At 39.3% G+C, this 277,118-nt stretch overlaps 12 protein-coding genes across 31 annotated transcripts in view; 6 read left to right on the top strand and 6 right to left on the bottom strand.

Annotated features, from left to right (window-relative positions):
• Positions 1–2,032, top strand: part of pip5k1bb (phosphatidylinositol-4-phosphate 5-kinase, type I, beta b) — a 54,731-nt gene extending 52,699 nt beyond the window's left edge. For 4 of the 7 annotated variants that reach the window (XM_058389917.1, XM_058389921.1, XM_058389918.1 and 1 more), the window contains one exon: positions 1–1,024. This exon is cut by the window's left edge and continues 368 nt beyond it. Coding sequence is in view for 1 of the 7 variants with exons in the window: in XM_058389923.1 (XP_058245906.1) it covers positions 1,068–1,070 (3 nt within the window). In the remaining 6 variants the exon portion in view is untranslated. Of the gene's footprint in view, positions 1,025–1,067 lie in introns of those variants that run through there. The other 3 variants (XM_058389923.1, XM_058389922.1, XM_058389920.1) reach the window with 3 other exon arrangements.
• A 2,450-nt stretch (positions 2,033–4,482) lies between these two features.
• unc45b (unc-45 myosin chaperone B) lies at positions 4,483–14,704 on the top strand. Its single transcript, XM_058388959.1, has 20 exons — positions 4,483–4,603; positions 5,325–5,495; positions 5,580–5,616; positions 5,720–5,895; positions 6,594–6,683; positions 6,784–6,951; positions 7,164–7,329; positions 8,289–8,459; positions 8,550–8,721; positions 8,804–9,104; positions 9,717–9,811; positions 9,938–10,079; positions 10,447–10,587; positions 11,607–11,734; positions 11,839–11,905; positions 12,000–12,113; positions 12,241–12,356; positions 12,442–12,559; positions 12,672–12,827; positions 13,030–14,704. The coding sequence occupies exons 2-20, from the start codon at positions 5,325–5,327 to the stop codon at positions 13,291–13,293; spliced, it is 2,793 nt and encodes a 930-aa protein (XP_058244942.1). The 5' UTR covers positions 4,483–4,603; the 3' UTR covers positions 13,294–14,704.
• Positions 14,705–16,418: 1,714 nt separating this feature from the next.
• kif2a (kinesin family member 2a) lies at positions 16,419–30,797 on the top strand. Of its 2 annotated transcripts, XM_058390652.1 has the most exons (21): positions 16,419–16,630; positions 20,125–20,219; positions 21,461–21,583; positions 21,815–21,869; positions 21,958–22,080; positions 22,526–22,626; positions 22,928–23,023; positions 23,202–23,256; positions 23,444–23,606; positions 23,693–23,783; positions 23,973–24,036; positions 24,165–24,256; positions 24,460–24,602; positions 24,729–24,933; positions 25,106–25,216; positions 25,317–25,384; positions 25,621–25,701; positions 26,470–26,620; positions 26,802–26,903; positions 27,160–27,295; positions 27,790–30,797. In XM_058390652.1, the coding sequence occupies exons 1-21, from the start codon at positions 16,570–16,572 to the stop codon at positions 27,873–27,875; spliced, it is 2,202 nt and encodes a 733-aa protein (XP_058246635.1). In that variant the 5' UTR covers positions 16,419–16,569; the 3' UTR covers positions 27,876–30,797. The 2 variants fall into 2 exon arrangements, with proteins under 2 accessions (XP_058246635.1, XP_058246636.1); XM_058390653.1 differs by lacking the exon at positions 25,621–25,701 and having other exon boundaries at positions 16,420–16,630.
• On the bottom strand, positions 28,312–34,492 carry dimt1l (DIM1 dimethyladenosine transferase 1-like (S. cerevisiae)). Its single transcript, XM_058390658.1, has 12 exons — positions 34,323–34,492; positions 34,097–34,170; positions 33,137–33,223; positions 32,992–33,053; positions 32,818–32,911; positions 32,683–32,732; positions 32,434–32,557; positions 31,779–31,871; positions 30,400–30,464; positions 30,252–30,315; positions 29,999–30,105; positions 28,312–29,889 (listed from the first exon to the last, which is right to left on the bottom strand). The coding sequence occupies exons 1-12, from the start codon at positions 34,378–34,380 to the stop codon at positions 29,847–29,849; spliced, it is 921 nt and encodes a 306-aa protein (XP_058246641.1). The 5' UTR covers positions 34,381–34,492; the 3' UTR covers positions 28,312–29,846.
• Positions 34,493–34,531: 39 nt separating this feature from the next.
• Positions 34,532–40,774, top strand: pola2 (polymerase (DNA directed), alpha 2). Its single transcript, XM_058390654.1, has 19 exons — positions 34,532–34,675; positions 34,906–35,047; positions 35,163–35,287; positions 36,884–36,969; positions 37,362–37,419; positions 37,504–37,613; positions 37,996–38,189; positions 38,380–38,468; positions 38,546–38,698; positions 38,842–38,904; positions 39,001–39,055; positions 39,151–39,275; positions 39,410–39,448; positions 39,537–39,610; positions 39,718–39,826; positions 39,931–40,037; positions 40,165–40,221; positions 40,300–40,426; positions 40,510–40,774. The coding sequence occupies exons 2-19, from the start codon at positions 34,966–34,968 to the stop codon at positions 40,660–40,662; spliced, it is 1,806 nt and encodes a 601-aa protein (XP_058246637.1). The 5' UTR covers positions 34,532–34,675; positions 34,906–34,965; the 3' UTR covers positions 40,663–40,774.
• Positions 40,775–41,093: 319 nt separating this feature from the next.
• Positions 41,094–45,209, bottom strand: cenph (centromere protein H). The gene is made up of 10 exons (XM_058390659.1): positions 45,062–45,209; positions 44,621–44,699; positions 43,625–43,680; positions 43,494–43,536; positions 43,328–43,396; positions 43,158–43,214; positions 42,931–42,994; positions 42,146–42,197; positions 41,821–41,978; positions 41,094–41,664 (listed from the first exon to the last, which is right to left on the bottom strand). Exons 2-10 carry the CDS (start codon positions 44,695–44,697, stop codon positions 41,578–41,580), a joined length of 663 nt encoding a protein of 220 aa, XP_058246642.1. The 5' UTR covers positions 44,698–44,699; positions 45,062–45,209; the 3' UTR covers positions 41,094–41,577.
• A 116-nt stretch (positions 45,210–45,325) lies between these two features.
• mrps36 (mitochondrial ribosomal protein S36) lies at positions 45,326–50,212 on the top strand. 2 transcript variants are annotated; one of them, XM_058390662.1, is made up of 5 exons: positions 45,326–45,470; positions 45,886–46,001; positions 47,116–47,179; positions 48,026–48,246; positions 49,743–50,212. In XM_058390662.1, exons 2-5 carry the CDS (start codon positions 45,948–45,950, stop codon positions 49,758–49,760), a joined length of 357 nt encoding a protein of 118 aa, XP_058246645.1. In that variant the 5' UTR covers positions 45,326–45,470; positions 45,886–45,947; the 3' UTR covers positions 49,761–50,212. The 2 variants fall into 2 exon arrangements, with proteins under 2 accessions (XP_058246645.1, XP_058246644.1); XM_058390661.1 differs by having other exon boundaries at positions 45,353–45,470; positions 45,909–46,001.
• Positions 50,213–51,328: 1,116 nt separating this feature from the next.
• Positions 51,329–62,920, bottom strand: mier3b (mesoderm induction early response 1, family member 3 b). 3 transcript variants are annotated; one of them, XM_058390655.1, is made up of 13 exons: positions 62,820–62,920; positions 61,980–62,004; positions 61,638–61,783; positions 59,602–59,736; positions 59,382–59,505; positions 58,680–58,753; positions 58,504–58,573; positions 57,444–57,592; positions 57,135–57,216; positions 56,946–57,040; positions 56,668–56,795; positions 55,823–55,974; positions 51,329–54,437 (listed from the first exon to the last, which is right to left on the bottom strand). In XM_058390655.1, the coding sequence occupies exons 1-13, from the start codon at positions 62,826–62,828 to the stop codon at positions 54,028–54,030; spliced, it is 1,599 nt and encodes a 532-aa protein (XP_058246638.1). In that variant the 5' UTR covers positions 62,829–62,920; the 3' UTR covers positions 51,329–54,027. The 3 variants fall into 3 exon arrangements, with proteins under 3 accessions (XP_058246638.1, XP_058246639.1, XP_058246640.1); XM_058390656.1 differs by lacking the exon at positions 62,820–62,920 and adding an exon at positions 62,304–62,813; XM_058390657.1 differs by lacking the exon at positions 62,820–62,920 and adding an exon at positions 62,374–62,813.
• A 29,252-nt stretch (positions 62,921–92,172) lies between these two features.
• Positions 92,173–97,904, bottom strand: plk2b (polo-like kinase 2b (Drosophila)). The gene is made up of 14 exons (XM_058390780.1): positions 97,689–97,904; positions 97,466–97,573; positions 97,256–97,372; positions 96,877–97,006; positions 96,580–96,763; positions 96,169–96,367; positions 95,935–96,082; positions 95,762–95,856; positions 95,508–95,637; positions 95,288–95,368; positions 95,026–95,185; positions 93,673–93,802; positions 93,320–93,430; positions 92,173–92,873 (listed from the first exon to the last, which is right to left on the bottom strand). Exons 1-14 carry the CDS (start codon positions 97,860–97,862, stop codon positions 92,673–92,675), a joined length of 1,968 nt encoding a protein of 655 aa, XP_058246763.1. The 5' UTR covers positions 97,863–97,904; the 3' UTR covers positions 92,173–92,672.
• Positions 97,905–101,331: 3,427 nt separating this feature from the next.
• Positions 101,332–106,390, bottom strand: si:dkey-190g11.3 (uncharacterized protein LOC567059 homolog). Of its 4 annotated transcripts, none has more exons than XM_058388927.1 (7): positions 105,909–106,390; positions 104,713–104,791; positions 104,436–104,609; positions 103,487–103,591; positions 102,806–102,946; positions 102,011–102,061; positions 101,332–101,824 (listed from the first exon to the last, which is right to left on the bottom strand). In XM_058388927.1, exons 3-7 carry the CDS (start codon positions 104,601–104,603, stop codon positions 101,660–101,662), a joined length of 630 nt encoding a protein of 209 aa, XP_058244910.1. In that variant the 5' UTR covers positions 104,604–104,609; positions 104,713–104,791; positions 105,909–106,390; the 3' UTR covers positions 101,332–101,659. The 4 variants fall into 4 exon arrangements, with proteins under 4 accessions (XP_058244910.1, XP_058244911.1, XP_058244908.1 ...); XM_058388928.1 differs by having other exon boundaries at positions 105,913–106,390; XM_058388925.1 differs by having other exon boundaries at positions 106,065–106,389.
• Positions 106,391–107,965: 1,575 nt separating this feature from the next.
• rab3c (RAB3C, member RAS oncogene family) lies at positions 107,966–115,601 on the top strand. Its single transcript, XM_058388769.1, has 5 exons — positions 107,966–108,162; positions 109,673–109,894; positions 110,768–110,886; positions 111,765–111,889; positions 114,770–115,601. Exons 1-5 carry the CDS (start codon positions 108,145–108,147, stop codon positions 114,958–114,960), a joined length of 675 nt encoding a protein of 224 aa, XP_058244752.1. The 5' UTR covers positions 107,966–108,144; the 3' UTR covers positions 114,961–115,601.
• Positions 115,602–115,909: 308 nt separating this feature from the next.
• Positions 115,910–276,076, bottom strand: pde4d (phosphodiesterase 4D, cAMP-specific). 7 transcript variants are annotated; one of them, XM_058388765.1, is made up of 17 exons: positions 275,938–276,076; positions 267,627–267,720; positions 255,785–256,014; positions 142,492–142,683; positions 142,031–142,067; positions 141,746–141,822; positions 141,286–141,335; positions 135,809–135,921; positions 126,495–126,588; positions 125,996–126,171; positions 125,441–125,539; positions 125,139–125,303; positions 124,554–124,653; positions 123,599–123,753; positions 123,379–123,501; positions 122,462–122,644; positions 115,910–121,740 (listed from the first exon to the last, which is right to left on the bottom strand). In XM_058388765.1, the coding sequence occupies exons 2-17, from the start codon at positions 267,666–267,668 to the stop codon at positions 121,219–121,221; spliced, it is 2,358 nt and encodes a 785-aa protein (XP_058244748.1). In that variant the 5' UTR covers positions 267,669–267,720; positions 275,938–276,076; the 3' UTR covers positions 115,910–121,218. The 7 variants fall into 7 exon arrangements, with proteins under 7 accessions (XP_058244748.1, XP_058244747.1, XP_058244749.1 ...); XM_058388764.1 differs by lacking the exons at positions 255,785–256,014; positions 267,627–267,720; positions 275,938–276,076 and adding exons at positions 251,439–251,776; positions 251,855–252,021; XM_058388766.1 differs by lacking the exons at positions 255,785–256,014; positions 267,627–267,720; positions 275,938–276,076 and adding an exon at positions 219,691–220,190.
• Positions 276,077–277,118: the final 1,042 nt, after the last annotated feature.

Below are 277,118 nucleotides of genomic sequence, written 5' to 3'. Positions count from 1 at the left end.
TCCCCCTTTTGCAGCCAAAACAGCCCTGACCCGTCGAGGCATGGACTCCACTAGATCCCTGAAGGTGTGCTGTGGTATCTGGCACCAAGATGTTAGCAGCGGATCCTTTAAGTCCTGTAAGTTTGCGAGGTGGGGTCCCTGGATACTTATAGGACTTAAAGGATTCTTTTGATAGATATTGACCACTGCAGACCAGGAACACCCCACAAGAGCTGCAGTTTTGGAGATGATCCAGTCGTCTAGCCATCACAATTTGGCCCTTGTGAAACTCGCTCAAATCCTCAAATCCCATGATTGACATTTCTTTGTAAATTCACACGGAATCGTCTTAGCTCAGGTGGTAGCTCAGGAGGTTAAGGCTCGGGGTTGTTGATCAGAAGACGGGGTTCAAGCCCCAGTTCCACCAAGCTGCCACTGCTGGGCAATTGAGCAAGGCCCTTGACCCTGTCTGCTCCACAGGGCACTGCCGCAGCACTCTGACCCCAACTTCCTTAGCTTAGCTTCCTTAGATATGCGAAGAAAAGAATTCCACCGTCCTGTAATGTATGTGTGGCGATAATAAAGGCTTCCTCTGACTTCTTGTATATGAAGTCCATCACAATCTTGTGATAGCTTCCTCATAGAACCATGAGAAGGAGTTTTATATACAGATACATTCTTCTTTTGTGAAGAAAAATTCTTAAAAGCTATCTGAAATAAAATACTATATATAAGCAAAGTTAAAAATTCTTTAGACATTTGGAACACTCTGTATAATTAAAGCATTTTAATGATAATATTTCAGCGTAAAATGTGGTTATGTGGTAGAATGTGGACAGACAAACATGCTGTTGATGGTGTAGAGTTTTAAATTATTAATAATATTTTTAATTATTTATTTATTCCAGTCATTGAATCAACCGTGTATATTATCTTTATAGCTTTAGTACAAAGCAAAAAAGTGCTGGAATGCAAAAGATGTCTTCCTTTAACAGTCGCACATAAAGCTAAGAAAAACTTTCTTTAAATATAAACTAAACATGGACAATACTGTACACTAATTCCTAAACTGTTTGCTTTTATTGCAGTAAGGAGCCATGTGATGATCGTTATCGTCTTCCTCATCACCGTTCATCACACACTCTGGACACTTTCTCGTCCAAGATGCAAACCAGGATTTTCTGACGAAAGACTGGACATCTGCCATTATCATGAGGATGATAGGAAAGGATATGAGATGTTTTTATGTGTCATGACGTTCCAGCAGGAGAGAGGTGGTGTTTTATGGCTGCGAAGAGGCGGGTAAGCCTGAGTCTGCAGCCTGGGGCCAAAGTATCCACAATCATCAAGTAGCGTGTGTGTGTGTGTGTGAGAAACTTATTGTGGAAAAAATAAACAACGCTTCTCACAGGTCAAAGACTGCTTTGTTTAGATCAGTTCTTGTGTGTTTGCAGCTTTGTAGCTTTTGCACCCAAGCAACACACAAACAGCAGATCATTCACGACTTGATTTCTGCAAACTCATCGTCAGGTTCTGAAATGCAAAAGTGTCATACAGAGATGATGTTGCCTTTGTTTATATCGCTGTGATATCTAGTGGACTAGATTAAAGACGTAGTTCAATTCCGAACGAATGATATTCCCAGCTGAATTTGAAAGACATCATCATTTGTCCTTTTTAAATTATAACACCAAAAAAAATGACTTCTTGCCATGGGAGGTTCAAGGATAAGTCTAAGTTTATTACCGGTCCTGGATTATACGCGAAGTCGGGCATATTTCAGTTTAAACATGTAAACGTGTGAGTTTGTGTGCAGTAGATGTTCAGAAATGAAGGACTTTTGATAGATACGTTGTAGATCCACAGAGAATATTTTGTGAAGGGTGGGGAGTGTTTCATATCTGTGAATCTGTTCCATTAGGAGATATATAAATATATTTCATATTGAAGCATCCTGTTATGTGCTTTATATTATTTAACAGTGTGCTTCTGTTTTACACAGACAAATGTTTAACGAGTGATCCATATAAAAAATTAGTCTTTTGAATATCATTATTGCACCTTTGTAGATTATAATTTATGAACCTACTTTCAATAAAGACTGTATATTGTACTGGTTTGGTTGTGATTTTCTGGCGTAAATTTGCCTTTTTTTTTTATTTTGATTATATAACAAAAACAAAACAACAATAAAAAACAAGTCTTAACACTGTCCTTCATAGCAAAATAGTTAGGATAGAAAAAAAACCCAAAATAATAGTAGTGCAGGACATAAAAAATACCCAGGTGCATAAAACAGTATAAAGCAATAAATATGCACCCTAGGACACTTTGTTCAGTGGGGCACATTGGGAGACCCTGGGATGTCCTGGGACACTTTTTCCATTGGGACAATATGGGGGAAACTGGGGCACCCATTCCATCTATTGGGACACTATGGGAGAACCTGGGACACTCTGTCCAATGGGATACTATGGGAGAACCTGGGACACTCTGTCCAATGGGACACTATGGGAGAACCTGGGACACTCCATCCACTGGGACACTATGGGAGAACCTGGGACACTCTGTCCACTGGGATACTATGGGAGAACCTGGGACACTATGGGAGAACCTGGGACACTCCATCCACTGGGACACTATGGGAGAACCTGGGACACTCTGTCCACTGGGATACTATGGGAGAACTTGGGACACTCCATCCAATGGAACACTATGGGAGAACCTGGGACACTCCATCCAATGGGACACTATGGGAGAACCTGGAACACTATGGGAGAACCTGGGACACCCTGGGACACTCCGTCCACTGGGACACTATGGGAGAACCTGGGACATCCTGGGACACTCCGTCCACTGGTACACTATGGGGGAACCTGGGACACCCTGGGACACTCCGACTAGTGGGACACTATATAAGAGATTATAATTTATGAAACTACTTTCAATAAAGACTGTATATTGTACTGGTTTGGTTCGGTACATTTTTAACTTGACTTATTCAGAGAGCAATATCTGCTTTTTTATACCCAATATAATTCTTTCTTATTTTACTAAGTAGTGTTTTGGGGAGAGGGAGGGGATTAAGTTTTGGAGCATTTTCTTTTCAAGGATTTCTTTTTAAGTATTAATACAGCATTGTTTCAAATGGCAAAAAAAAAGCAATTTAACATTTTCCCTACTATGTGCTGAGAGGTAAGAATGCAGTAGACAGCTGAGTGTCAGCATGAAACTCTCCAAAAGGAGAAGACTGAAAGTTAATACTAAGAATTAAACCTAGTGTCAATTTCATTTAAACTGACCAGTGAAATAGCTGAGCTCTTTACCAACATCTGCTTGACAAAAATGTGGTTTATTGGGGAACTTTTTCAGGGTGAAAATAACAAATAAAAATAACCATTGCTGCTTTGTTGATATAATGCAATGTCTCTTCTGTTTTTTTACTGAATCTATAGTAGCCTTTGTTGAAATTTTTCACATTTTGTAATTCGAGCTCAATTCCAAACACTGTAGAGGATGTTTTCTCTTAAATTATTTAGATAAGTTTAGCTATAAACTAAACCACAATGACTAGAAAATGGAAAGACGCATCTGACTCTGATTTGAAAATACTTTCTAATCTATATTTTGATTTATGTGATTTATATTTTATTTAATTAAACCTCCTTGAAGCGATGCCACGTTGAAAACGCTGCTAGCGTAGGATGTATGTTGTGGTTTGAGAGGGGACAAAATTCCAGGAAAAGAAAAGTATTGTATCATGACAGAGCTGCAAATCTTACGCAACACAGGGGCAACAGGGTGATGTATTGTTTCAGTGGCAGTCCACAAAAAAAAAAAAACTGGGGGGATGATGGGAAAGGAGAAAGCTTCAGTATTTTGCAGTGTTGCTTGTCTTCATCACCTAAAGAGATCCACTGTTGCTGAGAAATACATCGATGTCCATCAATTTGGAGATCCCAGTGACACACCTGATGTGTAAACATATCTGATGCAATTGACATGTTCATTTGGATTGTTCCAGAAGGTTGTGGACTGCCCTGGTGTAGGTATGTTGCAGGACCTTCCCCCCATTTGGACGCCTTCCTTCCTGTTAGATCTCACAGGTTGTAGAAACTACGAGAGTGTCCCAGCTGTCGGAGCCGCCCCGCACCCTTCCCACCCCTGCCAGCCAAGGGGTAGTAACATGTGCTCCCAAGTGCTCAGCTGTCACACCTACACCCTAAATAGACTATATCTGGGACGCTCCATTACTTACTCAACAGGGGTGGACTGGTACCATGTTTCCCCTTCCAAATACCCATTATGACAATAGCATGATGATCTTGTGCTCTAATTCGAAACATATTTAAGGAGAAATACAAGCAGTGCTCTACATTCAAAGCTGATGTTTCTCCTCAAGTTGGTTTCATGGCGATTGTGGAGGTCTCCCCTGTTGAGGAGGTGGTTTAGGCCTTCAACCCATTTGTGTATCATGTCAGATAGAGATAAATATAAATGCCACTTGGAGGTCTGTTGCTCTAAGAGTAAAAAACGACTAAAGAGTGCAAGTAAGCAAGCACATGGTCAGCCACTGCTGAGTTGACTTTGACTACAGGCAACTACAGACACCAAAGATATAAAGGTATGTGACTAAACTGATGTTTTTTGCAGATTGGTTTGGTTTTATTTGTTCTATCCGTAGAGCTGGAATAGATAGGGAATAGAGTGATAGCTTATCTTTAGTATAATAGACGCTGCTGTCTGTGCTGAAGGCTTGTGTGATGGTAAAGCCTCGCAGGAGGCCAAAGTTTTGCCCAAATATGGTGTGAGGGTAGGGCATTTAAAGTTTGAGATAACAGCATGTCTGGCCATTTGCTAAAAAAGATTTGACAAACAGAAGCAAAGGGTAAGTAGTGTAACTGGAGCATGGGATATTTTGCATGATTTTATTTGTTTTCCGTGATTTAAAATATGATCAAATTTAGTACATTTTTTTTAACTGTATTGAATGAAACAATGTTTTTATTACACGGTTATACAATTTTTAAAGACATCTACATAATTTATGTAGTAGATGTGTCTAGTGCTATATTATATCCTTAAAAGAATGAAAAGTCTCCACGTTTTTTTATTTTTTGTATTTTAAAGGGAAAACCAGTGTCTTTAAATTAGCCAGATAGATCAAGCTAAATGTGTTTTTCTTACTGGAACGTTCCTGGATTTACGCAATCATTTCACACACCAACAAGGCTGAATTTACTTTTTATTCACACCGACTCTTTCTCTTGTTTTATGGGATGCATTTAGTACCACAGCAACTTTTATGGCTTGTTTATAATATAAATCTGTCTTAATGCATTCAGATGGGAGAAATGGGAGATCCAGTCCAGCTGAAAGAAGAAGGTAACAAGCACTTCCAGGCAGGAGAGATTGATAAAGCAATTGAGTGCTACACAAAAGCCATCAAGGTCTGCAAGGACAAAAATGCACAGGCCGTCATCTACAGAAACCGAGCTGCCTGTTTCCTGAAGAAGGTATTTCACTAATTCTTATCATCATTCTCATACAATAAATATTTGACATGTTTTTCATATCTAAACCTGTGCTTTGTGTCTTAGGAAAATTATACCAACGCTGCTTCAGATGCCTCCAAAGGTACTAGTCTAGTCCTAAATTAAGCTAAATTAAGCTCATTGTGTTAATGTTGTTAAGATCCTTACCTTGTTTGACTTCATTATATTTTGTTTTGTTGCTACAGCCATAGACGTGGATGCTTCTGACATCAAAGCCCTTTTCAGAAGATGTCAAGCATTAGAGAAGCTGGGGAAACTAGACATGGCCTTTAAGGATGTCCAGAGATGTGCAACACTGGAACCTAAAAACAAGACTTTTCTGGAGACTCTCAGGAGACTTGGAGCTCAGATCCAACAAAAGGTTAGACTCGCTTTTTGCTAGACTAGTCATTTTTAGCATATGTGCATTTTACAACATAATAATATTGTCCTGTATGCATTTAACCCATTTTACCAGTACACTGGTGTTCCATTTCCCCAGCAGAATGGAAATGGACTTATCTGGCATTTTCGGTATAAACAAATAAATTATTTTCAGTTTGATATGAAATTAATCAGGACACTGTTGGCTTTCTGTGCGAGACGTGTGTTTTTCCCACTGTTGGATAACCTTACACAGAATGTTAGTGGTTGATCGTAACACCTTTAAATTTTAGAGCAGCATGGGTTTGATATCAGTATATATTTTGAAGATAGAAACATTTGGGTGTGTTTCTGATTTTTTCTGGAACATTTCTATGAACGTTTTGCCCCTAGTAGGTCCATACAAAGAGAAAAACATATGAAAACTACTGATTCTTAAAGCTTTGAATGTCTCCTTTCGTATAAGCCATTAAGCACCACTGTGGACACTGTGTGACATGACAAAGACATCCAATGCTGAACACAGGAATCCGGAAATTCCATTTTTTGGCTTATGGATAAAAGGTTAATAATAAATCATGCAGTCAGCATAGAAGACTTCTTATGAGGTGGCTAAGGTTTCTTGAGGGCGTCAGCATTATTTTTTTTGTATTGAATGAATTTTGATTTTTAGTTTTTTAATAATTTCTTCCACAGCTGAAGACCACCTTCTCTACAGACTCCAGAGTGCAGAACATGTTTGACATCTTGCTGAGTGACGAAGCAGATAAAGATAAGAAAGAAAAGGTGGGACAACATTGTTCTTGGACCTTCATGCCCCTAATCAGTTAATATCAATATAAAATTGTTCCTTATGGTTTTTCTAATTGTGACTGGTCTACTTTAGGCAGCGAACAACCTGATTGTCCTGGCTCGAGAAGATGCAGGCTCGGAGAGAATCTTCCAGAACAATGGCGTGGCTCTGCTCATGCAGCTCATTGAGTCTGGGAATGTTGAGATGATCCTGGCTGCCATACGGACCTTTTCTGGAATGTGTACAGGTCACCGAGCGAGGGTAAGCGTCAGTAGGGTGCATGGACAGGGTGAAGAAGTAGAATATGCACCTAATATTTAATATCAATATAAACTTTATAAGAAGAATCTTAATTGTCACATCTCAATAGTTTCACTCTAGATACATAATAATGTACAATACTACTAAATGATATACTTTAACAATAACTGAATAATAAATTGGGTTTATCATGTTGTGTTTTGTACATACAGGCCACAGCCATCATCCACACAATAGGAATTGACAGGCTGTGTAGCATTATGGCCATGGACCATGAGGAGATCGCCCTGGCAACCTGCAACTTATTCCAGGCCGTCTATGACTCCCTATCCGGGGGGGACAACAGGGTTTATGGCAAAGAGGAGGCCCTTGTGCTTGGTAAGAGTCATATTTGTTTCTAACTATCGGTTATATATGTTGTGACCCTATAAAATTATTAAGTAAATATATTTTATTACTATACTTTATATTAGCCTCATATTAATGTATACTTTGCCTGAACATAATGGAAAATTAATAGCTGTAGCATTAATATGGATGAGATACACACAGGAGAAGCAATTAATAAGGGAGTGTCAAGTCCATTCAAATGTTGTCATTAAAAGAGTCTGATATCACGGATTTGGACAGGAGAAGATACTGCCATAAAAAATTATATTAGCCCACATCTACATGTAAAATTAACCCAATCTATCAGGGATTTACTCAGTTACAGTTACATGAGAAATGGCATATATTTCATTTAGTCCTTTAGACAAAAAAGAAAAGACCTGAAATGTATTTTTCTTAATATATGTAAGATCTAATTCAATATATTTATTAGCCATATTTGAAACATCAAATCAAATCCACATCTGAGGCATTTATAAGGATTACACAACCAATCATCTGTGCCATAAATTGGCTATTAGTCTAAAATCAAATTGCTTGGAAAATGCAGACAAAAATCCGAACACACAAGGTTCATGGGTTGGATTTTGATTGAGTTTCTATAAGAAAAGCCACAATCGGTTTCTCCCCTTGTAGCTATATTTTTAACAATCATACCTTTTCATATCATTTAAGTGTTGGATGACTTCATATATTTTTAACTCAAAAAGAATTTCTTCATTTCATAATAACTAGTATTTATTTTTTTCCCCCCTGATCGGTGATAACATTTGAATCCTGATCCTTCAATTGTTTCTTGAAAAGCCATTTTGAGCTTTATTTTCTAACGTCTAACCCTGAGAAGTCATGTGTATGGTTTTCCTGATACTCAAAGCTTTTACTGGGTACTGAATATACAGCAAAATAGGAATAACCAACTTAGCAATTTCACTTTTTCCCCCCAAAAGACTCAAGCAAGGACTTGAAGACTATTCTGCTCAAACTGCTGGACATGATTGTCAATAAGAAGGTGTCAGGACATGGACGAGACCAGGCTCTTAACCTGCTTAGTAAAAACGTGCCCAGAAAGGACAAGAAAGAGCAGGATCACTCCAGGAGCCTCTTTACGATTGATCATGGTTAGTACTGAATCATAGAGTAATCTGGATATCATGAATACAAAGCTGATATCTTGTTCTTAATACGGCTATGTAAATTCTCCAACCCAGGCCTGAGGAAGATTCTGAAGGTGTGTGGTCAGGTACCCGAGCTGCCCGATCAATTGCCCATGACAGAGAATACGCAGCTTATTGCCAGCGTGCTTCTTAACAAGCTCTATGATGACCTGCGATGCGATCCTGAGAGGGACAACTTCAAAGACATCTGTGATGACTACATCAAGTGAGTTGAATCTAGTGCATCATTATAGATATGAGCTTTTATTCATGTTACCTATCCAAATAAACCTGTCTCTTGTCCGCAGGAGCAAATTTGATCCCAACGACATGGACAAAAACATCCACGCCATGAATGCTTTATCAGGCTTGTTGCAGGGGCCCTTTGAAGTGGGAAATATGCTCGTGGGTCGTCAAGGAGTAATGGAGATGATGGTCGCTCTGTGTGGTTCCGAGAGAGAAGTGGATCAGCTTGTGGCTATTGAAGCTCTCATTCACGCCTCCACCAAAATGAGCAGAGCTTCTTTCATCATCACTAATGGGGTGTCTTTGCTTAAGGACATCTACAAAAAGACCAAAAATGAGAGGATCAAGATTAGAGCGCTTGTGGTGAGGCTGCTTTCTGAACTGGTGTTTTGAAGGATATTTGGTCAAATATGAGCTTTGTACCAAAAGCTCGATTTGGATTGGTTTGCAAAAGTTCAGCTGTGAGATTTACACTAATGCACTCGTTCTAATACGTGATTATTTACACAGAAATGACTTACGCAGGGTCTTCTATGGATAATACTGCACATAATAGGGTGGGTGATATACTGAAGTTTTCTTTAAGGAGACTTTGGAAGGAGTCTCCAATGGCAGCACTTGTAGCAGCTGGTACACCAGGGGTATGCAAGGAATAAAGCATTTCAGGACATGCTGTCACTGGAAAACTTTGGGACAGTAACAATAAAAAATTCGCTTCATGTCACGCCATGCTGTTGTTGATTTTAATGATCTATTCCTTGGTAATTATACAACAGATCTTCATGTCCAGTTGTAGATTATCTTGATACCATTTCTGTTTCTATACTAACACATTTTTCACAAATGATAGCTTAGGTAATCAAACAATACAATCCATTAGACCTAAAATGCTGCATAAACGTACTGCCAGTGTGTTAAATGGTAAGATATCTTTCACTGGGATCCTAAATATATTTGTGTATTCTTTCTCTGCAGGGGTTGTGTAAACTGGGCTCAGCCGGAGGTGATGATTATAGCATGAGACAGTTCGCTGAGGGCTCCACTGAAAAACTGGCCAAGCAGTGCAGAAAGTAAGCTAGTCATTTTCAGGAAATGTCAGGATATCATTTTTTAAATGTTTGTTGCAAATAGAAATCTTATGAAGCAAGTTCCGAAGCTTACGAATGAATCTACGTGATCAAATTGTTTGATTTCAGATGGCTGTGCAACCCCACTCTTGACGTTCGGACACGAAAATGGGCAATCGAGGGTTTAGCGTACCTGACCAATGATGCTGATGTTAAAGATGACTTTGTTGAGGATGAACCAGCCATGAGAGCCATGTTTGAGCTTGCCAAGGTAGAAGAAGACTAAAAACAATAATGTATTCATTTCAATTAGTAGTGGTGAGATGCCCGATAAATCTGCAACAGCGGTTATACCTTAGCCTCCTAAGACCCGAGCTTTGGTTTGGCTTGCATTTTAGATTTCTTCTAGCTATTTGGGGTTAGGAGGAACCAATAAATATAATAATCAGATATTATCTTCAAACATGAAGCCACTTCTTTTGTGTACAACAGGTTCTAGTGACAAAGAATTAAGTATTATGGTGCACACAACCAAAAATGTGATGTCCACGTATAGGTTGTAGGAGGGTAGAGCAGCACTGTCCACTGTTATTATCTAAAAATTCTAAAAAATATAATGTACTCATTTCTTTCTATAGTCCAAAGATAAAACCATCCTGTATGCCGTCGCCTGTACACTGGTGAACTGCACCAACAGCTATGACAAGAAAGAGATCATCCCTGAGTTGGTGCAATTGGCCCAATTCTCCAAGCAGCATGTCCCTGAGCAGCACCCAAAGGTAATGAATATACAATGTTGGTTTAAAACGTCCAAGTAGCTGTGATAGTTATGTAAATAAATCTGATAATGTTGTGTATTTGCATGGCGGCCTGGGAAAACCTCTCACCTGGTGAAATGAAAACTATAGACTTAATTGAACTGAGATGTGTGTCTTGTGTATTCGTCTCAACCACAAATAAAGTGTTAGCATTTTAAAGTCACACATGCCCAAAAGTACAGCAGGCTAACACCCGGTAACTGATTACAATTGGAATTGATTAGATTTATTATTGTTTCACTATGTTTCAACTTGATCAAAGTATGATATTCACCAAGTGAAGAAATCATACCACTTAGAGACTATCAAGCCGTCTCTGAACTGTCTTTGCATCGGTCAGCTTTCGGCAGGAAGGAATTAGTGCTAAATCAATAATGAACTCAGAAACTTCACTGACCAATTAGTTCCTTACGAGCTCTTGGTTGCTGTTGTAGAAAGGACATTATTAACTTTTCCATTATTTATTGTCCAGTGTCACCCAAATGTGGATGCGTTCCCTACTGGGCCTGGTTCCTCTCAAGGTTTCTTCCTCATATCATCTCAGGAAGATTTTGCTTGGCACCATCGCCTCAGGCTTGCTCATTAGAGATAAACGTTAGGGATAAATAGTTTGACTTAGCTTTAAGCTTTATAATTTTTCCTATACTTCTGTAAAGCTGCTTTGAGACAATGTCCATTGTTAAAAGCGTTATACAAATAAATTGAATTATAATTGTGAATTATGAATTATGACCAAAGCTAGCAAAATTTTGGTGACTTTAGAAAAAAAATGTTTTATCACCAATTTATTAAACTGGCTTCTTTTACAAGATGATTTTCCCCAATTTTTCATCCATTCACAGACAGCGATATCCAACTGGTTTTCCCTTCTCACCATGCAGATGTCCTATTATGTCACTGACATAATGTACTGTAGCTTTAAGCAGCTTTAGCTGTTCGAGCAACAGCACACTGAATCATGCTACTTTATTTTATTTCAGGACAAGAAGGATTTTATTGACAGTAGAGTGAAAAAGCTCTTGAAAGCTGGGGTGATATCGGCACTTGCAGTCATGGTCAGAGCGGACAGTTCCATTCTGACTGACCAAACCAAGGAAATGCTTGCAAGGTAATGATTCTGTGCTTTGCCCATGTGGTTCAAAATGATCTGACATACTCTATGAGAGCACACCTTTCTTAAGTCAATTTATTTCACTTTGTTTTCATTTTTAGGGTATTCCTTGCTTTGGCTGATGATCCAAAAGATCGTGGATTGATTGTCGCCCAAGGCGGCGGAAAGGTAAAAGGAGAACGATTAAACTTTGGGTCTAATGCTGCATTAGTAAACATTGTGTTTAAACAACCTTCTTGACTTTTGGGTTTCCTTGGCACAGGCTCTGATTCCTTTGGCCCTTGAGGGAACAGACACTGGGAAAATAAAGGCCTGTCATGCACTGGCTAAGATTGCAGCCATCTCCAACCCTGAGATTGCCTTCCCTGGTGAGAGGGTAAGAACATTTTAGACTTTACAGTTTTTATTGCAATAACAACATAGAAGGTCTTGATAGTAAATCAGACCAGGTGCCAGGGTTATAAGGTGTTTCTCATCACTATGTTTCTCTTGCTTTCTCTCAGATATATGAAGTTGTGCGACCACTGGTGTCCCTGCTGAACACAGAAAGAGACGGCATTCAGAACTTTGAGGCCTTAGTGAGTCTCACTAATTTGGCTGCACTAAACGACAAGCTTCGGTGAGTACTATACATCACAAATTCTAACAAATCAGGTCCTGACCTTTCTTTGCAGTAACCAGTTCCCCTTTTCTTCTTGCCTCAGAGTGAAAATCCTGAAAGAGAAAGCCCTTCCAGAGATTGAGAACTACATGTTTGAGGAACATGAACAAATCAGACAAGCTGCTACAGAGTGCATGTGCAACCTTGTGAACTGTAAAGAGGTGAGGACGAACATTTGGTAGCAGAGACAGGAATCAATCCCTTATCTAAACTGCTTTCTAAAGTGCTGGCACTTGGGAAAATAGTGAAAAGTGCTTGATCTTGTCTGGACAGGTCCAGCAGAGGTATCTTGAGGATGGTAATGACAAGCTGAAGCTCCTCATACTGCTTTGTGGTGAGGACGATGAAAAGCTACAGATAGCAGCAGCTGGTGGATTGGCCATGATCACGGCAGCTGAGAAAAAGCTGTGTGTCAAGATGACCAAAGTGGTATGTACTGCGACTGCTACTGTGCAGGAAATGACAAAAGTTTTATTATTTACTGGGTTTTGAGCAAAGAACATACCAAAAATAACACACAAATAGGAATTTTATCCATTGTCTAAATTGTGGAAGCCATGAATGCATCAGTGATGAATGTTGTGATGATTCACTGCTCTGTTTCATCTTTGTTAACCTCTTTAAATGGCAGACTGAACAGTGGCTTGAGATCCTTCAGAGGCTGTGCATCCATGACAATCCTCAAATCCAGCACCGAGGTATAGTGATCATCTACAACATGATGGAGGCTGATGCAGAGTTGGCTAAGAAGCTTATGGAGTCTGAGGTTCTGGAGATCCTTACCTATTTCGCCAAGATGGAGGACAATCCCAAGAAACAGGAGGGAATAGACGCAGCACGTGCATGCCTGTCCAAAGCCATGGATCTTGGACTTATCAAGCCTTTCAAACAATAAGGCAGAAAGAAAACTGATTTGTAATTATTAATAGTGGCAGAAAGTGAGCATTGGTGCAGTGATGTGTATAGGTTTGAAAACATGGGGTGGCAAAGAGGAAGGCGGGGGCACAAGTGCACTAAAGCCGGTTTTAGACTGTGTGATTATCACAGAGTATCATTTGTTACAATGCAGAAGACGATCCCAATAAATCTTGGATCAGTTTTATAGCAGACTATTTGATAATATGTTCTCCACGACAGATTATATGATAGAAATTGAATAGGTTCTACTTATAATACCCCTTAGTATGATCTTGATCCTTTAAAAAAATGCTGCATAAACATTCTTTATTAAAGTAAGCTTGAGGGAAAAAAGAAAATTATTTTCTGTCCGTTAGCATGATGTGTTTACATTTAGATTTTTCCGCTAGTGTCCTATAATGTCTTATGAGTTTTGAATCATCCTAGGCTGTCCCCATACTGCAAACAGCTGTAGAAACTCTGTATTTGGTTTAGCTATCTTTGTTCACTAAATCTGCCGATGTTGAATGTCTCATTATGGGTTTTAAGACCCACACAAGGCACGCAAGACCAAAGAATTCTTTTGCGATGTGAGATTTACACCGACCAGGCATAACATTATGACCACTTGCCTAATATTATGTTGGTCCCCCTTTTAGTGCCAAAACAGTCCTGAACCATCGAGGCATGGACTCCACTAGATCTCTGCAGGTGTGCTGTGGCATCTGGCACCAAGATGTTAGCAGCAGATCCTTTAAGTCTTGTAAGTTGCAATACTTACAGGACTTAAACGACTGACTGACATTTTTAATAGATACTGACCACTGCAGACCAGGAACACCCCACAAGAGCTGCAGTTTTGGAGACGCTCTGATCCAGTCGTCTAGCCATCACAATTTGGCCCTTGTCAAACTCGCTCAAATCCTTACACTTGCCCATTTTTCCTGCTTCTAACACACTGCTTCAAAACACACTTTGAGGACACACTTGCTGCCTAATATATCCCACCCACTAACAGGTGCCATGATGAGGAGATCATCAGTGTTATTCACTTCACCTGTCAGTGCTCATAATGTTATGACTGACCAGTGTATGTTGTCCATAAGGGATTTGGCTTTCAATGTGGCCAAAGATATTATTGTAGATACAGTATAAATCTGCAGTAATTGAGTAATAGACCTTTCAGTTTGGAATTAGACCTAATTCTAGGGTAGCAGCTGCCACCCTGTGGCACCCACAAGGCCACGCCCCTGCCTCTGTGACAGCTCTGCTTTCTGGGAAAGTGGAAGTATTAGGAAGCCTCTGACAGGATATATTGTCAACAATGCATGAATTTTTAGGTTTGTTTGTGTTCACTGTTTTAACTTTGATTTGATTTTTTTTTTTATTTTACGTCACTAAGTTTTATGCATTTGACATGTTTATTTAAAAAAATATATAGATTTTTTGACTAAAAACAACAAGTGTGATTCGTGCACCTTTTTTCACTGCAGCAGTTCAGTACAGTACAGCACCAGTTCAGTACAGTTCAGTACAGTACAACACAGTTTAGATCAGTACAGATCAGTACAGTACAACACAGTACAGTTCAGTACAGTAGAACACAGTACAGTTCAGTACAGATCAGTACAGTTCAGTTCAATACAGATCAGTACAGTACAGATCAGTTCAATACAGATCAGTACAGTTCAGTTCAATACAGATCAGTACAGTACAGATCAGTTCAATACAGATCAGTACAGTTCAGTTCAATACAGATCAGTACAGTACAGATCAGTTCAATACAGATCAGTACAGTACAGATCAGTTCAATACAGATCAGTACAGTTCAGTTCAATACAGATCAGTACAGTACAGATCAGTTCAATACAGATCAGTACAGTTCAGTTCAATACAGATCAGTACAGTACAGATCAGTTCAATACAGATCAGTACAGTTCAGTTCAGTACAGATCAGTTCAGTACAGATCAGTTCAATACAGATCAGTTCAGTACAGATCAGTTCAGTACAGATCAGTTCAGTACAGATCAGTACAGTTCAGTTCAATACAGATCAGTTCAGTACAGTTCAGTTCAATACAGATCCGTTCAGTACAGATCAGTTCAATACAGATCAGTACAGTTCAGTTCAATACGGATCAGTTTAGTACAGATCAGTACAGTACAGATCAGTACAGTTCAGTTCAATATAGATCAGTACAGTACAGATCAGTACAGTTCAGTTCAATATAGATCAGTACAGTACAGATCAGTACAGTTCAGTTCAATATAGATCAGTACAGTACAGATCAGTTCAGTACAGATCAGTACAGTTCAGTTCAATATAGATCAGTACAGTACAGATCAGTTCAATACAGATCAGTTCAGTACAGATCAGTACAGTTCAGTTCAATATAGATCAGTACAGTACAGATCAGTTCAGTACAGATCAGTTCAATACAGATCAGTACAGTACAGATCAGTTCAGTACAGTTCAGTTCAATACAGATCAGTTCAGTACAGTTCAGTTCAGTACAGATCAGTTCAATACAGATCAGTACAGTACAGATCAGTACAGTTCAGTTCAATATAGATCAGTTCAGTACAGATCAGTTCAGTACAGATCAGTACAGTTCAGTTCAATATAGATCAGTTCAGTTCAATACAGATCAGTTCAGTACAGATCAGTTCAATATAGATCAGTACAATACAGATCAGTTCAGTACAGATCAGTACAGTACAGATCAGTTCAATACAGATCAGTACAGTACAGATCAGTTCAGTACAGATCAGTACAGTTCAGTTCAATACAGATCAGTTCAGTACAGATCAGTTCAGTACAGATCAGTACAGTACAGATCAGTTCAGTACAGATCAGTACAGTACAGATCAGTACAGTTCAGTTCAATACAGATCAGTTCAGTACAGATCAGTTCAGTACAGTTCAGTTCAATACAGATCAGTTCAGTACAGATCAGTACAGTACAGATCAGTTCAGTACAGATCAGTACAGTTCAGTTCAATACATATCAGATCAGTACAGATCAGTTCAGTACAGATCAGTTCAGCACAGTTCAGTACCGTTCAGTACCCACCCCGCTCCAGGCATAGCGTCATAGCGAAGTTGAGCGGCACGCGCATGCGCACTGGCACTTTGCCTCTTTTATTCCTGCCGCTGGCCGCCTTCCCGCGTTTGGGCAACACGGAACAAATGTGAACATTTCAAACAAAAACACCGGTTTATTTCTCGCGCTCTCTCGCTCGCTCGCTCGTTCGTGCCTGTCCCCGAGGAACCATGGCGGTAAACTTCGGCAGAATAGTCGTGGGGGTATATGTGGAGATAAAGAGGAGTGACGGTGAGTTTACTAGTTAAGTTCTTTTCTTTAGCTGTGTAACTAGCTGTTACCGTTTAGTCATTCTTTGCTTCGCTTAGCCAGCACTGACTAAGAGCAGCGCTAGTAATGCTAGCATTAGCAACCCGGCAAGCCTTTAACGTGACCTAGTGGCAGCTAGTTTTTTTTTTTGGTAAGCCAGTGCAGTGCAGTGCATCCCTGTTGCTGGGTAGCTAAGCTAACGACCTACATACCTAGCGCAGTCAACACAGCAACGGTTGCTAAGCTAAAAATGAGCTAAGCTAACTAGCCGGTCCGTTTACTTAGAGTCAAGTCTACCTAGCGTTGAAAAGGCATAACATGTATTATGGTTAACAAAAAACTTTTCTCCCCTATAGATTCCGACAAATAAGATATTTAACACCTTTTAAATTTCTGAGTGCCAGGGTTAATAATTTAGCACAGAGAACTAGAGCTAGTTTGGTTCTGTTACTAAGCTCTGTCTAGCCCTTTCCTGTCAGTGGTTAGGCGTTACCTCGCTAGACAGCTACTAACTCGTGTAACCTAGGTTGTAGGTTGTAATATTTTATATATATATTGCGCTCTTTTTTAATCTTACGTTAGTCATTTTTTTAATCGATCTAGCCTGATGAATGATGACTGAAGTTCTTCATGTGTAGGGGTTTAATAAGCAAAAAACACAAACATTCCCCAACACGTAGTAAAATTAGTCCAGTTTCAGTTCCTGGGTGTCTTAATCAAGGCAATAATTCACCACCTCTGGTTAATTCATTACAACCTGATTACCATATGGTATTACTGTCAACCCCATGGCACAGGAATAATTCATGAACAATGCTAGGCCAAATGGCTTCCTTGTCAGTTTATATGCTCACTATGTAGGTACAAAATGCACAATATGACTAAAATATCACATCATATTTAGTATTCAGCCACTGAAAAGCCTTCTTGACTCAAGATAACACTTTGTGGAAATTTCTCATTGTATACCATACAAAAAAAAACTTCAAATATGTTATCTACCCAGATAACATCAGGACATGGAGAATAGATGTCTAAAAGATGACTGATGTTAAGAGTTCAAACAGAGACACCTTCACACATGGTAGATTTAGAAAAATTACTGCAGTGCACGAAGCCTGTATCAGCAATATTTATAGAGCTGAGCAGCTCAGACTGTAGAGACTGCTGTAATTTAATGAACAGATCTGTTTCAATGCGCTAGTTCCACTAGTTTTTTGTTTAACAATTATGGACGTCATTTCTGGAGTCACGAGGTCTTTGCACTGAAACAGTCAGCATGTTTTCCACCACTGGAAAGTCTTCAGGTTGGAGCACTTTCCATATTGTGTGTTTCTCTGTAACATGACAAGTTGCATTATTGATGATTTTTTTTGTCTTATTAACTTCTTAAAGGAGAAGAGAGAGATTGGAGAGGGAATGACTGTTTATAGCCGATATACATTATATTGCCAAAAGTTTTGGGACACCCCTCCAAATCATTAGGTTCAGGGGTTGGGCTTGGCTCCTTAGTTCAAATGAAAGAAACTTCTTTAATGCTTCAGCATACCAAGACATTTTGGACAATTTCATGATCCCAACTTTGTGGGAAAAGTTTGGGGATGACCCCTTCCTGTTCCAACATGACTGCACACCAGTGCACAAAGCAAGGTCCATAAAGACATGGATGAATTAGAGCGGAGACTGTGAGCCAGGCCAAATCTGGGACGTCTGCCTTTTCATGCGCATGAATTTAATATGGAGTTGGCCCGCCCTTTGTAACTATAACAGCTTCAACTTTTCTGGGAAGGATTTCCACAAGGTTTAGGGGTGTGTTTATGGGAATTTTTGACCATTCCACTAGAAGCGCATTTGTGAGATCAGGCACTGATGTTGGACGAGAAGGGCTGTTCTATCGGGTTAAGGTCAGGAGACTGTGAAGTTCCTCCACACCAAACTCACTCATCCCATGTCTTTATGGACCTTGCTTTGTGCACTGGTGCACAGTCATGTTGGAACAGGAAGGGGCTATACCCAAACTGTTCCCATAAAGTTAGGAGCATGAAATTGTCCAAAATGTCTTGGTATGCTGAAGCATCAAGAGTTCCTTTCACTGGAACTAAAGGGCCGAGCCCAACCCATGAAAAACACCTGAATTCATTTATTTGGAAGGGTGTCCCAAAACTTTTGGCAGCATAAGTGTAACTCGAGTGAGAACATCTCACGGATCTTTACAACCTTTAATGTAACTATAAATGGTTAAGAAGTGTTTCTTCATAGATGAATTGCCTATAATGTGTTTTCTCGTAACAGCATGCCACTTTGTGTTTTTATTTTTCACAAATTATTATTAGATTAGATCTGATAATGTGGAGTAGCAGCCAGTTTGTCATGTTGTTGTTTGGTTAATAAAATATACTTTATAATTTTGCCAGTAACTGAGAGATCCCATTGACCGGTGCAGAAAAGTATTATTATTTTTGCTGGGTTTATGTAGGAGTATTTGTGACTGATGCAAAGAATATATTTGAAAAAGCATGTGTTTACACCTTTCATGTGGTGTTGATGGGATAGGCTCCTGATCCGGACTGTGATAAAGCTGCTATTAAAGATGAATGAATAAATCATATCACAATACTTGAAAGCATTTTTGCAATACACATTTATTGCATTTTTCAAGATGGTAATATGGAGATTTTGACTTCATGGTTGGGAGTAAAATGGAGGTGGTCAATGTACTAATGATCCTTGTGATTTTCTCAGTATATTGTCAGGCACTTTGTTGTGATGCAGCCATATATTACTGTCTTGATATTCATCACTGTTTGTCCAGTATCTAAGTGTCTTTTGTCTGATGAAAGAAAGTTCTTATAACGTTACACATGATTCAGTCTTATGAAGTTTCTGTATGATGTGTGTTGTCTTGTTCAATAATGACATGCCCTTTAAAATAAACAAATGCTAACAAGACAAAGGCAGCTTGAAAAGACTCGAGTCTTACTGGAGAGATCACACCGTAAGCACTAGAAAAAGTATACTATGGGCATATGATTTTACACAATGTTTTACAAAATTGTAGCTATGCGGTGTAAGCATCTTGTACCTCGGTTTATATTATTTTGTTGTTAGGCTTTGTACTACTATGTGATAAATCCGACTGATGCTTTTTCAAGACGTTGTGGAAACTGTTATTGTACCGTTATTGCTGCTATTAAATAATTGCACGGAGTGGGCGAGATGGCTTTAAATAATAGATAACAGCCATGACTGTTTCCTCTCTCTAGTCTGCTGAAACATAACAGTAGTGACTTGTACAACTTCTGAAATGTCCTGCAGAACAGGAGCTGTGTATTTCCTGTTGTTTCTTTTATTTGTGATCAGTCTTGGCTGATCATAAAGAGCCAAAAATGGCATACTTGTTGTTAGGGGCTGTATAGAGAGTTAGTTGTTTTGCAACATTCTCTACATATGTCAAAGTTAGTTTTGTTTTATTACAGGGCGAATACACCAGGCCATGGTAACATCTTTAAATGAAGATAACGAAAGTGTTACTGTGGAGTGGATAGAAAACGGAGACACGAAAGGAAAAGAGGTAAGCGTGAAGGTCTTGTTATTAAGCTTGGAACACTCAGAGATGTATGTGAGAACAGTGCCAGTGTTCAGAGGCAGGATGAGGGCAACAAGCTGCACTGCACAAAAGTGGGCATTGTGCTCAGTAAGCACTGATGCCATTTTCTTGTATACAATAAACTGAAACTTGAAACTCTGTGAAATAAATAAAAAAAAAATGGTTCCAAGAGATCCAAGTGCTCATTAGAATTTTCAAATAGGAGAGATCCTGGAGTCATTCTCTCAATTTGGAGACTTTTACAGATTTAGGAAAGACAAGACTTTGCTGTGCTTTGAAGCCATAATAATTCAGCTTAAAATGACTTCCATATAAAGGGCTTATTTGCTTCTTTAGTCATACGATACGTCTTGGCCATCTTTCAAATGGTTGCTTTTTATAATAATCGATAAGCAGCTCAATAAAAAAAGAATTTACTCTGTTGTCAGAAAATAAGTTTGAATCCGAAAGAGAGCATAATTTCCCAGTTCCCCGAATGGGAAGGGTAGCATTACTCATAGCCCTGATGGTTAGAGGGATACTAGTCAGCTGGGAGCTTCTCTGTAAGCTTGTGTATGTGCAAGTTGCTCTGACTAATGCCAGTGAAGGAAGCAGCCACCTTCCCCATTTGGTAGTTAGTGGGTAGGAAGGGGTAAATATCTGACCAAAATAAACAACGGATTTGTAGAATTAATTGGTGAATTATCAAGATCACAATGTCTGATAATAAAAATAATCCTTGTATGTTGTTTCTTGTGCTACAGACAATTCATTTTTTTCTCCTTAGAAGGTATTTACATTATATAATACACCCTATTATTTATTTATATATATTAATATAAATATATATATAGCAGGTACCTTGATTTAAAGTGATTTACAGTGCATATTGAGTGCAATGGATCTGCAGCTGGCCTTTGGTTTGAAAACAAGATTGTTTAGATCTTTATACATATAGATTATTACTATTATATTTTTTTAGACACCGAGCGATATGGCAAGAGGGAATGTATATTTTTGATACAGGCTTGACGAGAGGGCAAAATCACGTATGCATTTAACAATGAAAAGGGGGAACCTGAAGTACATGTAAACATGGAATAATTTGTGCTGCATATCCAACATTAAACTCATTTGAAAGCAATAATGAATTGATTTTTCAATTCATGAGAATATGTGAAATGTATAACTTTTGAACATTGCATGTGTTTACTCTTTTCAAACAGATTGATCTAGAAAGTATATTTTCACTAAACCCAGATGTTGCTCCTGAAGAGGAGATTTCTCTGAGCCCTGTAACACCACCTCCTCCCACACCTACCTCCGTGAAGGTTAACAAGATCCCCAAGGTTTGTACAAACCATCCGAAGATTCAGCATAAAGATCAGACTTACCTTTAATATTTAGCATCATGTCGCAGCTTGAACGAAAGTGCTTGCGTTTTGTTCTTTCTAATAATACATTCGCTGGCATTTTCTCCAACCTGTGCATTATATAGTTTGGAAGAGAATATGGAGAGAATGCTTCTTACATTTTAGTATAAAAAGCTTTTTGCATTCCTAACTGAAACTGCTGTGCAGAATCGAAGGACTATAGCTCCTGGAAGGGCTGAGATTCCGTCCAGAGACAATAGAGGTATGATTGGCCATGTGGCTCTCAGGATAATTACAGTAGTGTATTAATTGTGACAATTAAAAGAAATGTGTGTGTGTTGCGCTGTCAGTTGGATCAACACGGGCGCGCCCTGGCCAGCAGCAACCGGAGTCAGCCCTCCCTCCACCTGCTCAGCAACCAGCCCAACCTATACAGTCCCAAACACAGCAGAGCCAACAGCAGCAGCAGAATGGTAATAACACACCTTTGATTAAAATAGCACTCTATTCTGATGAACAGTAATAACCCCCAGTGGAGTTGATCTTACTGTTACTTCATGTGTTTTTGTAATGTTTCTGACACACAGCTCTGGTTACAGACTGACCTAAGGGGGATTTTCTGTATTTATTTCTCCAATCATAATTTTTTGCATCTTTTCTAAACATTAGATTTTACAGCTCTGCAGGGCTCTGCTTTTCCTCCTAGCTGGTAGTGATAGTCACACACTGAATTATATGAATTAATAGAGCATTTCTGTCCAGCTATTCACCTAAATTGGTATTTAGTCTTTAGCAGTTGTACATTAAATAAACGCAGAGGGACAGAGAGAGAAGAGGAAAAGATCCTTTTACAAAGGAAGTGAATGACGCTATTGTGTAGTCAGGATTGTCTGACTGTATTGTCATGATGTTTGGCAGCGAGGAGGAAGTCCAACTGTGTTAAAGAGGTGGAGAAACTGCAGGAGAAGAGAGAGAGGCGGCGATTGCAGCAGCAAGAGCTAAGGGAGAAGAGAGCACAGGTCAGCGCCATGCCCATGACTTTCAGAATCCTTTAATCTAATATTGCTTCGATTATTGTCCTTTGTCGATGTAGCAGTCTGAATATTACACACTCACATAAAAGCCCAAATTTAACCTTAGCCTGTGTTGTCAGCATGATGTATTATTTATCTTAAAGACTAGTTTGCAATTTCCTTCATAACTGCCATTATTAATTTTGTGCATTGAATTGAAGGAGCTGGTTTTATTTTAAGAGTAAAGGTACTTTAGTTCCTATAATTATAACTTTTGTCTCATTTTAATGATCTATTTGTTTTAAAGGAAGTGGACACGACAGTCCCCAACTATGAAATACTGCAGATGATCAGAGACTTTAGGGCAAGCCTGGATTACAGACCATTAACCACTGCTGATTTAGTGAGTATGAGTTGATGTATTTATATATTCATATATATTTATATATTCTCTTGCCACTTCTCTTGCCATGGATGCCTGATCATTTGTGAAACTTTTGTGTGCTGATTTATAAGAACAATTTTAAAATAAACCTGTGGTGCTGTAGCTGTAACAGTAAAGAGACATGTAATGTTGACAGATTGAAGAACACCGAATATGTGTTTGTGTGAGGAAGCGTCCTCTTAACAAAAAAGGTAAAACAGACTTTTGTTTATTTTCTTGCATATTAGGCTCAAAGGAATTGAACCCATTCTGAAGACTACTAATAAGCATTTTAATTCCCTTTTAATAGGAATTTCTAACCTAAATGGCATAAAATAATCACTGAGTGTGTTTGTGGTGAACTGTGGTGTTAAAGGACGTGTCACTGCTGTGTTGTAGAACTCGCCGCAAAGGAGCTGGATGTGATAACCGTCCCAAGTAAAGATGTTGTGATGGTCCATGAGCCTAAGCAGAAAGTGGACCTCACCCGTTACCTAGAGAATCAAACCTTTCGTTTTGATTATGCCTTTGACGACAGTACAACAAATGAAATGGTTTACAGGTTTGTCTTATTTATAATCCACTAGTGATGAGAGTAGTTGTTGTTGTCTGGGGTGGAAATGTAAATTAAGAAGTGGTACTGTGCAGGTTTACAGCAAGACCTTTGGTGGAAACCATCTTTGAGAGAGGAATGGCGACATGCTTCGCATACGGCCAAACTGGAAGTGGAAAAACGCACGTGAGAACTTTTTCTTTTTCAAATAAGTATTATATGAATAGACATAGAATAAATGCTTATTTCAGTTAAGTCGTAATTGTAGTGCAGGTTATTGCTTATAACTCTTGCTTGTTATTGTTATATGTTATTGCTTATAGCCGCACTTATCCCTGAACATAAAGTTCACATTGATGTCTTTTGGTTTTTCAGACTATGGGTGGAGATTTTTCAGGAAAGAATCAGGATTGTTCAAAAGGAATCTATGCGTTAGCTGGTAAGTGTTTACAAATTTGCAGCTATTTTGAGGGGTTTAACGCAGTTATTAACTTAAAGATGGTACATTTTTTACTAGCTTTAAAACTCTTTAAAAACCGTTTGTTCTCTTTCTCTTGCTCCATGCAGCTCGAGATGTTTTTCTCATGCTGAAGAAACCCAACTACAAGAAATTGGATCTTCAGGTCTACGCAACGTTCTTTGAAATTTACAGTGGAAAGGCAAGTGACTCAAACCCTGCTGGTCATCAACCCAGAAATCAGTGCTTTAGATGTTTGTAAAGCAATTGTTTAGTAGTTATAAAGGGTTATCGGTTGCGGAAAATCACCATAGAGTGCTAATGCATTCAGAGATGCCTTACTTATTCTTTAAGTACTTTATCTGGCCCAGGTTGCTTACTTGTAGATTTTGGTGCTGTGTCCAGGTGTTTGATTTGCTGAACCGTAAAGCAAAGCTGCGTGTACTGGAGGACGGGAAACAGCAGGTTCAGGTTGTTGGGCTGCAGGAGAGAGAGGTCAGGTGCACTGAAGATGTCCTCAAGCTCATTGAGGTTGGAAACAGCTGCAGGTAATTATATATCAGTATGAAATGCTCTCTAATGTAATAAATATGCTGTGTTTATATAATATATGTATGTACATTGTTTTCCTTATTTACTATAACTGCAGAAATTTCTCACCTCTTGATCCACAGAACATCAGGACAGACTTCTGCCAATGCTCACTCGTCCCGTAGCCATGCTGTCTTCCAGATCATTCTGCGCAGGAAGGGTAAGATGCACGGCAAGTTTTCATTGATTGACCTGGCAGGGAATGAGCGTGGTGCCGATACGTCCAGCGCTGACCGGCAGACACGACTGGAAGGAGCAGAGATCAACAAGAGCCTACTTGCACTAAAGGTGCGAATAAATTTACATCAACAATCTGAACCTGTTTTCATGAAAGTCAGATCATTTATATTGATCAATTATGAATGATTAATAAATTGTGTATTTCCTGGTATTTAATAGTAAATTAATAGTTAAGTATTGAAATACATCCAAAAACATCTGGTATTTTGTTATCATCAAGGAGTGTATTAGAGCCCTGGGGCGGAACAAACCACACACGCCGTTCCGAGCCAGCAAACTTACACAGGTCCTCAGAGACTCGTTCATCGGAGAGAACTCTCGAACATGCATGGTAAATAGCCACTGCCATTTTTAATTAAAAAAAAAAAAAACGAAGTGAATCCTGGTTTAATTATGGACAGCTCTGATTATCATTTATTTTTCATGATCAGATTGCCACCATCTCTCCTGGAATGGCTTCCTGTGAAAACACTCTGAATACACTACGATATGCCAACAGGTAAAAATGAAGTCTCTTTGGTTTTCTGTAGGTAAAGTATTTCTTGGGTTTTATCTTTAATTTATTTATAAAATACAACAAAGGGAACTGTTATTTATAATGCAATAAATAATGAATTGCTTATTAGTGACATATTTTATGTGCAGGGCAAACAGTGTTGTCCTGATTCTTCCTTTTACTCCTATTTCTCTTTCTCTCTTTACTTGTCTTTTCTTGCTTATTCCTTGCTGCTCCAGAGTAAAGGAGTTTGGGATTAGTCCCTCAGACATCCCATTTTCTCAGGGAGGAAGTCGCTCTGGGCTCTCTCCCACTTGCGAGTATGAGCACAAGATTATTTATCCCGCTTTCCATCTGCCATAGAAGCAGATACGCAGTGTTAAATTTTTGTTTGCATCTCCTTGGCTGGTTTTGACCCATGATGCATGAGAAAGAAGCTTACACCTTCACGCTTAGTTATATTCATAGATAACATGCACGGCCTCCCATTAGAGTATAGACTAATGCTGCTTCTCTGTCTCATTTTGAGTGGTGTGCTTGGTGAATATTTTTCATCAGTCTCCCACCTGTTATTAATCTGCTTTTCATTTCACTTTCTAACCCTGGGCATGTGTGCCTTTGTTGTGTGCAGTAATAAAGGATCAGATTTAATGACACCATTAGGTGAATAATAGGAACCTCTAGGCACCTTGGGGCTAGATTAGATTTCAAATTAGTGTGTCTCACTACAATTACAAAATGATTGTTTAAGCATCTTGATGCATATTAGATTTCTATAGTAAATACTACCACTTGCTTTTAACATGTTGCCATTCGTCACAAGGCCTGGTATATTCATTTGTCAGAATATGTTTTACCATTCTATTCATTCATTTTATTCTATTTAAGCATTCAAGGGCAAAGGACGTTAACTATTAAAACTATTACTGCTTACAGAGGTATCTGGCCATTAACACATTATTATTTAAGACGTCTATATTTCAGTTACAAATCAAGACCAGTGCAGCCCCTTTTTTCGTGACTGGTCTTATTCACACTAGTATGCCCCCTGCTGATGAATTTGAGCACGCTCTCTCCTGTTCACACAGAGTAAAGGAGCTGACCGTAGACCCGAACACAATGGCCGAAGGAGTCCGACCCAACATTAACGCCATCAACCAGCTGGACATCATGGAGGATGAGTGGGAGCTAAGCAACTCCCCTCAAAGAGATGACCTCAAGCTGCTCTGTGAACAGAATGTATGAAACAGACTAAAGATTTCTTAGTCAGAAAGCAATATAAAATCAAATATATATCTTCAGCAGTTTTGGATCATCCAATCCCAAAGATGAAGTTTTGTTTTTTGTGCATTTGGATGCTGTCAGTAAATTGAAGTGAAGGGGGTCTGTTATTTTAAAGACTTGTCTGATGTTTTCTTAGGAAGAGGAAGTGTCTCCTCAGCTCTTCACATTCCATGAGGTGGTGTCCCAGCTGGTGGAGATGGAGGAGCAGGTCCTGGAGGACCACCGAGCAGTGTTTCAGGTGACATATTTACAGTACGAGTTTATTCTGCAGGCTAAATTTTTTTTTTCATATTAATATATGCAATGTGAAATTTGTGTTGGGTTATGAAAAAAAATCTTGAAAGATTATGATTGTTGTTCTGATGGTTTACATGTGTGAACAATAAATGTTTTTGTTTTACTGATTATTTCAATTAAGAATTTATTTTTCTTTAATTAAATGAAAGTTTTTATCATTCATGTGTGTAATGGTGGGTGTGTGCCGTTTGGTCCAGGAGTCAATTAGGTGGCTGGAGGATGAAAAGGTTCTGCTGGAGATGACGGAGGAGGTGGATTATGACGTAGACTCCTACTCCTCCCAGCTGGAGCAAATCCTCGACCAGAAGATCGATGTCCTGATTGAGCTCAGAGGTAGCCCTCATCCTGAAATCTTTTTTGCTTACCCATAGGCATTAATCACATCTATTTCAAACTGAAGATTTTCACAAATACCCAGATTTCTGATTAAATAGCTAAAGCCCCAGTAAACCTAAATCTGTGATTTTTTTCTTTTTCTTTTTCTTTTTCTAATTAGGATTCTCTTGGTCTTGTGGGTGCACACATCATACAGAGTAGATAATTATATATAGTATGTGTAATATAATAACTGAGTCTCAAACGCAACATCAGTCCACCCGAACAATCAGATGTCGGTTAAGCACGATTATTAGAGTATTAGAATCACCACTAGACACTTTTTTCCTAGATCAGTCCGGTCAAATGTTTTTATGTTTTATATTGGTGGTGTCCACTGTGTTGCTGAGGGCTTTAACTAATGTGGACATTACCATTATTTAAAAATAAATGTTTTAAAGTCTGTTTTTATTATGAAATTGTGTAATATTGTCTACTCTTTCTTTTGGTAGATAAAGTGAGGTCGTTTCGCTCAGCCCTGCAGGAAGAAGAACAAGCCAGCAAGCAAATCAATCCCAAGAGGCCTCGGGCTCTGTAGACTTGGAACTAAGGTCACAGGCACAAGCATGACAGCTAGACACTTGGCAGAGTTACAGCAGTTTCAGCAAATACCAAATAACCGTAACGTGTGTCTGTGCTAGACAACCTGCTAGTGTCCAGCAGAGTTACTCAGAATTTGAATGTCTCTTTCTTTGGCCAACATGTGAAATATACAAAACATTTAGATCATTGCATTGATGTACTGCACTGCTTTAAGTGGACTGCTGATCTTCAAGGAATGTCTGGCAGAAGCTGCAATTGTGCCCATCTACTAATTAAACATCTCACACAAAACTACACTGAATAACATTTTGAAGATCAGCATGTGCCTTAAGACAGCTGTAGAAGCACAGCCATTCGTGTAAGCAAGTGGGATTTGTTTTGTTTGTTAGAAAATTGCTGAAGTGATCTCTGCAGTAGACTTGGGAAATAGATTTCTTTTCTGTGTATTTGTATTTATTTACTTTTTTAAAGTTTAGTTAATGGCTGTTAACTACATTGTCCTACATTTTAGGGTCTTTACCACCTTCATTTTTTGAAGCTGATCTAAACCGAATGCATGTGCTTTTAATAACCTGTACCCCATTCTCTGTTACCAGCATGGCAGACCAGGCCCATCTGCACTTTATATAACCCTGTTTCTCATGTTGGACCCCACTAAAGTCGTATTACTCCATTATCTCCTTTCGGGGGGTTCGTAATGTCCTTTTAGTGTTTGTTTCAGTTATACTGTTCAACTTAAATTGTCTAAATTAATGATCTCAATGAGGTTACTGCTGCTCTGGAGTGGGAGTAGAGCTGTATTTTGTCAATAATGAATTTTGTTGTTTCTGGTTTTACTAGGGCATTGTCCTCGTACTCATTTTTTACTCTGTGCTGTGGCTCTTTTTGGCCAGCTGCAGAATGCTTCATTGTATATTAACTCTATCTTGGCTGGTATCTGGAAAACATGTTGCTCAAAACACTACTTTTCAGGACAAAAAAAAGATGTATGATGCTATAGACAGACATATGGATCAGACCATGTTGCTATAGCTGATCTTTTCACTGTTGGCACTAGACTCCGGTGGCTGAATATAGTCCAATTTGATAAGAACGTTATGTTGGTAGAGTTTGCAGTGTAGATGGTGTTGCTGCTTTTCTTGTCTTTGTAAAGCCTCAGGAAAGTGGGACAGTGCAGGAAGACAGATCACCCAACTTCACTTAAGCCAGGCACTAGAGAGACGACTTTAGGACCAGGTAGTTGGAGAGACAAAAACTAATATAAGGCTATACAATTAATGAAGTGACTTGCATATGTTGTATGTTTGTTTGAGAGAAGCAGGAGTACTCTCACCCTGAAGAGTTTGCTTCATTGAAAGCAAGATTTTTATATTCGGTATGGAAACCTTTAGCTAAAATAATAAACACAAATCTTATTCCGTGTATATTATCTAAACAAAGACAACAGCAGCATTAGCCAGTATTTTAAATTGTACCTTTGGTACCAACACATATTAGTAAAGGTATTGAGAAGTTGATGGAAATGCTAACGAAGTCATTAAAATATTTATGTACAACACATGATTTTCCTGGGATATTCATATAAAGCATTATATCGATCTTACAAACACATAGGGTTTATTTCTAGAAGGTGCCTTTAGTACAGGAACCACAGAAAGGAACCAACACATTAGTCCTACTGCAGCCTGTTAAATGGCCTTACTTTCGAGGTGCGAAGGTTCCATGTGCCAGCTTTCCTCTTTTATAGAGGTAACAGAGGTGTAATAACCTATTTCAAGTTTACTACTGTTTCAAGATCTTTTGACCACAACGTGCTTAAAAAATCTCAGTGAAAAATCTGGTTTGTTATTGAACATTCTAGCATAATGTTATAGCACCTTGAGATTAACATCCAAGCCAAAGGCACACTATAATTAAGATGCGATATCAATATGAATATATGGTCCAGATATCCTGCATTTGAGCTTCATGAAAAGTGGATCCCAGCAGAGTTGAATGCATGAAGTAGTCTGAGGATGAGAAAGTAACAAGAAGCAATTTTAAGCAGAGGAATGTAATTATTCGTCATATCAAGATTAGCTGCAGTGAAAAATGTATTTGCAAAGTATATTCACGTACACCATGAAGTCATCTATGTCCATCGATCGTGCCCGTTTTTCACTAAATTCAGCTTCCTGTAGAACGCTCTCAATTTTCTGGGTAATGCTGAAGTCCTGTGGTACTTCCTAGTTAATATACGATTAGAATGGCCCACAATCAAATATCTGACACCAAATGTGCCAAAATGTAAACAACAGCACCACAGAGCATACAAGCGATTTTAGATAATCTATCATAAAGAATATTCTGATGAACAGTAGGAGGAACTTACTATGTTGTGCATGGAGCAGTGAATTCTGTAGTTCTTCTCCAAAAGCTGCTCAACAGCAGTAGATCTTGGGGTGAGGGAAAAATACAAGATAGAGCTGAAAATGTTTGTTTTTAGGTACAGAAGTCGTTAAACTGAAATAAATACTTACTTGAAGGCTGCGTTCAGAGTTTTGTTCTTTCTTACAAATGCAATTCTGACAAGACCATCCCATTCCTACGAGTATAAATAAATTTGAATAGATAATACATAGAACCTAAAATTCATATTCAGTGTTAAATAACAAGATGCACCGATTCGATGAATAGTGCGTGTTGTACAATAACCCGGGTGCAACTGAATCTAAAAGCGATTGTGTGTGAATGATTAGAGATGAAGTTTACATCAGTCCTGTACATGTGTTTTGCTTATATTGGGAGTGGTTGCCTTTTACAATTAGAGCAAAGGAACCTGTTTACATGGGGGAAAATATTCTGTAGCTCTATATAATGTGAGAAACTGGAACATTTGCTACATTATTCATTATAATAAAATACATCAAGGCCTGCCTCCTATGTCTCTGCTCATTTCTGACATATCTATGTATAAAGAATCTTGGCTGTAGGCATTCTGTCATACAAACTACACTACAATGCCAAAAGTGGTGTTATCATCTATGAAGAAACGCTTCTTAACCATTTATAGTTACATTAAAGGTTGTAAAGATCCGTGAGATATTCTCACTTGAATTACACTTATGTTGCCAAAAGTTTTGGGACACCCTTCCAAATAAATGAATTCGGGTGTTTTTCATGGGTTGTGTTTGGCCCTTTAGTTCCAGTAAAAGGAACTCTTAATGCTTCAGCATACCAAGACATTTTGGACAATTTCATGCTCCCAATTTTGTGGGAACAGTTTGGGGATGACCCCTTCCTGTTCCAACATGACTGTGCACACCAGTGCACAAAGCAAGGTCCATAAAGACATGGGATGAGTGAGTTTGGTGTGGAGGAACTTGACTGACCTGCACAGAGTCCTGACCTCAACCCTATGGAACTCCTTTGGGATGAATTAGCGCGGAGACTACATGCCAGGCCTTCTCGTCCAACATCAGTGCCTGACCTCACAAATGCACTTCTACTGGACTGGTCAAAATTTCCCATAAACACACTCCTAAACCTTGTGGAAAGCCTTCCCAGAAGAGTTAAAGCTGTTATAGTTACAAAGGGCTGGGCAAGTCCATATTACATTCATGTGCATGTAAAGGCAGACGTCCCAAAACTTTTGGCAATGTAGTGTATCTTGGTAAACCATCATAAAGAATATCGAACTGAACAGTGGGAGTGACACTAAAATATTTACTTATTACTGTGCATGGAGCATATCTCTAGCGGCATCATATTTACACACACCGTCCTTCTGGCTTGGGTTCATGCCAGTATTTTTACTATAGTAATTAAGCACTAATCAGAGGTAAATTGCGTCCTTTTTGTGAAGAATATTTGTCTTGTTAACAGTGAAACAAGGCATATGCAAATAAGCTAAACAAACCTGAAAATTGATGGGTGGCGGTGGATTTTTCGGTTCTATCCTGACCACACTAGATTCCACTTTAGGAGGAGGTCTGAAATTGTTTTTTCCAACCTGAAATAAGAAAGCAGTGTCATGTCACCATTCTGTTCATGGATTGCATGATATCAGCTGCATGCTGTTTACATACAACCCTAAAGTAATTTTCCAATATCATCATGACCCAAAGTGTTTTATTCATTTTATGCCATAGGAATTTACCACGGCTAACATGTGTCATTTATTGTAGAGTGTGTTTTATCCATTTATAGTTACAGTTGATGCTGAACAGCCTTACTTGGCATTAATAAGACAACTAAAAAACAATGGCCAAGAAACTGCAAAGCCCTCCCCTCCCTTAAAGGTTAACCTGTAATAACCCTGTAGTGGGAACTATAGTCACTACTGAAATTATGGAAAATTATAATTTGCTAATTCAACAACATTGTGGATTAAAAAGAAATTTCACTGGTTAAATCTATATCAACAGGTAAATAACGACAGGGTCTTGAACCTGAATTAATTACCCCAACACATCACATGTACATTTCTGTAGCAAGTCCAATGTTATGACAGACTTTTTTGTGATATAAAGGCTTGTAATCACTGTCCACTGTGAGCTGTGGAGATGCCTAACCTTCATGAGGTGGTCCACTCTGGCCAGTAGTTGCGTGTTGATAGATAGTCTGCAGTAGAGTTTATCTCCAGGCTTCGCCACCAACCGCATAGCAAACTCCCTCTGGAACATCAGCACTGCACATCTGTCTCACACACACACACACCAAATTAATTACACCAAACAGGTAAGTTATGATAACCGTGAGATTCTTAGATTGGACATATTTTAGAAACTGGACAGTTAAATATTTGACTATAAACTTCATACCTGAAGAAAGGTCTGTGAAGAAGAAGCTTGAAGACAAATGGTGATGATATCTGCAAAGTGTGTTATATTGCTGTTAAAATGTAAAAGAGATCCTTTCGTATTAAGTTAACAAAAATTACACTTCTGGATTGTTACCTGATAGGGTAAATTTGCTACACACACGTCAAAGAACGGCAGTTCGGTCTTCAAAACGTCACCAACCAAAATCTGAAGCTTTGTCTGCATTGGCCTGTAAACGTTTGGTTTAAGACTGGATTATTTAGCCACAAAGAAAGCCAATCAAATGCTTCATTTATCTCAATCACTCACGTGCACTGCACTCGTTTCTGAAGTTCAGCTACAAGCCTGGTGTCCAGCTCACACGCTACTACCTTTAAATGACAGGAAGTATGTTGTGGGTTATGTTCTTGTTTACAATCAAGTATAAAAACAAAAGCTATTAAAGCATAGCTACTTTTTTGGCCTTTTCCAGAAGCTTCACGGTCATGTTTCCAGTTCCAGGTCCGACCTCCAGGACCACATCTGTAGGTCTCAAGGCTGCCTGATGATACACAATCAACAAACATATATGATATACACTGTATAAACATGTTCAATGTAAACAGCCATTTACTTACATTGGTTACTCTAAACAAATCTGTTTTAACGGCACAACTACGATAGATGATTAAGGGAAGCTAGGAATAAGTAGTACTATGAGATGCCAATACAGAAGTTGAGCATATCTGATAATGTGCTGTTCATCCTTTGGCCTTTAGAGACCTAGACATTTATTTTACAAATCAGCTTAAAGAAAACTAACCACTATGTTCCAGAAAGCATTAGATAATGATGATGACATGGTGTGTGATAACGCTGGAAGTGTGAATAAACATTATACACCGATCAGGCATAACATTATGAGCACTGAGAGGTGAAGTGAATAACTCTGATGATCTCCTCATCATGGCACCTGTTACTGGGTGTGATATATTAGGCAGCAAGTGAACATTTTGTCCTCAAAGTCGATGTGTTAGAAGGAGGAAAAATGGACAAGCGTAAGGATTTGAGCGAGTTTGACAAGGGCCAAATTGTGATGGCTAGACGACTGGATCAGAGCATCTCCAAAACTGCAGCACTTGTGGGGTGTTCCCGGTCTGCAGTGGTCAGTATCTATCAAAAGTGGTCCAAGAAAGTAACAGAGGTGAACTGGCGACAGGGTCATGGATGGCCAAGTCTCATTGATGCATGCGGGGAGCATGCCCGTGTGATCTGATCCAATAGACAGGCTACTGTTGCTCAAATTGCTGAAGAAGTTCATGCTGGTTCTGATAGAAAGGTGTCAGAATACACAGTGCATGACGGGTCAGGCAACACAATATTAGGCAGGTGGTCATAATGTTATGAGAGAGAGAGAGAGAGAGAGAGAGGTTACCTTCTCAATAATGCCATTAACCACCAAGGGATTTTTCAGGATATGCTGTCCAATACCAGTGTTGAACATGATTCCTGAAACACAAAGATGATTTCTTTTCCAAACACCAGTAGACAAATCACAGATCTGATGACACACAACACATCTCAGCTGAGACACAAACAGCTGACTGACATGCTACACAGCTCTAGATGACCAGCAGTAAACTAGCCCCACGTGCACTGACCTTGACTCTTCACCTCTTGGTGTTGTCGGGTTTTCTTCTCCGCTTTAACTTTAGGCATTTTGGTGAGTCGATTAAATCCGGAGATCTGGTACGGTTTTCACCCAGAATATCAGCTCACAGCACGTGTGTGTATCGACGGAACTACGTCAGAGAGGAAATTTGGGATTTCTTCATGTGTTTCCTCGAGCTGCTTGTAGTCGATGCACTGCCCTCTCGCGCCGAAGGCGAGACAAAGGGACCGGAAGTGACGTCCGCCTGTTGTGGTGCGGGTGATTTTTTTCGCGGCAATCCTGACTTGTCATTCAGTATAACTGCGGGAGCAAAATTGATGACACAGTAAACACAACAAGCAGGTAAATAAACTACGTAAATGGTTCTATTTTTCTGAAACAAAACAAAACAGTATGAAGGGAACATCCGGAGGTTTTACAGAGCACCCGGTTTAATCCTGTTTCTGTTAGCGCGCGCTGTAACTCAGCTGTAGCGCAGTAGCTAACTAGCTCCTGGTGTTAACATGAGACGTCACCAGGCGTGTTTCTTACCTTAGCCAGTGTAATATAAAAAGGTTTATCTCCTTTTTCAGATTCAATTCAAGTAAAGGATATATAATAAAAGCGCTCAACTAGCCCTGAGGCCGGTCAGGATGGCTGCGGTGACCGCGGAAGACTTGAAGCTGGAGCTCGAGACGTTCGATATCGCGTGCGAGGACGCAGCGCTCGAGAGAAGTGCGGAGAAATAAACACACAGGATTCAAGTTTAGATTCATGTTGACTACTCCCTTTCTCTTTTCTCTTTTTCTTTCCTTCACTGTGTGTGTGTGTGTGTGTGTGTGTGTGTCAGTGCTGGAGCAGTGTATGTGCCACAGGATTGAAGGGCAGGACATTGTGAATGAATGGGTCGCTTTCAGCACCACTAAAGGCCAGTTAAAGCTCAACCTCAACAACCTGGAGACCTTCGAGCACGAGGTGAACACACCATGATGAGTGTTTTATACTCCCTGTACATCATGATTCCATGTATACTGTATAGTGGCGTGTAGGGATGACGTCATGGGCTGAGCGCGTGCCCATTGGGTCGACCTGGTCGTTTGTATATCAAAAAGTGTTCTAAATTTCAGTACTTTTCCAGTGCGCTAACTCTTATCTTGGATATTAGGTTAAGCCGTATATAACTGTTCCAGTCTGATCTGTGGTGTTTACTGTGTAAACAGTTTCAGTGAAATTGTTACTCAAATCAGTCAGATAACTTTATTGGCACTTCACTATTGACACACGTGTAGAAGTGAGTGAAATTCTTGAGTGCAGCTCCAGACATTAACAAGAAGTAGTTAATGCTGGTTCTGATAGAAAGGTGTATAACAGTTTGTTGTGTATGGGGTCGCAGACCAGTCAGGGTGCCCATGCTGACCGCTGTGCACTGCCAGAAGCACCGACAATGGGCAGGTGAGCATCAGAACTGGACCACGGAGCAATGGAAGAAGGTGGCCTGTTCTGATGAATCAGATTATGTCAATGGCCGGGTGCATGTGTGTCACTTACCAGGGGAACACATGACACCAGGATGCACTATGGGAAGAAGGCAAGACGGCGGAGGTAGTGTCATGCTTTGGGCAAGGTTCTGCTGGGAAACCTTGGGTCCTGCCATCCATGTGGATGTTGCTTTGACACGTACCACCTACCTAAGCATTGTACAGACCATGTCATGGAAACAGCATTCCCTGATGGCTGTGGCCTCTTTCAGCAGGATAATTCTCCGTGCCACACAGCAAAAATGGTTCAGGAATTGTTTGATGAGCACAACAACGAGTTTGAGGTTTTGACTTGGCCTCCAAATTCCTCAGATCTCAATCTAATTGTGCATCTGTACAAACAAGTCTGATCCATGGAGGTCCCACCCCGCAACTGACAGGACTTAAAGGATCTGCTGCTAACATCTTGGTGCCAGATACCACAGCACACCTTCAGGGATCTAGTGGAGTCAGTGTCTTGACTGGGTCAGGGCTGTTTTGCAGCAAAAGGGGGACCAACTGAGCTGTTTTATCAGAATAGAATGAGATACTGCCTTATAAGAGATGAATTGAGTTTTAAAGTATTTTTTTCACTATGGAAGACATGTATCAGAGTGAAATTTAATTTTAATAGAATGAAATAGTATAAAGTTTTGTCTGTATAGAGTTGAATAGATTTTACTGGAATAAAAAGTAATTGATTATTGGTCTTTGGAACCCTAGAGCCTCAGATAAGCACAACTCTGGCTTTTCAAACTGGAAAAGTATGGAAATTCCGAAATCTTTTGGGAAAAACTATGTAAGAACAAAATGTATAGAAATAATAAGTATAGAAAAGGTCACTTTGGGAGTTTTTTCCCCATTAAGGGTCAATATGGCTTGTTTTTGAAATAAAACATTATTTCACATAATATATATTACACCATAAAATACTCCACTGGGAGGAAACTGCCTGAGGAAACCGTTTTCAGCTTAAAGCTCTGAGTGTTTGTTTGAGTAAGGCTGAATACTGCATTGTATTTTTTTTATTTCTTATTTTATTATTTTTTTGCAGGTCTTGAACAGAAGGCAGAAGACCAAAGGCTCATCAAAGAACAAGTTCAGCACCAATACCAGAGATGTTCACTCCATCCAGGACCTGTATCCTTCTTGTTTTGAGAATTGGCTTCTGATGCTGGTTCTGATAGAAAGGTGTCAATACACAGTGCATGATAGGTCAGGGCTGATTTGGCAGGAAAAGGGGGACCAACACAATATTAGGCAGGTGGTCATAATGTTATGCATGATCGGTGTACTGTGTTATAATAAATTAGTTAAATCCAGCCTTGCACTTAAATGACTAGTGAATTAAAATAGTCAGCATTAATTAGGTGAGCAGTCAGACTCCCATCTTGCTTAGTTATGGAAAGAATATGTTCAGGAAAAAATCAGATGCAGTTATAGTTACATAACAACTCTACATGCATTGCTTAAGCAGTTTTTTTTGGTACATATTCTTCTATTTGATGGATTTCTTAACCCCATCTGACCAGAATCAAAGCAGAAGAGGAGGAAGAGAATTTACTGGATTCTTACTCAACACCAGGAAAGGTAGGACCTGTTTTGAAAAATGGCAGTGTATTTAAAAAATTGTCCTTTTCTTGTTGCTGAAGTGTACATGCCTGTGTCTGTCAGGGCTCTCAGAAGCGTGCTCTCACCACTCCTGAACATCCTAAGTCTAAACGCAGTTCAGCTCATCTGGCCAGTTCAGGTCTGCTGTTGTCTCCTTCCAGCTTCTCGCCATGGTAAATAACACATCTTCACACACACTTTTCACACTGATTATGCATTTTCTGGGAGTGGTGGTAGCTTAAGCGGTTAAGGCTCTTGGTCGCTGACTGGAAGATTGGGGTTCAAGCCCTAACACCGCCAAGCTGCCACCGTTGGGCCCTTAACCCACCCTGCTCCAGGGGCGCTGCATCATGGCTGACCCTGCGCCCTGACCTCAAGAATTTCACTGTGCAGTAATATGTATGTGACAAATAAAGACAACTTAACTTCAGGCAGGTTCTTACAGAACTCTTGATAACTTACAGTAACTTAGTCTCTCTCTCTCCCCTCTCTCTCTCTCTCTCTCTCTCTCTCTCTCTCTCCCCCCTCTCTCTCCCCCTCTCCCTTTCCCTGCAGTGTAACTCCTTCTCAGAAGTACAGCATGCGCAGTGCACGTGGGGAGGTGGTGGCCACATTCGGGGCAGTACAGGGTCCGCGCTGGACAGGAAAGGGACAGACCTCAGTGCATGTGGAGCTCCTCGAGGGCCACGAAGACTCGCTCACCAGCTCCTATAAATACATGTTCCAGAGGCTCAGAGATGTACGAGATGGTATGTCCACTACACTACACTCTTCTGCCTGGATTGCTATAGTAATAATAATGTCATAAAAAGTGCTAATTGACGTAATGATTTTATCAGCAGTGACATAATATTTTTAGACTGCATGAATGTATAAGTTTTGATATTACAAGAAAAATAAGGTGTTCTGTGTATTATGTTTCTTCTGTGGTGTCTTCAGTTCTGACTGAGAAGATTGACTTGCTGGGGGAGGAGCTTAAATCACACTTTAATATAGAAGAGTTTTCTCCAGTCTCTCTTCCTGCTCAGGTACAAACAAGCACTCGCTTCCTGATCTTATTATTTTCACCGAATCGGTGTTTAACCCGACTTCGTGTCTCCTGCAGGACACCATATCTGTGTTAGGTCAGGTGTGCTGTGACAGTAACGGGAAGCTGAATGCTCAGTCTGTGTTGCTGGAGACCAGTCAGGAACACGGTGCCAGACAGGTGCCTGTAGATGTGTCCGAGCTCAAAGACTACTCGCTGTTTCCCGGACAGGTGAGCAGAAATGTTCGCAAACATGCATCACAGAAATTACAGGAATTGGATGTTGAGATTGGATCATTAATAATTAATAAGAGGCCATTTTGCATGGAGAGGGTTATGGTGTGCATTAATGAGCCACTGGTCTCTTGTTTCAGGTTGTCATTATGGAAGGTATGAACACTTCCGGTTCAAGGTTTGTTGCTTCCAAACTCTATGAGGTATGTGTCCAGAACAGAATCAACAATATTAGTTTAGTTTTGTAACATGAATACATTTTATGTTTTACCTTCGCTGTGTTATTTTGTGTCCTCCAGGGTGTCCCATTACCCTTTTACTCCTGTCCAGAGCTGAAGCAGGAAATGAATGAAGGTCAGAACCTTGCTGTTTGAGTTATTCAGTTTTAATACATAGCAATGCACTGTTATAAAACTTGTACTTGTGTGTGTTTGTGCATGTGCATACAGTATCAGAGTCTGTGATGGTGTTAGTGGCCTGTGGGCCATACACCCCTTCTGACAGTTTAGCTTATGACCCGCTGATTGACCTGATTAACATCATTAATAAAGATCGGCCTGATGTCTGCATTCTGGTGAGACCAAAACGCTTATTAAAATGGGTCGTTCATCCGAAAATGCTGATTTTGCTATAAATGAAAGTTTTGTGTGTTAAGTTTTTGGCCTTACCTGACCTGCTTTATGTGCTATTATTCAATATCGAACACAGCTCGGGCCGTTTGTTGATTCCAAGCATGAGCAGATTGAGGTATGTTTGTTTTATTTATTATTTTAATTTGATTTCCTGTGCAATATTTCAATCTTAACAGCAGACTGATTTACACACTATCTTACAGAAAGTTCAGGTGACAGAAACATTTGAAACCATCTTTACCAAATGTATGGAGAGCATCGTGGATGGAACCAGAGGGTGTGTATAACAGAAACTTGTTAATGGTGATTTTACTTTATCGATCTATTCTTTTCCTGTTCTCAGACTTCTTCCACCCTAATCCTCCTCCTCCTCCTCCCTTTCAGGACTGGCTGTAAGTTGGTGTTCGTTCCATCTCAGCGAGACGTGCATCACCATTACATTTATCCCCAGCCGCCTTTCACACTCCCAGACCTGAGGAAAGATGATGCTCAGGTGAGTTCGTCACTCCGTGTTCCTGTGTAATGGGAGAAGAACCTGCTGAGTAGATGTTGCTTCACTCTTTCACTGACCTCACGATTTCTGATTTTACATCCTAGCGAGTGACCTTAGCCTCTGATCCCTGCACACTCCTGATCGGTGGTGTGACATTTGGCATGACCTCTACAGACATCCTGTTTTACATGGGAGCTGAGGAAATCAGCTGGTAAGATGGATATGCTGATTATTATTATAACTATATAGACTATAAGCACAGTGGATAGCCCTGACGTGAAATTGAACCTTTTTTACTTTGTACGTTTTGGCTTTAACACGTTTCTTTATTGTCGCAGTGCAACAGGCTCCGACCGATTCTCACGGATCATGAAGCACATGTTAACTCAGAGGAGGTTGGTAGGATATATATCGATGCCAGAGTTTTGGTCTTTATCTCATAGCTTGTTCTCACAGGTTCCCTTTCGTTTCAGCTATTACCCGCTGTACCCCCCTGCCGAGGAGGTCAATATGGATTATGAAAGGTTCCAGCAGTATGGCCAGCTGCCCCTCACTCCTGATATTCTCATCGTCCCCTCCGAGCTGCGCTATTTCATCAAGGTTAACCTCTACCTTCGGTTTTATGAAAGCAGCCTTTATTCACAAATCTGTACTTGTAGGTTAAATAATCTCTTCTCTATCAGGATGTGATCGGCTGCGTGTGCATCAATCCTGCACGTCTGACCAAAGGGCAGGTGGGAGGAACATATGGACGGTTACTGATCCAGCAGAATCCAGTACAAGAGGAAGGAAAGAGAGTGAGCCCTTGCATAGCAGCACAGGTGGTGAAAATATAACTCGCAGAGCTTTCTGGGTGATTTGTTTGTATGTACAATTTCATTTTATGTTTCCATTTTTGTAGCAAGGATAAAAAAAATAAAATGTATAGTAATGGAATGATGCACTTGAGATTTTGTGTGAACTAACTGCTGTAGTGCTTTGGTATTGTAATGAAAATGGGGGAAAAAAACCCATTGTGCTGCATCTTGTGCAACCCTGGTGTTTATATCCTCACTGGGAATGGTGCTACCTCAGTGCTCCAGGGTTCTTGATTTGACCCTGAGCTTGGCTTACGGTCACTGAGGAGTTTCGTACGTTCTCCCTGTGAGTTTCTGACAAGCATTCTTGTTTAGTCCAAAGTGAAGCATCCCATCAGAGGTGTAGTCTCACCTCACGGCCAAACAGAAGAATTGTCTGAAAACACCAAGAAAAGAGAACTATTTATGTGTAAAGGCAATTACAGACATTTATTATAGGGAAATGTCCACAATAATGTTCATGTTTATAATATTCTCCACTTAGAGTGCAATATCAGCATTAACACACATATATTCTTGCTAAAAATATTTTTTAAATAGAAACAGTAAAGGAAAAATCACAGAAGATGGTTTCCCTTGTCAGCGCAAAAATTTACATTTACACAAATGGTTGCTGTACACAGACTCAGATATAGCTTGTATATTGTTTAAGATTATATGACCTTTTTTTAGGTAATGAGTAATAGGTATAGTTTGTCGAGTAAAGAAAAAAAAAACATGGTGACTATGCAGACTATCCATCCATTCTCTATACCCACTTTATTCCTAATTCTATGCAGACTATTTTTACTCATTTTACAAGACAACAGGGCTGTATTAAAAATTCTACAGTATCTATATTACAAAAGATATGCAATATGTTGTGGCATATTTGCTTTATAAATCCAGTCCTCCTCAGTTCGGGATGCTCTCCAACCCCATTGCAATGTCTCTCAGTTTAGGATCGTCGATCCAGTTCACCTTGCTTGCAAGGATGATTCCCTGAGAAACAAAACACAGACACATTTTTAAGGAAAACACCTGCTGCTTTGATACAGAATAAGTCATAGTGTACAAGTGATAGTGATTTCTTAGTATCTTTCATGCCATAGATTCAATCAGTTAATGTTGCTGTAAAATACCAAAATACACACATACTCGAAGGACATTTTGGGAAATGGTAGCGATCTTTTTGTACTTCTGCAGGATTTCCTCAGCTCTTTCCACGGCCTGCTTCTGTGCCTTGCCCTGATTCTCGCCCATCTGTTTCAGTGCATTAATCTCCTGCATCTTGTTCTTAATGAGACCTTTCAGCTCTGGGAAAATACAATACACACAGGATTCTCAATTCTGCTGTAAAACACACAGCAGGCCTTCTATACCAGTATTAAATGGTTTATACAGGACCACTGTGGCTGTGAAACGGTTTAGAAAAATCTACTTAAAATGCACAGCAGAGTTGCTTAGGAGACTTAGCACTTACCAAGTCTCTCCTTTTGAATGTCTGTGATTTGGTCCTGAAGTTCTCGAGTTTCCTAAATCACATAGCACATAAACAAACAAATAAATAAATAATTTCTTCAACAACAATTTTACTTTCATGTATCAGCCATAACATTATGAGCACTGCCAGGTGAAGTGAATAACACTGATTATCTCCTCATCATGGCACCTGTTAGTGGGTGGGATATATTAGGCAGCAAGTGAACATTTTGTCCTCAAAGTTGATGTTAGAAGCAGGAAAAATGGACAAGCGTAAGGATTTGAGCGAGTTTGACAAGGGACAAATTGTGATGGCTAGACCACTGGATCAGAGCATCTCCAAAACTGCAGCTCTTCTGGGGTGTTCCCGGTCTGCAGTGGTCAGTATCTATCAAAAGTGGTCCAAGGAAGGAACAGTGGTGAACCGGTGACAGGGTCATGGGTGGCCAAGGCGCACTGATGCACGTGAGGAGCAGAGGTTTGGACCATGTGTTGCTCAAATTGCTGAAGAAGTTAATGCTGGTTCTTATAGAAAGGTGTCAATACACAGTGCATGACGGGTTAGGGCTCTTTTGGCAGCAAAAGGGGGACCAACACAATATTTGGCAGGTGGTCATAATGTTATGCCTGATTAGTGTATTAATGTATAATGTAATGATTTATTTATTCTATATATGATTCATAATTTGTGTCATGGATTTCAGGCATTCTAAGCCTAGTACTATTAGCATATGTTTCAATATTACAGCACTATTATTAAAATAACAGTAATAAAAAATACAATACCTTTATAACCTTTAATGCCTTTTCACTGAGGTCTGCATTTTCATCAACAATAGCTTTCAGTGGCCTACAAGACAATATTATGACAATATTAATTATATATAAATGAGCAAAAATAAACAAAAAAGCATTTTAATAATAACAAAAATAAACAAAAAAGCAAAACACCCACATTACACAAAGTATATTACATAAGAGTGCGATTTAATTGCATCGATAAATTCACTTACGATTCCCCAGCATTATCCTGTATCAGTTTCTCAATGATGACGTTCCAAACCTGCATCCTAAAACACACAGTGTACAGCATTACACTTCCACTCTGAATTTAATCACACAGACATCCAGAAGCATTATGAGACAAAACCTAATCACAACAAACAGGAAACCTATATGTTACCTGTTTAGGGCCAGTGTTTTGTTGAAATGTGACGTTCTTGCCTGTTCAATTTCTTTTTGATATTTGGACCTGTGGATGATGACACGAAGAGAAAACATGAAAACTTCAAGGCCAAATCATAGAAAAAATGCTCATGTTCACAAACCAGGCAATGATTGAGACTCACAGATCTGCTTCAGCATCTAGGGGTTTAGAAGACTTCAGTTTGTCTGCCAAATAAAACAAAGATGAGCATCAGATCCCAAAAACAAATGTGTAGAACATTAATAGGATTATATATTGTGCTAGTGAACTTACCCATATTGACCTTAATATTCATGTCAAAGCATTGGTTGGCCATTATATCTTTCATCCTGATGGAATGAATACACAAACACACATTTAATTACAAATATGGTCACACTCCAACATCAACATAAAGCCATTATATAGTCCTAAATACACTTATATTGCCAAAAGTTTTGGGACACCCCTCCAAATCATTGAATTCAGGTGCTGGACTTGGCCCCTTAGTTCCAGTGAAAGGGACTCTTAATGCTTCAGCTTACCAAGACATGTTGGACAATTTTCTGCTCCCAACTTTGTGGGAACAGTTTGGGGATGACCCCTTCCTGTTCCAACATGACTGCACACCAGTGCACAAAGCAAGGTCCATAAAGACATGGGATGAGAGATGTTAAGGAACTTGACTGGCCTGCACAGAGTCCTGACCTCAACCTGATAGAACACCTTTGGGATGAATTAGAGCGGAGACTGTGAGCCAGACCTTCTCGTCCAGCATCAGTGCCTGACCTCACAAATACGTTTCTAGAGGACTGGTCAAAAATTCCCATAAACACACTCCTAATCCTTGTGGAAAGCTTTCTCAGAAGAGTGGAAGCTGTTATAGCTGAAAAGGGCGGGACAAGTCCATATTACATTCATGTGCATGTAAAGACAGACGTCCCAAATTTGACCTGGCTTGCAGTCTCCGCTCTAATTCACCCCAAAGGTGTTGAGCTCAGGACTCTGAGAAGTTCCTCCACACAAAATCCATGTTTTTATGGACCTTCCTGGTGTGCAGTCATGTTGGAACAGGAAGGGGTCATCCCCAAACTGTTCCCACAAAGTTTGGAGCACGAAATTTTCCAAAATGTCTTGGTATACTGAAGCATTAAGAGTTCCTTCCACTGGAACTAAAGGGCCGAGGCCAACCCCTGAATTCAGTGATTTGGAGGGGTGTCCCAAAACTTTTGGCAACACGGTGCATCTTCTAAAGTCTTCAGCGAGAACTGAAGTGCATTTCCAGCTCACCTGAGTAACTGTATGGGTGAAACGGATGATGGGAGATGATCGCTCACAGCAATAGGATCAGTATCTTCAGAATCCATCTCTAAAGCGACAAACAGAAACATCTGCGTTCAGACGTCAACCATACACACCTGGGTGCAAAAGTTTGTACACCCCCCTTACATGGAAATGACGAGATCTAGACATGAATACAGGCTGGTTTAGTGCCATATGGTGTGGAATTGGGAATAAGTTTATAACAGGATAACACCATCCTCACAAACACGGAATTCTCATCTGTAATATATAGTAATATGTAATATAGCGTTAAAAGCGACGCAAACCATCGCACTCACCTTGACTAATAACTTACCCCAAAATAAGCGAAATTATTCCATTTTTATATATCAATACACACACACAAACATTTCAATAAAACAGTGGATATATTAGTTTACAGCTTACTGTTTGTCCGGTTTGTTTTTATCACCTCGTTGACTAGCTAGCTAGTTTATGCTAACAATAAACAACCGAATCTGCCGCCGCCCGAGAGTCCCTCGTCACGTGACTCCGACGTGTCTCGCGTTAAATGAGGCCACGCCTTGACAAAACCGCCACGCCTCCTATATGTCCGTAAAAGCCCACCGTATTCACAGGCTGTATCTCAAACGGCTTTCCACTTCCTATATTGGCGTACTACACAAGGTTTAAAATAACGAGCCAGCGGTCCCTTCCTAGTGCACTTTATCTACACTACGAAGCCATTCGTAATTCAGCCACTGGTTACGAGCCTCCAGACCACTGTTTTCAGTAGTGGGATGCTATATTACAGGATGTGATGCGAAATTATTTTGTCTTAAATAGATATGTTTTGGTAAGGATGTCATGGAACTTTGTTAATTCGGCTTAATGGATTGCGATTTGTTTATATTATTTAGCACTGGTGCTAGCTGGTTAGCTCGTGTCATTGGTTAAAAGTCCAAGTCCATCATCATTGTGCTCGCTAGTTAGCTGGCTAATATGCTTGCGCTAATACCTTAAATAAATGCCCTATATGCAGATGTGCAATATATTCTTATTAATCTGAGCTTTAAATATTTTATTTTTGCAGTAAAGTTAATGCCAGTGGTAGGTGTTGTTCAGTATCATGCACGTTTAACCTATCAAATTAGCAGAATAATGTATTAATGCATTCTTAATTATTTTTTTTTTTGCTTTATGTTTGGCTTTGTTGTTCATAAACACACGCCTCTATTGCAAATACAAACTATAAAGAATTTGTCCTCTAGCTAAATCTAGAAAATGTCAACAGCTGCGTCATTTAAACCGGAAGCAGTTTGTGGAGGTCGCGATGGGAGGTAAAGTTAGCACTGGCAACATGGCCGCCGCCAGTCGGGTCGTGCAGGTAAATATTCTCGACGAACAATTTGTTTATTGTCTCGTGGTGAAAATATTTCTCTCATCCAAGTCCCTAAGATGTATTTTAGACAACGAGGCATTTCAGCGTCACCACATGACCTTGAGGCCTTTTAGACCCATAACTGCCGTGTGTAATTTACCAAATGTCCTTGTCAGTATACAGAGTTGTCTTTCAATTTCTCTTTCCTTAAAATGTTATGGTTTTTTATATTGTTAAAGTATTAAGACATTTAGAAGATAATAGTATGGCTTTGCTAGTTCTGTAACCACAATCAGGAAGTGCATCGCCGTTGTAGTGTATTAACTGTCTCAGCAAATAGAGGGTTCAAAGTTAATCTACAACCTATATTGCCAAAAGTTTTGGGACACCCCTCCACATCATTGAATTCAGGTGTTGGGCTCGGCCCCTTAGTTCCAGTGAAAGGAATTCTTAATGCTTCAGCACACCAAGACATTCTGGACAATTTCATGCTCCCAACTTTGTGGGAACAGTTTGGGGATGACCCCTTCCTGTTCCAACATGACTGCACATCAGTGCACAAAGCAAGGTCCATAAAGACATGGTTTGGTGTGGAGAAACTTCACAGGGTCCTGACCGCAACCTGATAGAACACCTTTGTGATAAATTAGAGCGGAGACTGTGAGCCAGGCCTTCTCGTACATCATTAGTGCCTGCCCTCACAAATGTGCTTCTAGAAGTCAGGCACTAATGTTGGATGAGAAGGTCTGGCTTGCAGTCTCCCCTCTAATTCATCCCAAAGGTGTTTTATTGGGTTGAGATCAGGACTCTGTGAAGTTCCTCCACACCAAACTCACTCATCCATGTCTTTATGGACCTTGCTTTGTGCACTGGTGTGCAGTCATGTTGGAACAGGAAGGGGTCATCCCCAAACTGTTCCCACAAAGTTGGGAGCATGAAATTGTCCAGAATGTCTTGGTATGCTGAAGCATCAAGAGTTCCTTTCACTGGAACTAAGGGGCCAAGTCCAGCCCCTGAAAAACACTTGAATTCAATGATTTGGAGGGGTGTCCCAAAACATTTGGCAATATAGTGTATAACATTACAGCTTGTATCTAATGTTTCATCATCATTTTCACAGGTTGTGCGACCTCATGCGCCACTTATCAAATTTCCAAATCGGCAGGGCATGCCCAAGCCAAATGGTGAGCATGACAAATATCCATTAAAGTACATTATAACTAATGCATTGTCACATTCATACTCCACAAACTTTCAACACAATCCCATCACATAAACATTAAGATAAACGATCAAAGGTTGCAGCAAGGGACTCTTTTTTTTTTTTTTTTTTCTTGTTCTTTCTTAATCCAGATTGGTCAGAAGGTCACCACTTTGGGACGTGTCGTTATTGAGAAAATAATCACCTTTTGGGATATCATGCTGCATCACACCAATATCTCACTGATTATTTTCCTATAACATCATCCTCCAAGGTGTTTTAGTCCTTACTATTCGAGCTCTTTACATCAGTTACTTAAAGCAGTTATGTACTACATTTGCAGCATTTTCATATTTTTATTGAAGTGACTTGGATGCAAGTTAACATGTAATAATTGTTTCCATGTGATTAAACTTATTCAATCTAAATGGCTGTTAATTTATTGCTCTATTACAATTATAACAGTAATAAACCGACATCTACTGTCTTGATAAAAATTGCAGTAATGATTCTTCAGACTTCCCAAGGTCACCAGACCACACTTTGTGAAGAAAACCAAGAGCATTCGTTGTGTAGCTGTCTGTGTAGTTGAAATTGAACTTGGGTTTAAGCAGGGGGAAAACATTACCCAGGCATTTCTTGTGAGAGAATGAGTCAGTTTTGATTTCTAAAACCTTATACTGCTACCTCAAACCTGCTGAACTATTTTGACACCTATTTACAATGAACAGTGCAAAATTAAAAAAAGAAATTGATCCACCTTTTATAGAAACCTTTTAAGACCTTTTTTATTTGTCATATTTACGTTTACATTTATTCCTTCTTTCAGTACAAGAAGCAATTAAGCTGCTTATTGCTAACGCACCACACATACCTGCACCTGCATCTGCAGCAGCACCTGCAGCAGTACAGTCTGCTACACCACCTCCCAAACCCGCAGCACACGTGAGTCGACTCCCTGGCACACCGGACAACATCGCTATCGTTAAAGAGCTTCCACAGAGATACCGACGACAAGCCCTCACACTCGAGGAGATGGACTACATTCAGGTTAGTGCTCATGCTGAGAGAGAGTGCATGTGTGTGTGTGTGTGTGTGTTACTCCACTGCTGAGTATAGAGATCAGATCCCAGTGCTGTGTTCATGACCAGAGATCCAGTACATTCCCAGTAAACACACTCGCAACAAACTCCCAGTGCTTTCAGTGTATAATCCAAAACAACAGGTTTCATGTGACAAAAGTCACCTCTCACTTGGCATTATAATATTTGAACTGAATACCAAACCTTTTGAAGGAATAAAATATCCAAAAGCAAATTTGACTATTATAGTTCAAATCTTGCTGAGCATCAGTCAAGTGTGCGTCGTTACTATGACAACCAATCTGGCAATCGATTATTTAGTTCAGTTCATTTGTGTAGCACTTTTAAGAGTGGAGTGGACTCTTGCAAAGCAGATTTACAGGAATATATAAATCCGGGATATAAATAATAACACTGTTATAGTTATCCCTGAGCGAGCCAGAGGCGACCGTGACGAGGATGAAAACATCCTGAGATATGAGGAAGATCCCGAGAGGAACCATCGTCATCTGAGTGACACCGAATATTGTGATTTATAAATCTTTTCCCTTTTGTAACTGTGTACTACATGGTCAAAAGAGTGCAATTGTATAACCAGAAAACACATATTAGGTATACCTGTGATCATTCACTTGCATTACATTTACATTTGGCAGACAGCCTTATCCAGAGCGACTTACGTTTATCTCATTTATACAACTGAGTGATTGAGGGCCTTGTTCAGGGGCCCGGCGGTGGCAGCTTGGTGGAACTGGGATTCAAACTCACAACCTTTCTACCACATCCCTTATGTAATGTTTGAGTACATCACAATAGTGTGAAGATTTAGTCAGTCATCCAGGAGCTCTCCGGTGCTCTCACTGCCTCCGCCTGGGCTCGTTTCCTGGGTAAGGAACCCAGCCACTGAGGGGTTAACTCTTGAGTGCTTGTCCCAAGCCTGGATTAAACAGAAGGGGTTGAGTCAGAAAGAGCATCTGACTGTAAAACCTGTGCCAAAAATCAAATATGTGGATCAGATCATCTGCTGTGGCAAACCTGAACAGGGAGCAGCCAAAACACCAACAACAGTCTTTAGAAGAAGGAAGAAGTTGCGTTTATTATCGCCACACATACATTACAGCATAGTGGAATTATTTTCTTCGCATATCCCAGCTGAGGAAGTTTGGGATCAGAGCACAGGGGCAGCTATATGATGCAGCGCCCCTGGAGCAGAGAGGGTTAAGAACCTTGCTCAATTGCCCAACAGTGGCAGCTTGGCATTGCTGGGGCTTGAACCCCGATCCTCAACCCAGAGCCTTAACCATTTGAGCTACCACTCCATTTTAGTCATTTTAAGAAATGATTTGTCTTGCTTTCTGAACCCAAGTCCTCAAATCACGGGTTAATTAGTGGCTCTTAGAGATCTGTATATGGTAATATTGCTGTATTTCATCATCAGTAACAATGTTTTTGTTCTGTTTGCAGCGCGGCGGCCCTGAGTGAAGGACCGTCGTTAAATCCTGCCAGTGCCGATAGCTGTGGAGAAGCTTTTCATTGAGGCTGGTATTCTACTCTTCAGAAGGGTTTCACTCTTCAGAAAGAGTCATTGCTCAAATGTATATAAGAGAAATTCTGAAATCTAATTATTCAGTGTATCCTCGGTCATTTCTCCCTGGTCCAGCTGCAGTCGTATGTTCGCAGTGTGGACTTTTTGACAGCGAGTCAGTACTTTCCAGGTGCTCTGTATTAAACCAGCTTGTTATCAATATTACATTATCGTAGTTGGATCATTTCACTACTTCACATCAGAGCCAGGCTGCTCAGTTCACACTGCACTCGTGCACTTTCTTCAGCTCTTACACATCACGTCAGTGTGCTAGTTTGGAAATCAGTTGTCATCCTGTGCTCTGTGAACTGTGTGTAATTCTGGGTGATTAAATTTATATTCATTTAAATTGGTTTGTGTTTTTGAATTGAATGACTGATGCAGAATTAATGCGTACTATCATGATGCAGTCTTTGGTTATATTTCATGGACATGTTGATCTTGGCACTTTGGTTAATTAATGGTTTTCTACATGATCCACAATGCAGTTCTGCTCCTGACTGATAGCAGCATCAATGAGGATTATCTGATTCCCAGCGTCCTCAGCTGGGATATGAGGAGAAAAGAATTACACTGTGCTGTAATGTACACCGATCAGGCATAACATTATGAACACCTCCCTAATATTGTGTTGGTCCCCCTTTTGCTGCCGAAACAGCCCTGACCCGTCATGCACTGTGTATTCTGACTCCTTTCTATCAGAACCAGCATTAACCTCCTCAGCAATTTCAGCAACAGTCTGTTGGATCAGATCACACGGGCCAGCCTTCGCTCCCCGCGCGCATCAATGAGCCTTGTCCTGTCACCGGTTCACCACTGTACCTTCCTTGGACCACTTTCGATAGATACTGACCACTGCAGACCGGGAACACCCCACAAGAGCTGCGGTTTTGGAGATGCTCTGATCCAGTCGTCTAGTCATCACCCTTGTCAAACTCACTCAAATCCTTACACTTGTCCATTTTTCCTGCTTCTAACACATTCACTTCCTGTCTGTGCTCATAATGTTATGCCTGATTGGTGTGGTGGTGGTGGTAAAGGCTTCTTGGAAAGTGTATTCTCAACCCTGAGAATGACATCAATGCATGGGCTGTTTTGGCAGCAAATGGGGGACCAACACAATATTAGGCAGGTGGTCATAATGTTATGCCTGATCGGTGTAAACTGTTAACTAGTCAAGCTGTGTTGAACTCAATCTAATAGCTACAATGCATTCTGGAGCTTTGTGTCCATCGTATGCACCGAATTCGGTCAGGTTTCTCATTGACGTGACTTTCAATGTTGCTGGAAAATAAGCTTTTTGCAGTTGCAATCAACGTCTCCCTGTGATGGAGTCAGAGTCTTTTGCCTCTGCTTGTGTTAGAGTTCGTTTTCTTCTGTTATAACGTCTTTCTGTTGTCTTCAGCACGGAGAGATGTGCCGAAATTCTCATCTGTGATGAATCACACGTACGGAAGACTTGGAACTCTCTCACAACTGTTTCCAGAGCTTTATTTCTGGATGTTTTACATCAAGTAATAAAGTACAACAAAAAATACAAAATAATACCTAAACAAATGCAAAAGCAAAAAAAAACAAAACAAAAGCAATATAATTGTATTTACATATTATAAACAATATGTTGGAATAATTCAGTTATTAAATGTTATGATTGTCTATATTTCTGGATAAACATTTATAGTTATATGTCGCTGTTATTCACAATTGTATTTTCCCTTTTTATAAGTTTCTCCCGTGAATGGATCAGAGACGATAATTCTGTTCGAAATGAACGTGATGAATACACAAACTCAAAACATTTACCAGGCAACTTGGACGTGTGGAACTCACTACGACTTGTACACTGAGCATTCTGATCATTTTCTATAAATAATCGAAAGCACGAGGAACCGGGCTCGTCGCCTCGGTGCACATCCGACAGGAAAGGACGTAACATGGCAGTGCACGAGAGGAGACGCTGCTGAAAGCGGAATAAAACGCACCGATATGATCCATTCCATCACTTTCACGTGCAGCGAGTGGGAAAAGCAACGTCTCGCTCACGTTAGATCTATCAAACATTAAAACAAAAACGAATTACATTCACTCCAGCAGAAAATCTGGAGCTGAGAAAGCTTGCATTTGAGGCAGCGGGGAAGGTTTTTCCACAAAGCACAAAAAAAAAAAAGGTAAGACACAAGAAAAATCTCTTCGATAGGAATGTCCTTGTTTTGAGTTGTGTAAAAATCCCACTCGAAACATCTGCAAGACGTATTTCTACTCCAGCATGACTCCTGGACACACACACACACGCAGCAGCAGCAGTGCAGTTTAACCCTCAGCTCTGTGATTCTCTACTCATCAGGTGCAGTTTTTCACATTGACCGATAGCAGCTTATTTGATGAAAAGAAATGAAATGCATTTCCACACCCTTTTTTTGAGCTGAGATGAATGGTCTTGCACTCGTAGTGGGGCGTCCTGAACCGAATCGCAGAAGAGAATGTGCCATGCAGATCTCTATACATCTCCCACTTGTGTAAAAAAAAAAGGACATTTTAGTGGTCATTTGTAAAATAGCCACAGCTGGCATGGATGACCAATACAGATCTTACTAGAAAAAACAAATAATAATAATAATAAAAAAAAAAAAGAGCATAACGTATTTAAGGAATATTAGAAGAAATACAACAATTAAACAATCTGTACATATCTACATATTATTGCCATAATAAACAAGAACCTTATTTTATATATCTATATATATATATATATCTATATATAGAGATATAGATAGATATATATATATATCTTGACTCAACCTTTCTCTGAAATGAGTTTTGGATGTTCAGAACAAAAAGCGTTCGTTTTCCCCAGACTCGAGTCCCATCTGCTCGGTGCATACAGTATACAAAAAAAAAAATATGGCAGAATATTATATGGGATGGTTTTACAGCACAGCAAGCCTAACAAATAGGGCAAAGCATCTGACGCTGAATAGCTGAAATAACCGTAAGAACTAACCCAACTAATATCACGTTTCCAAGAACCACACGAGCGACCCGTAATGGCACGTGTCTATATGAGAATCTGTAAGCAGTTCTGTTTAGCGCCTTCCTGACGTAGCGTCTTCACGACAGAAAACGTATGTATAATACTGTCACCAAGCGAGTCCCACTTTAAAACGACACTCCAAAAGGGTCATCCTGGGTGGATCTGCGTGCGGATCAAACGCATGTCCTGGTTGTAAGATGTACCTAATAGTTCAGCTGCCTTTTTCATGGAAGTATAAGCAGAGGGAATAATATTGGCACCCTCGCTACTCATATCTTCCAAACCCTCAGCGAGAGGTTCGCATAAAAACCCTGATGATATGTGAAGTTGCACATCGAAGTGTGAATTTTTAAAGCTTAAAAAACACTTAAAACCGGCCAAACTAGAACGATCACACGGCTACCGACAGACTGGACAAATACGCAATTCTCGTCGTAAGAAACACTAACATACAGTGGCAAGCTCACGGCTCCTTAAAAAAAAAAAAAAAAAAAAAAAAAATGCAGGCAGGACACATGGCATGCATTCACAGAGCAAAAAAAACCAAAACAAAACAAAAAAAAAAGCCCAAAAATATTCTAGCTCGTAAAGAAGTGCTCTTCATTGTAATAGATATGTGGTTTTTGCTGCAAATCCCCAATTTAAGAAAGTTTCCTGATATACAAAATGCTACATGTGCCGAACCCCGGTGTCTCGCGGCTTGTGTAAACATCAAAAACAGTACCAATTTAGATAAAAATCAACTTACAAATGATAAAAGGTACAAAACAAAAAGAAGTCAATGCAGTTTCTGGCAACAATTCTTTTTCACAGGAAAGTGAAACTGAAGGCTTCGGTAACAGGGATGAGTAAATACGATAAGAGAGCAACTATCACAGCTCTCTACCTCCAGCATTTAATGTTTTAAACTGTAAATCGATGCTTATATAGCGATATTTATCTAAAGAACCAGAAAAATAAATGGCTATATAAACTCTTGATAAATCAAGATTTCGTAGCTCTGTACAATAAAGACATCACTGATGTCATATTACAAAAAAAAAAAGTATATTTATACATAATTAAAAAAAGAAACTAAGGTTCAGTCAGTGGGTGGGATCTGTACAGGTTGTGTGTGTGTGTGTGTGTTGTGGTCAGTCAGACTGCAGTGCAGTGTGTTGGTGATGGCGCGAATGGGTGCTGATGAAAGCGTTTGCGTCTCCGCTCGCTATGCTGCTGAAGTCTGTGAGTGAGACGGCCATCTTGGCTCCTGTGATGCGGTGTGTGTCGTTGATAAACGAGTCGGCGAGGCCCATCCGGAGGCGTTTGGAAGGACGCTCGCACTCCTTGCTGCTGCACACGCTGAGCTGGCCGAGCTCCGAGCGATATAGAGCCGAGTCGAGGACGCCGAGGCAGCCAGCATCACCACTTGCGCCATAGCCTAGAGTAGCTTCATCGTGAGTCAGCGCTCCACGGTGGAAAGTCTCCAAAGGGGGGAAGTAAGATGAGTCCAAGCAGCTCACATCAGCCTGGCTACACACGGACGCCACGCTGTTACTCAGAGCTGGAAACGAAAGTGGAAAGTGTCATTTGTATAAATTAAAGCAAGCTACGGTCACATTTTTTTCCTACCACTGACCATTCAAATGTGTACATGATGCCATAAATGAAAGTTTTAGCTTTAAACTGCAGAAAATCGGTTGCAACCTAATAAACTTTTACCACTTCTATTTGGTAATACAGTACAGTAATACCTCGCAGATCCGCGTTGGAAGTAGCCAATCACAGAGCATTAACAGTTTTACCAAGCTGCTGATTGGCTGGTAGCTATGATGCTTTGTATGCGTGACGTCGCGGTTCATCTCCCCGCCCCTTGTACTCGGTTCAACACGCACGTATATTCCGTGAATAAGTGATCTCAGTGATTTTCTTTTCCTTGGTTTTTATACAGGCGATACTTTACTCTATTTTTACGTCAAACATTTATTTCTTATTTCTCTTAATGTATGAAGCTACATTTTAAATGAAATTATAGTGTTTTGGGAGCATGATTATGGTCATATTTAGGGTTTAAACTCTAAAAATAAGCATTTACAGTACAGTATTAGCATTTTTAGTGACTCCACAGAACATTCGCGAAACCTCGTCATTCACGATGGGTCCTGAAACGGTAACCTCGCCGATGTGTGAGGTATTACTGTAACATTTAACATAAGTATAATCCAGAAAAAAAAGGAGTATTTAAGAAAAAAATATGAATACATGTTTGCAAATTGCTGTGGTATAAGAGAAATAAAACACATTAGGACAGGGATGTCCAATCTTATCCGCAAAGGGCCGTTGTGGGTGCAGGTTTTCATTCCAATCAAGCAGAAGCTACACCCGATTCCACCTGCCACTAATCTTGGCCATCAGTAGACTCAGGTGTGGCCTCTGCTTGGTTTTTAGTGAAAACCTGCACCCACACCGGCCCTTTGCAGATAAGATTGGAGATCCATGCATTAGGACACGTGATTATTGCACTGGTCCACAAGATTCCACCCCACTGAGGATTATTTTCCAATAAAAACACATCTGCTCATGTAATATTCATTCCACTTTGCATGCTGTCTATACTCCAAATGTGTCAATGTTGAATTAGCACTGTGTAATCATTTTCCCACGACCACCAACTGATCACTAGACCAGTGACGTCAAGTGACTAATCAACCCTGCATATCCATACACATCCACCCTTTCATCAGAAGAAGCAATGACTTACAAAAAAGATTTTATTTTCTTAATTAAAATGGAACGTTTACTGCGTAATGGATGGCCCGATTGAAATGCATAAAGCTAATTTATCTGATGCAAATATATTGTCCAAAATTCAGCCTAACATCACACCACAAGCTGCACAGGTAAACTGGGAGACCTTGCTCCAGGCTTCCTCAGAGTGCAAACACTCACCTGTGAGGTCACTGGCAGTGATTGTGTTAAGAAGGCCGAGCTGCTGTTCCGCAGACACCTCCATCCTCCCTCCTGCTCCACCTGAGCACACAGACGAAGAGCCATCCACCGCCAGACCTTCTGCCTCATCCACTAAACGGTCCATCAGATCTCTGGGGAGTAAAACAGGACTGTGACTACTGCGCAGAGGACTTCTTGGAAGAATTTTTAATGCATGTATAATGAGCTGTTTATTTGTGGCCACTATAAATGGTGATGGAATTTCTTACTACTGTTCTCTTCTGCTAACATATGCACCCTGAAAACATTGCTTCTCTGAGTCTCTGTTTTGCCAGTACCATATCCCGTGACCACAGAGCAACAAGAAGTAAGCCCCAACAGTTTCCTGGATTTTTTCTTCTTCATACTAAGTGCTTTAAGCTTAGTTTCAGCTCACAATTTAAGCACTATAATATATAATTTCCCATAATTAAAGTATGATTTAATAGTACTATACTTGCGTACTACCAGCTTTATGAACAAGTCAAAAAGGCCTGAAGGCATGATTTTTGGTTCATTTTTACAAGATGAAAATGACTTTTTCTATTATGCTGGTAACTCAAGTGGTTAAGGCTCTGGGTTGTTGATCGGAAGGTCAGGGTTCAAGCCCCAGCACCGCCAAGCTGCCACCTTTGGGCCCTTGAGCAAGGCCCCCAACCCACCCTGCTCCAGGGGCGCTGCATCATGGCTGACCCTGCACTCTGACCCCCAAGGATGGGATATGCGAAGAAAGAATTTCACTGTGCAGTAATGTATGTGTGACAAATAAAGACAACAATTAACTGTGAATGATATGATTTACTTACGTCACACCGGGATAAATGCTATATTTCTTTTTCCCGAACCGATTCTGCTGAACAAAATAATCAAAACGTTCAGACTTTTTCCACATGTAGTAAAACGCTACACACTCTGCCACGGTCCTCGTTGGAACCTAAAAATGAAAAAAAGTGTAAAAGGACACTTATTAATTAAAATTAATTACATAAAACCACATTTTATTTTCCTGAATTTTCCCAAAATGTAATAAGCAAGGTGAGCATCAGTGTTAAAAACGTGGTCCAATTCAAATGAAGCAACCAACCTTGTTTTTCTGAATTAGATGGAAGTTCTTTTCATAAATCTGTAGCGCATGCTCAAAATTTCGACACTCTTCTTCCGACCACGGTGGCGAATCTTCTACAGAGAGAACAAAACACACAGACGACAGATTACCTTTATGCTTCTAATACTATCTGGACCCAACATTTTTATTTAATGTTGGGAAACTTACCTTTTGAGGTTTTCGGATTACTGCAGTACCGCATTAGGGCCTCGGTTGTATTGTAGTTACATTTCACAAGCTCATACAAAGCCTAGAGAGAGAGAGAGAGAGAGAGAGAGAGAGAGAGAGAGAGAGAGAGAGAGAGAGAGTAGATCAGTCAGCAAATGTATTCAGACGATAACATGCTGAAAATTCTGAAACAAATCAGTTGAAAATCAGGACTGACACAATGTTTAGATAAATAGATCAGCATTGTTGTCATAAACCTTTTGTAGAAAACTAGATAAAGTGTGCTCTGTGCAGCCTGAAGTTATAAACCTGTTCATCGTCTTGTACGTGTCCTCCACATGTAGAGTTTTCTGTGCTACTGTCTGTAGTCCGAGACAGTGCTTTTCTGAGGTAGTCCTCCACTTTCCTCTCTGGCAACACGTCAGGACACCAGAGCAACTGATCTTCCTCTGCAAACACTGCAATATACAAAAAGAGACAAATATACCACCATATTTAAACATGGAGGAAAAAAAAAAATCACATTAATCAGACTGCAAAGTGACAGCTAACGTAATACAGTAATCCCCCTCTATATCGCGGTTCATATATCCCGGATTTTTATTTGGAACATAACTAAATTTTTTTTGCGGATTTTCCCGGTATCCGCAAACCTTATAGTGAATTGTTTTTATGTTGAAATAAGGTAATTTATTCATAAAAATATAATTATTAATTACAAAATATAAACATTAATTAAAATAAAGAAAAATGTCATAATATATAAAATACCGTACTGTATTTACTCAAGTGACAAAGAACACGTAGCGTTGTTTAGGAAAGCGCGGTGCTGAAAATCTAAATACAGCACGGCTGAAGGAACGAGTCCGGCCAATCAGAATGCCCCATTCATTTAATCACGGTTGTGATTGGCTATGCGTGGGGAAAGGGAAGCAGAATTCTCCAGCATCCCAGTTCTTGGCATGTCACAGTCCTGAGTGTTTGGTTTTGTTCTGTGTACGCTGTATTTTTATGCTTTTTCTGCAAGCCCTATTATGTCGCTCTGCACCTTCTAAGGCAAGGAACATACATACATACAGCACTCACTATAAATGTGATATTTCTACGAATTTACCCAAAATTCATCTTGCTATACGCTTACAAATGTTTTCTGTGTGTGTTTAAAGAGTGTGGGAGGGTCATTTACAGCGTAAACAACAAGACTACAAGCATAAGCATTTTCTGAGAGAATATGAATAAAATCTGCCTGTCCTAGGTGTCCAAATGTGTCAATTCCTGCAACTTGTTTTAAAATGTGTTAAATCTTATTCCATATGAAAGAGTCCATAATGTCCAGTCAAAATTTTTACATCTCTACTAAATAACTCACCCTTATCATCAGAGTAGAAGCTCAGACCTACAGGAACTTCTGCTTGGTACTGTGACCCAACCATTATTTCCTGTAAGAAAAGAAAATCAGCTCAATTTCCATTTTACCACCAACACAACAGTGAGGCTTTCTGGGCCGTATTACTCGTTTAATGTGTGGTATATCATGACACTGACCTTTCTTGAATCCTCAGGACTAAGACCCTCCTCCTCTCCCTCAGACTCTTTATCACCGTCATAAGTAGTGTTGGCTGAAATCAGACACATCAGGATTTCTGGCATTATATATAATATAACAAAAAACTAAAACCAGGTATCATAATAAATCATAACCTTCAAAAACAGTATGCAAAGTATGTAATGAGACAAACAGCACAAGATCACAGACTCGATCAGATTCAAGTGATAAAATCAATTCCAGTGTGGATCACAAAAAAAAGTTTAAAAATGATCCTTGACATCTAAAATATATTCATCCTCATCATAAAATTATTTGTTACTTATGAGTGTTCATATCTTTTATTTTAAAAGCACAATAAGAGCTTAAATTTAAAAGCATTAATAATTACAGCAACAATAATTACTGTTTTTTTCCAAATATTTTTTAATTTAATATTTTTTTTTATTATTATTATTATTATTATTATTATTGTTTACTTTCTTGGACTGTGTCTTTGTTTAATTATTATAAGATAATACACAGAATGTTTTTTTTCTAATCAATATTATATTGTCTAATAAAAATTATATAGTCCACATAAATAATATTCAATATATTAAATATTTTGTAATAATTTTATATGTTTTTAATAATCCTTCACTGTGATTGAATATGACAGCTTTGTCCAGGAAGAACATTTCATATTTCTGTTGACTCACATCTGAGTGTTCTTGGGAAAAAGTCAGTGGCTTCATGGGAGGTAACAGAAGGGGTCAGATCATCAGCTGAAGACTGCGTCTCTTCCTCATAGTCTCCCGACAGCAGATCTTTGGCTATCTCTTCCTACAAACATGTCCAGAATAATCATCTTAATTTGATCTACACCGACTCAATTAAATTTTCTGTTTGAAATGATCTGGAAAAGATCAAGCAGGTTACCTTATCCAGGGTCATGTCTGGAAGGTCATCAGCCAGTTCGACGGAGGAGCTGTCCATGCTCGACCCTGCAGTTGTGTTGACTGATGGGTCATAACGATAGATAGCCAACAGTTCCTCCAGAGGCATATTCCCTTCCTATAATCAACGTACATCAGACAAGGCTTATTTAAGGTGTTTTTAACAATTATGAGCGTTTTATTCACTTTAACAGTACATCTCCGCAAAGGTGCAAGACAGCACCCAGCCATCTTTACTTTACATGGGAGGATGGCTCTGGTAGTATACTTTAATGGCAATGCAAATTGTTTCTAATGCAACCTTTATGCATACTATTTAACTGTGATGTGATGAATTGTTTAATTATTCAGGTCTCTGATGTTCCTATTCATTAACAGCTTTCCAGTGTTAATCACTGCTGTTGTTTATCGCATTTTAACCTTAATTAGTTTAGATTCCTGACCCAGACACTGTTGTAGAGAATGAAGGTAGAGCTATAAGGAGGCCTAAAGGACTGACACAAGCTTCCATGCTGCGTTCTCTCAGTTCCAAAATCTGACTGCAAATGTATTCACTTAGTAGAGAAATGAACAATCACATTTTATGCAAGCAGTAAAACTTGATGGGTGGTGCATTATTTTTTTTCCCAATAACAGGAGTGTTCAATTCTTCTTACAGATTAGAAATTTGCCAATGATTACAATCTTCCATTTATTAATTCAAAACACATTGTGCATTTTATACTTTTAAAGCTTAATGCTGTAGAGCAAGTTAAAGTCCTTTAGTTTCTTTTAAAGCAGTAATAACCATCCATCTCCTCAAGAAACTCTGGTTTTTCTTTCTCTAATACAATAAACACAGCTTAGTAGGTCATGGAGAAAGCTAAAAGTTTTGAAGACTTTCCTGTGGAAGAACATTTGCAGACGGTTACAAAACGCTGACACTGAAGATGTTAATTAATGTCTTGTTATAGAAAATTCCACCATACCAAAGTACTTATTAATTTCTTTGTTAAATGATTGACATTTTTTTTTTATTATTGCTACACTCATTATGTGGCATGTCCACCAAACCTCAGGGGATACAATAACATTAGTATAAGTTAGAATTAGTAACTAATTTTTATATATATATACATATACATATATACATATACACATATATATATATACATATACATTATTTATTTATTTATTTAATATATATATATATATATATATTTATATATATTTATATATATATATATATATATATATATATATATATATATATATATATATATATAAATAAATAAATAAATAATCACACATATACAGCAACCAGGCATAACATTATGAGCAGTGACAGGTGAAGTGAATAACACTGATGATCTCCTCATCATGGCACCTGTTAGTGGGTGGGATATATTAGACAGCAAGTGAACATTTTGTCCTCAAAGTTGATGTGTTAGAAGCAGGAAAAATGGACAAGAGTAAGGATTTGAGCGAGTTTGACAAGGGCCAAACTGTGATGGCTAGACGACTGGATCAGAGCATCTCCAAAACTGCAGTGGTCAACACATATCAAAAGTATCCTTTAAGTTGCGAGGTGAGGCCTCGAAACTTACAGGACTTAAAGGATCTGCTGCTAACATCTTGGTGCCAGATACCACAGCACACCTTCAGGGATCTAGAGGAGTCCATGTCTCAATGGGTCAGGGCTGTTTTGGCAGTGAAAGGGGGACCAACACAATATTAGGCATGCTATACCTGATTGATAAGTATATGTGTGTATATATGTATATATAGAGATAGATAGATAGTGTGATATCATATAAACCTATGATTTCAATTATAGTCAGAAGGTCCAATGAGATATGGCCAAAGCTGCACCTATAGAAAATTAATACAGATATACTAAGAATACTTGGTGACCCTTAAAAGACGTTTTTTCCAATCTTCGAAATCTGAATTTAACAATACAATTCATGTTGTCATATTAAAACCCAGTAGTAACACAGCTAATATGTGAAGTGGACTGGGTGCATGTTAAAATCTCACCTTCTCCAGATCCGCCAGTTCAGCGCTGAAATTCTTGTCTCCTTCCTGCGCCTCTTCCTCCTCTAAAGTCCGCTCATCGTCATACTCATGGACCAGCATCTCTGCTGTCGGGTCAAAGTCATGATCCTCCGAGGACAGAGAGCCAACTGTGCACAGAGAGCATTAATAAACACACACATCCTGGAATTAATAACACACACACACACACATACATCCTGTAATTAATAACACACACACATCCTGTGTCCATGCTGCAACATGCAAAAATAAACCCATTCATGACATTCAATACAATGCATTAGAAGAGGAAAAACAACAACAACAGTTAAGTTTGGTACATACCAGGGCTTGAACTCCCGAGGGAAGCCTGAAGAGACACAAACAGACATATTAGCGGAAAATTAATTGAATATAAACCCAAATAAAATAATAAAACTGGCGAGGAAATGATGTTTGAACGCAGTCCTGGTAAAAGCTAATAGCCCAAGTGGCGGGTTTTACACAGCGACTAATGAAGAGGCCCTAAGATGAGCGGAGGAGCATCACTGGAGTTCAAGAAATGTTTAAAAATCACAATTTATTTCACGCATATAAAACACGAAAGGTTAACATTTGCACAAAAACTCGAGTTTGGCATTATCAGAAAGTATTTATATGAGCATTTACGTGTTTTATTTTGCTCGCGGAGCAAAGCTGCTCATGTCCGAGCTGCGGGGGGAGAAAAACATAAACAAACCTTTACTGCACGAAATATAGCCCGAATTTCACAATTCTAACATATGCACAAGAGACAAACGGCTCCTTAACACGCTCATAACACCTGATAAAAACAAAACTAATTCCATTCAAGATTTTTTCCCTTGATTATTCACACCAAAATGATGATAATTCAGCGAGCGCAGTTTTTTTGTCGGCCGTGTTTTTGCCGCGGCTCTGAGCGGACAGCTAGCGCAAGCTAACGGGACTCGATAACAGAAAAAAGGCCTCTCGAGCCGCGATACATCCCTCTATAAATGCACCTTTCTACTGCATACTGTCCACGCCTGTGAGAGAAAAACAACGCTGTGCATCAAACAGAAAGTGCATTACATAAACCGTTTCTAGAAAATAAAAAGCCGTGCCCTGAAATCATCAAATAGACGGATTTTAAATCTAACACTTCTTTCCAGCTTTCCCTCTTACCTCCGCCATATTGGTAGCGTTAGCCTCATAGGCCAGCTCGCGCCCAGTACCCGGATGGACTCGGGTAGCCAATGGGAGGTCCAGGCGGCGGTCCGGCTCAGTTTAATTCACCCTCAGTGACCACTGACTTTTAACTATTACTATTTTGAAAAGAAATGACACTATGTGGAATGATTCTGTGTGGAAACTGTTGCTCTGATGCAAGACTTTTCAACTTTGCATGCATTAAAATGTTCAGTCCTCTTATACATCTTATCATGCTGCAACCCTTCATTTTTGCATTCTTGTCTAAGGCTGTTTATCTTTCTTTTTATTGCTCACGGTTGAGGTGGATCCAGAGATTATCCCAGGAACACTGGTTGCAAGAGGGGATAAATTACCCTGGAAAGTCTCTCTCTCTCTCTCTAGCTCTCTCTCTCTGTGTGTCTATCTGTCTGTCTGTCTCTTTCCATCGCTCTCTGACCCCCCTCTGTCTCTCTCTCTCTGTCTCGCTCTCCATCTCTCTCTGCCCCCCCCTCTCTCTGTGTCTATCTGTCTGTCTGTCTCTCTCCATCGCTCTCTGACCCCCCTCTGTCTCTCTCTCTCTGTCTCGCTCTCCATCTCTCTCTGCCCCCCCTCTCTCCGTGTCTATCTGTCTGTCTGTCTCTCTCCATCTCTCTCTGCCCCCTCTGACTCTCTCTCATTCCATCTCTCTCTGCCCCCCCTCTGTGTTTATCTGTCTGTCTGTCTCTCTCCATCTCTCTCTGCCCCCCCTCTGTCTCTGTGAGTCTCTCTCTCTCTCTCTCTCTCTCTCTCTCTCTCTCTCTGTGTGTGTGTGTCTATCTGTCTGTCTGTCTCTCTCCATCGCTATCTGACCCCCCACTGACTCTCTCTCTTTCCATCTCTCCCTGCCCCCGTCTCTCTCTCTCTTTCTCCCTCTCCATCTCTCTCTGCCCCCCCCGTGCCTATCTGTCTGTCTGCCTCTCTCCATTGCTCTCTGCCCCCCTCTGACTCTCTCTCTTCCATCTCTCTCTGCCCCCCCTCTGTGTCTATCTGTCTGTCTGTCTCTCTCCATCTCTCTCTGCCCCCCCTCTGTCTCTGTGGGTCTCTCTCTCTCTCTCTCTCTCTCTCTCTCTCTCTGTGTGTGACTATCTGTCTGTCTGTCTCTCTCCATCGCTATCTGACCCCCCACTGACTCTCTCTCTTTCCATCTCTCCCTGCCCCCCCTCTGTCTCTCTCTCTGTCTCGCTCTCCATCTCTCTCTGCCCCCCCTCTGTCTCTGTGAGTCTCTCTCTCTCTCTCTCTCTCTCTCTCTCTCTCTCTCTCTGTGAGTCTCTCTCTCTCTCTCGTTCTCTGCCTCACACTCTCTCTCTCTCTGCCTCACTGTCTCTCTCTCGCTCACTCTCTCTCTCTCGTTCTCTGCCCCTCTCTCTCTCTCTCTCTCTCTCTCTCTCTCTCTCTGTGTGTGTGTGTTAGTCAAGCCAAAATGATGCTGTTACATTATTAATCTTTTTTTTTTTATTATTATTATATCAAGAAATGGTGTACTGGAATGTTAAGGCACAACTATTAATATATTCCAGACCTTCTAACAGGAGTTTGTTCTACATGTATCCACATGGTGGCAGTAAAAGATATTACACTGGATCAAAAACAAATAGCTTCAAAATGAAAGATTTTTCATTCCAGCAGGAAGACAGGCATCCTTTAGAACTAGTGGTTAAAATCTCCTGCTTTCCCAGTGGCAGAAGCTTTGCAGTTAGCTATAGGCCATGTTAAATACCTAAGGAATTGTTATTGTGTGTGTGTGTGTGTGTGTAAGTGCCACTTTGCTGGCATATAAAAACCCCCTCAGAATAAGAAATGCTAATAAAATATACTGTACTGAATTCATGGTCAGTTCATTCTAAAGTCATATTTCGGCTGAACTCGCTGAACTAGCTAGATACGCCATGTCATTATTTTTTTTTTTTGACTCCAGAACAATATTTCAGGTAGGCAAAGTCAGCAAGACATAAAAAATAAATGCACATCATGAATTCCATCCAATAACAAAACCCCTTTTGTAACTTGACATTTTAAGAGTATAGATATTTTCTATTTCCACTGAAGAAAATCCACTCCGTATCACACCACAGTAGGAATATTTCTTTCCTATGACTTTCATCAGAATGAAATTGAACCTGCTCAAAGTGTACATCAATGCAAAAATGCATTGTATTACAACTTTCTTTTCAACCTTTATTAAAATATGCAAATGTTGCATTAGATATTTAACTCTGCATTACCTTCGAACATTAAGATTGAACAAAAAGCATTTTCTTTTATTGTGATCACAACCAACAGTCAGCTACCATTTTATCAGATAACAGGTCATAAAAACATTACAAAACCACTCCTTACATTCAGTGTACATGCACAGTGTGCTGTATCTCATCCAGTATGTATTCCTGCTCCACACCCAGTGTTTCCAGGATAGGCTCCAGATTTATGGCAACCTTGACTAGGGTAAAGCAGTTACTAAAGAAAAAAATAAGCTTTTTTAAAGACAAAAAGTTTCACTTAAAGTCACAGCTACTCCAACAATTATGCCCAACTCTGGCTTTAACACCCAAGAAGCAGTGTGTCAAATGATGTGTGTATGTAGCTTCTTTGAAGGCTGAGAAAAAGGACTTGCCACAAGGAAAACAGGATATTTTGAGAAAATGGCCAATAAACATCATTAATCAGAAGAACCAGTAAACAGTTATCTTTAGTTTACATGGACTGGCTACACGCGAACTACATAACATTTTGTTGTAGGAAATTGTAGGAGGAAGAGCTATAAATACAACCCTATTTCAGTGTAAAATGGATGCTATGCTATGGATAAAAGTATTTATCAAAAGTATTTACATCAATAATCTTTTGTATATGCATATTGCGGTTGCTAGCCTCCTGGTGGTCCAGCGGCAGGATCCTGCACTCTCATTGCTACAGCCTGTGTTTAATTCCTGGGCAGGGCGGTAACCCAGCCACTGCAGAGTTAACTCTCAGTGCTGGTCGCAAGCCCGGTTAAATGTTAGGGTTGCTCCAGGAAGGGCATCCGGCATTAAAAAACCTGTGCCAAATCAAAACATGCGGACCAAATGATCCACCGAACAGGGAGCAGCTGAAAAAACATCAACAACATATGAATGTTTTGGTTGAAATCTGGAAAGAAGCAATGGATTGAAAAATCCAAATTTTTCCTTGGACTTAAATTAGACAATGCAGTTTCCTTTTCCAGAAGAAAAATGAATAAATAAGAGAAAATGGACAACCCACCTACTAAGATCTGCAGCCCTCTTCCATGCTGAGTAAATTTAGACCATATTTGTTCATCATTGGCCATTCTAGATACTTCTTACCATATTCCCACTATTCAGAAACGTAGGCATTTAAACTAAACCTTTGCTGGGCTATAGTACGTCATTTATGCGCCTGTTGTTTAGTTAAGTTGAGGCTTCTTAAATGTCCCAATTCAAAGCGAGGTGACTCACAGTATGATTTCTACTCATGATGTAATCATGGAGCTCAGCTTGCTACCCACTTATTATCATAAGAGCTTTTTTCCGGATACTAATGTGCTTGACCCTCATGACTGCACCCAGAACACACTGACCTGGGTGCTACCTGTGTTTCACATCATTGTATTCAGCACATTATCCTCTCCCATACTGTTCTCCTCTTAGACCAGGAAGTCCTAGTATAGTGTGTGAGACAGGCCTTAGCTGTGCTCACACATAAGCACAGTCACTACAGGATGCCTCTCCCAGTGTCTGATAATATGCTGTGGGAGACTAATGCAGCCATGAGCATGTTTTCAGCTATAGATAACCAACCATCACACTGTTCTCCTGCCATATAGCTCAATCAGAGGATACGATTATCATTTGTTACTCATCTAATCATAAGATGCAAAAAAAAGTGTTAATGACTCAAACATGTAAGAACCCAGTGCTTACTGATTTCTCTGGATGAAAGTGTAACACTTTATTAGAATGAAGCATGTTTATACACTATATTGCCAAAAGTTTTGGGACACCCCTCCAAATCATTGAATTCAGATGGTGTGTTTCAGGTGTTGGGCTCGGCCCCTTAGTTCCAGTGAAAGGAACTCTTAATGCTTCAGCATACCAAGACATTTTGGACAATTTCATGCTCGCAACTTTGTGGGAACAGTTTGGGGATTGACCCTTCCTGTTCCAACATGACTGCACACCAGTGCACAAAGCAAGGTCCATAAAGACATGGATGAGCGAGTTTGGTGTGGAGGAACTGGACTGTCCTGCACAGAGTCCTGACTTCAGCCTGATAGAAGACCTTTGGGATGAATTAGAGCGGAGACTGTGAGCCAGGCCTTCTCGTCCAACATCAGTGTCTGACCTCAAAAAGGCGCTTCTAGAGGAATGGTCATAAATTCCCATAAACACACTCCTAAACCTTGTGGAAATCCTTCCCAGAAGAGCTGAAGCTGTTATAGCTGCAAAGGATGGGCCAACTTCATATTACATTCATGTGCATGTAAAGGAAGGTTTCCCAAAACCTTTGGTAATATAATGCATTTGTAAAATAAAAATAAAAAGACATAAAACTGGTTATGATTCCCTGCCTATGGTGGTGCAAATTTCTCAAATGCATTCTTTGAGAATCACCTGCTAATACCTTTTTTCTTTCTTTTACGTTACTGCATTATCTTTGCCTTGCATTACTACTGTATTATTATGTGTATTATTAAAACACCCAACAATCACATCATATACACAACACTTATTCAACTGATACTTTGCCAGAAATGATCTTTTTTCTGATGTTATCAAAATGAACAGTCAAAAATTAATCTCCCTTATAACAATAGAGCAAAGTCCACTGCCAGTGTTGTTTGTGTGTGTGTGTGTGTGTGTGGAGTAGATGTGCAGTGTCAGGATGATATTATGATGACCAGAAAAAGCAATATGCTGTAATCAGGCAATTTACACTGAAGCTTAAAATAGAACCAACAGCAACGAACTAGCGCTTACTTCCTGACCACATCCTTGTTTTGTATTTTCCCAAAATGTCTCCTACACAGAGATGCTTTTTCCCTCCTAATCATGTTTGAAAACAAGTACAGCTCTAAAAATTGCAGTTATTCCTGTGAATCAAAATACAATGCCAGACTTAGATTACTTTTCAGGTGCAAACCGTGTAGTATTATCTATCACTGTAAATAAAACCGTAACAACCCAGATACAGAAGCAATCTATTTTTGAAATATAACATATGTAGTATGCAAATAGCAAAATAAAAACATATATACACAATTTAGGAATATTATACAGCAATATAATAATGCATTTGATCATGATTGGTAAAATATTCATTCATTTAAAAGCGTCATCATGGTCAGGGTCGAGATTGATCCAAAGGCTTTCCAGGGAACACTGGATACAAGATGGTGACACATCCACTCAGATAAACTCCACTCCATCCCCGGGGCACCAAGCGCACACACATTCACACACCAACACCTAGGGGCAATATAGAGTAACCAATCCATCTACCTACTTTTTGGACAGTTGAAGAAACCCAGAGGAGACCCCTCAGGAATGAACCGGGGACCCTGAGGCTATCTATAACCAATTTAATTATTTATATTGCAGTATATTCTTAAATATGGGCCATGATATATGACAGCTCTGCGACAAACCCGAGAGCTCGGACAAATTGAACCGGACAGCTCTTACTGTGGATTGCTGTTAGAGGACTTCCTGGATGACAGGCAACATGTATTTTTAAGTACCTATTTCACCAGAACAACCCTTAAATATGTAATTTAGTGTCTGCACCCATTAATAAGTCAACTATGAGTCTAGAGCATTACTAAGCATCATCAAGTATATAATGATCCAGTATAAAAGGCCCATTAGCTATGAATACAACAGGCTTAAGTAAACCATCTTCTGTGGTTTGAGCTGTGTGAGATCCTCATGATTAACATTAAATCTCAGCTGATTGAAGGTGCATCTCAGAAAGGGCACCCAATGTAAATAAAACAAGCCTGAGTTAATATGCTGTTGAATTTCCATTTCGATTACGGATGCAGTTTGACGCATTCAGAACTATTTATGGATTAACATTTGTAGGTTTGTGTACATGGAAACCAGTACATCCTACAAGGTACTCCAGAAAAAGTTACTATTTGATATTTACAGGACCTTAACACAGCATTCCTTTAGTCATGCCTCTGCTTCCTGCCTCCCTAAGGAAGGAGGCCTCCTACATCCTCTGCAGATGCTCCCAGCATCCTCCTCTCTCTCTCCCAGCCCATCGTGAATTGCCAGCAAGTTGTCTGATCAACACTTACGCCCCCTAGTTCCTCATTAACAAAATGTACAGTGGGATGCCAGAAACAAAATGGTGTAATTATTCCCTTTGCTGTAATTTTGGTATAATTAGTTGGATTTGACCTACATGTCCTGCGGAGTACATGCAAGAACTGATCAACTATTGCTTTGCAGTTTTATGTAATCTAAGTGGTGTGTCGATTATGCTGGCAGGAATATTACAAATGCAGTCACAGAGGGTTAAGTGCAGAGGCCAGCACTCTTCCAATGCGTCATTAATGCAGTAAAGCACTGACTCAGTGGCTAAATGAAAATATGTTCTAAAAATCAAGGAAGAGAAGGGCTAAAAGGAAGCATACCATATATGGCAAGCCGGGGTTATTCCTCAGAGCGTGAGTCAGTGTACAGCATGTGGGTGAGTGAAAACCCCTGCAATGATGATGGAGTTCCCTAGTGATGCCCGGCTTGAGAGATACATCTGCATTTTGGTAGTGATGAACTTAAAGAGTAGTAGGTATTGATGGATTTTTAATAGAGTTGAAAGCACAAAAACAATTTAAGGTTAAGCGATACAGTACATTAACAGGGATAGACACATTACACAAATACCTTTGAGGTCTATTTATCATCATTCTGCTTTCCTGCATTTTTCCCAGAGAATTCAACTGAAGCCTATTCCAGGAACGCTAGGTGGGAATGCAGCCTGGACTGGATACCAGTCATACCATGCACATATATAGCATGGCATTCATAGCCAATTCAACCCACCATTGTGTTATTGAGAAGTGGGAGGAAACTGAAGAATCGAGAGGACACCCACACAGGCATGGGGAGAACATACAAAACTCAGCAAAGGCAGTAGCCAGAGCTTAGGATCAAATCAGTGACCCACTACAAAATGCACCGTCGTGTCTCCTCATGGCCAGTTAATCAGTTTTAATTGTCATTCCTCTATATAGCTTGTATATACTGAAATGAAACGCCATCTTTTAAGGACTGTGGTGCAACACATAACAGTCTGCAAGACTACATAGTGCCAATACACAACACCATGAGACAGGACAGCAAATACACAGGATAATAAATGCATAAGACAATATACACCAGGCCAGGCATAACTCTATTACCACCTGCCTAATATTGTGTTGGTCCTGCTTTTGCTGCCAAAACAGCCCTGACCCATCATGCACTGTGTTTTCTGACACCTTTCTATCAGAACCAGCATTAACGTCTTCAGCAATTTGAGCAACAGTAGCTCGTCTGTTGGATCGGATCACACGGGCCAGCCTTCACTCCCCATGTGCATCAATGAGCCTTGGCCGCCCATGACCCTGTCACTGGTTCCCCACTGTTCCTTCCTTGGACCACTTTTGATAGATATTGACCACTGCAGACCGGGAACACCCTACAAGAGCTGCAGTTTTGAAGATATTCTAATCCAGTCGTCTAGCTATCAGAATTTGGCCCTTGTCAAACTTGCTGAAAACCTTACACTTTCCCATTTTTCCTGCTTCTAACACATCAACCTTGAGGACAAAATGTTCACTTGCTGCCTAATATATCCCACCCACTAACAGGTGCCATGATGAGGAGAACATCAGTGGTATTTAATTCACTTGTTAATGGTCATAATGTTATGCCTGATTGATGTATACACAGAACATGGGCCGAAAACGTAAACTCCAGCAGCAGCAGCAATAACTATAGCCACCAATATTAGCAGCAAAATCAATATAATTCCATACTGATGCTGTGGATTCTATGTATGGCATTGTAATAATCGTACTGTTTTTCATTTTAGTGAGGTATAACAGATCTCCCAAAGCATTTTAAAGCACTCTAGCAAGCAGTCATCTCTGTATGCTTTCTTTGTAGTCATTTCTTTTTTTCTCAATACAACTCATTCATTATGCACTGAAAGAAGAGATTCACTGGATTTACATAATTCATATGTGTACATAATAAAATACAATTAACTGCCAAAAGTGAATATATTAAGTGGTGTGAAAGAACAGTGCTCACCTCCTTGTCTGGAGATTGTGAGTTCAAATCCTGATCCTGACGATGGCCCAGCAATCTGTGGCAAGGAGTCAAGAAAAAATTGGCCATGCACTCGGAAAAGGGAGGAATGGCATTACTCCTTCTCTCTTTCCTGTCAGACACTAGTTAATTGTGGGTGTCTGTGATTTCATATATGCAGAAGAATGCAGACAGATGTTTACTTCACGTGTGTTACGCTACCCTGTGACACAGCAGTTTGAAAAGATGCTGCTGTTGGGCTTGACATGTCTTGGAGGAAGCATATGTTTGCTCCATCATCTGTGACTGGTATCTGTCATGTGATATGGGAGAGTTAGCTAGTGGGTGGAAATTGGTGAGACCAAACTGGGAGGGAAAGTCAAGGGGAAATCTTGCATATGGGATATATTTTGTAACGCAGAAATGGATTAATAATTTATCATGGGCTTGAATATTGCAGATTAAATGATAAAACAAATGCATAATAATTAAGCCTGAGACTTTTTCACTGCAGACCTTAAAATGCTTGGTTCTATTAGTGGATATTTTGCTTGTTTAGAGAAATGAATGCTCGAACCAAGCAAATTATCTCCTAATGCAAGATATGCATATATGACATTAGTAATAGGCTTAGTGTTTAAAATTATATGAAATATATGACATAAATTCAGCCACATATCCAACACGATTGTTAAAACATCTCATTGCTCATATTTTAGCAGTAGAGCTGCAGAGGCAATTAATTTAATTATTCATTCAGGTAAAACTTTGTTTCAAACTCAGCCACAGAGTCGGGAGAAATAATTTACAAGGATGTCTAAATATCAGCCATCTGTGTGTGTGAGGCATACTCACGCTCGTGGGAATGTCCTCGCGCGTTGCGGACTGACTGTGACTGAAATGAAAATGTGCTATAACACCGCTTAGTCATCGTGATCACAAATGGGGAAGCCAGTTATAAAGCTGATGTCATCTGTAGGTGCAAGCTTTGTTACCTGGCAAATGAAGAGAAGTTGAACGTAGGTCGCCTCCTCATCAACATCAACCATTCGCTTTAAAGCAAAGGAAAAGGAAATCACCCCTTTTAGATGAATCAGAGGTTTGAAAGACGTAAAAATGTACAGGGACGCAAGCAAGACGAAATGCCAAATGCCCGTGGTTGTGCAACATTTCTGTTTACCGTAGCAAGTGATGTGCAGATGAAACACATTTCAGCTTACAGATGTTTGCAGCTAAAAGAACGTTCATCCCTGAGATATTTGGTATTCTAAATTATGGGTAATTTTATGCAAAAGAATATTTGCATAAGAGAAGCCTGTTGAATGCTGTACTCACGATACTTGAAAGCATGCAGCATGTCATATCTGAACATATCAGTCAAACCTCGGCCATATTTGTCGCAGAATGTATTAGTAATGCTACGCATAGATGCAATCTGTGCACACTGTCACATGGGCAAAATGATAAATGTGACATCCCTATTACTGATTACGCCAGATGCTAATGTGTGGTTGACTGATATTCAAGACACATTTTAAAATTATATTAATATGTAGGATAGTCAATCTTTGCATTATTCCCACATGTATAATGATAGGTTTAAGTCTTTAAGACATGCTTTCCCCTTATCCCTTTAAGGACGTTTTATTGATATATACCCATCAGCCATAACATTATGAGCACTGACAGGTGACGTGAATAACACTGATTATCTCCTCATCATAGCACCTGTTAGTGGGTGGGATAGCAAGTGAACATTTGTCCTCAAAGTTGATGTAAAGATAGAAGCAGGAAAAATGGGCAAGTGTAAGGATTTGAGCGAGTTTGACAAGGGCCAAATTGTGATGGCTAGACGACTGGATCAGAGCATCTCCAAAACTGCAGCTCTTGTGGGGTGTTCCCGGTCTGCAGTGGTCAGTATCTATCAAAAGAATCCTTTAAGTCCTGTAAATCCTGAAAGTATCCTTTAAATCCTGTAAATTGCAAGGTGGGGCCCATGTAGGCTGCTGCTAACATCTTGGTGCCAGTTACCACAGCACACCTTCAGGGATCTAGTGGAGTCCATGCCTCGACAGGTCAGGGTTGTTTTGGCAGCAAAAGGAGGACCAACACAATATTAGCCAGGTGGTCATAATGTTATGATTGGTGTAATTTTTTAATGCAGTTACATAATACTGGGTCTTAAACAATAGTTTTGAGTCTTTTAGTTTTGAAACAAAACCTGCAGTAAAAATGGTAAACAAAGCAATGTCAAGCAAAATACAAGCATGCCCAAATTAACGGAAAGTGTGTTTCTATGCTGAGAATAATCATTAGTGAAGGCCAGGCAAGGTTGCCAAGTCTGTGCAAAAAAAACAAAATAGTCTGATGGCTATTCAACACCCAATCCAGTCCAATTTCTAAAATCTGGTCCAAAATGGTCCAAAATCTGACCATCACAAAATATTTTTCAAACTCCAAGATCCTGAAAATATAAATGCAAAGGTATTATTAGATGTATTAATGTATTATAGTTACAGCACAATAGATAGATAGATAGACAGACAGACAGACAGACAGACAGACAGATAGATAGATAGATAGATAGATAGATAGATAGATAGATAGATAGATAGATAGATAGATAGATAGATAGATAGATAGATAGATAGATAGATAGATAGATAGATAGATAGATAGATAGATAGATAGATAGATAGATAGATAGATAGATAGGAATAGAAATAGCCAGATAGATAGTCAGACAGACAGACAGACAGACAGATAGATAGATAGATAGATAGATAGATAGATAGATAGATAGATAGATAGATAGATAGATAGATAGATAGATAGATAGATAGATAGACAGACAGACAGACTGACTGACTGACTGACTGACTGACTGACTGACTGACAGACAGATAGATAGAAATAGAAATAGCCAGATAGACAAATAGATAGACAGACAGATAGATAGATAGATAGATAGATAGACAGACAGACAGACAGACAGACAGACAGATAGATAGATAGATAGATAGACAGACAGACAGACAGACAGACAGACAGACAGACAGACAGACAGATAGATAGATAGATAGATAGATAGATAGATAGATAGATAGATAGATAGATAGATAGATAGATAGATAGATAGATAGATAGATAGACAGACAGACAGATAGATAGACAGACAGATAGACATTATTCATTTAACCAAACATTTTTATGATTAATCTAAAGAAATCTGAAAAAAATCAACCCAAGACAAAAGTAACCCATGTCCACTGACCTGGCAACATTGCTTGGTCAATATAGCATGACCAGCTGCTTCCCAAAACAATCAAGTGGAAAAAGAAAACAGGATCCAGAGCTGGGAACTCCCTTCGCCACTGTTAACTTTCTCATGATCAGGGTCACAGGCCTGTACTGGAGGAAAACAACAGCAGTAACACCATCAGTCATATTGTAGTGACAAATCAAAACATAGGATAAACAAATCGCACTATTACACTATTAGCGCAAACCTTGTTCATTTTTCACTGTTTGTCGTCCATCATGTCCAGATTTTTCTTTAGTCAAATGAGAACTGTTGCTTTTTTTAAAAGCTAGGAGCAATTTCATGCTATTTAAACACAGTCTAAATCCAGAGATGCTCCGGAAGAAGCGCTGTTCACACAATGATTTGGTTTTCACAGTCCATCTAGCCCATTATTAGAAATACAGCCGGCTGCCTTGTGACTCATCTCAGCCATAATTAGCTTGCAAGTTTTGTACTTAAAATTTACTTGCCAACTCTGCCTTTAGCCATATTGAGCTGTAATCCTCAAATGGAGAAAAGCCCATTAGAGACTTCTACTTTCCGCTTACACGCTGCCACTAAAATACCCTTACTCACGGCATCGCTCCCAGTGTGCCAAATAAAGGAAAATCTAATGAAAGAAGGCTGCCGTAGACTATGTTTAGTGAGTTTGTACGTGCACTGTGTGATCATATTTGTTTTCGCATTTATTTATTTTTAGAAACCATTTTCTACTGTTAACGGTTTCTGTAGATACAGAGCCTATCCTAGGAACAGTACAGGGGAACAGCAGAACAGTACAAGGAGGAATGAAACAATAAATGGCTTATAGACATAACATAAATGTCGTCTATGTATGTAGTAAACCTATGAGACCACAATGATTTATAATCTCACTTTCTTTGTGTCAGCTAGAGTGGGGATGGTTTCCATTTTCAGATACACAGATACAGTTACACAGATCAGGCATAACATTATGACCCCTGACAGGTGCCGTAGATAAGACTGATCATCTCCTCATCATGACACCTGTAAACATTTTGTCCTCAAAGTTGATGTGTTAGAAGCAGGAAAAATGGGGCAAGCATAAGGATTTGAGCGAGTTTGACAAGGGGCAAATTGTGATGGCTAGACCACTGGATCAGAGCATCTCCAAAACTGCAGCTCTTGTAGGGTGTTCCCGGTCTGCAGTGGTCAATATCTATCCATAAGTCCTTTAAGTCCTATAAGTATCCTTTAAGTCCTGTAAGTTTGGGGCCAGATACCACAGCACACCTTCAGGGATCTAGTGGAGTCCATGCCTCGACAGGTCAGGGCTGTTTTGGCAGCAAAAGGGGGACCAACACAATATTAGCTATGTGGTCATAATGTTATGCCTGATCAGTGTACACAGTATATGCATATGGTTGAGTTCAGAGGTCCAGAAGGATAAGCTCCATCAAAGCTCCACACATTACTTTATATACATTTCTAATGGCTCTCATACTCTTTATATTGTGGTCTTTATTTAATTTTATTTAATTTTGTAGTTTTGAGGGTAAGAACTAGGAGAAATTCCTTGTGTGTGTAAACCTGCTTCCGATTATTGATTTAATTAAAGTCTAAAAGCATTTTAGGTAATATTATTGAAAAACATCCTGCCCTTAAATAAAAAGATTACATACAAAATGAGATGTTTATGATTTTATGTACATGGAAGTTTCTAAACAAAGAAAAAACAGTAAACATTGATACAATTTGTGATCTGACCTTGTATTAAAAATTAATAATTAACAATTAATATTAATTCACTTCCATTTCAGTTTCATTAGCTGGTGGGTGGGATAGACAATGTTATTATGTTTTAATTCAAATCAGAATCTCTTCAGATATAGGTGTCTAGACATATAAAGTAGCTTGAGATGATCTGATTGCTTCTACATTCCTGTGAGAGATGTATTCATTATATAGCACAAAGGTTGCAGAAGAGTTACAAATTCACTGGCGCTCTTGTCTTGCTCAGCTGGATGGAGATAGAGAATAAGAGAAGGAGAAAAAAAGGAAATTAGCAGTGGAATTTCCCTGTAGTTTCTTTACAAAATCTACGTGGTTTGTCCAGAGCCGTCACATGTCAAAGCTGAGTGCTTATTCACTTCCTCTGTGTAGAAAAACTTCCTAATATCCTTTGGCTTTATTCAACTGAAAACATCTTTAAACTGAAAAGGGAAATTTTTTTTCAAGGACTTACTGACTTTCAATGAGGTGATACTGTCCAATGATCGCGCTCCATTTTGTATTTCATTACTTTTTACATGTTGTTTGAGAATGCAGGCTTTTCAATATGTATGCATGTGATAGGAATGTGGTAGCTCAAGTGGTTAAGGCTCTGGGCCGTAAATTGGAAGATCGTGGTTCAAACCCCAGCACTGCCAAGCTGCCACCGTTGGGCCCTTGAGCCTAACTGCATCATGGCTGACCCTGTTCTCTGACCCCAACCACCTAGGATGGGATATGTGAAGGAAGAATTTCACTGTGCAGTAATGTGTATGTGACAAATAAAGACAGCTTAACTTAAAAAGATACTCACATTGTCTGTCTGGAGAACTTTGTTTTAAAACCATTCAGCTAAATACATGAAATCTCTGGCTTGTTTTTTTAATAGATTAATAAGATTTTAATGGGTTTTACTAATTGACATTTAAGACCAACATTGCTGTTACTGGAACTGGGGTTTTCTGTGTGCTAATTTTGTAGCTAAAGCCCAATGACAAAGTTGTCACTTGATAACTGTGTTTGTAGCCTATTTAAGGTCCCTGCTGCTTTCATGCTTGTTTCCTTTCCCATGTTTTTGTTGATGAAGCTGAAGAACAAGATTCAGGAGAAAAGGAAGTTCTTAAAGAAACCATTGCATCAAGTAAAGTATGTTTCATGTGCTTTGGGTGATGGTATCATTTACATGACACATGGCTTATTGTTTATGTTAGCATGCAGCAGCGTAATGCTAGGGTAATTAATTAATTTATAGTAGCTTATAGTTTATGAATATGTGAAGTTTTGAAATTTAACCCTATTCTATTTTGTAATATCTAGTATTTGAAGGCACAGTGGTAAATGTTTGTTCCCTTAAAGGAGTTAGACAAATAACCAATTAGATGTATTAATGCCCAGATTTCTTGGGACTGGTGCATCTTTGACAGACACTTAAACCATCTTGCCTTAATAGCAATTACCTCAGCTTGTATGCTAAAGAAGAACTGCTGCCTATTCAGCAACCTCTCGTTATTAGCCTCGTCAGTAGAATAAAGTAATAATAAATGCAGGGATTCTCATCTTCTACAGAGTACAGTACTAATATATTCGGGATATTTATTCTCACCAGTGTACAGTACTAATAGATTAAGGATTTTCATCATCAGTCATTTAATACAATAGTATTAAATTGAAAGATTCCCATCCTCAATAAAGTACAGCTCTAAAAGATTGTGGATTCATGGCACAAATGGAAAGCATTGTCAGCACTTAACCTCAGTAAGGATCAGCATCACATGTAAGTGACTATCTTCCTCAAAAGGGAACAATATTGACTCATTCCCCATATCAAGCTCTGCCTAAGGGAGTATACTGTCCAAAGAACACTTGAACATGTCTTGTCCTCTAAACCACCCTTATGTAGTCCTGACCATAAGGGAGTAGAACAATAGCATCACTTGCCGATTAAGTGGTGGATAGCCAGGCTAGGAAGAAAACATCTCTAGCAGCCCTCATTTAATCACAGAACCATGGTCAAGTATTTAGTATATGGATTTTCATAAAAGTCTCTACAAATTTGTAAATGTGAGGCCAAATATTGAAAAATCTTGCTGTCACGCTTTTTAGGTCCTACAGACATCTTAAAAGTCGCCATGACCTGTGAAAACCCTTTACATTATCAACATCTCATCTCACCCATCTCTCCAGTAATTATTAACAAACAGAAACATTACTTCAGGACAAAACACTGCTTTGAAATCTGCACTGTATAAAAGCTTCAAAAGGCTCCTCATGGACATGAGAAACTTTGAAACAGGCTTGTGAAGGTCTTTATTCTGCCCTCTTCAACCCTCAAACACACACACACATCCGCTCACACACACACACACACACACCTCATATACACAAATATTGATATGTCTTATATAACTAATTACACAATGAGAAGCATTTTTCCTGGCTTTTCACCCATCATATTATGAGGAAAATAAACCCAACCTTATGCTTGAAAATATGTAACAGCTCACAGAATTTATTTAAAAATGAATGAACTTTATTGTGGAGCAGATTGTATTTAATATCTTTTGTTCTTTTTGTAAGGTGAATGAAAACAAGCTTTGTTAAATGAACATTTTTTCAACAAATGGCTCGTACATGCAATAACATAATTGTCATGATAATCTAATAATGTCATATGATGAAGACCATGCTTTGAAATCTGACAAAAAAAAGGCAGAATATAAAACAAAGATTCTTGGCACCTCCTTTGCAAAACTGCTTATGCAGAAGTGACAAAAGGGTTGAACATCCGGCAGGAAGAGGGTCAACAGGCAGAGTTCCCCAGGATTTCCTCATCCTTAATACTGGACATCCATTACTGTCTTCCACCAAATTTACACACTATATGGCCAAAAGTTTGTGAACACCTAACAGTCATAATTATACGTACTTGTTGAACAAAGCTTGATGTTGAGTTTGATCCCCTCTTTGCTGCTATTACAACCTCGACTCTTATCGAAAGGCTTTGCACTATATTTTGACGAGTGGCTGACCAAGGAGTCATGCTGGAAGCTTGTGCCCTTCTAGATTCATTCTAAACAGGCATTCTAGACAGTTGTATGTTTCCACATTTGTGGAAGAACAGTTTGGAGAAGAAACACATACTAGTTTGACAGGCAGGTGATGTGGTGTCAACTGAGGGTTTGTAACACTGTAGTAAATAAGTTCACTTTGGTTGAGATAGGAAGTCTATGTACATTTCTCTTATTAAGCTGCCAAATTCACATCAATTAAAGGATTCAATTCAATTCAATTCACTCCATTAAACTGAATGCAGATGTTAAGAAGGGGGCAACATTTGGGATAAGTTCCGTTTAGTGTGGAAACACAAAGCTGGATCCAGTATAGCCCAACCCATTGAGTGTTGTTTTTAACCCAGCATTGTTGGGTTAGGATATTGACACAGCTTTTTTTACGCAACAAGAAAATGTTACAGAGCAAACATGAGGTAATATTTCACTAGCTTGATGATAATGTTCAAAGCATGTTAACTGCACAGTAAATATAATCTCATATAAGGAGCTATCTAATCTTGAATATTTTCTTATGCCAAACTGCATGTTAAAAAAGTTCTTGCTTACATAATATCTACAGGAATATCAATTCAAAAAGGAAATTAGAAATAAATGTGAAAGTCAACAAGATCTTACCTTTCTTGCAGTTACTCATCTCATCGATGATTTGTCTCGACAAGCACAGCAGAAAACTCCGGAAGCACTGGGGCTCTAACATTTCAGGTCCACATCACCAGCCGAGTATGCTGAATTACCTATTATCGGCCCCCAATTTGAGTCATGTCGACCTGACTACCTGATGTAACGAGCTAAATCTAGCAGATGAGTTGTAAAAATAAGATATTTTTAGAGTGTGGGAAAATAACCAGTTTGAATAGAGAGCCATGTTGATGAAAGGTACCCCTTCTGAGAGCTGTTCTCTTTACACCCTGTGTAGTGCACCTGATTATTACACCTGTATCCTCTTACTCTGTAATTGCTCTCTTCTTCACCCATCCCCAGTTTTTTCTCCCTAATCCTGTCCTGCCCTTTCCTGTCATTTGCTTTGATCATTCTTGTTTCAGATATGAATAACTAACCAGGCATGACAGGGTCCTGTTCTTGAGGCCAGTGTGCTGCTGACAGCAAAGCCATGTTTCATTACGATCAGACCGCTGTCTGTATGCCTACAGGAAATTGAATAAAAAGTCTGCTAAATCCAATCCTCACTGCTCCATCTACACCACAGATTTAGGGCAATTGGCCTTATGTATGGTGAGCTTGTTGTAGTGCTGAGCAACATTTTTCATTATATTGCATAGTGCGTTGCTCGAAATCAGTGCCCTGGAGAAGAATTTGGAAGCAAAGCAACTGTTAAAGCATCGACAGACTCTTTTAATCTCTTCTGACTGCACAAAAATTTAACGATTAATTACTACTAGTGATCAAAGCAGCTATAGTGATAAAAGGTTGTTTCTTTGTGCATGTCTCCCAACAATCAGATGAGGCAATTTTCTTGTCAGCAGTTCATTAGCAGTGCCCAAGTGCACCCCAGTGTTAAAATGGATTTTTATATTACTTTTAATTTTATTTGAAATTCGGTTTGTTCCCAAGTGGCTTTATAGTCTAAAGCGGTCGGGCTGAACTTGCAAAGAAATGCCAGTTATTAAGAAAGTTCACAAAGCTTTTTTAATATTGCTTTGCAAAAGAAAAGCCTAATCATTTAGCTAGCTACTGCTACCACACAATTTCTTGTCACCCTTTTGATCCGTTCTGGCACAGAATAGCTTTAAGCTTTCATTGGAAAGACAATTTACATGATGCCATAGCCGGACTAGATAATATTCCTCTTAATATTCCCTCTGGGTGAAATTTCTTGGATGATATTACTTTTTTCTATTGTCACTGAGAGTTGATGTTAGCCCAATTACAGCTGAGAGCTCACATATATGGAAGAGTGTTGTGTAATTTCTTTTGGGTAGCATTTTGCTTTGGAATCACCGATCCTTTATTTGAGACATGGCCTTTAACTATAGCTAAATATTCTTAGTCTCCAATGTCCAAAATGTCCAGAAACATTAATGCTGCAACACCAATGTGAATATTGGGGACAGTGTAGCACGATATTGACAAAACACAGATCAAACCTGTGTACTGTTTATGCAGTTGTTGACTGACCAATCTTCTTATTAGGCTTGATTATCAGTGTCACACTGTGCTGAGTTATGGAATTGTTTCTCTCTTTTGGAAGTGTTATTGCTTCATGTACAACCTAGAAACATGTTCATACAGTGGCAGAACTTAAATGAATTATTATTGAGCTTCAGAACGATCAACACACACACACTCAACTGTGTGAAACGAACCCGAGACTCAATCGCTGCTGTTGCTATTTTTGCACATTTCAAACCTGCTGCTATTCGTATATGTTTACATACATATATGTTCTAAGAAACCACTCGTTTACAGTCCTTCTATTTTGCATGTTTTTTGGAGCTTTTTGTGTTGTTTTTTTTGTATTGTCTTTTGTCTTGCACTGTTTGCACCAGGGCTGCACACGTTGCACTTTGTGTAGCTAGGACAAACTTTCTGTCCTTAGCTCTGTTGTTGTTTTGTTTTGTAGCTATATGTTGCTATGTTGTTTTATGTAGCACCAGGGTCCTGGAGAAACGTTGTCTCATTTCACTATGTACTTCGTCGGCTATATATGGTTGAAATGATGATAAAAGCTTCTTACTGATGGTGCAACTTCCTAAATGGGGTAATGCACTTTACTACACTACTTTCTCTTACATTTCCAGGCATCATTTCATATATGGTGTTTGGTTTGAATACTCAACTATTCGAGTCAGTTGAAGAAAATGTACAGTTTACAAACACATGAGTAGACCATAAAATCCCACTGCCATGTCAGTGACCCTGCAGTATTTGGTCTGTGGTTTACTGATGGATGTGGTGGAGGAGGCAAGAGATGGTATACTCATTAATTCTAGACCATCCTATAAGGTAGGCTCGTAGTCTTGTGTGTTTTGCATACTATACTACCTCTCCAACAGAACTAGACATTATACTCCCTGAACTCCCCATAAACTCCCTGAACCTGTGAATCAGAATATATTATTATTATTATCGCTAAAGACTTTAAAGCACTTCTGTCATGTCAGTCTCGATAAGTGAGTCTGCCGAATGTCATAAATGTAAATGAGTGCAGAGTGCATATTAAATAGTCTGAATAATACAGTAACAGAAGTGAACACAACAGGCTGCTTCTTGTTCTACCGTTAAGTGTAGGTACTAATGTGATTCACTTGATTGCATTATTACAGTTTACAAAACAACGTTTTTGTTTTGTAAGATTTAATTAGACACATCCACAGTGTGTTCTCAATGGGTAGGCGTTTGGTTAGTAGGTCTAGAGAACAAATCTGTTGATAGTTTTCTTGTTATCTGGAGCATACAGGCAATTACATCACTATGAAAAGAAAAGAACTTCTGCCTTGGTGTGTGTGTGTGTGTGTGAGATAGAGAGAGAGGGAGAGGGAGGGAGGGAGAGAGAGAGAGTTATAAAGTGGGTTTAATAGCTCCATATTCATTAGTGTTCATCAGTTAATTAAACAGAGAGATAGAGATGGAGCAAGGTGGAACCAGTGCACTAAAGTACATTTAATAGCCCCTGTGTTTTTGTTGTAAGAGTGTGTGCATGTTTGTGCTCTTCGGAGCTGAAGACTGGTGTTCTCTCTCTGTACCATGTGATAACTAAGTACCAGTACCACCCCCATCTTCCTGTCTGATACACACACACACACACACACATTCTGAACTGATCCTCCCCCGGTCCACCTTGTTCTATGCTTTCAGGCTGAAACAGAAGAATAGCTCTATCAGCAGGGTTACACATGGTCCATGCAATATACCGGACAAAGAAAGAACACAAGACAGTGAAGAAGCAATTGATTTCTCTGTACCAAATACCAGGCTTAAGTCCTAGTAGCTGCAGGCTGAATACTAATTATGAAGTATTTATGCCCAGATGGTGAATCTATCGAGGACAAATTGTTCTACCTACCGAAACGGCTTACCAGAGGGTTTCTGTGCATGCATACAGCTTTGGTTTTATTGCAGCATGCCTGTAAATTCATCCTCATTCTTATAAGCATCAATACAATTTGTTCAGTTTCATGCTGAGCACATCATGATGATTTTGGTGAGGCATATTTGAGAACTGACAGATTTTTACTGCTGCATGTGCAAAACGGAGCCATGTAAACACAAACAAAAACAGAAAGAAAAACACGAGAGGGAGGAGGACCCATTCGTGATGATTTAATACTGTCTGATAAGTCAACAATGGCATGGGAAAAAAAAAAAAAGAGTCAGCGGAGGATGCCGAGCACGTGTGCAAGTGAATGAGTGTGATAGGAAATGAATGAGAGATGGAAAGAGAGAGAGCGAGAGAGAGAGAGGGAGAGGGAGAGAGTTTGGCTAATGTGAGTTTGTGCCTTATCATTATCCTGAAAGTACTAGACAGCTTGAGGAGACAAATGCCAAAGTGTGAGTGCGTGTGCCAGTGTGTGAATATGTGTGATAGTGCCTTTTTTTTTGTCTAAGGCTCTCTCTGCGTCATTTCTGACACCTGTTTCCTGCCCCCTGCCACGCTTCTGTATGACCCCCCTCCGCCTACGGCGTAACAGCCGTCCTCTTGTTAGCACACACACAGCAGTGAACAGGGAGCCGGCTCCTCCACAGCTCACTGACTCACCAGCTTCAGTGGGAGAGAAAAGCCAATCACAGCTGTACAGCCAGGGAAAGTGTTGCTTTATGCACTGAATGAGACAGCCACTATTGCTGCGCACAAATGAGCCAGCTCAAAATAAGCAGTGATTGTCGGCAATTTTACTCAGGGTAATTTATTTATAGACACCTTGATTGTCGTGCCCCAGGCTTTAATATATATTTAAAAAGATATCTTCAGCATATAAATGGGCATCACTATTATACATCTGTTTTCTTCGACATCCTCATAATCGTGTGTTTCTAACATCATCACTCCAGAATGAAGTGTATTTGTAAAATGTGTTGCTAAATTATTAGGTACGCCAACACTGTGCCTTCACACACAGGCCACTGTATCACACCTGCAATAAATGTGCGCTTCGTATACTTTCAAAGTGTACAAAGATGCACTCTCTGGGAAGATAAGTACAAGCATTTTGTCAGTACGCTTTATGGTACATTTTGTTCCTTCACATAAAGAGAGCATACCGTGAGGAGGAATAAGCAATCAGCCAGTTTTGTTTTGTGTGCATTTATGTACTTATATCTGTTTTGTGTTTGTATCTAAGCAAAAATGGAAAAACAAAACAATAAACACATTAAAAATATACATAAAAATCTCATGGGTCCAGATGAAAAATGCACATGGTGTCGACATTGTCACTGGTAGGAAGCTTTCATGTAAGTATCAGGCAATCGGGATTCTCTTAAAGCTAGTGATCACTTGACCAAAAAGAGTGGGATAATTACATGCTACGGTCATAAACATTCCTTGCATGTCTTGATTGAAAGATGACACTGGAATGACTTTCACCTAATATCATCTCAAGCCATTTCGTAAACCAATCGCATGCTTTTTCAACATTCTATTAAACTCAACCTGCAGAGTGCTCAATGGTTTGCCCAGTAAGTGTCCTCCATCACTATTGAGACCGAATGCTGGCCATCTGATCCACATGCCAACTGATCATCTGTCATGGAGGAAGAACACAGGGGCTGTCTGATCTAAACAGAGACTGGTCTACTAGCTGGTGGAAATCATCACCATGGAGTATAAAGGGACCGGCCCCCTAACATGACACGGCACTTTAAGAGGACTGTCTTCTCTTCATGGGCATGCTGCTTCAGGAGGTCTGCACTAATGAGCATCACCATGAACTTTCTCCAAATTTAACATCATATTCCCGGTGGTATTAATGTCTTAAGGTGTGTCAGTTCCTCATGACATTGTGGCATAAATTAGCCAGGTGATTCTCACTGTCTCTGCCAGTCAGGAGGGAGAGAAGTAGAACTCTGGTTTTGTATGGTGGGTATGGTATATTATCATATCATTTCTAGCCATTCAAGAAATGTTAAGTCTTAATTAACAACTCCATACATTTTGCATTCCAGTGAAATAATAATGTCCTCTATTAAATGCCCCATGATTAACACCCATCCATCCATTTTCTATACCTGCTTTATTCCTAATTAGGGTCACGGGGATCTTCTGGAGCCTATCACAGCACACATTGGGCGAAAGGCAGGGTTACACCCTGGACAGATCGCCAGTCCATCACAGGGCCACCTATGATTAACAACAACTACTAATTAAGCCCAATGCTCATTTGATTCCACACCTTTCTAGATCTTTCTTGGACCAGTTAGTCTGCTCCATTTAGTTTATTACTGCACGTATTGACTAATGCAAATAAGTGCTAACAGAACTTGCTTGCTCAATGCATATTTTCAGTAGAAGAGATACAACAGATAGAAAAATTAATATTAGGGTTGCCATTGTCATGATTTTTATGCCAAATATATATATAAGCTTGAGAGAGGGAAAAGGGGGGTAAGGAGTTTAGAGTGGGTAATGTCCTTAAATCAGAAATGTGTGTACAAAACTGATTTTCTTTCCCAACCAAAGGCTGACAAAAGAAGTGACAAGAATGCACCTGTTATTTTCCAGTGCATGAATCTTTTGGGATAGTTTAAGTTGTTTATTTTTAAAGGCAGTTAGAAATTTTGCTGAAACCTGGCAACCCTGGGTAGTGATATCAACTTTTTGCAATCAGTGCAGTTGAACAAATGTGCAGCTTAAATCGCTCTGGACTGTGTGCTGGATGAGTCTGTGCTATACAAATATACAAAAACAATATACACAAATGAATTATAACTGAGACAGGACACAAAGATGTAGTTGAGGTTTAAGTGTCTTTTACGAGAACCCATCTTGGCAGCTTTGCAGTGCTGAGATGCGAGCTCACAACTTTCTAACAAGCTGCCCAAAGATATGAGCAATGAGCCAACATTTCCACCACTCAGTAATACTTTATGTGTTTGGTTGTGCTGACAGATGATGCCAAATCTCATTTTCAGCCTATTAGGGCACTGTCTTGTGCCAGGGCCATTGCATGATCGCTTGCCTGAAGCTCATTATTTGGTGTGACTTATCCTCACCACCTGGGTACACTGTAGATATAGTCTGTGACCTATCTGCTCCTCTATTATCCAAGATTAGATGAAAGATTACTCCATCCATGTTTACAGAGAGAAACAAGCCAGTGTTCAAAATGAGTGAGAGGAAGGGGGATGAGGAGAGAAGGAGCTACATCTTGATTTGACCTCTGATCTGATCTGACACATCCTTCTTTGGTTTATAGGCAGATCTGGTGTTTCTTCACACCACAAATAGCCAACAGCAGAAGATCTGCTAACCAGCCTGCCCCCGGGCATGAATCACTCACATGCCCACAAGCGTGAGACAACACAACAGCCATACTGCTCTAAGAGGCATGATGAACAATAGGACAGAGACACGTGATCATTCTTTAGTTTATAAGAAGCAGAATTAACCTCACATGAGGCTGCACATAAGAGCATACTTCCATCTTCTTACTCTTTGAGCCTTATTTCCTTTTGCCTTTTAGCATTAGGACAAATTGTCCTAAGGAGTTTATTTGTAGAAATATATTTGAAAGTAGCCTTTCAGAATTCAGCATGGGTTCAATATTTTTCCCTAAGCACAGCATATGATTATGGTCAAAACGACAGGAAAAACACACCCACACAGTTGAAATGGTCACTTTTTAATGCCAAGCCTTAATGTAACCAGACTTCCTTTTCACACTATTGTTGTTCTAACCAACTGGCAAAACAAGGGCTATCCAATTGGATATGTGCCAACAACTTCATGATGTAAACACTGCTCTTCTCAGAGCCTTTCACCACCATTGACTGAATAATAATACGCCTTAGGTGTATATAGATTTAAAGCATTTGAAGTATAAAAAGCCCTATGTTTTCTAAACGATGATCCACACACTCTCTCAGACCCTTTAATGGCTAGTTTTAGATCTAAACTGATATCTTTTTCATAAGCTATGTGGCCAAATGGTTTGTGGACACCTGACTCATACATACTTTTTGAACATCCTATTCCATTTGTAGTCCCCCTTTGCTGTTATAATTATGTCTACTCTTCTAGGAAGGCTTTTCACTAGATTTTGAAGCATGAATATTCAGCCACAAGCTCCTAGGTGAGATCAGCCCTGGTTGTGAATCATCATGCTAGGTCTTCCCAAAGGTTTTCAGTGGGGTTAAGGTCAGGGCTCTGTGCAGGTCATTTAAGTGTATACACTGGTCCTGCACCAGAGCATTGTCATGCTGGAAAAGGTTTTCCTCTTAGTTCCAGTGAAGGGAGACTGTTATAATGCAGCATTCAAAGACATTCTATACATATTTGTTTCCAACTTCGTGGGAAGAGTCTGGGGAGCCACCACATACAGACGTGATGATCACATGACCACAAAGGTTTGGCCCTATTCATGGCATTTACTTATTAAAGCTTAAACATTAAACATAATACAGTTTAGTTAAAAAAACAATGATTATTTACACTAATTGTAAGCATAATATGGGTTTTTAACCCGTCCTTTCTGTCATGTCTGGCTACTGTTGCTTTAAATGCATTGACTTTATCTACACATTTTAATGCTTATTGTTTCTTTGTCATTTAATCTGGTCAACAATAACAGGTACATGGAAATATAAAACAATTCACTATGAATTAATCATGTGTAACGGCTAAGTATTACCAAAGCAATTTACCTGTTTTTATTACTTAAATAGAAATACAGTCCTGTGTCTGTTTATAATTACATCTAATGTTGTGGAACAATATCCACAAAACAAGATATCAAGTTCCTGTTATCACTTATTGCAGAAATAATCATTCCTTCATCATCCTCTCAGTTTTTCTCTTTTTACAGAAAAAAAAAATGCAGCTTGTCATGTTACTGAGAAACCACAGACCGCAGTGCCGTCTGTCCTGAAGACTTTCCTGGGCAGAAAATTTAAAGAAACAGTGTTGAATTTGGAGTTGAATTTTATTCTGTTCATTATTTATGATGAAGCGTTTCCACCATACCAAGTCCCTATGATTTAGCTGTTACTACAATAACAGGATGAGCTAATTAATATAAACCTGTGAGTTGCTTTTCTGCTGGAAAATACTCTCACAGCACTTGTTACAGAAAATTAGTCGACACCTTTTAACCACTCTAGTGGTTAATAGTTTCCAGTGTGACCACTGCCTCTAACCCTGGTCGGATTCTCGTCGCTTGGTGGTGCTCACTGATGCTGTGGATGGATCTGTGTGACCCAGGAGACAGCCGTGGACAGAGCCACTTGGGGACATTCACAACATCACGGATCTGTCATTACATCTGTCAGCAAGGAATTAATGCCTATAATGAACTCAGAACACTACACTGACCTTTCTCATGGGCCCTTGATTGCTGTTGTAGAAAGGACATTAATCAGTCACAGTTCCATTATTTACTGTTCAGTGTCACCTAAATGAGGATGGGTTCCCTTCTGAGCCTGGCTCCTCTCAAGGTTTCTTCCTTATATCATCACAAGGAGTTTTTCCTTGCTACCGTTGCTGCAGGCTTGCTCATTAGGGATGAAATAGGGATACAACAGTTTAAGAATTTTTTTCTCCTTTCTCTGTTTTTCTTCTTTTGTGAAGCTGCTTTGAGACAATGTCCATTGTGAAAGGTGCTATACTAAAAAATTGAATGAATTAAACAGAGGATTCAATAATGCTGTGGAATAAGTTCTATTATCAGACCCTGTGATCACTATTGGGTGTACAGTTACAGTGTTGTGGTTATGGAGAATAAAATATATACCAGTACATTATTTTTTTATTCTTGCAGTATAGAAAATAAGTCAGTTTAGCCGCAGGAGTGTTCAAATGTGGATCAAATTGTCACTAAATGGTACTTTATGAAGAGCGTGTTATGTGTATGTGATTTTGCTCTCTCGAAAATCTGTCAGAACTCAGAGAGCCTGACAAACATAGAGTACACTCTCAACCTCCTCTTTCACAGTAGCATATACTGCTGATCAGGAAATGAGGAAAGATTTGTGCATTATACGCTGCCTATAATGCCTTTATTTTATTTTGTTTCAAAAATGGTTAAGAGAAAGATGACGCCGTGCCAAAGGGCACATCGGATGCTGACATCTTTTTAATAACCATCTCAGTCTTCTGCAATCTTCTGTCTCACATCACACATGTCCACAAACATAAAGTGGATCAAATCCAAACAAAATGTCAAATCTGATCCAATACTCATCCTGTCTTTCAGGGAAAAAAAGAGGAAAAGACCATATCTGGTACTGGAAGAGTATGTTCCTGTAACTATGTGGACTAAAAATAAATAACACAGTCACATGGTCTCTTGATGCTCGTGGACCATTAAAGCATTTTTCTGAATAATCGATTAACTGAAGGACGTAATGATTATGACGATTTTGCTCTGTGTGCATAAAGAGCTGTGAAGGCAGTTTGCTTGATGAGTCGCTTAGGAAACCACTGCTGCTGACGTCAACTCAGTTTGCTACCTTATCGAAGAGGCGTAGTGTGTGGGGGGGCCAGCATTTTCAGAGCTATCAAACAGTTATTCATAGCCAATAGAGTCAGTTTGGGCTTGAACAAAATAAAAAAAAATGCAGAGAAGCATGCTCCCTCTTAGAACAAACCCAGAACAAAGACTTTGTCGTCCTACTGAATAGTCATACATGCGGCTTTTCAGATTCGAAATGGACTTTTGTTGAAAAGGTTTTGTTAAAGGTATTGTTTGGAAAGGTTTTAGTATGAACAATACTGTAGTTTCTAACATGTGAAACATTTCCTTTTCATATGGTGGAGCTAGGGTGGGGGGGCATGGTGGCTTGGTGGTTAAAACGTTTGCCTCACATTTGATTCCCATCTCTGTATTGCATGTGTGGAGTTTCTTCTTCCCATGCCTCGGGGTTTCCTCGGGGTTCTGTGGTTTCCTCCCCAGTTCAAAGACATGTGTTGTAGGCTAATTGGCATCAATTGTCTGTAGAGTGTTGTGTGCTACTGTGCCCTGTAGAAAAATCTAGCATCCTGTCTAGGATGTACCGTGGCTTGTGCCTGGAGTCTCCTATGATATGCTCCAGGTTCTCTGTGACCCAGCAGAATAAGCAGTGTAGAGAATGAATGGATGGTTGAGTTGCAACCTCACAGCACCAGTGTTCAAGGCTCAATCCATAACTCTGCATGGAGTTTCTCATTCTCTGCGTGGGTGTTTTTCAGGTACTCCAGTTTCCTCTTCCGTTTCAATAATGTGTAGCACTGGCAACTCAAAATTTCCTCTAGGTGTGAAAGAGTATGTGATGATTGATTGGTGTCATGTCTCATGTGTATTTCTACCTTACACCTTGTCTTCCTGGTATAGTCTCTGGATCTACGGCTAACTATGATGAATTTACTGGTTACACCACACCCCCCATTATCTCATTTTTTTTCCCCTGTATATGCAAATCAAGAGTAAACTGCATGACCTCTTCTGTGTGTGACGTAATGTTTCCCATGGCAATGAGTAAGGTGAAGTCTTCACAGTTATATACAGTACATGGGTGATGCTTCTCCCTCTGTTTCTGTGGCTCCAGCTAAAGCACACACACACCCACACACAACTGTTGGCAAGCTTCCGCAGAGTTAAAAAGACTTTTTCCGAGGCCACTGAATCTCAGTGAACCATCCATACTGATGGTGTGTGGGCTTGTAGACCATCTGACATTCTCTTCCGTCTGAAGACTCAGCAAGACAGAGAGTGGAACGTACGCAAACACAGAATACGTAAGGAATCCTAATCAGATAGAACACTTGGCAAGTCGGCAATGGGAATTATCACAGTATTTATTTGTGTATGAGTAGGTGCTGACGTTAGAAAAACAGCCTCGTTGAAATGTAAAGGAATACGTCACTGGATTTTGAATCAACCATGATAATTACCTTCACTCCTCAGCAACTGGAGCATATTTAGGGGATCGCGTATGCCTGATGTCATGAAATGACTGATAGATTTGTCTTTCTGTTTGCTGCAGAGCCTCTCAGCCAACATTGTGAAATTAGGTGGAGCTGTTACTCACTTTCCTGGTCGAATAACGTCAAAGTGTCTGCCTTTGTCACGGCTTCTTGGATTTGTCTGGCTAAAATGAATGAACAGTTATTGCTGTAATGCTAGTCTGGTCCATTAAAGATTGATATAGATAACCACCAAAATGATGTATAAATCTTGACTCCATACTATCAGTTTGAAGGCTGGAGATTTCGTGCAGCTTTTTCTAAACACACGAGGGGAAAGTGTTTACTCATTTTTAATACATCACTTCCATGAAACGTGATTAACTCAATGACCGTTACTAAACATGACTGTATTTTGACAGGCACCTCATTTAAAAATGAGTCACATTTATTTAATTATTCAGTTATTCAGCTTATTTCTCCCCCCCGCCCTTTACACTGCATGGTGTTGTCATGGTTATAATGATGCTTGCTAACAGGCTTTTGACCATGATACAGTTGAGACATGACTTATAAACACCATGATTTTAGCTTTGTTTAGGGTTCTGTCAATTATGTTGTTATTCGTCGGGATTTACAGGCAAGCGGACGTCAGACAAAGACTGCCGCTTCAGGTAAATGTCTTCAGAAATGTTGGCTCGGACCTAGAAAGGCGATTTTAATGCTGTTGTCGCTTCTGTCATATTATATGCACACACGACATTATAAAGTATATACCTGCAAAGAGCAAGAGACATTTAATTACACTGAAAGAAGCGAAATAAAATGCAAGGGAGAAGTTTAGTTACATCAGTTGTTATCATTTAATAAAAAATAAATAAATAAATATTTACATAATAAATATTTGCTAATATCTAGCAAATTAATTGGTCTCACACATACATATTGACATGCAAAAAAAAACCCAAACGAACAAACAAAGAAAAAACACAACATTAGTCTCATAAGACTTTTCTTTTTTTTTTGCTATAAATCCAGCTCCAAACCTGGTTTCCTTCCTCTATTCCCTGGTTCCAGCCCAGTCTTCCTCCCCCCCTTCATTTCCATAAACTTCAATGCTACATTCTTTTCTCCTTCTCCCCATAACATCTGCTATCTTCTTTTCACAGCACCTCCTTCTACCCAATCAAACTTTCTCTAACAGTCTTTCAGCATTAATTACCACTTCCACGCTAATTAACAGTTCCAGTTTGCCTCTGTGCTTTAGCCAAGGTTCACAGATTTTTCGTGCTTGCACATACGCACACACACACACACACACATGCACACAGTGAGACACCCGGAGTCTCACGCCACTTTTTTGCATCTCTGCTGAAGCATGTTGAGTGCATATTCCATACGGCTGCGTAGCTCTGACGTGCAGCCGGCCCTCAGGAGAGCACTCAGTTTAAAAGTGGCGGATGCTCGCTCCTCGTTGATGTACGTCAAGAGGTAGTCGTCCTGCTGGGTGCACAGGATAAGTTTGGTGTGGTCGTGGTAGAAGTTTACCTGTTTGGAGAGACAGGGACAGTTTGTCATCCTGGAATTGAAACAGGATGTGGAGCATTGTTACGCCAGTGGTGAGTCACTGTGATAGCTCTGTGTGCGTAGGCTTCTTGATCTTAAAATAAGCTCACCGGATCGACTATTTAAGGCAAGAACAGTGCGCGGTATTTGTAGAAGGAAATAAACACAGCGAGAGACGAGGATGTCATTTTACAAGTAGGACTGCATGTTGAATGAAGGTGAAATACTGAAGAGAGAAAAACGCTTGGTGAACTGAAGGACTCCTCAGGAAGCATGATAAATAGAAAATCAAAGCAATAAATGGGCTTCTAAGTACAGGTTGTGACTAGTGTTGCAAAGTTTGCATTCAGAAAACGTACGGATACGAGTTGCTTCCTGGATACCAGTGTATGTATGAAGAATAGGCTGAAAATGCTTCTTTGATTTACCTGGAACGTGCCGTCATTGAAGAGCATCATCAGGGCTCGGTCTGACTTCAGCCATTGCAGCAGATAGAGTCTGGGCTTTTCAGCATCTGTGTCAATCACCATATCACCTCCCTAATGACAGGAGGAAACTTTAATACGTCGAACAAATCACGTATAGTTTCAGCACAGCAACATTACAGCCGCTCAGACTTCTTCACTAAAACATTTTTAACAGAGTTCATTGAGAACTTTCCAAACATATTTATGTTATAAATGAAGCCATATGATGCTTCAGACTAAAGCCAATGTAATGTTAATTACAAAAAAATAAATATTATTAAAAAAGTGTAAATGTAGATTAATTTCCCACTCACATCCATCAGGTTTTCTTCCATATAGTGAGCAAAGTACTTGAGGATAGTGACCTGGCCCACACAGTTCTCAGGAACATCTGTAGTGTACATCACAGCGCACTGACCCATCTCAGCATGCTGCAATACAGTCCTGTCCAGAAAGATAAACACAGAGAGAGAGAGAGAACATTAAAACAGTCTCCTAACGATCCTAACATCATTTGAGTGAGAAGGCTAGGTTATTTATATATCTATGTGATCTGAAAAAGATCTTTATTGTTTGTAGCAGTAAGATACCAATTTGCCTTGTACTGTAATACGGCACTGTAGTTTTCACTTTCTATGGATCTAACAAAGAGCTATTTTGTATTATTACTTGGTTATGATGCCCACTTTGCCCGTTTGTGGGTACTTATGTACCTCATGTATTTATATTGTCTGTTGCTATAACAACTTACCAACTTACCCAACAACTGATCTACCTAATTAATCATCTAGTTACCTAGTAACTGCCTACATATTACCTACCACTGGAAGAACTACCTACCTACATAGCTAGCTATCTAAGACCCTAGCTTACTACATACTGGTCTATGTACCACCTTACTACATAACTAAGCTAACTACCTTATTATGTAATTACTTATTAATACCTACACTTACCTACTTACTTGCTTAATGCCTACCCAAGCATGTACCTACACTAATTACAAAACTATCTACAATATTTAGAATTGCCTACATACCTAAGAATTTTTGAGAACCTACGTAATGTAGAACCTAACTACCTACCTTAACTTAATGACCTACCAATCCAAATACCTACCCACCCAATTACCTAACTGTCTACGATTTTGAGAACCTACCTACCCAAGAAACCTATTGTATTACTTTTAGATAGATTAGACCTACCTACTTTACTTGCTATCTATAAGCCTACGTAAACTATGTGACGTACCTAATGACATAACTTCCTACCTACATATCTACCTACCCAAGTACCTCAATATTTAGCAAATTGCATACTTAACTACCCACACAACTTCCTAACTAGTCATCTACTCTAGATACTGCCCACCTATCTAACAAACTATCGTATTTTCATTTTCCTCTTCATCCCAAGTCTCTGATCTTCTATACAAGACACCATTTTCACAACGTATCCATAGATTCAGGCTGTTACTCGTTAACGTACTTACACTACATTTGTTTAACAGCAGCTAACAAGTGTCTACCACCAAAAAATCCCTCAAAACATACGTGTTGTGTAATTGACGTCTCATGTGATAATCACAAATGACGCTCGGCACTTGACAACGGTGCTCATTAAATCAATTGATTCGAGTTGGTGATTGAACAAGCCCTAACACCTACGTTTTGTCACCTAGGAGACTCATGTGTGTTCCGCTGTTGAAGAGGACGCCCACAGTGTTGTCGGCCAGCTGATAACCAAAGCCGTATTTGTTGGAATAATCCACCCACTTTGTCACCCACTGCATGCTGCTGCATCCGCTAGCCTTGGGTAATTTCTCAGCTGTGGATGAAAAAATTGGATGGTCATTTACACCTGAATCTAAATTGCCTTGATGAATGGATTTTATGAATTTGTGAATACAGCGTGTGCGTTCTGAAGTACCTGTGGGCATGTGTTCGAGGCAGCCTCGTAAAACACTGGCAATGGCTTCTGCCACAGAGCCTGTTGTACTGTCCTCCAGACCTGCAGATCAAAAGGGAATGCTCAGCATCAGCATTGCTAATGAAGTGCTGTTAGACAGGAAAATTACTGACAGTTGTCTGATTGATGGAAGACACGCACACGCACCCACCCACTCACACACACATACACACACACTTACAATCGCTACTGCTGCTGTAGCTCCCGAGGCTGCCTCTGACGATCATGAGGATGGTGTCTCGGGCTTCAGGCTGTGTGACTGTTGCCTGGGAAACAGGCTTTCCGGCCGGTAGTGACGGAGTCCCTCTTTCCTAAAAAGGCAAAAGGAAGAGAGAGAGAGGGGGGAATGTGAGGACTGCAAATTATTGTCATTCACTCTGTTCTGCTCAGCTATACACCGTGTTCTCAATGAACAGTACGATAACCCCAGCTCACCTCTGCGGATGGCGTGGCAGGTTGCTTATTAATAGAGGTCGTTTTGAGGTCATGGCAGAGTTTGTAGATGTCATCTTCTTCTTTGGCTGTCTTATCTATAAAGTGGGAGGACTGTCTTAATAAAAGAGCTACTATTTAATGGTAAGTTTGTATATGGTTAGTCTGGTACTTACTTAGATTTTCATAGTATTTGGCTTTGTCTCTTTTCCCACCAAACAGGGCAGCTGCAGCTTTCCTGAAAAAGCTCTTGGCAGGGCTGGAGATATGGAAGTCTGGAGCAGAGAAACAGCAGCTGGAAGGCAGTGTCTCTGGCATAAAGCCCTGTGGGGACAGCAATCTCCAATTAAGATCTGAGTGTTAAAATCAACTAGCGTTGTGGACACAAACTCCATATAATAAAAACTGACCTGTGAGAGAAATTCATGCTGTGCAATCTCGTCGAGCCTCGGGCGATCTGCTGGGTCACGGGAGAGCATGCTGGCAATGAGCTGCCTGGCTGGGAGTGACAGCGAGGAAGGCAAAGAGTAGCGAGCCTCTTTAATACAGCGGTACGTCTCCTTTAGGTTATTGGTCTCAAATGGAGGTTTGCCTTGGAGCAGAGTGTACCTGCGGGAAAAAGGGTGAATATCAGTCAAAAAGATTCTGTGCAATTATTCTTTTATCATCAGTTTCTTCAAACTGTTGATTTTATTTGGTCATTTGGCGTTACTGGTGAAACACAGTTATGTAATAGTCAGAACTGATTTCAATCTGCCTTGCAGGTCAGTGCATCCATTGTTCATTGGTTTGTTGTAGAGTAAAAGCAACAGAGGACTTACATAACACAGCCCAGGGCCCAGACGTCTGACTCCCAGCCATGGCCCTCTTTATTCAACACCTCTGGAGAAAGGTAATTCGGTGTGCCACAGATCGTCTTGCGCCTATTGCTCACTGGCTCCAATTTGGCAGCCAGCCCAAAATCTCCAACCTTCAGGTCCATGGAGTCACTCACAAAAAGGTTTCCTAAAGAGTAAACAAACAGAAATGACCACCAGTTTCAGAAATGTTATTTTTAAGTGAGAAGCCTGTTTTTAATGTCATTATTAATTCATTCATTTGAGAATTGAGCTATGTACCAAGTTTGAGGTCACGGTGCAGGATCTCTTGATCGTGCAGATATTTCAGAGCAGTCACCGTCTGCTTGAGGTAGTACCTCACCTCTGGCTCTGTTAGCACTTTGCGTGCCTTCAGGATGTGTGCCAATGACTGAACAAAGACAGAATTCACGGGAAGACACATTAGTAAAACATTCACATGCCAATCCAGCTACAGTCACATGCCAAAGCCAGCTACCACTGCTTTCATTCAAAAAATATTCTGGCACACTAATATTTCTCAAATTTTTTTCCCCTAAAGAAACAATATGGCATTGATTTATATATATTTATTTATCTAAACTGTGCCAACGAGACAGTGCAGGTGGTGTCATTTTTAAGAGCAGGCATGATGACTCACTCTTCTGCTGCAGTACTCCAGTAAGATATAGATGTTATCTTTATCCTCAAAATGGTGATAGAAGTGCACGATGTGTTTGTGGCTCAGTCCTCTGTGCAACTCGATCTCCCTGTTAATCTGCAAAGCAGCATAACGCCGTGCATTAGATCAGAGGAATGACATGCAAGCCAAAGTGACAAGACAGTGAGATGCGCGCGCGCCCTCGCTCACCTTCTCGCGCTGGTGCGGCTTGGCGACGCGCGCGTGCGGGATGATTTTGGCCGCGAACACCTTCCCGGCTGACAGGTCAGTCAGCTCGTAGCATTTAGCAAACCCTCCCTGTCATACACACACACACACACACACACACACACAGAGCATGAATAAACACCAATGCAAAGCAAAGACAAACTAACACGTCACCAGTGACTTCTCTGGGATGCAAAGTCCGCACCTTTCCGAGAACTTTCCCGCGACAGTAACATTTCCCAGTGACGGGATCCGTGATGACGCGCGAGAACTCCGTGGTGTTGGCACTCTGCTCTTCTTTCTTTTTCGGCTTGTTAAGCTCACACGTCCTGTCGTTATTAGTTGGCTGCTGGTTAGAACCGCTCCTCGGGCTCTCCATGATTCCTCAACAACCCGATTCTGTCTGTGTCTCCGGCTCTGTTATTGCCGCTCGGTTTTATACCGAGAACTCCGCCCCCTGTCTAGACTCCCAACGCAAACACCAATTGAACGTCATAAGCAAAGACATCATCGCGCATGCGCTGTTTGTGCGGCATTTCAGAAAGTGTTAGGTACTCCCCCCCCCAGTGTATTAAAAACATATTTATTCAATAGAATTATTCTGACTATTCATTGGAAACGAGCAAAGATAAGAATATTGAATCAATTTATTTACAGTATGTAGTACACACCCTTATCCATGGCAGCTTTGAGAAGTATTCTCTATCAAAAACATGCAACTTCATGCAACTATAATAAGTTCCTTAGCAAAAGGTAGGGCAGTTGTTCAGACAGCCTGGGAAAGTTCATTCCACCACCTGGGTGTCTGTACAGAGAGCAGTCTTGACGCATGTCTTCCTGGTACTTTGACGGATGCTGGGTACGGTTGAGTCATGGTAGAGACCTGAAGGGACCCTGGTGCAGAGCAGAGTGTGATAAGTGCATTTCAGGCAGCTACAAAGAGCCAGAAGAGAGAAGGCAGAAATGTAGGAGATGTAGGAGAATTTGGGAAGATGTCGAAAGCAAGTCACACTGCTGCATTGCAGTAGTCCAGTCTTCAGATGGCCTCCATGGACAGAAAAGGCTTGAAACATTGTGAGAAATAACATACATAGTTATTTAAGTCCAAAGCCATGGGCTTGGTGGTTTGTATAGTAATGTATAGCACATTTTTACATTTTGTAATTAATTCATTCATTAAGTAGCTGCTTTAAGCTGGTGAGAGTCACAGTTAATCCAACCTGAGGTGGAAATACCACCCTGGATAGGCCACGTTATATAGAGAATATTAAATTAGCTGGTTTTCGTTTTGTTTTGTCAGCTGTTTTAAATCATTTTCTTGTAGGTTGACAATAATTCTAAACTCGAGTGTATTTCTTGTCAGATACATCAGTGGTTCTCAATTACATCCTTCCATCATGTGCTGCTCAATTCTGAACTGAACTGAAGCAACAGAGCATCACCTTGTGGTTAATTTGATGTAGGACTACCTAAAAAGGCCCATTCCAGTGTAAAATAGATCATAGTTTTCTAGGTTTCTCAAACTTCATAAGAAACTTTCTGTCCTACAGCATGCAGACTCCATCTTATGTAAAATTCGATGCTTTGTAAGGTCTTACATCATTCATGAAGCACACTGTTAATTGAACTACACTGTCAGCATTTGCACCTGTGGCATAACTGATCTGTGGTTTGTGTTCCTGTTTCTCTTTGGCTTGGCTTTGACCCTAGTGTTTGCTTATTACTTAATTCATTTGGGGTTTTCTCTGTTCATACTGGTTTGCCAAGCGCATGACCTTTGGCTACTTTTGTTTGCATATACAGTACTTGTATCATTTTCTCTGTGAATCATGACAGCTGGTCTTCCATCTGCACCTTGCCTCTAAATCCTTTTGGAGTTGTGTCACTGCACCTACAGTGATCTTGTGTCAGTTTATCAGAATAAACATGATAATTATAAACCATTGTTCATGGTGAGTTGGAGGCAGCAGATGGCCCATGGAGAGATGAGACAACAGACCTGTTCATGAACTGTGTCTGCTATCAAGTCTCTGACAGCGCAAAGCTGCCTTCTGCCCTGGGTCATGCACGTGAGCCACACCACATGAACAGGATATCCATTAGGGTTGTTTTTAGTCCATAGAAGTTTATAATGCTGTAGGGCTGTACTGAGTGAGCACAACATAGCAAGATGTCTTCCTGTAAGATGTTTTTTAAACCCAATTTTCTCTCAATTTGATTATTTGGAAATAACTAGCTAGCACGTAACAGCCACCAAGTGCTTCCTCTGAGACACATGAAACCAGCCACAACACATTTTCCGCTCACAGGGCAACTGTGCACCCTTAAAGGAAAATGTCAAATGCCCTCTTTAACATACTGTACAAATTTTACAATGTAGATTTGTTAGTGTAAGTCTCTATGATTGTCACTGGAGAAGGTAAATGCCTTACACCATTTTAGACGACATTTCCAAATTTTCTTTCTTGGAGTTGGATTGCTGTGGATCTCCTGAAGATCAGATAAATGCTTTTCTGTTGCACCAATTGGGAGCCTTGTTCTGAAATCTGTTTAATTAATATATATTAGAAATAAAATCAAGGGCTGTAGACCAAAAGACAACCATGTCGTACTCAAGCTTTATTATTAGGCTTATGACTAAATGATTATCAAGCTCCTTGGGCATCAGTGGAGTCTTAGGTATGTTCCTTATATATTAGTCTGCTCTGGTAGACCAGTGTTATCCAGATGCATTTGATCTTGAACTATTTATCTTAATTTTGATTGACGTTGTTTAAGGTTTACAATGCTATCAGGGACACAGTGAGAGTGAAACGTTATTGACCTCTCAGATACACATCTTAGAGGATATAGAACTGAGCTGATGGGCCGTGGTATTTTAATATTAAACTTAAAGTAGGTCATTTAGGTTAAATGGGTGTATAACTCTATTTCTGAAGACGGTTGTGTCAAACCAATCAAAATGATGGCAGTGCTTTAAGATTCATTAATCATTTCAGATTTTATTTAGAAATAGGTGTGTGCATGAGGGTTTGGTGACAAACTGGACAAAGGATCGACAAAAGAGTGTGAGCTGTGTCAGTGTGACGTCTCATCTCTCAGTACGAGCAAAACTAATTTTAGCTTATAGACTGCTCTCTAAATGACTGTGACACATTAACAGATCTAGATTTGCACTCTTCCCTCTCATAGGCTTATTTTTTTTACTGTATTTATTCTTATGTGTTTACGACTATGAGTTTTGGGTGACATGAGTTTTAGCATAACGTTAACGTTAAAGTAGCCATCATAGTTAATAAATGCTATACTTTAAATTGAACAAAAAGCCAAGAAATCATAGGCATAAAGTATCCGTGGAATCTATCTTGACCAATACAAAACAGTTTTCATTAATAATGTTAGCTAATTTAGTTAGAGCGTCGGCTAACTACATTAAACTAGCTTGCATTTGTTACAATTAAACACTAATGGGATTTCAATGAGTATTGATTTCATTATATCATATACTAAATTCAATCAAACAATCAATATATAACAATCAAATGATTTCAATTAGTCACATTAGTCAGGTTTACTCTGAATTACTTTTTAAGGACAAATTTTTATAAAGTTGCTGTGTTAAATTTTAGAAACGTCCAGCTAAGATGGATGACTTTAAATAAAATCAGATTTTTAAGTTTAGGTGTATTACGGCTCGCCGTGGCTTATCCTCTATCCAAAAACCTGATAACATTGTGTGGAAATCCGGCTTAGCTAGCAAGGTTTCAGACATCTTAAGGCAGACTGATGCATTTTCTGTATTTCTTTGTTTAGGCCCGCATTCAACATGCTTTAAAGGTTAGAAAATAAAACATTTCTTTTACATGAATTTATTTATGTTTTTATATCAAAGTACAATACTGGCAGGAAAAAAATATAAGAATTTACAGAAACTCCAATTTTTTAGAATTTCTGGATATTTTCCAGAATTCATCCACACAGACATCTGTCAGGTTTTCTCATTTTGCTGTATACACAGTATTTAAAATAAAACATTCTGACCATCTTATTATGCAACTTAAATAAAATATGTGCAGGTCACTACTTTAAAGTTAAACATTTCACCCAAAGTGCTGTGGGTTTGTAAATATCCATTTGGCAGTAGTGAAATAAAGGCTTGCAGTGATTTGTTGGAGCTCATGCTGGGAGTTTGCGAACTGTAGCCATGTCGTAGGCCCAGGCTTGGTCCAGTCCTTGTCCCTCTGATTGTGAAGCATGCCACTGAGGGAATGGGAAACGACAGGCGATCACCCTGGCGTCATTAGCCAACTCCTGCTCCAGCTTCCTGCCTAGTACTTCCATCTGAGGAGAACCCGATATGGCAAAAAACACCAAACAGCAATATGTGTATGAATTTGTGACTCATGCTCCAAATGTTGTTCATTAGGGTTATTTCAATAATCAGCACATTTGCTTGACTTTACTCCTACTGATTTTCTTCTTGGCATATGTTTTATAAACACAAAATGCATTTGATTATATACATACCACTCCAGGTGCCAAGAAGACTGTCACATTCTTATATCGGGACAAATCAGTCTGTGAAATTGGGAAAAAAATTAGGCGTACACCATAGGAATGACCATATGGTACAAACATATACATATTCCTCCAATTTGTGGTTTACACATTAGAGATATACTATATGGCCAAAAGTATGTGGACACCTGACTGTTACACCCATATAATGGTCTTAGTCATATGGCAAATGTTGCCACACAATTGTTCAGAATATATTTGTTTACTATAGCATTAAGTGTTCCCTTTACCCAGAGTTTTAGGGTCAAAACCTCACAAAAGCTCCTGTATAGCTGAATGATTGAATGGGCAAATCCCCACAACCACAGTCCAAAATCTAGTGCCTTTCCATAAGAGCGGATGTTTTTATAACAGCAAAGAGGGGAACAAAATTAGTATAGAATGCTCCACAAGGAGGGCAGCATGGTGGCTTAGTGGTTGGCACTATTGCCTCACAGCAAGAAGGTCCTGGGTTCGAACAGGCAGGGGCTTTTCTGTATGGAGTTTGCATGTTCTCCCCATGCCTGTGAGGGTTTACTCTGGGTCCACAGTCCAAAAACATGTACATTAGGTTGATTTCTAAATTCTAAATTGCATAGTGTGTGTGGTTGTCTGTCTATATGTGGCCCTGTGATGGGCTGGCAACCTTAAACCAGACATTCTGCACAAGCTAGATATTGTGACACTATCCGTTTCCTTATGAACTGTATCCTTTTACCCCAGAGACTCATACACAAAGAGATATGTATAACATGTATGAAATACCTTCCAGAAATCCTCATTCACAAATCTTGCTGCAGGAGTTGAAATTCCCATCCACCTTGCTCTGGCTCTTGCGTAGCCTATCAAAATGGAGTTTATTTCGAAGCCGGTACACCGGAAGCCCAGTGACGAGGCAGCAAACACCTGCAAAAATAAATAAATAAAACCACTGAATGAGAGCAGATTATCACAGACTGGTCCAAATATGATCTAAAATATACATACTAATTCAACTCTTTATAATTGATTTATCTTACACACCCTTTTTGGCTGTACTTAAATAAATGCATGAGAGCTGCTTCATAAAGACAACAATTAAATTATTATTATTATTAGAGAACTTGAGACCGAAGTCCAGGAAGCCAGTCTATGGCAAACACCACACACACACACACTCTTCTTTAAACCTAGAGGTACTTTAAAATTACTGGCATGTTTTCATTGGGATGTGGGAAGAAACTAGAAAACCCAGAAGAAACCCAATCAGACAGAAACCTGAACTCAGGACCTAAGCAGGGATCCTGGAGCTGTGAGGCAGCGACGCCATCTGCTGCACCACATGCACATTATTATTATTATTATCATTATTGCACATTTTACATTTTATTATAGGAAATTTCCCTAATTCAACTGAAACTTGTGTTAATCTTTTATATACTCTGTTCCTCTGTTCTAAACACTCACCAGTCTTCCGTCTCCAGAACCCAGATCTGCCAGGCAGCCTCTTCTGCCCTGCAGAAGCTTCATAACGTTCTGCGTCTGCACCCTGCTGGAGGGCAAGTACGGCACCTGCACAGTAGAGACAGGACTTATGTCTCTGTCTGGGACATCTAAGAGTGAATTGAGGAGGGTGAACAGGACAGAATTTTATAAACGCACATTCAGGTCATGGGGTAGATTAGGTGGATAATATCTGCATGGAAAAACAGAGTCTGTTACAATCTTACACAGTCCAAGGTTTGGATGCAGTGTAGGGAACATCTGTTTTGAATCAATGTAGACTACCTTCATGTTGCATAATTTTGGCTCATTTCTGTTTCAAAATCCGAATCATCACATGGATGATCCACATGTTATGGACAACAACATCTTATATGTAGGACAGTCATTACTGCTCAAGTGAGAAAGAGTTAGCAGGAGCATTTATCATCAGTGACAGTCTAGTTCATTTGCTCTGAAGGTCAGCTCACATTTACTCAGCTCTTGACAAAAGTAAGAAATGGAAACAAGACCAGATGCGGAGATTTTATTGTTCTGCTCATTATTACCGTTACTTCTGTGCTGAAGAAATACGCATCACTTTAACCATGCAATGCAAACATGGACTAAAAGACATGATTTGAAGAATTACACTTGAAATTTGTTCTTACTGAATTGAAATTTGAGCCAAATTGACACTGACTGCTCGCTTTAACAACCAATCTTGATTTTGAAATAGAAACAAAACAGTTTATGTGGAACTTTCTTCAGTACATTTGTATGAAAAAGTGTGCAGAGCAGCCATTAAAGCTACTCTAAACATTCCAAAATATATGATAATATGAAAATATTTAAAAAAAAATTAGGAAACCATGTACATAAACAAAAGCTTTACATAAGTTAGTGCCCCCAAACCTTTTGATTGGCATGTTACCTTTAGACTTGTTGGCACTTTTCGAAAGCCAGGCAGTGCAAAAATTGTCCAAAGTCCGTAAGAGGCTATAAGCATAGCTCCGGAGGCAGCCATGACAATCGGCTTTTCGTGAGCATGATGTAACTTTTTGTCCTGAAGAATGATGTCAACAGAGTCTTCCATGATCATCTAAGACTGCAACAGAGGTGCTATTTTAGCATTTCTTCACTTCCCAGTTCTCCAGTGAATAAATTATGGACCCAAAAGCTTTGTGCATAGAAAATAAAGTTCTACTTACTGGACAATTCACACTGGAAAAACTCACAGAGCCATGTGGTCAGATCTGCCACCATTCTCTGGCACCATTCTATGAAAACCTTTTGTAATTATAAGAAATTGATTACACTACATCAGACATAAAACATTAAATATGAATGCTATCATCACCTCTCAGATCATTAAGATCATAAAAAATTCAATATATATATACAGCTCTGGAAAAAAATAAGAGACCACTGCAAGATAATCAGTTTCTTATGTTTTTTTTCTTACAGGTGCATGTATTGGTGAGATTAACAGTTTTGTTTCATTTTTTTGTGAACTGCTGAAAATATTTCGATATTTAGAGTGTATAATGCAAATAATTTGTAAACAAACTGTGTTAATGCTTTCGCTAAATAACATTAAGAAATGAGTATTTGGTGGAATAACCCTGATTTGCATGCGTTTTGGCTCCATGATCTCCACCAGTTTTTCACATTGCTGTTGGGGAACTTTATACCACTCTTTATACCACTCAAACAGCTCAGCTTTGCTTGATGGTTTGTGACCATCCATCTTCCTCTTGATGACATTCCAGAGGTTTTCAACAGAGTTCAAATCTGGAGATTGGGCAGTGCTCTCTTATTTTTTTCCAGAGCTGTATTTATATATTATTAAGATCATAAAAAAAATGGACATTACCATCATTAAAAAAAAAATAATATATATATATATATATATATATATATATATATATATATATATATATATATATATATATATATATATATATATATATATATACATTATTTAAATAAATAAAAATAATTATATATATATATATATATATATATATATATATATATATAAAATACATAATAAAAATAATACATAAATAATACAAATAAAATAAATAAATAAATAAATAAAATACAAATAAAAAATATTTATCATTTTTGTCAATTACAACCGCAACAACAACAACAACAAAAATCATATTTATCATATTTAATCCAGGGGAGGGCGCCAGGACTCCATGTTTACTCTCCAACCAGACTCTACAAAAGGTTTTGACGACAAAACAAAGTCCAGATAACTGCAAATATGAAGTGCGCGTGCATCAAGTAAACACACTGAATATGGGATATAAATTATGCATGAAACATGTAAACAAACAAACAAAAACAAACTCGTTAACGTCTAACTGTTTATTATAACGCAGGTACTACATACATACACCATTCCTGTTGCGCTGACATCACACACGCGACATTAGTTCAGGTTAAAAAAGACAGAAGGTGCATTTTGCAGCAGCACACTCGGTGGAAAAACTCAATACACAACTCCAGCCGAAAGTATCCGAAGAAGTTGCGCAGCTCCGTGACCTACCTGAGAACAACGTTTCCCAGGAGTCTCGCGCCAAGTGGGTGGGGCTGCAGCATGGCGTCACATGACGTAGTGAGAAAAGCAACGGGGAAGTGTGAAATTCTGTAAAAAAATAATATAAAATAAAATGACATAAAAATGAAAAAATTCAGTTGTTGTGCCAGGAAATAAAATAAAAATAAACCACAGTTACTGTTCCAGACGTTCACTGCTTCTATTAAATGCACTCATCCATATCAATCAGGTCCATGATGCTGCAACTCGTGTTTCGACTCATTTGATTCATTGATTCAGTCACGTGACTGCCGTGATCCTGTTCCACAAGCTGATTATCTAGGATCAGATTTTTCGTTTTAAACTAATTCAGTGGTACAACTTACTATATTATTGTGGGTTACCTGATCTACCATACCATTAAAAAGCTAAATAAAATAAGTAAATAAGTAAGTAAATAAATAAATAAATAAATAAATATACAGCATGCTAAAATGTTTCCATGCCAACCCACCAATATTTTAGTGCAAGGATTATATAGCTGGGAATATTGCAATAACCTGAAAGAAAGAAATGAAAAAAGAAAGAAAGAAAGAAAGAAACAAGCAAACAAACAAACAAAACGACTTATCTATCTTGTCTAATTCTTCTTCTTCTTGTGGGTTTTCATTCTGCATTTATCTAGTCAGTATTTATTTATTTAATTAATTATTACGAAACCTTGTAGAACAAAAATGTGTGTCGAATTTGTAATTTTGCGCTTTTTTATATATGTATATCGATGTTAGACCACCAGAGGGCGCTGTGGCGCGATGTTCAGAAGTATTACATTTTCTCCTTTGTGCAATACCTGCCAGAAAATAACAAATTAACAAATAATAATAATAATAATAATAATAATAATAATAATAGAAAAACAGGGGATATTACTTACATTTCTGAAAACTATTTTTCTTATTTATATTTATAATTTTTCTTTTTTTCTTATTTATAATTTATTTATTATTTTGTTTCAGTCACGACGGCTGGTGAAATGGTCAACTAGTGTATCTTGTATTACATTTGCTACTGTTTTTCTGCTTCAGAGAGAAAGCTCTTCTCCTCCTCCTCCTCCTCCTCCTCTTCCTCCTACTCTATATCTATATGTAGCTCGGTCTCTATTCTCTCTTCTTCTTTACCCAACATTTCATCCAATCCCTACAGGCAGGGTTAATTATTGTCCTGGTGAGATCAGTGGGTTTTTATTTTTCATCGATTTGCAGTATATCTTAGTGTTCTCAGAATATGTTCAGATATGGATCACTGTCCCAGTGGCGCTGAGGGAAATTAGAGATGGTGAGCTGTGGTGAGATTTTGTGCCAGGCTGCACAACAATGTGCAAGCAATCGTTTAAAAAACTGTATTTTTTTTACACCTTAGGCGGTTGCCTATGGCTATATAAACAGAGAAGGCTAAAATACACACACATAAATGCCGCCTACGGTAAGAGTTGCCACCCTGTTCAGAGAAAATTAGATCTTGTCTATGCGCATGCGCAGCTTTACATACACGACGATTGTGTTTTTATGTCCAACTTTTCTGCTTTCTGCAATATTTTTTTTATTTAAAGAAGAATAGTATAATTGTATAATTGATAACTATAGTATCCACTTTTGTTCATTTTATTTATTTCATTCATTTATTCAGTCATGATGACTTTTGTTCACAGCATAGACGCCATCTGTATCTATGAACCTTGTGCTGACTTATTAGTAATGTGTAATGTCTGAAAGCACAACAACGCCATAATTCCTTGTACACGTAGTGTACTTGGCAGACAAAGTAAGATCACGACTCGGTTCCGAGTCCCTTGTCACTATTCGACGGTAAATCGGTGCGCATGCGCAGTTCAGGACACGCAGCTCGGGCTTGTGACAGCTCCCATTTCCTCATATGAGAAACACCGAGTGAATGGATTTGGGTGGAGAGTGAGAGCTAGTGACGTCCGAGGCGAGCATCAGTCTGCATTTAAGATTTATTCCAGAAACCGACTCCACCTGTTAAAAAAAAGGCGATCCTGAAACAACACATTTTCTGTCTAAATCTGGAGATGGATTTGTATGGGAAGGTAAGGCGGATAAACATGAAGTTTTTTTTTTGTCGAAACAGAGAGGCGGTAGCTTTTTTGTAAATGATGATAAACACAGTGATTTATGTACATAATTATATAAAGGAAGACTACACACCTATTCATCTAACGCAGTAAATTATATGGAAGCTTTAACAATTTGAGTCAGAATTTGATCCTGATCTCAGAGAAGGTGGGTTGTTCAGGAGAAATACAAAGGATTTATCTGTGATTAATTATACCCTTTATAAAAGTGCGGGTCTATAAAACTCCAGCTTGAAAACAGTACCTGAGGACTGGGTTTAGACAAATCTAGTTTATTTAGTAAAGTATCGAATTTTCATCCGAGAACCGAATCAGTACCAGAGAGAAAACGGACAGCTCCCGGTGCTGATGATACAGTTAGCTGTTAGCGATGCTTTCTAACTTCACTTGCTCATATTTCCTGTAAGGATTACACCACTAACTATTGTTTAATAAAAAAAATAATCTTGTAAGCAAATGTCAGGGATAATTTCTCCGATATCTAAGTGGTTTTGAAACACGACACTGAGTCAATAAAAAGGGGAGAGTCGTTAATGCGTTTCCGGTTTGGTCCGCGTGCGATACCTTGTAGTATCGCGATACTTTGAAGAATACGAACAATACAACCTCGAGCTAAACTGCAGCTGAAGCTTATCCGACGATGTATGGAGTCAAGATGAATGTCCATCTGTTTTAACATTAAAACATATCCATAATTCATATTTCCACAAATTCATAAACTATATTATGTTGAATAAATCAACAAAAATAGGAAGGGTCTGGTTGTTATAGTACAAAATAGTAACTACTTAGAAAGCTAGAAATGTCATCTGTCCAAAGTCTTCACAATCTATCTATCTATCTATCTATCTATCTATCTATCTATCTATCTATCTATCTATCTATCTATCTGTCTGTCTGTCTGTCTGTCTGTCTGTCTGTCTGTCTGTCTGTCTGTCTGTCCGTCCGTCCGTCCGTCTTTCTGTCTGTCTGTCTATTCATCTATCTATCCATCCATCCATCCATCCATCCATCCATCTATCTAACTTTTGAAGATTGCATAATGAGTCATGGGAGCACACTGGTACTGTTTTATAGCTCCCCATTTCCTGTAATGTTTCTGTGCATATTCTCCCAGTGCCCATGTAGGTTTTCTCTGGGTTCTCTGGTTTCCTCCCATCTCCCCCAAAATGCATATAGTTGTATTGCCTACACTAAATTTCCCTTAGGTTGTGATTGAGTGTGTATGTGTATGCATGGTGCACCGCGATATACTGATTTCTCATCCAGGAATTCCTGCTTCGTCCAGTGATGCAATGATAGACACTGTGACACTGACCAGAATAGAGCAGATACTGAAGATAAATTAATAAAGGCTCAACTCAATATATGCTAAATTATACAGAAATTGCCAATGTTTTTCTTCTATGTCTATTGTCATGTGTGACCACCTTTCCTTTGTTTTCCCTTTGTTTTTTTTTCGAAGATGGCAGCCACTCAAGATGGAAAACAGAAAGATAACTCCGAACAAAACTTTGACTACATGTTCAAACTGTTGATCATCGGGAACAGCAGTGTTGGAAAGACATCGTTCCTGTTCCGCTATGCCGATGATTCATTTACATCGGCTTTCGTCAGCACAGTGGGGATCGACTTCAGGGTCAAAACCGTGTACAGGAACGACAAGAGCATCAAGTTGCAGATCTGGGTAAAGTACCAGGGTTCCATCTCTTCAACTTATGAAATACTTATATATGTATAAGTATTTCATATATACTTATATATGTATTTCATCTGTGAAGTATTTTGAAAAATGGACATTTTGAACACCTCACAGGAAACACATCTAGGGTTAGTTCATTCTGACTCTAAGCCTAGTTAGACTTGGCACTGTGAACAGGTTTGGCTATGTTGGTAATTTTATCCAAACTTTCCTGATAAGCTGAATATAAGAACAGTTTTTAAGCAAGGAACATACTAACGCAATATAACACAAAATAAGCATGGGGCCGTCTGGACTACATCAAGGGTAACATGGCTTATGAAAAGAGAGATAAGCATCTACTGCAGATGGCCGTATCCTGGCCTCACATCTTGTTATCAACCACACTGTATGCAAAGCGCTTGGTGTGCCAGATCACAGCAGTTTGTTTTCTTTTTAGCCCTTTCACTGCTGAAGACAGACCTGTGCCACATTAATGGCATCAATTCAGTCTTAAAATAATTACTAGGGTGTCCATCTGCTCTAATAAGATGAGTGGATCTGATAAGTAGTGAATCTGGGAATTTGAAATGATTTTTGTTGAGATGAATTATTTATGCAGATGGGATGAATTATTTATGCAGTATATTTTATTATATCTATTTTGTATATGTTGTATATGTATATCGCTTATCACTTATCCAAGGTCTAGGCTTACTATGTGTCCAGGAATAATAATAATGTAGATCTGTGGGTACACTAGCCTGTAGTAACTCAGCTAAGTTTCCTGGGCTTGCTAAAACAAACATTGTACACAATACTGAGGTTATTTGTTCAGGTAGAATTGAAGGAAGTCTAATGAAACCATCTTTTGTGCAGGACACAGCAGGCCAGGAGCGCTACAGGACCATTACTACAGCTTACTATCGTGGAGCCATGGGATTCATCCTCATGTATGATATCACTAATGAAGAGTCCTTCGCTGCTGTGCAAGACTGGTGAGTTAAAAATGTGAAAAGTCATAAATGGCTCAATTCATTTATTTATCCATCCATCCATCCATCTATCCATCCATCCATCTAATCCCACCCTATCCTTCCGTCCATCCGCACACCTATCCATTTAACCATCCATCCATCCATCCATCCATCCACCTAACCCCACCCTATCCTTCTGTCCATCCGCGCACCTATCCATTTAACCATCCATCCATCTAACTGGCCAGCCTCCATCAATCTATTCACCAAACCATCCATCCATCCATCCATCCATCCAACCAACCACCATCAATCTAATCCCACCCTGTCTTTCTGCTTATCCATGCATCTATCCATTTAACCATCCATCCATCTAACTAGCCAGCCTCCATCTGCTCATCCATCCATCTGTCCGTCTGTCTGTCTGTCCATCCATCCGTCCACCCATCCATCCACCCATCCATCCATTAATCCATCCATCTATTTCAGACCCACACTTCGATCTGTCCACCCACTAATCCATCCATCTATCCATCCATCCATTTAACCATCCATACATCCCTCCTTCTATCCACCCACCCCAGGCTCAGTGTCCCATCTAAATGCTTTATCACAATCATCACAAAAAGCATTAACTCATGTAAATGTAATATTTTTTCATGAAAAAAACCCAAAAACATAGCTATCAGATCAATTAATTAAAAGGTATTTTTAGCATAGAAAAAACTTAAACTTAATTGCAGCAGTAGAAATTTGTCAGTATGTTAACTTACGAGTGTCACTGGCAGAATGGAAATTAAGCCCGGCCCAGCCGTTGATCTATGGTGGATCTGAATCCTCTGATGTTGGGACATAAACAGACTAGTAATGATGCATTGCTGTCTGCTGTGTGCTTTCAGGTCAACTCAGATTAAGACCTACTCATGGGACAATGCCCAGGTGATCCTAGTTGGGAACAAATGTGACATGGAGGAGGAGAGGATAGTGTCTGTGGACAGTGGAAGACTCCTGGCCGAACAGCTGGGTGAGAGAAACAGTCCTGATCACTGTGCTGTGTAAGGCAACTGGGGCAAAAGGAGCTCAGAAGCAGCAAAAATAGGATGTGAAAGCTGGAGAAAGGAAATCTATTTAAACACTACCAGCAGGTCTAGAAATAGATTCACGTTCTTCATATGAGCAGGTGCATAAGAATTGGACTGAAAAAAATGTCACCTTTATAGTTACAGTCTGAGGTAATTATACAGTGATATACACTATATTGCCAAAAGTATTCGCTCACCCATCCAAATAATCAGAATCAGGTGTTCCAATCACTTCCATGGCCACAGGTGTATAAAATCAAGCACCTAGGCATGCAGACTGTTTTTACAAACATTTGTGAAAGAATGGGTCGCTCTCAGGAGCTCAGTGAATTCCAGCGTGGAACTGTGATAGGATGCCACCTGTGCAACAAATCCAGTCGTGAAATTTCCTCGCTCCTAAATATTCCACAGTCAACTGTCAGCTGTATTGTAAGAACGTGGAAGTGTTTGGGAACGACAGCAACTCAGCCACGAAGTGGTAGGCCACGTAAACTGACGGAGCGGGGTCAGCAGATGCTGAGGCGCATAGTGCGAAGAGGTCGCCAACTTTCTGCAGAGTCAATCGCTACAGACCTCCAAACTTCATGTGGCCTTCAGATTAGCTCAAGAACAGTGTGCAGAGAGCTTCATGGAATGGGTTTCCATGGCCGAGCAGCTGCATCCAAGCCATACATCACCAAGTGCAATGCAAAGCGTCGGATGCAGTGGTGTAAAGCACGCCGCCACTGGACTCTAGAGCAGTGGAGACGCGTTCTCTGGAGTGACGAATCGCGCTTCTCCATCTGGCAATCTGATGGACGAGTCTGGGTTTGGCGGTTGCCAGGAGAACGGTACTTGTCTGACTGCATTGTGCCAAGTGTAGAGTTTGGTGGAGGGGGGATTATGGTGTGGGGTTGTTTTTCAGGAGCTGGGCTTGGCCCCTTAGTTCCAGTGAAAGGAACTCTGAATGCTTCAGCATACCAAGACATTTTGGACAATTCCATGCTCCCAACTTTGTGGGAACAGTTTGGAGCTGGCCCCTTCCTCTTCCAACATGACTGTGCACCAGTGCACAAAGCAAGGTCCATAAAGACATGGATGACAGAGTCTGGTGTGGATGAACTTGACTGGCCTGCACAGAGTCCTGACCTCAACCCGATAGAACACCTTTGGGATGAATTAGAGCAGAGACTGAGAGCCAGGCCTTCTCGTCCAACATCAGTGTGTGACCTCACAAATGCGCTTCTGGAAGAATGGTCAAAAATTCCCATAAACACACTCCTAAACCTTGTGGACAGCCTTCCCAGAAGAGTTGAAGCTGTTATAGCTGCAAAGGGTGGACTGACGTCATATTGAACCCTATGGATTAGGAATGGGATGTCACTTAAGTTCATATGTGAGTCAAGGCAGGTGAGCGAATACTTTTGGCAATATAGTGTATATTTTTTATTTATCTTAAAGTCTATCCAGCACATATCAAGCATATCTATCATCACCACCATAGCATCAGTTACATGCTATTTTCATTCACTGGACGGAGTTTGTCCAAAACAGACGAGTGCCGAGAATCACAGCTCTCATAACCACACCTCTACAACCAGAAATTCCCTTTCTGGAATGGAAGACAAACAAAACTATTTGACACAAAAATATTTTGGAATGCTATTTGACAGCGCTAATAAATTATTTTAGAAAATAAATAATGATATCAGTCATTTCTGGAGCATTCATAAAACAGTTCTGCTCTTAGAGGTTTATATTTTAAGAGAAGTTAAAAGTCCAACTTTTTGTTTAACTGCATAATAATTTCCCTGAAGTAGAGTTCTCGAACATGTTTAATTTTATATCTATATCTATATCTATATCTATATCTATATCTATATATATACAGGCGTTTTGTTTGAACTATTCCTGAACTGTCTATCCACAGAACATATTTTTATTAAAATAATTATTAATTTAAATTTGACATTATTTACTATTATTATATTATATTAGTGGTGGCTCAAGTGCTTACAGCTCTGGGTTGTTGATCAGAGGATCAGGGTTCAAGCCCCACTGTTGGGTAGTTGAGCAAGGCCCTTAATCCTCCCTGCTCCTGGGGCAATATATCATAGAAAAGAAAAGAATTCCACTGTGTTGTAGTGTATATAATAAAAGCTTTGTGCCCTCAGTTCTTCTTCTATTTAATCTTGAGTTCTTGAGATTTACATTAAAACCCAAGTTACAGACCAAACTAATAAATACAGGAACTCAATAGTAAATATATCAAATATGACACTGTGGAGAAAAGCGTGATGTGTGCTATCTAACTTCTTCTTCTTCCTCTTCTTCTTCTTCTTCTACTTATTATTATTATTTCACCATGTACAGATAAAGAAATTCAGAAGGTTTTAGTGTTGCAGTATCCCCAGCACCCTTGCTTCTCACACCCTTACCTGAAGGTCCTTGATCCCCACTTTACCACCAGGTTTACATGTTACTTAAAACCTCTTGCCATGGTCATTACCTTCTCTCCCCTGTCACTCAAAGTGACACTAGCCAATGATGGGTGTCTGTGAGCTCACATGTGTATAAGAGTGTAGACAATGCTTTCCTCCAAGTGTCCACGTTGTGTTATGTTTTCCTGTGATGCAGCATAAGCAGTAGTTAGATGCGACTGGTTGGCTTCATGCATTTTAAAGGAAGCGTGTGTTCGTCTTCATCATTCATGGCTGGTAGCTGTGGTATGCTGGGGAGAGCTGATTGGTGGGGCATGTCCAAGTCAGGGAGAAAATGAAAAAAAGATTAGGTTGAAAAACTGTGGTGCCTTCACTCAACACCTCCTTTCTTTCTTTCTAAAGGTTTTGAGTTCTTCGAGACAAGTGCGAAGGACAATGTCAACGTCAAGCAGACCTTTGAGTGCCTGGTGGATGTTATCTGTGATAAAATGGCTGACAGTCTTGAGAGCAACCCTGCTGAAACTACTGGAACTCCCACAGCCAAACTGAGCGACAACGCTGTACCGCCCCAGCAGTCCGAGTGCAGCTGCTAGTGATACCTACGCAGCCTGTGCGTGTGTGTGTGTGTGTGTAAGTGTGTGTGGTTTCTGTGCTGTTGCCAATCTTTCAGACAAAAAAAAAAAATACATCACCGAACCCCAAGGTCGAGACGTAGGTTGGCGAGAAGCTTTGCAAAATTCTTGGAATAGAAACGGTTTTCCAGTCTTATCTCTAACTCTAGACCAGGATAATCAACGCGGATCTCTCAGTTTAGATTACTATTGCTGAAGAAAACTCAAAGATATGGTGATGTTGTGCCAAAATATCACGCTGTCAGAGGTCCCCTATGTGATTATAATCACTGTAAAGGCCTTATCTTATGCATTGAGGTTTAGATAATCGCAGTAGATCTCCTAAACTGTGCAATATGCCGTTTTGTGTCATTTAAGATGAAAGAAAAAAAAAAAGAAGCCATGAACTGAAACAGCAGCTGTGCTTATTCCCACTCGCCTCAGGGGAATCACATATGTGTGTATCGCTTTCTTTCTACCTAATGTACATATATATAATTGGTAAGCTTTTGTTATATATCCTAACTAACGAGTGTTTTGTTGATTGAAGTCTATTACAATATGTATTGAAAAGCTATGCCATTATAGGTGAATAAATGTGGCCTTAAAACCTCTAAAAAAGACATTTGAGGGGTCTTTTCTCCACGTTACACGACACAGCTAAACAAAAAGAAGTGACACACACATGTACGCAGTCAACCCATGCTTTCATTTATTCTGGTGCATATAAAAACATTTTTATTCAATTTTAACTCTTTTTTTTGTTTTTGTTTTTCTTTTTTACAAGTTTAACTTCTACAGTTCTATCCAATAGACTGTCATAAATAAGGAATCCATTAAACAACTACATTGTCCTGTGAAACCTCCAGATAAGTTGGCATTCAAGTCACATAACAAAAAATAGTTATCCCTAAATAGCTTTTTGTCTTTCTTTCTTTTCTTTTCTTTTTTTTTTTTCGGATGATGTAAAAAGATGGCATGAGACAAAAAAAAAAAAAAGGAAAGGAAAGGAGCCACTGATTCTATCCATTTAGGGCAATTAGGAATCTACAGTATATGTGTCAAAATTAGTCTCCACTCAAGGATTGGAGTTTATAAAGACATTCCATCCTTCATCCAAAATAAAAACAAAAAAGCCTAAATGTCCCCAATGGAAATGCAAAGTGTTTTTTTTTTTTTTTTCTTCTTCTTTCATATTGCATGTTACACAGATGTCAGTAAAAAACGGTATTTGTAATGATCTAGCATGAATCGTTTGTTTCAGTCAAATCAATTATTAACACTGACTGAAAATCCAGTCAGACTAAATATAAAAAAAACCAAAAAACCAAAAAATACAACAATTTACATCGAGCTAGAGCGTTCAAATTCCGCTTTGGCACACGTTCATACCATCTCATCCGAAAGTATTGGAACAGCAAAGGCGATTTCTTTTTCCTTTTGCTCTACACTGAAGACATTTGGGTTTGGGATCCAAATATTACAGGATTTTAGACAGATCAGAATCTCAGCTTTCAGATACTGTACTGATTACATCTAGATCTGTTACACAACCCATTTTTCAAGTCATCAGAAATGTGGACAGTTGTTTCTTGTTGCTCAGGTGTGTCCTGATAGAATGATGTTTAAATAACAGCTCTGAACACCTACTCTGGGTTTGAGCCCTGGGTTTCACCTGAGTGTTAGAAAGGGTAAACGAACACGAAGAACAGAGCGCTCTCGACAGGGAAAAGAAGGAAAAGCCACTGCTCAAAAAAAATGAAGCGTATCCTATAATACAATCTGGAATGTCCTGGAAATGAAAGAAACCACTGGTGTACTATCGAATAAGTCATCCAAGAAAACAACAGCAGATGACGACAGAGGTGAATTTTCAATCAACCATCTAAAGAAGACACTGACAGCTGAAATACTGAGGCCATACCAGAAGATGCAAACCAATCATCAGCTGTAAGAATCAAAAGGCTGGACTGGAATTCAAAGAAACACAGAGATGGGCCACAAAAGCCCTGAAACCAAGATTTAACCATACTAGCTAATCTATGAAACATGGTGGTGGTAGAGGCATGGCTTGGGCTTCTGTCAAGCATGACTGCTTCTGGAACAGACTCACTAATCTTTATTCATGATATAACTAATGACAGAATGAATTCAGGAATTTACAGAAACATTTCTTTTGCCAAAATCCATCCATTTTCTATACCCGCTTTATTCCTAATTAGGGTCACGGGGATCTGCTGGAGCTTATCCCAGCACACATTGGGCAAACAGCAGGGGTACACCCTGGACAGATCACCAGTCCATCACAGGGCTACATAGAAAATCATATGGGAGGAACTTCATCAAACAGCAAGACAATGACCCAAAACAAACTGCCAACTCAACAAAGGAGGAAAATCAAGGGTAAAAGTGGAAGGTTTTTGATTGATTCACCAGACCTTAACCAACTGAGCAGCTTTTCACCTCCTGAAGAGGAGACTGAAGGGAAAAACAACCTAAAACAAACAACAACCGAAAGAAGCATCATAAGAGACGAATGTAACCGTTAGGTGATGCATTTTATTGCCAGTACAGTAAATGCAACCGAATATGAAGTGTTCTTTACTTAAACACTTTACTTTTAATACCCAGTCCAATAAAATTAGCTGATCTGCCTCCAAAAGTGCCATGGTCTAAGTTTAGATGTAAATCTCAAGAAATAAAAGCTGAAAATCTGATCTGTTGTCTCATATTCATCCCCAGTGTCTAGCAAAAACAAAAGAATTGATGATCCCAATTCTTTCCAATATTTCCAGAGGGGACAGGATATATATATATATATATATATATATATATATATATATATATATATATATATATATATATATATATATATATATATATATATCACATCTTTCCAAAGTTATGCACATAATCATATGTTGACAGCTTATAAAAACACATCTAATCTGATCTGGTTGAATAAAAAACAAAACAAAACAGCATTACAGTGTGCTGCCAAATGTAGTGATATACTTTTAGACACCAAACAATCCTCTGTACTGGCCTTTTTCATCAACTGACAAAAAGAAATATTCATCTCTTACACTTGAAAATGAGGAAAATACATTAAGGTCAATTTCCAGCCAGTAGGTGTTTTTTCTTTTTTTCTTTTTCTTTAGTGCAGCAAGAAGATAAGAAACTTAAATAAAAAAGTTTATTAAGGCACAACCCTCTGGCCAAGGGACTGCTGTTTCTCTAAAGAAGGAAAACACACGAAAAAAATCGGATTTCTTCACTCCTCCACACAAAACGATCTCGCAGGAGATGTTTATAGATGGGTCCTTAGTATACTGGATAAGAATAAAACATTCTCTCAATAAGAGTTCTGTAATACAGCAACACCATCACCATTAGGGATGATAGAATCATTTACAACATGGTAAGAACAACAGTATGTACTGTACAGCACAATAAATACATGTAAACAGACAGAAATGAGAAACCACTGAAAGCAAGGAAACTGGCTGAGGATCAACAACTGATGGAGAGGAAATCATTTGGCAATGACAAGAAATAAATTAATTAATAATAATAATAATAATAATAATAATAAGGTTGGGCTGTTTCTAAAGGTAGGGTATTTATACATTTTGTATAAAATGGTCTTTGAACATTTGATGACATTACAGTTACTGCATTCTAATCGAAATATCCTCAGACTTGCTCACTCATCACCTTCCTGCTGCTACAGTTGGACTCGATTTCACCGTGCTACAAGCACAGAGATGAAAAGAAGGATAATATATTAGAAAGGGGCTCATAATGGCAAACGCAAACTGAAAAAGGTGTAAGGGTGCGGGGAAATGTGTGTAAGTTTCAGCACGTAGTCACATTAGTGCTGATCGCCCTGTGATCATTTGAAACCAGAATGAGGAATGAAGAAGAAGAAGAAGAAGAAGAAGAAGAAGAAGAAGACTGGCCTTCAGCCTTAGGCTCATCTTAACCAGCTCTAAACGGTGAATCTCTGGCTTACAGAGAAAAGTTTGATCTGCATGCCTGGCACTGGTGCTTCGGATCTGACCTGTTCATTCACAGTCATCTAAAAAAAGATTTGCAGCTAGAGGGATTTTGCTTGCACAGAGATGAGTCCAGAAGTCTGAGACTACTAGTGGAAATGCTTCTAATTCGCATTCTGTTTAACTCCAAAATACGTTGCCATCAATAATCAGCACGAAATGTTGACACGCATTTCCGAATTTCTTAGTAATTTATCCGTCCCCTTTTCTGCTTGACACAGCTGGCACAGACTCCACAAGTTTTATTTAAACCCTGATGATTCATGTTAGATCGGATGTCTGATTTAAATGAATGCCGTCTAAACACACACTTCAATGGACTTTTGTATAGAGGAGTTGGCAATTTGCTTATGTTTAATTAGTGATCTAGGAATCCTTTCAAATAATGAATACTCTATTTCTATTGAACAGTTCCTTTGTTTGTTTTCAGTTATTTGTAGTTATGAATGAAAACGAAATAAATAAATAAAAGATTTTCAGTGTGGTCTCAGACTTTTGGGTCTCATTACATATAGACAGTATGTCTGAATCCTAAATGAATTTCCAGAAATGAACATGACACCAAACTGTGCTGTTTCTCGTCACTGGGGTGGTACCATCAAGGGGACATCTTTGGACTTTTAGTTATGTGACATTAAGTACCAGCGATGTACTGAGAGTTGTTTAAAGATACACTACATAATATCCAGGTATAAGTTACATACTGATGATATCATCCCAGTGACGAGAATGAAAGTTGGATATTGCTTCATACCATATGTATTCATTAGTATCAATATGTGCTAATGACTACATGTTAAACGTAGTGTCTACACTCGTCATCCACTTTATTAGGAACATCACGACACCTGATCAACGATGCAATCAGCCAATCAGGTGGCGGCAGGGCGATGCATAGAATTATGCAGATGCACGTCAAGCGCTTCAGTGGAGTTTACACAGAATTGTGCGAAAAACAAAGGACACTTATTGGATGTTTTTTTGTTTTCACACAATTCTGTGTGGTGTGTTGTTTTGTGTGTGAAATTCTCAGGACATCAGCAGGTTCTGAAATACTAAACATCCCTGCCATGGGTCAAGTCACCGAGATCACATTTCTCACATGTTCCTAATAAATTGGTCATTGAGCGGATATAGAAGTAAGCGGTAGAGAGACATTTAGGGGTCAGCTTACGTCTTGGCAAACAGAAAAGTGTTTCCACGAACAATGAAAAGCCTGACAAAAGAGTGAAACAACCTATCATTCGATTCGCCATCTCAAATCTGGCCTGTTGTTGAATCTTTAGCTCAAACTTTCCAACACATTTATAGATGAAGCTTCTGGTTTTTGGACAGGCAACAAATTCTTAAGGCTTGTCTAAGCAACATCGAGAAAATAAACAAAAAAAACAAAACAAGACGATGATTAGTGTGAGTTATTACGTAACTGAAGGCCTGCACCGAACGGAGCACTCTTTCTAATAAATAATGAACAAAAATGTTATTCCATAAAGACGCCACATAACACTTAAAAAACCTCGACAACAAGAACAACGACAAAAAAAACACTCTTTGGCAGTCGCCGATTGTAATATTTTTTTTTTTCAGTTTGATTTCCTTGTGCCATGAGTCATTTTCTATTAGCTTTGGTAATGAGTCTATCTACACTAAGTACTGCAAATAAAGTAGATCTAGACTTTGAGGAAGAAATAACATTCAAATTGTGTTGTGAATGTCTACCAGCCGCATGTGTCTCCATGCAATGAAGCTCCCACCAAACCAAACCACAAGTTGGAAAATAAAACCCCAAAATAAAACAGATGGTCTGATGGGTGTTTTTGGCAAATGAAACCGAAAACTACACGAATATCTTGTTTTAAATTCCACCTAAAAAACAGAAATATTACCAAAAGACAAATGTTTGTTTCAAATGTGTGCGTGGAAAAGACTTTCCTGAGTACAAAAATGGGTAAAACGGCACTAGTCATGGCTGAAATATAAAAAAATAAAAAATATGGATGATGTCAGTGACGGTGAGAAGGAAATGAATACACACTTACGGATAGATGTACAGTACACACACACACACACACACACACACACACAAAAAAACATAAAAATATGAAAAACCCTACAGCTTATCCATAAATAAGTGGCTCTCATGTCTAGTATAAAAGAAGTCCGGATGCTATCTCATACTGTGTTACGTATTGGCAGTGTCCTGCTCTTCCTCATCCTCCTCTTCCTCCTCCTCCTCCTCCTCCTCTTCCTCCTCCTCTCGTTCCACTAAAACGCAGGGTTCTGATATCTCGCCCTCTTCCTCTCTCTGCTCCTCTCCTACCTCCTCCCCCTCAGTCACCTGTTCATCCAGGGGGATCTCGGTACACTCCGAGTCCTGTGTGCAAAGGGTTTTAGAGTCACTGCAGCTGTTCTCGTCTTCTTCCTCTTCCTCCTCCTCCTCCTCATCTGGAGGGCTGCCGCTGTCCTTCTCCGTGTCTGATTCTCCGTCCTCCTCCAGCGTGAGCTCGAACTGGAACTTGTCGTGGGTGGTGTTGCGGCGTCCCTCTGTGTTTGTGTCCAGTGCGGGGGACGGGCTCTGTGGGATGGTGCTCTGGTACCACTCCCTGTTGTCTTCCAGAGTGTCCAAGATGTCCTGGGCATCGGGGTGCACCAGGTCTGCCCACGTTTCCCACAGCGGGTGCACGATGTAGTCGATGAAGCCCACCTGGAGGAGAATGGAGACAATTCAGTCGAATTATCTTGAAGTCATAATGTCTATTAACTTATCTTGTCTGCCTGCCTGCCTGCCTGCCTGCCTGTCTGTCTGTCTGTCTGTCTGTCTATCTATCTATCTATCTATCTATCTATCTATCTATCTATCTATCTATCTATCTATCTATCTATTTTCCAGTATGGACTTCTTTCTTTATTTTTTTTAACGCCAAATTTATCATTAAGTTGAAAGTATTAACAATGATAATGGACTCCTATAAGACACGAGAGAAATGTGTTTATAGAGAGAGTCATAGAGAACAAAACTGGCTGTTCTCTCTGGATAGGAATAGCTTTAGTCTCTCAGTCAATCAATCCATCACAAGCCAGTCATGGGTGGCTATAAGGTATCAGCATCAGTTGACAGGTGAGAGCTTACTAGTGGGTGTGAATTGGCATTGACTAAAAATTGCAAGACCAAATATAACTGGAAGCCGACTGTCTAGACGGTGATGCCTCGGCTGCCGACAAGCCTGGACAGGTGAGACATTTGAACTCGACCCTGTCTGGATCAATTTCAGAATCTATTCAGTTCTTCTGCTGGAATACATGGAATGTAAAGTCCATATATTCAACCACAATTTCTTGAAATATCACGCTAATGAGAATCTCAGACATACAGACAGACAAGCCAAAAACGGAGTACAATGTTCCACAGGTCAGCAGTCTGTTACCTGGGATTTCTCGACTGAAGCGTTGTGTTTGTCACACATGGGGCTGATCTCCATGCCACGTTCCCTCTCGCGGTCTCCCTGGCTGAAGAACTCCTCCATGATGCGGTCCGTCCACTGGCGGTACAGCTGCAGCGGCTTGGTGGGGTTACTGAGGTCTGCACAATGCACCATGTTCTGTAGCACCTGAGACACAAAATGATGCTTCCTTAGTGTCCTAAAGTTTCTAAACTTTCTAAACTAAAGTTTCTAAGTCCTAAAGATAACAAGCGGTATCATGCTTCATGGCTATTCCATGACAATAAATGGATAAAATATATGACATGTCATTCTTTAAGTCATTGTTAGTGCAAAGTTCTGTGGTATGAGAGGAATAAAAAATGAATGGTATGAGAAACTGCAAAATATTTAACGTCAGGGTGTAACAGTGACTCTTCCCTTTGGAAGCATTGCATGTTATCAACTTGTAATAGTGACGGCATTTTTACAGTTATCACACATCTCAAGAAAAAAATGAAATAGCCATGTCACATATACATTACAGCACAGTGAAATTACGTTCTTTGCATGTCCCAGCTTGTTAGGAATTTGGGGTCAGAGCGCAGGGTCAACCATGATACAGCATGCCTGGAGTAGAGAAGGTTAAGGGTCTTGCTCAAGGGCCTAACAGTGGCAATTTGGTGGTGCTGAGGCTCAAAACTCTCGACCTTCTAATCAACAACGCAGAGCCTTGACCATTTAAAATGAGAATCTAACCACTACAACTACTATAAATAATCCATTAACTACAGTGAAGCTAACAGGAAAGTTCTGTCTGAATGTCTGACCCAGCTCATGGCTCCTGAGAGTTGAAGGAGAGTTGTGATCCATCACATTTATGTCATGTATATGACGCTGCTAGTGTCACGTAGATAACTTACCTGTATCCTGTCTGAATAATTATCCAGCAGCAGAACTCCAGAGCTGGTGACTTTTTTCGTCTCCACCATGGTTTTCAGATCTGCCAGTAAATTCATGTGTTTCGACATGTCCGTCGCCAGAACCTGCACATGACCCAGAGCATGCTCGTTAAAAAGCCCTTTAACCGGAATGACAGCACTAATAATGAGACGAAGTGCAGATAAATAGCGTGTAACTCACAATGTCGATGACCATCTTGCGCAGCGACTGTCTCTGTTTCTTGGTGAGGTTCTGGAAGATGTCACAGTTCTCCTCCTGCAGCAGCTTAAAGCCCACAGCCAGGTGATGGTTCTCCAACACAGACGAGTCATTATACATCAGAGCCAGCTCAGAGTCTGAGGAGGAAAATATTCATCGATTACTTTATATGCATTCATCTTATAATACATGCGTATGAATATGTATGTGTGTGTATGTACAGAGGGATGACGATGTGAAGGGAAATCACAGGGCTTTGGTTAATGCTGCGTATTTTTTCCTGCATTTCTATCCTGATGACTTCCAGGATGACTCTGCCCCCATCCTGAGTACACGCTGGTTCACTGAATGGCGTACTGTGTAGGAAATTTATGTAAATCATATGTTATGGCTATCACACTGACCAGATCTCAGCCCAGTTGATGTGGGATTTTGGAGCGATGTGTGAGACAGCGTTCTTTACCACCACCATCAAAAACACCCAAGTGAGGGAATATCTTTTTGAAGAACACTATTCATCCCTTCAGAACAGCTCCACAGAGGTGAAGAATCTACGCTAAGACGTACAGCAGCTTTCTGTGGTTCACTTTAATGTTGTTTTATTTTTTCGTCCTTTACATTGTGACCTGCCTGTATGTGTGGACATATCTGTATCTAGTCCGCTGTGCTCGTCCCTGAGCAAAAATAAGTTCTCCGAAACTTCACACAATCTATTTGAGTTACACAAAGGACAAAAAAAGCATATAACATTTCAAATTTAGAGTGGTTATTCCAAGAATGGTAGCTTGGAGTCCATACTCGGTTTATTTTTAGAGGACAGAGGCAGAGACACAAATAGATAATGGGTCATGGTGACAATATCTTGACTGATAAGCCTGTTCACACTCTTGTCAGCTTGATGTGCTGTGCTGCTGGCAGGGGAGAACACACGACTTACTAGTGTTAATGAGGAACTGGTTGGAGACGCCAGGATGATCGACATCGTGTATCGCGCTGGCAAATATGGCAGCAAGAATCTCTAAATCTGTGAAAACTGCCTATTGAACAAAACAGAAGATGGGGAGAGGAGAGAAAAAAGCATTTGTTTACTTGGCTAAAATGACACACTTTCTAGTTTAGATATTTAATAGACAGAAATGCAATCAACAGATAATCAGCGCAATAGTGTGTTACTACACCTCCTTATATAATAAAGCTATTTAACTAAACACTCAGATTGTTTACGTGCACAGAAATATCTGATACTTGCAAAAACACACATTTACGGCCACTTTGGTCTAATAAGATCTCACTCACGAGTGATTTCTTTTCACAGCATCACTACAAGTAACCAGTCTACTAGATTAGCTGCATTTCGATGTAGTTTAATTCAATGCAAATTACGTTTCTTCAAATTCTCATGATTGTATAACTTAGAGACTTAAATACTTCCGCTAAATGCTTCCAAAACTCCCGAGTGATGTTGACTATAAGCTGGCATGTTGAATGGGATGGATTAAAACTGGAGAGTGTTGTGTGGTACCTCGAGAGCAGGGCTGGAGAGCAGCACATGAGTGGACTGAGTCACGTCGGCAGCGTGGATGTTGTTGTGGTAGGCAACATCGCTATGGTAATGGTCTTCTAACGTCATCAGGTACGTTATAAAAGTGTCAAGTGGAATTTTAAATGTTTTTAATAAGTCTCTCTCCTGTAAGGTAGCAAAAAGGAGAAAAAGTACATGAACACTGACCAAAAATCAAACAGAAACCCCAACAGAAACAATATTTATCAATGGTACCAGTTGGAAAAGTCTCAGAAATGAAACAACAAAAAGTTTTTTCACACCTGGAATATTGTGTACATCATAACTGTTAAAGGTCTGTTGCCAGAGAACTCTGTGACTTTGAAAACATTAAGGCCCCATTTGTTCACATCTTCAAGCTCCTGAAATGGAAAAGAAAACAAAACAAATGTGATGCTTTATTTACTAAGCACTGACAGTATCTGCTGTTGACGATATAATGTATAATTCCCTACAGTGCATGAGACACCTGGGGTTATCCATCATCTCCCAAACAGATTCAGTGGCATACAAACAAAGCTAAACAAATCAAACAAAAAACAAACAAATAAAAATGTAATTGATTTACATTTTTATTTGTTTGTTTTTTGTTTGATTTGTTTAGCTTTGTTTGCTAGCCGAATCTGCTACTGAAAAAATCAGGTCATAAAATGTTTAAATGAGCAGCTCAATGTATGAAGTGACTTCACCACATGCCAGTGCATTCATCATTTCTCTGCCCAGTGATGCTCACTCACTCAACCCCCCCCAACACTCAGTCACCCACTCACTCTCTCTCTCTCTCTCTCTCTCTCTCACACACCCACCCACACACACACCTTGGCCAGTGCTTCCTCTGTGTCTGTCTTGACTCCGAAGCGAGGGATGTTGGAATTTGTGAGGCTGGAACTGTGTGTGAGCTTCTTCACGCCGCTGATCTGGGACATCGGCCGCTTCTTCTTCTCTTTGTCCTTCTGTGACTGTGGAGACGGCATTTCCACTTCATGCTGCTTGTCTGCCAAGGCACCCAAACACACACACACACACACACACACAACGTAAACATAAAGCAAAAATAGATCACATTGTTCCATGTCAAATTTTGGATATTAATGGGTCAACTAATCAGGTTTAACAAACACCAGGTTCAGATTTCAATTCCTTGTTTGCCTTGTTTGAAAATGAAAAAATATCTACTAATTATTTTCTGGATATGACCCATAATAAAGCATTGACACTAGCACTAATTTAATTTAATGATAAAATGTAAACACCCCATGGCTCATGGCATTATAGCCAGGTTATGAAACTATGTTCATGATTCTTGTTACCACTTACCTAAAAAAGTATTGGAGATGTACTCAGACACCTGGTTTCCAGAGCGGCTCATTTCAGACAGGTGGGTCAGCTCTCGGTTCAACATCCTCTTGAACTGAGAAGGCACATATGTGCAGAATTAAAACATGGGCACAGACAACAGTTTTCCAAACATTTCTAACATGAACAACCTAAACAATCACAAAACATTAAAACTGCTGTTGAAATGTCACATGTAAATCGCTAGAAATAAAATTGCCATCTTAAAAAAAAAAAAATCCTCATGCACTGTTCCTTGTCCACCCAAAGCAAGATAAAAGACCAAAAGAAAATTCTAGAAAATTCCGCCCTGTGCTTAAACCCTGTTTGGCTCCAGATGGTCTGGAATCTCAAGGCCGAGTTTCTCAGACAAGCCATAACACATGGAGACAGAATCCGCTCTATCTCACCCTTAGAAAAACGAGGTCACAGTGACACACTCAGTCACGAGGTAGGAGGCCTCGAAAACACGGCCAAGCAATGCAAGACTACATGGGCAGCAAGACAGAAAAGGCAGAGCCTGACACTACGCAGGACGAAAGACAATGTCAAATCGTGTTTGGGCACAGAGGAATGAGAACCATTACAAAAGATTTACACCACATAGAAAAACTGTGTGGGAAGTGAGACATGGAAATGGCAGCAGCGAGGATTTGGCTAGACACTAGCAAGACAAACAACAACATTTGTCAGTACATTTAGAGTCATTATCTGAGAAACAACAGCAGTTGTGAGAGAAGCAATCAAAAGAGGTCATTCATTCACAACCCTACAAACATAATCGCCAGCTCACTAACTCCATCAATCAATAAATCAGCTCATTTACACATCCATGCATATCTCTCTCTCTTGCACTCTCTCTCTCTCTGCATACTTGTCCCTAGGTAGGATATTATCATTGTCATAAAAAGCCTTGAAAGTCTTTCACAAAATTCTGTCTATGTATCAGTCCATCCATCCGTCTATCCATCTTTTTGTAATTTGTATCTGACCAATATAATTCTAAGATTATATCTATTTCTGTGCCATTACAAAACCTTGCATCTCAGACATACTAATTTATGGGAAAAGGACAAAAACCCTTCCTTTTTAACCCTTTATACTCTCAGGGCCTAATGGTGGGTCAATCAAGACTCCTCACTACATTCTTCAATAAACAACTCAATTCATTCACATTTCTACGCATCTGTCTGTGTAGGTATATGGTTCTTAGAGTATATCTATGTCTGTGTCACAAAAAAATCCCTTGTATCTCCGACGTACTAATTTACAGGAAAAGGGGAAGAAACACATTCTTAACCCTTTAAACTGTCAGCGCTTGATGATGGATCACGACTCGTTGTTAAATTCACGAGGGAACCTTTCTTTGTTTATGTTGAAGCTACAGATGATGCCAGTACATCTGTTTCACAGTGTTATATATATTATAAACCTTCCATCAATAATGCGGATATTTATAAGAAAGGAAAAAACAACCTCATCATTATTAACCCCTTAAACTCTCAGTACTTTATGACATGCCCAGATTTAAATCCCTTAACCTTTCCTATTAGTTTCACTGTATAATATATAGTAAGTCATACATCTAGATCTCAAGATTTATAACAACCGGCTCACTAAATTCTTCACCCAATAAACACATTCACCCATCTATTTCCCAGTCTCTCTCTCTCTATATAGATACATGACCATCTGATTGTCTGTAATTTATAGAAAAGGTAAAAATCCCATATTCTAATCTGCTTAAACTCTCAGGATATAATGGTGGATCCTACTCTTATAACTAGTGCATACCTTTCCTGAATAATTTTGAGCAGTCACTGAATAATGTGCTTGAAAAGAGGTCATACATCTCTACATGCATAACAATCAGCTCAGTAAATACATCCATCAATAAATCAGTTTATTTACATATCCAGTATAATAGAATATATAACCTAGAAAAAAGTTTTATATATATATATATATATATATATATATATATATATATATATATATATATACATATTTATATATATAAATATATATATATATATATATAAATCTAAGTATAATCAAGCATTCTAACAGAAAGGTTTTAATATTATACAATGTTAAACAGAAATACAATGTTTCTTGGGAAATTTAACCAGGTCATATATCAATAATTTTGCAAACACTTATTTATACTCATTATTCATGTCAGTGTGAATACTGAGTTTTCATTTGTACTGAATTTTAATTAGTAACTCAAACTAAATGGTTTCTACGTGCATCAGTGATATAATGTACATGTTTAAGCCACAACCTTAAAGACTGAAGGCTTGATGAACTTGCAAGATTTTGCTGTTGTTCATTTCTGTTGGTTCATTTGTTCTGAAATGTTCACACCATGTAAAAGAGAGCCAGTGCTTGAAAATGGTGTCAGTACAAAGCAGAAGAAAAGTAAATCACCGGGTTTTAACAATCACTCGAAAATAAAAATGGAACCCTTTATTATGAAGCGATACGCCAACATCCGGCTTACCTTTATGTATCCCCAAGAAACAGTAAGCAAGTAATTTGCCTCAGGCATTTTGAGAAGCAAGCTTGTCCGTATAACAGATAAAACTGCACAGCTTAGCTGAAGAGATGAAAATGGTAGCAATGCAAAAATATCATCAACGTATTATGACTGAAATATTCCTCTTCATGCGTCCACAGTAAGCTAGAACCCCGGCACAGTCCAGACGTTTCTCCGGACGATCCAAGACATCCTTCCTCAGTGGAACCTGCATTTATCACTTTTACAGCTGGAACAGATTCCAAGTAAAACACACAAACGAGGGAGCCGATAGCATCTTTCTAAGCACACAGCGAACTCAGAGATGCTCACGCCTGAGAGGCAGAGAGCCCTCCGTCAACAGCTTCCAAATAAGGCTCTGTTTCACACCATCATCATTCAGGTGAGAGCGGCTCACACTGCAGCCCCCGCTCACTCTCCGACCATCGGGCTGAGTATACTGCTCCAGCTTATTGGTCAGACTGAGGTCTATGCAAATCTGAGAGGCGGGATCTGTCTCTTCAGCCCTGCCCCCCTCTTCTCCGGAGCTGGGCGGCTCAAAACGAACGCTCGGAGCAATCCCCATGATACCTGCTCATAATCAAATGAACATGGAATACTGTATGTGGGGGACTGTGCAGTTGTGCGATGCTGCTGCTTTGTGTGTGTGTGTGTGTGTGTGTGTGTGCGTGCATGTCAGTTAGAGTGAGGTAATCAGCACGACGTGCTGAAACGTAGGTATTGTCTCATCCTGGGGTAATAAATATTCAGCGAAAGGAGAAGATTCACAAGTCTCACTCATGTGGGGAGTCAGAGAGCATATGTGAGAAGCTATTATGATGACGTCGCTTAAAGAGACTTGCTCTATTCTGTGGTAACATGAAGGCACTAAAGACAGTTCTCATTTGTCTTAGTAAAGTCAGAACATCTTAGAAGCTGCAACTAGGAATTTGCACAAGCATTTCTAATACTCAATTTGGAACTTTAATAATTTAGATGACTCCCATCCTATATAATAATTATGGGCCATTGTACCATAAGAACCAGGCACTTGTAAAAGAGACTTTAAGTCTGTCTATAACGTACAAGCTCTTAAATTAAAAACAAAACAAAATAAGATTTTTTTAACCCAGGTTCTACTCAGACCTTACAGTGATTAGTTGCATTTTTCCCCTAAACCATGTCTCATAAAATCCATTACAATTTAGGCCACCTTTCTTTTTTTTTATATATATATATAATCTGATACCAAGTAATTGCATACTCATGAGATGTAATTGAGCGCATATCCACTTTACAGTGCCAATATCAGTGGGCATTCAGCACAGTGCATAATATACAGATACAGGTCAGGAGCTTCAGTTAATGCTCACGTGAAACATGTTTGACTCACAACGGCGGCATGGTTTTTGATGCCGGATGGGTTGGGTTGAGTATTTGGTACTGGGTAACACAACAGTCTCTAGGGTTTATACAAAATGGTGTGAAAAACAACAGTTCTGTGTGTGGACATAACACGTTGATAAGAGAGGACAAAGGAAAATGGACAATTTTTTTTTAGATGTCAGGAAGGATCATGCAGAAATCACTGACCCTTAAGGTGAATGTCCTACAACAGAGGAAGACCACATTAGGATCCTCTCCTGTCAGAAAAGACTATCAAACGGAAACCATCAGAAAAAGAACAGGTGATTTTTCTTTCTTTCACCGTCAGGTTTGCGCGAGTCTGTGCCCACGATTGCCTCGGTTTCTTGTTCTTGGCTGAAAAGAATTGGAACCTGATGTGGTCTTCCGCCGTTGTAGCCCATCCACCTCATTCTCCTTTAAGCTCTCTCATCAACAAGGGGTTTCAGCCTGCAGAGGCTCCTCTCACACGATGTTTCCTGTTATTTTTCACAGCAATTTGTATCAAAGAGATCACACTTTTTCTTCATTCTGATGTTTGATGTAAACAATAACTGCAGCTCCTGACCTGTATCTGCATGATATCATGCACAGTGCTGCAGCCACATGACTGGATGATTAGATAACTACATGAATGAGCAGATGTACAGGAGGTTCTATTAAAGTATGTGTGAGGATATATACATATACATTATTATAAATATCATAACTGAGTAATTATTAATGAAATTTGATGGAGTGGATGAGGTATATACACGGGGCTGAGGTTGTTTCTGGAATTTGGTTCTGGATGATGGAGGAATGGGTGGATGTGTTGATGTATAGAGGTGTTATAAAACAGGGTTTTACAAAATTCACTCAATGCTTTTTCAGAAAGCACTTTATCCAGGTCAAGGTTGAGGTAGATCCGGAGCCTAGGCCAGGAAGGCTGGGTATGAAGTGAGAATACACCACGAATAGGATGCTAGTCCATCACAGGCTCCATTTACCAACACATTCATTCACACTGAGGGGAATTTTAGAGAAGCTAAAGTAAATAAAATCAAGTCTGACCTTCTTCCTTTTCTTAACTACAGCCATTTTCACTGCAGTTACAGAACAATATACTTCAAGCTGTGGGCTTTTAGAAGAGATTCTAGTTTGCTTAGGAAGACGTACTCCTGTCCTGTCCATATATCCATAATAATGTAAGAATATTGTGCATGTGATACACTGAAAGCCCATATTTGGATATAAAGCATGACACCTAACCCTCAACTACCATTAGCACACAGTGCGTGGGATCCGATTATTAATTAAGGCAATGACCATGAATGCAAATCCTGTGATAATCAGCTCTGGTCTTTCAGTTAGTCCCAGAATAGTTCCTTCCAATAGTGTGGACAGTAGAGGAAGAGGCTGAAAGGGTGACGTGGGATTATTTCACACTTCTGCTCCCTCAGAGACGACGGCAGAACGCTGCCTCATTTACAGCTTTCCTGGAGCAGATGAGCCAGTCATAATCGGGCAGTGTGGGCTCATGCGGACACACGCTTGTGTTGTTTCTATTGTCGATATGTCTGCAAGGTGTTAAAACACTCACTCTTGGTGGCGAACGGAAAAAGAAAAAGAAAAAAAACCCCCAAGATGTGAGCCAATTTTTAGCTGTGATTTCTCTAAAAAGGTTTTCTTCCTGTAGACTGAGATCTAAATAGAAACTCTATTTTGAATGTGTGGCATTGCTTTAAAAATAAACACCACAAAGAACTGAAAGTCCATAGATACAGATTTTACGTAATAATGTCAATGAAATATTTATTTCATAACAAAACACTTTCCATGGAGAGGAAATGTGTATGGAAGGTGTATATTATTAATGTCAGCATCTAAAAGCCTGACTTTTATAGCTTTTACACACACACACACTACAGTCAACCTCACAATTACTAATACCCTTTATAAGCAAGGTTAATAAACAACAATCACATTTTTTTTTTTTTACAGGTTTCTCTAATACGTGGCAAAATTACTGACACCCTTAAGGAGAATCTAAAATAACTGCGGACAAACTGTCATTCTTTTACATTCTTTGCTCTCAGTCTCCAGGAATTCCTTCAGCACCTTTGCTCATTATCTATTTCCATGGAGCATAAATATGAGGTTGTACACAAATTGAGCAATATTCTAACATATAGAACAGGACACAAAAACAAAAAACTAAATCTCACAGAATTGCCATTTAATTCATTCTTGGAGTTGCCAAGTTCCTTTTCCTTCTCTATATTAGATGGCAAATTTTTTTGGAAAAGACTATTTGCTGAAAGAACAGGAGAACGTTTGACCGCAAATAAGGAAAAGCTATTAAATCATGTTTTACATTTTATACCTTGGGTCTGTGAAAGTGACTATATATACTGTATTTTTGGGGTTGGTGGATCTAAACATGGATGCACCTGACAGAAAGTTCGGACTTGATTCATTCAGCAAGATAATAAACCCAACCACAAATCAGTGTTTTGTCACAGACATCTCAGTCTCCGGGTGTGAAACATAGTCAAAACCTATAGTGTGAATCAGAGAGAGCATGCACATGCAACAACCTGAAATATAGAGAAGCTTAGAGTTGTTCCTCATGGAGGAAGACCAAGACCATGAACCAAGATGTTTTTGTAGTTAAGGAAGAGACTGTTATTTTTGACAGGCTTCAGCTTTCACCAAATATGTACATGAGGGAATGTAAAAAATATTTACACAAGTTTTCCTTGTGGAAGGTGAAATATACTCATAGCCATATGTGTAAAATGTCACCCACATGTACATACAGTCCTCTGCAAGGTCAATTCTTTTATAATAAGAATTATATATAAAAGAATAGAAGAATAATTTTAATAATATACAGTATTACAAGAATAGCATTTGCTTTACAGTGAAGTCCTTTGGGTTTGAAATAAAAAATAAACAATAAGGCGACAGATCAGAATTTCAGCATTCATTTTCTGATATTTATATCTGTTTGTGTTAAACAAGTTAGAACAGGTCACCTTTGATGGGAGACCAGTCAATCTTTAGGTGCGCAAAAGTACTGGACAAGATAGTAAGTTAATATTTGTCTGTATATTCTTTTGCTTGCAATAACTGCATCAATCTGGCAACCCAGTGACATCACTAGTGCTTTTCCATGCTTGGACCACAGCTTTTTCTGAGGTGAAACGCATGCTCAATTATTCAGTGTCTGGTTGTTATTACACTGATACTTTCTTTCTTTTTGGGACATTTGTCTTGTTGGGACATTTTCATGTGCGATTACATGTGCAATAATCAATAACGGGCGCAATAGAAATTATGGGCCTTTCATACACATTACAATTTCACCATTATCTTTCATGCACAATACAACTTCACCGTTATTACCTATTAAAATATTATCACCGATTTACAATCCCTGTGTGCAATATTACAGTTCTAACCTTATTATTTGTACAGTATTTAGACAGTATCTGTAATTATTTATTTTATTTTACGGTTTCTTTTTACTTTTCAGATTTCTCCTTGTATACAGTGTGTATTTCTTTCTTTCTCTCTTCCACTTTTATTAGAGCAACTTTAACATGGCAAAGCAATTCCCCCCTGGGATTAATAAAGTTCTTTGAATCTTGAGACTACCAATATTTTGATCACTCAAAACAAGAGGTTGTTTAACACATAGATGTACACAGAAAGAAAATGAAAGCTGAGATTAAATCATCTTATATTCATCTTATGATCCTAAACACAAATGGCTTCACTATATTCCCTCAGTGTTTAGAGGGAAAATCTAAAAACTCCCATAACTGTGCTAAAGTTTCTTAAGTGGAATACTAAATACACTTTTTGAGTACCAAACCTGAACTCTCAGCTAAATAGTTCAGGGCTTTTATTTCAGAAATGGCACCAGTGTCCACAGAGATGGATAAAAGTTAATAAAACACTGAAAGGCTGGCATTCTGACAGGCTGGCATTCAGAACTGTGGTGTAATTAATAACTTGAGGGTCTCTGGTTCAATCCTAAGTGCCTCCCTGGGTTCTCCAGTTTCCTTGGACATCCCAGAAACATGTCAGTAGGTCAATAAGATATTCAGACTTGCCCCTTGGAGTGAATGTGTGTGTCCATGGTGCTGTGCAATGGCCTGCTCTTCTATCTGGGGTGTATTCCTGCTTTTTAGGGATAAGCTCTGTATTCACATCTACCCTGACCAGGATAAAGTCGTTCTGAAGATGAATGAAGGAAAACCAAGCTTTTTTTTAATATGACCTCGGCACATCCACACTTTTCTATCTTCCATAATTCCACTGTCCATTACTTAGAAAACAATTCCAGAAACACTCTTAGTCCAGGGTACAGTATACACATTACTCATTATGAGGCTCTTTTTAACAACATATATGTATCTAAACACACACACACACACACACACAAAATTAGAAAATCCTAATGTGGTTCGTCACTTCATAACCAGTTAAAGTATTTAATTAGGAAACATAAAGCACCAATAAAAACTGACACTGATATTGGCACTGTATAGTGGATTTGTGTTGTGGTGCTGCTGCTGCTGGCGGGCTTGAGCAACAAAGCAAGCTGACAGGCCTTGTGTGTTACCATGGATACATGGGGGGGGGGCAGTCGAAGTGGAAACAACAAGACGTGAATGCTAGGTGCCCTTACACTAATAGGTGACCACTTCTGTAAGGTCCTCGGCTGTGTACGTGCAGCATCAGTGACGTGTTCTAGGCATTGGGATTTTGAGCGGCGGTGTTGTGGCGCAGCTGACTGGCTGGGGCTGATTAGCATGCTGCATGTGTGCTAAGACCCTGATGGAGAGTGTGAGCATGCTCAGTGCAGCAGACAAGCGATTTTTGCTTCCATCGTTGTAAACACTCAGAGCAAGGCTGGGGCTTACAGAAACGGGGAGCTTCACAATGCGGTGCGGCATGGCACAAAAACACACACACACACACACACACACACATACACACATACACACACACACGGCAACCAGATCTTGAACAGACAAAATGTGCTGTGATAAAATGAGGTTATTGACAGATAACATTGCTGGTCCAACAATGTGTCACCAGGGACAGTGCATTAGGAAGATCACAAACCAAGTGCACCAATGATGTGACTGAATGAAGGGTTACACTGAACCTGTTAATGGTTTAATAAGACATTCCCAGGAGTAGGCCTGTGGGAAACTGATGAGTAAAGAAGGGACTCAGAGTCAGAGACATGACAACAAACACTGAAAGAGAGCTCAGCCTACCAAAACGAATCTCACCGGAACCTTTGACACCTAGACCACTCTGTGGCATCATAACCCCCAGATGAAGTAAAGCAATAAGGTTGCTGTCTTACCTTGTTAGAGGCCATCTCGCTGACCGAGTGCCGGGTCTGCAGGGTCTCCAGCTGGTCTAGGCACCAGTCGAGCTCCTCCAGCGTCTCGGTGGCCAGCTTCTGGTAGGCCTCTTCTGCGGGGAGAGAGGGGAGTGAGGGGTCAGTTCTGAGGCCCTTCAGTGGACTAGCTGAGGCTCCCAGCAGAGGGCCCAAACGGCCATACAGCGTCATGTTGGGGTGTCCTGGCTGGACGCATGGGTGGTTCTTCATGCTGTGCTCAGACCCTCCACGGTGAACGTCAAGGCTCCCAAATTGAGCCAAAAAACACACTCCCCAGTAAAAATATACAGAAGCTCAGTCAGAATGGTAATCCTCAAGTGGCAAAGTGAAGCCACAGGCCACAGTCGAATCTCATGGGAAGAGTATATCCCTAAAGAAAACACACAAAGGGGCCACACACGCACATAGGGCAAAACGGACACATACATTCACACACACACACACACACTCAAACACACACACAGAGCGATGTATCCAGTGATCTAAGGTCCAGTGTGCTGTTAAGCGCAGAGCGAGTGTCCCAGTGCTGGAGTAGTTTGCTGCTTGTGAGCAGGCCCATCTCTGCCCAGCAGCTCCTGCTTTACATCCACAAGCTTTACATCCATATAAACCAGCCCAGAACAACGGCTAAAGGCATGATGTCTGAGCAACACACAGACATACACACACATGCACACACAGTGTATGAAGGGCTGTCGCCAACAGATGACCGGTCTCTTCTCTGTCTCTAGTCTTCCAGCAGTAATAAGGGATAAAGAGCCAGAGAGAAAAAAATGTCTGTCAGCTGTGTGTGTGTGCTAGCGTGGCGGATGCCCTGTGTGTGCGGGGGGCGGCCGTGGCGCGTCGCTAGCCGAACGTGAGCAGATCTTCCCTCTAAAACAGGAGCCTGAAGGCTGCCAGTGCTGCGCCGTGGAAGGAGAGAGCAAGCTGCAGCCAAACCATGGCTTGGAGTACACCGGATTCAACGAGGAGGGAAGAAGAGGAAGAAGTTGCTGCATACAATGCACAGGATATGGTTCTATAATTATGCTCAGATGATCAAAGCTGAATCCAGCTTCAACAAACGTGATTCATTAAATTAGATAAACAGCACTTAAATGGAGCCATGGTGTTCCAGTTGCAAATTTTAGACTAGGGAAAATACCATAGCACACATGATCGACTAAACACTCCAGTTTTATCTGAAACAACAAAAATAAAACAAATATAAATTCTTAATTAAATGTGTTAGCTACACAGTGTAAGATCTAGGAATGGCTGAAAAAGGAGGACACCTGAAATGCATTTTCCTCCTTTAATCAAATAACCTCTTTGGGGAGTAGAGAGATTATGACGCATCACGCATGTGCAGGGTTTTTTTTTTATTTTTTATTAAGCCATCAGCCCATTATTCTGAAGACTTTTAAATGCATTTCTAAATCCACTCGAAATTCAAGTCGTGACAAGTTCTCCTTGATCAATTCAAATGAAACTGTGGGATACTTCCTTTTTCTCTAAAAAGCACTTATCTGCACCATTTACACAGTTAGGTCTGTGTCATAGTGAATTGTATTAAAATGATCCTTGACTCAGTTTGGGTAAGAGTGCTTATGAACGGTAGTGCACGTAATTATGTCTAAGTTGTGAGCCTGAGACATGAAGCACATGTTCACTCATCTAACAAAGCTCAGATTATCCCTGTCACTTTCTTTCCTCCTTCCTTCCTTCCTTTCTTCCTTCCTTCCTCTTTCTCTTTGTCTCCCTCACTCTGCTACGCAGGACTGGGGTGCCACTCTCTGAAAGGGACTGCACTGACGTCAATGGCATTCTTCTCATGCTTAGTGCGACACCAGACACCAGCGCGAGCGAGGCCACTGGCTCCGTGGACAGCAGAGCTGCTGCCATAATCTGGACTGGATCATGACAGTCTGGATCAGGGACTCTGAATATACTACAGCGTATACACAGAGTGTTCAGCAATATAACTGTAGCTGTAGCATTACTAAGCCCTTATTGTTACACCTGATTAGAATACTAGAAATTAGAAATTATATTTACACTAATTTCTTTTGATGCTTGCACTGGAACTAGGGTGTAAGTGACACAGACGTTCATTACCTGTTACAGAAATGGTCGTTGTAGCTCTAGTTCTAAAAGACAGATACCAGAACCAAACCTCTCCTGATTATTTGTGCGAGTTTAGAATTAGAGGAAAATTTTGGGAATAATTCTTTAATAATAGCCTAGTGGTTAACGTGTTCGTTTATGAAGCTCAGGCCCTTAGAGACTGCGGCTCATAGCCCATGTGGGCCTCAGGCAGAGGCTACTGTACATATATATGCTAGTAGCAAAATGCTGGGGAATCACAAACTGTGTGTGTATATATGTCCATACTATAAAATATTACATAAAAAACTAAAAAGTTTACTGTAACCTCTATGAATAATTTATTAAAATGATATATCGTTTATGTTAGCTACAAGTTGGTGCTTCAGCTTAGTTAACTGGGTCATGATGGCTAAGTTAGCAAGCTGATTTTAGTTATTTTTCTTTTAAAAGAGGGACTTTTCCAGCCTGTCATTCTTTAAGGCTGCAGCTGGACACAGTTGGACACAGAGCGTGACCCTCCTGACCTAATCACTGTGCTCATATAAGCAGAGGACGCTGACATTGGATTGGTGCTTGATGCCTGATGCATATTCGTCCACATCACAGATCCTCATCTCTACTTTTTAATGTGCTATAAATAGCCTGAGGACCATAAGCTAATCAATACAATGGCAGTTGTGTGATAAATCGATGAGTCCATCAGTTGGCGGAGAGCCGTTTCTTATCACAGCCTTTTGTCTGGCTTCTGGTTTCAGGAGAGATTTTACAGCACTTATTTTAGGCATGCATGCAGGACAAGGTTTAAAATCAACACTTTTATTGCTTTTAAAGTGATCAAATATTCTCAGATATCACGGGGAACAACGGTTTCATCACTCGCTTGTAAACCTTTGTGACATTTATCCTACTTCAGGCGTATTGATCGAGTGACCCTTTACTTATATAGGAACTGAGCAACTCTCATGCAAAATTCACAAACTGCTTATATGCTTTAGACTTTTATCACAGTTTCCCTTCATGTATATCCTCATGAAACAACTCCACATATATAATATATAATATATTATTTAGCAATTTAGCAGTAAAGTTTAAGTTAGCTTTTAATGTCTCTTTACTAATTTGATTATTTTATTTTAAATACATCTATATACACTATATTGCCAAAAGTTTTGGGACACCCCTACAAATCATTAAGTTTAGGTGTTGTTTTTCAGGGGTTGGGCTCGGCCCCTTAGTTCCAGTGAAAGGAACTCTTAATGCTTCATCACCAAGACATTTTAGACAATTGCTCCCAACATTGTGGAACAGTTTAGGGCTGACCCCTTCCTGTTCCAACATCACTGCACACCAGTGCACAAAGCAAGGTCTATAAAGACATGGATGAGTAAGAGAGGAACTTGACTGGCCTGCACAGAGTCCTGACCTCAACCCGATAGAACACATTTGGGATGAATTAGAGCGGAGACTGTGAGCCAGGCCTTCTCTTCCAACATCAGTGCCTGACCTCACAAATGTGCTTCTAGTGGAATGGTCGAAGATTTCCATAAACAAACTCCTAAACCTTGTGGAAAGCCTTAAAAGAAGAGCTGCAAAGGGTGGGCCAACTCCATATTAAATTCATGTGCATTTGAAGGGAGATGTTCCAAAACTTTTGGCAATATAGTGAATTTTATTTTCGGTTTCAGTTAATTATTGCTAGACAAGAAGGTCTTAGAAAGTTTATTGTGGCTGAAAACACTGCAGACATCATCGATAAAACACACACAGTCCCTTCTAACAATGTCAATACTGTGCGGAAAAACAAAAACGGATATTAACGTGTCCTTTATATTTTAAGGTGTTACAGTTACACAGTGCGTACAATTTTTCTAGTCTTCATGTAAACATGTTTTAATTCAGCTTCAGGCGAATTAAGATATAATTACAGCTAAGAGTTTCTTAACTAGCAGCATTTATATCTAAATGAACTATTCATAAGGTTATAAATAAAAAAGTAATAAAGACTTTCAGAAGCTGATATTGGTTTAAATGAATCAAGGAAGCCCAATACAGCATGTGTATTAAAAATTGTTTATTCCATCTGAGAATAAAAATAGGCTTAGAACTCTAATGCAAAATAGATCTAATGATCCTCTAATGCATTAATATGCTTTGCGGTGTTTAAATGAAAAACTTCATAACTTTCAATAATTACTCCCACACACCTGAACTTATTTTAGAGTATATTTATGTATAGTATATTTATATTTAAAGGTAGTTTATTGGTATGTAGCCAGTTATTGTTGAAATTTGAAAAATGATATGTGTCTTAATTAATGCACTTCACTGACATTCTATACAATGAATCGTCGCTTATATACAATTATCTCGCTGCTCATCATAGCTACAGCTGTAAATAATGTTATATCCCAGTGCTGGAGAGTTCTCAGTTCTGATTGGTCGGAAAGTGTTGATTAATTTCCTATAGCGGCAGCTCAGATGGAAGTTCTGGCTACATGACAAATCACAGGTTTATATTAATGCTGTTCTTCTGTTAATTTCTACAGCAACGACTTATGCACAAGGAATTAAATAGCGGACACTCGGATTATTTAGATTTGACAATTAACAGATTTGTTTGTTATACAACAAAAAAAAAAATCTATAGATTTTGACATTGCTTCAATGGAAATTACTTTAAGAAGAATGTATCTTTTATAATGGAAGGAGACTCCAGTGTCACAGAATTAACTGTCAAATGCTTTGGCTTTTTTTTTGTCTTACCCCCTTTACGAGAAGCTGAGCTGAGGTGTAATGCTGTAAGAAATAGCAGTGACGTGCGGTTTGGCCGAAATTTCATGACATGAGACGTAACTGTAAATGTGTTTCTTGGGAACACCGCCCTGTTGCTGAGTCATGTAACGGAAAGATTTTTAATGCTTTTTCCCTTGTAGTTTCAGACTATATCTTTCTCAGTGATAATAATCCTGCTACTGCGTTATTAAAGTACTTTTCCTGCAGTGGGCCTGAAATGTGCTCAGTTTTTCCAGTGATGAATGAAGTGAGTTCAAGCAGCGGGACTGAGAGAGGAAACGTGTGAAACACTGCAGCAGCATGCGACGTGAGGTATGGTGATAAGGAGGGTGTGCAGATGTGATAAACTTTGAGCGGCTCTGGTGTATTCATGTTGAAAACCCGGGTGCTCTCACACTTCCTCCTAATTTTAAATTTCAGACTACACATCTGGCCAGGAAACCGTGCATACTATTCATCATGGCGATAGATGGACCAGAATTGTTTCTTGCAAATTCCTTACACACACACACACACACACACACAGGGGAAAAAAAAAATGGACGAAGATACCCCACCTGAGTACGTGGTCTTTGTGATTGGGGGAGGGTTACACATTGGTGATCTCCTGATAGAAAGAATAAAAAAAATGTAAGAGGACACATAACACAAAAAAAACATTGCATCACTGAACTTTAAATCCCACAGAACAGAACCACTCTAAGCTGCTTATTTGCCCTGGACACCATGAACATGTCGGTTCACTTGGAAAAGGAGCTACAACAGACTGGAACCTGTTCATGAAGCTTTGTTTATCTTATATCCTTGAGCTATGTGCTAACAACGAGCAACTGGCTCCAAAGCTGCAACTTTAGTATAAATAGTCCTCCTTCCCCGTTTGTTTATTGAGTCATTATCAAAAGTTCAAGTGGACTCATGCTTACATTTATCCTGCCAACAAAAAAAAGTAGCAGTGGGTCCGGTTATTCCAGGATCAGGGTGCGTGCAAAAAATTGATCAGTCGATCGATTTGCTTACTTGTTGGAGGCTCGCTCTTGTTGTACATTCGTCAGTGCTGAAAAATTATTCCGTACAGTCCTTAAGCTAGCCAGGACCTGAAGGGCAGGACATGACAAAACATGATTCAGGATACATATTTGGTAACAAATTGAATTTTCAGCCAACATGTGAATATTAAACTACTGAACTACTACTAAACTACTGAACTAAATTCAGACTGGATATAAAAAAGTAGGAAAAACATGAAAACCTGAATGCAGTGGTGCTTTACAGTAGAGGAAACCTATAAACCTAGTGGCTTACCTGTGCGAAAGGGGTAACGATCATGTCATCTCCATGTCTACAGGGTGGAAAAAAAACAAATTTTACTGAGTACAATCATTTATCAGCAAACATTCATGTGTAACTGCACACAGGAACTGCTATGCATCATCTAGACATTACATTTAAATAAGGAATTGAATCAAAATGATTAGATACACTTTAAAGCACAGGTTCTCAATTTTTTTTGCAGCCAGGAACATACAATATTTATTACCTTTATCCAACTATTTAAATATTATTTACACGTTATTTATTCCTAAGCCTTCCACACTAGGTTAATTATAGACTACTTGTTTTTATGTTATCAAGGTTTGGATTAAATACACAATTCATTTCATGCAAATACCTAAAAATACTTCTAACATCTCGACAGTTTGAGAACCACTGCTGTATGGTACACACTATATCAACATGTGATGTTCTTTAGTGTTTCTGCTCACATGTCACTAGCGATGGAGGAGTTTCTAGACATGGACTTTGGTGAGAGGTCATAGTCACTGTCGGAGCGGTACAGGAACGACTCCCTCCGCTGGCTATGCACGAAGTTAGCCTGCAGGATGAGACCCGAGCCAGGGCTGGCCATCGGGTCCAACGGGCTGCGTCCTGACGACGTTCCATTATCCACATCGAAACTGCAAAAACACAACAGCAGTGGAGTCAACACTCTGAACAAAGTTTAAACCTACAGAGTTTGTAGGTTTAGGTACAGGGATCCAGTCAGGATAGAATATAAACCTGAACCAGCTACATGATTTTATATTTCATTAAAAATTCTATGCAAAAAAAAGTAAGTGCTATTGAATTCGGAACCCGCTTTTTTCCGCAGGTGTAGACGGACAATAATTCTGATCGTTTCCATGGTGACAACGTATAGAGCCACTTGAAAAGTGGACACTCCACGTGATCTAAGTCTAATGACAAACATATTAAAAACGTGTTATTGTTTAAAATGTAAAATCTAAAATGGAGATTTATTCAATATTCTTGAAAGGAGTCTCCGGTGTCAGCACTCAGTCAGAGGTAAAACTTTAAGATACATATTTTTAATAAACTTTTAGAGAGAGAGAGAGAGAGAGAGAGAGAGAGGGAGAGAGACAGAGAGACAGACAGAGAGAGAGAGACAGAGAGACAGAGAGAGAGAGAGACACACACACAGAGGGAGAGACAGAGAGACAGAGACAGAGAGAGAGTCTGGTGAGGGAGAAACGGCATGTCCTGTCATGTTTTATTTCTTACACAAGTTCCTGGGAAGAAAAATCATGTGTGTCGTGTGTGTGTGTGTGTGTGTGTGTGTGGGGGGGGGGGTCATCCAGGAATGTAGGAGTGTCAGTGCTGTGTTTGGATATGAAATACGAAAAGGCAAACTCAGATCCGGCCGCACGTCCGACGACTCTGTTTAATGCCAAGTTCCATTCATCCAGGTGTCCTTTCACCACTATACAATACACAATACACACGATAACAATTGGTGGATGCAACAGATATTTTGTTTGGAGAGCTTATAAAGCCGTTGCTTTTGAAAAACAAGGCCTCAGATGAATGGAATAAAAAGCCTAGGATAGAGGTATGATGCTAAATAATGCCACGAAGCAAGCCAATCCTGTTTAAACCAGCGTCCAATCATCGACCTGATCTACAAAACAATGTCCTGCATCACATTTCACTGGTCACACAAAACAGCTTATCTGTAAAACTAGTCAAAGAGTAGTACAGTATAAGTATTATTCATTCACTTATATTTTAAGCTTTAGTATAAAGCTACTCAGCAGCATGACTAAGAAGCTTATTTTTAATCAGGATTTAAACATCTGAAGAAACGGAGGTTGCGTCCTTTTCATTTAATATGATAAAATAATCGAAAACTATTAAAACATTCATCGCTAAACTTTTAAATGATTGCATTGAATACTGAGGACAACGCAGACCTGCTCTACACCATCTGAGAGAATATAAATCCAAATGTTTCTTCCCTGTGATAAATTGGGACACCAGTGATGGCCATGTATGGGAGACAGACATGGCATTCAAATCAGATAAATAATTTTCTTATTAATATTTGTTTTAATTGAATTAATAAAATTAATTGTTTTGTTTTTTTTAAACAATATAAAAATCACCATTAAAAAAACTGCATTCACTTTAATAAAATAATAAAAAAACAGCAACAACACAAAATTCAGAACGTGTCACATGCTGCAGACTTTGGGGACAATAACACTAATGACATTCTCAGCGATAATTAAAAGGGTTATCACTGCTCCGGAGAAGCTGCCGTGTAATCAAACACTGCAGGAGATGTCAGCCCTGGGAAGTTTACTGCTTTTTAATAGTTGTGCTTATCTTCTTAAGACGCGCTCCCTCGCAACCGGTGCATGTCTCCTTAGTGATGGTCCGTATGGCAGCTACACGGGCTGACCCAGAACGCCCAGAGAGCATTACTACAATCCCAAAGCTCCTGGGATTCCCTCTGGCTTGACGTAGAACGTGGCGTGGCATTACGTCTCTCCGTCTCTCGTTTACCTCACTGGCAGACCTCGGGCTTGTAGTCACCGTGATTACACAGGCGGGTGCAGCTCAGGCCGCTATTGGTTAATACTGACTAATCCCCTCAGCTTGACGTGTTAAGACAAAGCTAAACAATGCACACAGGTGCTGAGAAAACAAAATGTGACCATGTGCAGGGATCCTCCGTAGACGTCACTACTACGGGGATGACGGCAGGCTTAATTGGTGTTATGTCTGAGCTCAGTGAAAAGTTTGGCCAAAACATTTAAGCGTTTTAAACAGCTCTACTGCGAGCCATATTGCAGAGCCTTATCGTCTTACGCAACCACAGGCTTCTGCATGCGTTACGCCTGAGCTGGTTTACTATAGTGAAGAGACGCTACATTACCACACCTTTCTTTAAGCTGGACTTGGCAAATAATTTGGTATCAGTCCATGTTGTAGGTAGGATGAAAACGTGATCTGCATGACAAGATAGTTCTAGTTTTGTACCTTTTTTTTTTTGCTAATAAAGACAATTTATTAAAACGTTTCCATACAAATGACATTATTTCCTGAAGTATTATATGAAGTATGAATGAAGATTGCAGAATGCAAAACTGCCAGCTATTAGCTTCCCTTAGCTTGGGAAAAGCCATTTTTACACCATAAATGCTCAACAGAAATTAGTATAATCAATTTTAAAATATATTTATAATATATTTATAATGTATTATAGATGTAAAAAAAAAAAAAAAATACAGCTACATTTCATTTACATGTTCTTGGGCTTTAGCTGGTGCAAAAAGTATTAAATCAAAAATAAATTAACTTTAAAACCAAAAATCAAATTGTATTCTCATTAGTCTTACAGCTCTTACAGCTCCAGTTAAACACTTGAGAAGCCATCTGAGACAGAAAGCTTAGGTGATCAAGTAGATTTCAGCAAATTGTTTACAATTCATTTTCGGCTTTAAGTTGGATACATGAATTTATTTCTACTCACAATCTTAAAGTGAAAACGAAGTGAAGAGCCTGTGTCAGTCAGCATTAAATTAAGTAGATATGTCAGGGTTGTAATAACACACCCTTCTATTCACAAGACCAGAGTAATATTAAAGGTAAACAGGTATAAACTGCATCTACTGTAGATCACGCATTAAGACGTAACATCACCAAATCTGTACTGATATAAGAATGAATAAATTTGCTCTGCTTCATCATTCCTGTAGAGAAAACAGTTTATATACACCGTTATACAACAGAGCCTGGATAAGCTCCTCACTGGTCAGAAGATGTGGATTTATTTCCTATAACAGAAGTTCTGACACTAGTTCTGGCTGCAGGACAAATCACAAGTTTGTATTAATGCACCCATTCTAATAGGTTAGAATTCCTATGAGAACAGGGCCTCGTGTTTATTTATGGTTAATAGGCGAGGTCTTGTGTGTCAGCGCTTGTATCGTTTTTCAACCTGGAAAAATCTTCCCGATAGAGAATTTCCTTTCTTATAACACGATAAGCTGCATTATCGGTCTCGTAGAGAAAAAAAATAAGGCTGGTAAAAGTGCAACTGTTTATAGCTTGCATATGTAAGTGATAACAGGAAATAACTTGTTTTGGAGATGTAGCTATTAACAGAAAGTAAGTATGATTCATCTTTCTTTAGTAAGTAAAAAGTGGTAATCCTTCACACCTTGCTGTGAAGACACTTCAAGCTCATGCTGTTATTAGCACATGATCAGCTCTGAGATGAAAGAGCAGAACACCATGCAGCTGTTGGTTATTTTCCAACAACAGCACAGACCGTCATGTTTCAGTCTTATCACCTATAATCTGTCTAAACTGCTCCAGTATCGGTCCAAAATCTTCATGCCTTCACTAACACACACATCAAACAACGGTTTCTCCGAATAATACCTCTGAGAAGATGCAGCTTCTTGACACAAAAACGGCACAATGACCTTTAAAACCAATCACTAAAACTTTGACATAGAGCAAAATGTGCAAGAGGAGAGAGTAACACGCTGTTCCTTCTCTCGATCTCTGTCTCCTTTTCCTTCTGTCTGTTTTATGCGCACTTCATCACTGGCAAAAGAGTATGAAGTGATGACCTCCCTCTGTTCCTCAAACAAGGATTACTGCACGCTTCAGTCTGGGTTATGTTACAGACATTCACGCACGTAAACAAACCGACCGGCTTAAAGCATGGCACTGTTTGTTCTTTTAGTGTCTTCATCTTGAGAGCTCTGTACCCTGATAGGACGTGAAATGTCTTCTTTATTTGATTACAGTGCAGCCTGACCCTGACCTAATGCCTAACTGCCTAACACACATGGATTAGAATTAACAGCAAAGATCACTTTTTTTTTTTATGGTTGGTATGACCCTCATACAGGATCATAAACGATTATGATAATACGATATGTGATAAAAAGTAAAATAATGGTAGACTATAGCAGAAAGCATCTATTCAAAAATATTATGCACATGATTTACAATAAATTTCGGCTATTTACAGACGAACTGAGCGTACATTAGCATGTTACAGCTAACAGATGCTGAAAGACCAGCATTCCCAGCATTGGCCAGTCACTGATCTCTAGCCTTTGCTCCGCCCACATACCACTATGGGTTCGGTTCTAAACCTGAAAAGCTTAGCTCTATTTACAGGCCATGAAACTCTAGTATCAAATGGAAACTGCTTACATGTTAATAATGATGATTTCAGTTGAGTGCAAAAGTTCTCACACCCCCAGGTGAAATTACATTTATGTTATTTTAATAACTCCATCTCTCATATCTTTTAGAAATATCTTGATTCTCTTGCTTGTAATAATTATGCCACATAATACGTGGCTGACAAATCTGCTAGATGTCATACATATTAACTTTTTTTAATTCCAATTAGGTCATTTTTGGACACTTGTTCCAAGATCCAACAACAAATTGCTGTAATTCTTTTCTGAATGAAAAGTTAAATATATGTACATCCACCCATAAACCATTGGGGTGAAAACTTTTATAGTGAATTGCACAATACAATACAATACAATGTCCACATACAGATTTCTGTTGCATTCTGATCTACTCTTTTCTTTTCCTTTTGACAATCATGTGAAAAATCTCTCTTCTACAAATGACAAATATAAAATGAAGCATTTATATCGACATATAGAGATGTGTTAGCTAATGGAAAATCACCATTTTGCTCATTAACTTCACAGGTAACATGGAAATAAATGATAAATAATAATATAAAATTACATGGGAAGGAACGTTTTTCTGCTTATTATTTTAAACGCATCCTTTAAGAAGGCCTAGAATAGCACAAGATTCATAATCTGATCCTGTTTCACAAAATAAATCTCCTATATTTCTGATATGCATCTCTGAACAATTTTCTTAAGTCTAGTAGCTTAATATCTTCCAGGAGGGAAGAGGCTGGTCACATCCTGGCAGGAAAACACCAATCAGCATCACAGATTAAATGAGCCAAAGGCTTAACTCTTTCAGCAGCAGCTCATTACTCACACACACATACTTTTTTTTTTTGTGTAAAATAGAAGAAAGGCGTTAATCAGCTTTCCAGTCATACACAGCACTTCAGAATAAGTAAATATAAATGTAGATACCTCGTATCTACATATATATTTGTAGAGTCCATGCTCTGGCACACAGCTAGACTCAACACCTTTATCTTTCTTTATTGTAGTAATAAAACATGTGGCCGATAGCCGTTCTGTATTCAGCTCAGCACTGAGCGTTTCATCCACAGCACTTATTCTGTTACCCAAACTACTGATTAGAAGCAGGACACGTGTCCTGGAGGACTTCATTATGTATGGCAAATTGCTAAAAATTCTTAAATCATGCAGGTAGAAGACAATAAAGAAGGTATAAAGACAATGAACAAGTCTTGACAACCTGACTCATGAGGAATAAATAGACAAACTATTCAAGATTTAAACACGGAAAAGGTAATTATCCAATAGCAAGTCACAAAGCATGAGTAGCTGTGAACCTATGAGATTTGTGACATAATAATGGCTTTAGGCTTTACCAGCTAGAATTTTTGTATTAAATACACTATATTGCCAAAAGTATTCGCTCACCCATCCAAATAATCAGAATCAGGTGTTCCAATCACTTCCATGGCCGCAGGTGTATAAAATCAAGCACCTAGGCATGCAGACTGTTTTTACAAACATTTGTGAAAGAATGGGTCGCTCTCAGGAGCTCAGTGAATTCCAGCGTGGAACTGTGATAGGATGCCACCTGTGCAACAAATCCAGTCGTGAAATTTCCTCGCTCCTAAATATTCCACAGTCAACTGTCAGCTATAGTGCGAAGAGGTCGCCAACTTTCTGCAGAGTCAATCGCTACAGACCTCCAAACTTCATGTGGCCTTCAGATTAGCTCAAGAACAGGGCACAGAGAGCTTCATGGAATGGGTTTCCATGGCCGAGCAGCTGCATCCATCACCAAGTGCAATGCAAAGCGTCGGATGCAGTGGTGTAAAGCACGCCGCCACTGGACTCTAGAGCAGTGGAGACGCGTTCTCTGGAGTGACGAATCGCGCTTCTCCATCTGGCAATCTGATGGACGAGTCTGGGTTTGGCGGTTGCCAGGAGAACGGTACTTGTCTGACTGCATTGTGCCAAGTGTAAAGTTTGGTGGAGGGGGGATTATGGTGTGGGGTTGTTTTTCAGGAGCTGGGCTTGGCCCCTTAGTTCCAGTGAAAGGAACTCTGAATGCTTCAGCATACCAAGACATTTTGGACAATTCCATGCTCCCAACTTTGTGGGAACAGTTTGGAGCTGGCCCCTTCCTCTTCCAACATGACTGTGCACCAGTGCACAAAGCAAGGTCCATAAAGACATGGATGACAGAGTCTGGTGTGGATGAACTTGACTGGCCTGCACAGAGTCCTGACCTCAACCCGATAGAACACCTTTGGGATGAATTAGAGCGGAGACTGAGAGCCAGGCCTTCTCGTCCAACATCAGTGTGTGACCTCACAAATGCGCTTCTGGAAGAATGGTCAAAAATTCCCATAAACACACTCCTAAACCTTGTGGACAGCCTTCCCAGAAGAGTTGAAGCTGTTATAGCTGCAAAGGGTGGACCAACATCATATTGAACCCTATGGATTAGGAATGGGATGTCACTTAAGTTCATATGTGAGTCAAGGCAGGTGAGCGAATACTTTTGGCAATATAGTGTATGACCCTGATTGATTCTGAAAAGTTACTTATTACTATTATAATTTTTCCCATTTCATTTCATTGTCTGTACCGCTTATCCGATCTATCCTCAGGTCACAGGGAGCCTGTGCCTATCTCAGGTGTCATTGGGCATCAAGGCAGGATACACCCTGGACGGAGTGCCAACCCATCACAGGGCACACACACACACACACTCTCATTCACTCACGCATTCACACACTACAGGCGATTTAGAGACTCCAACCAGCCTAGAAGCATGTCTTTGGACTGTAGGAGGAAACCGGAGCACCCGGAGGAAACCCACCAAGCACGGGGAGAACATGCAAACTCCACACACACAGTGAGCGGGAGCGAGACTCGAACCCAGTACTATTATAATCTAATCACATATTTCTATTACACCTCACTGTGTCTCAATAGTAAACAAGCCATATTCAGAGCTGAGTTAGGCATGCGTAGGGATTATTCAACAGTTTGGAAACCTCAGACATTACAACAGACATTAGCACCATTCAAACAGGTTGGAGTTATGCAGCGAGATTTACAGTGATTAACGTGACGATTACAACTCGGAAATATTCATGCGGCAAACTATATCAGCAATATGCTAGACTCCTATTGTGTAAGCAGTGATTTCAGTGCTCGTTACAATCATGTTCATGTTTATTTGTATAGCACTTGGACATTGTCTCAAAGCAGCTTTACATATGTATAGAAACACAGAAAAAAATGATAAAGTTTAAAGTTAAGTTACGACAGCAAAGAAAACAACCTCTTCTCCAGGCTGCATGTTCTGTCCTTGATTTTGGCTTAAAGGCACATTCTTGTGTTTAATTGTATTCGCCTAGTCGCTGCGTTTTACTTCTACTCAAGAAACACTGGCAACCAAAGAGGAGTGAATTACAGTGAAGGTGATTTACATAACCTAAATGGGAAGCTCAGACTTTAGTATTTATCAAGTGCAACAACTTTTAACTTTTTGTGCAACTTCTTCACTCACAGACTTTGAATACGGCTGGGACACGACAACAGAATGAAACTATAAAAGCATTGGGTACAATTTCTATGCATGTATATGGTTTTTGATTGACAAACAGTCACTGTGCATTTCTAATCACTGCAAGCACCAATGGCAAGACTGATAAAAACTTCTCTTAGTGTCACTACAAATTTCTCTCTGTGTTTCTTCAGAGTAATATCGGCACAAAGGCTTCTCAAGAACTTCAACATTTCAAGCTAATGAGCAGCTTGTGGAATGCACTAATCTAATCTCCAATCACTCATTGTAAGTTGTTATTAGGTTGTTATAACGTTACCACCACGTCATATATCACTGGCAAGAATGCAACTCACTCTGACAGTGAAAGACAGAAATCTGAAACGAATTTTACTGCAGCCAAAGTAATACAGGCAGTCACCCAGCTCCCTCATAACAGTCTGACCTTTACACATGCTTGAAACACACAAACACACACTTCCCCAAACACCCTGCAAATGCATCCTACCAAGTTTACATAGCTGAAAGACTTCATTAATAGTGATGACATGCTGCATTCCAGGAGCAGTGTGCCTTATTCCACACGTCCCGTCCTCACTCGTAAACACATCCATGCAGACATAACAACCATCCATCGACTAATATCCAATACACACAGACTTCTGTGTCCATAACAAAACACAGCATAACAACAATGCTTTTCCATAACAGCACAATAGCTGTATATGGCTGTTATCTTGAGCCTAAGTGAATCACAATTCATTCAGATGCCACCGTAATCACAAAAGATAAACTCCGCTACGCCAACACTGCACTGCCTCTGAGTCTATAATAAGCACGAGAAGATAAGAAAACAAGATGGGGCAGGAGAAAAGAGGCCGAGCTATCTGCCCTCCAGCATGTAAACAGCACTCGCTAGTCCCAGTGTGCTAACACAGAAACATCTCGCACCCGGGAGTGATGTCGAAAACACAACCTAAACCACGTCTGTAGCCACAACACACATAAAACATCAGGAGCAGCCGAGCACTTAACTGCAATTAACCGCGTGGCACAGAGTTAATTAACTGCAGGGCGAATTGACTGTTAATTCCACAGTTTGCCTATAAAACCAGCAAATATGACACTCGACACTCAGTAAGCAGCCAAAAGGCAGTGTGTGTGTGAGATAGAGAGAGTGTGATGGTGAGATTGAGCATGTGAGAGCGACGGAGGCTTGACAATGCCAGGAATGTCAGGATAAATACCAGGGTAAAAGGTGTATGTTTAAGTATAGGAAATGAAACCGGAGGAAGCAGGGAGTTACAACATGAGGAAATGTAGACAGCTGGTTAAAAGTAAAAAGACGATAAGAAAAGGTCAAAGAAGCAGCATGCTGAGACAGCAGAGTGAGAAATAGTCCATTAGTGAGGCAAAAAAAAGCACTAAGCAAAAAGTTTACCCTTCCATGCATTTCAGTGAGCTGGTGGAGCGCGAGCGGGGCTTCATAACAATACTCATGGTGGCTGAACGTCTCCACACCGCTCGCACCGTCTCTAAAGCAAACACAGCGTGGCTTTCTTCACGTGCTTCCAACTTGCTGCACTCCCACACGCTGCTCTGTTCACACACACACACACACATGCACGAACACACACACGCACGAACACGCACACACTCACTCCTGTCTACCACCCCTTCCTCTTTGAAGTACAATACTTTCTCTCCACCCAGTGTTACAACAGTGTGTGAGGACCTGTCCAATCTGCTCACTCCCCCTCTACACATCAGGTCTCTCTCTCTCTCTCTCTCTCTCCTGCCCTTCCCTCTGTCTTTCTCTCTCCCAACCTTCATGTGTCACTTTCCTGCCCTTTTCTCCCTCCCTCCCACCTTCCTTCTCTCTGTTTCTCACCCTCCCTTCCTTCTATCTCTCCCAATTTTCTTTCTGTTTGTCACTCTGTCTGTCTTTCTCCTGCCCTTCCTTCTGTCTGTCTCTCTTTCACCCCAGATCTCTCTCACTCTATTCCACCCTTCTTTCTGTCTCTTTTCTACCTAGGGTCTTTCTCACTTTCTCCCACCCTTCTGTCTGTCTCTCTCTCCCACCCTTCCCTCTGTTTTTCTCTCGCGCTCATCCTTCTGTCTTTTTCTCTCCAATCCTTACTTCTCTGTCTCTCTCTCCCGCTCTATCTTCTGTCTCTCTCTCCCACTCTTCCTTCTGTCTATCTCTCCCACCCTTCCTTCTGTCTGTCTCTCCCACCTTTCCAACTGTCTCTCTCTCTCTTGCTCTTCCTTCTGTCTTTCTCTCTACCACCCTTCCTTCGGTTTGTCTCTCTCACGCTCTTCCTTCTGTCTGTCTCTCCCGCTCTTCCTTCTATCTCTCTCTTCCACCTCTGGTCTCCCACTCACTCCTGTCCTTCCTTCAGTAGCTCCAGAAAGCCGCAGTGTAAACAGTAGTTGCAGTAAAACATAGTAGTAACACGAGCATGGCATGTGTGCAGCAGGACCCCTGATCTCCTCTAAGGAGACAGAAATACAAGAAAACCTGGTATAAGAGTTTTCAGAGCTGCAGCTAAAGCATGCACATAAATGTGGTTCAAATAGGAATTTTTGCAATACTTAATTTCATCAGTAAAAACACACACACACACACACACACACACTTGCAATCTATTCAAATCATATTTGTTTGGGGATCTCTGGACATTCCAGTCAAACCAGATTTAGTATATTTCATACATATTTTTAGCGAGTATTTTGCTAACTTTATTTCAGCACCAAACAAACCAAATCACTAGTAATTTATGCTCTATAAATGTATCCAATTAAACTCCTTGTATCTAATAAAAAACCCTGTGAGGCGATGTAATGTGAAAGCTGCATTACTCTCACCACGCTGAACTCGATACTTTTCCAATAACACTGACCCCAATGTCTTTTACTCCTCTTACACCACAGCAGCTTGACAGTGTGTTCAATCCTTTGTTTATTAAAACTACATTTTTATCCATTTGTAGATTTTATTTACTGGTGGGGAACAGCAGTCAAACAAGTTACACTTACACTGTAACAGAAAGAAACGGTTGTTCCCTCCCCGACTTCCCCTTTTTCTGTCTCTGGTGAAGTTAATGAGACCAAAAAAAATATGCAGATATCACATTACTGAGAAGCCACAAAACCCCCAGTGGAGACCTGTTTAAACTGATACTGTGGACTCCTTCCATAAATGTGAAATAAACATCTGCATGGGGTTTTAAAAATCTGTTATCAGAGCTGTTGTTCACTTCCTGACCAGTACAAAAATAAGCACTTGTCTAAACACAGCACAAATCTGATCTTCTTTTTCAGATTGAACCCTTTGCTGTATAATAAAAGATTATTGTTTTTATTCTCTTATGTTATCAGCATACCAACAGCAGCAGCTTTAACTGTAACATTAACAAACGTTACCTGTGACAGTAGAAACTGTAACTGTAACAACTTTAACTGTAATTGTAGCCACATTAACTGTAATAAATCTAACTGTAACTTTAGCAACTTTAACCATAATAGTAGCAACTTTAACTGTAACTGTAGCAACATTAACTGTAGAAACTTTAACTGTAACTGTAGCAACATTAACTGCAACAGTAGAAACTGTAACTGTAGCAACATTAACTGTAACAGTAGACACTGTAACTACAACAACTTTAACTGTAACACTTTTGACTGTAACTGTAGCAACATTTACTGTAACTGTAACACTTTTGACTGTAACTGTAGCACTTTTACTGTAACTGTAGCAACATTTACTGTAACTGTAACACTTTTGACTGTAACTGTAGCACTTTTACTGTAACTGTAGCAACATTTACTGTAACTGTAACACTTTTGACTGTAACTGTAGCACTTTTACTGTAGCAACTTTAATTGTAACTGTAACAACTTTTACTGTAACTGTAACAACTTTAACTATAACTGTAGCAACTTTAAGTGTGACTGTAAAAACTGTAACTGTAGCAACTTTAACCGTGACTGTAGAAACTGTAACTGTAACAACTTTAACTGTAACTGTAGCACCTTTAACTTTAACCGTAACAACTTTAACTGTAACTGTAAACACTGTAACTGTAACAACTTTAACTGTAACTGTAAATACTGTAACTGTAACAACTTTAACTGTAACTGTAAACACTGTAACTGTAACAACTTTAACTGTAACTGTAAATACTGTAACTGTAACAACTTTAACTGTAACTGTAAATACTGTAACTGTAACAACTTTAACTGTAACTGTAAACACTGTAACCGTAACAACTTTAACTGTAACTGTAAACACTGTAACTGTAACAACTTTAACTGTAACTCTAGCAATTTTAACTTTAACTGTAACAACTTTAACAATAACATTTTTAACTGTAACTGTAGCACCTTTAACTTTAAATGTAATAATTTTAACTGTAACTCTAGCAACTTTAACTTTAACTGTAACAACTTTAACAATAACATCTTTAACTGTAACTGTAGTACCTTTAACTTTAACTGTAACAACTTTAACAATAACATCTTTAACTGTAACTCTAGCACCTTTAACTTTACCTGTAACAACTTTAACATTAACAGAAGCAACTTTAACTGTAACAATTTTAACTGTAACTGTAGCAACTTTAACTGTAACTGTAACAATTTTAACTGTAACTGTAGCAACTTTAACTGTAACTGTAACAATTTTAACTGTAACTGTAGCAACTTTAACTGAAATTGTAACAACTTTAACATTAACAGAAGCAACTTTAACTGTAACTGTAACCTACAAATTTATTGGGTAAAATACATCATATAGTGTGCATGTGGCATTTGTGGATATTGGGGTCCTTTCAGGCTACAAGTCTGTTCATGCTAATGACAGATACAAACACCATACAGGACGAACAATTAAAAAAACCCCTGAAGATATGAATTGTGTAATGTGAAAAAAGTGTGTAATGTGATTACTTGAAAGGTTAAATTGCTTAAAATGTTAGCACACAGAAACACCACAGAGAAAAAAAGAAGTAACAATGTGTGTGTGTGTGTGTGTGTTTTGTATGGAGGAAATATCTTTCTTGAGGTAACAGAAGAATGTAAAGGGGAGAGAAGCACTCCAGATGAGTGTGACAAAAGTATTTGTGTTTGTGGAAACTCTACAGATCCACATCCATCTCCCATGTCAGCGTTCTGACACTAAAATCAACAGTCCTCACCCAAAAATCAACACAAACACAAATCTTTCAGAACAATGGTTGAGATCTAAAGCAAGGCTACGGTCTACAGTAAAATGTCATTTTTCTCACCACCATGCAGAGACGTAAAAGCGCTCTGAGCTTTAAATCTATTCGCCCTTGCGTGACCTTGTTATATTCTTCAGCATCTCCTCCACCTGTCACCCCGACTAAGCCTCAGGAACCAGTAAGAGTCTTTCATGGTGACGCAGAGCCATTAGAAAAACTCTCATCTGTCAGCAACCTGCGTCAGTCAGCTGCTGACAAGCATGTGGTGGTGTTTACAGTGTTGCTTGACGCACACAACACCGAGTCTGGCGAAATAAACTGTGGGTGAAAGAGACAGCTGAAACAAAATGTCTCTAACATCTGCGCTATAAGATTAATAGAAATCTATTAGAGCTTACATAACCGGATTCAGGTCTGTTTATCAGGCAGGTGCTGCAGCATTTACAACAGTTGTCCTTCACCTCGTCCATAGAAACCATGCCGGTACATGTAGCTGACTACAAATTTTCTATATATTAACAAAAATGTAATAAATAAATAAATAAATAAAAACATACCAAGGAACAAACCAAAGCCATACCAAGGGTGTAAACACTTTAGCTTTAAGGGACCAAAATTTTCTGTCAATCTTGTGTGTCAAATTAGGATAAAATACACCAGTTACACCTTTCTTAATCACTCGATCATTCGTTCATACATTTTAGCAAGCACTTTATTACGGTCAGGATTGCAGTGGTCTTTAGTTGAGTCTATTACGGTCCGAATTAAACGTGTCTCTACTCATGCTTGTGTATGGAACAGATCTAAATGCAGCCTGACATTCATATAACATTTCTATAAATATATATATATATACTACCAGTCAAAAGTTTGGACACACCTTTTAATTCAATGTTTTTTGTTTAGGGATTTATTTTCTACATTCTAGAACAATACTGGAGATTTAAAAACTATGAAATAACACACATGGACTTAAGTAATCCATATGTAATGACAAGAAAAAACAGTCAGTTGTTATTTTAAGACACAAAGGTCAGGTGTTCTGGAATAGTTCTTGCAAGAACAGTATTGTCAAGTGCATTTGCAAAACCCATCAAGCACCATGATGAACCTGGCTCACATGAAGACCCTCCCAGTAAAGCAAGACCAAAACTTACCTCTGCTTAAGAGGGGAAGATCATTTAGAGTTACCAGCCTCAGAAATCACCAATTAACAGCACCTCAGATTAGAGCCGTTATGAAGGCTTTACAGAGCATCAGTAGCAGACATATCTCAATATCAACTGTTCAAAGGACATTATTGTGTATTTCGGCCGCCTTCAGCATTGAAAGAAATAAACATAGTATATATAACATTTAACCCATAATCACTTTCTTACAAAACAAAAACAATGCAAAAAATATTGTATCATTTCCTATTTGACCCAGTTTTATAGAAAGATCACTCTGATCAACAATCTACTTCTGGCAACTGACTAAAATATTTGGTCATGTTAACAACCTGAATAAAAAAAACCTCCTCAGATTCCATTGTAACCAATTATTTCATTCTAATGTGCAAAAAACCTCAAGCCCATCTGTCCTGAATTTTTTTGCATACATGAAGATGAAGATGTAGCATACATACGAAGACCTCAAGGCTGCTACTGTAGAACTGTTATGTGCAGCTAAACCTACACTCCTATAAGGCTTCAGATAAAACTGCACACCACTCTACTATATTAAATGCTGTGTCTGACCCATAAAACTCCCACAATGCCAATAAGAATCTGCAAAACACTGTGAATTTAACAAACTAGGCTGTAAGAGAGAAAGGATCTGACGGAAGCCGTGTCACATTGCCCTCTTGTGTCTAAAAATAGGAATAGCTTTTCACAACTATAAAACATGACAATAAAAAGGGAAAAACAGAGAAAAACTTGAAAAAGAAGGATTGATTTTTCCCCTTTTCCTTTGAAAACATTTCCAAAACATGAATTTCTTTTTGCACTTAAATCTTTTGTATGTTCAAATGCCATATGCAAATCACCTCACAGAATGCTGTTTAATAAACCAGACACATAAACATCTCTACTGCAGCATGTAAACGGCTGATTGAGGCATGCATACCTGTGAGACTTAAAGTAGCGTTTCCTCTTTTTGCCTTTAGGAGAGCTCATATTTAGAGCTAGTTGCCATCAGGCTAGCAGAGACAGACTGGCCGAGCTGCTGTACCTGCGCTGCACTGACCTAACTCCATGTTTGTGTGACAGATCCATGCACGTCACTATCCCCTGACCTCTCTCTATAATCCCATCAATCCCAGTGTCCTTATTCGGTCTAGCGTAGTCTAAGAACAGGCTGGGCTTTCCCATCTCAACGCATTTTAAACACAGCAGCAGGAAAAGTCATGATCCTGACTGCACTTCATAGAAACTTCACTGATTCTATGATCTCCATGTACACACATCACTGACTGGATGGTAAACGGTAAAAGAAGCTTAAAAATACATCAGAATTAAAAGATTAAACAAAACTGTATACTGTAGAATCCCTCCGAGGGCAGATTGAGTGTTATTGACTCAGGACTATTTGAACATTAGTCTCTATTGAATATCCTGTACAATATACAGATGATTTTATTTGTGCCTGAGAGGCAAAAAGGAGCAACACAATGAACATTATGATAGAAAACAATAGTGTAAGATTGTGTAACATAATTAAAGGTAGAGGCACTGATAAGATCCAGAGCGACTCAGTGCAGGATAAAGAGATTACTAAAGATGAATGAATGAGATTAATGTTTAAAACTAGGAGTGGGTGAAAAGACATTTCTATAATACACAATGTGTATCATGTCATATAGGTTTTGCTAACAAACTACCAGCAAAACTACAGAGATGCATAAAAAAAGGTGTGATGTTTTTATTTATTTATCTTTAGTAGGTTAAAAAAAAATTCCATAATGATTTAAAGGAAAGAGAGTGAATATTTTTTATTTATTACTAATACAAATCATAAGGGAACAGAGTTTAGAAATTATTTTAATCCTAATAGTGTACGGGTAACTAGAAATAAAACAGTTAATTTTTTTGTTTGTATTCCGCTTGGCTTCATGTCTGTCATTTCACAGACACACCCAAACACTCCAACACATCCTCATACATCATTGTGAGAAGACGTTGTGTGTTTATGGAGTTAAAAATGATGTCTCTGCTAATGCTATCTGCTAATGGTATCTGTAATCAGCATGCTAACTCTATTTAACATCAACTATTTCATTTCTAGGTATTTCATTACCTCTAAGGCTTTACAATTTTAAATATTCAGTACAAACTCTTACTATTAAATCAGCTATAAACTACTATCAGCTTTAAACAATTTACTTGAAATGTATTTTGTAAATGATATTTATAATAAATATGTAAATTATATGTTTGTGATATAATTTAATGACATTATAATGTGGCATAATTTATCACAACATTGATATTATGCAGTAATAACACCCTTCCCTTATTCGTTATATGATAATGTATAAAGTACAAAATTAACAGACCTGGCTAGCTTGCTGCTAACAACCCTTGTTATTGTCTGCCAGCTAGCTTGTTGCTAACGCTACTCGCTATTGTATTGAGTGTTGAATGATTGTTTAAAGTTCACTATAGTAGAACAGAACCAGTAGCCACTCAGACCTGTGACTGTGTGACTTTTAAAGCACTAAAAGTGCTTTTAAAGTCACTTTTATGAGCAGTAATTAGCCAACTAGCCAACCATGTTTTTCCTCCACTTCACTCACTGAACATGATGTACTGGGAAATGACATCATTACAACTTGAAAATATATTCTTACAAGGCCCCATGAACACAGAATTAGTCATTTAGAACAATACAGGTCTAATGTACGACCAGTCCGAAGGCCAGAATGTGGCAACAGAAGCAAGAACAGACTGCTTCTCTGACTGTAACACTGATGTTAGCGTTAGCTAAGAGGAGCTCATCATCCAGAACCAGGCAAATGACTTGCTGCCTGACCTAATGTTCCATGTGGATTAGAATATGAAACAGAAGCCTGAGCTGAAAAAGTAAAAGAGAGGCGCTTCAATCACTTGATCCTTTTCAGGACTTTAGCGTAAAGGTTAGACAGGGACCTGGTTGATCAGAACAGTGTGTTCACCTCTGGAAATTACCTGTTGAACCTGTGTGAGCTTGAGACAAGCCATTAACCTGGGATTAGTGCAGGTACAGTACATGGAGTACAGCAGTGAACAGCACTCATATGACCCTTAGGAGTGGAAGAAGACTAAAGCCACTTCAGTGCGTCTCCAGCAGAATGCAGGTATGCTCTTTCTAGCGATTTGACTCATGTATTTCCTCTTTTTAAGGAAAAAAGTACTCACTTAAAGAGAGCCATGAGTCATTTCCAGGACTTCGTTTTCCTTCTCCACCTAGAAGTGGTTCTCTTGCATAATCAAACAGATACATCTGCTCATTTTCATTCTTTTTCCCTGCCTCCTGAAACAGCAGTGTGTCTTTGACCATCAAGTGGCAAACCTTCATACTGATCACTAATTACTACCTAATTAATGAAAACACTTAATATATATATATACAGCTCTGGAAAAAAAAATAAGAGACCACTGCCCAATCTCCAGATTTGAACCCTATTGAAAACCTCTGGAATGTCATCAAGAGGAAGATGGATGGTCACAAACCATCAAGCAAAGCTGAGCTGTTTGCTTTTTTGCAAAAAGAGTGGTATAAAGTTACCCAACAGCAGTGTGAGAAACTGGTGGAGAGCATGGAGCCAAAACTCACTTAAATATACTAAATATACTTAAATATACATGCACCTGTAAGAAAAAAATCATAAGAAACTCTTTGTGTTAGTCACATTTGTGTAATTGTCATTGTGTGATTGTGTAAATACTCAACATAAAAATCAGAAGCAGTTCTGTACTAGGTAACTGCACTGACAGAAGATTATATGACTGTATATGACTGTCAAATAAAAAAATTCACCCACTGCATCCTGCACTGCATATTACTGTGAGAAACAATAGAGTAGCCTATATATTGGTTTTATATTGTGGGGTGAGAGTGCAACAGAACACAGATTATTACTCATACAGGCTTTTACATAAATAAAAATAGGTGTACCATGAGATTATCTATCCAGGGTTTATTCCTGCCTCATGCTCAGTATTCCTGGGAAAGGCTCTGCATCCACTGTGACTCTGACCAAGTTAAAGCAGTTACTGAAGATGAATGAATGGAAACATGGTTATTTTTGCATTTACTAGAGATCCGTGTAACAGATGGACGACACAAGCACAACGATTCTATTAGAGTCATGAAGACGTTTCCGATGGCAATGTTAGAAAGAGAAAATCACATTCAGTTGATAAACAACAACCAGAACAGCTAAAAAAAAATATGGATTTTTGTAAACAAAGTTTTCCCCTAAGCACATGCATTATGTTTCCTGTATTATATACATTTTCACAGTGCAAATATGCGTGTCTGCACCATGGTGTAGTGGATATCTAACTACCTCTATGCTCCCAGGTTCGATCCTGAGTCACCCTCAGGTGACTCTGTGGTGTTTTGCTTGACCCCCCCAGTTGTCTGTATGAGGTTTCCCCACCCAACATGCACATATATAGTTAAGCTCTGCTAAATCAGCCCTAGGTGTTAATGAGTGTGTGGATGGTGCACTGCAACGGTCTGTAGAATATTCATGCCTTTTCCCGGATAGGCTCCAGATTCACTGTGACCCTGACCAGGATAAAGTGTGTTTACATAAAAACCACTTTGTACTGTTTATACTGTTGCAGCATGCAGCAAGTGGGCCAGCTTGAACACTTCGTAACTCCTTGTATTGTCTGGCTGCACTTCCTGTTGTTAGTTTGCTCATTCACACCACCACCCTGATGTTTTACACCCTTCAGAATGGTGCACTGAGGTTCTCTATCTCCAGGTCTAATCGGTACAGCATGCAAACAAACAGCCGGAACCCTCTCAAAATCCTCGGCATGGCTCGGAATAAAAAATAAGGCGTAACTGTGTCAGATCAGGAATTCTCATCAGCGCTAGTAATCCACTGCATAACCGACCCAACCTGAGTACTCCTTCACTCAGGTTGTGTCGGTTATGCCATGGCTTTCTAGCGCTGATGAGAATTCCTAAAAGTGCACGCTGACACACAGTAACCTCTTTTTCTTTTCCTGTAGACCAGCCTATACACTGCCCCTGCGCCACTTAGTGATATCTCTCACCTGTCTTACCTCTGACATTTAAAAGAAAAATCCCTCTCACATCACCTACGGTGTTAGCTCATCCCAGCATCGACCTGGAAGTAACTCATTCACATTCATGTGGAGTCCTAAATGAAATGCATTATACCGGCTATTGTGTTACGGAGGAGCTTTTTAAATAATCATGAACATATGTTATACTGCGCAGTGCTGAATAATAAAAACACGGCTACAGTGAACTAAGCTTAAAATCACACTCTTGCATCGAAGATGGAAATTTTTGCTTTAGGGTGTGTATCATAAATAACTGCAGATCAAGCACTAGATTATGTCGGTGCTGTGTCATGTCTAATCCTTAACACCTTTAGCGATAAAGCACAAAAATATTTTGTAATGAATTTTTTTTCCACTGCAAAAAAAAATAAAAAACCCAACCTGCACAGACATACCAGTATTAATAATCCAACACACCAAAAACTCTGGGTTCTAATCAGTGAGTAAAGTAACGCCTAGTCACATTACAAAGAACAGATGGTGTACATTAGTAATGTATGGGCTTATCTTCATGCTGCATATATGTTCAGCTCATATCTGTGTGACAGCACAATACACACCGGCTTTCCTCACAGGCTAACAGCCGCCTGCTTCCTATTATTGATTACAGGAGCCATACTGGATATTAGTGATGGGAAAAATTTCCATCGTGTGCGCCTATATGATTCCAGGAGTAATTTGTAGTCAGAACTCGGTCGTCTGTCAAAACTCAAACAAATAATAAGGCTACCAGAATCAAATTAATCCCCCTGAAAAACTGTGCTGGCAATGTGTGTATTTTAATAACAGTAGCACTAGATACATGTCTGATAGCTGCACTGTTGCCCAGCATTCAGTTGGCCATTGCCTGAGCACACACACACACCCACACATACTCGTTACATCTTTCAGTGTGCTCCTCTGATATTGACCCATGCCTTTTTTCCCATGCAAACAACAGAAGCCAGCCCTATTGCAACACCACGATGGCACCAAACTCCTGACCCACATTCATAACTCCTTTATAACAAGGTCCAATATTAGCAGAGCAAAAGTGATTATTACCACTGATGAGATGCTATTCAGCTCCTCTCAGGTAGCAGAGGCAGAGATAAGGCGGTGTTGAGCGTGAGGCATGGCTAAAAAAAGGGCTCCTGGAAATCAATACCACCACAACCACTTTATTTAAACTGGGATCTGAGAACGATTATTGACAATTCCGTGGCATGTGAGGAAAACTGATATCGCCTTTGCTTCGCTTCACATTATGTTTAAATTAATGCACCATCTGTAGCAGATCAAAGTGGGTCTTAAATCAACGGACCAGGAAGCCGTGCTTCTAGCTGAGAGGTCCAATAAATCCACCTTGTGAAGAAAACACCGGAACGCCACAACAGGCAGAGCTCACACAACGACAAGACAAGAAAACAGGACATTTGGGAAAAAAAAAAATCAAAAAGTTCTACAGGATGCAAATGAAACCCTTAGATACATAAAACATGCTACTAAAAAACCCACAGTTAAGCAGTGAGCTGTAATTTTAGCGCTGAAGCCACTCAGTGCCACTCTACTTTGCACAAGTCATCTTTACCATCTTCTTCGGCCCTTGATGTCAATGGGCTTGTTAATGGCATATGGAGAGCCATTGATGCAGGCGCTGCGGTAGCGGGCGACCCTCTCCAGGGAACAGAGCTCCGAGCTCACCGGCAGACTCATCGCTGGCTGACGAGAGCACTGGGAGTGATGAACGACCAGACGGATACAGACGCAGGCGACAAAGGCTCTGTCTCTTTCAGTCAGACTGGAGGTGGGAGAAAGAGCAGGAGAAAATGCAGGCGGGTAGAGGGAGGGGATATGTGTGTGTGTGTGTGTGTGAGACAGAGAGAGAGAGAGAGTGAGAGAGAAAGCAGCATCAAGAGAGTGTACATTGCCAAGTTTTGCAGCAGTAATAACAATTAGGGACCTAATGAAGGGATGGGAGCCAGCTGAAGGGTGTGTGTGACCCTGCATGCGCATCTAGGTGTGTGTGTAGCACTACTCCGGTTTCTTGGAACTCTACTTGATTTACAGCCATTTGTTAAAGGCTTTTATATCCCAAGTCCACGAGCCTAATAAGAGAGGCGAGAGTGACGTAAAAGGAGAACATTATCAATCCAGCAAGCCGATCCTGCTGCCACTTCATTTCTGCTTAGAGTCAATTTAGTGTGCAAAAAAAAAAAAAATAGCAGTTCAGTGCCCCTTTTGGCATCGAAAACATTGAATTATGCATTCTGGATCATGATGGATTGTGCTGATTGCTGCTGTATATGAATTCATGGGGTCTTGAATAATGAGGATGCATCAGAAGAGGGTTTTAATCTGGGCAGGGAACAGCTCTTAATGAACACCACAGTGACTTCTATATGTTTTATGGGTGCATTATCTAAAATGATCTACCTGCATGGACAAACACCAAGGCAGGGCTTCAGTAGCCTTTAGTATGCACCAGTGACAGCATGTATGATAATTGGAACTTTTATGACCTCTAAGACGTGACCTTTTAAGACACGGACATGGCTCATCCCAGCACTACAGATTCTTGGCTGCTTTGGGTTCCTGTAGCAGTACCAGCATGTCTATAGAAATTCCTCCTAAATATGATCCGACTCCACCATGGCATTTGAGTGATAATAGCTACATTAAAAAACAAAAAAGAACGGATCCATCCATCACTGTAAGGCAGCCTTGAGGTTACCCCTTTGTGGAAGCCTTGAAAGGGTGTGTGGAAGCTGGGGGCGTGGTCGGGTGCTGGAATGGAGGGCGGAGCCAAGGGCAGTGAGTGGCGAGTATCATACACCTGTGCTGAATTGTTTTAATGACTGTTCTCTGTTGCAGTGAGCTGAGGAAGGGATAAAAGTGGTAGAGATGAGAATCGAGGGAAGAGAGCGAGGCACACAGAGCTGAGTGTGTGTGTGTTATAGAATAGTAAAGAATAAAAGCGCACTTTGAGTTATTCCAAGCCTGCCTCCTGTTTCCTCTATTTCAAATCTTCAGACTGAGTTACAGGATTTATATAGAACATCACACGAGAAAGTTTCCCTTCAGAAAATAGATAGATAGATAGATAGATAGAAACAATATAATATAATATAATATAATATAATATAATATAATATAATATAATATAATATAATATAATATAATATAATATAATATAATATATAATATAATATAATATAATATAATATAATATAATATAATATAATATACCACAGCATCAAATATTTTTCTTTAACATCATGCCCCAAAGTGTTGTTTTATTCCTTTCCTACCACTGCAATTTGGCAACAATTATAATCAGTTATTAATCAAACAAACACGTCACACCCTTTATCCGTATATAGCTACAGTTATAGTCTATGCATTTAGAATGTACATTTACATTGTTGTTTGAACATCGGTGAATAAAATGTTCTGTTATCACTTGTTAAAGTTAAAGCCAGGGAAATAACAAAATACAAGTAACACCCGCTATGTATTCAGAATCCAAATGTATAACAGCATTCAGCCCTCGTCATAGTTTGAAACATCTACAAATCTATAGAAGTTTGTTAGAATGGTGTGAGGAATACACGTCTCTTAATGACTACAAAAATAGAAGGGAAGAAAAAGGACAATTTTCTGATATTTAGAAACCAGCATGTTGTGAGCGCTGCGCCAGGGTCAAGCAAGGATGCTTGGGCTAAAACCTCTACGGCTGAAATGCTGCCCATACACTTGCCAAGGAAAAACGGTGAATAAGCAGCAGAAGAGTCTGAAGATTTAGTCAGTGAACAATTAATATGTTAAACATCGGTGCACTATAATTCCAGGTAAGACATGGGATTATAAGACAGTTAGTGGCTGTTTCAGTGTGTGTGTATTGAGTGATTATCGCTAGCCTATAAAAGAACTTACATTTGAGAGTAAAAGTGCCTAACTCCAACACACTGCTTAGCCTTGAGCCATTCACTACCAAAGTGTGTTATCAGTTGTTTACTCTGAGTACACTTGAGCACACTGTGAGACACTTCCAGCTGAACCTGACACAGATTGGTGTGGTCACCAGATAACTAGTAAAACTGTTCCAGTTGTCTGATCTGAACACTCATCTTATTCCTACAGACATTGTTAACCAATCCAAGGTGTCTAAATTTATTATACAACACGTAATACATGTGTGTAAACGTGAAGGGAAGGTCTACTGGTGTACTCAATCAATCTTTATTGCTTTCTGTATACGGTGAACCAGTCATTAACATACTCACTACTTCTACTGTAAGCTCGAACACTGCTCAGTAAAAAGCCAATTAAAACAAAGGTCATATTTCCAGCTCTGCCTTTAAAACATGCACTCTAAAAGTATGATTAAATCTGAATAAATTACCCTTTACTCTATTAAATGAATACATTATTGATGACATTAGAGAGAACGAGAGAGAGAGAGAGAGAGAATATTGCCTATTCAGCCACGGATATTTCAAGCAGTTGGCAACAGGAGTCACAGGGTTTATACACGCAGTCAGCAGCTTCGATACAATATCCGACATACCAAGTTAATGAACTTAATATCGAACACAAGGTCATGCTTTTTTAAATGTGCATGTTTCTAAGTCTAATCTTTCAGATAAATCTGTAGAATCGACATGCTTCACATCATCCCAGATTATCTTGAAAATACAAGTGAATCCTGGGTCTTAAATCGTATGTGCCTGTAAAATCCTAGCGTTTTATCCAAATAATCCAGTCGAAGCGGGTGAGTGAAATGGGGTATGAGAATAAATCTTGAGTATAAAGCTCTTAACCTTGTTATTACCATCGCACGCATGCCACCTGGACAGCAACTGCACTTCTCTTCACTACCACAAGAGAGCAGTAGAGCAGCAGTAGAGCAACAGACCACACTGCAGACCTGAAACTCCATTTCCAGAGCATCATCTACACCACATTTGACAGCAGTGACAGCTTCTATGATCAACTCTGTGATAAACAGAAATCTGAAAAAACAATGCTCAAAGCTGTAAACAGAAAACAAGCCACATTTTTTTCTTCCTCAGATGCATTCCGTAATACCACAATGGGTTTATCCTGATCTTTAAGGACACCCACTGAGAAACTCTCTCAGCTGGTGGGAGAAATCTCTCTAGCGGAGACTCTTTAATGGGAGCGCCCATCATGCTCAGTGCCTGAGGCTGAGAGAACCTTAATTACCTCTGCAGGGGGTCAGTCTGAGACGTTCGGGCCACTGGATTGTATTGTATGTCACTGTACGTTTCAAACTATCTTTGGATTCAGTTTAGAGTGGTTTCAGGATTTTTTTTTTTTTTTTACTGTATCTCAAATAGTGTAGCTTACAGGTGTAATAGGAGGAATATGTTTACAATGGAAAACTCAATAAGGTATAGTACACTATCAGGAGGGTGTGTCAAATGAAAACAGAGAGAAACAATGCACAAAAGTGTAGCTGCAAAAGAAATAAAATGTACTACTGGCCTGTTCTCAATAGCCCCTTCTCCTGATATATTTTTGTGACACCTATTTGCAATAAACAATGCAGAAAAAAAAAGAAAGAGAGAGTTTTTGAATTACGTACTAAAACAAAAAAATGTGTAGTGGCCATAGAAATCCCTTTAGATGGTGCTAAGACTGAATTCTTGCAAACAGCCAAACAAACCAAAACAAACGATCCTTAATTTCTCTTCAATATACACTATGAAATACACTACAGTTTTTCTACAAAAATCAAGCAGAACAAAGATGCTGTAATAAATACAGTCAGGCTACCACAAGACACGTAAAAAACCTAGCTAGCTGTGTGTGATTTTTACAGAAAAAATGTCTCGCTGATAAAACTGGATAAAGTATAAGTATAAAGATAGATGCGTGCCATAATAAATTCAGATTCAGAATCATTTCCTTCGCCATATACATTTACATGTAATAGGAATTTATTAGGAATATGATATGATAATGATACACTCAACACAGTTTACAAAACACACACACACTCAGGCATCACATACAACGTAACACAACATAATCACCACACCATAAAATCCAAATACTGCCCTGTAAGGAGAAACTGGTAGTATTTGATATGGCACTGGAGGTAAACATAGCAGCTTGATTAGAGATTAGAGTGCATTAAATGGAGTAGTACTATTCCAGTGTAGTATAATAATAATAATAATAATAATAATAATAATAATAATAATAATAATAATAATAATAATAATAATAATAATAATAATAATAATAATAATAATAATAATAATAATTGATATTTATTATAGCAATGAGGGGCAGCACAGTGGCTTAGTGGTTAGCACAGTTGCCTCACGGCAAGAAGGTCCTGGGTTCGTATCCCGAGTTCAAACAGGCAGGGGCTTTTATGTGTGGAGTTTGCATGTTCTCCCCCTGCCTGCGTGGGTTTACACCGGGTACTCTGGTTTCCTCCCACAGACCAAAAACATGTACATTAGGTTGATTGGTAATTCTAAATTGCCCATAGGAGTGTATGTGCTTGTGTGGCCCTGTGATGGACTGGTCCAGGGTGTACCCCTGCCTTTTGCCCAATGTGTGCTGGGATAAGGCTCCAGAAGATCCCTGTGACTCTAATTAGGAATAAAGCGGGTATAGACAATGCATGGATGGATTATAGCAGTGATATACAATGATATCAGTATTATTATGTAATCAAAACACTGACTGTGTAAATGTCCCATAGTGGAATTAAATCTTTTCACTTTTGTGGGTTGCCAGATTTTAAAATACAATAGCTGGTTCTGTAGCTGTTTCAGCAAAGTCTATTATTTTTAAAACTATATACAGCTGTAAAACGTCAAAACTTCGAGGAAAAAAAGCTGGAAAAGATTGTCCCAGGCAGGGTGGATGCAAATTAGGAGCCAAAAGGGTTTATTTTTCAGGTTCCTGTGCAGGCTGCTATGGTGCCGGCTAATGATCTAAGGTGATACAGACCAATGGTACAGTGTGCTCATTTTCCTTTAGTGCAATAATTTTACACTCTCATATCAGTAAGCATGTCATTATAATTACACACAAACAACATCCGGCACCTCCAGGACCATACTGTACAGTAATTGACTACATCAATCTTCCATACAGGGACCTGTTTCACATCTAATCCACCTGATTCCTCTTCTATTCCACCTCAGGGATCACAGCAATAAAAAAGCTCCAACTGGAGATCAATGAAATGCTTACAGGAAAGAGAATCCAGTAAATTATGTCTTTATTAAATGTCTGCTTAGCTGGCATCTCTCGTTTGTATCCCTCTTAGCCAGTGTATGGTTGAATTTATCCCTGACCAATTAAATAGTGCAACTGAACAGAAACACTCAGAAATTCTGCCCACTTAAAAAATGACCAAAAAGGACACTTATCAATTTCTTGGTTGAAAGAATAAACAAAAAAGTGACCACTGCAAGGTATGACGTCTCATGCATAACACTTTTACATTTCATTCTGCATCTTTTATCAATTTATCAGCTTGCTGTTTTGAAATCCTACTGAAATTTGGCATTTTTAATAAAAATCTTTTTTTTATTACCATGGAGTTTTTGAATGAATAGATGCTTTTCAATTTTCTAAAGCACCATCAAGACTCTTCAATCTAAATTAATTAAACACCGCTATAACACATATTACTCAAGTAATAATCACTTGTTCTTCATGCGTAAGCCAAACAGCAATATTGCAGCTTTTCCCAACACATAAACATGGCAACACAATCAAATCTGTTCTACTCTGAACACAGACTGAATAGTAATATGAAATCTGATCTCCTCTATGCAAGCTGGAGTAGAAACCGACCTCCTGCAGAGATAATTGATGCTATCAGAGCTTTGAGCACAAGGCATTCTGGGCAGTGTTTCATACAGCATTCTATAGAGCCACTCTTCTTTATCACCGCTAGAGAGCAATCTGTCACCAGCTGAGAGTGTTTCTCTGTGAAGATTGGTATAAATATGATCAGTTGTAATAAATGGACTCCAGCACAAGTGAATGCATGCTCAGAAATGCAAAAAAAAGGTTTTCCCAGTTCCGTGAAACTCCTGCGTAGCCGGATGTGAAGTATGCATAAGGATTATTCCAGATTTCTCAAATCAGAAGGTGTTGATTAATGTTCTATAACAGCACAACTTTGACTGGCAGTAACACAAATAATAGCTTCCAAATAATGTGCTTGTTCTATTATGTTATTGTTTCCATAGTAACAGCTCAATCATAGGGCAGACACTCCACATAAACTAATATTTAGCTAAATCCAGTCGAGCTCTTATTAACAAACAAACAAAAGCATTTGTGGTATATAATCTTGTATAATCATTGATATAGTTCTGTTAATGGAAGGAGCCTCCAGTGTCAGTGCCAGTTGCTGTCAACTGCAAGAGGCAGAAAAAGAGAGACTTGCTTGTTCTGTGGATATTCATTAAGATGAAATATAAGTTGAAAAATGTAATTGATGCCAAATTGTTGTGTCGTATGAGGAATAACACACTCTGGGGTATGCTGATATCGGAAAATAATCCACTTCAGGCCATATCACATCCCCCTTTCATCGACCCAGTGGTTTATTTGTTTATTATAGCATGTTCTGTTATTCCTTGCCTAAAAGACTACACTTTTTTTTATCCATTTTTAGCTACATTGATGTACAATTTTTACTGAAGGCAACAAGACAAAAGATAAAGAAGCATGTTAGGTCCTTAGACTTTTCCATAGCTTTGCACTTACACAAAACGTATATTAAAAAAAAATCACGTTTTCTCTGGAACGTTTTCTACAAAACATAAATTATATTAAACATTTGTTGTACAATTTCCAGTGAATTAGTAGTCACTACAGAAACAATGACCTACATGAATGTGACAAGAAATATTAACCTTCTGACCAATCAGAATCAAGAAGGCATTAATCAGAACTATGGAGTAAACTTCATTATAAAATGCTCTGATCAGAAAACCTGACAAAGAGCCACCAGAATTAACTGTAACTCAGTGTGGCTTAGTGAGAGAGAGCACTTAATACAAGGAGATCCTGCAGTGAAATGCTTTTCCTTGAAGATAAAGGGTACGGTGTGAGAGCGGGTTGAATTCATCCATCACTGATCAGGGGTAGCCGCAGGATAAGCGACAGGCAATCTCACAGCTCCAGCCAGGGATGATACGTCAGATGGCTTATCTGCCTTACACAATGCTCCTCTCACTCTCAATGCAAGATTCCCGAAAGGAGCCCTTTAGTCAGGTCATAAATAAGATCTATCCTTTGGCCTGCTTCTTGGGCTAATTTGGCTTGAAATCCTGCCATCGACAACAGCATCGGTCGTCTCTTACGGCCACACCCACATGTATGTGCAGCATCCTGACAGATAAAGGTTAAAAATCGGCATTAATAATGCAGCATGATTAATTTGGCTCTTTTAAAAGCCTTAAAGTCTAAACCCCAAGGCTCGATACAGCAGGGGCGCACATTTTCAAACACAGCGAACTGCCATAATGTCAGAGGGTCTCTACTCGCAGCCTTAGGCAGTAATTACTCAGTCATAATAAACTCCCATTTTTTAGGACTCCTCAATTACTCCTGACGACTCTAATCACTCCTGAGGAGGACGTCTGGTGTGTTTAACATACATCTGACACCTCACCTGAGTTGAAATATGTTTACTCTTGATGTCTGTGAGGTTTGGATGAGGCTGCTATGTGCAGGCCTCCTGAGGCAGAAGAGATGCATAATTATCCTGGAGCAGACCATGTGCCATGCACCTGATGGGATGATGATGTGGCCACCATGCTGGTGTTTAGCCAAGGATTCATCTGGATCCAATTACTCCCATCTCTCTCTCTCTCTCTCTCTCTCTGTGTGTGTGTGAGCAAGCTCTTATGCGGCCGAGTGTCTGACTAATTCTCTGCTGGCCCCAAGCATGTCACACAGAGCAAAACAGTTCCCTGGACAGCAGTGGTCAGGATCCAATTAGCATAACAAAATCCACTGTCAGATCTGCTAGTATGTGTTAAAATACAATAACTTCACTACTGCGGTGTGTATAAAGCACACTTAAGTCTCATTTAGAAGGTAAGAACTGGTTCTTTAACCTCCAGCCTCAACCCCAGCTATGTAGTATATGATATCTTTTGTACACTTCTCTGGCGACATGCTTTTGTAGTGTTGAAAAATGCAATTTTCTCTGCACCGGTGTGCAGCAGGAAGACATTTGGTACCATATTGAAAAAAGTTTAATCTTTAAAACTGATTAAAGAGGGGGTTTTCAAGCAGCAAAGAGAGAACAAGATCATCGCAAATGTTGTCGGTTTATGGCCGTATTTCTTGATGAAATGTACCAAACTAAATCTGGTGTATAAAATTACAGTGCTTTCTGTTCTCGGTGTTAAGCAGGTACGTTTGTTCCAAATAGGGAAAAATAAATAGCTTTTTAGAGTACAAATACATGTTTTTGGATACCAGTGCTAATGCTCATACCGATACTGACATGTGCAACCTACTAGTACAACTCAGGAGCATCATGGAAAGATATATTTAGCTCTGTTCATGTTGCTTCATGCCAAATACTGCTACTAAATTTCTTCATGCTGTGTTTTTAATGAGTTTTTTAACTGTATATTTAATAAAGATCAAGTGTCTGAGTGCTCAGTGCTCACTGAATGGGAGTGCTCTCTCTCTCTCTCTCTCTCTCTCTCTCTGTCTGTCTCTCTTTTCTTTCTCTATTCTCGATTTGCTCACTTCGTTGCTCAGTGTAACTAAACACCTTTGTGTGCATTTTAATGAACACAATCACTCATACTTGCTCATGTGAGTCTCCCTCGCACTCTAGTCTGTTTATTAGACCAGCAACACACACAGTGTACATTATTGGTATCACTTGGCATCTCTAGTCCCAAACTGGAAAATTATTTTAGGTTACACAGATACAGTAAGGGAATGATTTATTGCCTCATGACCCTGTGTCACTCTGATGAATGTGGATGTGTTCCATTTTGAGTCAGATTCCTCTCACGGGTTCTTCCTCTCTGGCTTGCTCATTAGGAATACATTTAAATTTCATACGTATAATTTAGATCCCGAATATATGCACATAATTCTGTAAAGCTGCTTTGTGACAATGTCTGTTGTTAAAAGTGCTATACTAATAACTGAACTGAAAATGGTAAGTAAGGCACGGCAAGGAAAATAAGCCTAAAATGTTGGAAAAATCCGAGATATTAGGCTTAATACTGAGGTTTCACAGTCAATGTAATTCTACATGTCTTTAGCATCCTTTACACATTACAGACTTTGTAAAATCCACATAATTTGAAAAACATTTGGACTCTGGTAGGTTTCGATAGACTGCAAATATAAAGGCATTATATCAACATTACTTAAACCTACCCCACTATTATCTGATGCTCAGCTTTTCTGTTTGCAGAACTATTTTGCATTTACAACAAAGGCAATAATTTCACTGAAATTATTATAATACACAGATGCATTGTCCTGGTTTATTCTCTTGCTACGTGTCATGTATTTACTCTGCATAATTACCCAGTACTTTTGAGTTTATACCAAACACATCAAGTCATACTGAAGCGCTGCATTTCTACTCATTAAAACCAAGATCTTTCCATTTCCCACTTCTAGCTCATGCTAGCCTGAAGGTGGGCTTACTATCCGTTATTGCGTATAACCAAGAGCCATCTAAACAGCTTGGCTCCAAACCAACAGGTCATAGGTCACTTAGGCATTGAGTGATAACACCCTGCTCCTTCTATTATATCCCTGAGCGAAACCAAATGAAATACATTCATAATATGCAAGAAATTCATTAAAAATCAGATCTAGGGATCTATTTTAGATGTGCATTTTAACTACATTTTTGAAGACACAAGATAATAATAGCCATGATGAATTTAATACCAAGGCCCATAATTACCGAGTTATATTTAAAAAGGTAACCTCCCACCTCCTACCCTGAGCTCAAGAAGATCAAAGTACGGTAGCTTGCTGCGTTGCATGCATAATTGCGCTAGCCACTTGAGCATTAAGACAGAGAAAGAACCCGAACGCATCCAATAAGCAGAGCTTACGGCATTCGCCTTCCATCTGCGGGAATGGACGTGAGCTCAGGAGCTTCTGGGATGCGGTAAAGGGCACATCATTCATCACAGCATGATTATTCAAACAAAACTGAGGAAAATGTTTCACTTGATTTTCTTTTCCTGATGCAATAGAAAAGCAAGACCCGATCAGACAAGAAGCAATATTCACACTGAGGGAACGGGGAAAAAAGATTAGACGAATAGACGAACGTGACTTAATTATACGGGCTGGAAGATTGATTTTATTTAGGCCACAAAACCTCCTGGTGTGAAGAGTTCTCACAAATAAGCGCATGAAATAGACGTCTTCACTGTTAATGTTAATCGAAAAAAGTGCCTTTACAAGATTTCAGACTAAAATAAAAACAAAAAGTAACATAGTTAAAGGAATGGGCCATCATGAGCCACCAAAACGGCTCATATTTATCTACAGTGACAAAGACACAAGTCAGTCACTTGTCTGTATACATCACATATCCTTAAAACGGGCGATAACAAGCATTTTATGGTCCATGTTAAGTAGAGTATCGCCATCGTCTGTCATTAAAAATAAACGAGCAAAATCTATAAAAATTGGCTGAATAATTTTAGCATTGTTATCAGTGAAAGAGAAATGTTAGTTGAGTATTCAAGATATTTTTTTACCAGTTAAAAGTTTACTAGTTTATTCATATCCACTTTAGATTTTGTTGCTGATATTGTTGGATGTCTGATAGATTCATACTGACATTATACAGAATTTTCTTAATAGAAACAATAAGCAACTGATATTACACCACTCTCTAATATTCTCTCTAATGGTGCATGTTTAATTTGATAAAACCTGATGAATAAGTGTAAATAAATTGTGATAACGAGCCTTGCATGCATCAGGTAAGGCAAACAATCTTCAGTAAAGTACTGAAGAAATCTACGAATTCAGGGAATAAAGAGAATAATGGTTTTCACATCCCTCTTAGAAAAGAAATGACGATATTTCTCATCTAAACTCCAAAAAAAACTCCAATCTGCTGTTTCTGACAAGGCAACGATACACAATACGGAAAAAAATAAATAAATTAAATGACTTGTCTCGATCCGTTCCTGTCAAACGTCTTGAACTGAAAGCAAGCAGAATGTTCACACTGTGTTCCTCAAATGCGAAGTCATGTTATTTATCATCTGGACACATAACTGGAGAACTGCTGTTTTTTTTTTTTACTTACTCTCCAGTCACATAATAGCCAAATGGTGTCCATGGCTGCCACGGGAAATAATTCAGAAGCGAATGTTTTTCATGTCTATAGCAAGGCTTATTTCATAATCTTTTCAAAAAGAAGAATCCGAGCGACAAACACAGTCAAATGCTATTCAGTCGTTGCCAAGGCTACTCAAGTTTTTATGACTGGGGTATAAATCCGTGGCATGAGAACGGATGAAAAGCTAAGTCCTGCAAAACAAAGAGAGAGAGAGAGAGAGAGAGAGAAGGGAGGAGGAGTATATCAGAGTGAGCTTCTAGGTCTTTCCATGATGTGTCCAAGACTTACTGCATCTATAGCTATAGTATAAGTTTCTTGGATGATGTACATGTGAGAAAATGCACTCAATGTTAACTCTAAGAGCTAGCTGGCCTGCTCTCTTTTTCAGCACAATGTGACTATTATATAATATCATGTCTGACCGCTGATTGTATAAAATGCTACACCAACAAATACAACAGAGACATTCAGTAATTTCTATTACAACTAGCTGTAGTACTGAAAATCAAATACCAAATAAAGAAACTACACAATGTTCACAGAGTGCTTGTTTATAATGAAGAGAAAATAATCTAAAAAGGATTTGCAATCAGCTCACTGTGACCAGACACAACTGAAAGCGAGACTCGGTGAGATGTAGTCACTGTTTCGCAATAAATGGCAAGGTTAGGTTTGTTATGGATGAAAGTGGGTGTGGTTTAATATTAATTGAATGATTATTTTTTTAACTCCTTGACCCCCATGCCCACCTAAATGCATAAGGCTCCACCCCCAGAATCTATAGAGTAATTAGTACAAAAGCCTGAAAGCCAAGTTATAACACTGAAAAACACACAAACTCCAGCTTCTACTGATTTATAAGGATGTCTCTGTCAATATCTTTGTAACAATAATAATAATATATAAAAAAAACCCTACTTGATTCATTATGTAAAGCAGACCATTCAAACAGTTCAAAGCTTTCATCCCTGTCACAAATAATAAATAGTCCATCACGGAAAAGTGCTGCCAGCATTTACTCTACTCAAGCTTTATTTATTTATTTTTTTGCTCTTAAGTGTTTTTCTAAGCACAGATTTTTTTTTTTCCAGACGGAAAGAGTGAAGGGACATTGTGGGTGTGTCTATAAAATGATTGACAACAGGCTCATGTAAACAAAAACACTCTGGACCATAACAACATTTTCCAAATAGGTTTTGTGAGCCACATACAATAATCAGGCATAACATTATGACCACCTGCCTAATATTCTTTTGCTGCCAAAACAGCCCTGACCCATCATGCACTGTGTATTCTGACACCTTTCTATCAGAACCAGCATTTAACATCGTCAGCAATTTCAGCAACAGTAGCTCGTCTGTTGGATCGGATCACACGGGCCAGCCTTCACTCTCCACGTGCATAAATGAGCTTTGGCCGCCCATGACCCTGTCACCGGTTCACCACTGTTCCTTCCTTAGACCACTTTTGATAGATAACTGACCACTGCAGACCAGGAACACCCCACAAGAGCTGCAGTTTTGGAGATGCTCTTATCCAGTGGTCTAGCCATCATAATTTGGCCCTTGTCAAACTCACTCAAATCCTTACACTTGCCCATTTTTCCTGCTTCTAACACATCAACTTTGAGGACAAAATGTTCACTTGCTGCCTAATATATCCCACCCACTAACAGGTGCCATGATGAGGAGATAACAATATTATTCACTTCACCTGTCATAATGTTATGGCTGATAGGTGTAATAATGTTTGATAATGTTCTACATATTCTCCCAGTTATTTTCAAGACATAAAAAAGACTATTGCTCCTTTAAATGAATGTCACTGAGATGACAGTTTCTTATTGGCTTTTAAAAAATGTTCTGCTTTCTTTTTGCTCGTCAAATGTTACTAATAAACAAGGACATTGATTCAAAACAAAAGTCTGAGAAAGTGTGTAAAAAGTGTCTGAACTGAACTTCCATCATCCACAAAAGACCTGTGCGAGCTGATTCACTAAGAGAGACTTGCATCTTTCATGTGAGAAAAATAATATGTCCATTTTGTGTGTTTGCCTTTAATAAACATGTCGTTTGGGATGGGTTTTTTTTAAGTGCAGTGGGAGTCTATGCAAATATATTAATTACAGAACCTACAGTAAGATTCCCTAAGCCTTAAAATCACATTAGCAAAAAGGTAAGAATTCTATCTGCTGAAGCCAAAAAATCAGCTAGATGAAGAAGTTAAAATGATCACACAAGTCTCAACAGTTCCTCGAAATAACAGCTATATATTACAGTAGAGTTGTTTTTGTTTTTCATGCTGCTTAATGCATTACAAAAATACGGCATATTGAATTCAGAACATTTGCTTTTCGTAAGCAAGTGATAAAATACATCCTCGAGAACAATGATCACAAACAAAAACCTCATTTAAATATTATTATCCCTTACTTCGCCTTTGACGTCATATCCGATTATTCTTCTTAATGACATGCATCATGTTTACTAACTGCAGGCTCAACATTTGCCCATGCGAAGTAGCCTATTTAATAGGGATCTTATTAAATCAGAAAAATGTGCATGGAACAATATTTTTCCATACCTATCGTCACCACAATAATGATGCTTCCGTAATATATGTGGTTATATACAGTAGGTCAGTTAATGCTCTGGCCTTTTTCAGAAAGCTAATGTTAAGCAGGATGAGCGTACATGTGAATAAGCAGCTCACTACCACTGCTTACGTCTCACATGGATCGAACGGAGCAACGTTTGTTAATGTTTGCGTCACGGTTCTTGTAAAAAAAGAGATATTAACTATAATAAATGGTGAAACGATTCTTTACTGCGTAATTTACCTGATAGGATCTTTATGATGTGTAGTTTTTCTCAGACAGGGTCTTTTTAAACAGGAAGGGAGCGGTGTGATGTGTTCTGATAAGCCACGGTTTTGCCGTAAGAATGACGCATACAATGCATGTGAGTTTGCCAAAAAAGCAAAACAATGGCATGTAGCACTACGATCATAAAATGTCTTTTGCATCACAGTGAAAAAGAGAACATTTTAAACACAAAAAAAGTGTCATGCCATTCATGAAATATCGATTCTCTATAGTTTATTATAGTTTAGAAATATTTCATTTACATCTGCTGGAATCAAAGTGCTGTTTGATTTATAAGTTATAGAAATTAATAATAATAATAAATAAATAATAATGAATAAAAATAATAAGGATAAATAAGTTTTTAGAAATACAAACACTACATGAAGCACCGGATAAGGCTGATTAAGTGAAAAGGATCATATAAGGAAACATAATGTAATTTCACCAAATGTCTGGGTGTGATGGATTGGGTTCGTGGCCTTTGAAGGAAAATGACCGTCAAGAAAAATATATGAGAAGTCTGGCATCTTACTATATTAGATTTGAGCTGAAGCACATTTATCTCCTGCGCCTCTCTGTAAGATCGATTCAGCTTCTTCGGCCGTTCGCTCTTTTGTCCATAGAACGCCTGAGAGGTGAATTTCACATATTCACTTTTATAAATTGTGCAGTGTACGGCACTTTTTCATTCCAAGAGCATTAAGGTCTCAGCAGCTTTGAAAACTAGGCTACACCCTGACTACAAAACGCCATTTTAATTCTGGAGACAAACAATCGACAAACCAAGCAAGGAAATGATTAAAACCGGCGTTTTTAATAGGAACACCACACACTTGTCCATTCATTCATCCAATTATCCAATCAGCCAATTGTGCAATGCATAAAGTCATGCAGAGTACTCAGTGGTCAAGAGCTTCAGTTAATATTCATGTCAAATGTCAGAATAATAATAATAAAAAAAAGGGACTGCAGACGCTTTAAGCATAGAGCCTTTAAGCATGCCTGTTGGTGCCGGAAGGGGTGGTATGAATATTCCAAGAGATTTTCACACACAATAGTTTAGACAGAATGGTGGGGAAAAACACACCAAAAACAGCCAATTTGCAGCACTTCTGCAGGCAGAAACGGTTTGTTTACTGAGAGCCTATGGCCATGACCACTCTTTACAACCATGGTGAGCAGAAAAGCATCTGATAACACATCTCAGTCTGGTTTTTCTCCTCTGTGCGCTCATCAACAAAGCATTTCTGCCTAGATCTGTTGATACACCAGATACATTTTGTTTTTCACCAAATGTAAACATTTATGTACTATAATGCACTGACTTTAAATACGCATCTGTATTATACTGTTAATTAATTAACGGTTAAAGATTGATGACCTGATGATGATAGTCCAGTCTTTAACTCTCCGTGGAGTTTGCGTCCCCACTGTAGCCTTCGATTACTCTTTTTAGCTGACAGAACTCAGTCTACTTCACGGTTCATTGCGTGTTGTTTATCATGAGATGCTTTTCTGCTCACGACTTAGCTAGTGCTTATGAGTTAGTTCCAACCAGGAGTTTTCACAAGCAGAACTAGAAATAGTACCAATTTATTTTGTTTCACCATTCTGTGTAAACTCCATAGACTGTTCTGTGTGAATATTCATAAATAAGTTAAGCTTGTGAGCGGTCTCTGTACAATTTTATGCATTGCAGTGCTGTCACTGACTGGATAATTGCATGCATGTCTAAGAGTACGAGTGTTCCTGTTAAGATTTAACAAGTCCCGAGAGTCAGAATAGACCATTATTCGAGCATGTTTTTCATCTGGATTTAAAAACAGCTTGAGAGCTGGTGTTTCTAATAATTTCCCCCGAAAAACATTTATTTATAGATAGAATAAATATATGTGCATAGGTGCCGGCAGTTAGTGCAGCCGTACCGACATACCCAGCAGTTGTAGTGTTTCACATCCCAAGCACTTCACTTCCTCACTTCCTGAAGCAATTCAGGTTCACAACTGCTGCTTTACAACATGATAAAGTCTGTTTCTGGATTAAAGGCAACAGCAGCCACATTCATGTATCTATCAGGACAACAACAGCAGCGTGATCTGTGTAGCTGAAAACCTACAATGCGGTAGAGGAGCAGCATCAGGAAGTATATTATCAGAGGTCATATTCAAGGATTAATCACTCAAGGACATTACACCGGTAATTACTAATCACCAGGAAAGGTGTAATTAGAGCATAAAACCTTTCTCAAATCCTCTGTCTCTCTCTACTGCTTCCACCGTCTTGTCTTTTCTATCTCCTACTCCTTCATCGCATAAAGACTGATTTATAGCTTTTCTACCCATAATGCAGCACTGGCAGCAGCCACCTGCATGCCTCTATTTTCTATTTTCAGTGTTTATTAGACTATGGAGGTAAAATGAGCAAGAAGTGTCAAGGAACAACAGATGAACAGAAATGGAGTGTTGATTTGAACAAGTGGGAGGAGAAGGAGGAACTGGTTGGAATTCAGACACCGGGGAAATTTTCCTATGGGGCAGATCCTGAGGCTTGGGAATATAATCTCTGGCGATTTCCCATTTCACTGTCTGCGCAGAAGGGAGTCGCTTGTTTTTAATATTGGCTCGCGTCAAAGATATTTTCTGAAGAAGATCATAGCCTCTAGGCTTTGCTGGCAGGTTAGCATGTCTGGTCTTCAAGTTGGCTAATCTTCTCTTGCTCCACTTCAGTGCTAACCCTAAATTTGCCAAGCTTCATTTTTTGATTTAATTCTAGTAGAAACCAAAACAATGCACTAATCAGTTCTTAATAAATCTAATAAACAGCTGATTAAAATAGTGAAAGTTACGGGGGAAAAACCTGGAAAAACTGTAAAACAACCCTTTTAATTCATCTTGCTATATTCCTAAATTATATATTCATGGATCGACTGCCAGTTTCCTATCCACCAGCCAGCTCTTCCCATCACACACACAGCTACACAGCACATGCTTCCTCTGAGACAAGCCAGCCTCATGTTTTCATATTGCTGCTCATGCTCCATCACATGGCAGAGTAACACACTTAGAGGAAAGTGATATCCACATACTTGAGCTCACAGGTTCCCACAATTGGCTAGCTGTGATTTACAGGGGAGAGAGGGTACGCCATCCCTCCCTTCATGAGAGCAGGGGTAATTTTGTTCAATTGGCTCCTAGCCATGAATAACTGTGGCATTATCACAGATAGAGTCAGCAGTGATTTTCTGTTGAGGTACTCGTGAGTGCGTAAATCAATTTCAATTTGTAATCGTTCAATAGCAAATAAAGGTAAAAAAAACCCTGGATGCTCCAGGGCCATGACAGTATGAGCAGGACACAGTGTCCCCAAGTATGCAAAGGACATTCAATACTTTCTGACTTGTTCTACAATATTGTTTTATTTTCTCTTCTGAAGTAAGAAGCAAAGGTGGAAAGGAGTAATGTATATCTATATATAAATTATTTTATTCTGAGTTACATTTAGTGTGTGTTTGTTTTTATATTTTCTAAAAAGAAAATTAGCTGTCTCAGCCATGAATGAACAGATGCTGTGTAGGATGTAATGTAATCTTTCCAGATTCCTTTAATGCCAGTGATGTATTTTACTTCTATTTTTTCCACTCTAGTTTAAATGTGTGTCTTATAAAAAAGACCAGAGATTTTCTTGCACAAAGAAAGAGATAATTGTATTGGCAGAACTAAATGTAACAGTAATCAAGTTTATTTGGTCTTGAGTGTGCTTCTATTACTTCAAATAGTAGTATTTGTCTTATGCTAAGTTCCTTTAGACTTTTACAGCAAAAACAGCCCTAGAGAACATTCATACCCTTGTCTTGTACAGTACACTGTGTCGTTCCCTACAGCCTGAAGTTTAACCCTCGGGGAACTGGCGCCAGTTTGTTTAGTGTGGTGAGCTCAGCTCTCCCAGCAGGACATCGCTAAAGTGCAGCGTTGTGCGTCACACATGAGGTAACAGTCCATTTCATAAGTATAGTGGACTTCTGCTAGTCTGAGAACCTTGAGCAATCAACCTGCCTTCCTGTATCCTGCTGAGCCCCAGCAGCTCCCCCATGCGTGACCTAAACCTCAATTACAGCAGCCACTCAATCTCGGTATTCGGTGCAAGGGGCTGCTTCAAATAACCTGGGGACTGGAGATGTGTATTCTTCTGCAGAGTGTACTAAGTGCTTGGTAAGGCATTTGGGAGAAGAAAAAAAAAAAAATCAGCATCACGCTTGTGAATAAGCTGTCACATTATTTACATCACAGATGACAGGATCTGCTGGTTCACATATGTCATTTCTTTGCTAATTCTAGGTTCCCCTCACCTAAATTACTGTGTCAAAGATGCCACTAATTTCTTGTTCCTGTCAATTCTATCCCCCTCTCCCACTGAAGTGAGTGCTTCACCTGCTGTTCTAAATAATTCCAAATGTTTGTCTAGGTGGAGTTGTCAACTGACAGAGCATGCAGATGCAGAGCCAGCAAAATATTTCTGCCAACCGAACTTGTGTACTTGGGGAAAAAAGTGAAGGAAACCCAGACGCAGTTCACTGACTATACTTTGTGAAGCACGGACCATTACAGCTTCTGTAACAGATTCTCAGTTGAGGCTCAGACATTCATGCAAATTATTTAGCTGAAGGCTAAGTTCATCTGATCAGAGACTAGCTAAAGGGCTTAAACACATTAACTCCAAAAAAGTGAGAGTTTTATGTACAATCTATGGTCTGATTAGGGAACTGATAACATGGCTTGCTTATACTGACATAAACCATGAAAGACAACCTCTGTTTGTCCAATATCTGGCCATGCTCCATTTGCCAGCCTATTGATAGTGTATAATAGGTAGCTGTTATTCACGGATGTAACTAATGTCCTATACTAATGCCTTATGACTGCTTTGACTCTCCACACAAACCATACATCAAAAAGTCCTTAGCATTCGTCTTTTGTCCAGCGAGTGGTGCAGTACCTGTGCTATTACCCTGAAAAGGTCACGCAGGCTCCTGACTAATTCAGTCCTGCAGAGCTTTATCACTGCGACCAGTGAGGCATTAAAGCTTCCATTAACAAGTTCAATACGCAGGAGCTGAAAAAAAGAAGAAGAAAAAAGCATTCAAATTCCTCCAACACGCTAGCAGATGAAGAACACAATGACAGCGCGGGTAAGTTTTGACGAAGATTCCTCTGGTGTCTCTGTGATAGGGTTGTGCAAGAATGAGCCCCATGTGCCTACAAAATGAGAAATGCTCCTGTGTGTTTTGTGCAGAGTGATTTAGCAAGATATGGAGCTTTACACAACTGCAGAGAAAGGCCAGAGAGAAGACGGGGAATACTAATTCCATCACACGCCGACGTTTGCGCTGAATGGAACAGCACCTAATCTGGTTTAATTACTCACACTCTCCACTCTCCGGAGGAGCTCCGCTGCCAACCTGTCAGTGGCTACTTGTGCTGTTGTTATCTCTAGTAACAGGACGGCAACCGCTGCACCAGCCACTACCGAGACCGCGTGCGCTGAAAAGCAGCAGGACGAGATGAAATTTTAATGATGTCTTAATCTTAATGGTGAAACCTTTCAGAGGCAAATGGTAGCTGCACCTCGCTCCATCTTTCTAATGCGTGCCAGCACTGGACAGGAGTGATTGTTGGCGTCGGATTTGTGCTGACACTGTGTTCCTATTGTAAGCAGAGCTAACAGCACTACACCCACTCCATCTGCCCACCCTGCTGTCGAGGAGGTAAGCGGCAGATTCAATAAAGCATCAATCGGCAGCCGAGCCTCCTATCTCAGCAAAGAGAGAGAAGCAGCAGGCTTGGCAGCGCTGTGTTCCAATATTTTCAATGAAATCAGCACTTCTGCAATTCCACAGCCAGGGGATTACATCCCGTGCTTTAAGGGCATTACAGTGGAGAAAAATTGGCTGCTGCTTTTTGGAGAGATTAGAGGAATGCTATAAAACTGTCCTAAGTATTTAGTTTAGTTTAGTTTAGAGCCGGTTGGGATGGAATGTAAATCCCATTTCAGAATTATACAAATAGATAAGTAATATTTCAGCTTCAAATTAGTTTCTCCGAAAAGGAAAATGCGAAACTATTTATTCATTCAGCTTTATTTTTGTAAATAATGCACTGTGGTTCGAACCAAGTCCCACAAACTGATCCCAAAAGCCAAAGCAGTGTAGCTGAACAGCGGAATTATTGAGCAGGTTAGAGGTCCATGCGCTCGTTAGCAAGAGAACAGAAGCGACTCAAGGGGACTAACCAACAGCCATTTTACACTTTCCAAACAAACAGAAAAAAGGGAGAGGAAAAGACAGAAACATACAGCATTTCTTATACATGCACAAAACACTTCTGTTCCACGGCTAGAAATACTTTACCAGCACCAAAGAATCAGATGCCTATGAAGAATTAGCATCCCAATGCCAGGAAATGGCTGAGTGAGACAGCGAGTGTCTCTGAAAATCATGCTATACTGTTGATCTGTGAAGATTTATTACAGGATATAGTACCATATGCTACAATGTGAACGCTACACCTTCATATTCATTTCCAAATTTCATATCTTGCAGCTGTATTGCTAAAACACAGAAGAAGTGGGGGGTCATGGAGGCTTGGTGGGACAAACTCTATGACAATAGTTGCATTATGGGAAAGTGTGATTCACACTGTAGGAATCAGTATTCTAATAATTATTCACCTGCATTATAATATGCATTATTATGCGTTATATTATACACCTTATAATAGTTAAAAAAAGCTCTTCTCAAGACAGAGTTTATGGAATTTATAGAGCTCTGTTTCCAGTTGAAATGATGTTTAAAATTAAACCTTCATTTCTAGCTATATTTTGATTTTTTTTTATTTTAATACAGACAAAAATGAACAGTTTTGCATTGTGTATGATTCAGAAAGAAAAAAGGAGTATGCTCTATACATTTGCATATTTTTCTAATCATAAGGTATATACACCGACCAAACATAAAATTATGACCTACCTAATATTGTGTTGGTCCCCCATTTGCTGCCAAAACAGCCCTGACCCATCATGCACTGTGTATTCTGACACCTTTCTATCAGAACCAGCATTAACTTCTTCAGCAACTTGAGCAACAGTAGCTCGTCTGTTGGATCGGATCACACGGGCCAGCCTTCGCTCCCCACGTGGATCAATGAGCTTTGGCCGCCCATGACCCTGTCACCGGTTCACCACTGTTCCTTCCTTGGGCCACTTTTGATAGATACTGACCACTGCAGACCGGGAACACCCCACAAGAGCTGCAGTTTTGGAGATGCTCTTATCCAGTGGTCTAGCCATCACAATTTGGCCCTTCGTCAAACTCACTCAAATCCTTACACTTGCCCATTTTTCCTGCTTCTAACACATCAACTTTGAGGACAAAATGTTCACTTGCTGCCTAATATATCAGACCCACTAACAGGTGCCATGATGAGGAGATAATCAATGTTATTCACTTCACCTGTCACTGCTCATAATGTTATGGCTGATCCGTGTGGGACATTTAAACAGCTAGTACAAAAATAGTTAGTAAAAACTATTCAAAAAAATTGCAAAATAAATAAATAAATAAACAGCTACATGTCACAATAATGATGATAATCTGAAAAGAGCATACTGATATTACTATATAACACTACCTGTATAACATCCTCACCTATCTCTAGTACACAAACCTTCATGTTACAACTGGTCACAACTGTGCATCGCAAACAGAACTCGCAGCGTTTAACAAGCTCTGTAAAATCTGACTCTAAGCTGCTTTCGCATCAAAGATACTAAAAACACATCACACGAAAAAGCAAGGTAGGGGTGACCTTAGGATGATGACTCACGATGGTGAAGGAGGGAAAAGGAGCTCAAAGTTCACGTTTTATTGATTTTTGTACTTGCCGAGTTTCAGAATCAACTATTAAACACTGCTTTCATAACAACAGGCTTTTTTCGAAATGTTGCAAGGAAGATGTCTTTCCTGTGAGCATTTTACAAAATGCAGGGCATTAACATCACCATGGATTGTGGTAAGGTTTTGTTCAACTACATGCCAGGAGCATGTAGGGTGACATAATAGGACTGCAGTAAAGGAAAAGCACTTGATACCATGGTGCAGAATCTGACGCAGGGTTAGTGATGCTTTGGGGCTTTTTTTCTTGGTGGCTGGTGCTTCAGTGGCGCATGTGAAAACTGATAGCATCATAAAAGGATTAGGATATTTCAGACCAAAACCTGGTTGTCACTGGCTGAAGGATCGGCCGTGGCACAGCTTGAAGCACAAGATGATCAGACAAACATTATTACGAATCGACAAAAAAAATAATTGTTAAAGAAACAAAACTAATGTTGAGCAACAATGAGCTCAGCCTCTGAAAACCTGTGAGGTCAGGATTGAAAAGAGAAGTCCACTTGCACAGCCTAAGAACATGTTAGAAATAGAGGACAAGACCAAATTTGACTCAAAACCATACTCTAAATATTTACACTTGCATTTTTCCTGCTTGGATTAGTGAAGTGTGAATGCTGTTTTCAAGCCCAGGAAAGCTGATCTCCCATCCTCTTTAACACTGTGGTCTGGAGTTCATTTCAACTGAACTGCAGCATGATCCGTATCACATGTGGAAGCTATCTGCTCTGCCAAGTAATGTGATTACTTCAATATGGTTGATATATAAATCCAGGCTTCAATAGCACTGGAGTATTGTAATGAGCTCATGTTTTGTTGCATCTTGTGTAGGTCTGCATGGCTAAAATTTAATAATCGTATACATGTATTCCTGCACCATAACATGCCATGCGGCCATAAAGCACTGTTTAATACAAAAGATAAAGAATAAAACAGCAAATGGATAAATCGAACCTAAGCTATTGATCAAACTACGATTCACACAGAATTCTTCTATGTGAATGAGAACCTGAGATTATGAGCCCTGACCACAAACAAACCCAGAATCAGATTCTTATAATGCAGGAAAGACTCTGTTCACTCCAGGGTAGGTCCTGAATATCAAATGTAAGAATGCTCATCATTATAAAACATTTTCTAAATAAATACACCAGCATCTCTAGGGTTTGGAGTTTGAGTCCTTCCTCTGCTGTGTGTGTGCATCGTTTCCATGTTCTCCCTGTGCTATGGGGTTTCCTCCGGGTAATCCGGTTTCCTCTTCCAGGTAAAAGAAATGTATTGCAGGTTGATGGAATTTCTAAATTGTCTGTAGTATGTAAATGGGTGTGTTATTGTGCCCTGTTATAGGTTGGCACCCCATCCAGGGTGTCCACGACCTTGAGTCCCCTGGAATAGACTGCAGGTTCCCTGTGACTCTGTGTGGGATAAGTACTAGAGAAAAAGGATGGATGGATGGATGGATATGATGTCGCAGTATATGTGAGCTCATATTAGATTTTGCTTATTTTAATAACAAATTCTGTTAACAATATACAAAGCATATTGTCTTAAAGACAGACTTGGCTGCTGTGCCAACGTTAGTAATAAATCGGTATCAGATATTGAACCATACTCAAATCTTTGACATTGGGGTCATGTAGGAAATGGAAAAAATATAAATCAATGTATTGTGATGTATCGGTCAATATAATGAATCACTGCCTCCATTATATCAATACCTATGAAGCAGGAAAAGCTGTGAGATGACAGACATTTATCATAGCTATGATACTTGTCCAGATCTTGCTGACAGCGCAGCGTTTCAATATGGAGACCAGCACTGCGTCTTCCTAAAGCACTACAGAATGTCAAGCATATGAATGTAATGTTTATAAAGCACAGATGTTAAACGCCGTGCTTCATAAACGGAGTGGGTTTCCTACGCAGGCTCACAGAGAGAGAGAGAGAGAGAGAGAGAGAGAGTCACAGAGGTGCTGTAAGGAACTGTGTACTGATGAAATGCTAATCAGCCTCTCTAATCTGTGTTTGATTTACACTCTGGCTGCAAAAGTCGCTCGGGTGTTTAACGCTGCAGCGGATGGCAGGAAATCACTCCACCATTAAACAGCAAATTTACACTGAATGGCAAACATCGAGCGTTGGGCAGACAGGGTATATGGACGCACACTAGCACACACACACACACACTCTCTCTCTCTCTCTCTTTCTCTCTCTCTCTCTTACGCTCTCATACAAAACCACAAATGCAGTGAAATAATTTGGATACTTGTGAAAATTGCCAATTTTACTAATATTACTATTATTTACTAATACTAAAATACACACTCAAGCACACACACACATGCAAATGCAGCAAAATAATTATGATACTTCTGAAAATTGCTCCTCATCATGCATGCAGGCACTAATAAATTTTACAGATATTTGCACACACACACACACACACACACACACACTCTCTCTCCCTCGCTCTCTCTCACCAGATCCAGGAATGTCTTCTGAATGGGAAATCACTCAAGTGAATCATCCTCCTCTCTCTCACCCTGTAAGGAGTGCCACTCTTCATGAGGTCACAGGTGCTCTATATCTGTGTGACCCGAGTAAAATGTCTCTGTCAGATACCTCAGATACCCTGCTCTGAAAATCATACCGTAGTGTGCGGTTCAACTCCACACATCCACGCCATGAAAAACTCATAACGCTTCAGCTGCTTTACCTCCAGCGGCGATCAGCTGCAAATCTTTATAAATTTCGTTCTTTATCACCTCCCAGAAACCACAGTGAGAAATACCAAACCCCTGGACTGGAACTACGCTATCATATGACGTAAAAATAGCGCTCTGCGTAACACAGTATCTGTGCTGTTGTTCTGGCAGAGACCCGAGCGAATTCCTGCTGCATGTCCCAGTGACGATACTGCTGCTTTGTTTTTTCCTGTCGCCAGTCATTTTTTCCCCTTTCAGCCCCGAGTGCAGACACGCGAGTTCACCGGGGCCATGACGAAGCACTTCCTACACTCGGCCTCCTCTTCCTTTGCCTGCTAATGTGTGTATGTGCGCTTCTTTACGTGCGCGGCATGTGAGGTGAACACACTGCAGAGCTTTGTGAGGCCAGGAAAAAGAGCTCACCTCACTTTCCCTGGCGTCATGCGGTCAACCTACTGACCTGCTAATGAGACTGAAAGCTGACCTCTGGCTCTTTTGGCTTGCTGATCCTCTCAGGGCTCTGCTCTTACCTCAGCAGAGACATCTTCCGGAGCCTGGCAGGTACATGTGAGACACTTTAAATCCCTCTTTCCCAGTGCTGCTTTTTGGCACTGTAACCTCCGGCCTCTTGTTGCCCATTCCCTAGTCTGAAAAGCAGCAGACAGAAACTGGTCTCCCCACAGACCTTTATCATTTCATCTGATCATCCATCTTTTCATTTCGACTCCCTTTAACACCGTGCCTCGTGTGGTCCGATATGAGCAATAAATATTAATGCGTCCCTTTACACATTTCACTAAGCAACACTGGAACTAAAGCTGTAATATCACATGCTGCTATTTCTGAAATGACAGTCATTTGTTTCCTGACCTGCAGTTAGGAAGAAGGATGTTGGCATCAGAGAGCACATTTCTGAAGGAGCTAGATACCTGGTCCGAGATCAAAAAAAGTGACAGTGTTGATCATACAGGCTACACACTGAGTTAATTTGAGCAGCATAATATATAATAAACCTGTGGCAGAGTTAACTTGGCAGTCATATAGATTGCAATTAATTAGACATTCCATTTACATCTTATCAGGCGATCCCTGTAATTCAGGTGTATAGTGATTGTGACAGACGAGCATTACCCATTCATCTGTCGCAAACAGATTTGGCAAAAAGGATCATTTTCGTTTGTGTATAACAGCAGAGCCTATCGCATTAGCCAAATCCTCCTCCTCGTAACGGCGTTTCCCCACAGCAGAACGCAGCAGATGGAGCTTTAAAATATCAATGATCCGCAACTGCAGGCGATTTCGGTCAGCCCTCGGCGCACGCTGCCTCACTCATTAATTCGCCAGAGCACGAGCCAAAGCAAGCATGGCCGTGTGGGAAGAGGCCTGCATGCGCAAATGGACGTGTGCTGTTGAGCAGAAGAGCAGCCTTCTAAAGTTAGGGAAAAACTTGACCCATTTTAGAGAGTTAAAGAGCGGTATGTTTGAGTCAATAAATAAAACAAAACATATTTTGTGATATTTTTTGTTCAGTTGTATTAATAACAACAACAACTCATTAGAGGAAAATATTGCCCAGGACATCTTCATGACTTACATACCTGATGTTTTGTTTACAGAAACTCTCAGAATATTAATATTTCAAGAATAATATAATAAGTATAAAATAATAATAAGGGCAACTATGGAATCTTTTTTTTTTTTTAAATAAATATAAAGCATTTAGATATTTTAAGAATGGAAAATTCTAAAACAATGGTTAAAAGAATGCATTTAAGGAGACTTGGTGTTAAAAGTGTGATAATTTAAAGTGTGTGTGTGTGTGTGTATTTCTAGGTTTATAGATTCCTAGGCTGATTGGATCTCTAAATTATCTATAGTCTTGTGTCAATGTCTGTGTGTGTGTGTGTGTGTGTGTGTGTGAGTGCCTTGCAAAGGGTTGGCACTAGGATCCCCCCCCTTGTGCCCCGAGTCCCCTGGGATAGACTGCTGGCTCCCCTGTGATGTGTGGTAGGCTGATTGCCGTCTCTATATTGTCTGCAGTGACTGATTGGTTGTGTGTGTGCTCCAACCAAGCTCCCTGTAGCTGAAAATGGATGTATGGATGGATCATTTACTTTATAGAAGCTATAAATAGTCGTTCTCTCACAAGCCCCTCTCTTTTTGTCTCTTGAAGTTAATAAGAAAATAAAGACTGCAGCTGTTACAAGCACATACTTCACCGACGAGGACAGGCATTAACGAGCCCATCATGACATAACTCCAAGCCTGTGATACGGAGTCAGGAGTTCATGAGGAATCAGCAGGAGGCTCACATGAGTTCAGAATGAGCGTCCCACTGGGTTTCTATCTCACCCACCAGCCAGTCTCCCGGTTTCCTGAAATATACTGTCTGCATTGCGCCAGCGCTCCTTATCTGTCTGCAGTGTTTATTAAGTTTTCCCTGACGCTGGCACTTCTCTCATTTAATGGCACAGGTTGCATTTCCTGTCCTTATCATAATGGTCTCACAGGTGTCATTGTCATGAAACAGGACCGGTGAGCTGGAATATTTTAGGTAGAGCCTGAGTAGAAAACAAATGCTGCCCATAAAGGACAGCTTTAGCACAATGACTCTACAGAGCGCTATAACTCCAGCTGTGTGGAACAGACTGCGTATCGGTTGTGGCATTCGCCTTCTACTACACATCGGTTACGAGCTTAGAATGAGACAGAGGAAGCTGAAAAGGGTTTATTTGTGGAGGAATGGCAAATGATGAGAGTTGAACAAGCAGCTGCCGGAACTGCTTATCTTCATGGGCTGAGCAGTGACTGCAGAGCCATATGTTTTATAATATTTTTGATTTCATTTTAAATAGCCCTACGGTTGTGCTTAACCTACACTGTGTAAAAAAAAAGAAAGAAAAATGATGTTTATAAATATTGCACAAGACAGGATATTAATAATCAGACTTAAATAACAAGATATTAATATTTAGCTGTGTGGCTAAATGTACATACATCCTGATGTAGGTAGTAAGGATTCATATATTGCTTATTTGTAGTCATTTTAGTAAAATTATTACTAACATTAGGTCATGTGATCATTTGCTGAAAAAGCTGTGTGGCTGTTCAATATTCCAGACGCTGATATATTGACAGGGATGCCTGCACCACCTACATGTCTAGTTCCCCCACCACCATTTTTGTCTAGTTTCAGACTAACTTGATTCTGAAGAACCCTTGCGCATTTACTTTCATCTTAAGGCATCACAAACGTGAATGGAGAACACAACACGACTCACCATATCTTTTGTTTTTGTCCTATTTCGGTGCTATTACAAATCACTAAATGAAGTAAATCACTTCACCTCTTGCTGTGTCGTACAACACTCCCCTGCCACTCGTGCTTACCTGTGGTGTGGAAACTAATGATGTCATTGTCTAAAACACATGCACAGGGTACTTCATTTTCTGAGCAAGTGCAGACCTGAGAATGAGCTGCGTTTCCCATTCAATCCGGTCCACATGACAGCTTTCACGTTAGCTATTTTTCATCAACATAATAAACTTCCAGTGTGAACGCGCTCTTAAAATAATCTTTTATACAGAACGGAAGCCAATGAAGAAAATCAATTTCAGACATATGACCTTGCTGTCACCTCCAAAATGTAAACAGCTCATCTGCTGGTTACAGTCGTAACTCCATATAAATCCTACAAGCATTCAACCACTATTCTTGAGACATTGTCCTAATGTCAGACAGGCACGGATGGACCGATGGCAAAAAAAAAAAAAAATCTCGGCTTGCCACTCAGACAGAAAAATTACAGTGAACCAAAACAGACGTTCTTGAGGCATGTAAATGAAATCTTTTCTATTGTACAAAATCTATGTAAAAGGTATTCCCACCTCATTCCCAGGGCTCCTGAGAGAAGTTCTGAATCTCCTGCAGGTCTTTCCAGAATAAACTGCTGACTGAAGCAGAAAGAATGAACGATGACATAGAATATAATCACAAGAAGTGCATCGATTCCACAAATTCATTCTAACAGTCTGTGTTATCCTGTTTATTAAGAGAGGTAAATAAAGTCAGCCCAAAAATGAATGTCCACTAATGTCCAATCCAGAATATACAACAAGGACTAAATTGGGCACACTTTCAGTTTAATCTAACTGGTTCTGCATTTCTAGCTGTGTGCCTTTCTATCGGATAGCGCTAAAAAGCTATTAAAGTCTCTCTCAAACTCATTTAAGATTTGGTGCGTTAACTGTTTTCATTTGTGTCTAGTGTTCAGGTTCAAAGGCTATTACAGAACAACTAAACATGGACAGAAAAGCTTCGGTGCAGGGCAAAGATCATTTGGAAATTATGCAGCAGATTTCACTTAAAACGCTCGCTCAATGTAGTTAAAACACATCGGGGGAAAATCAGCTCTGAAGAGGAACAACACATTCATCAAGTGCTCCAGGCAAGCAAATCCAAGCAACAAGGCATCAAATCAGTAGCTGTGCCCTCACGCTGTGAGGCTAGATTATATCTAAATATCTTCCTGCAAGCCGTAATGATTAACTGATGTGTTGGAGGTAATTCACATCATTAGATTTCTACCGTAAAGGCATTAATCAATTACAGCTTTTTTCCCCCTTTAGCAAACACTAAACATCATTAGCATGCTAAGAAAAAAAAACTATAGCAAATAGAACAATGTTAAGCAATAAATCTTATTAACAAAAGTGACCAAACCCAACTCCGTCACACCTGAGGTGTCAGTACTGAGAGAAATCCAGCCATGACATGTTCACGAGAAGGTGCAATTAGTGTCACAAAGCAATCAGCCCTTCTCCTCTGCTTGATGGATTAACTGGCGGTTAGAGCATTGGGGTCTGGAGCTACAGGCTAGAGCAAGAAGAAGTCAGAGGAGCTTAAGTGCCATTTAAAGTGCGAGGATGTGAACTGCAGGAAACGATTTACAAGACGGCCTGATGCAACCTGTATTAATAATTACAGCGACGTGACGAGTAAACCCGGGGAAGGCTTGTCACTGTCCGTTTCTTTTACAGACATTACGAATGTCGATTTTCAGATTATATTTATGACGTCATATTTGTAATGTTGAAGATCTGTAACCGTAGCTCAAATGAGCTCAGTTTCTGAGAAAGGACTTTCGATTCCTCCCTGGCTTTTACTTTAGATCATGAATCTTAGTCTTGTCTTCTTGCCAGGGTCAGAGGCAATCATGCTAGAAATGAGGTTTTCAGCTCTAATCCACAGCACCCTCTGTCCTATGCAACTAGACTATAATTCTCAATAGGGTTGCTAAGGATACATCAATACAGCTAATGGTACGGGTATTGGTCAGATACCAACTCCAGTACTGTACAGAATGATACTATGGGCTGCGAGCCTCGTATTCTCTGCAAGAACTATACATACTGTATGTTGTACTGCATAAAATATTCACTGTCACTTGTGCACACTTGTTGCCTATATTTATTATTATTTCTATGACTATTTTGTATGTATGTATGTATGTATGTATGTATGTATGTATGTATCTATCTATCTATCTATCTATCTATCTATCTATCTATCTATCAAAATCATATCAAAAGCATCTTTAAAATCAAATACTGACCTGTGAATTACCACTGCACTATTCTATCATGTGTCTGTTAGTTGCCCAAATGTAATGCTGTAGCTATTGTTCCAAACATATAGAAGGCAACATCATATGATTTCACAATGTAACTGAGTAACCTTAATACTATGTGAATTAATCATGCTTACTGTGCATCATTCAACAGAGTGATTAAGAAACATGTTTAAATTAAGCTTAGTGTACGAGATAAAATCCTGTTTTGTTGAAAAATGTAATATATTCATGTAAACTCTATGCAATATCTTTCCTTAAATCTGACTAATTTTATTAAAATTGTGCAAAAGGGGGCATGCCGAAAAACTGTCATGTGTGTGTGTGTGTATGTGTGTGTGTGAGAGAGAGACAGAGACAGAGACAGAGAGAGAGACAGAGACAGAGACAGGGAGAGACAGAGACAGAGAGAGAGACACAGAGAGAGGGACAGAGAGAGAGAGAGAGGGAGAGAGGGAGAGAGAGAGAGAGAGAGAGAGAGAGAGAGAAAGACACACAGACAGAAAGAGAGAGAGAGAGAGATAGCACTTCAGTTCTGCAAGCACTGAAACACACTTGTCAGGGTCTGCATTTTGAGTGAAGAAATTTCTGGAATCTTGCACTCATTTTAATGATCACGCTCACTGCACTCATATCCTTTGCAGCAAGAAAATACTAACAGTATTATTTTACACAATTATATGTGTCCCTTTCATCAGCAGAGTGTGGCCTGTAAACGACTATTTCAACATCAAGAGCTTCAAAATAATAGCAACCCTATAGAACTAAAAAAAACTGCTTTGTGAATTGATAAAATCTCAATTGAAATGTGGCTTGTTTTGTTGTCAGTTTGTTCCTTGCCAATGTTGTTGAAATCAGGGCTCTGTGTTGCACATGGAGAGAATGAATCCTCACTTCTCATGCTGTCGCTAGTAGCGTGAACACTATTGTGAGGCAAGTGGTGCAAACTCAAACTTGGCCACTAAATCAGAGCAAGAGGGGCAGTGCAGCTTAATATATAAATCTTACTACATGCACAAAACCATAACAGGAAAGAGAGAAAGTGAGAAAGAAAGACACAAACACATAATCCACCCACAGCCACCTCGCGAACGGACCTCCACGAATAAAACCAGAAAAATAATCCATCTTATTAACCGAGCTATTTTTATCTTTGACTTATTTTGTATAATTACACGGGCACTCAGGTTACATGCACAATAATTCTTTTTATGTGTGTGTGTGTGTGTGTGTGAGTCCATCAGTCCTTATTTACCCTGTTTATTAGCCTGAGCACTGTTCTCTCTTAGTGAAGGCAACAAAGCAGTGACTTTGTTGAGGCAGTAAAAATAGCAGCGTTGTGTAATGCAGTAGAACAGAAGAGAAGGTTTTGGAGGTTTGGATGCAGGTAGAGAGCGAGGTTGCTATAACATCAGTAAAGCGCTGCCTGCTGGATCTGAGCTAAGAGAGAGAACAGGGCAAAAGCCATCCGCTTACTCTTCCTCCTCCACACAGCTCTTATGTGCGCTCTCGTTCGCCGCTCTCTCCCTCTCTTCCTCTCTCTCCTTCTCTCTCTCTCACTCACACACACTACTGAAGTCAACAGAGATGAGGTTTCTTTGTGTGTTAACTTGAAGAAGAGAACAACATGGAATCTTCTCTCAGCGTGTGCAGTGTCACCTTGCCAGAAACACCACAGAAACCGTCTCTCCGCTGGCGGACGATCAGAGCTCTATTCTGAAAACTGCTCCATGTTTGGCTGTTAAATTGAAATGACAATAGTGACTAATTATAAGGCGATGATTGGACTAATGAGGAACAAGAGAAAAGAAGTACATGTCAGCCTTCACTAAACGCTCGCTGGCTGGGAATCACCCGAGAACAATTTATTGAGGAAACTGAGAAAGTCCTCTCTCACCAAAACTCAATTTAATGTTAAACTAAACCAAACCAAATACACTATATTGCCAAAGGTTTTGGGACACATCATTGAATACAGACGTTGTTTTTCAGGGGTTGACATTGGCCCGTTAGTTACAGTAAAAGGAACTAAGTAATGCTTCAGCATACCAAGACATTTTGGACAATTTCATGCTCCCAACTTTGTGGGAACAGTTTGGGGATGACCCCTTCCTGTTCCAACATGACTGCACACCAGTGCACAAAGCAAGGTCCAGAAAGAAACGGATGAGAGAGTTTTTTGGTGGAACTTGACTGGCCTGCAAAGAGTCCTGACCTCAACCGGATAGAACACATTTGGGATGAATCAGAGAGGAGACTGTGAGCCAGGCCTTCTCATCAATCATTAGTGCCTGACCTCACAAATGTACTTCTAGAGGAATGGTCAGAAATTCCCATAAACACACTTTAAACCTTGTGGAAAGCCTTCCCAGAAGAGTTGAAGCTGTTATAGCTGCAAATGGCTCCATAATACATTCATGTGCATGTAAAGGCAGACGTCCAAAACCTTTTGGCAATATAGTGTATTAAGACCCAGAAGTATGCTCCGATCAGAACAAACGCTATTTTAAATGTGAATTTTGCCTGGTTTGGCTCCATTTTTCTGGAGCCAAACCAGAGAACACCCGGTACAAGACAGAAAAACACACTGGATATTATGCAGGACTCTGCGTGCACACATCCATTTTACATTTATGGCATTTGGAAGATGGCCTTACTCAGAGTGACTTATGTTTATCTCATTTATACAACTGAGCTGTTGAGGGTTAAGTGCCTTGCTCAGTGGTCCAAGTGTGGCAGCTTGGTGTTCATGGGATTTAAACACACAGTAGTTCAACATCTAAAATCCTGAGCTCCCACTTCCCAGATTTTATGCAACTGCATGTACACACACACAACCTCAGTCACTCCCATTGGCAATTTAGAGCACCCAATCCAGCCAAAGAAACCAGAGAACTCATCCGTTGCTGCTGGGAACGCGGTTTTATGATGCACTGCACCAAAGTGAAATTGTGAAAGGATCCATGTGTTAAAATTCATTTTATTTTGGATCAGATTGAGGTAGACAGTGGTAGGCCACATATCTGGAATAATATGGCTATAGAGAATAATAAATGCATGGTCACATCCGCCGTCTCCTCACCTTTTCGACACCTGCTCCAAAACCCAGGAGAGCGCTCATGGGGGAGCAGGTTACTCCTAGCGCTCTGTGCTGTTCTGCTAAGTGCCCCGATCTAATGAATCTGATACTACAAGCACATGATGAGGATAATAGGTGGCTATTTTCATTTGCTCCCTTCCTCTCACTCAGGAGCCATTAATCACATCCTCTTCCTTCCCCTGAAAGGCCACTTTCTTTTCTCCACTTTTTTTTTAAACCTCTGGCCTCCACATAGGGCATATCAGCAGAATCAAGGGCTGCACAAATCAGATTAAAAAACACATAACGTTCTCTAACCGAGAACTACGACCCAGCGGAGCTGAAAGAGATGTGATTAAATTGCATTTGTGGAATAAAGATGTATGAGATGATCACGGACCTTCAGGAACAGGAATCGAGGTTTATTTGAGTCATGTAGTGACGATAGAAGTACAAATCAAAGGTTTAGCCCGATTTCAGTACTGCAGTATGGCAAGGAATTTTTTAGAAATAATGCTTGACAGTTTTAAATAGGAAAAAAAATCCATTCTATTTCATCGTAAGACACTTTTCAGGGCCATTAGTATTGAAAAAAATACAAATTTTATTCAATAATATGTGAGCTTCTTCTCTGACAAACACTAATCTCAGCAATACACATAATACCCAACATCATCATTAGCCAGCCTTGAGAGGGTTTATGCAAATCCCGTTTTTTTTTAAGACAGTAGTATTACAAAGTTTACCTGAATGAGAACATACCTACTTTAATTGTGGTCTGACGGAACAATTTGTCGGTTCTTAAATACAAATGCATGATAAATGAGATCACACGATTTTATCTGAACCCTCATCATGCCTCCATTCAACAGTACCCGAAATAAAGAGAACCGTCTTTCTTAATTTCAGGCTATTTTAACAGTGAATGTGAAAGTTTATTCAGATCACAGATATCTTTTAAGCTGTTATAATGAGCTTAAGGAAAGCAGGGAGACGGTGCTAGCTCCGTGGGTATTGAGCTAACGATTGGAAAATTATGCCTGAAAAAAATCTGTCTCAGTTGGACCAACTAACTAAACAAAACTGACGAATGGCTAGAAAGAGCTGGGCATTAGTACTGGTAGGTTTATTACAACGTCATTATTCATATTCATATTCAGTATCAGGTTTTCTGTGCATGTCTTCCTGCTAGGCTAAATAAGGACGAAAAACGACAGGCATAGCAGCTTAGCTTGATACTGAACTCCTGCAGGGCTTTCAGAAGGTAACGCTGAAGCAGCACATATCAATCCCTTGATCCACATGGAGAAGGCAAAAATGTCAAAAGGGAATTTGAGTATCGATCTGTTGCCCGGGTGGATATTGATCTACTGTCCCACAATGGCCAGTATGCACATAAAGTAAGCGAATCATCCTCTCAGGGGGGTTTTTAATGAGTGTGTAATGTCTCGAGAGAACAGTCTGACGCAGAGAACGGTTATGGAACTATCCGTCTAGACCTTGAACACTGCATTAAATGATGTGCGTCATTTTAGTTAACGACTCGCTTATTTAATACTGAGAAAGCAAGCTTAATCGTAGCAAAAGCTCTCTTCACTGAGCTTACCCCCCCACACACAACAGATAATACTGTAGAGAATATTAACTCTTTTGTTGTATTCTTTATCATTTTAACTCAGATTCACATTTTATTTTATTTGACTGCTAAGAATAACTTGACTTCATTGTGCACTTTGGCTGATTCTCACAGACTTTAAATAAAACACAGAAATAAAGACTTGACCCATGTCAGCGGGATTGCATTTAAACAGCCTGCAAAAAATTTGACTCCTTCAAATCCGGCGACGCTCCATATCCCATACTGCGGCAGTCAGAATAAACCCTCCCTTCCAAAAAAACTGAAGATAATGGCGAGAACCGTATTTATCCATCACTGACAAGCACAAACGCGGATTAAGCAAGACAGGACGAGCTACATTTTGCCGGACAGCCATCATTTATCATGCGGCCAACATTTATCGCGTAAATGTCAACGGTACTGGAGCTCTAAGTGGGTGCTGGAATTGAAACCCTGCTGGGAAAACTGCCTTGGTGACTAGAGGTGCTGTGGTCTAAAATGTGGCATCTATTGAATATTCCATGTATGATTTCACTGGTAAATGGCACTTGGCACCAGCTCCTGAAAATCATGCACCCAGAAATAAACTGGGCAAATCTACGGGAATTCAAATTATAATCTCAAAAAGATTCATATCCCTTTAGCCATTATTCTTTGTTATATGTTGCCTATATCTATAGTTACTAATGGGTTTTTATCATTCAATTGAAAATGATCTTAATCTTTTCATAATCTTAAATTTATCGAACAGAATCCTGGAGCATCTATTTACACTAATGCTGCGCTTAATTTTTATTAAACAACATTAATAATAGGCTTAGAAATATGTGTCTGGTGTAGTGACCTGGAAAAGCCTTTCAGATGCTGACATACAGCTCAGAAACCGTAGAGTAAATTACATAGTAGAATGTACAGGCTGAAATATATTTCTCTCTTGCGTGCCTTTCATCCACAAGCAAATTTGGAGAGGAACATGGACGTTCTGACAGCTGGTCACTGATCACAAACTGACTTATCTAGGCTTATGTCCACTTAGCTGTGGCACGATGCTATCCAACAACTTGATCAAAGCTTGACGTTCAGTGTGCGAGTAAATAAAAGCTGTTGCATGTCGTTTTGGTGGAATATATTTACAGCTCTATAAAGCTGAGGTGTTAAAGTATGCTATAGGCAGAAACGTTAACACGTCACTTTTCATCCTGTAATGTTTTTGCGCATTGCTACTAGATCGAACGTCTAACATATTGCACATCACATTCTATTACCCCTTTTTCTTTTTATTATTTCTTTTTTTAACATAGCTCTTAGATTTTGTTTATTTCTTTGCACAGTTTAGGAGAATTGGTGAGGTTTTCATTGCAGTGTAAGTTATAAACTGTATATAACTGTGTACGTAACGAATAAAAATTGTGAATCTTGCTCAAAACCTTATTTTTTTGTGTCGAATTTCAGCCACAACACCATCTACGTGGCTTTAAAAATTAAAGATAGTTTTACATAATATAAAAATGCTTGTGGACCTAAAAAAACGGAAGTATGAGAAGGATGAAAAGGTAGTGATCCTGAGGATTTTGTTTGTATGTTTAAAGCATTTTTAAGTGTTTACTTTTATTTATTTACTATACACATTTATTTACAACACTAAAAATTCTGATTTTATAACACTGATCATTTATACTACAAAGTACTAACATGCAACTGAGTCAAACAGCTAAACATCAAAATATCGAATAAATTATATAATAAAAACAAAGAACGCAAAAAATCGTTTAATTAAATATCCCTTAAAAACGGTAATTTCTTCATCATTTTTACTGAGTTATTGTTTCTATCTATGTGTTTTTTGGTGTGTTTAAACTGCTGTTTGATATCCCATCATTGCAGTCCTCATTCTCCCATTTCATCCAGATCATGAGCTCATCTAACCCCTACACACTTCAGGGTATGATGTTATTAGAAAATAAACTTCATGGTGATAAGAGTAACGCCGCTTCACGTTGCACTTCATCGCACCACTCTGTTGATTATTTTCCGATAACAGCGCTCCCCGCTTCATAGGCTTTGAAACAATGCAGGCTGCTATCCTTCTCAACCCCCAGCACTTAAATCCTATTTTTATCTGAGCCGAAGTAAAAAGCCCAGTGCACTGTTGAATCACACTTACATAATAAGTAATTAATGTGATACATAGCATCATAAATATTATAACCTTTGAAGCCTAAATGGAAATACATAATTCATCAGATCTACACAGTGGGATGTAAAAATAGGCCTCTTTCCTGATGGTAATAATTCAATGAGCACTGTTTACATTCTGTGGCAGATCTTTTGACAGAGAGTGAAGGCTTCTGGATGCAGAGCGTGAAATATTCAGTGACATTTTACTGGAAAACAGGCGCCGGGGGAACAGAAATGTCAAAATCTGGCATTTTTGTTTGCTAGGCAAACTTTCCAGGAAGGTACAGCACATTCTCCATGTACTGTACGTATGATCTCCTGAATAAAGAAGCTCAGGGCTTAAAAGAACAAGGTAAACTGTAGCCAACTGCCATTAGATTGTTTTGCAGTACACGATCAGGAAAAAAAGGGGACTAAACTTGTCTCAGATGGTACTCCTTTGTATCTTTACCCTAAAAAAGCATGTGTAGCGTACCTTTAAATCTTTACTCTAAAAACGATGCTCCATTATGGTCCATTTAGGTACTTTAAATGATTTTTAAAGGTACTCTCTGTCCACATTTCAGGTGAACGATAGGTTTTAAAGTACCTAAAATAAAAAATTACAACCAAAGTGACAAGGAAAGGTACTTAGTGCGTTACTGTTTGTTCTCAGAGTGGATTCAGACTAAACATAAATGCTGGTTAGTCTCTGTAGACAATCTCTTTCACTAATGTCATTTAGTTCAGCGCCAGGCTTTGTGCATGTTCAGAAAACCACCCACAGCTGCATTAACAGTGCTTATGATCATTCCAAGGGCAGAATAAAGTGTATTTTGTTTTTTCGACATGGAAGTGACTATATGCTTTTTCACTAAGCTTATGCATAATATGTAGACGGAATACAGAGTCGGCCATGAATTCTAACATTATGGACACCTTCCTTCCTCCCCCTTCCTTCCTTCTACCTCTCGGTCTGCCTCTCTCTGTCTCTCTCCCCTGAGGAGTTCTCGCTTAAAGACCAGACGTTCTCTTCATAATGACAAACATCCTCCGTATAAGAAAACGGCGCACCTGGGAGGCTAGTCTGTCTCGCTATGACGCTAAACACTGTAATGTAACGGCCCTTACCAACCCCACCAGAGCCAATTAAGCGCTTGAGGAATCTGAAACACAGGCCCGTGCGTGCACGCGCACACACACACACACACACACACACACACACAAACTGACACATTCAAATCTGCTTATCCAAGGTCTTACATTTCCATGACTTCCTGCATAACTGAAAAGCTTTAATAAAATGATGGCAGATGGAGTCCATGGTCACTGTTTACACGTCAGCAGGTATCTGTCAGCCTGTCAATGCAATATGTTTCTAGCTAATTATTTCTTGCAAGGAATTATTATTATTGAGCTAGCTGAAATGTGATATTCTATGCATATTTTTTCTGTGCCAGTTTCTCAGTGCAGTCGTGAGGCTATTGCATGTCTCCTGCATGTCTATTATCGACATCACCTTTATAGCAGAAATAGCTAGAGATGTGAATTAGATTTCATCATTTAAATCCTATTTCTGTGTGTGTGTGTATGTGTGTGTTTCTTTATTGTTTCCTTACAGTCTTTATCTTTCCCATTCAATTTAGCCAGAAAGACATTTGTACATGAAGTTATTGCACTCTGTTATTGTCTCTTCGGCTGGCAAAATTATTACTTGATCCTTTAGCCGATTCTCTACACCAAGATGTAATAATACATTAATAAATAAATAAAACCCTCCCTGTTTCCAGAATGCAGCCACCAAAGAGGGTTAAAAATAGCTCAGGCATATTTCATCGGCCATTTCTGTGCATCCTAACTTTATTATGATTCAATCTGCAATTAAACGGCGAGTCCGGGGATTATGAAATCTGTTACAGCTCACCATGGAAACTAGAGTGGATCAAGTGTGAAGAAGGCGACCAGCTCCAGCTTCAGTGACGGCTGCTGTTCCCATTACAGCAGCGGACTGATGGAGGGAGATACGCAGGCGCTATCTGTAACCCCTTGGGCTGGGGGTGGAGGGAGGGAGGGGGGATTAATCCAGGTAATGTCCATTCTCTACCTGGTGATGGGCAGCTCACTGCAAACACAAAGAGCTAAATGAACTTCTATAAATAGAGCTGGGGTGAAGAGGAGCTCTTGTGCTTCTTGTGTGTCAATATTTCTAGGCATATGTGTGCTGCTGGAGGATTTTCAGACATTCCCTACAGTGTTGCCGTTGGTTTTCTGAGCAATACATAAACATGCTGGTGGATAAAGCAGGGTTGTATGTCTACATAATGTTAAAAATTGACTATCAAGTAACAGGAAGTCAAATACATATTGCTGGGTTGCTTTTTTTTTTTCAGATTTAAATGCCAGAGGTGACAGTGGTGGAGACAAAGTCGTTGAGACAACAAGACGAAGAAAGCTTGAGACTCATCATGAAACCCAGTTTGTTCTCGTGACAACCGATAGTGTTATTATAAATATAAAATTGTACACTGTAAAGACAAACAATACTAAGTGTGTTCAATGTGAAAATACTGTAAATAAGAGTCCTGGGATTCTTTATGATTGCAGAAGGTATTAAGTGAAAGTGCACAGTGTCCAGATGAAACTATCCACTGATGAAAGAATGAGACTTGGGAAGACAGGGATTTTCGAAGTGCAAATTTTTATGGTAAGCAAGTGGAAGCATCCACAAAGTCACAAGATACATCATCAGTAACTGCTTTATCCCGATCGCAGGCATCACAAATGCTCATTCACACCTAGGGGTAATTCAGAGTCCATCAACTGGCATGTTTTTTGTGAAGTGAAACCAAAGTACCCGGAGGAAATCTATATGGAAATGGGGAGAACATGTAAAATTCTGTATAGACAGTAAGTCAAGGTCAGGATGGAACTGAAGGACCCTGGAGCTTTGAGGCGGCAATGCCACCTTCTGCACCACAGCGTGAGACTCTAATGGCTAACCGAGATGTCGTAATAATACCTTCAGGTAACATGATATGGTACTTTTGTCATATTGGCAGGTAGGAACTACAATAGTGAGTGTGGATCTAAATCGCATGTGCCACAGGACTGGTTCAAGGACTCACTCAAGCCAGCGATTTGGATTTGTCGTGTGACCATGTCATACCTAATTTGCATAGAATTGAGAATTCAAATCCCACCTCTGAGCTTTTGCATTGTTTCCTCGCCTCCTTCACTGCAATCATGGCAGGGCACACTTTGTCCTGTGGGGTTTTTAATCAAGACAATACAGCAAAAACCCTCTTTATACAAAATTAGATGACAAAAGTATTTATTAGATTCTGTGGAAAGCTGCATCTTTTGATATACAATACATACAATACACACACACACACAAAATTATACCCCTCTTTTAGATGTGTGAGGTAACAGGCAGGCTAACATTAACAATGTGCTTCTCAATTGGCTCGCAGTTGGCCTGTCAGTCAACACAGGACTCAGAAACTCTCTTCCATCTTTATCATAGGACCCAGGCTTGAGTTTGTGCAAGGAGCCAAACAACACCTGACACTTATTGCCCTTATTATGTCTGGAGCCAAAAAAGACAACTCTCTCAGGGACACTGAACACTTTAGACAATATTTTTAGCACATTAAACTTCACACTGCCGGTGGAGACAAACAGAGCACTGGCTGAACATGGAAAGTCGGAAACATGGTTGAAGTCTTCAAATCTGAGCTTTAGCAACGCCAGCAATGAAAACTGAATCTAAAGTCCATTCTCGCTGAGGCAAATTCAAAATGTATTCGAAAGTGTTAACATGAAGTGCACTGTGAAACTAAACATAAACACGTCTAACCAAACGGTCCAACTTAAAGCCGTAAATGTATCCTTGATTGTTAAGCATAAGGTAAGTTACTTTAAATAGTCATTATGGTGTACAATGAAATTTAGTGACAGCAACGACGACATTTATTACACGTATGGGTAACACCTTGATTATTGAAGGTGAATATATTGCACATTGACATGTATATAATGCACATAGTATAAAATTACAATGTACTGTAACCGTAAGCCATTATTTTGTCATGTTTTTTTGGATCTTTGTGAGTGAGGAACGCTACACATAATAATTTTGTTGATTTTTGATTACAAAAACAGGTCAGAGTAGGTCACTGTTACTATAACATAACACTGTGCCTTAAATGCTTCATTAGCCGAAATAAAAAAATAATATTTTGATCTAAACCTAAAGGACGATTGTTTATCTGGGGAACAGAACAGCCAGATTAGATGTCGTTCTCAATCTTTTAAATGGCATCTTACAAGAACAGAGAGGCAGAGACAAGAGACATTTTACTGGCTGTAAATGACAATGCAAAAGGTTAGGACAATTCAACACGACAACTACAATTATTAAATGGCCTGTAACATGCATTACGTTTGTCTTTCCAGGACTGCAAACACCTGATCCATGATTATGAAACACAATGTCCCCAATATAAAGATCTCTTCATTATAGTCCGCCTCGTGCTGAAATAACCACAGGGGATGAAGCTTTGATTCCTGTCTGCGATGGTGTGATGTACGAATTGTGTACAGCATGTGACAAACAACCTTCTCAGGTCACTGGGCTGTCAATCAGGACAGAAAAGAACAGCAGCTGCCTCATCTTTAAAACAGGCAATTAGACAGACATCTAACCTTCTCCACGCTCTACCACGGTTAGACATTAATTAGCACCCCTGTAAGTGATTCACACACATAAATCAGCTCATCAGAATTACATAAGCACCAGACACACATTCAGACACCTGAAACACTCACACACACACGGGAATAACGGATGCATCGGTAGAAGGAGATGGAAAGGAGATGTTGAGAGAGCAAACCTTGGCTAAGGTTGAGCACTCCTGCGTAATTAGAAAGCTCGTGTAATAACACATGGATTCTGCTGTGCTGTCATCACTCTCTTCAAATGAACAGATGATTAAATAAAGATTGACCTCTGAAGCCCATATAATCAGATCTGTCTTGTCGTTCTCAGGTGTGGATTGACCTGTGGCCAAAAGGGTTCTCTCAGCACTCCTTCTGCCTAACAGTAATAACCACTGTGAAAATGCTCTCCCTATACAGTCATGCAGACAATCATAGAAATGCTGTTCAGTGACACTTTTCCATTCACTTGCACCGAAAATGTCCATCTCTTGCCTTAAACTGCCGTTCAGCAACATTAAAGACGTAGTCTCTCCCTGTGAGTTTCTGTTCTGACCCTGGCTGCACGGTTTAAACTTGAAGGAGATTGATATAGCCGGAGGAAGAATGGTCTACGGTTGAAGTGTTGTTTTAAAAGAACATGCCCGTAATACCATCATCCTGACAATGGTGCAGGATTTGATCACCGCACAAATGTCATCCGCTGCACTGTAGGGGTGGTGAGAGATGGAGATGGTGTATAATTTATGACATGGCACGTAGAAAAGCAGCCGGCTGAGGGCTCATTACTGCACAGCGAGGGATTTTTTTCCCCTCCATCCTGATCACTTCTGGTGCTAGACACAGACCATCTGCTATAATCCCACCAGCAGTACTTAACCCTGGTCTTGCTTTACTGAACCCTGCATGCTGCATTTCTGACTTTCATACGGCGAATAGAGCTGGACAAATCATACAAGTGTTAGCTAGCTGATTGGCCATGGGCTCCAATGGGCTGCCTTTGTGTTTCAGTTTCCTGGAAACCTAACTGACTAGGATAATAATGGAAATTAATAGCATATGGCTGCAGAGTTAGCTAGTGCACTAATACAGAAGGGGAAACAATCAGGTTTTAGCTTATTAGCATATTCTGACAAAGTAGCACATCATGTTTTTGCAGACAACAGAAAGTCAGCAAATCTCTGGCCAACATTTTGGTGTGGTGTTCTCTCCTTGCCTCACATGTAAAGGTATTACTGTTATTACTGTATTTTCCCCTGTTTTATCACAGTTTCTACATAAATGCTTGCTCTGATTCGAGTTCTAGGGCTCATTTGACCTTTGACATTTGTATGATTTTTTTGTTTTTAATATGTGCAACCTGACTGGAATTGGCTGACTTGATGATAAAAAATATTATTATTTTCTTTTTATTTATTAAGATTTTTTGACATTTCTCCGTCTTGTGTTAAATAATTTTAGTTATGTTGGTATGGAATGAAAAACCTATTAACCTACACATGAAATCTTCTCGTCCCAGATACCTGAGCTAGTGTGAACAGAGAATGAAACAAACCTTAAAGGAACTTTATCCACAGCATCTGTAATCTACACCGATAACATCATGAGCACTGTCACATGAAGTGAATAACACTGATGATCTCCTCATCATGGCACCTGTTAGTGGGTGGGATATATTAGGCAGCAAGTGAACATTTTGTCCTCAAAGTTGATGTGTTAGAAGCAGGAAAAATGGACAAGTGTAAGGATTTGAGCGAGTTTGACAAGGGCCAGATCGTGATGGCTAGACGACTAGGATCAGAGCATCTCCAAAACTGCAGCTCTTGTGGGGTGTTCCCGGTCTGCAGTGGTCAGTATCTATCAAAAATATCCGGTAAGAATCTGCTGCTAACATCTTGGTGTCAGATACCACAGCACACCTTCAGGGATCTAGTGGAGTCAGTGCCTCGATGGGTCAGGTATAGGGCTGTTTTGGCAGCAAAAGGGGGACCAACACAATATTAGGCAGGTGGTCATAATGTTATGCCTGATCGGTGTGTGTTCAATTATTAATCACAAGAATCACAACACATTTCTCTGTGGACTCTTATCTAAGAACAGTTGCTTAATTGTGATAATAAATGCTTAGAAGTGTTACTATCTAGCAAAAACTCCAAACTACAACTGTTTAACTCTAATAATTAATAAATGTCTTAGGATTACACAAACATGGGTGAAAAGCATATACCAAAGCTTTTCTTATGTAAATTAATCCAACGAACAGCAATTAATTTTTTTAAACACTTACTCAAAGGCATAATTAGGCAAAAGCTGTTTTTTCCCCCACAGAAAAGCCACTCTTATCTCTAAAGTCCCTGGTTTCAAACAGCTTCAAATGACTTAATAAGTTAGAACTTATCAATGGTAGACCTACATAATATACTGTATAACACACCCATAACTGCAATTTAATTATAACCAAAAGCTAGAAGAAGAAAAGTGAGAAACCGCTTCAGAAGTGTGTGGGCATGTCAGATTGCATCCTGAGTGACACCAGTGTCTTCTTGGCATCATAAAAACAACTCACGAACAGCGCTAATGCTAGAAAAATCTGTCAGAATGACAAAGCGGAGTTTCCACGGTGCTTTTGTTTCCTGACAAGTTATGAATGTTGTTTCGGTAGATTTTTCATGTTTTTGGTGCTTTCTGGAGACAGAAAATAATTGAAGACTGCTGCTTGTGTGCACTCTGGTGCTACTTCCCCCTTCGCTATACAGCAGAGCATGGCACTGCAGTGTGCAGAAGCAGCATGCTATGTTATGTCTTATTTCATAAAATGAATTACAATTAGCTTTAATGGCTTCTTATTTGACGGTCTTATAAAAGGGCAGCTTATTAACCATTTATGGTCACGAGTTTTGCTGGCGAAGCTCGGCAAGGTCAGATTAAGTATAAAGTATGAAGAAAATCAATGTGAAACGTTCGTGAAGCTAGCCTTTTGTTCTTTCTTTGGGGTCTTTTTTCTGCACAAAAGCTATAGCTAATTGTAGGAAAATATACGAAAATATATTGACAGGAGCTTTAGAATGTCAGAGCTTTAGAGTTTAGTTTACAAATCCCTTTGACTGAAGAACTTATGAATAATGCATGTTTCCCATTAATGATTTTTTTGACCTTCAAAACTACCTCACAGGCTTTCAGATATAAGGCAGTTTCAATTAAACAGCTTTTCTGTTCTTTTCTCAGAGCAAAGAAATCTAAAAATGTGGTAAGTATGAATGTTCTACAGATGCAATGGATAGAGCTTGGAACAAAAAAAAATGCTTGAGTTGTCCTTTAATAATAATTGATTACTGCTCGCTCGCAGTTAATGTACCGTAATTTGTATTAGGCTAATTGATGACTAAGTGTTTTTGCGGTGTAATGAATGGTGCTCTGAATGCATCAGAGCGGAAACGCATATACTTCTACCTCTGCTAGGTCTTTTTTATAATGATCACTGCACTATAATTATGACTCAATACTTATTAGTAATGCTGTTCCACAGAAAGAAGGAGATTGCGATATAAAATGCAATGCTTTGTGGCCCAGAAGTGGATTTGTCCATCCTTAAATTAGAGCATGTATAGTATGAGGATCGTGTAGGTACAGTGAGTCATGTGTGCCAAAACAGCCAAGAACAACGAGCTACAAATAGCCCAGAAGTGATGACTATCTATTTTTTTTTTTGACCCATGGCCAAAAGAATCTTCCACTCTATGGGTTGAGACCATATATGGAAAGCATAAAAAAGGACAGCAATAAGTTGTTGAAATAAAATCCTTACATTAGTAATGATCACATTATTCAGCTTCTGCAACTAATTAATCACAATTGGTGCCCAGAGCACCAAGCTAATCGGCTAATGTTAGTCAATGTTCCTCATTCGTACATGAAAAAAATCCTTTATCTTTCTCTGTAGAACACTTTAACAACAGGATTCAGGTAGAGAACTCTTGCACATGTGAAACGCATGGGAAGTGAGAGGAACTGCATTCGTTGCTTTTGTGTCAATCAGAGTGACACTAACCAATTGTGGGCATCTGTGTGCTCATGTATGGCAAGAGGGCAGTTAGTTAACCTCTAAGACTTCTGCGTCTTTTCGCACTGCTGCTCATCACAGGGCAGCTGTACATGCTGAAGCATGCTCTAGACTTAATCCTCTGTCTACTAGCTGTCATCTGTCATGTCATAGGAGAAAACTAATTTGTTGGTTGGGAACTGGCAAATGAACAAATTGAGAAAAAAACAAAAAACCTAAACAGGAACGCTCTGTAGTAAGTATGAGTGATGGGTGTGAAGCCTGGGCCTGCTGGGTTTTAATGGGTTGAGCATTCAAAGAACCAATTAAGAAGTGAGGAAGTGAGATAGGAAAAGTATATATATGAACTGAATGACCAATCATCATGCAAACAATGTCATACAGAGCTACAGCTGCAAAATCTATTTGTGTCTTCACATTTTAATATTTAAAATAAGATAAAATGGCTGTTCTTGGTTCTTGCTTTAAACCGATACACCTAAACTAGTTAAATAATTGAGACAGTGAACTATTTTATAGTCTCCAAAATAATTATGATTTTTCGTTTCAGCAATGATCATAAAGTTTACTATTATGGGTTGCTTATTCATTCTAGCAATAATAATAATAAAAAAACAAAACAAAAAAAAAACAACAGATCATTAAGGAAATCAAACCTGACATATTTCTCCTGTTGTGTCCTGCTGAATGCCAAAACCTGAATGACTACTGATGAGCAGTACAGTCACTCCTGGCAACCAGGCCGAGACATCTCATGCTTTTTCCAAAATAATTGCTAGCAGTTAGGAACCTTGATTAAAACTAATTGTAGCGAGCCGAATGCTAGGCCCCGCTTCTCACAGGACCCCGGTGTGTTAGGGGACAAACGAGGACTGCGACCAACAACTCTATGATTTTGGAAGGTAATTACCATCTCAAACGAAATCGTTCTTTGATTTTCGGCAGCTCTCTGCACATGTGAATAAATCAGGAGAGGCTCCCTTGGTACAGGTACAGAACATAGATTGGGCTCTATCAAAGCCTGAGCTTTTCAGTTCCGGCAATGAATAGCGGGAACAAAAGCGATAGCAGCAGAGGGACATCATATCTTGCCTCATTAGTCTTGTGTTTAATCACGCTTCTGAAAGCATGTTGAAAGACGTGTGGAGCATCTGGGCAAACGGTAGCCTTCCCCTCTCACTTCTCACTTTCATTACCCAACTCTTTTCATGTGGAGTCTTTGGGCTCACATTTATCAAGATGCTCATCAAGTTAGATGCATGATAGAAGATCAGTGTCTCTGTTCAGTATTACACAGGAGGCTAAGACACCCCGCAACCTGAAGCTTTGATGTTATTAGGCTGGTAGGCTTGGCACAGTTCACAGTCTTGTTTATTGATCATTTGACGGTGAGCACATATGGAACATGCGTAATAAATAAACTGACAAATATGACATAAGGAGAAGGCTGAATTTTTGTCATCTTGTTTTTATGTCATGCTTTTATCTGTCATCTTTTTATGTCATCTATCTATGGCCTTTATATTTATTTTAGGCAATTTTTAATCAACAGCAAGTGACACAAGATACTGGTAATTTAGGAATATACAGCTGCCATAATAACCAGTATACAAAAAAATATTTAAACATAAATTGTGCTAAAAATCAGAAAGGCATATCTGAAGACATCTGCTTCCTAAAAATAATGTATTTTGCTTAGTTCCAGAAACTTTGCTGGCAAAACAATGTTTCCATTAAATACTGAAATCACCAGCTAATAGCCACATTAGCTGGTATTAACATTAACAAAATTTATAATATAGATATTTGAGTCAATTCTGTGTTTCTATCCAACACCACACATGTACAACGTGTTCAATGTTCAATGATACAAGCCTTTATCACCTGCCAGGGAGCTAACGTGCTAGCTAAGCAAGCTAATACATGCCTGTTGATGTGCTTAAATTCATTCAGTATTTGTAAATACATGTTTATTTCCACAGGTTTTCTTAGATGCCATGGCATAGAGTTTTATGTCACATTTATAATTGTTCATAATAAAATACAGCTAATGTGACAGGATTTCTGAGACAATGTTTTATTTTCTTTCTTGAATGTTCACTGTTGCTGCTAGCTGCAAGCTAACCTGACAGAATCTCTCTCTCTCTCTCTCTCTATTTATTTAAATTCATTAGCATTCATTATCTTTACTACTAACACTTGCTGCAAGTTAGAGCTAACATGGCAGGAGTTGTGACAGGATTTTTAGGTCATGCCGAGCTGAAAGCTGTCATTCAGAGACAATCTGTGATTCTGAGACAGTCATTAATTTTTATATGTGAACGTTCATAACTTCCATTGCTAACACTAAATAAGAGTTAGAGCTATTTTTATGTCATATTCTTTGTGACAGGAGATGACTTTTTATTCATGGACTTTTAAAATCTTTACAACTAAAACTATCGAAATAGCTAGAGCTAACCTGGCAACCTGGTTTTATTAATGAACGTTCAATCTACATTGCTAATTCTGGCTACTAGCTCACCTGACTAATCTCATTCATTCTATAGCAGCCCATGCTGTCTTTCTCATTCATTCACAACAGGAAGCACAACCTATTACTCACTTTTCCACTCAAAAAAAGAAGAAGGTGGAAATAATACCCCAGAACGTATGAATCATAATGGGATGTTGCAAAATATGAGTGGCACTTAGTGTCAGAATGCTTTTACTGACATTTTAGACTCAAATCACAGTTCGGTCTCGCGTGATTGGCCTAATAGTTCAGAATTGACTGGAATTAATTTCATTAGAACTGTACAAATCCTTCTCTCATTTACTGTTCATTAACAGGAACATTATATAGAAGAGCAAGCGTGTTGGGAGAGTGATGTACAAAAGTCATTTCCATACTTGCTCGGAATGAATATGGAACAGAAAACCGGTTATGAGTAGCATACTTACCATTAGCGCACTCATTAAATTAAGCAATCTCTGCAATTAAAACGTTATTGAACAAGCAAAGGAAATGCATTCTGCATTATCAGGTGTGTCGAAGAAATTCACAAAGCACACAGCGACAGGATTTCATTTCCTTTCATGTGTAAATTAGGATGTTGTTATGTTAAGCGCGCGGTATCATGGTCATCTGTGTGATATGATACAACAGAAACTAGGGATGCATCAAAGGCTGATACTAGTAACAATGATACTGAGATCATTGTCACAAAACACATTGTAATATGTGACAACATGAAGTGTATCTTTAATACAGGGAGCAATGGGACAGAGCGGTATCAGAGAGCATTAATAAAAATGAGTGCAAGGTGATGTAAATTGCACACAAAGCTATTCACAAGCATGGAGCAGTGAAGCAAACTTGCAAAGACACTGCTGCTTGTGAGAACAAGTCATTTCTGCGAGCACTGAGCACTTAGCCACACACACTTCCTGTGCATTTGCAATGACCACATACTTTAATACTGTTCTGTGCTCAGGTCAGATGTCCTTGCACTCTCTATTAAAGATACTGTTTCATTCCTTTTAATTCCAGAGGCCAAAAATAAAGGGAACTGCGCCTGTTTCGGTTGTGTGCATGTTTAGCATTGAATGCCTTTGTCAGTTTACTCTCCACAGTGGTGGTTAATGTCTCATACGAAAGTAAACAATTTAAGAATTTGAAGCTTTTCATACTGTAAGTATTTGTGTTTATATTATGCATTAATTAAAAATAACTGTTGGTGGCGTTAACCTCAACCGCTAAAAGGTTATCCTAACAGATGTGAAAAAAAACGTCTTACACTGAAAGCCAACAGTGTGCTGACTAATTTTATATCAGACTTGTGGCCGTAATATTATTCATTTGTTCCTACTGATTGAAAATGTCTCATAACTCAATTTCACGCCAGTGTACTGGTAGCAGAAAATGGCACCAGCCGCTATAAACAGAGCTAAATGAAATGTTCCATGATGCCCACGGCTGTTTAATATTGAACAGTTTATCAATTCAGTATTAAATCAGTATTTTGCGTAGAAAAAAAGACAAAAAAATATATAGTATCGCTGCATCCCTAACAGAAACATTTCAGTTCGTGGTCACTGTAAAAAGTTTTCAACACTAGTCTAAATCATTTACATTTCCTTTGTCCAGAACAGTACATACACTCAGGGCTTTTTTTAATGAACATTATTCTGTCTTCTCTGTCTTCTATCTTCTTTTGCCTCCAGTACAAGAACAGCCTAACAAAAATTCCCACTTATTCTGTTGACGTCAATTGGAGTCTATGGAGACATGGGAGACCTTTCATAAAGATGACCTTCTGCTGTCTCCAAGTGGCAGCTGTTCCAAATCCACTGCCTGAGAAAACAATCTTTGATCAAGGTTACTGCTTTCTGTTAGTACGGTTAAAGCCCTGCAAATCCACTGCTGGTTTGCAGCAAGCTTGGCACAGAACAGTGTGCTGATGATGTACAAAGTAAAACCAGCTTGAACAGAGACTGCCAGAGTTGCATTCAGCCCTGTATCAGAAACTTTAATAACTCAAGTTCATAGCTGAGGCTGATTTCGGACCACTCTGAGGTAGGATGGGAAGGTTACGGTTGGCCTCCCACTCACCCGCTCCAGGCACATATCACTTCAGGCCTCAGGCTCACTTTTCAACACGCGCACACACACACACACTCCGGTTCAAGCCCATGGTAAATATCAGAAACCTTTGCAGGACATTTGTCCCAGGCATTTGTACAGCAGCTTAATGCCGAAGCTTTACATCACTTGAAAAAATTAAAAGAATGGAATCGTGACTGAATGTTTGAGTGAGTGTGTGTGGGAGAGTGTGAACACGAAGAGAGAGAGAACAGCTTGCATGCAATACAGTGCAAAATCATTCTAATTCAATTTATTACTATAGTGAAAATATTTCACGGCCATTTTTTTTTTTCAAGGATAAACATCACACCTGGTGTGAGACTTCGGTTATAAACAGGTTGGAAAAAAAAAAATTTCCGGCCCCATGAAACAGCACGCTACGAGCTTAAAAAAGGTTCCATCTAGCAAGCTAAAGGGATTTCAGTTTGCCCTTGAACCCTTTATTATTCAGTAATTCCTATGACTTTTTTAGTAATTACATTAAAACTAAAAGGAAGGCTCTGTACTTACAAGAGAAATGAATGTCTGGAGTCTGGAGCCACAAGCGAGACCTGGGAATCATTAAGTATTCAAAGAACCCTTGAGAAACCTCTTTCTAAGAGTATTTCTGTTCAGGTTTAGGCCTGTCACTGTTCTATAATTCACTCGGATCATTCATTATCATAAGCCCGATTGCATTTAACAGTTTTGTCTTTTTGGTTGCTTTCAGCTATTTTAATAATAAAGGAATTCCCGCAATATAATAATGCCCATACACAGCTGTTTATCACTGCATATCACTAATATATAAAATTGCTGTAAAAAAAAATCAAATATTAGACAATTATTAAAATAAAGCATATTTAAAAAAAAAAAGAACAGCCAAAATGTTCATTGGGCAGGGAAGAATGCATTATGTAAACAAATAATGTTCCTTTTTGTACTATTTTTTTCCCTTTTCTACCTCATTATGATGATATGAACATATTATCAACATCAATGCCGCTTGATGTGTGTGATGATCTCAGAAATCCAGTGAGCTGTTGTTATTGCTGAATTCTACCAAGCAGGCAAAAAAGACTAAATTCAGTTTTTCTGCCTAAATAATTCAGAGATATCCATCCATCCATCGTCTATACCCGCTTATTCCAAATTATGGTCAGGGGGGTCTGCTGGAGCCTATCCCGGCTCACATAGGGCAAAAGGCAGGGGTACACCCTGGACAGGTCGCCAGTCCACCGCAGGGCTAATTCAGAGATATATCACACCAAAACAATGTAGGCATATTTGTATTTATATTTTATTCTTGCCCTGGTTATCTTCCTGCAAACATCATGCATCAGGAAGCAGACATTCAATCTACCTAAAGCCGTCTAAAACTTTACTAGCTAAAGGTGACTTCTGCACATAATGAACGTCATGCTTTGAGCAGCTACATGCCAGTGAAACAAACACACACCTAATCAGCTCACGTTGTGATCAGATGCCAGATGTCAAACCGTCCATGACGCAGCATCACTGCAGTTAGCATGGAATCTTTAAATGTAATTTTCTCTTTCTAAACCAGTTTTAAAATTCACTATAACTGACTTGTGTTTAAGATAATTATATACAGCAGAAAAGTTTCAATATGTGGGGGTTTTCCCAGCCAACAAAACAATGACAGTGCTGAAAATAAATCCTTGAAATAAACAACAGCTACAAGCGGCGATTTTTCTGGCCACACCTCTTAGAAACAGAGGACGAGCAGAAGTCACTGGGACAATCAGCACTTGGCTTGATGTATTCAATGGCAATACATCAAGCTATTTGCTATGATATTGCCTCACCTCCTGTTTACAACAGCCCTCCCAAATTGCAAACGAACCCAATCCTTGTTTGTTAACAACAGGCCATGTTGGTAGACACAGAGCGGATATAAAAAGTCTAGAGAAATGTTAAAAAGGCAGGTTTTTCTGATGCGAAACAAATGAAACTGGGAAATATATCAGAATTGTCAGTACAGGGTTTTTTTTTTCCACCATCCATGTTTAATAAGAACATATATAAAAAAAATTAAGGGAAAAATATTAAAGGGGAGAAATAAGAAAAATAAGAATAAACCTGCCATTTTAACAGGGCTTTGTGGACTTCTGATATCCTGACATTATATTCACCAAGTCTGATGTGTAAAAGTATTGCTGTGGAATGGCTTCAGCAGAGAATCAGCAGAGAGAAGAATCATGATTTGATGTTGAACAGGTCAAAAGTTTTGAAATAATCAATGATTTATAGCAACCTCTAGAGGTGAATTTAGACAAAACTGCTTGGAGTCTCTTAGGTTTTTAACCTGTCTTCCCTTTCACACAAATCTGAGTATGTCACGCTCTCAAATTTATTTGCTTTTCTTCACAATGGTCTCACAATGATAGAAAATGCCTGACAATCCAACACGGATGCCCAACATATCCAATTACCAGCAGGATATCGTCTAAACTCGACGTGACCCAAAGAAGCAGAGATAAAATTGTAATTTTTACATTTGTGTGCTGTTGCATAGTGATTACTGCAAATCTATGTCCAAATTTGCCCAGTTGGTGGCGCTTGAGTGCTTGAGACAACATAGACCAAAACTACTGTGTACATAGCTGAGGCTGTCCTCTCTAACTGTGCCAAATGTCATAAAAAATGTATGAAGCATGCTATAGACTCCCATGTGGAAGCAATGTGAAAACAGAATAAAAAGAAATATGCACCTTGCACCTCACTTGACCCCTAAAGGGTTGTCTCAGTGGTTTTTACCGCAGCTGCAATCACTTTAACCCTGATGTTAAACAATTATGATGACATGTTTGTGTAATTATTGTGACAGGCCAAGTTGTGGGTAAATATAAATGCATGATAATGTGCACAAATATTTTCACAAACAAGTACACTCATAAAATCCTCCTTCTTCCATTTTCATTCAGCAGTGACCAAATATAGAAAAGGAAGAAATGATGCCAGAGCATTTACTAACATGTCTGGCAGTCAGACATCATTTTATCCAGGCTCTCCCTGGCAATGCTACACCCGCTACTGAGATTTTCATTTCTGTCAAGCACCATCCTTGAGATCTTGTCCTGTGTTCAAATCCTATGTGATTGATGGTGCCGTTCTGTCGAGCCAAAATGAGCTGCATGAAGCAGTCCATCTCAATCTTTAACCAGGTAAGGGAAAACTGTCAGCAATGCTGGGGGCAAATCTAGAAGTCCATAGCTGAAGAAGGCATCTGAATGGGACTTCTGAATACAGTTAATTTTTGTACAACCTGTAATACGGAATTAAAGAAGGATGGGCCACTGAGCAATTTTCTTTCAGTAGGGCCAGGAAAATCTCAGAGCAACTCTTTCCCAAGCTCTAACCCTCTTCCAAAAGCAACAGCAATTGCAACAATTGCACGATAGATATCTACTTAGCATTGTCCATTTGAGAATTATTAAGAATGTCACGGTTAGAGGAAAAACTCATTTTTAGAAGAAATTGGCGCATTTGCTTCGGAAGACCAGAAACTCGAGTAGACATGATATTAAAGCCAGACGCTACTTGAACGTGTTCACCTGAGTGGCCCACTCCTTGGAGGACAATTTCAGAACAAGCACAGTTAATGGCGCAGAGTGCTGCATGTCAGTAATTGCGCACATTTGCGTAGATGATACACGTTTCCTTTGGACACGTCTCTGCAATGCTGGAAAGTACATAGCAACAAGAACAGTAGCAGCAACGCTAACCTCTATATCCATAATGAGCTCAAGCTGTGGCTTCTTGATTACATGCCTGCACGCAGCTTGAGAATGTACATTGGGTAATAAGCTCGGATTTGACGCATTGGCTTCGCAAAAGCCTTAAATGGATTTTTGGAAATGTGGTGCACCATTCCGGCTCTTTTATACCACGCAGCACTGCAAGGGTTCCACAGCAGTCACACCATAATGAATATGATGAGCAGCATGAGCTGGGTTTGTGCTCTGGCTAAGGAAAATCTTTACAAGAAAGCCATGTCAATAAAACACAAACAGGGTCATCAAAATGGTAATAAGATGGAAAGCACAAGTGAAATTTACACCAGGTGTTGGAGAGGCAGCTTAAGGCACAAATCCAGCTGCTTACAGGAAAAAAAAAAAAAAAGGCAGTGGTGTAGGTCAAGTCTTTGAAAATAAAACAGACAACCTAGTGAAGGACAATGAGAAATACACCCAAGAATGTTGGCCTGATCCACTGAAAGGAAACAATTAGTTCCATCACTTCCAACAGTGTGGAGCAGAGGACAATGCAATGGAAAGAGGAAGCAAAGAGAGAGATAAAAGTACATGCAATTTCTTTCAGGAAGGTCCACAGGTACAGGCCTGGCACGAGCATGATTTATTCAGTAGCACAAGCCGCCAGGTGTTGTGAATAGGGCGGCGATATCAAAAGGCAGAAATGTGCATTAAAATCTGCTCTCACATTAACATTCTGCTTTGCATGTGGAGAAATACAAACACCTTTCCTTGGAGCGCAAGACTCGGAAACAGAATAATTCAACCTTTTCAAACACAATCATGCCGCTGTATTATACAGACCTATTCTCTGATCGCATTCACGATAAGTCATGATAAGAAACCCGTCTAAATTGTATGACCCCTCTACGACACGCACAGCCGACAGAGGTTTTGCGCTCTTACCATGTGTGTGCCACGGTGAAGCGCCTCTGCTTGTGGATGTTGTTGTTGAGCAGCATGCGACGCAGCAGGCGTGGCGAGTTGCGGGGTGACAGACGGGGCGAGATGGCGGCGGGTGAGCGGCGGTGCCCGCGTGGGCGCTCCTGCTGCAGGAGGTTCTCCCTCAGGATCTTCACCAGGTCCTCGTTCAACCCCACATGCTTGGGCATGGGTGGCACAGCCAGTGTATCCTGCTGTGCCATCCTGCAATCCTTTCCGGTTCGCTCCCTGCAGCTTTTAATCCCGTCCACCGGCTCCCAGCCCGTGCCAACGGGGGAGCAGGGCAACTCGGCAACTCCGTTTCTCAGCCACCTCCTCAGCACTTTGATGCAGGAGGGAAAAAAAATGGAACCGGGAAGAAAAAAAGAAAGGATAAAAGAGCTTGTGGAAGAGCAGAGCGAGCCGGTATCGGAGTAGTGAGCTCCTGTTAGGACGGCTGCAGAGTGGAATGGTATGGTGTGGTGCTCAGAGTGGGAGAGCAAGATGCACAGAGAGGGAGGGAGGGAGAGGGAGAAAGAGAGTGAGTGAGTGAGTGAGTGAGTGAGTGAGTGAGCCAGTGAGGGAGAGTAAGAAAGAGGGAGGGGAGAGAAAGAGAGAGAGAGAGAGAGAAAGAGAGAGAGAGAGCTGTCTGCAGCTTCATGCTGTGCCTTGACTGCAAGCTGATGCTTCGATAAAGATGTGTGAACGACTATTGAATGCTTCAGTGTGTTTGCGTAGTGTGTGGACGTGTGTGTGCATCCTGGTACGGATCTGACTGAAGAGATAAGAAAACTTCATCTCAGATTACTTGGCAGCTGTTCTAATAAACTGAGCTGTTTTATTAAATATGTCTAGACCCACACATCTCTAAAAAAAAATAACATAAAATAAAATAAAACAAAAATAACAACAAAAAAACAAATATCTAAATTTGTATCTGTCTGTAGCTCCAGTATCTGCAGGACTAGGACTACACGGGTAACTCCATTTCTAAAGCATATAAGAGCTATAACATATGAACACAACACAAAAATTTGTCATATGTCCGGTATAAAAATGCCCCTCGACCAGATTTCAATTACCATTATCAGATGATTATTAGTTTCATTAACAGCCTTATCCTGTTCGGGGTCACGGTGGATCTCTGTGGTACATGGGATGTAAGATGTTTACTGTAAATGGGATGCCAGTCCCATATTATTATTTTTCTAACTACTTTATTATGAGCACGATTCTGGTGGATCAGGAGCTTATAAAGTCAAAAGTCAAAGTCAAAGAAGCTTTATTGTCACTTCAACCATATATAGCTGATGCAGTACACAGTGAAGGGAAACAACGTTCCTCCTAGACCAGAGGTGCTACACACAACACAGACAAAGTACAGTGACGCAGACAAACATAGAGCTAAACATAGAGATAAAAACTAAACTATACTTAAGGTGCAATAAAAACTAAACTATACTTAAGGTGCAATAAATAAACTAGACATACAACAGAAGCGCACAGGATGACAAGACAAGACAGTGCAGACAAACTACATATAGAGTGACTTTGGTGCAGATAGCAGTGTATACAGTGAGTGCAAATAAGAAATTGATAAAAAATGTAAAGTGAAATGTAAAGTGACGTGCGTGCAATCAGGACAATTTAGTGTGTGTGTGTGTGTGTCCAGCACAGTTCAGTTCTTCATGAAATACAATATATATATATATATATATATTATAAACGCAATAGCAGTCTTTGTAACCATTTAACTGTGTAAGGAAAAGAACTAAAAGGAAATATCGATTACAGAGATGCAGGCAGCGGATAGTGAAAAGAAACACTTCTATTTTTATAATCTGTGCTGGCAGGGATGTTTGTTTTTATTTCTGCCCTTCCTAACAACCATTTGGGTAATCATTTCTTCCAAATCATTTCAACAATATTGTTGCTTATATTTCTTGTCCCACATAAATAGATAAACTGGGTTCAGGGAGCTGCTGCGCATGAGAGAGTTTGATTTCCTCTCAGACTCTCGATGGCTGTTTCTCATCTCTGTACTTCTAACTAATCACAGTGGGACTTATGCTACATGATTCATCGCCGAGAATATCAAACATGCTGGAAAATATCAGAGGCTGTGTGATAACTTTCAGACTGAGAAAACGGTAGAATGTAGTTGCTACAGTGACCCAAAATTAGTCGGTTACTGAATAATCAGGGCTTCCAGGGGGTGGGAGGAAACCTGAAAAACCCAGGCAGAACACAGACAGAGAGGAAAATATAAAACTCCACACATATGAAGTAACCCGATCTCACGATCAAACGGGAACACTGAAGGTAGCAACGCAACCTCCCACTGCAACCATGCCACTGATAAATTCAAATTTATGCATAAATCAACATTTTCCAGCTTATATAAGCTCCAGGGGTACATACACACTGCATATTGGATAATACAGCATTCTGCTTCTCCCAGCTACATCTCATTCACCACCTGACAGGAGTGTCTTTCAATGTGTTATTAATAATTCAATGAGTTAATTAAAAAATATTGCCAGAAAAAGAGTGTCTGTTAAACTGAAAATCAGCACAAATGTGATTTGACAGATAAAGTGCATATTTTAAACATAAAATGGCCAAATGTTGTGTTTATTTCTGCCTCGCTACAGATACAGTATAAAGCCCCAAGAAACCACGTGCACCTTATCGCATGTCAGCTAGCTTGCTAGGTAGCACACATTCATTTGTACATTCTCATTACAAGTGCTTATTTTCTTGCCTTCATATTTTAAGTCTAGTTATATTCCTAAAAAGTCATTAACGCTAGCAGTAACGGTTTCAAACTATGAAGTGGAATCCTACATGGCAAACACAAATAAGTGCAGTGACGGTTAAAGTAAATGTCAGCATTTGTGGAATGTTGCTTGTCAAATAACTGGTTTATAATAATAAAATAATAATAATTATAATAATTAATAATATTCTGGTTAAATTTGTTAGTTTGAAGAGTTGAACAGCAGACATAGTATTTGAATCTTTTATGATGGAGCTCAGATTTTAATTCACCAGGAGAGAAATCTCCAGCCTGATGGCATTTCTTTTATTTTTTATCTTTACAATTTGCTCCAGAGAAGCCAAATACTACTATAAATAAGAGATGAATAGACATGATCATCTGACATAGAAGAAGAAGAACCGAGGACATGAAGCCTTTATTATTGCCACACATACATTACAGCACAGTGGAATTCTTTTCTTCGTATATCCCAGCTGAGGAAGTTAGGGTCAGAGCACAGGGGCAGCTATGATACAGCGCCCCTGGAGCAGAGAGGTTTAAGGGCCTTGCTAAACAGTGGAGCTTGGTGGAGCTGGGGCTTGAACCAATCCTCCAATCAACAACCCAGAGCCTTAACCACTTGAGCCACCATCACTCTTTGCACTGGCATACCTAACTATGCAATACCACTTTTCGTCCCCAGCACATTTACTCATTTACTCCATCAGCACACTGCATTTAACTGTCACCTGCATAAGTAATACATCACTTTCCATTCTGTAAAGTTTGCACATTCTGTACTGTTACTATATGGAACGAAATTGCACATCATATTCTACTACTTCATCTTATTTCTTATTATTTCTATTAATATTTGTCTTAAATTTAATTTATTTACACGCACAGTCGAGGAGTCGTCGTCGAATTTTCACTTCGCTGCAAATCGTATGCTGTATGTAACCGTGAATATGACAAATAAAAGCTTGAATCTTGGCATGAATGTTTCTTTTGCCAAATGTGACAAAATATTATATTTCGAATCTTGAATCAATTCATGATGGATCTTGTGTACATGACTGGCACTTTTAATGAGATTTAAAACCACGTGAACTTCACAGTTCCTGATGCACATATCCAGCATCAGTGACACTAGGGTAAGCAGCATTATTTACTACAAAGGCATTTCATTTTGCAATAAGCAATTCATGTAACGCAATTCTGCAATTCTGTATTTGTCTGATGTATCTACTGAAAAGTAAAGATGAAGTTTAACACATTACCATTAACTAGTCATTAAATTAATAACAGACATTAACCATCTCAGCATTGTTACCTGCCAGTGTTCCTATAGAAGAGCTATTCTTAACCTCACTGCTGCTGATCTACTTTATAGCAATTTCTGCTCTGCTCTAAAGGCCTCGTTACATTTATCAGCTAATTACCAAGCACCTGACGAACTGAATCAGGTGTCAGAGAAAGCACAATGCGGCACAGCGAGTCCTCGGCACTTCGGCAGAGAACCGTTGCTGATGAGTGTTCTGTGAAGTGCTTTGGCAAATTACAGACCCTCCACAGCCTTGCAAAGCACAGACTACTGGTGTACCTTTGGCCCACAGCCAAAAACCGGTAGTAAGACACAAAGAAATATGTTAGTATCGCCTCTTAATTTCCACAGTATGATATCAATTTTGCAGCATGAGATACAGTGTGTTCTTGCGAAGAACTCTTCTTTTATCTGATCAGCTCCAACACATATTGAATTATACTGCAAGGCCTCACTGCCACCTCAGGTATTATATAACTTCCTGCCATTTCAGTAAAACAGCTGATTCACACAGTCTAGTTTGTGTCATTCTGCTGAGTTTTAAAACTGAAAAAGCCTTATTCAAAAGGCAGTTTCAGATGAGATGATGACAAACAGTAATGATGCACTGCAATATGTGAATGTGGAACTGATACAGATGGACATTTTATACTCTTTATAATCTTTTTTTTCCCCACATGAACAGAAACACAGAAACTTGTGCATTTGTCGCTTTGTAATATTATAACGGTTTTCTCAAACTTCTTGAGACAGTACTGGTTTGCTCTGGGCGCTCCGGTTTCCTCCTTCAGTCCAAAGATGTGTGTTGTAGGCTAACTGACATCTCTAATTTATCCAGAGTGTGTGAATGAGTGTGTGTGTACATGACTGTGCCCTGCGATGGGTTGGCACCCTTTTCAAGATGTCCCCTGTCTTGAGCCCCTGCGATAGACTCTAGGTTCCCCACAACCCTGTGTAGGATAAGTGGTACAGAAAATGGATGGATTTACATAACACTCACACTGCGTAGTATTTCTTCTCAATTATCCTCAACTGTATAAAGAAATCAAAGCATCTTACTTCAGTATCACAGAACAGCTGTGTTTCTATTAATATTTTTTATATACAACAGATACTGGGCTGAGATTAGTGTATTCTATCAGATTTTAGGACATTAGTAAAACTATTCACTTTCTACATTATTCCACTATCGGCAACACATACAGTATGGAAATCACTAACGGTTTTCAGCTCAACATCTCCAAAACTCTGACGCATGTCCAGATGCTGGCGTGTTTGTGATATCGTCCGCCTCCTTTGCTGTCTCCCTCTTGCTCCACCCCCAGTTGCTTTTTGAAGAGCGGAGACCTTTTCTCAAGCAGTGCAGGGAGAAAAGTAATTGGGCCTCAAAAGCAATACTGCTTTTAGTCAATAATGGGGTCAGCGTCAGTGCTGAGTTCCTGTGTTCTAATGTGTGGGCTGCGGTTGTTATCTGCACTTTTACCGTGAGAAAAAAGCCCATTAAACTCAGAGGGAAGGAGCGTCACGAGGGCTTACTGACCTCATCGCACCTCAACCATATTGCCTTCTTCATCTGTACAGTGTATAGAGACCAAACAACACAAATGTCGCTGATAGAGCAATATAAAGGGGACATCGGGGTCACATGTGGAACATAACCTTCTGAGATGGGGGAAGTGGTGATTACGCAAAACACTTGTTCTCTATCTGCGGTAGGGTTACCAGATTTTCTTCCTTCAATAAAGAGCCTTTTATTAAAGAAATACACCATTAAGCCCTTAGAGTTATAGTATATTATTTAGTTACACTATAATCTTTTTTTCAACATTTCAAAACCCTTTTAAGAAACTAACGCAATATTAAACCATTAAACTCTTAGTAATGTTCACCAAAAGTGGAGTCATTAATCCCATGCTGTTTTGAGGAGTGATTAAAAAAAAAAATTACAAATGAGAAGAATTTTCAGTCCTTAGTCAAACGTATCTACTAATACCTGTTATAATTCAATTCAATTCAATTCAATTTATTTTGTATAGCGCCTTTTACAATGAACATTGTCTCAAAGCAGCTTTACAAAAGAAGAGAAACAGAGAAAGGGGAGGGGAAAAAAATAAAATAAAAAATAACTAAATAACTAGAAATAAGAATAAATTATTAAATTTAATTATCAAACTATTTTATCCCTATTTCATCCCTAATGAGTAAGCCTGTGGTGACGGTAGAAAGGAAAAACTACCTGGGATGGTATGAGGAAGAAACCTTGAGAGGAACCAGGCTCAGAAGGGAAGCCCATCCTCATTTGGGTGACACTAAACAGTAAATAACGTAACTGGAGCTGATTAATGTCCTTTCTACAACAGCAATCAATGGCCCATGAGGAGCTATTAGGTCATTGTAGTTTCTAAGGTCATTATAGACACTAATTCTTTGCTGTCACAAGCTGACAGATGTAATGGCAGCTTGTAAGATGAACAATGAACCAAATATAAAACTAGTAAGCCTATTTCAGGACACATTTTACTATTTTATGTTTTATATTTCCTTGTTGGGCCCTGTGATGGACTGTCCAGGGTGTACCCCTGCCTTTCGAACCAATGTGTGCTGGGATAGGCTCCAGCAGATCCGATATAATTAGGAATAAAGCGGGTATAGAAAATGGATGGATGGATGGATGGATATTTCCTTGTTGTATTTGTAGATTATCTGACTAATTTTAAGCATTAATTCCTAGAACAGAGCAAAACTATCTGCCAATAATTTAAAGCTTAAAAATAGTAAAATATGCCTATATAATCCTGCTTAATCCTTACTAATCTTGTACACTGGTACCTCAGTGTTTGACCTTAATAAATTAACTTAATGAACCTTTTTCTTCCCCAGCTCTGTTGAGTTCTGATTGGTCAGAAGGTGTTGATTCATATTTCTATAACAGCAGCTCTGACAATAGCTCTGGCTGTAATTCAAATGAAAAGGTTTTTCTTAATGCTTTTGTTCTAATACATTATTGTTCCCATAGTAAAGGCTAATTGAAAGGGAATTATGTGTATAGGATGCTGTTTACGTTCTCAGACCAATAATAAACATGCTGTTAGTTAAGTGAGAAAGGTATAATCATTGATATGGTGATGGAGTCAATTAACTGTTTCCAACGCTTTGTAACAGTCTGTAGGTTTTCCCCCCATGGGATAGTCTTCATGACTTTGTGTGCTGTAGGCAACATGACAAGCTGCATTTGCTTGGTTTGTTTGTTTGTTTATAGCCGCTATAATGTGAGTAACTAATTAGTCCAAGGACGTTCCTGAACATTAAATGTAACTATAAACACATAAAAAAGGCTTTCTTCAAATGGTGGATGGAGTAAAAGTAAGTAGATACACAGTTTTCATAAAAGCTGAGATTTTCTTGGAAATACAAGACATAAATCAGAGCTATCATCAGAGAAGGACTTTTACTAGTCCACTGCTAGCTCTGTATCTGTTAAGTGGTCTTACGGTCAACACCTGGGTGAAAAATAGCCTAGCACTTTGAATTAAAGCTTTTCAATCACGTCAATCATAAATAATTCCAATCATGGTTAAAGCGGGTTGTCTAACGCTGCCAGCTGTTTATTAATATTTGAAGCCCAAACACTCAGCTTGACCAAACTGTATCTAAATCGACCAGAGTCAGAGTCCACTTTTGCTCGCTCTAAAGAATAAAGCACTCTGTAAAAAAAAAATAAATAAATAAAAAAATAAATAAAAATCAGTGGGGAAAAAAAAATGCTCTTTGCTGCGAGACAATTTCATAGCAGGTAGAAGTGGCTCCAGCTGGAATCCATATTGACCACAGCGTGTGTCCAGTGTGCAAGTCAGTGAATAATGACATTTTTTTTTGTATGGAAAGCTTGCTTGCGTAGTGCTGTGATGGTATAACATAACAAGGAAATCTGAAAGAGTCATACTGCTAATGTTATGCCTTACCAGTATGAATAATGCTGTTCCATTAATGTCATTCTATTACAGAATTTATTGCCCCCTACTATGATTACAGCTTTCTTTTTAAAGCGTAAACATGCCAGGAGAAAATCTGACAACACAGCATTTTGATGAACCAGTGAAGGCGACACAATAAACATACTGTAGCTAGTTCAAAAATATTCTAGCGTTGTCCTTTACTAAATAAGTGAATATTTGAAGAGGATTCATTTGATCCCTGCTATTAGGTTGTATGTAGGTCAATATTGACCTGCATTGTTGGATTGATCAATGGGAAAACATTGTGACATGCTTTACCCATCTAATCTATATCTAGGCTTATCAATACTATTTAGCATTTTGAAATATTTTTTCCTTGTATAAATAAACTCTCTTACCAAACTATTTCATGTATTAGTCTATTTATAAAAATTCCCTATTAGGGAATTAGAATATTTGTATCCATTTTATTAGCTTATAACAAACGGTATGAACTATTTAAATGCAGGACCTGAGTGGACAATGTAGATGGGGCTGTGAGAGAATGAGGAAAATGCCATTTGAAGATTTCTTTTCATCCACCTTTCCTCTCACCAATGTGAGTGTGTGTGGTTGCATAATCCAGACTCCAGCACAAGACATTTCCAACACTACCCGTGAATGCTAAACAGTGCGGAATCTTTAACATTTGACCTTAACAATAATTAAACTCAACATAATTGCGACGTGTAATCAGGTTCTGGAGGACATTTTTTACTGTGAGGACATCAGCATCAGCCAAGATGCACAGTCCTGATATTTATAGGGATGAACAGAAACGAGAATTCTGGGCAGATGCCAATATCTAATATTATATTCGATTAGATACAATTCCCCCCACACACATGTTTATATACAGAAAGATACAGACAGAAAAATTATTCTCAAGTCTGATTGGTCTGAAGGTATGCATTCATTTTATACAACAGTACAGGTCAGACAGCTGTATTAAAGTGCTTGTTGTAATACCTTATTGTTTCTATAGTAACAGCTCACACACAGCGAGTAAATGGCAAATGCTTTGCATAATCTAAGCCTGATGACAAAAAATGGATTTAAAAAACATTTCACAAAGAAAAAACATTGCTCATGTGGTGAAAATGATGGAAAACAAATGCTGACGTGTTGAAGGTTTTTGTTAGGAGGCGTTTGTGAGGAGTCTCCAGTGTCACTGCTTTGTAACGGTCATGGTGCTTTGTAATGTTTCTCGGTATGGTGAAGTCTTCACACTTTCTGGCTTCTCTGTAATATGGATCACAGGAACGGGATCTAAGCTGTTCTGCAAAAATGAAATGTAACTACAAACCATTAAAAAAGTGCAATGTGTCTTCATTTATAAATCATCGCAATTAAGGTATTTGTGAAATAACACACTCAAGATAGTGCTGTTGATTGGATACACCAATGTGGATCATTTTAATATATCATCATGGTCCAAAATTATTGTTTACATAATACCCAGCCTTAGGCCTTAAAATATTGTGCTGAAGGTTTGAAATTGACAATAGTAATAATAATAATAATAATAATAAAAATATTTAATGTTGACTCTTCATTTTGTAGACAGAAAAATGCCACTTGCTACACTACTGTCCTGCTTGTAAACTGTTAGTTAATTGAAATATATAAATACATATATATCATAGATGAGTGTTTGGGTATCATGATCTGATATTTTTACTATATTGCTGCCCCTGAGCTGTATCAAGAAAAAAATATGATGTAAATAAAATAAAAATAAATAATATAATAAATGATGTAATAAAAATATGATGTAAATAGAATATTTCCATATATATAGTTTCATACTAACTCAATCTTGATACAGAAGTTTAATATCTGTTTATATAGTACAAAGTGTTTACTGATATCACAGTATAGCAATAATTCTTAAGATACCGAGTTTTAGAACCCGAGCTGGACATCAATTTGTGTGTGTGTGTGTGTGTATATGTGTGTTTGTGTTCTATGCCAGCGTCTAACTGGCCTCAGCAGACCCTGTCAGAAGGCCATCTCTGTCTATCTGAAGCATTAGATGAAGGACAGAGAGAACAGTGCCCCACCACCACACTGGCCCACCGCTGTCAATCATCCTCCTACTAATAGAACTCTGAAAGAGCCTCAGTCTTACAAGCAAAATCAGCACACACGCAGACACAGACACACACACACACACACCTGCCACCTCTTCTTCCCCAGAGTACCTGAGCCACAGAGACTATTTCAGTTCCTCTAGAGATTATAAGACATGCTTCAACATCTCACACCTCAAACATCCTAATCTCAGCTTGTTACAGGCTCTTCGGATTCAAAGAAGCTGCAACAAACCTTTATGATTAAAGCGCTGCATCATGCACACACACACACACACGCACACCTTCTCCACAACCCGTTCGTTTCACTGTGTGGCGTCTCCTTGTGTTTCGTTCCTGTTACCCTTGGCAACATGAAGGGGGAGAGACAAGTGTGTGTGTGTGTGTGTGAGTGACTGCATGTGTGGCAAGAACCACAGCACTACACACTCCAGAGGAATGAAAAGAGGCAAATCTGCAGAATGCATACCAACAAAAGCTACACACACACACAAACACCAACACAAACCCACACAGAACATGTATGGCGACTCGCACAGACTCACACACACGCTGTGTATTTACTATGTCTGTATGTGCTTGGCTGTTTCACTGGAGTTTCCCCACTGTGCAACTCTCTCTTGTTCATGGAGATCTCTGAATGTTCTAGTGCCTGAGTAGCTGCTCTGATTCATAACCGTAAAGCTTTACACAGCCACTTTACAATCCTCTTCCTCTGCCAGCCACAGACAATAAAATTATCAGCACACAACTTAAGATAACAGCTTATACAGTAGTTTTTTTTTGTTTTTTTTTTACAGACACACGCTCGCTGTAGAACTGCTATGTCTGCACTTAGAAAGAAAGTGTGCTCCGATTGTATTCTAAGAGTTTTATAGTCAAGTTTACAACTCTCTAGTGTGTCTTGTCTCTGTAGGGAACTGTGAATCCATCCAGTGTTTTACAGGCACAATAGAAAACATTCCCCTTGTGGTGTAACAGCTACAAATTTAGCTATTTAGGCTAGAAATAATAGCTCAGTGGTTAAGGCAATGGACTACTGATCCTAAGTTGCCACCAAGCTACTGCTGCTGGGCCCTCGAGCAAGGCCCCGAACCCTCAGTTGCATAAATACGATACATGGAAGTCGCTCTGGATAGAGGCCAAATAACTTAAATGTAAGTGTAGGCTGTTACACTTATAATAGCACCACAACCACAATGTCCGGAGACACATCAAAACATCCGAGTGCGGGTTATGAGCATCCATTCCTCCGAGCCTCTCAGTGCTTTAACAGGGTACGCGGAATAGCTTTCTGCAACACTGGCGCCCTCCTGAGGAGCTCTGAAACCAAAAAATAATGAACTGCGGTACAGAAAGCGCCATCTGATGGATTCCGGAGATGCGGAAGTACTTATCATCCCACACACTTCCAATCAGAAAAAAAAAAAGATTTTAATTAAACCCAATATTCTGGTAGTTCTGCATCATGTGGGATTTGATGGACAGTTATGGTGATTACCTATTTGTTTTTCTGAGTCCCTTAAAAACATCCCAATTAAAGGCAATTGATTAATTCATTTGCAAAATAGTTTAAAATAAACCTTAAAGGGACATGCAGTCAATTCTTTTAATGTGGTAGCTTAGTGGTTAACTTGTTGGACTATTAATCAAAAGGTTGTGAGTTCAAATACCAGGTCCACCAAGCTGCCACTGCTGGGCCCTTCAGCAAGGCCCTTAACCCTCTATTGCTCAGTTGTATAAAATAAGATAACCTGTTAGTTGCCCTGAATAAGGGCATCTGAAAAAATACCAGAAATGTAAATGTTATTGAGCAACGCAGACTTTTTGGCAGCTGTCAAACATCTTTGCACTGCAAAACTACAATCTCTGTCACGTCCCTGGTTCTGTAAACAAGGGACAACTCAAATGACATGGACCATCCCATCCAACCAATCAGTACTCTAGATCAGAGTCTCTACTTAACTATTCATCCAGCATGAATTCAGACCTTCTAGACTTGGCACTATTTCTGTTAGTGTGGAAATTTGAGTTTCGAAAGTGCTAAAATTGCTGACTCTGACATCCACTGCCTCGGGTATGGATAATCAAAACTCTCAGATGTCACAGTCTCGGATAGACGTATTTGCAGAAGGCTGGTACGAGTCTCTAATGCTACAGCAGACTGACAGATGATCTGTTGCTAAACCTCGAGCTTGTCAGGGGCTGCCTGTGCTGCAGATTCAGTTCCAGACTCCTTCTTTACAGTACCGAGGCATCTAATATGTGCAAGACAAATGTGCGCCTGTCTCTTCTGAGAGCAGGAAAAAAAAAAGCGCACACTGGCACACTAGTCTTTCATTTCTCCAAAGGTCACACTGAGAAGATTACATGAATAATTGGCTGCGAGCTGCATGCTACTCTTACTTTAGCTAAGATGACAAAGCAAGCTTGAGAGCCAGCTATAAAGTACGTCCAGACACACACTTAGATGGAAATGCTTTCTGCACCAAGACTAGGTTTATTTCCATAATGTATGTATTCATGATACAATAATCATCAAAATAGAAAATTCTGGATCTAATAATAAAAAAAAAAAATTCAGCTAATCTGACATGGAAACAACAAACACAGCAAGACAGAAAATTTCCCATTTATAAGATACACTGGAGAATGCTGAAGGAAACCGGGGATTTTTCTGGAGGAAGGAGGAAACCCACATGCACACAGTCCCATCATTTACGTTACTGTATCATTTACAGACCTCCTCTTAGTAATATCAGGATGATAAGTGACACAACACAGGTCATGCTAACATCACATATCTTATTATTTAGGGTATTACAGATATCTGTGTAACAAATCTGTAAATATACCAAATTCATCCAGAATTTCAGGGCAGAATGAACATCAACCCTGATACCAGACAGATACATCGCTAGCAACAAGCTAAACAACAACAACAACAACAATAATAATAATAATAATAATAATAATAATAAGTTAAGCTATTAATTTACTTTTTCTAGCAGCCCTTAGGAAGCCTGAGACCAAAATATGAAAATCCTGCGTTACTTATTGTTTTTCACCACAAGATGGCAGCACTCTACTACATTCCACACGCTTCTGATCCGTGTACTGAGATTTAATCTGTGATATTTTATTAATTCAAGAATCTGAGACTCGGTACTCCCAAGATTCATTTTCTAAAGTACTTCAATCGGCTATCCTTGTAGATAATTATAACCAAACCACTAACCCGGAGCTCCAGTTAGTGTGGGATTTGGGGACCCACGCCATCTGTTCATCTTGCTTTAAAGTGTTCTGTGTTTAATGCTTTAAGTTTTAGGCTTCATGTTATTCGGCGGAGTATGCACTGACAAATATAGAATGGAAGTTTTGTGCGTTTTCCTCTGATATTTATGAAATTTTTGCGTCTGATGACTTGCGGGTGAGTCATCAAGAGCAAAATTACAGTGCGGTTGAAAGCCAATCTCCACTGGTTGACTCGTACACAAAAATACTTTTGTAATCACTCGCTGCTGTGAAATGACAGGGTTTAGGTCTGCTTTTTTTTTTATAGGTCTGACAGTGAAGAGTGTATTGTTCACAGCTGGAGATGTCATGTAACCCAGTCACATGGATAAGATGAAATGACAGCACTGTCTAATGCAGTACTGATGCAAAACAAATCTGCTCTTGCGCCGTTGTGCAAAACATCTGCATGAATCCACTGACGCAGTGAGAATTTCCACCCCCAAAAACACAAATGTTTGCATTCTTCTTCGTGGGTTTGGAGTGGCTACGTGCTTTCCGTGTTACCTGAGCCAGAGGAAACTTAGTGGCTCATAGCTTGACCCAAAACACACAAACACACACACACACACACTCACCGAGGCACGTATACACACTCTGAGGCACGCACAAACACCTTATGAAATAGATAGAGCTGGAAGAAATAAGAAATCTAATAGTACTATCACTCAACCTGGCCTCAAAACTAATCTGGGTTTTGGGTCTCCTCGTGGCCCTGCTTGATAGAATGGCCCAGAAATGTCAGGAGTGCAGATGCAGCAGCACGGTGTCGTGCCGCTGTTTTCCACGCAGGCAGCAGATCCGGCTCTGACCTTTCAACCGCAACTAAACCAGCCACATCAGGCTCCTGACACGAGATAACAGTTAGACTACAGTCTGGTTCATGAAGAGCTGCTGTATACAAATCACAAAGGTGTCCAAAAAGGACGACTTAGATTCCCAGACACCATGCTCACATTTTTTTTGTTGTGATTCACAGCTCGAGCTCCTCCTCAGCTAGCCACTCTTTCTCTTATCACAGCTGGAAATGACCAGATACAATTACCTGCAAATACCATCACAGATCATAATCAAGGATAATCGATTTGTGAATATGGGAGTTATTATCGCAGCTTTTAAGCTGTTGCTCTTTGATGTTATCTCTGCATTTCTCACCGTTATTTAAATAAATAAATATATCAAAAATAGTCTATAGAATAAAATGAAGCATTTATCTCCGTTGGGGTTTTGGTGCAGTACGCTGGCCTCTGATTATGCCCAATGGATTCTGAAAGGAGCACCGTCAGGCTGAGGCTGATGAATATCCTGTTATTACAGAAGCATCAACACTGATACTCAGTTCATTTACTCGTATTATACCAACATGTGATACTATGAAATTTTATGCTTTCAAGCTAATGAAAAGTCAGCAATTAATGACGGCGATCTGAAGGCCAAACATCTGAACACCAAACCCACGTGGTTCTTTAGCATTGCAGTTTCCCTTCACTGGAACTCAGAGGCCCAAATCTTGACACTGCTCCTGTGCACAAAGTGAGCTCTATAAATACATGTTCTGCCACATTTTGAGTGGATAAAACTCAAGTGTCCTTCACTGAGCCCTGACTCTCAACCAACCCACTGAACACCTTTGGGTTTAACTGGAGCACTGACTGCACTGATCTCATTTATACTCTTATAGTGAATGATCACAAACCCCCACACCTATGCATTGAAATCTAGCGGAAAGCCTTCTCAGAAAATTTGAGGTTATTATTATAACACTAAAGGGAGAATAAATCCGGAAAGGGATGTAACGGTCAGGCGTCCACAAACATTTGGCCATATAGTGTATCAAAAGGAGGAACTACAACATCTTGTAGAAAAGAGTAGAAAATTGCAGTTGGCAAAGCTGAAGCAAAATGAACATACTCTTGCTCACACCTACGGATTTCTGACCGCCTGCTGTTGTCGTCCAAGTGTTTTGTTAAATCATGATTCAAACACTACTCTGTCAGTAGCTAATGGCATGAACTGAACTGTTTCAGTTACTTTGATCTAAAAGTAAAAAAAAAAACCTGAAAGCAAAGGATCTTGTTACAATCCCCTATAATGGCAACTGAGAGCGCAAGAGAGAGAGAGAGAGAGATATACATCAAACCCTCAACCTTTATTAGAAACGCGTGTGTGTGAGACACATTCACTTCCTTACATTTGTTTTCATCTCTCTCTTCACTAAACCAATCCGCTCCCCTACAGAGGCTTTGACACTTGCTGACAGAAAGACTGACCCAAAGCCTGGATCCTTGAAAACCGCAGTAAACACGCACCAGCTGTGGCCTTGCAGAACACTGCACATTGCAGGACACTGCACATTCCTGTCATGCAAAAAAAAATGCCTCACGGGTCGCACAGAGTTCATCAACGGTTCGAAATGATTGAGCAATAGGAAATAAAACAAACCCTGATTTACAGCATCAATATGGAGGCAGTGCATAACCAAATATTTAACTGTATTTTTTCTTTCTTTTTTAAACAGCGTCTCTTTTTCATACTCCCTGGCAAGTTGCAAGTATTGAATTCCATGCCCGGCTATTAATCTCTCCCACACCCACGTGTCGATGAGACAGACTTCATCGTGCCGATTGCCAGGAGCTACAGTCAGAGCCTATCAGCGGGGCCGGCAACAGGGATAAAAATGAAGCTTGTGTTAATGATTTCATTAAAGTTGAGGAAAACTGGACTAAAACACATTTCATTTCGACATGATGATTTCCCCTCTCTGAATAATGCATGCTGCATGCCCAGGCTCTGCGGCTGCAGATAAATGCGGATGTCAGCGGCATTTAAAATACGCCGGCTCTCCTACGTCCAAACAACGGCCTTTCATTAAAGCGGAGAACTTCCTGACAGCCAGGTGCACTATCACAAAACAACATGCCCTTTCTTAACTAAGAAAGAAATCCCTTTCCCCCCTTTTCTACCTTGACACCTTCTGCATTGTGAATAATATTACACTGTAATGCACACACGGTGGTGGCGGAGCTTTTAAACAGCCGCACTCACACTGAAAACCAGGACACAAAAGGTAAGACAACCAAAGCTATTTCAATAGCATTCAATCAATAGCAGAAGCCCAGGCACTCTTACCTTACAGATGTAATTGGGCATCAGGGACAAACCGGAGAAAATCCACAATAAAGGGCATGATGGGAAAGAAAAGCAGACAGAAAGAGACTGTCACTTAAACATATCTATCTTCTGGACATAAAGCACAATGACACTCATATTGTATGGAAAGCAGAACAAAAAAATAAAAGCACAGCATGTTAAAGTGTCATTCACTATGCATTACTACACCTCGTTCTTCAGCTCAGAGCAACCTTTCCTATCTTTGCTGACAAAAAAAAGGTAAGTTCAGTAAGAAAAATACAGTAGAAAAAAAGCCTAACAAAGATAGACAGATTTTTTTTTTTTTTTTTCCAAATCCAATTCTCACCCCAGAAGATTAATTCCACTTTGGCAAAATTGATCTCTCATAAATATTTATGGTCTCAAACCACTGAAGCCTATACACTGACTTTGCATCTGATCTACATAGCGCATAACTGAATAGTATTCTGCACAACGCCTTCTGGGTGAGACAAATAAAATCACTTTATCTGGGTGCTCCTTAACCGAGGCTCTCCACACCATACAGGATCATTATTGACATCATGGAGGAGAGAGAGGTCGAGACGCAGATCATGAACTTTTTCCACAGTGCATCAACATGGAACACCAAGACTAAGATTATATTCACATTCAGTATCTACTGACTGACAGTAACTTGACCGTGACACTGTAGCTCATGTTCATGGTCATACTGAGCAGGATCACAAAGCCAATAAAAAAAAGTCACATCATTTCCCATAGTGCTTCATTCTTCTATCACAGCAATTTGCTGACGATTACAATTTCCTGTTTAAGAAAAACTCATATTGTATCTTTATTCATTTAGAGTTACATTTAATGATATGGAACATCCACTACACAGCTTCATCTCTTCACTCATAGTTTCAGGGCTCTCTCAAGAGCTGCTCTTTCTTCTTCCTCTTGAAATTAACATGTTGCCAAGAAGGAGGAGAGCAAACCGAATACTTTCTCATGTGTGAAAAGGTAAAGCTATGACACTGACCAAGGGATTGTTAAAAAGCGCTGACACTGGAGACTCCTTCTAACAATCTTCTCACACACAACTTTTATGTGGAGGTCCACCACACAAACCATGTAAGATATTACTGCAGAAGCAATAACATATACACCGACCTGGCATAACATTATGACCACCTGCCTAATATTGTGTTGGTCCCCCTTTTGCCGCCAAAAGAGCATCATGCACTGTGTATTCAGAACCAGCATTAACTTCTTCAGCAATTTGAGCAACAGTAGCTCGTCTGTTGGATCGGATCACACGGGCCAGACTTCGCTCCCCACGTGCATCAGTGAGCCTTGGACTCCCATGACCCTGTCGCCGGTTCAACACTGTTCATTCCTTGGACAACTTTTGATAGATACTGACCACTGCAGACTGGGAACACCCCACAAGAGCTGCAGTTTTGGAGATGCTCTGATCCTGTGGTCTAGCCATCACAATTTGGCCCTTGTCAAACACACTCAAATCCTTACACTTGCCCATTTTTCCTGCTTCCAACACATCAACTTTGAGGACAAAATGTTCACTTGCTGCCTAATATATCCCACCCACTAACAGGTGCCATGATGAGGAGATAATCAGTGTTATTCACTTCACCTGTCACTGCTCATAATGTTATGCCTGATCGGTGCATAATATATAACAAGCACGTTGAAATAAACATTTCTTTGGTATAAATCTTCCTGACCAGTCAGAATTGAGATTTCAGCAGCAGTGTGTTAGAAATGACATTACGTTATTTCATGACCAAAAGTCCATTAATCATTATGAAAGAAAGCTTCTTCAACATTTTAACCTTACTTAGTTATTTTTTTTTAAAAAGTAGAAAATGACTCAGAATCTCAGAACCTTGGCCCAGCTAACCTTCTGTATAAACAGTGGACACATATATCGCAGGTCTAAAAGTGAAGTGTAAATTTGCATTTGCTGAAGCAGGGTGAAAGGCTTCCAGCATTAACTCATTTTCTCATTTCATTGCTTTGGCAAGCATGCCGTTATTTCAGCATGGGTAATAACGTGCCCCTTAAAATGCCATTTGGTGGAAAGGGAAGGATGACATTACTGTCCCTGTCTGAAACAAGCACAATCAAATATACTAGATATGCTGGATATTATTTTACATTATTATCTTGTTATGGAAGGGAAGCAGTCTGAAACATGAGAGAGAACTCTGAGACCTATTTTTAGATCAGCATGTCAATACTATAAAGCGGTGATGAAAGCAGCATGTGTTATACGCAACAGAATAAAAGAGGACAGGAGAGGAGAACCTTCAGTCCTCACATTTTTCTGTGTAAGGGTTCCATAACTAATTTTAGGCCTCAGGTGATAAACAGGTGCATTAGGTAAGTAGATGGGTTTGACATTTGATTTTTGAGCCCATATCCAGGAAGCTCCACTCCCAAGATCTAGACTGTCTAGAAAATGACTAACAGGAAGCCCATCCAAACACAAACAAACATTTCAAACCAAAAGGTTTACAACAATTTTTCAGCCACTTAATACACTTGTGCTGAGGCCATGGCTTAACCAATTTCTTTTTCATCATATTTTACATACTTTTCTAACATTGCTCCTTGCTCCTTTAATGACAATTAAAGGATAATATTTGGCAAAGTATAACAATGTCCACATTAATAAACCATTACTATTATTGTTTCTAAAGTAACTGGTTAGCTTCAGTAGTTTCATCATAAGGAAAATAATCAGTGATGGGGTGATTTGCACACACTTTTTACTGATTTCTAGTCACATTTAATAGATAGATAGATAGATAGATAGATAGATAGATAGATAGATAGATAGATAGATAGATAGACACTGGAGACTCCTTCCTGATTTTGACCCATACTTGTGTTTACATTTCTGGATTATGGATTATACTTGTTTAATGTTGTCTGCCTGTGTTATGCTGGGGACTTTAATGAGGATTGTTGGATTTGCCCAAATAAAGTAAACATTGATCTTCCATGCTTGTGTCCTGTTATTTCTGCACCGAAACCACAAATTACAGCCGACTTTGCCCAAAAAGAGCAAAGTGAATTATGGTTAGGGTTTTGCATAGCAAAAAAGAGCTCTCGCAAGTCCGATAAGCCGCGCCCTCTCCCGCTTTTTACGCCAGCATACGACTTGGTGCATTTCCTGCTCTCAGTTCTCTGGGTTGCACCGAGCAAATATGATGGCATCAGGTTTCCATTGGACGGATCAATCTTGCAGTACAAACTGTACTGGATGCACTTGGCGGATCCTAAGCCTGATGAGAGAGACAGAGTGAGGTTCGTATTATCAAGGCTTTCCAGCAGAGCAGTTCAAGGAGCTGAAACCCTGGTCTCATGACAACATCTAAGCCTGGACATCACAGCAGAGTTTTTTCCCAGCCTCCTGAGAAGACATTTTTATTGCACAGGTACAAACCTCCCCTAGAATTATTTTTGGTATGTCGGCCAAACGCAGTCGGACAAACACAGGCAGCTTCACTGAGAGGACAACTGGAGACAGAGGAGGAATGAAGTCTCAAGCCATGCCGAAGCACAGGACAGAGAAGATGGTCTCCCCAGCCAAGCCTAAGCACAAGGCCGACAAGGCAGCCTCTCAAGCCAAGCCAAAGCTCAAGGTCAGCGAGGCCTCTCACACCCAGTCCAGTCCACTGCCACGTTCTGACGAGGATGTCATTGTGCCACCTCCTGACACTGTGGATAATGTCATCGCACCATCTCCTGACATTGTGGATAATGTCATCGCACCACCTCCTGACTTTGCGGATGACAGTGACACTTCACTTCCTGTCTTCTTGGATGATGTCATCGCTACTCTACCAGCAGACATCATTGTCCCGCCACCAGATGAATTCGCAGATGATGTTGTCGTTCTGCCACCTAACCTGTCGGCTCCCTGAGTCATCAGACCCCTGTCCATAAAAGCCTGCTCATGATGCAGGCATGTTGATTCACAGAGCACCTGGACTCCACTCCTGACCAGATGCTAGGCTGATTTCCAGAGTTCTGTGCCGGCCTCCCATTTTTTGCAAAGAGAGTTGTTCTGCTTCCACACTTCACAAACTACGTCGCTCCTCCTCTGAGGGACATTGCTCCACCCCCTGCTCTGCAGAGGACATGACTACACCTGCCCACTCTGCAAAGGATGTGGCTCCTTTTGGCCAGACTCTGTGCCCCTGGTTTCCTGCTTCAGGGAGCTGCAGCTTATTGAGGAGGTTCTCTCATGAATTTCCATTTAGCATTTAAAATCTATAAATAGCATTGAACACTGCTTTTGTGGTTTATGTTTATATAGGCATGCAAAAAAAATTTGCTTCAGGTTTTGTCTCCACCCTTGTCTTGTGACTGGTTTAGCTTCCTAGTGTGGCATGATTTCTCTCACCAGTTTATTCTGTGTCAGTTTGTCTGTTTAAGCCCTTGTGTTTCATTGTTTCAGTACGAAGTCCCCCCTCCATGTTAATGTATGTTTCTAAGCCATGATTCATGCCCTGTTTTTCTTGTTGCTGCTTTTTTACTCGTTCATGTTTATGTCTTGACTTGACCAGGTTTTGACCCACACCCATTTTCTTTCATCACTGCCTAAAAAAAAGATGTAATAAATATGATTGAGGTGTTTTACTGCCAATATATATTTCTAGTTGACTAGAAATATTTATTTACAATACAAATAATAAGTTACATTTGACAAAGTGCTGATAATGAATAGATTAAAACTGACGTTATTTTACGTCATGGACAGAATAAACAGTTCTTTCAGTTTATTTGATGAATATTTAAGTAAGCTATTTAACAAGCAATGCGTATTAGCTCTGGTGCTTTGTTAGCATTATGGTTTTTTTTTTAATATTACAGTTTAGAGTTTTGTAACGTTGACTAATCAAGCTAATTAACATTACTTAAGAAATGTCTTTTTAACTAATTAAGTACAAACTGTATTGTCCAAGTGCATGGGTTCTTATCATATGTTCCGAATCATAACTTGATTATTGTTGTGTGTGTTTAGAGTAGGGAGATCTTTGTTATTAACTATAATACTGAAATTAGTGTACTGTACTGTGGTATGCTGAAGCCTAACAACACTGTATTTGGCAGCATCCCAAATAAGAATAAGACCAAATGCTAACAAGCTAACAAACCTAAAACTAAGATGAATACATAGCCACACTCAATGACCTGATAAATTCTTGAGTGGGCTCCATCACTCTCAGACAAATATGTACCAAGTTCTTGCCTTCATGGTGCAAACACTGAGGCTTTTATAGTTTAGTTACATGAGAAAGTGAATGTATTGTGCCTTTACATTTACATTTTTTGTCCCCTTTGGGGTACAAACATCTACCTGTACTGTAGGGTTTTTTGACAGTAAATTATAATTCACAGTCATACAGCCAGAGCTAGACTACATCAATTGCCTTCTAGCCTAAGTGCTAAGACTTCCTAGACTTTCCCAGACTATTTATTAAACCAATTGTTTATATGTGATTTTTGGTTGATGGTTTAGGCCATAGGTTCAAATGTATAATCCTAAAACACGTTGAAGCAGAGAAAACAGTAAAATAAAATTTAGAAAAAAATGTCTCTCTGTTTCATTTTGTCCTCCATTATGGCACCATATGTGCTACTTTATTGTACAGTGATGTAAAAAAAGATGAGAGTGTAAAGTTCAGTTTTAAAATTATATCATTCCATCAATGCAGTTTCTTCGGTTGGTGCTGTTCCCACCATTAAGTCCAAAGTGAATCACCAGACTATTTGGTCTACGCCACTGTAATCCATCGAAGGAAAAAAAAAAAGAAGCAAACATCACGTTGACTGGTGTTTTGTAACAGCGCAGGATGTGGTGATGCATCATGTACACACAAGCGCATTCACAAATACACACACACACACACACTCACACAGACACACTCACACACACAGACAGGCAGAATGCTGCAGAACCTCAGGAGACTTTCCACAGGGTTCAATAAAGCTGGCCCAAATCCCCTACCGTGTCATGTAGCAGCAGCTACACAAAATCAAGGATTTTCAACTCAGGATTGAAACTGAGCTTGAAGAAAATATATTGGAAAGAAAATATATTAGAAAGTGTTAAATACAGAGCTGGTGCTGGAGATAGGATTGACATGTGCACTCTAAAGCACATATACACCCATTTAGAGTGCACATATCTATGTCTACGGCCAAACTACTGCAAAGAATCCAGCAAACTAACTAACCTTAATCTCCATTCCTAGTATAGTGTTATAGACCCAGAAGTAATGTATCCAGGTAGATTGGGTGGTTTTTGGGTGCATCAGGGGGATGGGGTGATTCCGAGGAAGTGGAGCAGTACTCGATCCCCTGAGCTCCATCTCTCCCATTGACTTTGATTGCACAGTCTGCTCCACATGGCACATTAAGTGAGGCTCCCTCACTCTGCCTCTCTGTGGCTAACCTCATTATTCTTGTCTTGAAGGACTATATAGTAGAGCAGAATGTCCTTTACAACTCGGTAACCTATTTTCTTCTCGCCATCCCAGCCATCACGAGGACTAGCTGGAAACAATGTAATCGAGAAGCGAAATTGAATGCAGTACAATGAATCTGTCTGGTTTTTATTCCCTACGCAGGGATCGGGTGTAGGAAAAGAGTCTCTGCTCTCTGGTTTTTGAGGCGTGTGAAGAAAATATCATTATTAAATTTTTGTCAGTTGTTTGGAAAATACAAAAGAAAATTAAATAAATAAATTCAACCTTCAATATAAGTGCCCTATCCAAAACAACTGGAGAGACCATTCTGAATTGACATGCAAAAAATAAAAAAACAAACAAAATAAATTAAATAAATAAATATAACTTTCAATATAAGTACCCTATCCAAAATAAAAAAATAAAATTAAAAATTACAAAAAAACATTCAAAACGTCCTATCCAAAACAACTGGAGAGACCGTTCTGAACTGACAGACAAAAAATAAAAAAAAAAACAACAAAATAAATAAAAATATATAAATAAATAAATATAACCTTCAATATAAGTACCCCATCCAAAATAAAAATAAACAAAAAATATAAAAATACAAAAAAATAAAAAATAATACAAAAAAATTAAATAAATAAATACAACCTTCAATATAAGTACCCTGTCGAAAACAACTGGAGAGACCGTTCTGAACTGACAGGCAAAAAATAAAAAAACTAACAAAATAAATAAAAAATAATAAACAAAAATAATAAAACAAACAAATAAATAAATATAACCTTCAATATAAATACCCCATCCAAAATAAAAATAAATAAATAAAATTTTAAAAAATTACAAAAAAATAAAAAATTAATACAAAAAAATGAAATAAATAAATACAACCTTCAATATAAGTACCCTATCCAAAACAACTGGAGAGACCGTTCTGAACTGACAGGCAAAAAATAAAAATAAATAATAAATAATAATAAAATAAAAAAATAAAAAAATAAATAAATACAACCTTCAATATAAGTACCCCGTCCAAAACAACTGGAGAGACCATTCTGAACTGGCAGGCAAAATGACTGAGAGTTAATATTATTGGCTCCTCCTTGTGTTGACAGGTTTAGATGTTGGTGGTCCACAGTGTTTTCTGTTCTCCCATTCATGGAAACTAGGACTGAATTTGTTTTTTGAGCAGACATTGTATTAACATCAGCCAGAATGTGAGAAGCACTTCACCTTGGGTTTTTCTTTCCTTCATACATCATCAGTAACCACTTTATCCTGGTCAAGGTCACAGGGATCTAAAGCCAACCCCAGCAACACTGGGTGTGAGGCTGGAATACACACCTACAGGCAATTGCCTAGAGTACATAGAAATCCCCAATCCACCTAGTGGAATATTTCTGGAAGGTACAAGGACTCTAGAGAACCTTGAGGTTGAGAACCCGTGTTGACTCTAGAGAACCAAGGACTCTAGAGAACCTTGACCTTGAGAACCCGTGTTGACACTGGGAGAACAGACAGTACCCAGAGCTCTGGATCAAACTGGAATTTTCCTCAAACTCAACTAAAGCCATCCTTTAAACTTTCTTCCTGCAGCTTGCATAGAAAATAAAGACACATGTTCAGGGGCAGCCTGTCTAATTAATAACTTCCTCTCAAATTAAACACATCTGTTGGCGGATAAAATCAAGAGCGGATTGTGCGACTCATCTCTACCAGATGGCATCAGAATGCCAGAGTAAAAGGAAAGCCCACTGAGACGTGCTAAAGCCACTCATTACTGCAAACATTTTAAAATTCCTGCACATGCTACGTCTGGCTATGGTTCAGCGGCATGTTTTGGACATTGATACACACCAATCAAAAGCAGGATCTGCGTAAGCTCTATGTAGATCAGCTATCCAGGTGGTGATCAATAGCACTTTGTCTATGGAGCTTGATTGATCTGTTCAAATAGTTCGCTTGAACAAAGCCTGGCAAATTATTTCTATACGCTCTTTACAATCTCCTTTCTATATTTTTAACCCCATTTTTTTCACTGTGTAAGAACACCGCTCAGACTGCTCTGTACTGTGCTCAGACAGTAACGAATCAGTGTGACAGACTCTCAGCTGGGCTTGGCTGGGGTAAACTCAGCAGGGCAGAGAAGCTACAATGGAATCAATAGACATGACAACATGGTGGAAGCTGGGAATCCAACGGCCAAGAGAAAAAAAATCTTCCCAGTCCCAGCAGGCTACAGTTTGAGAGATGGATAATCAAAAGAGCAGTATTCTCTGCTGAATCAAATCCCAGAAGGTGATGTCTATGTCTGTACAGACTGCACAATACATTTTGAGGACAAAAACTGCAACAGCATTATCCCTGATTTATTCATTAATTATTTTTAAAAAACTTTAGTCAGGGAAAAACTTGAAAAATCAACATATTGATTTGTGCCACCACAAGAAGCCAGAACAGCTCCAGTGCACTTTCTCCTAGTTTCTAGAACTCTCTGAAACTGTACTGAAGGCATTGAACACCAAAAAGATAAACAAGATATTCCCTCCATTGGGAATTCCGTATTCTGATATCCCTCGAATGTTGACAAATTGTTTTTGCTATCACGTCCTACATTCTCAGTCACCTGAAGAACAGCTACTCATTTTTCCTTACACAGTGCCACTGTCTTTACTATAAAGGAAATCACATTGAATTAACAAAATCTTTGCTATTATTTTAGCGACTCAACAACTCAAAATTAAAATTCTGATAAAATAGCCTGTGCACACATTATGACTTCATGACCTCGCATCTTCTGGCTTCATTACGTTCACCATTAACTTTCAGCACAAGATAACAGAATGTGTTAGACCAAGCAATATTTTCTAAGCTTCTGAATAATGAGCGTTGAATACTTAGTTCAATTAACAAATCTGCAGTGATTAATGTGATAATAACTAGGTCTAGTCATGCAGTAATGCACTGGCAATATACTAGACTCCTATTAGACGTTTACTTCACTGCTTGCCATCTTCTCATTGATATTTCATCAGATTGTTTTTATTTGTCATTTTTATATCATGTTCTGCTTTTTATGCGACATTGTATTACATAAAGCAGCATTAAAAACCATTGGTCTAGAAACTACTGAAAACTGAAATCTTCTGCCCAAGAAGAACCCATTTACCATGTAAGCATGTGATTCATGCTTCCATGGTAAATGGGTTCTTCTTGGGCAGAAGATTTCAGTAAAAATCAACTTAATCAAACAGTGAACATGAACACTTTCCATATGTAAACACTGACAAACCTTCTGGATTTAAATCACTCACTTTAAGTGGTCAGCTCTGAATATGGCCTGGATGTGCCCACTCGCAACCAAAAATTTCCAACCCAACCGTAATAAGTGATGTTTTTTCTCGAAGATCTGATTATAGCTTTCCCTTTAGTCACTGTTGCTATTGAAACTCAGCCAGTTGAAAAGTCTTCCTAACTGAAGCTCCTGCTGTCTATGCTCCATAATACATCCACTTCTAAAGTCATATAGATCTTGGCATCTTGAGCCAAAATGGAGGTCCAGAGCACCTGTTTAGCCAAAAAAAAAAAAAAAAATTCCAAAAAGCATGGCGTGATGTTAATTGCTTCACTGTATCTTGCATTAGACGCAATTAAGAAACATTCATCTAGACCTTTTTCTTCTTCAAGTTTAGGAGATATAATGCTGACAAGTATACACACACAATAAGCACTTTTTATTAGGAACACTATACTGAGCATTGCTCTCAAAACAGGCTCAGTCCTCAATGGTTTGGATTCTAAAGGATTCTACAAGAATGGAAACATTCATCTGAGATTCTGCTCCAAGTTGACAGGACTTCATCACGCAATTCCTGTGAATTTCCTGCAAATCTCCTACTTTTCCACATTTACAAGCAGTTCCACTGAATTCAGATCTGGTTACTGGGAAGGCCACTGCAGAACAATGAGCACATTGTCACGTTCAGGAACCCAGTCTGAGACAACTTTTGCTTTGTGCATTATTATGCTGGAAGTAGCCGTTAGAAGAGGGTCAAATGTGGAGATGAGTGAATCCAAATGGTTAGTGACGATACTCAAACAGACGGTGGCATTCAGTTGATGATGGTTATTAACATGCCCAAAGTGCGCCAAAAAAAACCATTCAGCTTGACTACTGACAAAATGCAGGTTGGGTCCATTGATTCATGCGGAAACTGAAATTCATCAGACCAGACTACATTTTTCCTGGTGAGCCTGTGCCTACTGCAGTGTCAGCTTTCTGTTCTTGGCTGACAAACGTGGAACCCACCATGCTTCTGCTGTTATAGCTTATCTGCCTCAAGGTTTTATATGTTGTGCATTATGAGATGCTTTTCAGCTCATCGTAAATGTACAGAGTGATATCTGAGTTACTGAAGCCTTTCTGTCAGATCAATTCATCAACAAGGCATTTCCATTCTTCAGTACAGAAGTGGGCCAGGTTTTCATTTCACTGCTAGTTATATACTGTATATAACAGTGTACATGACAAATAAATCAAATCTTGAATCACTGTCTGTTTTTGTTTTCTTTAATGAACCACTAAAATGAAACTCTAGAAATATAAAAATCCCAGGAGATCAGCATTTACAGAAATACTCACACCAGCCCATCTGGCCACAGACAAAATCACTCAGACTACATTGTGCCCCACTGTAATAGATGATTAATGGTGAACATTAACCGAAGCTGCTGGCCCGTATCTGCACAATTTTATGCGCTGCACTATTGCCGCATGATTGGATGATTAAATAATTGCATGAAGGTGTAGGTGTACAGGTGTTCGCAATAAAGTGCTCAGTGAGTGTAAACATGTCCTGCTCTACAATAAGACTGATTATGCTGACAATATACTGACAGATATGGACTGTTCACTTTAAAGATGGCATGGAGTGACTAAATAGATCACTCTGTCTTTCTCCGAAAGCCTGCCACCGAAGTCAGAGTCACCTTCACAAGATCTCGATCATCTTCCCGGCTGCGAGACCCAATGTAAACAGTGGTAGGTTTTAATTATACAGTGACTCGACCATCCATCTGCAATCCTCAAATTAATTCGAATTACTTAGGACTATGCAGAAGATAAGCAACCATAAAAATATGGGGAAAAAATGTGTGATTTGTGCACAAAAAAAATACTATATTGAAACCTATGTTCTGGACTATTATATGAATATAAATGCTTATTAAGAACACCGGCATTAACCAAGCACTTGAGACACGTGACAGATATTTAGAGCGAGCCAGTCATACTTTGATGCTTGTATCAGCTCTTTGGTCACTACACACACGCACACACACACTGCAGGTACTGTGAGAAACAAGGCTCAGTAATAAGTGAACGTCTCCTCAGGCTTCCCAAACACATCAAGAAGCTTTAGCTTTGACAAGAATAGCAGAAGGCGATGCACGTCATCGTCCACACTGCTGCCAGTCCCTTTCCTACTTTCCAGCAAAAGTTCCACAATGACATGGGGATCCACAACAGTTAGGGACTATTAGAGATAACTGAATTAATAATGATGCAGTGCTGAAATGGAAACCATTACACTGCTTCAACTGGCATTTCTGATGATAAAATCATGTCTGATACAACACTGTCTAGTGTAAGTAATTGCATAATCGCCTCAACAGATCAACATACAACGTTGCCAACAATGTAGGTCTTTCATTGTTTTTAATTTTGCAAAATAAGTCAGTGTGTCGCTCCAGGGTACATATCACAGATTATGCTGTTCACACTTTATATTAATGAAGCTGGATAAAGGCTGAGCAACTCTTTCTTCAGCACAGACTGCACAATGATTATTTGCAAGGGTTGATAAAGTAGGACATATTGGGCCTACAAACTGCTTCTATAAATTATTAAATGTAATGTTGAATTCAACTCAGAAACTGCCTGTGGTTACAACTTCATATTCTTCACTCTGGAAAAAAAGATCCCTCTGTGTATAAAACTATATTCATGCTGTTGTCTGATGTTGATTAAACCAAAGAAATTCATTTGAAAACATGTTTCATTTGTATTTCATTTGTATAACAGTACGGCATTAAGATTTTACGTATTTGTAGATTAATCACGAGTTGTGATTAGTGACGGAAAAGACAGAAGCTACAATGAGACATAATCCACCCAAGGTGGCTTTTAGTGAAAGCATGATTGTGATTTGTTCTCATTTTGTTAGCTAATAGTGCCGTTTCATTTTCTTTCTAGGTTTCTATCTTAAAATGCCGTCTATTATTCTGTAAACGCAGTAATGAATAGGAAACTTAGAAATTTAAGCCTGGACCTGTCAAAGGATTTAAGGGGTTAATCAGTCAATTAAATTTACTGTAAACAAAGTACATCATTTCCATTGTATGTGACAAAATGTCTCCGTTCTCTAGCTTTTCAAAGAGGCTACTTTCGCATAATTGCTCATCATGAGAGTGGAAATAATCTTTATCATAAAACGAGGGACTGAATCAAATCTTTGAATCTTTTATAGTGTAGGTCTTTTTATTTTTTCTTGAAAGCCAAGACATAATGCTGTGAACTTCTATAAAAAAATAACAACCCTGAATCATTTCTATAGGCCATTCATATATTCAGGGATTCATCTTTTATATATATATATATGTATATATATATAAAAATCAAACTCCTAGTGTCCTATATTGCTCATGGATGAGTCAGGGGACCTAATGTGTCTAAAATGAGTGTCAGGTTCATTCTCTCTAAAAATCATCTCTTGTAATGAGTAAATGGATTGTAAATTGACTTAAAAAGCAATTACGGCCATAAAGACGGGCAGCATGACAGAACTTTTCAGTTTGTGCTCAATATAACCTTGATGCATTTGCTTATTAAAGCAGAGCAAGGTCTTCATTTAAAACAAAGACAACAGGTGAAATTGAAGATGTTTTTTTCGTCCATGAAACCATCTTGTAGTTGACAGTACTTTGAGCTAACACGTTAGGCGTAATGCTGTCTATATACAAAACATATGCAAACAGAGAGTTAAAAGTAGAGAACTCATTTGCCCATGAACTGGCTTCTAGATTATTACATTCATCCCCATTTCCAGCCTGAAGGAGGTCATGACTGAAATAACTTCACAGGAGGGGGATCTGTATATGCTTAGGTCTTTAGGCACAAGTGTTTTCCCAGTTATTCCCCTAGAGTCCTATTGCACTGCACTGCACTAAATATTTTGGTACAGTTCCTTCTCTACCGCACCCATTTTATTCTCAATCACACATGTTAGAGCACCGAGAAGGAAAAGCACCAATATACAATTACAAGTTCTCTTCAGGTGCAAAACAACTAGAAGTAAGGAGAAAAATAAAACACAAAGGTAAAACAAAAATAAATGAAAGAAATATAAAGCTAATTGATTACGTATAAATAAAAAGCAGTAAATAGCAAACTATTTATTGAATTGTGCATTACGGTAATAGCAGCGAGTTGTGACAAGGAAGGTAAGAATAATGTAATATGTTAATATTAACATAGGCAAAAAGACTGGTGGGCAAATAAAGAGTGCAGTAGAGTAGTTTACACACTACAGCACAAACAAAACGTACAATATGAGTAAACGTCCGGCTAGCACTTTGGTTACATAGTTGTCTTAAGGCTGTAGGAAAGAAATTGTCTCAGAATCTGTTTATCTATGTCCACATACTACAGACCCATCTGCCACATGTGTTTGCATGTAAGTGTATTTGCATGTAAGAAAAGAATCATAGCTTATGCCCTATTAAGGATCTTGCTGGTGAGCTACATAATACATCAAATTATTTATCTGTATATTTCCCAGCAAAGTTTAGTATTCTCTCCGCTATAACACAAATAGTCTAAACAATTCAGACTTAAAAATAGGATAGATTAGTTAATAAGACCGATAAAACACAGGTTACCAAATATGGTCTTAGATTAACATTTAAGTGCACTGGTACCCTGGTAAAAACAAAAAACAAACAAACAAAAAAGACCTGCCTCACATTTTAATGCACAGGTTCCAAGTTATGGTCCTGGAGTACTCTTAATACTACATTATCAATGCACAGGTTCCTAACCCTGGTCCTGGACCACCCCCTCTCCATCACATTCATTTTAATGCACAGGTTCTGGACAACCCCCTGTCCTGCACATTATTGGGTCCTGCTCCAGCCACAACACCCACTTTAAATCCATAAGCAATTTACATTAGGTGAAGCTGAATCAGGTATGTTGTGCGCACATAAAATGATCAGGCGGGGGAAAAAGGGGTCTCCCAGGACCATGGTTTGGGAGTAAACTATGATTTCTGGTACTAAACTAACATCATCAGTGCACATATTTAGCAGTAAAGCCAAGGTAAAGGTAACACGTGTAATTTAATTGGAATGAGACCCCGAGTGTAGCGATTAAGAAAGGTCACGTGACTCAAGAGCGCTTCCCTAATTATTTGTTTGTTTTGACCAAATGTAGCTGTAGAAAGTTCGCGTCCGGTTGAGTGATACTCATCAACCGGTTCTAATTGTGGTGCTCCGTATTCCTTATTCTCATCGCGTCTCAGAGAGAAGAAACCACATGAAGAAAAAGAAGAAGAAGAAAAGGAGCGGAAGCCCGCGTCTCACCGTCGGAGTCCTTGAAAGGACGATGGCCATGACATCCTGGATTTCTTGAGACCGGGGCGACCGCCGGTGTCCACGGCATACGTGCGCTCCATCGTCCTCGGACAGAGGTATTTTTCGTTGTCCGAGAAGCCGCGCTGTCTCACCCGGTGGCTCTTCCGCGCTCCGTGGCACTGCTGAGACTGGAGCTGAACCTGAACGTGAACCTGAGCCTGAGATTGAGGCTGAAGAGCCGCTTGGTCCTGTTGTCTCCACAGATGTTTGGGAGCTTGAATATTCTCCCCGCTGCTGGGAGCGAGGCACGGAGCCTTCACCCCTCCACCGGCATCCATACTCGCGCTCTTATGTATATAGAAATATATTTAAAACACACACACACACGCACAGACAACTTATCCGATGCTCCTAAAGTAACTTACGGCTGTCAGTTCCACAAAGTTAGAGACTCCTTAAATGGTCAAAAAATTCAATTAAGCCACTTTACAGTGAAACATGGCTGCTTATAAATAACACTAAGCTATTCTCCACCGCGTTTAATTTTCTCCGCAGTCGCCTGGAAGAATAATATTTACTCATTCGCTTCAAAGTCATATTTGGATGTTTTAATCCTATTTTGTGCTACCTACAGAAATACGACTTTCTTTCTACAGGAATTTAAAGTCCATATAATCACCCAGCGTTTACAGCTTAGTAGTGAACAGGAGAGCGCGCTTGCCTATAAACCTTCCCAGGCGCGCGACTGGCCACGCCCACTTCAACAAAGCGGCGCCCATTAGCAGCTCCCATCCCAGGCAAAGAACTCGGGATCCGCCTACTAGGTAAGCTTCTACACACCATTCATGCTATTGTCTGAAAGGACTTGTGTGACGTTTTCAGCAAAGCAGAACAATTCCTTACATGCACATGCCTGTGAATGATGTACAGAGTTCACTCTTTATTGTCACATGTCTTCAGGATACAGAGTATACAAATACTAATAGATTCCTGTGTTACAGTAACATGCCCTTCAAAGTAAAGTAACCAACAACACAAGAACAGGAGAAGATAGTTGCACATGATGTCCGTGAGGAAGGTACTGCACAGGTTTCAGACTGGTGCACATAATATGAACAGTGCAGATTATGTGATAGAGATACACTGCAGGGCACGCAGACATACATGGATGATTTGAAGGGCAGATGAGATGACATGGTGGGCTTGCGTTGCTGCATCACTGCTCCAGAGTCCATGGTACAAACCTCAGTTCAGGTGTATGTGTGGAGTGTCGCATGTTCTCCCTTTGTGTGCATGGTTTTCCTTGTGGATTCACACTACTAGGTGTGAATGAGTGTGTTCCTGGCATAGGCTGTGAATGCGCCATGACCTTGACCAGGAAAAGATTAATTTATACATTCCTCTGCAGAGTCATGGTGGAGCCAGATTTTTTTTCTTTCGAACAATGGGAATGAGGCAGGATTTATGACTCTGAATGGTATATACTATTCACATGTTAATGCCTATTTGGGAGCAATTTTTAGAGGTGTGAGTCCACAAGGGCAGTAACACAGACAAGTGAAGTGTCATCCCTATCCATTGCACCATCATGCTACAGAAGATAAATGAATAAACTATTGTCACTGCTGCTACGGTTATTGGGTAAAGCTACATTTAAGATCATTAGGGTGGAGCCATAAATTACTGTCACTACACAAATTATTTGTTAAGTACTCCAGGTTGCCATGTCAGTTCATTTAATGGTCTAATCCATCAAGTTCTAGTTTCCTCTCAACACAGGTGACAGGTGCTGATGCTTTCCTGTAGGTGTAAAATCCAAACAGTAATCTGACAGAAAGTGCTGAAGCACAAAATTTCACTCGCCTTGACCATGAAATTGCATTTGATAATAAATCTGTTCACTGGTCGTCCTTTCTCCTTATCAGATTTTCAGTCAGACATCATTATCTTTTACTTCCTCTGTTCAAGCATAGCATGAAACCTAACAACTGTGAGGCTGACTTTCCAACATCTGAAAGCACCAGGAAGCCTAACCTAATATGTGCTCGCAATAAAGTTTAGCAAGATGAACATTTATAGTATAAACCGAAACTGAAACTCCTGAATGTTTTATGATTTTTTTCTTTTTCTTTTTTTAACTTTTCTAACAGTGCACAGAGATAACATTCTCACGCGCTAAATTAAAAAAAGAATTATGGATCAAATGGGACCTTTTTTGCAGCTTCCTTGGATCAACCAGTCACGACCATAGTACTATGGAGGAGGTGAAAAGACAAATTTCCACCCTTTAAAGAGCAATAAAGGTTCATCTTGAATCTTAATCATCGTAACAGTAGAACCACATTCTTATGGTTCTTATAATAATGTCCTAATATCACTATATCACACAACCCCACACTATACATTCACTATAATATGTCATATTCATTTACACAATGGTATTACACATTGTTCCAGACAGCAATTGAAATAACATCAATAGGTATGTGTACATTCTCCAAATTATGAATACAAGCTCATTTATTATGAGCCTTGAATACTAATGTACTTTCCCATTATTAACTTTAAAGGACAAACTACATAGATCGACTAGTGGTTGAGGTTACCACATATAGAAAATCAATCATTTATTCAGGGTCAATTTCAACCTTCATTAACAGCTGATTGCAGTCCTGCCTTGAGGGTATGCTGGAAATGAGTACGCTTCATTAGCAAAGGTGCATCATTCTACCTAGTGAAATAATAAATTTGCATTTAAAGAGGGAGCACACAAACATGTATTAGAGATACCCTAACATTTTGAATTAAGCACCACTATAATCTTTAGAATGAAACCTGTGACCTGAAATGATATCTGAGATTTATTTGCATCGAGATTTATTTTTGCAACAATTTTCTTTTCTTTTTAAACTTTTATTGACATATTTGGCGCCAATACCCACAATGCTGTTCGACTACCTGATGATAGTGCTGCCAGTCATGACCGCGGCTCTCTCGCTCCTCGTCTATACACTTACTCTAACAGGCCAGAATCCAAAGCTTCACCTTTCATGCTTATACCACCACCCACACCATCACCTTCGTCATCTCACAGATCACTAACTATCAAAGAGGAGTGACTCAGTGTGATTCAGTGTAACTGCATATAGCTACATTGCATTCTGGTCCTCTTTTAGTTTTTTCCCCACTAACTACACTGGATTTTTTTTATATGATATATGATATCATTGATATGATATTAAATGTTACGGCAATATGGTGACTGAGAAAAGAAGTTAGTTTTTAGTAGCTAACAACAAAACTGTAATCCTTTAGGTTTAAGATCATGTATATTTTTTCTCTTGTTAAACATCTTCTTGAATGTGCTAGCAATCGATACCTAATGATATCTCATAGAAATTACACATTAGCACCAGAATTGAGAAAACACATCATAACATCGTAATAGATAATTTTCCTATACAACTGATGTATAGTTAAAAAATACACTGCTGATACTGGTTTAAAGACTGGCAGGTTAAAACACTGCATATCGTGAAAAAATGGGCTGTTGCAAGCAGATGGCAAAGCAAATATCTCCGGTGTATTTCAGACCATATGCCAAAGAGGCAAACTGCTCTTGCACGTAGCTTAGCATCTGATTGACAGCTCTCAGTCTCTTGATGGAACACATGCCACTTATCTCATTTATTTGACATGAACACCAACAATAACAAATTGTTGTTTTGACAGGAATGCCTCTTCCTTCTAACCTTCACGGCTCAGTTGACAGCGGACACTTTCGACTGAGCTGACGCCGCGGACTACTCAAATTCAGCATGGCGGAGCTGCTACGGTATTCACATCATGACCCAAATTGCAAACACAGAACTCATTATTAATGGTGTAATGGTGTAATCATGGTTCTGAGCTAAGCATCGCTCATTTCTGAGATTCATTTTACACGGCAAATCCGAATGCAAGCACGAGTTCAAAGCTGTCGTTCACCAAACGAAAGAACATTCATTCGGAAAAGAAGTAATTCAAACACCAGCATGAAATTATTCATATAACTCAATTTACTTGCTAGACAAGTGTACCAAACTCCACACTGTTGTATGACATTGTTGTAACGTCACATTTCCTCAACTAAATCTGCACTGACAACATTATTTTATATATGACATCCATTGGAATGAAATGTATGGGATGGCAAAAGAAACCTAGTGGAGCCAATTTCTGCATTATTACGGTTCTTTCAACCGAAACAAACATCTCAGCTGTACCTCAGGTTCCTCAAATAGACACAAGTCACCTGTCAGAATCTATAACCCAAAGAAAAGCTTGGTGAATAAAGGTTAAGCTGCATGCAGTACCTGCTGTTCTCTGCAGAGGTGATGGCGATGAGCGGCGGAGCTCTCAGGGGGAGGCTGGTGGGTCGCGGCTGTGCCGTCTCTGTCTCTGGCCTTCTCTCGCAGTAGTACTGCTCAGCCTGGCGGAAGGCCAGTGGCGGCAGCTGTACACTGCGACACGAGAGCCTCCGCACTGTAAATGGCTCCAAGCAGGTGAGCGGACATCCATCAGGAGACAAGGAGGAGTCCGACACCTGAGCAAGAAAAAGTCAGAGTGGGAGATCTTCAGATTTTCTGCCACTGAGATCTTGTTTTTTGTTTCTGGAGACTTTTTGTGTAGAAAGTCATGACCAGGGTTTCATTCTTGTTCTAGTAAGCACAGACAGATCCATTAGTGGGCTCTAAATATACATCCTTTATTTCGCAACTCTTAAAATAAAAAAACGTACCTTTTCATTATAAAGAAACCTATTAAGACCTTTCACTTTGTCTTGCGAGTACATCGTTCTCATTTGATTATATTGTCTTTCTTCTCAGTGGGATTAATTCAGAAACTTTGACCCTACTTGACAAAGACAAACTGAAATGAACTGCAGTAACAAAGATATTAAATGAGTTACTATGTTTCTATGTAGAAAAAGAAAATATTCAACTATATATCTGTATATTTTCTACTAAAAATGGGGACATTTTAGATCCATTTCAGCCAATTATCCAAGCACCTAGCTGACTGACAGACAGACACTGAAAGCCAAGGTAACTAGCTACCTAGCTGGCAAGGTAACTCACTAGCTCAACAGCTTGTGTTACTGGAAACTCTACATACACATGCACTACAATTACATGCATTTATGCCTTTAAACACACTGATCAAGTTGGTTCACTGAGAATAATTCAGCACAATGATAAGGGCAAATCCAGCATTATGGGTGTGTGACATTTGCTAACAAAATGTCTCACAGTGGAGACAAGCTTAGGATCAGTTTGCACATGTTGTCAAATAAACTCCTGAGCAGAATGCAGGTAAATAAAAATTTTTTTTAAAAAAACCCCACACACAACTTTATTGTATGAAACTGTAATGCTTTACATGTTAAAAAATATCAGAAATGTATCAGGAGCTATACATTTTCTGAAAAACAAGAAGTTACAGAAATCACGTCTTTTCCCCCCATTCTGATGTCTGAACTGAAGTTCTGGCCACATGTACAGATTTACAAGAGTTCCTATTAAAGTGGACAGTGTGTGTGTGTGTGTAAGATTTTTTCACCCCATATTTGTCATGATATGCATGCGTGTCAGCATAAACTTTTCCTGTGAAACTTTATGGATATGACTCAGCTGTGGAACACCGTGACTTGCAAATGTGAGGCTTATAAATTCATGAGGCATTTCTCCATATAAAGCAAGTGTACACATATTTCAGCCATTCCCCTGTCATTCTAATGCCTAGTCATAACACGATGAAAAACAGGGGTCTGTTGATCCCTTTCTCTTTTTTTCCCAAGCAGTATAATATGCCTGGTTGAATAATGTTGTTTTTGTGTGGTGCGCTCTTCATATTTGATGTATGAACAATGCAATTTTCTCTATAATTCGACCAGTTATGTGAAATCCAGTGAAATATACATAGAGATTATTTGACTTGTGGCATGCAAATACAAACAGACTTCACTTTCGAAGGTATATTAAAAAATAATATCATATTAATAATAGTTTTTATCAGCATTATTAGTTGTATTATACCAGTTTTGGTAGTACATACTGTATATCAGACACATCACAACTGGAGGGCTGTTTTCGTCCACAGCTGAATAAAGACTCGTTCCTCCTTCCAGAAATGTTAAATCAACATCTATTTACAGAAAATCTATTTAACTTTGCTAAATTACAGCACATTGTTAATCTCTTTATTGTTAGCATTAGATTATCGGGATCCACCATACAAGTCTCTGAATGAGTCACGAATTAGAATCACAAATCTGAGACAGCTCATCAGGACTGTGGGATAAAGAGTCACTGTTTATTTTTTTAGTCAGTGCTGTCTGGGAGGAAATAAATTGAAAAACGCAATCGAGGAGGAGGGTTCTAAGTGTGTGTGAGTGTGTGAGTGTGAAGGTGGGGCACACTTTGCAACAAGGTGGGCAAGAGGGAGCAGTTATCATTTTTTCATTTCTTGTAGCATATGATACCAGCAGCTTTGACTCAGTAGTATAACCAACCATTCCTTACAACCTTTATTTTCCTTTTAAAATGTCTCTGAGGTTGGATTTGACAGGATGACAGAAAAAGGTTTTAAGCTCCTCTTTACAGTAAGCTGGAACTAAATGCGGTGTTTGGCACTTCAGCGACGTCATGCTATCACATCCACCATGGACAATTCATCTAAAGATCACCAGAAGACAACCTACCTCATAGTTCGAATGCCTTCTTAGCTTGTTTTGCTGATTGCCTGGGTATCGCGTGTTTCTCTTGGTTACTCTACTAGTTTATTAGTTGTGTGTTTTTCTGCTTTTGTTGCTTGGTATTTGTATTGTTCCCTTTTGTATTATGTTGTATTGTGGACATTCCTGTTGTCGCTTATGTGTGTATATGTGTGTGTACGTCCTTCTCAGATTTCTCTTTATATTTGTATGTTTATTCTCTGAGATTTTTACCCTTGCTTTACACTACTATGCACCAATACGCTAAGGCAAAAACCCACAATAAATTCTGATTCTGTGAAGGTAATAAAAATGTGTAGCTTTTAGCTCACTATACATCTTACATACATCACTATGCTAAGCTTTGTTGCCAAACCAAGTTAGTTCCACTAGCCTCTTATACTCACTAGCATCGCCAACGATCTCTGCTACTTCCTTCCAAGCTTTTGTGCGCAATTAACGAGAGGTCGGATTTGACAGGATGACAAAATAAGGTTTTAAGCTTTTCTACTACAGTAAATTGGAGCTAAACACAGAAAGGAAACATAGTTTTGAGTAGAAGTCATGTTGAAGCACTAGAGGTACTTCACAGACTTCAATTGGGTCAGTTTGCTTGTAGTGATGTCATATGGTGTCCTCCACCGTGGACAATTCCTCTAGAGATAACCTCTGTCATAGTTTGAATGCCTTTCTTGGTTGTTTCGTTGCTTGCCTGAGTACACCTGTCTTGGGTTTAGTCCCCTTTTATTAGTCCTGTGTTTTCCCTCTTTAGTTGCTTGCCACTTATTTTTTATTTTTTTTTTTGTATTGTATTGTGTCATGGTTATGTGAGTGGTTATCCTCTATTGTAATTCTCCATTGTAGATTCTTGTTTTGTACCCTTTGTTGTTTTTCTAGCTTTCTGAACCTTGCCTTGGCTGTTTTTGTTTCGTTTACACTATATTGTAAAAAAAATAATGAAAGCCTGCACCTGCATCCACCGCCCTGGATTTGTTATACATAACTAATTTGCATAGAGTTGACAAAAAAGTTCAGATGTTGCTTGTTGCACTGCTTTATTTATTGAAGTGTGAACAAGAACAAGAATCAGCCCTCATTTTCTTTTGGTCAATGTAGTTACAGAGATATGTTCCCAAAGATTTAATATTGATAGGGTAATAGTATGGGTGTAGACAGCTACATCTTTTTACTTTTCAGCAGTCTAACAGCGGTGTTTATAGCTATCATAGCACTAGTACCATTACCATAAAGACTATCAAAACATTCTGATACTGGCTTATTATTCATTAGTATTCAGAGCAGCATGAATTCAACCTCCCAAAATCCACCCTGCTCTTATCCCACAGTTGTGGTTCTGGCTGTTGAATAAACTTTCGGCCAAGGAAAAACCTCTGTTTTTCTCAGGTTAGTCAGATAAAATTCCATTGTATGAACATAGACAGACACTTTTCCCAAAATTAATTAATTGTTGCATAAGTACGGCACAATTATTGTGATAAATCATTCATAATTCATCAGCAGCAATCTAAACTTTAATGATTTGTGGAATAAAACTGTTGCGAGGAGGTCTAGCTGCGGTTGAATGTCTATAGCAGAGTGGAATCAGTGATATGCTACAGAGGCAACGCTACAAACTGCTTTTCCATTATTTAAACAGTCTGGATGGGAGTGTTATAATTATCTGCAAGACGTACATGATTTATCATTACAAAACAGATCATTTCAAACAAAATATTTACTACCCCAGTGAAGTATGTTTAAGTCGAATTTGGCTGTTGGGGTTCTTTATACAGCACCTTTTTCAGTAATAGAGTTATGAATTAACTATTTCTTCTGCTCTCCCTGCCTCAGATATTCTTTATTCTTTATGAATTTCATTTCAGAATTCAGCCTTCGGGTGCAAACCAACCTCGGTGCACATTAACTGGCTGGCAAAAGTATTGACCTCTGGAATTTATCATTCTGAATAACAAAGGATAAATACACATTTTCTGTTTGTAAATTTTTATTTATTGAACTCATGCTCTCTTACAGAGAAATTCCAAAGTCAAAATCAATTATGGGTCAGCAAGTTTGAAAATCACCAAGTTTGCATTTTTCAGGTTAAAAATCAAAACCCGAAAAATGCTGAATGCATAAGTATTCAACCTCTCCAGTGTCCGGAAATCTCCTAGATGGAAGAGTCCTAACAAGGACCCAGTTGATTTCCACCTCAGTTATACTGTCACTGAAGAGACATTTACTGTCATTCTGAAGGAAAGACTAAGCAGCGTTCTAAGATAAGTTAATAGAACTACATAACACTCTTGGATCAATAGAGATGAAGTTTAAGCTGTATTACACCAGCTGAGCACTACAAAGAGAAGACCCTCACATGCTGTAGGAGCACCGGCACCCATTTCAAGAGCTCTGCATAATTGAGGACTGTATTGGAGGCTGGCCAGAAAGAAACCATTGCTCAAGAAGAGCTCTATGAAAGCATGAGAGTGATTTTTTGAGCATGTGTGGCACAAACTAAACATGAGCCATAAATCAATCAACATCATCCCTACAGTGAAACATGGTGGTGGTAGCACCATGCTTTGGGGATGCTTTTCATCATTAGAACTTGGCCTGCTTGTCAAGGCAGATTGGGTAGAGCAAAAAAAAAAAAAAACTGTAGGGTATTACAAAAGAATCTGCTCCAGTCTAAAAAAAAAAAAAAGCTGGGGGGAAAAATGTCACCTCACCTTTCAGCTGGACAATGGTCTCAATCAGAAAAACCTGAAACAAGTCTGCCTTGAAAAATGGTCAAAAATCACTCACAAAAGCTGGTCAGAGCTTAGGGTAACAGACCTGAAGCTGTTAAAGAAAAAGGTACTAATATGAAGGGATTGTAGAAAGGTTGGGAAATATGAATCAATCTGAAGGGTGTGAAAATGAATAGAAGTACAAAATGAAAGAATTATCAACCACTTGACACACAGATGTGGTTTAGCTCATTTGTCTTGGTCACATTATTCATTCTTTCATTCTCATTAACAAGTAAAGTGAATAAAATGAAGTTTTATAGGCTTATACTGAATAGTTATTTAATCGTTAAGATTAAGTACTGCCTTTAGGTAGTGCAATACATTTAACCATTTGTCCATTATAGCAAACACTGTCTAAAATCAATACTCATAAATGGCAAATGTTGGCAAAGAAAAACAACACACTGAGCCACCATGTGTCACCAGAACAGCTTGAGTGTACACCGGCGTAGAATCGACGAGTCTCCGGAACCTTCTTCAGAATGATTACCTCTCGACTGGTGCCTTGGTGATGGTGTTACAGAGCGCTGTCGAACACACCACTCCAAAATTTAGGTATTCAACAAGGCCCTAGCATATGATTCATATCTTTTTCATGCTCCTGAAACCACTCAGTGAGCCCTTATGCCTCGCCTATGAGGAATGATTAGCACTCAGATATCTTATTTTTCTTTTTGCTTTTTTTTTTCCTGATCCAAAATCGAAGTTTATTGGACCTGCTCTGCATTTTTTATATATAGAGCATGCTGGAATATTTATTGCTTGATTATATATTATGAGATACACCTGTCTGAAAACATCTGCACCTGTAATGTTCCTTCACTCATTTATTCAGCTTTAATTTGCAACCTGTCACCAGGTATGCATTAATAGTGCACATCTTCTAAGCCATGCTTTCTCGAGTCGACGTACATTCTGAAGACTCCTAAACATTTCCTAGTTAAGAAAAGAAGGTGGCTGGCAGACCTACATAAGCTACAGATCAGACACTCATGATCAGCAGACCCCATATCCAGGGAGGAGATTTTGTTGCGTCAATGCAGTAACATAAGTGTTTTTATGATCTCTTGTGCCAATCATTCTTTGGCAGACCACTAACAGCTGTGCATGGCTAATCATTTAAACATCTTAAGTCAGAAACAGCAGCGCATGAGGGAATAGTTTTAATACAAAATTTCCATCTTAATTTATCCCCCCCACCCATCTTTTTTTCTGCCTCTCACCCTCACACTTTATCTCTCACTCTCTTCATGATATGAATGACATTCATCCAGAAGCTTCTAATGTTACACATATTACTTCATATGTGTGAAGCAGGACCACTAGCATGATAATCAGGTAAAATGTAGGTTGTCTGAAATCCCTTCATCCCTTCCCCTTTCACTCCTGTTATGACTGTCAATTCTGCCTTCTGTTGATTCCGAGCTCTGCAGACTGATAAGCTTTCCATCTCTGTGGACACACGTCTGTATCGATCAGCAAGATCTACTTTCACCATACTAGGCCCAGGGCATGTGGAAGTGCCCACTGAGATTCCTCAGTATGCTTCAACCTACCATTCAGAAGGTAGTGTATCCTGCTGATACTAAAAAACATGATTATATTTAGGGTTTGCTATTAGTTTTTTTTTATTTAACTCTTATTGTCAGAGGCCAAAAAATAGAATTTGCATCTGTTTTGGTTGTGACCATGTTCACCATTGAACTACTATGTCATGTCCACAGTATAGTTAATCACTCATATGAAAGTAGACACAGGCTTTAACACTATACTGTTGAGTTTTATACTTATTTCTGCTAGTAGTAATTCAAAATGCACAATGTTTTGGTATTGTAATGGTGATATCAAACCCATTCCCGCTCTCTGAAACGCCCCAAGTGCTTGTTCATACATCTAAAATATCAAGGTGTTATCTTCAACCACTAAAACTCTGTGTAATCTCAACAGAGGTAAAAACATCTCACACTGAAAGCCAACAGAAAGAGTCCTGACTAAATTTATAGCAGACTTGCAGCCATAAAATAATTCTTTTGTTTATACATGATTGAAAATGTCTGATAAGTCTTTTTCCACTCGGCTGGCAGAATGGAACACCAGTGAACTGGTAAAAAAAAAAGAGGGTTCATTCGTATTAGATAAGGTATTTTCTATTACTTTAGAACTGAATTACGTAAGATTCTGTTCAAAGTGAGCTTTCTCGGGCGAGAAACCCTTTCGAAACATTACCGTCATGAATGCACGGGTTTTGCCGAGCTTGTTATTATTCACCTAAAAGTCTTCATCTCATTCATAATTAATGATTTTTTGATTAGATAATGCTGGGAGCCACACAGAATGCCACCTCTGAACAGAAACATCAAGAATATATTTTGTCTTCTGGCCTGACCTTAAGCAGCAACGTGTTCCGCCCATGAAAACAAACAAGCTCTATTTGTCATGTTGTGAAGACTTGGCACGATTCACAAAGAAAGAAAAAAACAGCCATCATTCTTTTGGGATTTGTAGCCTAAGAGTAAATCAGCCTGACAAGATCTATATACTATAACGCTACAAGAATTTATTCAACCGTGACAAGAAGCAGCTAGATAATGGAACATGCGAGAAACCATCAAGGCTATTGCCAAGTACAACAATGATGGTCAATGCTGTGCTATGTATATGCAATGCTTACACTGAATACAGCTCTTGCATCTGAATGAAGTTTTATATGACACTCCAGTGAAGGTTTGTCTAAAATGTTGTGAATTTCCAGTATCTTTACTACTTTAGCAAACTTATGAGTTGTCCTTCAAAAATACAACAGACTGCCATCTTGATATCGCCAGCCTCTGAGTCTAGTTTTCAGACAGAATTATAGATCCACTTTAAAAGCATGATTCTGATATATTCCTGCCAAGTTAGCAGGATTATTAAATTCTGACACTGATGCCATAGAGCCAATGCTTTCTTTCTGAAAGGCTCTACTAAAAATTCTCACCCAATACCCCAATACTTTTATTCCATAGTCTCTTTTCCCTTCAAAACCTGGCACCTATATAACTATCTTCAAGAGCAACAAACATATTACCTATTTAAGCTAAAGTGTTATACAGCAAAAGCACATTAACCTCTCATAAACATTCTGCCTTTCACAAACAGCCTAATTATTACCTGCATGGAATACGCAATCATATCATTCAATAAGAGTAAATAAGCAAACGTTAGATTGAATTAATGATGTTTTCACAGATGTGTTGGAGATGCAAACATTTTAATTAGTTCAGTCGCGGCTGTTGCAGACTATTAAATATAAATAAAGTGGAACAGGCTTGGTACTGAGACTGTCAACCTTGAGACGTTTCGTTAGCTATATGAAACGAAGGTGCAGTATAATGAGGATTTAATGTATGATTAAACTCATTTCGCATAATTATTCAATTATGGTGGTCTTGGTATTAAAAACTAATAATGGAATGTGCTTTCTTCCTCTTAAGGTACAAATGAAAATCAATATCTATGTCAAATAATAGGTTCATCATTATTAGGTCTGACTCCAGGAATATACAAAGTAATACAAAAAAGGAGGAGTAGGGCCAACTGCTTTAAACATTCTTGAGCTGTTGTCTGACAAGACCAAAATTTGGTGTATTAAAATATATCTCTGTCTGTAAGTTCAGACTTGTAACTATTGATCCTCTTGACATCGATGCTGCTGGTAACTTTTGATCCTGTTTCACTGAAAACATTACAGCCTCTCTCAACTTATTTTCTTTTTCTGCTGATACAGTAGCTATAGCTTCTGTGGTGACTTTACCACTAACAATGAAAAGAACACTGTGGTATTTTTCATTCAGAGTGATTTTCTCAGCTTTAGCCCCAGCACAGAAACCAAAGAATTTGTTGTTTACTCCAGCCGTTTTCTGTCTGAACATGAGCAAAAAAAAAATAGCATCTCTTATACCCTGTTTCAACATGATTCCACATATGCACATATTTATTCAGTTTAAATCAAACCCTGGTGTTTTTCTTTGTCTGGTTCATTTAGGCAGGTAAGAACACAGCACTGGACTGGATCAAATCAAACAGCCAGGCTGAGCTTGAGATGGTGAGACACTGAGACCGTCTCAGCCTGGTTCCAAGCGAGGTTCGAATGCAGTTAGAAAGCAATTTAACTTCAAATCGACCCAACTCCAGGAATTGAACCAAACATACTATTGTGGGCTGAGGTTTTCTTTCTTTCAAGCCGGTAAACTGAGCTTCAGTGACCAAACTGAGCCAAAGAACAGAGCAGAAATGAATTCTGGATATTTGGAAGATTGAACATAAAGAGAAAATCATCAGTAGGTGTTTAGACAAATTGTATTAAACTAGCTGTTAAATAATTACTTAGTTATTTAGTTACAGTGTATTTCTAACCAGCGAATGAATTAGGACATTTTGAGCCCTAGATGCACCTTAGCCAAAGTCAATTTGAACCTAAACCAAAGCATAATAGTGTAGTAGTTTACATGTGGTGATGGTGATTATTTTCAATATTGATTACTGCTGTCAGTCAATACACATCTGACACCCCCTCATTGTTCTGCTTAGGCACAAAAGAGAGTAGCATTTAGTTCTCCATCCATCCATCCATCCATCCATGGAGCCTATCTTAACCTGGAGCCTATCCCAGGAGACACCTTGGAGGGTGTGCCAACCAATCTCAAGGCTCAGTCTCAAACTCACACACCCATTTACACAATAAAGACAATTTAGAGATGTCAATCAGCCTACCATGCATGTCTTTGGATCCTCTGGAGAGGATTCCAAAAGAGGATACCCAGAAGAAACACCTAAAGCACGGGGAGAACATGTAACCTCTGAGCACACGGGGGAAGTGGGAAGCAAACCCCCGAGGTTTTAGACAAATTATTATTATTACACACTTAACTAAGTATTAGAAATCGTGTTGCCGGGGGACATTAAATACTTTTTAAAAAAGTTTTGTGACTCATGCACTTGTAATCTGGCTCTACTGGCACTCTGCCTCAAAGTGTTGTACAATTTCACATATTAAAGTGTTAGTTGTCTCTGAGACAGGTGGCTCTGGGAAGAGGCCAGGGGGACGACAAGCTTCCTCCCCCCTAAATGTGGAGTGATACAACTCTCAAAGTATTATTACACATATAGCCTAATTGCTTTTCAGATCTTACTGAGGCAAAGGGGACCTGAAAAAAAAATCTAGTCAGACTGCTTAGAGCAGTGAACCAAGTCTCCTATCAGAAGCAAGACAGCGATAGCAGCAAAGACGATATAAAAGTGAGCAGAATGTCTTGAAACTACCTGGTCTATTCCAGTGTATTACTTTAGTTCTGTATTTCTAACTCAGTCATGTCATGCTATTTATTAAATATTTCATTTGTTTAACGATGTTCAATGGACTGAGCTTCACAGCTGGAGAATATGAATTGAGTAATGGTCTAGAATGAACATAATGACTGAAACACTGCTAACTGATACATGCTGCTGTTTGAGAATCAGACTCAAGTTCCTCAAATGCACCTCAAGTTCCTTTTTTTTGCAAGTGGCATGTCTGTTATTTTCTCCACTCTCTGTATGTCAGACTTCAACATCGAAATGCAGAGAAATCCATTCATATTGATGTGTTGCTGAAAGGTAGTGTCATAAGAGGCAGAAGTGCATCAAAATGAAGAAGAGTGTACACAATATTAATTTTGACTCAATGCAGTCTAACACAGGAGCCCTACTATACGGCTCTGTACAGACTGTCAGAAATCCAGGTCTTAAGTAGAGGCTGATAAGGGTTAAGCCAAGCTTACAGGATTGTTTTCTTTGCTCCTTTGAGTATGGCAAGAAGAGCTACATGAGTCTCGTCATTTTATGTTCAGACCAGTCCGAGTAGTCTACTGTAAAACATACTGGAACAGTTTGAACGGTTTAGACAGAAACTGAAACTTAGACAAGATTATAAATTTGCAGATGACTTATATTGCTATGAGTTATGCTCTGAAGGTGGCCCACAGGGCCAATGAATGTGTTAATAGTATGAGGTGGATCTGGGGAAGGGTACTATGGGAAACAGATGCTGGAACATGTGCAGGAATCTAACATCACTGTCCAATAAGTGATGATATTGTGCCCTTGAGCTACACCCTCCAATCAATCTTCTTTGGTCCTGAACATCTGGCCAAATACAGAAGCAAAAATGTAATTAATTCTGAGATATCTCATACGTGTTTCACGTGACCTATTCATTTATCCTTCTTTTCTCTTTGGAAATGGGATGTTGTTGGCTTTTGACCTCCTGTGATCACTCTTGTGTTGCTCTATTATAAAGAAAAACAACAGGAAATGCAGCAAAGGACAGGAGAATGCTAATGAACTTGTACCATCTGTGCAAAGTTTCCAAAGGTCAAATCTAACTGGTCTGCTGAACAGTCATGCTCAGTCCTTTAATGCTACCGTTTAGATGGTTTGGGAAAAAATACATTTTTCAGCTGAACCCAGTTCTATTTTCCCTCTTTTCTTCATGGGAAAGTCACTTAATCTGTTGATCCTTTAGCTTATTAGTTATGGTAGAGATAATGAGATAAACCAGAATTGCTCTGCTTAATACATTGTATTTTTATGTGTGTATGTTTGTAAAAGCACAAAATGCATCAATGCACTCACACTTTCCATCTGGCTTTCTCCGCTACAGGTACTTTCCTGCATCGTGGGGCCCTCGGCTCAAACGGAGCGGCCCGGACACTGGGGGAAAAGCTTTCTGCAAGAGATCAGATTAAAAAAAAAAAAGGCATCAGTCCCTTAATGAAATATTTAACAAATATGAATCATGGTTGTGCAAGAAGCAGACAATGGCAGCAGCGAGAATTTAATTTGATGTTCTAAAGTGTATGTGCTATGTCCTTTAAAAAAAAAACAAGGTGAGTATTAGATGAAACAAGAAAAAAATGAAGGCCTTGAGAATGGAAACTGCTTTGATTTAGTCCTGAAAATCCTCAGAAATCCCTGCAAGTGGAACTGAATACCTCAATATGATCTGTGTGATACCAAGGCAACCATATAACATGATATGATATCATAATCCTACATCATGATCCATTCACACTGGACTTGTTCTATCCAAAAGGACTGACTTTCTTAACTCATTACGGAAGTACTTGTAATAAGCACTTATGAGCATACTTAAATATCTGACTAAAAGCTGCTCTGATCTTGCCCAAATCACTGTCAATACTCAACACCATTCAGGAAACTTGAATCAGTGAGTTTTAATGCTTTATGTGCCAGTCCATGTCTCTGACAAGTAGCTTTCCCTGTTACAGTAGGAATCCACATTACTGGCCTGATTGAACTCACTTGAGATTGAATTGGCCAAACTCGAAATGCTTGGCTTTTAAAGGCACAATTTGGGCTTGGAGACCATGTGTCCTCTATATTTCAGTTCTCTGCTTCCCTTGCCCAAAAGTTTTCGCAAAAAGTAAACATAGAGAAAAAAAAGAAAGACTCCACCAGAATACCACAAACTTACAAAAACAGGGATTTAAGTGAGAAAATGAGAAAAACAATAAAAAAAATCCTTTATGTCAAGCCACGCTGAGGGCCAGAGATTTGGATTCTCTGCGTGAGTTTCTGTGCAAAGCCCAGATCGTGTCCTAGTTGTTGAAGACATCTTGTCAAAGGCTTCTTCCCTGTTGGGTGCTTCATTTCTGCTTTAGAAGTGTCCAGCACCATGCCCATCAAGGGAATTAAAGCTTTTCTGAACTTGTTTGGTTTTAGCCACCGAAGCCTTTGGTTTAAGCCTCTTTCAAAACTTCTTTCAAAATCTTCTTTGCTTACTTTCATGGTGACAAAGTCTAAAAATATCAAGCTGTCAAGGAAACGCAAGAGTATCGACTGAAAGTAGCGGCTGTGAGCACATTATCTCATGAGAGCCCCTGGCTTACTCCATATCTTGGAAATAATGGAAACTCTAATTGGCGGACAAAAACATTACAAGCTATCCAGTTCCCCATACACCGTGTCTTGTTGGAATGATCTATATCAGATCACGCCTGGTTGAAAATAATCAATGGTTAAATGGTGTATGATCATCCCTACTGATATATGAAGTACGTACAGTATGCCGTGTCACGCTGAATTCATCTGCCATATTCATGAAAACACACATAAATATCTGTGGTTAGATCTTTTGGTTTTCAAAACACCATGGAACTTGGCCCAAGTCAATTGGCCCAAATTACTATGGTCTAAATATTTTAAGATACATAAACAAGTAGTAAATAAGTGGAATTTTCAGTTGTAGACTGATGTGAGCCAGACACACACACACACACACACACACACATACACACATCACAACAGTTTCAGTGGTTATCTCTGTACTCCACTTGCATTCGAGATACACACAGACACACACACACTACATTGCTTGCACTGAATCAAATCCACAGATGCCATTCAAAATTTGATTAGTTGCAGCAAATCGAAAACTGTTTGTGATTACGACTCTTGTTCTAAACAATTTGATATCTAGTCTAAAAAAGAAATGATTTTTGAAAACAACTAATTAGTATTTAAGAGAAACAGCTTCATTTTTCTGATTAGGCTCGGCGTACTTGTGTGCTCTACACTTGATTTAGCACCTGCAATTACACAGGAGCCAAGGTGAAGAGTGGGATGTCAGGTACATCATGCTCTTTCACTTTCGACTCGTGAGCTAAAATGAACAAACGAGCTTTCTTAACCTCTCGGATTATATACAGCACACTGTATTGCTAATTTGAATGTTTTTTTTTTTTATTTGCATCATGGATTTTCATGGATTTTTCTATTACATGTCACGAGCAGGAGTTCAGCCCTTTGGACAGGGGAAGTAATAACTACTCAGAGCAGTGGCTCTGCATTCATTATAAACTCTCAACTATACATAGATCGCTCTTTTGAGCCAGAATACCACCATGACATATAACACAGCAGCAACAGAGCAAATATATAATTTGATTAGGGCAGGGTGTCAGACTCTACTCTAATGGAGGGCCATAACAACGGCAAAAGCACCTAATCAGCCAATTACCAGTGCCTTCATGAGCTGAATGTGCTGTGTTAGACGGGGAAAAAAATACATCTCAACTACATCCTGTGTTAGGGTGAACTCCTTAATGATTGCTGGGAGGATCAATGTTATCCTGAAGTAATTACTTTTAGTATTGAAAGAAAACAGTGAAATACTAGAATAGGATATTTGTCCTTGTCACATTGTTTTCAAGGTCCAGACAACACCTCAGATGAATGTTTTGCTTGTGATCATAAAATACTTCCGATTTCCTCGTTACAGTTTACCAGAGAGTAATAATAAAGAATAACTTTGTGTGTATATATACAGTATGTGTGCAATTATGCATTTCTGTCTTAAAAGCTTTTCCTTTTTTAATAATCGTGTCATTTTGAAAGCCCATTGTTCATATTTAGTGATCATTTTTCTGTTTCTAATAAACGCTCCTGTACAATAAGCTCAAGAATTTTGAAATCACCCTGTTTCTGGTAAACTCACACGCTCCTCCATGTTTTAGATTAGCATTTATCATGTTATTATTGCACGCTGTGTGTGTGTCATTGGTTTAGCTTTAGTCTCACTGCTTACCCTTGCTTTAGTGTGTTTTCTCCCAGTATAAATGGAGAACTAGCTGAAATGGACTGGCTGTTTTTCCCCCTCTTAAGCAGCACTTGTACATTCAGAAGGTTTCTGGCTCCTTCATGTGGTGGGTCTGGGAATATCTATTCACATTTTAAGATGGATTTAAAGAGCAATACAACATCATTTGGCCACCAGAAAGGCTGTTTTATTCTGACTGAGATCTCTGTTTTTTAACATGTCTACATATAATGGAACTAAGCAGAAGTGAAATTTTGTGATTGCACAGTTTCAGATTTTTGTATGGATATTTATTACATAAACTATAGTTTACTTTTCTATTAAACACACATGTAGTCTGTATATTTTAATGTACTACTACATTCCCTAGTTTCAGCTTGTGAAAGCCATAGTCTAGGATTTCTTTTGAAGGCCTTGATCACTAGGGTGAAGAATCATTTCATACTAAGGATGTTTTAAAATCCTCCAGTTATACACACTAATTAGAAAGATAAAAATGATATAAAAGATGTAACCTTGTAGAGGCTCTAGTAATATGCACTGAGCCAATTTAATGATTTAATGATTGTGGCTGCAAATATTAATTCCCCAAAAATGCGAAAATGTGCACAAGTCTTTTATTCTGTCTCCCTTACTCCAGACACTTCTGACACTATATCTTGAGAGATCAGTAACTTCTTCCTTTCATGAAGAGAAAAAGGAACAAATAGACTCGAGCCATGACTCAACGTTCGCTCTTTATGTTACACAGGGAACAACAGTCCTGCTCTTTTTTACCACAGTTGAAAGATTTCCTTGCAAAATCGACCATAAAGATCGCAGGCTAAAGATAGAAAAAGTGCACAATCGTTGACGGAAAGTTTTCCATGGGAAACTCACCATGTTAGGCACTGTTTAGTTTACGAATGAAACGAAAATAACCTTGTATAGACCAGGCATTTATTTATTTGCTTGTTTATTTAGTCTTTAGTCATATTTGCTACGTATACATTACAGCGAAATTCTTTTCTTCGCATATCCCATCTTGTTTAGGGAGTTGAGGCCAGAGCGCAGGGTCAACCCTGATAAGACGCCCCTGGAGCAGACGGGCAGTGATGGGGCTTTCTGATCAGTAACCTAGAGCTTTAACCATTGAGTCGCCACTGACCATTATGTTTTGGTTCACTGCAGTTTGTTTGACTAAGTAAGCAATAATGGGGATGTGCTTTTACATATATACAAAGAATAAATAAATCAATGACAGCATGGTGTGATGTAACCTGAGATCAAGCAGACTTGCTGTCACCACAGCAATTTGCCAAAGATTACATATGTCATTAATTAAAGAATAGTACATTGTACATGCACATTTATAGCCATGTGTAATGTTTAATGAGACAATTCCTATTATTACTTGCGCTATAGCAACTGCAAAGCTGTTTACTCCTTGCTTCTCTCTCTTGAAGGTAGTAAGACAAATATGCAGCTTGTCATAGATTTAAAGAAAAAGTGCTTTTGTCCTAAAGATGTTTTCACATCTGGAAACTGAAAGTTACAGCTTAAAAAAAAAGACACAGACAATGGAGACTCGTTTAAAAAGGCTAAATCTCCGTATATGGAATGTTTTAGCATATCTAACAGCGGATTTAATTGGGTTTATGTAAAGCGTCTATGATGCACCATCCCGCTGTGAGTTTTTCCTATAGGAAGAATGTTTTACAATGAGCACATTGATATAAACCTGGCTGCTGCAGCTATTCACAGCTGCTGTTAGAGACAATTAATAAACACCTTCCGATCGATCAGAATCGTGCATTCAGCACTGTCGATATTCCACATTAAACTCAAGTTACAGAAATAAACACAGGCTGATTAGATAAACTTGAACCTACTGATTCTCATGTAGTGTAATATGAATCCCCTGACACTTTACCAGCTGTGTTGTGTGCTCGTCCACTCTGGCTAAGTCATTATGTGTCATGAGAGAGGGCCTTCAGTTCGTCTGTTTTGGAGTCAGTCCTGGAAAGAAGGACCTTTATACTTACTGTGTGTCGAACATGCTTTTTGTATTTTGCTCATAAAAATATGTTGCATTTATGAGTTTTAGGAGAACTTCAAGAGAACAATGAAGTATTAGGTTGTCCATTAAGGCTTGATCAGGATGGAGAAGTGCATGTGCTTTAGTCAAATGCATGCAAAAGAGAAGTGAGAGAGAAAACTGCCATGTGCAAACGAAAGAGAAGAGTAATGCCCTCACCCGCATCATGGATTATACATTTACATACATGTACAATTTTCATTTTTTTGTGTTTAAAAGTTATGATTGTTTGCATGGTGATATAGAGCTAAAGTCGGTTCATTTAGGATTGAAGTGTGGGTGCTTAGGATTGCAGTAAATACTTTGGCTCTCTGTGGATGTTGACCCACACCCTGCCCCAGGCCAATAGACCAGCAAAGAGCTCCCACCCTTCTGTAATAACAGACATGTGTGACTCTCATCACTACTCTAACTTCTTTTGTGTTTTTCAGCTGGATTTTAGTAGCGGATAACTTTTTTAAGCAAAAGGTCAGATTCCATTCAATTTCAATTTTAGTTAAACAACCGTCTTTTTGTCTTTCAGTGATGCAACTTTTCAAGATTATGACTCATTAAACAACCGCAAAGGGAGGAAATGCTGATGATGGTAAGTATTTATTCCGCACTGTTTATTAAAAATTGTGCTACTCTGCGAAGGGACATAACTCTCCTTTCTTTTCCAAAACTTTTAATCCAAACAGCAATTGTTATCTAATATGTATTAGTTATCTCAGAGCAACTCACGGGATGAACTAACCATCTCAGTTCTTCTCGTGCTAGATTTACGTATCGACCTAAGATAATACTTCAAGATTTAAAGCCGTCGTTATCAACTGTTTATGAACAATTTTGGCGTAGACATTCGATCAAACCAAGCAGTTTCCCAGCTAGATAATTCTACAAGTTCAAATCAATAGAGAAACATTTTAAATGGGTTTGCATAAGTACGCCTATGTAACTGTAACACTCTAGATCCTGATGCTAGATCATGACATTACTGAAATGAGAGTGTGTTTATCTTTGGGGAGGGAAGGCTGGATGAAAGGTGGAGTCCTTTGGGCTAAATCTTTTACAAAGATGGCCAACATCAATTACAGTGACTTTAGGGCTTACCTTAAAATCCTCAAAAACGCTGAACAATTTTTTTAAACCAATTTTCTCCCTCCCAGTTTTAGTCATTGCCCAATTTAGTCAATAGTAACTGGGGTAAAAGAAAGCCAACACATAGGTGACCACAATCATTTCATCATAACCTTCTGTTTATGTAATGTCACAGAGAAACTTAATGTACAATGAAGTAGGGCATCAAGTAGAGCCTTTTTAGGGAACAAGTGCATGCCTATCATCAACTAGATTTATACTAAATAACAGAGAGAGGGGGGGGGGGTGATGACAAAACCATCCCGACCAGCCAACAAGCAAGATCTCTTATGCTTTTATGGTCTTCTGGCCATGAATAGGATTTGAACTTGCAAAAGGATAACCCATGAACTGGAGTCTGTAACAAAGCCAAACAAAATTTGATGTTTGTGGTATTGTTTCACCAGTTCCAGTTTAGACCTTTGCTTTAAAGGAGTCTAACAATCACTAACTAATGTTCACTTCGGTCCTGAAAACCTCAAACCTAATCATCACTGTTTGACAAAATGGATCACAGACACTGGAAAAGTTCAGCAGTTCCTCATCTTTGCCCTTGCCTGAGGTGCATTAACACATTAAGGTACCCCAGACATAAGGCTAGACATATCTGTCAGCTCTCTGTCTCACTTCTCCTTTATGACTGTGTTTGATTAACCGTGCGCAATGTGAGCTAAGACTGAGGAAAATGAAAGGAAAGCAGACGGAGCGCAGACTTTATGGATCTGTTGCTATAAGCAATGGAAACAAAGGCCAACTGTGTCCCTTCCTCAATAGTTAGCCGTCATTTAAGCAAACCACAAAGCGTCATTTGCATCTCAGAGGTTAACATGACACAAGAGTTTCACTGTTCTGAAGAACAATAGATGGCTGAAAGTATGGTGAAAGGTGGGAATATAAACCCAAACTAGAGCCCCCATTTCACAACCAACAAAAAAATTCATTTAGTCAGTTTACACATTGCTTGAAAGTAGCTCGTAGTGACTGAGAATAACGGACCTTACCTTTAGATTTGACTGTACGTAAGCTGAACCTTTGACATGCTGTTAGTAGGTTTAATCACTGTGCCGGATCACGCACAAGCAGTGAAACTAAAATGTTACAGACTGAAATGCAGAAGTTCTGCTGTCATGAATGACATATATAGATGGCTAAAATGACACTATAAATATAACTGATCACATGTCCTTCTTAAACATCCCAGTTCTCCAGATTTACTGTAAATCAGAAAGGCACAAACAGACAAATCAAAACTTTTCTGAAAACAGAGTGCCGTTCTTAAGCATTTAAATGACTCAAACATTTATAGACATTTATAGCCTTTGCCTTATATGTGCATGAGTTATAAAGCAACTTGTGAATGTAATGTTTTTTTATGATGTTAAATGACATTTTCCCAATCCATGAACTGCAAACCATAAAAGGACATGTTTGTACACAATATCTGTTCACCGCCCACTTTAACGTAAGCACAATAACAGCACTACAGTCAACTCAATCTGATCATAATTACAAGAATGCATTAGAGTAAACATGCAGTCCCACATTTAGTGTGAGGGCTTTCCAGTCTGTCATGCTGCAGGACGTTTTCACGCATAGCTTCATGTAAATGAGGGAACATTCTCTCACAAATGAGACATCTGCATAAGGCATTTCTCACAGCCTTTCTCCATCACTGTGAATGTTACAGCCAGGAGTAAACACTAATGCTGTTCTTCTGCTGTGCGATACAGTAGGACTTTACATCTCGGCAGCTTGTCAGGACCTATCTATTTATAGTAAGAGGGAAAAATTGTGCAAACAAGAAAGTGTCACTTTTTTCTTTTCTTTCTTTTTTTTTTTTTTTTTTTTTTTTTTTACAATGCAGCCGCAAGTTTTCCGAGGAGGTTGGGCTCCAAAAAGTCACCTTGCACCTGCCTCATGCTGTTCAGGACTATTAACATCAGACACACACACACACACACACACATACACACACACACACACACACGCACACACTGATACACCGTATTGCATATCCAAATGCAGAAACAGGACTCTTCAGATATAAAGTCATCCTAAAAATATCGACTTCTCTCCATCCTCTGCACTGATGCCAGGACAAGAGAAGACAAGATGATTAAACAACTTACCGTTTTTCTTTTTCTTAGAAAGGCAGGCAGAATGTGACAGAAGAGTTCACCCCCTCCCTTAGGGATTCAGCTGTGTTGTCACTGCGATACAGTCCACCCCGAAGAGGCAGAGAAAGTGTCCCCCAATGCTTCCTGTGCTAGGGAGACTCAGTGCTCTGTGGTTTAAGGATGGAACAACAACAGAGATCCCAGTGTCTAAGCCAATCACGCTGCTCCTCTGTCCTCCAAGCCCCTCCCCCTCCCCCGGAGCTCCTCAGGCTGAAGCTGGAGCCAGAGCAAAGGCTACCGCAGCATCACAGCAGGACACCAGCACAGACCGCGCCACAGCCACGACTCACAAGGTCCGATGATGATTAGTGTGGGTTGAGTAGATGATGAACACATCATTCATCTTTACTGCACAAGGGGAAATTTTTGACGTCATTATCCTATTCAAGCACGCCGTCTCTGTGCTTCCATGCTGTGCAAGGGCTCTGTTTCAAGAGCTGCATATTTGCTTTTGGAACTTAATCCCCAAATCCGACAACTGTGACGACAAGCTGCAGGTTATTTTACGTCACTCAGTTAACCTCAGAGATCATGAATGATATCTCATTGTTCTCTTTCCCACAGTCTTTCCCACATCAGCCACACTGACAGTGGCGTCAAACAGCCCAAACACTAATGAAAGCCCCATGGCTGAAATATTTGCTCTGGGTAATTTGTTTGAACTTAAAAAATAAATTTAGGAAAAGTTTGTGTAATGTTTTTTTGTTTTTGTTTTTTTTTGTTTTTTTACAGTCTCAGATAAATATTTAATCTAGCCTTGCTTGCCTAGAGGAATGATAGGAATCGTTAAACTCATCCAAGAATTCTGTTATTAGTTAAGACGAACGTAATGACCAGAAACTATATGGAAACTTACACAAATATATACACAAACATTAAAATAAATCTGTTTTGTGGCATGCCATGGGAGACATTGTTCTGTTTTATGACTGAGTGGAAAAGTCTCATAGGTGAAGGGTCAAAAGCTTTTCAAGCATCTGGGCCTCTCTCAAGGGGCTGTACAGCAAAATGTCGTATGTTTTCTTGGCTCCTTTTTAATCATGTGAATGTCATTTCCCTTTATAACATGTACCTATTGAAACAGGATGTATGTTTTGAGTGCTATGGTGCATCACATTAGACAGTACCATGGA

This window comes from Hemibagrus wyckioides, linkage group LG05 (assembly GCF_019097595.1).
Source record: "Hemibagrus wyckioides isolate EC202008001 linkage group LG05, SWU_Hwy_1.0, whole genome shotgun sequence".
NCBI classification, from domain to species: Eukaryota; Metazoa; Chordata; class Actinopteri; order Siluriformes; family Bagridae; genus Hemibagrus; species Hemibagrus wyckioides.
Note: the sequence above shows the minus strand (reverse complement) of the source record. Positions and strands in the feature narration are given on the sequence as shown.

Coding starts and splice junctions, on each gene's coding strand:
- unc45b (XM_058388959.1), top strand. CDS start 5,325: ATGGGAGAAATGGGAGATCCAGTCCAGCTGAAAGAAGAAGGTAACAAG. Junction 11,735..11,838: donor ACCAAGGAAATGCTTGCAAG/GTAATGATTCTG, acceptor TTTCATTTTTAG/GGTATTCCTTGCTTTGGCTG. Junction 12,828..13,029: donor GTGTCAAGATGACCAAAGTG/GTATGTACTGCG, acceptor TTTAAATGGCAG/ACTGAACAGTGGCTTGAGAT.
- cenph (XM_058390659.1), bottom strand. CDS start 44,697: ATGGATTCTGAAGATACTGATCCTATTGCTGTGAGCGATCATCTCCCA. Junction 43,537..43,624: donor GAATATTAAGGTCAATATGG/GTAAGTTCACTA, acceptor TTTATTTGGCAG/ACAAACTGAAGTCTTCTAAA. Junction 43,397..43,493: donor CTAGATGCTGAAGCAGATCT/GTGAGTCTCAAT, acceptor CATCATCCACAG/GTCCAAATATCAAAAAGAAA.
- si:dkey-190g11.3 (XM_058388927.1), bottom strand. CDS start 104,603: ATGATCATGGAAGACTCTGTTGACATCATTCTTCAGGACAAAAAGTTA. Junction 102,062..102,805: donor TGAATGAGGATTTCTGGAAG/GTATTTCATACA, acceptor CCAATTTCACAG/ACTGATTTGTCCCGATATAA. Junction 101,825..102,010: donor TCTTCTTGGCACCTGGAGTG/GTATGTATATAA, acceptor GGTTCTCCTCAG/ATGGAAGTACTAGGCAGGAA.
- mrps36 (XM_058390661.1), top strand. CDS start 45,435: ATGCGAAATTATTTTGTCTTAAATAGATATGTTTTG. Junction 46,002..47,115: donor CCGCCAGTCGGGTCGTGCAG/GTAAATATTCTC, acceptor TCATTTTCACAG/GTTGTGCGACCTCATGCGCC. Junction 47,180..48,025: donor GGGCATGCCCAAGCCAAATG/GTGAGCATGACA, acceptor TCCTTCTTTCAG/TACAAGAAGCAATTAAGCTG.
- rab3c (XM_058388769.1), top strand. Junction 110,887..111,764: donor TTCGCTGCTGTGCAAGACTG/GTGAGTTAAAAA, acceptor GTGTGCTTTCAG/GTCAACTCAGATTAAGACCT. Junction 111,890..114,769: donor ACTCCTGGCCGAACAGCTGG/GTGAGAGAAACA, acceptor TTCTTTCTAAAG/GTTTTGAGTTCTTCGAGACA.
- pde4d (XM_058388764.1), bottom strand. CDS start 251,767: ATGGATGCCGGTGGAGGGGTGAAGGCTCCGTGCCTCGCTCCCAGCAGC. Junction 141,823..142,030: donor TCGTTACCCCTTTCGCACAG/GTAAGCCACTAG, acceptor CCTGCCCTTCAG/GTCCTGGCTAGCTTAAGGAC. Junction 123,754..124,553: donor CCAGTTCCTCATTAACACTA/GTAAGTCGTGTG, acceptor TTTCCTCCTCAG/ACTCTGAGCTGGCTCTGATG.
- pola2 (XM_058390654.1), top strand. CDS start 34,966: ATGGCTGCGGTGACCGCGGAAGACTTGAAGCTGGAGCTCGAGACGTTC. Junction 35,288..36,883: donor TGGAGACCTTCGAGCACGAG/GTGAACACACCA, acceptor ATTTTTTTGCAG/GTCTTGAACAGAAGGCAGAA. Junction 39,611..39,717: donor ATCGTGGATGGAACCAGAGG/GTGTGTATAACA, acceptor CCTCCCTTTCAG/GACTGGCTGTAAGTTGGTGT.
- dimt1l (XM_058390658.1), bottom strand. CDS start 34,380: ATGCCTAAAGTTAAAGCGGAGAAGAAAACCCGACAACACCAAGAGGTG. Junction 33,224..34,096: donor TTAATGGCATTATTGAGAAG/GTAACCTCTCTC, acceptor GTGTATCATCAG/GCAGCCTTGAGACCTACAGA. Junction 33,054..33,136: donor TTCTGGAAAAGGCCAAAAAA/GTAGCTATGCTT, acceptor TGTCATTTAAAG/GTAGTAGCGTGTGAGCTGGA.
- plk2b (XM_058390780.1), bottom strand. CDS start 97,862: ATGGAGAGCCCGAGGAGCGGTTCTAACCAGCAGCCAACTAATAACGAC. Junction 97,373..97,465: donor AGCCGCACCAGCGCGAGAAG/GTGAGCGAGGGC, acceptor GCTGCTTTGCAG/ATTAACAGGGAGATCGAGTT. Junction 95,638..95,761: donor CTGCCACGCCATCCGCAGAG/GTGAGCTGGGGT, acceptor TTGCCTTTTTAG/GAAAGAGGGACTCCGTCACT.
- mier3b (XM_058390655.1), bottom strand. Junction 59,737..61,637: donor AACTGGCGGATCTGGAGAAG/GTGAGATTTTAA, acceptor CGTTGATTATAG/GAAGGGAATATGCCTCTGGA. Junction 56,796..56,945: donor ATCTAATTCAGAAAAACAAG/GTTGGTTGCTTC, acceptor TTTCATTTTTAG/GTTCCAACGAGGACCGTGGC.
- kif2a (XM_058390652.1), top strand. CDS start 16,570: ATGGCGGTAAACTTCGGCAGAATAGTCGTGGGGGTATATGTGGAGATA. Junction 16,631..20,124: donor GGAGATAAAGAGGAGTGACG/GTGAGTTTACTA, acceptor GTTTTATTACAG/GGCGAATACACCAGGCCATG. Junction 24,037..24,164: donor AGGAATCTATGCGTTAGCTG/GTAAGTGTTTAC, acceptor TGCTCCATGCAG/CTCGAGATGTTTTTCTCATG.